At 41.4% G+C, this 288358-nt stretch overlaps 8 protein-coding genes and 1 long non-coding RNA gene across 28 annotated transcripts; 7 read left to right on the top strand and 2 right to left on the bottom strand.

The window, feature by feature from the left end:
* Positions 1–32276: 32276 nt before the first annotated feature.
* LOC111953190 (probable DNA double-strand break repair Rad50 ATPase) lies at positions 32277–63892 on the top strand. Of its 6 annotated transcripts, XM_023972291.2 has the most exons (17): positions 32278–33138; positions 33399–33488; positions 33663–33896; positions 34065–34214; positions 34492–34728; positions 34916–35020; positions 35260–35511; positions 35921–36016; positions 40870–41094; positions 44505–44616; positions 44854–44877; positions 47018–47067; positions 47211–47444; positions 48711–48836; positions 49096–49332; positions 49399–49503; positions 49691–51447. In XM_023972291.2, exons 1-17 carry the CDS (start codon positions 33103–33105, stop codon positions 49724–49726), a joined length of 2349 nt encoding a protein of 782 aa, XP_023828059.1. In that variant the 5' UTR covers positions 32278–33102; the 3' UTR covers positions 49727–51447. The 6 variants fall into 6 exon arrangements, with proteins under 6 accessions (XP_070291493.1, XP_023828059.1, XP_023828056.1 ...); XM_023972288.2 differs by having other exon boundaries at positions 33402–33488; positions 49096–49503; XM_023972290.2 differs by having other exon boundaries at positions 47214–47444; positions 49096–49503.
* Positions 62018–65963, top strand: LOC111953731 (E3 ubiquitin/ISG15 ligase TRIM25). 2 transcript variants are annotated; one of them, XM_023973190.2, is made up of 10 exons: positions 62018–62678; positions 62789–62884; positions 63326–63559; positions 63710–63869; positions 64138–64184; positions 64274–64513; positions 64640–64780; positions 65090–65347; positions 65504–65608; positions 65812–65963. In XM_023973190.2, the coding sequence occupies exons 1-10, from the start codon at positions 62091–62093 to the stop codon at positions 65821–65823; spliced, it is 1881 nt and encodes a 626-aa protein (XP_023828958.1). In that variant the 5' UTR covers positions 62018–62090; the 3' UTR covers positions 65824–65963. The 2 variants fall into 2 exon arrangements, with proteins under 2 accessions (XP_023828958.1, XP_023828959.1); XM_023973191.2 differs by having other exon boundaries at positions 62021–62678; positions 65117–65347.
* A 2587-nt stretch (positions 65964–68550) lies between these two features.
* Positions 68551–82224, top strand: LOC111953730 (ADP-ribosyl cyclase/cyclic ADP-ribose hydrolase 1). 2 transcript variants are annotated; one of them, XM_023973188.2, is made up of 10 exons: positions 68551–68573; positions 69685–69815; positions 69922–70045; positions 77241–77367; positions 77596–77734; positions 78235–78317; positions 78496–78569; positions 78661–78753; positions 79064–79150; positions 81968–82224. In XM_023973188.2, the coding sequence occupies exons 2-10, from the start codon at positions 69761–69763 to the stop codon at positions 82062–82064; spliced, it is 879 nt and encodes a 292-aa protein (XP_023828956.1). In that variant the 5' UTR covers positions 68551–68573; positions 69685–69760; the 3' UTR covers positions 82065–82224. The 2 variants fall into 2 exon arrangements, with proteins under 2 accessions (XP_023828956.1, XP_023828957.1); XM_023973189.2 differs by lacking the exon at positions 68551–68573 and having other exon boundaries at positions 69348–69815.
* A 10366-nt stretch (positions 82225–92590) lies between these two features.
* On the top strand, positions 92591–118902 carry LOC139023098 (ADP-ribosyl cyclase/cyclic ADP-ribose hydrolase 1-like). Of its 2 annotated transcripts, XM_070435391.1 has the most exons (9): positions 92674–93113; positions 93578–93707; positions 93840–93975; positions 99107–99189; positions 99826–99899; position 100130; positions 106877–106962; positions 107257–107340; positions 114527–118902. In XM_070435391.1, the coding sequence occupies exons 1-9, from the start codon at positions 92890–92892 to the stop codon at positions 114582–114584; spliced, it is 876 nt and encodes a 291-aa protein (XP_070291492.1). In that variant the 5' UTR covers positions 92674–92889; the 3' UTR covers positions 114585–118902. The 2 variants fall into 2 exon arrangements, with proteins under 2 accessions (XP_070291491.1, XP_070291492.1); XM_070435390.1 differs by lacking the exons at position 100130; positions 106877–106962; positions 107257–107340; positions 114527–118902 and adding an exon at positions 103689–103826 and having other exon boundaries at positions 92591–93113.
* Positions 118903–118977: 75 nt separating this feature from the next.
* LOC111953396 (F-box/LRR-repeat protein 7) lies at positions 118978–166233 on the bottom strand. Of its 2 annotated transcripts, XM_023972633.2 has the most exons (6): positions 165798–166233; positions 161644–161733; positions 132145–132753; positions 125297–128691; positions 124574–125109; positions 118978–119355 (listed from the first exon to the last, which is right to left on the bottom strand). In XM_023972633.2, exons 1-4 carry the CDS (start codon positions 165832–165834, stop codon positions 127955–127957), a joined length of 1473 nt encoding a protein of 490 aa, XP_023828401.1. In that variant the 5' UTR covers positions 165835–166233; the 3' UTR covers positions 118978–119355; positions 124574–125109; positions 125297–127954. The 2 variants fall into 2 exon arrangements, with proteins under 2 accessions (XP_023828401.1, XP_023828400.1); XM_023972632.2 differs by having other exon boundaries at positions 124574–128691.
* Positions 166234–171338: 5105 nt separating this feature from the next.
* On the bottom strand, positions 171339–183336 carry med1l (mediator complex subunit 1-like). Of its 4 annotated transcripts, none has more exons than XM_023973159.2 (19): positions 183249–183336; positions 182633–182719; positions 182445–182539; positions 181494–181585; positions 175220–175295; positions 174963–175017; positions 174559–174691; positions 174432–174460; positions 174227–174298; positions 174072–174146; positions 173842–173918; positions 173653–173718; positions 173459–173570; positions 173173–173297; positions 172865–172983; positions 172477–172675; positions 172179–172274; positions 171962–172064; positions 171339–171809 (listed from the first exon to the last, which is right to left on the bottom strand). In XM_023973159.2, exons 3-19 carry the CDS (start codon positions 182449–182451, stop codon positions 171428–171430), a joined length of 1818 nt encoding a protein of 605 aa, XP_023828927.1. In that variant the 5' UTR covers positions 182452–182539; positions 182633–182719; positions 183249–183336; the 3' UTR covers positions 171339–171427. The 4 variants fall into 4 exon arrangements, with proteins under 4 accessions (XP_023828927.1, XP_023828928.1, XP_023828925.1 ...); XM_023973160.2 differs by having other exon boundaries at positions 182445–182534; XM_023973157.1 differs by lacking the exons at positions 182445–182539; positions 183249–183336 and adding an exon at positions 183037–183230.
* Positions 183337–187153: 3817 nt separating this feature from the next.
* Positions 187154–203150, top strand: ralaa (v-ral simian leukemia viral oncogene homolog Aa (ras related)). Of its 7 annotated transcripts, none has more exons than XM_070435398.1 (7): positions 187154–187240; positions 188883–189141; positions 193983–194191; positions 194288–194462; positions 194617–194680; positions 194816–194890; positions 202759–203150. In XM_070435398.1, the coding sequence occupies exons 2-6, from the start codon at positions 189028–189030 to the stop codon at positions 194824–194826; spliced, it is 573 nt and encodes a 190-aa protein (XP_070291499.1). In that variant the 5' UTR covers positions 187154–187240; positions 188883–189027; the 3' UTR covers positions 194827–194890; positions 202759–203150. The 7 variants fall into 7 exon arrangements, with proteins under 7 accessions (XP_070291499.1, XP_070291500.1, XP_070291498.1 ...); XM_070435399.1 differs by having other exon boundaries at positions 197819–203150; XM_070435397.1 differs by lacking the exon at positions 194816–194890 and having other exon boundaries at positions 194617–194749.
* Positions 203151–205915: 2765 nt separating this feature from the next.
* On the top strand, positions 205916–215472 carry cdk13 (cyclin dependent kinase 13). Of its 2 annotated transcripts, none has more exons than XM_023973018.2 (14): positions 205916–207866; positions 208833–209375; positions 209498–209665; positions 209803–209942; positions 210129–210299; positions 211338–211527; positions 211739–211795; positions 211969–212070; positions 212201–212278; positions 212434–212550; positions 212666–212797; positions 212932–213131; positions 213310–213780; positions 214021–215472. In XM_023973018.2, the coding sequence occupies exons 1-14, from the start codon at positions 206728–206730 to the stop codon at positions 214698–214700; spliced, it is 4188 nt and encodes a 1395-aa protein (XP_023828786.1). In that variant the 5' UTR covers positions 205916–206727; the 3' UTR covers positions 214701–215472. The 2 variants fall into 2 exon arrangements, with proteins under 2 accessions (XP_023828786.1, XP_023828785.1); XM_023973017.2 differs by having other exon boundaries at positions 213307–213780.
* A 6259-nt stretch (positions 215473–221731) lies between these two features.
* On the top strand, positions 221732–225389 carry LOC111953196 (uncharacterized). The gene is made up of 3 exons (XR_002875835.3): positions 221732–222012; positions 222684–222810; positions 222933–225389. It is a non-coding gene; the product is annotated as an uncharacterized lncRNA (long non-coding RNA).
* Positions 225390–288358: the final 62969 nt, after the last annotated feature.

Genomic DNA, 288358 nt, shown 5'->3' with positions numbered 1-288358 from the left:
AGGTGTACCTGTGTAATGAGCATGCCGTTTAATCATCTTCTTGATATGCCATACCTGTCAGGTGGATGGATTATCTTGGCAAAGAAAAAAAAATCACTTACAGGGATGTAAAACAAATTTGTGCACACAATTTGAGAGAAATAAGCTTTTTGTATATGGAACATTTCTGGGATATTTTATTCAGCTCATGAAACATGGGACCAACACCTTACGTATTGCATTTATATTTTTGTTCAGTATAGTTTAATTTCATAAGAGCTTCCCTCCCCCTCTCTTTCTATCTCTCTCTCTTTGTCCTCTCAGTTTCATCCTCAGGGCAAAAAAACAGTCGACTCAGCAGCTTTGAAGAACTTCAGAAGATGCAATGTCATTTATACCTAATGATTATGACTGAAACTAATGATAACTCCACAAGGATAATTCATAATAATTTAATTATTCCTAAAAAAATACTGCAAGCTCAATTACTAATGTAACGTCAGCTTTTTGGTACCATTCAAAATGGCTGATATACTACTGTCCTCTAGTGGTTGGAAGCTCACTGTGCGAGTCAAATAAGCAGATATCTGAGACTTGAAAGACTAAAAATACTAATATTAGTGGCCAGGATGAGAGCACTGGCAAAAATAGCAGAGCTCCAACTGCAATGCTGACTTTAGATTTTCAAATGTTATCAATCTCAATTATCTCTCTGCAGACCAAATGCTCTCACGTATAGATGTTGTATTGAACATTTAGTACACTTTGTGAAAATAATTGCTTTCTTCTTGATGAAGGTACTTACATGGAACCCAAACCGGCTGCGCGCGTGCGCCATCGTGCGCTATCGTGCATACATTTATTTTGTCCCCCTACACCAAACGAGATCACGACACGCAGGTTAAAATATCAAAATAAACTCTGAACCAATTACATTAATTTGGGGACAGGTCGATAAGCATTAAACATGTATGGCAATTTAGCTAGTTAGCTTGCACTTGCTAGCTAATTTGTCCTATTTAGCTAGCTTGCTGTTGCTAGCGAATTTGTCCTGGGATATAAACATTGACTTGTTATTTTACCTGAAATGCACAAGGTCCTCTACTCCGACAATTAATTCACACATAAAACAGTCAACCAAATCGTTTTTAGTCATCTTTCCTCCTTCCAGGCTTTTTCATCTTTGAACTTATATGGTGATTGGCATCTACACATTCATAGTATTACCACGACAACCGGCAAAATAGTTAGTCTTACAATCACCCACGTGGGTATAACCAATGAGGAGTTGGCACGTGGGTACCTGCTTCTATAAACCAATGAGGAGATGGGAGGCAGGACTTGCAGCACGATCTGCGTCAGAAATAGGAATTACTTATATTTTAGCCCTTGGCAACGCAGATGCTCGTTGGCGCGAGTTAATGGGGAGATTGGACGAGAGAGCAGGGAGAGAGCTGCTGTGTTGGTGCATGAGGCACGACATCCGCCCGGCAGAGCGTGTCCGCGATTTGATGTCACCTGAGTCAGCTCTCCATACTTGTCCTGAGGTGCGTGCTAGCCGTCTGGTGAAGACTGTGCCAGTCCCACGCACCAGGCCTCCTGTGCGCCTCCCTAGCCCTGCACGTCCTGTGCCAGCTCGGCGCTACAGCTCTCCAATACGTGCTCTGAGCCCGGTGCGCTACATTCCAGCTCCCCGCATCTGCCGGGCTAGGGTGAGGATCCAGCCAGGATGGATGGTGCCAGCCCTGCTCTCCAGACCGCCAGTGCGTCTCCTCGGGCCAGGATATCCTGCGTCGGCTCTGCGCGCTGTGTCTCCCGTGTGTCTGCACAGCCCAGTGCGTCCTGTGCCTGCGCCCCGCATGTGCCGGGCTAAAATCACCATCCAGCCAGGACGGGTTGTGCAGGCCCTTAGTTCGAGACCTCCAGTGCGCCTCCACGGCCCGGTCTATCCTGTGCCTCCTCCAAGGACCAGGCTGTCTCTCCGTCTCCTCCCTCCAAGCGTTCTTCCTCCTGTCCGGAGCTGCCAGAGTCTCCCTCCTGCCGGAGCAGCCAGAGTCTCCCTCCAGTCCTGGGCCTCCCGGGTGGCGCAGTGGTCTAAGGCACTGCATCGCAGTGCTAGCTGCGCCACCAGAGTCTCTGGGTTCACGCCCAGGCTCTGTCGCAGCCGGCCGCAACCGGGAGGTCCGTGGCGCGACGCACAATTGCATAGCGTCGTCCTGGTTAGGGAGGGTTTGGCCGGTAGGGGATTTCCTTGTCTCAGTATGAAAAAAAAAAAAAATGTTATAAAATGTATGCACTCTACTGTAAGTCGCTCTGGATAAGAGCGTCTGCTAAATGACTAAAATGTAAAATGTAAAATGTCTGTCCGGAGCAGCCAGAGTCCCCTCCTGTCCGGAGCAGCCAGAGTCTCCCTCCTGTCCGGAGCAGCCAGGTCTCCCTCCTGTCCGGAGCAGCCAGAGTCTCCCTCCTGTCCGGAGCAGCCAGAGTCTCCCTCCTGTCCGGAGCAGCCAGAGTCACTCTCCTGTACGGAGAGGAAGGGTAGGGTCCCCGCTCCAGAGCGCCACCTAAGTGGGCCAAGACTAAGGAGGAGCGGGGTCCACGTCCCCCACCAGAGCCGCCACCACGGTGAAATGTCCACCCAGACCCTCCCCTATAGGCTCGTTTTGCGGCCGGAGTCCGCACCTTTGGGGGGGGGGGGGGGGGGTACTGTCACGCCCTGACCATAGAGATCCTTTTTATGTCTCTATTTTTGTTGGTCAGGGCGTGAGTTTGGGTGGGCATTCTATGTCAGGTGTTCTATGTCTGTCATGTTTGTATTTCTATGTGTTTGGCCTGGTATGGTTCCCAATCAGAGGCAGCTGTCTATCGTTGTCTCTGATTGAGAACCATACTCAGGTAGCCTGTTCCCACCTGTGTTTGTGTGGGTAGTTGTTTTCTGTTTTGTGTGTCTACACCAGATAGAACTGTTTCGTTTGTGCCGTTTTGATAATTTTTGTTCTAGTGTTTGGTGATAATAAAAATCATGGACACGTACCACGCTGCACCTTGGTCCTCACCTTCTTCCACCAACAGTCGTTACACAGTGTGGGTGCAATAATTGAATAACATAGATTCCTACATTTATTTTGCAAGGCGAGCGGTGTAGTCAGGGTATTACACTCATGAGGATTTCACTGACATCAGATGATAACATTTAAGTAAGATAGAAAACATTGAGCAAACAGATGCACTGTTTAAATGATAAATTACAGTAACTATTAAATGAGATTAAAAGATGTCCCTCTTGTTCAAAGTAGAAATACTTATCTTAACATGGCCTGGGATGGATGAAGGTCAGATGACTTGTTGATAGAAAAATGTCTACTTTCTCGTGAACATTGATGGTACTTATAGGTAAAAAATATAATTTCAACAATAACCCTGAGAAGTACTGTAGGTTACTGTTTATTTAATCTGCTTTTGGGGAGTCTTCAATAAATTCAGCCCCTATCTCAAAAGATTCCATCTAGGTTGTTATACTATATCTGTCTGCTGTTCCAAGAAATAATCAACCTCCTTGGCCAACAGCTTGAGCATTACACTAACTTTGTTCCAGTCATTTCCTGAGGATAGCAGCACTCATCAATATTTAACCGTGTATGACTGTCTCCAAAACACACCTGAGTCTATATCACTTTCTCAACTTTTAATGAAATACATTTCCCTGAACTTGGCCAATTTAACAATTGGAAAGATAAAGTAACAACCCAATTATAAACTTCTAGGTAGTTGATATAAATTGGTGGCGGATAAAGTGAGATACATTTGACAATTTAAATGATGATGAATAGGCCTTCCGCAAAGTTAAGTAAGTTATAATGTAATCTATTTTTTTTTATCTTGCGGGAAAAAAGGAACGGTGTTCCTATGGTCACTGATATGCTATCTTCATTCAGGTCTTTTTGTGAGAATTACCAGTAGGCCTACACATTAATACACATGGGAAAACCATGAACATTTAGTATGGAAACACATAATTCAAGTTTTGATATAATGCCCCTTGTGGAATGAAGACATGAGGCTGCATGGCATTGTAAACTCTGACATCAGCACAAGACTGTTGGTTCACAATGCGTATGAAGTAGCCTGAGTGCCAGTCTGTTTGTGCTGTCATGCCAACTCCTTGTCACATTGTCACACCAATGAGCAATGGGTTTGTCAAGAGCACAAACAGATCTGGGATCAGGATAGGTCTGAAGTGATACTGCCATTGGAATGTGGACATTTACCGGCATAAGCAAATATCTGAAAAATATCAAGATAAAACTGTAACAGCAGAAACATTGTGATTTCTTCTCCTTTGGAGCGTCATCCCTTTTTCGCTGGGAAGATGTCTATCTCCTTAATGATATGGTCGGCGATGGTTTGCGTTGGCTGAAAGCATTCTTCTAGATGTCAAGTCAAACGGACCTCCTGGATGGACAATACATATATAATACTAATGTAATACTAATAATACTAATAATAATAAGTAATACTACACAGAATTACAGGTTTTCTACTCAAAGACAGCAAATATATGGTAAACAATTCAAAGGGCATAAATACACTGTCGTTATTTTGTAAATGGAAAAAGATCGGCAAATGTTATCAACAAATGTAATCAACAATATTTTATTGGCAATTCCTCACACTCAGTAGTTATTACGGTTGATTGTCTCTATCACAGACAAAGAAAAGAGGAGGATTGGGTGTTAATTAAAGACCTTAATTACTAACATATTACAGACTATTCAGGTAGTCTAGCAGTTAAGAGCATTGGGCCAGTAACCGAAAGGTCGTTGGTTGGAATCCCTGCGCCGACTAGGTGAAAAATATGTCGATATTACCTTGAGCAAGGAATTTAACCCTAATTTCTCCTCCTGTAAGTCACTCTGGTTAACACCTTTCACTGCTACCAAACCCGGATCCGGGAGCACCGCCCACAGTAAAAAAGCTGACTAGCATAGCGTCACAAGTAAATACAAGCATCTAAATATCATTAAATCACAAGTCCAAGACACCAGATGAAAGATACAGATCTTGTGAATCCAGCCATCATTTCTGATTTTTTAAATGTTTTACAGGGAAGACACAATATGTAAATCTATTAGCTAACCACGTTAGCAAAAGACACCACTTTTTTTACTCCACCACTTTTTTACTCCATCAGTAGCTATCACTAATTCGACTAAATAAAGATATATATAGCCACTAACCAAGAAACAACTTCATAAGATGACAGTCTGATAACATATTTATGGTATAGCATATGTTTTTTTAGAAAAATGTGCATTTTTCAGGTATAAATCACAGTTTACCATTGCAGCCACAATCACAAAACTCACCCAAAGCGACTAGAATAACTACAGAGAGCAACGTGTATTACCTAATTACTCATCTTAAAACATTTCTGAAAAATACACAGCGTACAGCAAATGAAAGCCCAACATCTTGTGAATCCAGACAATATTTCAGATTTTCTAAGTGTTTTACAGCGAAAACACAATATATCGTTATATTAGCATACCACATGAGCTAACATCACCACAGCATTGATTCAAGGCAAAAAGCGCGATAACGTTATCACCACCAAAATATATAAATTTTTTCACTAACCTTCTCAGAATTCTTCAGATGACAGTCCTGTAACATCATATTACACAATGCATATAGAGTTTGTTCGAAAATGTGCATCTATGTAATCAGTCAAAACATGGCATGCATTCTGGCCGGCGCCATCTTGGAAGGGCACCTAAGTTTACGATTATTTATCGATTAGATTGACTAAAAAAATACAGGTTGGACAGCTAATGAAAGATGCATTGGTTATTAATGCAACCGCTGATTTAGATTTTTTAAATTAACGTTACTAGACATACAGTGTGCGTTACAGCCAGACTAGTGCCGCAATAATGGCCGAAAAATGCGTTTACATTTTTCCACATAAATACGGAATAAAATCATAAATAGCTCTTACTTTTGGACGAGCTTCCATCAGAATCTTGGGCAAGGTGTCCTTTTGTCCAAAATAATCGTTGCTTTGTTGTAAAACGTCCACTTCAACTTCGGAACTAGCAGCTAACATTAGCTACGTGGCACACACATGTCCAAATCCTCAAACGCAATACTACGAAAATTCCGAAAATAGCAATATACTCGCATAAACTGATATAAATCGGTTTCAAATAACTTCGTTATGATGTTTCTAACACCTATATCGAATTAAATTACAGACGGACATATCTAAGGCCGATAACTGAGCGTTTCAAAATGCTATCCTGAGGTCTTGCGTTGCGTAATGGCGGAAGTCGAAAAGAGAGCGCACCTCGTTCCTTGCCCTTTTATAAGCTCTGAGAAATACGTAGAAACACCATTCCACTTCTCATTGGTTACTGACATCCAGGGGAAGGCGGGTGCAGTTCATTTAGATCCATAGGGCACACAGAGCTTTAAACTGATCTGAGAACAGAGACTATTTTTCTGACCTTCGCATGTCCTGTCATGATTTTCGCTGTAGAAAGAGTTCTGGTTCACCCACAGACATAAWTCAAACGGTTTTAGAAACTAGAGATTGTTTTCTATCCAATAGTAYTAATAATATGCATATTGTACGAGCAAGAATTGAGTACGAGGCAGTTTAATTTGGAGACGCAAAATGTCGAAGTTGAAACAGCACCCCCTGTAGTGACAAGAATTAAGAACATCTGCAAACAATATTCACTTGTGGTGTACAAATCATGACTTTGAGATATACCTTTTTTAAATTTTGACCTCAACAAATACGTAGGAGAACAGTTCATGTATGTTTGGCCTCATGATAGGACGGCAGTGTAGGTTGGCAAGGTTAGGGAATCCAAAGGATGATGAGTGTAGAAGGAGACTGGTGCCTCAGCAGCACTCACCCATGCACAGGATCTTCTGCATAGTGGAGAAGATCTTGCTCACCGTCTCTGGCTGTCTGTTAGAACCCAGCTCACTGATGATCATCAATTTCTTTATCTCTGCAACGAAGAAATGAAACACACATTGTCTATGTTTGTATTAGCCTGTGCAATATTTGTTAGATGCTATAGAACATACCTAAGAATAATGATCAAATTATGTTCTGTTTTCGAATACTGCTGCACCGTCTGGGTATTACGCATACGGCGCCTGCCTAGGAACTTTCTCCTGGCCCAGCTGTAAGCACACTGGGAGCAGTGACATCCAAGTGATAAAACATCACAAAAGTGTGTGGTGATGCTCAACTCGCCGCAGAAAAAATATCTCCTATAGTCAACCTTTTAAACCAGGGTGTCACAAACTTGGTCCTGCGGCCCCCGCTGGGTGCACGTCTTGTTTTTTCCCTTAGTACTATACAGCTGATTCAAATAATCAAAGCCTGATGATGAGTTGGGTATTTGAATTAGCTGTGTAGTGGTAGTGATAGGGCAAAAAACAAAACTTGCACCCAGGGGGGGCCCCCGGGACCAAGTTTGGGAAACCTGCTTTAAACAACGCTCAAGACGCTGCCAGACCCTTGGTGGAGTGGGCACATACACCGCTAGGTAACCCTTGCCCCTTGCTGATATATGCCAGAGAGATAGCCTCCACTATCCAGTGGGAGAGACAATGCTTAAAGAGCACCCTGCCAGGAGCTGGATTAGCAAAACAGACAAAAAGATGGTCACATAACTGGATATCCCGAATCCGTTCAATGTACGTTATTAAATCTTGCACCAGACACAGGGCAAGTAACCTCTGTTGCTCTTCAGAAGCAAAAGGAGGAGGCGAAAAGATAAATACCCTAAAAGCAAAGGACCTGAAGGACATAGCCATGAAATTCAGGGTGAAAGACGAATATGGACACAACTTCACCTTAGTCACCAAGGGCGAACTGAGTACAGGAAGGGTGTACAGATAACGCGTGGAGGACCCAACACGTTTAGCCAAGGGCAAAGCTATGCGCAGGGAGGTTTAACAGGTAGGTTTAGTTGGAGAGGATCTTCAGATCTACCGACTCCACCTCCTCCAGAGGCTCAAAGTGGGCCTCCAAAACCAAATCTCTGACCGGCCTCGCTTGCTAAACCTGCGCAATGAGAGTTGCCACGGATTCCCGCCTAAAAGCCCTCCAGACGCTCCCTCTCCAACGTGAGCTAAATCAGAATCACTGGTGGAAACACATAAAGGAGGGTCTGAGGCCATTGGTTTCCCGCCAGAGCGGTGCACTCTGGTCCACCAGAGCGGGCACTCTGGTCCATCATCGAAAATTACATACGACACTGCAATTTTTCCTCGCTATGCAATAAAGATCTATGTTTGCCCCAATAAAAATGTCCCATACCTGGGTGTAGCCTCCACTCCTGAGAGAGAGGGTCCCACCTGGATTAAATATCTGCACCCGAGTTGAGTCAACTGGGGACATGCAGCAATAGGGAGCTAGCCAAGGTTAGGAGGGAGCAAGACAGCGGCGTATCCAAATACCAATACTACTCATGCAACAAAAAAAAGTTTTATAGTATGTGACATTTCGAAAATATAGTATACTTTAAATTGCATGACATCATACTAATTTCGGCTTTGACAACAGCGGATCAATTAGATATGGGGATGTGCTACCGAAATTAACCAATAACGCAATTGCTCATAACGCATTCTCAGTATGAAGAGATCGGACCAAGACGCAGCGTAGCTCGTGTTCAACATGACTTTACTAAACAAGACGAAACTCTGAACACTTACAACTAACAAAATAACAAACGTGGCAAACCGAAACAGCCCTATCTGGTGCAGCGAAAACACAGAGACAGGAAACAACCACCCACAAACCCCAACACAAAACAAGCCACCTATATATGATTCCCAATCAGAGACAACACAAAACATCTGCCTCTGATTGAGAACCATATTAGGCCAAACATAGAAACAGACAAACTAGACACACAACATAGAATGCCCACCCAGCTCACCAACACTAAAACAAGCAAAACACATAAGAACTATGGTCAGAACGTGACAGTTTCACTATATTTAATTTAATGTAAATCACTGAGGAGGATGGTCCTCCCCTTCCTCCTCTGAGGAGTCTCCACTGCCATAACCCCACCGCCACCATGGGGTACTCTGTTCACAACGTTGACATCAGCAAACCACTCACCCACATGACGCTCACCCACATGACGCCTGCTAGGTCTGCAGTTGTGAGACCAGTTGGATGTACTGCCAAATTCTGTAAAACAACGTTGGAGGCTGCTTATGGTGAAGAAATTAACATTAAATTCTCTGGCGATAGCTCTGTACATTCCTGCAGTCAGCATGCCAATTGCACGCTCCTTCAACTTGACACATCTTTGGCACTGTGTTGTGTTACAAAAATTCACATTTTAGACAACTAAGCTAGGCTACTTAATTGGGAAGATGCAGTGTTGTTCAAATGTAGGGTAAGTAGTTTTTGCCCTTGTCACGCCCTGACCTTAGTTCCTTTTTTATGTCTCTATTTTGGTTTGGTCAGGGCGTGAGTTGGGGTGGGCAATCTATGTTTTGTTCTATGTTGTCCTTTTCTATGTTTTTGGCCGGGTGTGGTTCTCAATCAGAGGCAACTGTCTATCGTTGTCTCTGATTGAGAACCATACTTAGGTAGCCTGTTCCCACCTGTGTTTGTGGGTAGTTGTTTTCTGTTTTGTGTGTATTCACCTAACAGAACTGTTTCGTTTTCGTTCCTTCTCGTTGTTATTTTGTTTAGTGTTCAGTTTTGAATTAAATTATAATATGAACACTTACCAGGCTGCGTTTTGGTCACCTTCTTCCCAGGACGAACGTTACAGCCCTCCTTAAAATGATCACAAGTATTGCATCACAGGCTACATGTTTTTTTTTTACCCAAAATGGATTACTGTTTTCTCATTGAAAAGTGTTTATTGTTTTCTTGGCCTTCGTCAGAGCTTTTAAACCATCTTTTGATTTCTGAATGTGTCGGTACCGGGGACTCGGGATGTGGCTATGTTATTGATGTCATGTTAATCAGGTCTTTTTATTTGAACATATGGATTGTTTTAGTTTTTTTTAGGCTAGAATACCTAGCTATTTAATTATTGAATGTATCGATCAAGCCTTAGCAGTACTTCTGATCTAATTCCCAATGTTCAGTGCTTTAGTTTATTATGTTGCTGTTATAACGACCGCCGAGCGCCGCCCTAACAGGAAGAGGAACCATCTTCGGCGGGATTCGTGACAATTATGTTGCTGTCAATTGTATAGAATTGTGTGATGTAACCCACTGTCCACGTTTTTCTGTGCAATATGCTTTTAACTTGAACATTTGAAAAGTTTTGGTCTGTGTACGAGGCTATTTGATTTATTTTATACTGTATATGTTACAGCACTTTGGTTTCACTAATAAATATGTTGAAATGGAAGTAAATGATCTGTTTCTGTTTCAGTTCTTTTTAAATAGGATAGATGGGCTAGATGGGCTAAGGCAGTTATTCTGAACTGTGGGGTCGCGACCCACATAGGTGTCGCGGGAGGATTTTAAGGGGTTGCGGGACTTGTGCATGAAAAATCAAATCAAATAAATATTATCTTGAAAGGTAACCGCCGCACCGAGACTTATATTTTGAAAGGATTTGAAAGGATACCGCGAGTAACCCTTATTGTTGTTGACTTTCCACGTGCAGTGCGTCGGCAGTTGTAAAATGTCTAGCTAAATTCGGACTCAGAGGGTTTTCGCGCTGCACTCGCTCATTGACCAATACAATAACGTTCTCGCCCCCCACACACACTGATCCAATGAAATTACAGATTTCTCGACACACACAACATTACACACACACACACACACACACACACACACACACAAAAGTGCAATAAAATGATTTAGTTTTAAATGTGACACGTCCAATCAGATAATACAGATCTTCTGACAGCTAGCTTGATTGACAGCTAACTATGTAGATTTGTTCTGCAGTTATTGCACATGTGGATAGTTAGCTGTCATTTAACTAATGTTGGCTAGCTGTCAGAGTAAAATCATGGACACGTTTTTAAAACGTGCAGCTCCCTCATCTACTGCTGCTTCCAATGTCAACAACAAGGCCTGTTGACATCCCTGTCAAGAAGAGAAAATACGACCCCGACTTCATCAAATATGGTTTTACGTAGGGTGCATTCGTAAATTCGCTATAACTGATGAATTTACGAACACACCCATATATAGAAGACAGACAGGGTGAGTAGACCGCACTACGGTCTACGGTTAGCTAATGAGGGCATGAAACCCTCCAAAATGAAACACCAGTGGGCACCAAGCATCCAAGCAACAAAGATAAAACAGCTGACTTTTTAAAAGGAAATGTCGATATCTGGAGGCCTCACAAGATCATTCAACAAAGTATGCATGGCACATGAAAAGGCATTTCGCGCATCTTACCTTGTGGCCCAGCGCAATGCTATGTGCAAAAAAGCCCACACCAGCGCCGAGAATCTCATACTCCCTGCTGCGAATGATATGTGCATTGACATCTTGGGAGAGACAGCCGCCAACAAACGTAAAACCACCCCCCTATCCATGACACCATGAGACACCATGAGGAGAATCCAGGACATGTCTGAGGACATAACGCGCCAGACATCAGAGAGCATTAGTGCAAATGGCCATTACGCTTGATGAATCCACGGATGTGGCTAACCATGCCATTCTGAAGGTCTATGTCAGACACCAACTTTGCAGAGCCTGTCTTTAACACACTGGATATGTACCTGGGCTCCGTGGGGCTGGCCTGGAAAGGGTGCGTCGGTGTGACCCCTGATGGGGCAGCTACCATGACGGGAAAGCACTCCGGTAGTAAAGCGGATCCTGGAGAGAGCACTGAGTGCAACGTGGAACCACTGCTTCCTACACAGGGATGCATTGACAGCGAATGACATGGTGCCAGAGCTCCACGCCACTCTCCGGGATGTGGTTAAGTGTGTCAACTACTGTATATCAAAAAGAGTTCCACGAAAAGCAGGTGTTTTCCAGGCCTTCTGTAGGGATATGGGGAGCGAGCACCAGAATGTGCTTTATCATGCAGAGGTCCGCTGGCTTTCCAGGGGTAAAGTGTTGGGTCACTTTTATGAGCTTCCAGCGGAGATTGCTGCGTTTCTTTCGGAAAACAAGTCCTCTCTGCCCGAACATTTCGATCGTGAGGAATGGTTCACGCAAATTGCCTACCTGGTGGATATTTTTGATAATCTGAATTATCTCAATGTGTCAATGCATGGGAGGTGGCACAATCGATTTGAACAGAGGGACAAAGTGGATGCCTTCAAGATGAAGCTTACCGTTTGGGCAAATCATGTTTCTAACGGGAGGATATGTTTCCCAATACTGATTTCGAGTTTCATAATCCGATCAACAATGCGCACAGCAACAAACTGAAGAAAAAAAACGTTAAACAGCATCTTGTCAAACTGCAGGGAAAGTTTTGCGACTACAAGAACAGGAGACAAGACGACTGTATACGGGACCCCTTTCAAGTGGAGATGGGAAGCGTCACGTTGCCAAGCAACGAAGAGGCTCTGCTGTTGGAGCTGTTGTTTGATCGCGGACTGAGCATGCGCTTCCCGGAAATGACACTGCCAAAGTTCTGGAGCAGCGTAATGGGAGAGTATCCTTCTCTCGTCTGTTATGCAATCAGAATCAAGCTACCATTCAGAACGACCTATCTGTGTGAAAGTGGCTTCTGTGCTATAACCGTGCTGAAAACTAAAAGCAGAAACAAACTGGACAGCCAGCATGACCTTCGAGGGTGCCCTGTCAACCAAACTTCAATAAACGTATCAAACTCAAGAAACACCCCCAGCTTTTCCCACTGATAGGACACACACACACACACACACACACACACACACACACACACACACACACACACACACACACACACACACAACACACACACACCACAACACACACACACACGTTAATGATTATTGTTCCTGTGTTAATTACATTATTTTTGTTAATTAATTCTGACATTCATATGACATTTTATTGAACTGGTTAAAAATGTACACCTTTAAAAACACTTTTTCAAGGTTGTGAAACTATTGACATGATAATTGATGATTAAGAATTCCTAAAGATTGTTGTTTTTTCAATTTTAAACAGGTGTGTGTTACTGTTATTAACATTGTTGGACTGGTATGTGTGACTGTTCATTAACATTATTGGACTGGTATGTGTTACTGTTCATTAACATTATTGGACTGGTATGTGTGACTGTTCATTAACATTATTGGACTGGTATGTGTTACTGTTCATTAACATTATTGGACTGGTATGTGTTACTGTTCATTAACATTATTGGACTGGTATGTGTTACTGTTCATTAACATTATTGGACTGGTCACTGTTCATTAACATTATTGGACTGGTATGTGTGACTGTTCATTAACATTATTGGACTGGTATGTGTTACTGTTCATTAACATTATTGGACTGGTATGTGTTACTGTTCATTAACATTATTGGACTGGTATGTGTTACTGTTCATTAACATTATTGGACTGGTATGTGTTACTGTTCATTAACATTATTGGACTGGTGTGTGTTACTGTTCATTAACATTATTGGACTGGTGTGTGTTACTGTTCATTAACATTATTGGACTGGTGTGTGTTACTGTTCATTAACATTATTGGACTGGTGTGTGTTACTGTTCATTAACATTATTGGACTGGTATGTGTTACTGTTCATTAACATTATTGGACTGGTATGTGTTACTGTTCATTTAACTTATTGGACTGTATGTGGTATGACGTTCATTACATTATTGGACTGGTATGTGTTACTGTTCATTAACATTATTGGACTGGTATGTGTTACTGTTCATTAACATTATTGGACTGGTGTGTGTTACTGTTCATTAACATTATTGGACTGGTGTGTGTTACTGTTCATTAACATTATTGGACTGGTATGTGTTACTGTTCATTAACATTGTTGGACTGGTATGTGTGACTGTTCATTAACATTGTTGGACTGGTATGTGTTACTGTTCATTAACATTATTGGACTGGTATGTGTTACTGTTCATTAACATTATTGGACTGGTTGTGTTACTGTTCATTAACATTGTTGGACTGGTATGTGTTACTGTTCATTAAATTATTGGACTGGTGTGTGTTACTGTTCATTAACATTATTGGACTGGTATGTGTTACTTTCATTAACATTATTGGACTGGTATGTGTTACTGTTCATTAACATTGTTGGACTGGTATGTGTGACTGTTCATTAACATTGTTGGACTGGTATGTGTGACTGTTCATTAACATTGTTGGACTGGTATGTGTGTGTTCATTAACATTATTGGACTGGTATGTGTTACTGTTCATTAACATTGTTGGACTGGTAGTGTTACTGTTCATTAACATTATTTGGACTGGTATGTGTTACTGTTCATTAACATTATTGGACTGGTATGTGTGACTGTTCATTAACATTGTTGGACTGGTATGTGTGACTGTTCATTAACATTGTTGGACTGGTATGTGTTACTGTTCATTAACATTATTGGACTGGTATGTGTGACTGTTCATTAACATTTTGGACTGGTATGTGTTACTGTTCATTAACATTATTGGACTGGTATGTGTTATGTCATTAACATTGTTGGACTGGTATGTGTGACTGTTCATTAACATTATTGGACTGGTATGTGTTACTGTTCATTAACATTATTGGACTGGTATGTGTTACTGTTCATTAACATTGTTGGACTGGTATGTGTGACTGTTCATTAACATTATTGGACTGGTATGTGTTACTGTTCATTAACATTGTTGGACTGGTATGTGTGACTGTTCATTAACATTATTGGACTGGTATGTGTTACTGTTCATTAACATTTATTGGACTGGTATGTGTTACTGTTCATTAACATTGTTGCGACTGGTATGTGTGACTGTTCATTAACATTATTGGACTGGTATGTGTTACTGTTCATTAACATTGTTGGACTGGTATGTGTCTGTTCATTAACATTATTGGACTGGTATGTGTGTACTGTTCATTAACATTATTGGACTGGTATGTGTTACTGTTCATTTAACATTATTGGACTGGTATGTGTTACTGTTCATTAACATTTTGGACTGGTATGTGTGACTGTTCATTAACATTGATTGGACTGGTATGTGTTACTGTTCATTAACATTATTGGACTGGTATGTGTTACTGTTCATTAACATTATTGGACTGGTTGATGTTTACTGTTCATTAACATTGTTGGACTGGTAGGTTATGTGCATTACATTATTGGACTGGTGTACTGTTCATTAACATATTGGACTGGTATGTGTTACTGTTCATTAACATTATGGACTGGTATGTTTACTGTTCATTAACATTGTTGGACTGGTATGTGTGACTGTTCATTACATTGTTGGACTGGTATGTGTGACTGTTCATAACATGTTGGACTGGTACTTGTGACTGTTCATTAACATTATTGGACTGTGTGTTTGTTCATTAACATTGTTGGACTGGTATGTGTTACTGTTCATTAACATTATTGGACTGGTATGTGTTACTGTTCATTAACATGTTGGACTGGTATGTGTGACTGTTCATTAACATTGTATGGACTGGTATGTGTGACTGTTCATTAACATTGTTGGACTGGTATGTGTTACTGTTCATTAACATTATTGGACGGGTATGTGTGACTGTTCATTAACATTATTGGACTGGTATGTGTTACTGTTCATTAACATTATTGGACTGGTATGTGTTACTGTTCATTAACATTGTTGGACTGGTATGTGTGACTGTTCATTAACATTATTGGACTGGTATGTGTTACTGTTCATTACATTATGGACTGGTATGTGTTACTGTTCATTAACATTGTTGGACTGGTATGTGTGACTGTTCATTAACATTATTGGACTGGTATGTGTTACTGTTCATTAACATTGTTGGACTGGTATGTGTGACTGTTCATTAACATTATTGGACTGGTATGTGTTACTGTTCATTAACATTATTGGACTGGTATGTGTTACTGTTCATTAACATTGTTGGATGGTATGTGTGACTGTTCATTAACATTATTGGACTGGTATGTGTTACTGTTCATTAACATTGTTGGACTGGTATGTGTGACTGTTCATTAACATTGTTGGACTGGTATGTGTGTTGTTCATTAACATTGTTGGACTGGTATGTGTTACTGTTCATTAACATTATGGACTGGTATGTGTTACTGTTCATTAACATTATTGGACTGTGTGTGTTACTGTTCATTAACATTGTTGGACTGGTATGTGTTACTGTTCATTAACATTATTGGACTGGTGTGTGTTACTGTTCATTAACATTATTGGACTGGTATGTGTTACTGTTCATTAACATTATTGGACTGGTATGTGTTACTGTTCATTAACATTGTTGGACTGGTATGTGTGACTGTTCATCAACATGTTGGACTGGTATGTGACTGTTCATTACATTTTGGACTGGTTGTGTGACTGTTCATTAACATTATTGGACTGGTAGTGTTACTGTTCATTAACATTGTTGGACTGGTATGTGTTACTGTTCATTAACATTATTGGACTGGTATGTGTTAGGTTCATTAACATTGATTGGACTGGTATGTGTGACTGTCATTACATTGTTGGACTGGTATGTTGAATGTTCATTAACATTTTGGACTGGTATGTGTTACTGTTCATTAACATTATTGGACTGGTATGTGTGACTGTTCATTACATTATGGACTGTATGTGTTATGTTCATTAACATTATTGGACTGGTATGTGTACTGTTCATTAACATTATTGGACTGGTATGTGTTACTGTTCATTAACATTATTGGACTGGTATGTGTTACTGTTCATTAACATTATTGGACTGGTGTGTGTTACTGTTCATTAACATTATTGGACTGGTGTGTGTTACTGTTCATTAACATTATTGGACTGGTGTGTGTTACTGTTCATTACATTATTGGACTGGTATGTGTTACTGTTCATTAACATTATTGGACTGGTATGTGTTACGGTTCATTAACATTATTGGACTGGTATGTGTTACTGTTCATTAACATTATTGGACTGGTATGTGTTACTGTTCATTAACATTATTGGACTGGTATGTGTGTCTGTTCATTAACATTATTGGACTGGGTGTGTGTCTTGTTCATTAACATTATTGGACTGGTATGTGTTTACTGTTCATTAAACATTATTGGACTGGTATGTGTTACTGTTCATTAACATTATTGGACTGTGTGTGTTTACTGTTCATTAACATTATTGGGACTGGTGTGTGTTACTGTTCATTAACATTATTGGACTGGTGTGTGTTACTGTTCATTAACATTATTGGACTGGTATGTGTTACTGTTCATAACATTATGGACTGGTATGTGTTACTGTTCATTAACATTATTGGACTGGTATGTGTTTACTGTTCATTAACATTGTTGGACTGGTATGTGTTACTGTTCATTACATTATTGGACTGGTATGTGTGCTGTTCATTAACATTATTGGACTGGTGTGTGTTACTGATTCATTATTGGACTGGTATGTGTTAGTTCATTAACATTATTGGACTGGTATGTGTGACTGTTCATTAACATTATTGGACTGGTATGTGTTACTGTTCATTAACATTATGGACTGGTGTGTGTTACTGTTCATTAACATTATTGGACTGGTATGTGTTACTGTTCATTAACTTATTGATGGTTGTGTTACTGTTATTAACATTGTTGGACTGGTATGTGTTACTGTTCATTAACATTATTGGACTGGTGTGTGTTGTTCATTAACATTATTGACTGGTATGTGTTACTGTTCATTAACATTATGGACTGGTATGTGTGACTGTTCATTAACATTGTGGACTGGTATGTTGTGACTGTTCATTAACATTGTTGGACTGGTATGTGTACTGTTCATTAACATTATTGGACTGGTATGTGTTACTGTTCATTAACATTTTGGACTGGTATGTGTTACTGTTCATTAACATTGTTGGACTGGTATGTGTTACTGTTCATTAACATTATTGGACTGGTATGTGTTCTATGTTCATTAAACATTGTTGACTGTATTGTGACTGTTCATTAACATTGTTGGACTGGTATGTGTGACTGTTCATTAACATTTTGGACTGGTATGTGTTACTGTTCATTAACATTATTGGACTGGTATGTGTGACTGTTCATTAACATTATTGGACTGGTATGTGTTACTGTTTCATTAACATTATTGGACTGGTATGTGTTACTGTTCATTAACATTGTTGGACTGGTATGTGTGCTGTTCATTAACATTATTGGACTGGTAGTGTTACTGTTCATTAACATTATTGGACTGGATTGTTTGTTCATTAACATTGTTGGCTGGTATGTGTGACTGTTCATTAACATTATTGGACTGGTATGTGTTACTGTTCATTAACATTGTTGGACTGGTATGTGTGTACTGTTCATTAACATTATTGGACTGGTATGTGTTATGTTCATTAACATTATTGGACTGGTATGTGTTACTGTTCATTAACATTGTTGACTGGTATGTGTACTGTTCATTAACATTATTGGACTGGTATGTGTTACTGTTCATTAACATTGTTGGACTGGTATGTGTGACTGTTCATTAACATTGTTGGACTGGTATGTGTGACTGTTCATTAACATTGTTGGACTGGTATGTGTTACTGTTCATTAACATTATTGGACTGGTATGTGTTACTGTTCATTAACATTATTGGACTGGTGTGTGTTACTGTTCATTAACATTGTTGGACTGGTATGTGTTACTGTCTCTTAATTATTGGACTGGTGTGTGTACTGTTCATTAACATTATTGGACTGGTATGTGTTACTGTTCATTAACATTATGGACTGGTATGTGTTACTGTTCATTAACATTGTTGGACTGGTAGTGTGTGACTGTTCATTAACATTGTTGGACTGGTATGTGTGACTGTTCATTAACATTGTTGGACTGGTATGTGTTGACTGTTCATTAACATTATTGGACTGGTATGTGTTACTGTTCATTAACATTGTTGGACTGGTATGTGTTACTGTTCATTAACATTATTGAGACTGGTATGTTGTTACTGTTCATTAACATTGTTGGACGTGGTATGTGTGACTGTTCATTAACATTGTTGGACTGGTATGTGTGACTGTTCATTAACATTAGTTGGACTGGTATGTGTTACTGTTCATTAACATTATTGGACTGGTATGTGTGACTGTTCATTAACATTATTGGACTGGTATGTGTTACTGTTCATTAACATTATTGGACTGGTATGTGTTCTGTTCATTACATTGTTGGACTGTATGTGTGACTGTTCATTAACATTATTGGACTGGTATGTGTACTGTTCATTAACATTATTGGACTGGTATGTGTTACTGTTCATTAACATTATTGGACTGGTATGTGTTACTGTTCATTAACATTATGGACTGGTATGTGTTACTGTTCATTAACATTAGTTGGACTGGTATGTGTTACTGTCATTAACATTATTGGACTGGTATGTGTACTGTTCATTAACATTATTGGACTGGTATGTGTTACTGTTCATTAACATTGTTGGACTGGTATGTGTGACTGTTCATTAACATTATTGGACTGGTATGTGTATACTGTTCATTAACATTTTGACTGGTATGTGTTGACTGTTCATTAATTATTCGGATATTATTGTGTGTTTTAAATTGGACTGGTGTGTGTACTGTTCATTAAACATTATTGGACTGGTATGTGTTACTGTTCATTAACATTATTGGACTGTATGTGTTACTGTTCATTAACATTATTGGACTGGTATGTGTGTACTGTTCATTAACATTTAGTTGGACTGGTAGTGTTACTGTTCATTAACATTATTGGACTGGTATGTGTTACTGTTCATTAACATTATTGGACTGGTGTGTGTTACTGTTCATTAACATTATTGGACTGGTGTGTGTTACTGTTCATTAACATTATTGGACTGGTGTGTGTTACTGTTCATTAACATTATTGGACTGGTATGTGTTACTGTTCATTAACATTATTGGACTGGTATGTGTTACTGTTCATTAACATTATTGGACTGGTTATGTGTACTGTTCATTAACATTGTTGGACTGGTATGTGTTACTGTTCATTAACATTATTGGACTGGTATGTGTGACTGTTCATTAACATTATTGGACTGGTAGTGTGTTACTGTTCATTAACATTATTGGACTGGTATGTGTTACTGTTCATTAACATTATTGGACTGGTATGTGTTACTGTTCATTAACATTATTGGACTGGTGTGTGTTACTGTTCATTAACATTAGTTGGACTGGTGTTGTTACTGTTCATTAACATTATTGAGACTGGTAGTGTTACTGTTCATTAACATATTGGACTGTATGTGTTATGTTCATTAACATTGCGAATTGGACCTGGTAGTGTTTACTTGTTGTTAACTTATTGGACTGGTATGTGTTACTGTTCATTAACATTATTGGACTGGTATGTGTTACTGTTCATTAACATTATTGGACTGTTTTTGATGTCATGTTCTGAGTCTGATCATTTATTACACCCCACTCCTGAACTGGTCACCTAATTAAATGACTTATTCTCTTGAATTGATAATAAATGTTTTCTAGGGAAAAAAAGTTAACCTTTATTTAACTAGGCAAGTCAGTTAAGAACTTTTTTTTCTTCAATGACGGCCTAGGAACAGTGAGTTAACTGCCTTGTTCAGGGGCAGAACAGCAGATTTTTACCTTGTCAGATCAGGGATTTGATCTTGCAACCATTCAGTTACTAGTCCAACGCTCTAACCACTAGGCTACCTGCCACCCCAGGTGACATGGCTGTGTAATGACTTTCATTAATACCATAATTGAGACAGTCTATTTTGCAAGTGAAACCTACCCAAGAAGGCAGCTGCAATACAACATTAAAAAATGTAATAAACCAGAGTCCATAATATTGGGTCGCGACTCAATTGTCATTGTCAAATTTGGGTCCCCGTGCAAAACCAGTTGAGAACCACTGGTCTACGGTATAGGGCCAATGTGATAGTATGCCTATAACCATCCTGAGTCAGCCTAAAACTCCCTTCCTATTCTATTTAGTGTTCAGAGAAATTAAACAAATTGGAAATGAGATACTATCAGTCTGGTTAGTATGATGCATGTCTGTTGAATTTGGAAAAATACACCCACACTCAGCCCGACACTCACCTACTCAGACAGTAAGGAGCCGGTCGTTGAAATTCAACACTAAGGACTCAAAGTCAAAGTAAACGAAGCAATCTTTATTTAACATGCAGAGAGGTTCACAAACTCAGTACAAGAATGATGAAAACTCGGAAAGGTGGCGTTCCCTATCAGTCCTTTTATACTGCTACACAAACAAGTTATAAGCATGAGTTACATTATTCATTATTAACGTTTGTTCCTGCATGTGACTGACTGATACCTCACAAGGCTTCTTCCCTCAAAGCTGAGACCTTGTATCACTTGTCTAGTCCCCAAACAATATTCTGGGCATAATGCCAAATTGCTTGGGACTGCTAGTGTGGTTTCCTCCTTTGTGCAATCAATCAGTCACTCACATGAACCCAACCAAGACAGGTTGTTACAAAAGCGTCTGTTGTGATACATCTCAACCCATGGGAGGCCCCTCACAATAGAAGAGGGTCCCATCGATGGGCCATGGCCCATAGGCCTGACAGGGACACACAAAGCAACCGGCTTAGGCTGCGAGATGAGTCCAGGTGAGTGGCTAGCCCTCAGCGCTGGAAGGGCTGCATCAACAATAGCACCAGGGAACGACTTCTATCACAGAAGCCATCACCCCCAGTAGGATTAAAATGCATTGTTGAAAACGCATTCTGTGACCAAGACGAAATTTGGCTAAGCAGAGCCGGTACCCGAACACTCTCCATATGGATAAAAAAGCTTGATAAGCGAGTGTCTAGCTCGAGACCCAGTGACGGAATGCGCTGAGTTGTAGCCTGTATCCCGAAGTCACTGTTCGCATAATCCAGGGCCACACTGCGCATGCGTGCCATTGGTCGGAGCAGAGCGTGAGCCTCCCGTGTAGTGCCATCTGAAGAGGCGGGACGCCACCTTGTGGACAGAGAGATTGGAAATGGAAAAATAACCACCATTCTTGACAACCGTGGAGAAGCGACACTTTTCATCTAACTCACATGCGGGAGACACAACAATTTTGACACCCGTGAACACTGTGGAACTTGGGGTTGAAAAAACTGTGTTTATGTGTCACCTGGGGGTACTGTTGTAACAACTAGCATGTTGTCACAATATTATCATGGAGGTTACCCTACTGACCAGTCATAGGCAGCCTACTGGCGACAAAGTGCCTTGTAACCTAGCTGGGAATGGGACAGACAGCTCTGAAAAATAGACCCCTTCTGATGTAACAGACAGGGGCAATTTGTAATCAACTCTAATTCCAAGGAATAAAAAGCACTGAGCTGGAGGAAGACAGCTCATTTCGGGGTTCATATGAACCACAGAGACTGTGTATGGGAAAACAACAGGGTCGTGTCCAACCCTGCTTGTTCCCTCGACTCTGCTACCAATCACAAATCACCTACAGGGTCCATAACCTGTATCACTAGACACCTACCTTATAGGGATTGGTGACCTACAGGCAGGAATCAGCAATTAATCCCAGTAATGCGCCACCTATGGGGAGGGTTTCCCCCTTGTGGACAGAGAGTGAATGGCCCAATGTAATACACATACCCTGGGGAGATTGACCCTGTGAACACCATGGAATGCGTCCAACGACCCAAACCATCTCCGCTATCCGCAACTCAGACTCAGCCGTGGTACGGGCATCCAGGAGAGATAGTCGGAATCGGAACCACCAAGCCCCCTAAAGAATGCCACACAATTGCCAACAGAACCTGTGCTGCGGATTGGTAGGGGAACAGTGCCAGCTGTCCGCTAGTCTCACAAAGTGAATCGACCAAGGGCACCGAGCCGAATATTTGCAAAAATGTTGAATTTCGATTTTACTACTATAGCCCAGAGAAACATATTGAATAACACATTCATAAATGGCACAAAAAGACAGTCAAAAAATTAATCATAAGGAACAAGGATTTGAAGTGTCTGTCCTATATCTAGAAGATATATAAAAAAAACTCAGGATATACAGTACCAGTAAAAGGTTTGCACACACCTACTCAATCAACGTTTTTTCTTTATTTTTTATATTTTCTACATTGTAGAATAATAGTGAAGACATGAAAAAGGGATAGGGATATCATAAAATAAAATGTTCATGAAATCACAAGTCCAAGACACCAAATGAAAGATACAGATCTTGTGATTCAAGCCATCATCTCTGATTTTTTAAATGTTTTACAGGGAAGACACAATATGTAAATCTATTAGCTAACCACGTTAGCAAAAGACACCACTTTTTTTACTCCACCATTTTTTTTACTGCATCAGTAGCTATCACAAATTCGACCAAATAAAGATATAAATAGCCACTAACCAAGAAACAATTCTCATCAGATTACAGTCTGATAACATATTTATTGTATAGCATAGGTTTTTTTAGAAAAATGTGCATATTTCAGGTATAAATCAGTTTACAATTGCAGCCCCCATTACAACTATCACTAAAATGACTAGAATAACTACAGAGACCATCGTGTATTAGCTAATTACTCATCATAAAACATTTCTTAAAAATACACAGCGTACAGCAGATGAAAGACACAGATCATGTGAATATAGCCAATATGTCAGATTTTCTAAGTGTTTTACAGCGAAAACACAATATAGCGTTATCTTAGCTTACTACAAGTCAGTCACACAGTAGCATTGATTCAAGCCAAAAATAGCAATAACGTTATAAACCACCAAACGCTATTAATTTTTTCACTAACCTTCTCAGAATTCTTCAGATGACAGTCCTGTAACATCATATTACACAATGCATATAGTTTGTTCGAAAATGTGCATATTTAGCCGCACAATTCGTGGTTACACAACGTGTTTAGTGGGCAAAAAATCAAGCAATCTGTCCGGCGCCATTTTGGAAAGGCACCTAATCTTATCGAAAACTATTCATAAACTTGACTAAAAAAATACAGGTTGGACAGCAATTGAAAGAGAAATTAGTTCTTAATGCAATCGCTGAATTACGTTTTTAAAATTAACCTTACTGCGCAATACTGGGTACAATACAGGGTGCGATAGCGCAACGCTACATGGAAAATAATGGCGTCTAATACATTTTTCTTTTTCAACAGAACAACGTTTTATCAGCATAAATAGTACCTACTATTAGCTGAACTCCCATCAGAATCTTGTGAAAGGTGTCCGTTGGCCAAAAGAATCGTTGCTGGGTTGGAGAATGTTTCCCTCGACGTTGCAATTAGCAGTACAGAATGGCATTCGAGAGAGAGACACCCACGTTTCTACAGCGCCATGGAAATAAATACCTGAAAATCGCAATATACTGACCTAAACTGGTATAATTCGGTTCAAAATAACAAGATTATGATGTCTTTAAAGCCTATAGCGAATAAAAACAGAGCCGGATACTTCTAGGAGCTAAAACCAGACGTTCTAAAAAGACATGCCAAGACCCTCTTTGCGTCAGCGCGAAGTCCCAAAAGGTCGGACACCTCGGTTCCAATCAATTTAAAAACTTTGGGAAATACGTAGAGACGTCATTTCAACTCTCCCTATTCGCTAACAGCCAGGGGAAGGCGTATGCAGTGCATCTCAACCAATAGAAGACAGGCAAAGTTAAAGACAGGTCTCAAAGCAGATGATAAAATTTCCCATTCTCACACAGACATATGAAAAGTGCTCTAAGTCGAGTTCTGTTTCACTTACAGACATAATTCCAACGGTTTTAGAAACTAGAGAGTGTTTTCTATCCAATAGTAAGAATAATATGCATATTGTACAAGCAAGAATTGAGTAGGAGACCGTTTACATTGGATACACATTTGTGCTATGTCGAAATAGCACCCCCCTAGTGCCAAGAATTAATTCCAGGTTGTAAGGCAACATAATAGGAAAAATGCCAAGGGGGTGAATACTTTCGCAAGCCACTGTAGGAGAGATATGCGCAAACATGACAGATATGGAAAGCCTGCAACTCCATATTTGGAAGCGCTTAGGTCACCTGACATTTGGCAGGGATTTGACAAGAAGAAAAAGTTCCCATGTGTAGAGTTTTTTTTCTCACACATAGAAAAAAAGTTATCACAGTAGAAAAAAAGTTATCATGCGTGAAAAAGATTTGTAGTCGTAGAAAAAATGTTCGGAACCATAGAAAGCGATTTCTGTAAATCACTGGCAGCCTCTCGTTCGGCCATGTTGATGCCTGCCTTTCAAGGCTGCAGAAATTATATTATGGTAACCATAATATGTTAACCATATGTGTAACCATGGTATGTCCAAAGTAAATAACCCTAGCCCTAGATTACTCTATAATTGCAACATTATTGCGGTGTACACCCGTTCATCAACCAAATAGTTGAATTAGCTGGCCAGTGTGATAGCACCACTAAATGTGAAGGATACTGTATGTCATACATTGTAAGTGATTATAATCCATCCTCTGTCTCATGTTGCACAGACGATGAGTATCAAGGAGACGTATTCCTGAGGCCTCTAACCATTTCCCCAGGAGAAGCATGCAAAAGGTAGGGTGGAGGTGTAGGATATGGGATCAGACTTTGTAACAGTATTGCTTCCGTCCCTCTCCTCACCCCAACTTGGGCTTGAATCAGGGACCCTCTGCACACATCAACAACAGTCACCCTCAAAGTACCGTTGCCCATCGCTCTGCAAAAGCCACAGCCCTTGCAGAGCAAGAGAAACAACTACTTTGAGGTCTCAGAGCGAGTGACGTCACCGATTGAAACGCTATTAGCGTGCACCGCTAACTAGCTAACCATTTCACACCGGTAACACTCACCCCTTTGACAACCTCCTTTTCCGCAGCAACCAGTGATCAGGGTCAACGGCATCAATGGGATCAACTTTTTTTACATGACTATAAATCGCTTTCTACGTGTGATAACTCTGTCTTTATGGCAGTCATTTTACTTAAGACCCTTGGAAATGACCTGCATATTTGCAATTAAAAAAAATTCTAATGCAATATATTGATTTAAAAATAAAAATAAAAAGGTGTTTGTTTGTGGATAGCGAATTGCATTTGTGGATTACGATTTACATTTGTGGAAAGTGTTTTACATTTGTGGATTGGTGATTTACATTTGTGAATACATTTGACATGCTATTGATCCTATACCTGTCTCTCACACACAATTCTTTCTGAAGAAACTAAACCAACAGCAGAGCCACAGAAGGAACAATGAGACAGATATTTCACAGAATATATAAATGTGAAGCTTCCGGTTGGCGTTTCCAATCACTACCAAATATGATGGTGAGAGGAAGCCCAGTGACCGGCAGTGGGAGAAGATGGAGCGAGAAATATTTTGGCCGAAATGTAAATTAGTTCATTTTCTTATTGATGAAACATTTGATCTCAATGCAGTTTTCTGTTTCCAAAACTCAAAAGGCACTCGCACATCTGAGCTATCTATTTTGCTGGTGCATGGTAACAGTTGAATAAAATGAGAAAAAAGAAGGAAACCGCACACTGCTCTTGATAGTATCACTGCTCTTTAATAAGCTTTACGTATCGGCGTCACGGCCTTCGTCAGAGCTTTTGTGAGTTTTTTAAATTAGCACCCTTATGTAGACCTAGCCCCACCCACATCCGTTCCACACATCGAATGGGGCTGGAGTCAAAGGAAAAAAAATAAGTGCACCAAATATAACAATATGCATTTCATAAATATTCTAATAAAGTGTGTACATAAAACATATTAAACATGCCAGTAAAACCACAATGAGGACATCGACCTACCAAGCAAGTTTTCATAAATCATTGGGGACAGCACAAGAAAAACATCAGAATAATCTGAAATAATATACATAGGCATTTCATTAAGACCTTTAGGAAATAATGTCTGGAGGGTGAAAATCCCAAAACATTCTCTTTTGCTCAGAGTATTATTTATATCACCTCCCCTGTCTGATATCTTAACTATCTCTATGCCACAAAATCTAAAGGTAGAAATGTAATGTTTTAGGACATTAATCCTCAGAAGGATTAACCCCTTTTTTATTTTTTTTGCCTAAAATGACATACCCAAATCTAACTGCCTGTAGCTCAGGCCCTGAAGCAAGGATATGCATATTCTTGGTACCATTTGAAAGGAAACACTTTGAAGTTTATGGAAATGTGAAAGGAATGTAGTAGACTATAACACAATAGATCTGGTAAAAGATAATACAAAGAAATAAACATACGTTCTTTCGATTTTTTTGTACCATTATCTTTGAAATGCAGAAGAAAGGCCATAATGTATTATTCCAGCCCAGAAGCAATTTAGATTTTGGCCACTAGATGGCATCAGTGTATGTACAACGTTTTAGATTGATCCAATGAACCATTGCATTTATGTTCAAACTTTTGTATCAAGACTGCCCAAATGGGCCTAATATGTTTATTAATAACTTTTCATGTTCAAAATTGTGCACTCTCCTCAAACAATAGCATGGTATTCTTTCACTATAATAGCTACTGTAAATTGGACAGTGCAGTTAGATTAACAAGAATTTAAGCTTTCTGCCAATATCAGATATGTCTATGTCCAGGGAAATTTTCTTGTTACTTACAACCTCATGCTAATCGCATTAGTCTATGTTAGCTCAACCGTCCCGTGGAAGGGACACCGATCCCGAAGAAGTTTTGAAATGTATTGCGACTGGATAATCCCACTCGTTTCTCCTAATTTAACTTTTATGTTCACTGATTCTCTGTTTGAGAGAACGGGAGGTTTTACCTACAGTTGAAGTTGGAAGTTTACATACACCTTAGCCAAATACATTTAAACTCAGTTTCACAATTCCTGACATTTAATCCTAGTAAAAATTCCCTGTCTTAGGTCAGTTAGGATCACCACTTTATTTTAAGAATGTGAAATGTCAGAATAATAGTAGAGAGAATGATTTATTTCAGCTTTTATTTCTTTCATCACATTCCCAGTGGGTCAGAAGTGTACATACACTCAATTAGAATTTGATAGCATTGCCTTTAAATTGTTTAACTTGGGTCAAACGTTTTGGGTAGCCTTCCACAAGCTTCCCACAATAAGTTGGGTGAATTTTGGCCCATTCCTCCTGAAAGAGCTGGAGTAACTGACTCAGGTTTGTAGGCCTCCTTGCTCGCACACGCTTTTCAGTTCTGCCCACAAATTTTCTATAGAATTGAGGTCAGGGCTTTGCGATGGCCACTCCAATTCCTTAACGTTGTTGTCCTTAAGCCATTTTGCCACAACTTTGGAAGTATGCTTGGGGTCATTGTTCATTTGGAAGACCCATTTGCGACCAAGCTTTAACTTCCTGACTGATGTCTTAAGATGTTGCTTCAATATATCCACGTAATTGTCCTGCCTCCTGATGCTATCTATTTTGTGAATTGCACCAGTCCCTCCTGCAGCAAAGCACCACCACAGCATGATGCTGCCATCCCCGTGCTTCACGGTTGGGATGGTGTTCTTCGGCTTGCAAGCCTCCCCCTTTTTCGTCCAAACATAACGATGGTCATTATGGCCAAACAGTTGTATTTTCATTTCATCACATTTCTTCACATTTCTCCAAAAAGTACAATCTTTGTCCCCATGTGCAGTTGCAAACCGTAGACTGGCTTTTTTATGGTCGTTTTGGAGCAGTGGCTTCTTCCTTGCTGAGCGGCCTTTCAGGTTATGTCGATATAGGACTCGTTTCACTGTGGATATATATACTTTTGTACCTGTTTCCTCCAGCATCTTCACAAGGTTCTTTAATTTGCACTTTTTGCACCTAAGTACATTTATCTCTAGGAGACAGAACGCGTCTCCTTCCTGAGCGGTGTGATGGCTGCGTGGTCCCATGGTGTTTATACTTGTGTACTATTGTTTGTACAGATGAACGTGGTACCTTCAGGCGTTTGGAAATTGCTCCCAAAGATGAATCAGACTTGTGGAGGTCTACCATTTTTTTTCGGAGGTCTTAGCTGATTTCTTTTGATTTTCCCATGATGTCAAGCAAAGAGGCACTGAGTTTGAAGGTAGGCCTTGAAATACATCCACAGGTACACCTCCAATTGACTCAAATGAGGTCAATTAGCCTGTCAGAAGCTTCTAAAGCCATGACATCATTTTCTGTAATTTTCCAAGCTGTTTAAAGGCACAGTCAACTTAGTGTATGTAAACTTCTGACCCACTGGAATTGTGATACAGTGAATTATAAGTGAAATAATCTGTTTGTAAACAATTGTTGGAATAATTACTTGTGTCATGTAGAAAGTCCTAATCGACTTGCCAAAACTATAGTTTGTAAACAAGAAATTTGTGGAGTGGTTGAAAAACGAGTTTTAATGACTCCAACCTAAGTGTATGTAAACCTCCGACTTCAACTGTACATAGCACAGCCCACATGGACATTTAATAATGTAGATAACATGGGTGGTGGAGCACGTAATAATGTAATTTATTTGGAAACGTTTTCCTGTATGTGGATGGCAGAAATATTCACACTTCATCATATTGTTGCACTGTGCGGAACCTCTGCATTTATAGCTACCATTCGGAAGAGGGCTTAAAAGAGCCTGGCTGATTTCTTTTGTGGCTGGCAGTTGGCATGGACCAATTTATTGCGTACATTGTGACCTCTCCTATATACAATAAGTGGTGGATTCTTAAATTCAGCCGTCAAAGCTGGGTCCGATGATAAAACATGCAACTGTTTCTTGACAGCATCTCCCACTTTTTGCGAGTTCAAAGTATATGTGGTTGTTAACATTACAGAGTGTTCTTTAGCTTTGTAGCAGTTCATCTCGTGTTTTCCCCAATGCCAAATTAAGAGCTTCATCCACACATTGTGGAGAATAGCCTCTTCTTAGAAACCTATTGCGCATCTCCGCTGCTTTTTCTAGATAGTCCTCTGTGGAGTGGCATATACGTATTGTGCAGTCTGAAAAACTGGCTTCTTGGAAGTCCTCTTTTTAATGTGTCTGTAACGGCAGATTTCCTCCTCTTCGTCTGAAGAGGAGGTGTAGCAGGGATCGGACCAAGACGCAGCGTGGTAAGTGTCCATGTTTTAATCGAATAAACTGCACATGACACAAAACAAAATAACAACGTGATATTAACCGAAACAGTCCCGTGTGGCACAAGCACTGACACAGGAAACAAACACCCACAAAACCCAACACAAAACAGGCTACCTAAATATGGTTCCCAATCAGAGACAATGACTAACACCTGCCTCTGATTGAGAACCATATCAGGCCAAACACAGAAATAGAAAAACATAGATAAACAAACATAGACTGCCCACCCCAACTCACGCCCTGACCATACAAAATAAAGACAAAACAAAGGAAAATAGAGGTCAGAACGTGACAGTGTCAGGGTGGAAGCTGTCCCCCTGTAATATAGTATTTCTGTCCGTTTCTTTTCTATACAGAGTTGTAAACAAGGTTCCAGTCGATTTCTCAGTCCACATATCAAGGTAATGAACACGTTTAGTGTCAAATTCAATAGTGAATTTGAGATTGGGGTCCATGTCATTGAGTAATGTCATTCGATGCGTGGAACGGATGTGGGTGGGGCTAGGTCTACATAAGGGTGCTAATTTAAAAAACTCACAAAAGGAGATAGTATTGAGTCGAGGGTCATGACGTGTCGAGAAAGAAGGAGAAAATGGAGTCCCTAGAGAAAGCAAGAACAAGATGGTTGTCAGGAATGGAGCAGCAGTATTATCATAAGAAGACGTGTACTTGGAAAACGGAGGAATGGAGGGAAAAAGAGAGGGAGAAGAGCCCTAAGAGAGAGAGGGAAGAAGAGGGTGAGCTTGAGTCGGATAAAAATTATGGGGGAAAAAGGAGATGGTTTGTCAAAGAAGAATGGTAGAAGGTGTAAGTAGAGGGAGCTGAAGACAGGAGAAAGGGAATAGGTGATAGGTGCGGTAAAGTTATCGGAGACCGAGGTATGCACTGAGGATCAGGGTGAAGAAGAGTCTGTGACAGTAGGAGTGAAGTTTATGGAAAAAGTGGACTCTTGCCTTTTGGCTGATCCATTTGTGGTTTCACAGTGGGTGAAAAAAGAGTTGGGTCATGTGGAATCGGTGAGGGTAACTAGAAGTGGTCTAGTGATAATTGTTTGTGTTTCTGTTAGCAGAGGAAGAATGCGCTTAAAGTAAAATGAATGGGGGTGAGAAAAGTGAATGGTTTTGTTCTCAAGAAAAGAGCACCAATGAAAGGAGTGTTAACTGGGGTGGCAGTAGATATAAAAGTTGCCTAGCTGAGGGAAAAGATCTCCGGTGTATGTGATGCTCGTCATTTGATGCCACGCGGACAGGGTGGCGAGAGCTGGGAAACAGAAGATTCATTGTCTGTTCTTTTGAGTTTTGAAGTTGAGTCTTTGCCTGACAAAGTGAAGTTAGGATATATAAGTTACAGCGTATGTGCCAAATACATTAAAATGTTACAGGTGTCAAGCTTATGGGCATGTGGCAGCAGTGTGTATAAAGGAGGGTCCAAGGTGTGAGAAATGTGCAGAAGGGCATGAGACAAGGGAATGTGTAGTATTGGGGAAAGTAGTGGAATGTGTTAATTGTAGGGGTGCCCATGGAGCTGGGGATCAGAAATGTCCGGTGCGAGAGAGGCAGGTTGAGGTTTCCAGGGTTACAGTAGTGCAGAAGTTGTCATATGCTGAGGCATTGAAGAAAGTAGAGGAAGATGGGTTAAGGGGGAAGAGTGGTGAGAGTAGTAGAGATATACCAGTACAGAGGGATAGGCCAAAAGGTGATATAAGTTTCAGTAAAATGGGATTTTTAGCATTTATAGCAATGGTTATTAATTGTACTGCAGGGATGGATCGGAAGTCTCAGAAAATTGAGGTTGTGGTGGCAGCTGCATAGAGGTATTTGGGTGTGCGAGACTTGACAGCAGAAGAGTTACAGGGTGTGTTAAGTGGTGATGTCCCATCCTTTCAGGATGATGGCATGAGGTAGGAATACATTAAATGTAATGGAGTTGTACTCCAGTCTAGTAGGTGGCGGTAATGCAACAAATTGGATGCCAACTACCGTTAAACCTCAATGAAGAAGAAGAAGAAGAAGAAGAAATGTTATTGGATGTTATTGCGAGTGTATTGCGAGTGTATAGCGAAATGCTTAATGATAGCAGTGATACTATCAAGAACAGTGTGCGGGTTCCTCCTTTTTTCCACTGTTTCCAAAACTAAAATATGTTACGAACAGAGTGAACAAAGTTTTTTTTAGACTTTACCCTTTGCCAACGTTTCTAAAATGTCGTTGTTTAGAAGGAGTGCTAGGGCGAATTGAGTTATTGTACACGGTCACTTCAGAGTCGTTTACTAACAGAAATACGCAAATATATGCTAGAACGCGCCAATAGGCTCTCGCTAGCTCGTGCTTGGCTCTGCCCCCCTGGTTGTTTGTTCTATCCACTAGGAGTCATTTGCTCACATTGGAAACTACAGGCGGTGGTCTATATTGTGCTACACTAGCAGTACAAGAAACAAAACCAACAACTGCGCTGTAGCAGTACAGTAACGCACCAGAAATATCGCACGTTAGTAACCTGCAGTGACTCAACTACTGTGGCTCAAACTATTGATATTTTGAATCAGAAAAAAACAAGTTGTCTAATCTGTGTGGGTTTACTGAATCCGGTGAGAATTCCCCGTGGACAGAGTTACTGCAAATTATGTATTGGTAACTGGGATCAGGATGACCAACGTAATCCTTATCACATATTCTACCAGTGCAGAGAGACCTACACCCCAAGACCTGTACTAGACACAAACACCAAGTTTGATGAAATTTAAAAAATAAAGAAGACTGGATTTCAAACTGATGACACTGGATCTGGAAACATAGTCATATACTCCAAGTCATATACTGAGGAAACATACTGAGGAAATAGCAAACATACTGAGGAAATACTCAGCAAACATGCTGAGAAATCAGCACCTGGTTAGCAAGAAAAAGGTATGGATAATAACGTTTTCATGTCTGCAAGTGACAAAATTACACGGAGTATCATTGAATGTGGCACAGTATGAAATTAGCCTACGTGTACATTGTACTTTGCATGTCATGTGAGTTCAGTGAATTACACAGGCCCCTCCCATCTACCAGAGAAGGCAAAGACACATTTCTATCTATCACAATATAACATTCAGGAAGAGTGTATAATGTTGTAATACCACGGTAGTATTGCCTCAATACCAGTGCATGTTTGTCCACAGAAGAAGATGAGTGGGACCAAGACATGCAAACAAGAAACCCAGTCACCAGCTCCCTCTTCTAGTGGACAGGCTGTGGAAAAACAGGACTTGGTAAGTGCAGAGTTTGTATGTACACAGTAGGTATATGTGTGTTCAGTGATACCCTCCTGATTAAATTGTTGGTGATATCATACTGCCCCCTAATTGTTTCTCTGACCTCCTTACCCTCTTTAACTTTGATGTCTATGTCACTGCCTCACCTGTCCCCCAATTTATAACTTGAAGAAGGAGTTTCAGGATCCAGAGCCAGAGAAGACACAGAAACTGTATGCTCAAATGAATTACATCCTGGATAGGGTAAATCAAAACAACTTCCAGCAATCGATGAAGGCAATTACTAAGTTCACCATTAACACAGAGGCCAGACTGAAGGGCATCATTCACCTCATATATGAGAGGGCCCTGGCACAACCTACCAGCTCTGCGACCTATGCCAACATCTGCCGCTGCCTCATGGGGGTAAGTCTGCATCTATACAATTCTCCCTCTGTGTTTATTTTGTCTGTCGCTGAGGTGATTGCTATTTTTGTCAAATGCCAGTGACCACACACCAAGAACAGCAGTAAATCATACATATTGTGCTTTTAACTTGAGTTTTTTCTCCCTTCTGCATATCCTCCTCCTCAGCTTAAAGTACCCACTGCTGCCAATCCAGGAGTGACAGTAAATTTCCGCAACCTGCTTCTGAACCGAGTCCAAAGAAACTTTGAGAACATGGCGAGAAGCAGTCGTGAAATCTTCTGGCAACAACAGGAGATGGTGGATGCCATCACCAAGGTAGCACATCCATCCCTTCAGACACACTGTCGACTAGATTATAGACCAACACTTTGAAACATCTTTTTGAGATATTCTATTCTAATCTGATCAAAATTATATTCATTCCTCTGTATGACTTTAATGCTTTGATGTGCGATTGATTATGTTGCCCTAACTGTGCATTGATAATATATTGTGGTGCTATTCCCTTCAATTGATAATTGGAACACGGTTTGTTATCTAACTAGTAACAATTTGTATAGTTTAACTTGTTAACTTTCCTGATTCCTTCCAGGAGGAGGAGCGCCAGCGAGTGAGGGAGGAGCTGGAGGAGGCCAAGACCGAGGAGCGGAGGCAGTCGCTAGGCAATATCAAGTTAATGTGTGAGTTGTTCAAGTTGAAGATGCTGACTGAGTGCATCGTGCACGACGTCATCGTAAAGCTGCTGAAGAACCGAGATGATAACTCTCTGGAGGGTCTCTGCACATTACTCTACACCATCGGAAAGAACTTGGACTTGAAGAAGGCCAGGGTACAGCATTTTGTCCGTCCATCCATCCGTCTGTCTGTTTTTGAACAAAATAAAAACATTTTATTTTTTATCCATGACAGCAAAATCAATGGCATTTTTATTCCACATTTTGGGATTGATCAATCCAATAGATTCAGATCTATAAATCAGTCAACTACATTCACCTGGCCTGTCTATACTTCCACAGCCCAGAATGGATCAGTACTACAACATGATTGTGAAGATTGTGAAGGATAGTACGACCTCCCCCAGAATCACAAGCATGCTACAGGATATACTGGACCGCCGAAAGGTATGACCATTTATTTGTCTACCTCTTTAAACACCCATATCTAACCTCTTAGTTGTTTCATTTTCTTGTTCTATGCTATTAAACCCATAGTATGTAGTTGATAAGCATCAATTGTAGGAATTACAGTTACAGTTACAGTTCTATCAATTCTATAATATTACAGATTATTGCATTGCCAAAATGTAATGTCTTAGATGATGGATGTAATGTTTCTGTTGTGTGTGTATTTTTCTCTCTAGAAAGAAACGGCCCAGCTTGGTGAGTTGGTGGAAAAGATGGAGGAGACCGGGCTGCAAGCTGACAATGATGCTGAGAAACACACGGGACCTGGAGACACAGAACCTGTTTTGCGTCCTCACTATAAGTCATTAGCCATGAAGAATCAGAAGCTGATCAGCACATCTATACCACTACAGGAGAACACATGTCCTCATCATGATGATAAGCTGAAAGCTGAAGACTCAGCTGCTGCTCGGGGGGCTACCAAAAAGGTATGGATGGGTATGCCATTATAGGCTTAGTATAAGAGGTACATGTATATGTGGCAGGCTGTTAATTGAAATGCATTCATGACTACCTCATGAAGCTGGTTGAGAGAATGCCAAAAGTGTGCAAAGCTGTCATCAAGGCAAAGGGTGGCTACTTTGAAGATTCTCAAATATAAAATCTAGTTTCATTAGTTTAACAATTTTCTGGTTACTACATGATTACATGCATGTTATTTCATAGTTTTGATGTCTTCACTATTATTCTACATTTTAGAAAATAGTAAAAATTAAGAAAAACACTGGATTGAGTAGGTGTGTCCAAACTTTTGACTGGTACTGTATCTATCAGAAAGGGATTTGTTTTGATCCATTGTGTGATGTCAATTACAACTGTCTGTATGTTTGTCCACAGAAAAATGTGAATGTGCAGTTGAAGACATGCCAGCAGATAATCCAGGAGAGAGAGGAGGAACTACAGAAACTGAGACAGGAAGTGGAGTCTCTAAAGGTGCGACATTAGCTGACTGATGGAGTCATGGGTAACTGCACACATGGAGTGTGTCTGAAAGTGGTCGTGTCAACAGAAGTGGTTGTATGGAAAGCGAATCATCTAATTGGGCAGATTTGTAGCTACTCAAGACCATTTTGCGTAGCTGATTGGGCTGCACGATGAGTCGATTGTTGACAACTGTAGCATTTTAGCTATGCCTAAACCTTTTCCTAACCTTAACCTCATTCTCCCAACCCGACACATTAATTCTCCTAATCTGCTACGTTGGTTCTCTTCACCTGCTATGTAAACATTAAGCTGGTTTAACCGATAGTGGAGCGCTAATGTTAGACCCATCGCTGTTGATCCACACACTTCTTTTGCAACGCCCACTTTCAGAAACACTCCCAAGTATGCAGTCACCCACACTCTGCGATGAGCTGTTTTAGGGCTCATCTATGGGCTCATCTCAATTGTGTTTGCTTTTTTTATTTGCATTTATTTGGGGTAACCAACATACAGTGCATTCGGGAAAAGTATTCAGACCTCTTGACATTTTCCACTTTTTGTTACGTTACAACCTTATTCTAAAATGAATTAGATAGTTTTCCCCCCTCATCAATCTACACACAATACCCAATAATGACAAAGCAACAAAAATGTCCAACAGGGTCGTTGTCCTGTTGGAAGGTGAACCTTCATCCTAGTCTGAGGTCCTGAGCGCTCTGGAGCAGGTTTTCATCAAGGATCTCTCTGTACTTTGCTCCATTCATCTTTCCCTCGATCCTGACTAGTCTCCCAGTCCCTGCCGCTGAAAAACATCCCCACAGCATGATGCTGCCACTCCCATGCTTCACCGTAGGGATGGTGCCTGGTTTCCTCCAGATGTGACGCTTGGCATTCAGGTCAAAGAGTTCAATATTGGTTTCATCAGACCAGAGAATCTTACTTCTCATGGTCTGAGAGTCCTTTAGGTGCCTTTTGGCAAACTCCAAGCGGGCTGTCATGTGCCTTTTACTGAGGAGTGGCTTCCATCTGGCCACTACCAGGCCTTATTGGTGGACTGCTGCAGAGATGATTCTCCTTCTGGAAGGTTCTCCCATCTCCACAGAGGAACTCTGGAGCTCTGTCAGTGACCATCACGTTCTTAGTCACCTCCCTGACCAAGGCCCTTCTCCCCCGATTGCTCAGTTTGGCCGGGCAGCCAGCTCTAGGAAGAGTGTTGGTGATTTCAAACCTATTCCGTTTAACAATGATGGAGGCCACTGTGTTCTTGGGAACTTTCAAGGCTTTAGAAATTATTTGGTACCCTTCCACAGATCTGTGCCTTGACACAATCCTGTCTCGGCACTCTACGGACAATTCTTTCGACCTCGTGGCCTGGTTGTTGCTCTGACATGCACTGTTAAATGTGGCATCATATATAGACAGGTCCCTTTCAAAATCATGTCCAATCAATTGAATTTACCACAGGTGGAATCCAATCAAGTTGTAGAAACATCTCAAGGATGATCAATGTAAACAGGATGCACCTGAGCTCAATTTCGAGTCTCATAGCAAAGGGTCTGAGTACTTATGTAAATAAGGTATTTTTGTTTTTAATACATTTGCAAACAATTCCAAACTTTTTTTTCGCTTTGTCATTATGGGGTATTGTGTGTAGATTGATGAGGAAAAAATATATTTAATTTATTTTAGAATAAGGCTTTAGCGTATCAATGTGGAAAAAGTCAAGGGGTCTGAATATTTTCTGAATGCACTGTATCCAACAAAATGTACAATGTGGACCCAGAGGGTATCACTTAAAAGTATTATGAAAAACGCTTGTTTCCAAAACTACAAACAACCATAAATACATTAATTTATATTGACAACCTAGAAAGTGGCACTATTTTCTGCACTTTTCCCTAACATTAAGAATCAACCATATTCATTTCACATGTCGGCCTTAAAAAACAATCAAATCAAACTTTATTTGTCACGTGCGCCGAATACATATGTAGACCTTACCATGAAATGCTTACTAACAAGCCCTTAACCAACAGTGCAGTTCAAGAAGAGTTAAGAATGTATTTACCAAATAAACTAAAGTAAAAAATAATAAAAAGTAACACAATAAAATAACAATAACGAGGCTATATACAGGGGGTACCGATACCGAGTCACTGTGCGGGGATACAATTTGTAATTTGTACATGTGGGTAGGGCTGAAGTGACTATGCATAGATAATAAACAGCGAGTAGCAGCAGTGTACAAAACAAATGCAGGGGAGTGTCAATGTAAATAGTCCAGTGGCCATTTGATTAATTGTTCAGAAATCTTATGACTTGGGGGTGGAAGCTGTTCATTCTATTCATTGCACATCATACCAATCATTCAAATAAATACATCTGACCAGTGGTAGGGAGCACAAGCAGCAGTGGAGTGGTTGGTCTTACTTAGACAACCTTGTCCAAAGGAAAACCTTTGCCTGCTTTTTAAAGCAATTTTCTACTTTTTCTTTGCTTGATCTTCAAGGGGAGGCTATTTCATAGACAAATGCCTGTGTAGATAAACGTTCTCCTTGCAGTACTATTTAATATTGGGATTTTACAAGACATAACACTAGCACTGGTATTGTAACTGCTGGTTATAGACCATATCAATGTGTTTTTTTTTTATATAAGCCCACCTCCTGTAACTCCTGTACCCCTATGTGGGTCCTAGCGTATACATTAAGCATATACCTGATAACATTATTTTGCATGACCTGCATTCCTTTTTTCAGCTTTTTTGATAGCCCACTATACCAAGAAGAGCAGGTATTATCAAAATGACACTGAATCAAGGTTGAGACAAGCGGTTTCTTAACTTTGATGTTAAAATATCTAGTGTTACGATATAAACATTTAGATTTTTTGAAAGAATTTTAGCAGAAATCAGGTCTCCAGAAAGGGATTGATTTAGGGACATACCAAGATAAGTTACACTTGTTTTAGATTCAATCTCCTTGCCTGCACAGTTTACCTTTATCTTGTCAGCCCAAAGCAATCTACGTTTTGTTCCACACAAAATCGATTCAGTTTTTCCCAAATGTAGCGACAATTTGTGGTCAGTCAACTAATCTCTAACAAATTGCAATTCCTTACTCAGGGTCTCCTCTATGTAAACTGTATCTTTCCCTGATACCAGTATGGCTGAGTCATCAGCGTAAAGCATGAGTTTGCACTTTACTGTATCTGACATATCATTGACGTACAGTACCAGTCAGAAGTTTAGACACACCTACTCATTCAAGGGTTTTTCTGTATTTTTACTATTTTCTATTTTGTAGAATAATAGTCAAGACATTAAAACTATGAAATAACACATATGTAATCATGTAGTAACCAAAAAGTGTTAAATATAAGAGGCAGCTCTAGCCTTTAGCTCAGTGAGGATGCTGCCTGTATTCTATGGCTTCTGGTTGGGATATGTGCGTACGGTCACTGTGGGGGGTGACGTCGTTGATGCATTTATTAATGAAGCTGGTGACCGATGTGGTAAACACCTCAATGTTATCAGATAAATCCCAAAACATATTCCAGTATGTGCTAGCAAAACAGTCCTGTAGCTTAGCATCCACTTCATCGGACCACTACCGTATTGAGCACGTCACTGGTACTTCCTTTTTGCGTTTTCGCTTGCAAGCAGGAATCAGGAGGATGCAGTTATGATCAGTTTTGCTACATGGAGGGTGGGGGAGAGCCTTGTATTTGTTTCTGTGCGTGGAGTAAAGGTGATCAAAGATGAGTTTTGTCACCTCTAGTTGCACAGATGAAATGCTGGTAAAAGTGAGCTGAAACGAATTTCAGTTTCCCTGCATTAAAATTGCCAGATGTACGGTGTTTCCTCCAACACATTGGTGCGGCTGGCTTCCGGGTTAAGCGAGCAGTGTGTCACGAAGCAGTGTGGCTTGGCGGGGTCGTATTTCGGAGGACGCATGGCTCTCGACCTTCGCCTATCCTGTACGTGTGTTGCAGCGATGACAAGAAGCGCTGCTTCTGGATGTGCATTTTCTTTGTTTGCTTATTGCTCTAAAAAGCTTGTAGAGTGCAGTCTTAGTGCCAGCATTGGTTTGTGGTGGTAAATAGACAGCTACGAGGTATACAACTTAGAGGAGCAAAAACTAGAGACTTGCTAAACAATAGAGATCACGCACCAGCTGCTGTTAACAAAGAGACACACCCCTACCCCCTACTCTTACCCGAGGCTGCCGTCCTGTCTAGATGATGCATGGAGAAACCCACGAGATATCTATTATCCATGTCCTTGTTCAGTCAAGACTCTGAGAAACATAGGATATTACAGTTCTTTAGGTCTCGTTGAAAGGATAGTCTCGAACGGAGTTCATCCAGTTTGTTCTCCAGTGACTGCACATTCGCCATCAGAACAGAGGGAAATGGCAGCCTATTTGTTCGCCGACGTAATCTCATTAGCATGCCGCCTCGCCTGTCTCTTTTTAGCCGCTGCTTCCTCTTTCAAGTCCCAGGGATTAGGGCCTGGTACAAAGTAAGAAGAACGTCTAGAGCTGCTGACTCGTTGAAGTAGAAATCTTCATCCAAATTGAGGTTAGTGATCAATGTTCTGATGTCCAGAAGCCGTTTTCGATCATAGGAAATTATGGCGGAGACATTATGTAACAAAAAGTTAAGATCAGCATTAAAAAACACAAATTAGCAGTATTTGTCAGGAGCCCGTAAAACGTCAGCTATCCACCGCAGCCCATCAATCATGACAGGGAGTATGCAAGTCAATACTTTGGGAGAAGTGCAGAGAACTCAGACAATGCTAACCAAAGTTTCTGAGCCAAATGTCTCAACAAGACGCCTCTTTCTCTATCTTTTGATAGTGCTTATCACAGGCTACAATGGAGGACAGTGAGAGGTTCTTCACCAAGCTGATTGAGACAAGGTGCTCAGAGGTGAGAGAGGTGATCCAAGCTAAAGAGAAGGAGATGGTGAGTGAGGCTGAGGGACTCCTACAAACACTGGAGCAGGAGCTTGATGAGCTGAAGAGGACCGAAACAGAGGGTAGACAGCTCCCACACATAGAGGTCTACCCCCATTTCCTACAGGTAAAATCAATAGCGCTCGAATAAAGTGCTACATATGTTTACAAGAACATTTGAAGAGTGTAAAGTTTGAACACTGACATTTAGAAGGGGAAATGTTTGGATCAGTTTTGAACAAAGGTATTTATTTTTTCTGTATTGGTCGGTCAATATCATTCAGAACTTATAATATAGACAACTTCAGCTGAGGATAAAGACCAATTTGGGAATAAAGGAATACTTAACCCTTTATCATCATTTACACTAGACCTCTTGTTTTGGATTGTAAAACACAACCTGGAAAAGGAAATCAGAATGTTGAAATGGTTTGCGTTTGATTCGAAATTTAAACCAGGTATCTTCGATAAAACATTTAAGGAATGTGCTGAGAGAGGCATGACAGCATTGTGTGCCATTGTAGAGGATGGAGAACTCTGTTTTCATTCCAAGGAGAAATATGGGATGGAAAACCAAGATTTCTTCAGATACTTACAGTTCATGGACTATTTTGAAAAAGAGAAAAAAAATGACAGAACCTTCTTTCATACCACATATGACTATCCATGTGATTCAAAATGCATATAAACAGGCAATGTCCGAGACAACCTCTTCACTGTGTCATGGCCTGATAAACTCAACCTGTTATGTTTAAGCAAAATGGGAAAAGGAACTGAATATAGACATCTCAGAGGAAGACTGGGACAATATATGTAGTACCCAACATACAGTGCATTCAGAAAGTATTCAGACTCCTTGACTTTCCACATTTTGTTACATTACAGCCTTATACTAAAATTGCTTACTGTTTTTTCCCTCATCAATCAATCTACACACAATACCCCATAATGACAAAGCAAAAACAGGTTTTTAGGCATTTTTGCAAATGTATTAAACATAAAAAACAGATCACATTTACATAACTATTCAGACCCTTTACTCAGTACTTTGTTGAAGCACCTGCAGCAGCGATTACAGCCTTGAGTCTTCTTGGGTATGACGCTACAAGCTTGGCACACCTGTATTTGGGGAGTTTCTCCCATTCTTCTCTAAAGATCCTCTCAAGCTCTATCAGGCTGGATGGGGAGCGTCACTTCACAGCTATTTTCAGGTCTCTCCTTTGATGTTAGTGTAACAGTTTAACTTTATGGCGTCCCCTCGCCCCGACCCGGGCGCGAACCAGGGACCCTCTGCACACATCAACAACAGTCACCCACGAAGCATCGTTACCCATCGCTCCACAAAAGCCYCGGCCCTTGCAGAGCAAGGGGAACCACTACTTCAAGGTCTCAAAGCGAGTGACGTAACCGATTTTAAACGCTATTAGCGCGCACCACCGCTAACTAGCTAGCCATTTCACATCCGTTACACTCACCCCCCTTTCAACCTCCTCCTTTTCCGCAGCAACCAGTGATCCGGGTCACGACACCAATGTAACAGTTTAACTTTATGGCGTCCCCTCGCCACGACCCGGGCGCGAAACAGTGACCTTCTGCACACATCAACAACAGTCACCCACGAAGCATCGTTACCCATCGCTCCACAAAAGCCTCGGCCCTTGCAGAGCAAGGGGAACCACTACTTCAAGGTCTCAAAGCGAGTGACGTAACCGATTTTAAACGCTATCAGTGCGCACCACCGCTAACTAGCTAGCCATTTCACATCCGTTACATTAGATCGGGTTCAAGTCCGGGCTATGGCTGGGCCACTCAAGGACATTCAGAGATGTGTCCCGAAGCCACTCATGCATTGTCTTGACAGTGTGCTTAGGGTTGTTGTCCTGTTGGAAGGTGAACCTTCACCCCAGTCTGAGGTCCTGAGTGCTCTGGAGCAGGTTTTCATCAAGGATCTCTGTACTTTGCTCTGTTAATCTTTCCCTCGGTTCTGACTAGTCTCCCAGTCCCTGCCTCTGAAAAACATCCCAACAGCATGATGCTGCCACCACCATGGTTCACCGTAGGGATGGTGCCAGGTTTCCTCCAGACGTGACGCTTGGCATTCAGGCCAAAGAGTTAAATCTTCGTTTCATCAGAACAGAGAATCTTGTTTCGCATGATCTGAGAGTCCTTTAGGTGCCTTTTGACAAACTCCAAGTGGGCTATCGTGCCTTTTACTGAGGAGTGGCTTCAGTCTGGCCACTCTGCCATAAAGGCCTGATTGGTGCAAAGATGGTTGTCCTTCTGGAATGCTCTCATCTCCACAGAGTAACTCTGGAGCTCTGTCAATGGCCATCGGGTTCTTGGTCACCTCCCTGACCAAGGCCCTTCTCTCTCGATTGGTCAGTTTGGCCAGGCGGCCAGCTCTAGGAAGAGTCTTGGTGGTTCCTAACTTCTTCCATTTAAGAATGATGAAGGCCACTGTGTTCTTGGGGACCTTCAATGCTGCAGACATTTTTTTGTATTCTTCCCCCGACACAATCCTGTCTCGGAGCTCTATGAATATTTCCTTCGACCTCATGGCTTGTTTTTTTTTCTTTGACATGCACTGTCAACTGTGGGACCTTATATAGACAGGTGTGTCCATTTCCAAATCATGTCCAATCAATTGATTTCACCAAAGGTGGACTCCAATCAAGTTGTACAAACATCTCAAGGTTGATCAATGGAAACAGGATGCACCTGAGCTCAATTTTGAGTCTCATAGCAAAGGGTCTGAATATTTGCTAAGAAAAATTTTAACCTGTTTTTGCCTTGTCATTATGGGGTATTGTGTGTAGATTGAAGATTTGTATTAATTTAATCAATTTTAGAATAAGGCTATAACATAACAAAATTTGGAAAAAGAAAGGGGTCTGAATACTTTCTGAATGCACTGTACTTCTTCAAACTCAAGAACATGGAGAGTTCTGTTGGAGAAACAAGTCGTTTTTTAATCACTCCTAGAATCAAAAGTCAACAGCTAACTATACAACAGCCATGCTGGCGGCTGTGTGGCTATGTAGATGCCAACCACACCCATTTTCTTTTGTCCCAGAGAATGTGATGGGCAGTCACAAATACTTGTTAAAGGCACCTTGCTGCAAGTAAAAAAGCCATTACCAGGAACTGGTATAAAGTAGAAGCCCCAACATGATAATCCAAGATATATTTAATATGGAAAGCTTGACATACATATATACCGTAAGACTCCAAAATCCTTTATTCGAAAGTAACTGGGAGAAATGGATATCATTCACAAACCAGGAAGACTTGATTAATTAATATCTTGTGAACCTTTAGTTCATTGTTTTGATCTGTTTTTGCTGAACTTTTTTGAAAAGGTATTATAAATATATATTTAAAAAATATAGTAAACTTCTATCTCTGCTCACTACATATAACTATTTATATGAACACCTTATTTGTTGACTTTTACCATGTTGCGGTGTATTAAGATGTTTTTCTGAAATGGATTTGTGGTATATCTGATGTCCTGCATGTTTCCTTGTCTGTTTGTAGAAATTACCCAGCATCACTGAGGCTTTTGAAGAAGTGAGGACATGTGCCTCTGAAATGCAACAGCAATTTGAAGATTCCTCCAAGTTGCAATTTGTGGAGTTTTCTAAATCAGGTGCTTATTTTAGGTCTGCAAAATTCCAGTGATTTTCCCAACATGCCCAGATTTTCCAGAAGTCCTGGTTAGAGGAATTTAGATTCCCTGCTTATTCCCTCCTTATACAGGAAATCTTCCAACCTGGGAATATTGGTTTAATTACTGGGATTTTTGCAACCCAAGGCCTACTATTTCTGTGCACAAGCCAAATTCCTTCATACATGAACACATTTTTTTCTCTATTTCTTTCAACAGTTGAAGAAAGTCTGGGACCATACAGTAAGTACCCAGCTAGCACAACGTTCTGAGAACCATATGTTTCTTAGAGCTTGGTGAGAGCATGGTTGTCCTATGATTATTTTGCATACAACCTTCCCACAACGTTCTGGGAATGGTGCAGATTACCCAACTAGCACATAATGTTCTGAAAACCATTTGTTTCTTTGGTGGGAGTTTCAGTACTTCATCTTAACATTTCATACAGGTTTCCTCATGGTTCTATTTCAAATAATGTTCTCAAATTGTTTAGAGAATGTTTTAAGAAACAACGTTTTTCTGTGGGAATTTCAGTACTTCATGATAACGTTTTCTACAGGTTTCTTCAATGTTCTATTTAAAGTCATGTTCTCAGAACATTAATCAAATCAAATTTCAAATCAAATTACATCAGCTGGTATCTCAAAGTGCTGTACAGAAACCCAGCCTAAAACCCCAAACAGCAAGCAATGCAGGTGTAGAAGCACAGTGGCTAGGAAAAACTCCCTAGAAAGGCCAAAACCTAGGAAGAAACCTAGAGAGGAACCAGGCTATGAGGGGTGGCCAGTCCTCTTCTGGCTGGTGCCGGGTGGAGATATAACAGAACATGGCCAAGATGTCAAATGTTCATAAATGACCAGCATGGTCAAATAATAATAATCACAGTAGTTGTCGAGGGTGCAGCAAGTCAGCACCTCAGGAGTAAATGTCAGTTGGCTTTTCATAGCCGATCATTAAGAGTACTCTACCGCTCCTGCTGTCTCTAGAGAGTTGAAAACAGCAGGTCTGGGACAGGTAGCACGTCCGGTGAACAGGTTAGGGTTCCATAGCCGCAGGCAGAACAGTTGAAACTGGAGCAGCAGCACGGCCAGGTGGACTGGGGACAGCAAGGATCATCAAGCCAGGTAGTCCTGAGAGCATGGTCCTAGGCTCAGGTCCTCCGAGAGAGAAAGAAAAGAGAATAGAGAGAGCATACTTAAATTCACACAGGACACCGGATAAGACAGGAGAAGTACTCCAGATATAACAAACTGCCCTAGCCCCCCGACACATAAACTACTGCAGCATAAATACTGGAGGCTGAGACACAGAAGGGTCAGGAGACACTGTGGCCCCATCCGATGATACCCCCGGACAGGGCCAAACAGGAAGGATATAACCCCACCCACTTTGGCAAAGCACAGCCCCCATGCCACTAGAGGGAAATCTTCAACCACCAACTTACCATCCTGAGACAAGGCCGAGTATAGCCCACAAAGATCTCCGCCACTGCACAACCCAAGGGGGGGCGACAACCCAGACAGGAAGATCACGTCAGTGACTCAACACACTCAAGTGACGCACCCCTCCTAGGGATGGCATGAAAACATTCTATAAAAAAACACAAGAAAACATTAGTAACATTTAAAAAAGGTTCTAAGAATTGTATTTAAAAACATATATATCATATCCTTTCTTGTTAAGTGTGTTCATGTGTGTTGGCCGCACCCACTAATTGGCCACACCTGATTTTAATGAGTGCTTGTTCCCTTTGAAATGTGGTCTGTTTAAATAGACTAAAATGAACAGTTTTGTGTGAGTAAAGTGGCACTGTGGACTAATTCAATGGTTTAGACAATAGAAGATCATAGGTTCAAGTCTCACTGACGGCATGCCACAATTAAAAATAAATGTGTTTGCATGATTAAAGCTGAAACAAAATAATGTCCATGTGTCCTATCTGTGCTTGGAATTAAAATCAGTTAAATTAAACTAGCAGTGTTGAAACATTCTCAGAACGTTATTTAATTACCTATCATTTTAGTTCTCAGAATGTAAATACCACCTCCCAGGGAAACATAGTAAAACGCTCTCAGAACCTCCCTGAAACATTCATGTACGTTCCCTGAACAGGCTACGTTTTCACTTCCATTCAATACTTTGACAGAAGTGTGGAGAATTTAAAAAACGTTCAGTTTTACCAGTCAGGAAACTTATGACTTCGTTTCCAGAACCAATGGGAAACCAAAAACGTACGTTCCCACAACTTCCAAGGAACCAAATATGCTAGTTGGGTAGTACCATCACAGCACAATTACTGGCATAAAGTGAAGGACCTAACATACAACCTCCTCTTCTTGTTTTCATTTCCTCTCTCTTTCTTTCTCTCTCTTCTCACTCTCAGCTATCAGTTCTCTTAGCACTAGCAGACAGGCAGTGGAAGAAAAGGACTTGGTAAGATCTGGTCAGATTAATATGTACATGTGTATACGCTCCTGGTTGAATATCGATGGAGATAATATCTGTTGGTGAATCTGCCCCTTTATTATTTAACTCTGCGTACTCCCTCTTCTGCCCCCTTAACGTATTACTTGAAGCAGGACTTTGTGGACCTAGAGACAGTGAAGACAGAGGAAATGTATGAACAAATGGATAACATCCTGACCAGCCTGACTCCCAAGAACTTCCATCAGTCAATGAAGGTAGTGAGTGCATTCACAATTGACACAGAGGACAAACTCAAGGGCATCGTTGACTCTATATATGAGAGGGCCATCTTAAACCCTACCAGCGCTGAGGTCTATGCAAAGGTGTGCCACCAACTCAAGTGGGTACGTATGCATCTGTACAAGTCTCCATGTGTGTATTTGTGTTTGCCTGTCACCAACAGCTGTTTATTGTTTTTAATACAATTTTACCAACTCTTAGGGCAACATACACTGAGTGTACAAAACATTAGGAACCCTTTTTCCATGACAGACTGACCTGGTGAAAGCTACAATCCGTTATTGATGTACTATTATTATTGATGAGGGAAGGATTTTTAAGCCTTGAGACAATTGAGATGTGGATTGTGAATGTGTGCCATTCAGAGGGTGAATGGGCAAGACAAAAAATGTAAATGCTTTTGAACGGGGTATGGTAGAAGGTGCCAGGCGCACCGGTTTGTATGTATCAAGAACTGCAACGCTGCTGGGTTTTTCCACGCTCAACTGTTTCCTGTGTGTATTGAGAATAGTCCACCACCCAATGGACATCCAGCCAACTTGACACAACTGTGGGAAGCATTGGAGTCAACATTTTCAAGTATTGTGGTGGCAACATGTTATGGGTATGCTTGTCACCGGCAGCGACTGGGGAGTTTGTCAAGATCAAAATGCATTTGAAAGGTTTAAGGAAAACCCACCATAGTCTTCTAAAAACTTCACCACGGGATAGAGTTCATTTTTAGCGGGACAGTTAAGCACATTTTAATGCAAAAAACATACCATAATGGCTTTCCAATAAGTATTGAGTGTTTCTGAGTGGTACAGTATCAACCCCCTGACTTAAATCTGCGTGAAAATCATAGACAAGGTTTGAAAATTGCTGTCCATCAATGATTCTCAACCAAATTTACTGAGCTTAAGCAATTTTGACTAAAAACTATGCCCTAAGAGTTATGCAATGTTGGTAGAATCTTATTCAAAATTATTCACAGCTGTAATGACTACAAAAGGTACTTCCACCAAGTATTAGGCTAACTCTGCGGTGTGAAGACATACGCAATCAATATTTCTTCACATTACAATTTTTATTAATTTGTCTTTCATTTTGAAAATGTCAAGTAGTTTGTGTAGATCTGTAGAAAGAAATCCAGATTTTAAACCCTTCTGTTATTTGAAGGCAGCAAAATGTGAAGACTGTGTGCAAGGGGTGTAGACCTTCACTAGTGACTGTATATATATCAAATGAGTATCCAAAACAGTAATGTAATAGTGGTCAACGTTCAGAATCTAATCCGAACTAATTCAAATCTAACTTTCTCTGGCTCTCTCGCTCCATAATCAGATAACCCGTCAATGAGTTTTTGTCTCCTACATATCCTGCCCTTTCAGCTCAAAATACCTGGAGTGACAGTAAATTTCCGCAAGCTGCTGCTGAACCAATGCCAGAAGGGCTTTGAGAAGGATAATAGTAAGATCTTAAAAGAAAAGCAGAGGGAACTCGACACCACCACTGAGGTAGTACCTCATACAGCAACATTTTATCTTTGAGATGTCAAAATCCACATTACATAAACTTCATTTCTCTTCATAATGCCTTATTCTTTATAAACAATTGTAATTGATTAAGTTTCGCTTAACTTTACATTGATATTACATTTAAAGTATTCCCTTCAACTGATCATTGTAACACTTGTAACAACTTGTACCTTGTTTAGTCCAATGCAATTTGTATTAGTACAAGGCAGGCTGAACAGACATCCCGGTTTCCTTCCAGGAGGAGGACCGTCAGCAACTGAGGGAGGAGCTGGAGGAGGCTAAGGCAGAGGGGCAGCGGGAGTTGCTAGGCAACATCACATTCATCTGCCAGTTGTTCAAGTTGAAGATGATGTCCGAGGGCCTCATAGACTACTGTATCGTAAAGCTAATAAAGGATGGAGATGATGATTCGCTAGAGGGTCTGTGCACAATACTCTTCACCATTGGCAAGGACTTGGACTCTGAGAAGAACCAGGTCTGTATAGATGTATTGATGTTTGTCAGTCAACAGCATTCACTTAGCCTGTCTATACTTCCACAGCCCAGAATGGATGAGCACTACACACAGATTAATCTGATAAAGGAGAGAAGGAGGACCTCCCCCAGAATCCGCTATATGCTTCAAGATGTGCTGGACCGCAGAACGGTATGACCAGCTATCCCACAACCTCCACTACCTGTTATGTTTGTTCTGTGTCTTTGGTTGTCTGTCTGTCTCTCTCTCTTTCTCCCCCTCCCTCTCTCACCTATTCTCTAATCTTAAAGCACTGATATTAGATTCTTGTTCAAGTCTGATGTAATGTTTCACTCACGATTCCACTTTCTCTCTCCAGCTCCATTTGTACAAGGGCCAAAAGGAAGACCATTGAAGACCAGGACCATGTGTTTTTACAATTCCTCTGTGTCTGTTTTCTTTTGCCCATCTTAATCTTTTTTATTTTTATTGGCCAGTCTGAGAAATGCCATTTTCTTTGCAACTCTGCCTAGAAGGCCAGCATCCCTGAGTTGCCTCTTCTCTGTTGATGTTGAGACTGGTGTTTTGCGGGTACTATTTATTGAATCTGCCAGTTGAGGACTTGTGAGGCGCATGTTTCTCAAACTAGACACGCTCATGTACTTGTCCTCTTGCTCCGTTGTGCACCGGGGCCTCCCACTCCTCTTTCTATTCTGGTTAGAGCCAGTTTGCGCTGTTCTGTGATGGCAGTAGTACACAGCGTTGTACAAGATCTTCAGTTTCTTAGCAATTTCTCGCATGGAATAGCCTTCATTTCTCAGAACAAGAATAGACTGACTAGTTTCAGAAGAAAGTTCTTTGTTTCTGGCCATTTTGAGCCTGTAATCGAAGCCAAAAATGCCGATGCTCCAAATACTCAACTAGTCTAAAGAAGGCCAGTTTTATTGCTTCTTTAATCAGTACCACAGTTTTCAGCTGTGCTAACGTAATTGCAAATGGGTTTTCTAATGATCAATTAGCCTTTTAAAATGATAAACTTGGATTAGCTAACACAACGTGCCAATGGAACACAGGACTGATGGTTGCTGATAATGGGCCTCTGTACGCCTATGAAGAAATTCCATTAAAAAACAGCCGTTTCCAGCTACAATAGTAATTTACAATATTAACAATGTCTACACTGTATTTCTGATCAACTTGATGGTATTTTAATGGACAAAAAATGTGCTTTTCTTTCAAAAACAAGGACATTTCTAAGTGACCCCAAACTTTTGAACGGTAGTGTATAGAGTCCAATCACAAGAACTGAACATAGCCTGTGGTACACTCCTACTCTGTTGGAAGGAGCGACTGGTATCTTTGTCCTTGCCGTTTTGCATTGAAATGCATGTTTCTTGTGGGTTACCAGGTTTCAATTCAACCTTTTTATGCAAGTAAAGTACAGATGTAACTCCCGAGGGTCGCAGCGGTCTAAGGCACTGCATCTCAGTGCTAAAGGAGTCACTACAGACCCTGGTTCGATTCTAGGCTGTATCACAACTGGCCGTGATGGGGAGTTCCATAGGGCAGGGCGCACAATTGGCCAAGCGTCGTCCGGGTTAGAGTTTGTCCGGGGTAGGCTGTTATTCTAAATAAACTGACTTGCCTAGTTAAATAAAGGTTAAATAAATAAAAATTAAAATGTAGGATCTTAATTTGAGGCAGTTTGTTACAGCAGGAAGATAATCCTGCAGCAACAGTACGTGTGGATTATAGTGGATGTTTTTTGTTGGGGTTGCTGCATTTTACGTTAGGGCAAATCAAGTCTGACATTTTAAAATGGAAATTACAAACTTTAGAAAGCTTTTTAAACCTTGAATACACTACAAGTTTGCATTTCCTGCTGTGCAAGAAGATTCTCATCAACAAGAGTGATCAAATTAAGATCCTACATCTGTACATGTCTCATAAAAAATGTCATGACAGGCCTGATGGAAACAGCTAATTTGTTTTGTAAACTTTCCAAAGTTTGACAAAACAAGGTGAGATTGTTTTTTGTCGGTAAAATTCATTATGTGAGAAATGGCAGTGGAAATGCATTAATGCTTAAATATTGATATAACAAGGCAATATTAAACATTTTGTCTCCCCCCTTGGCCCAATTGAGATCGTGTGTGACTAAATCGCGTGTGAGATCAATTGAGATCGCGTGTGAATTAAAATGTGCGGCTAGATTCTCTCTTTGTGCTTTGGCTCCAACAATAACTACCTCGGTCTTATCTTGATTTAGCTGGAGAAAGTTGTGAGCCATCCACGTATTTAAATCACTAATACAGTCTAATAATTAAGCCGTGGAGCTAAAATCCTCTGATGACACAAATGTAAAGTTGTGTATTGTCTGCATAGCAGTGAAAATCAATGCTGTGCTTTCTGATCACGCTGCCAAGGGGTAACATATATAAACTGAATAGTACCAGAACCAAAATTTAACCCTTGTGGAACGCAACATGTATGTATTTTCTCTGAGTTATGTTCACAAAGGGTGACAAAAAAAACTCTTGACCGGTTAAATAGAGCCTAAACCAATTTAGAACAGGACCGGAGAGGCCATCTCTCCAGTCTGTTCAGAGGGAAATCATGGTCAACAGTGTCGAATGCAGCACTTAAATATAAGAGTGCAAGCACAGAGGTGATTGGCATCTGTGTTGGCTCTAAGATAATTTACCACTTTAACTAAGGCTGTGTCTGCTGGGCACGAAAACCAGATTGGATTTTTTCAAAAATGAAAAAAAGTGATTAACAATAGATTGCACTTCTTTAGATATGCAATTAAAAAACTATTTTGAAGGTGGTGGGAATCGGATCGAGAAGGCAGATGTTGCCAGGCCAGCTCAAGGCTTAAGTTGTGATATCACTTTCCTGAGCATGTCTGTGTCAACCAGGGAAAATGAATCCATAGTGCCTTTGTGTGGTAGGTTAGGGCATATATCAAACTTCTCATCAGGTCTTGCTTGTGAAAGCTTGATTAACTGGCCCGGTGAGCTTGGCAGATGTTGCCGGGCCAGCAGGCAGCCCTGGATGTTGACTGCTGCAGTCTCTTTAGCTAATCCACTCCCTGTACTCTATGTCATGTGCCAAAGAAAAAACACCACCTGCTGGAGAAGACACATTTTGGGCCCAGTTATCCCTCTCACTTCACCTCTTCCTCATTTCAGTTAATTATTATAGCTTCCGCCTTGGGCCAATCAGTGTAATTTTGTAAATGCTGGATCTCTATCGCAGGACGCATCATTCACCCAAGTTTTGTCGAAATTGGGCCAGTGGTGTCTGAGATCGTGTGTGACTAATGTTCAGATGGAGACCGATCTAGTCCCCTTCTCGGTTTCATCATGGGGGACAATAAACATCATATCGAAGTAAACTTGGAGTCACAAAATGACATGCTGTCTGGTCCTCCCACTATGACTCGGGAAAGCATTGAAGTTTATTAAGCTACAGATTAAATAAATGATGGTGAACTACACAGGGAGGTGAAAGTGCGAGGTGATGAACTTGATGCTTCTTTCCAATCAACATCCAGGGTCTTATTCTGACATGATGATCGATGCTTGGCTGCTTTTTGACAAATAAAATACCTCTCTTTGGCAAATAATAATCTTATGTAGGCTATACCCCCACTGTATCTTCGAGCGGTTGGCTACAGTAGATACCAGAGTGGGCACATTCGCTCTATAACGCAACATATTTTGTGACAAAACCATCAGTAGAGTTGAAAATGCAATGTAAACCCATTTTACTGGGATTTTTCATTTGGTACATGCAGGAATTTAACCGCAAAAGTTGTATTGATGTGCATTATGTCATCACCCACAGCCTTTTATCAGCAACAAGTCAATTTGATGGAAACATCTCTGGTGGGAAAATGCAAATATTAGAATATTAAAATGCAAATATTAGAATATTTGCATGAAAATCTGTCGCTAATTGAGTGGAAACCTAGCTTGTGTTGTAATATGACTTATTGCTACTTTAATATGCTAACAAATAAAGTACCTGATGATATAAGCATAGTGGAAATTGTGACTAGTAATTTACAGGGGTAACATCAACGTTTATACAGATTAATTACAGGCATCAGTTCCAGAATTAACTTTCTAGTTCCATCCTTTAAAAATGACTTGCCAGGTAAGACCATCTGATAAAACAGTAGTATTTCCCTTTAAGCTATTTTGGCAACACCTCTACACAGTAGAATTGGATAGAGGGCAAACTTGCCCCAAAGTTTGTTTTAGCATGGACTAGTCAATTGGGTGGGGCTTCCTATGGTATTTTTTGTATTTTATTAGTATTCCCATTATCTGTTGTGAAAGCTGCAGCTACTCTTCCTGGGGTCCAGGGGCCGGATTAACAAAACTTTAAGAATATATTTCTTAACTGGCATTTTTTCCTTTATCTTCGGATTTAAGAATAAGCAAAGTTGCTATTCCTCAATAAAGTTGTTAGAAATGTTCTTAAAGTTTTACCTAAGTTTCTTCCTAAGAAAAAAGTTAAGAAATGGGATTCTTGAAAATAATGCTTTAGGATTCCTTCTTGGAAAGCTTTAGGACAGCTAAACCCTTGTCTTGAGACGAATGGGTAGTTTTGTAACCATTCATGTTTTCTTGCGCCACAGAAACAGTTGGCTTCAGGATATTTAAATACAGCAAGAATACAAATTAAACACGCATTATCTGGCTAGCTAGTAATTAACAATATAGTACAATATTCTAGAAGTGTTAAATAGCTGGCGCAATCTCGTCAATTTGCAAAGAAGAAGTTCGCTAACGACGTTAACGTTAGCTATGTTGGCTATAATGTCTTTACACGTTAGCTAGCTAACGTAGCTAACTAATTTAACCGTCGCGCAGTCCCTCTACCACCATCTCTATGATGGATGACACCTTCTCCTCCAGCTGGTCCACATGAATGATCTCTCAGCTCCCTTCTTCTTAGCAGCCGACTTGATGGCGGAACACTTTTTTTTTTACGGCGTCACTGTCCCTTGCCATTCCCCAGATGGCAGAGACAGACTCGGCCACTCTCGCCCATCCTCTCTTTTTGGTCTCTGCAGTGAACTTGCAGTTATCAAGTCTCCCCAACAGCAACCTTTTCCTGGCTGCTATTTCCTCCACCATCACTTCAAACTCTTGTTTACTGAAGTTTTTTATTGCGCTTTCCTTGGTTATCCATTTTTGGTTTTGATGTTGGTCCTTGCTGTCCCCAGTCCACCTGGCCTTGCTGCTATTCCAGTTTCAACTGTTCTGCCTGCGGTTATGGAACCCCTACCTGTCCCAGACCTGCTGTTTTCAACTCTTAATGATCGGCTATGAAAAGCCAACTGACATTTATTCCTGATTATTATTTGACCATGCTTGTCACTTATGAACATTTTGAACATCTTGGCCATGTTCTGTTATAATCTCCACCCGGCACAGCCAGAAGAGGACTGGCCACCCCTCATAGCCTGGTTCCTCTCTAGGTTTCTTCCTAGGTTTTGGCCTTTCTAGGGAGTTTTTCCTAGCCACCGTGCTTCTACACCTGCATTGCTTGCTGTTTGGGGTTTTAGGCTGGGTTTCTGTACAGCACTTCGAGATATTAGCTGATGTACGAAGGGCTATATAAAATAAACTTGATTTGATTTGATGTACAGTAGCTAACGTTAGTTTGATGGCTATAATGTGTGAAAAAAACATGTTTTGTTTGTGTGTAAAGGGTTCGCGAGCCAACTAAAACATTTTTATTCTTGAGACATAAAGCAAAAAAATACATTTAATAAAATTGAAATATCAACACTTTATTATAGTGGGCCAAATCCTATCATCCCTGTCACATAGGCTTATTTATTGGTTTCAAGCACGTCACTAATGTCAATGCCACATAAGAAGATATTTACGAAGTTCTTAAGAAATATATTTACGAAGTTCCTAAGAAAACTACACATTTCTAAGAACATTTTGAGGAATTACATTTACGAACTACAGTAGAAGTCAGAAGTTTGCTTACACTTAGGATGGAGAAATTAAAACTCGTTTTTCAACCACTCCACAAATTTCTTGTAAACAAACTAGTTTTGGCAAGTCAGTTAGGACATCTACTTTCTGCATGACACAATAAATTTTACCAACAATTGTTTACAGACAGTTTATTTCACTTATAATCACAATTTCAGTGGGAGAAGTTTACATACACTAAATAGACTGTGCCTTTAAACAGCTTGGAAAATTACAGAAAACGATGTCATGGCTTTAGAAGCTTCTGATAGGCTAATTGACATAATTTGAGTCAATTGGAGGTGTGGATGTATTTCAAGGCCTACCTTCAAACTCAGTGCCTCTTTGCTTGACATCATGGGAAAATCAAAAGAAATCAGCTAAGACCTCAGAAAAAAAGTTGTAGACCTCCATAAGTCTGGTTCATCCTTGGAAGATATTTCCAAACGCCTGAAGGTACCACATTCATCTGTACAAACAATAGTATGCAAGTATAAACACCATGGGACAACGCAGCCTCATACCGCTCAGGAAGGAGATGCGTTCTGTCTCCTAGAAATGAACATACTTTGGTGCGAAAAGTGCAAATCAATCCCAGAACAACAACATAGGACCTTGTGAAGATGCTGGAGGAAACAGGTACAAAAGTATATCAACAGTAAAACGAGTCCTATATTGACATAACCTGAAAGGCCGCTCAGCAAGGAAGAAGCCACTGCTCCAAAACCGCCATAAAAAAGCCAAACTACGGTTTGCAACTGCACATGGGGACAAAGATCGTACTTTTTGGAGAAATGTCCTCTGGTCTGATGAAATGAAAATACAACTGTTTGGCCATAATGACTTTTTGGAGGAAAAAGGGGGACGCTTGCAAGCTGAAGAACACCATCCCAACCGTGAAGCACGGGGGTGGCAGCATCATGTTGTGGGGGTGCACTTCACAAAATAGATGGCATCATGAGGCAGGAAAAGTATGTGGATATATTGAAGCAACATCTCAAGACATCAGCAAGGAAGTTAAAGCTTGGTCGCAAATGGGTCTTCCAAATGGACAATGACCCCAAACATACTTCCAAAGTTGTGGCAACATGGATTAAGGACAACAAAGTCAAGGTATTAGAGTGGCCATCACAAAGCCCTGACCTCAATCCTATAGAAAATGTGTGGTCAGAACTGAAAAAGCGTGTGCGAGCAAGGAGGTCTACAAATCTGACTCAGTTACACCAGCTCTGTCAGGAGGAATGGTCCAAAATTCACCCAACTTATTGTGGGAAGCTTGTGGAAGGCTACCCGAAACATTTGACCCAAGTTAAACAATTTAAAGGCAATGCTACCAAATACTAATTGAGTGTATGTAAACTTCTGACCCACTGGGAATGTGATGAAAAAAATTAAATCTGAAATAAATCATTCTCTCTACTATTATTCTAACATTTCACATTCTTAAAATAAAGTGGTGATCCTAACTGACCTAAGACAGGGGATTTTTACTTTGATTAAATGTCATGAATTGTGAAAAACTGAGTTTAAATGTATTTGGCTAAGCTGTATGTAAACTTCCGACTTCAACTGTATCTTATGAACTTCCTATTTTTTTTCTTAAGCAGCTTCTTAAGTTTTTTCGTCAGTAATGTTTCGCGAATCCGGCCCCAGGACATGAACAATTCAAGGACAGATCTACATACATTTAAAAATGGCACACACAACCTACATGTCAATACATACACACAAAATATCTAGATCGAATAGGTAGAGGTGTTGTGCCGTGAGGTGTTGCTTTATCTGTTTTTTGAAACCAGGTTTGCTGTTCATTTTAGCAAATGAGATGGAAAGGAGATCCATGCAATAATATCTCTATATAATAATACTGTACGCTTTCTTGAATTTGTTCTGGATTTGGGGACTATGAAAAGACCCCTGGTGGAAAGTCTGGTAGTGTAAGTGTGTCAGAGCTGTGCGTAAGTTGACTCTGGAAGCAATTTGTAATTTTCAACACAATTTTTCTTATAAAAAGAAGTGATGCAGTCAGTCTCTTCTCAACTCTTAGCCAAGAGGGACTGGCATGCATAGTATTTATATCAGCCCTCTGATTACAATTACGAGCAAGACGTGCCTCTCTGTTCTGGGCCAGCTGCAGCTTAACTACATGACCACATGATTGGACAATAATCAAGATTAAGACAAAACTAGAGCCTGCAGGACTTGCTTTGTGGAGTGTGGTGTCAAAAAAGCAGAGCATGTCTTTATTACAGACATACCTCTCCCCATCTTACAACCATTGAATCTATATGTTTTGACCATGACAGTTTACAATCTAAGGTAACACAAAGGAATTTAGTCTCCTCAACTTGTTCAACATCCAAACCATTCATTATGTCGTGACGTGACTATTCATTAATGTGAAGACTTATATCAAATCAATTCTCTTTGTAATTATTATTATTACGTGATTAAACTAATGTAACATGAATTAACTAAGAAGTCGGGGCACCACGGGAAAATGTTTAAAGAGTTACTATTTCCCGAATTTAACTCTCTTCAGATATTTTCATATCTTATCGATTACAGTCACTTATTAATGTATTATTACCTCATCAGTCATTCTGAACGTCGTCATTTCTTGTAGTATGCTTGAACCCAACTTTATTGATGAATCAGCGATACACCAGTTGGCTCAATTATTTATTTACTAACTAATTAAACAATTACAGAATACACAAATACACAATAACATTATACAGTAAATAGTACCAAGAAGTCTAACAAAGCAGGACAGTTTGGTTATAACACAGTGGCGAATTCAGAGAGGGGAGGAAGGGAGACAAAGGAGTTACTCTATCGGACATTGGGAAGCTACGCTCACGAAATACAAAATCTGAAACACTCTAATAACCGCTCATTTGGAAAAAGAGTATGCAATTTATGTATTTATGATTGAGCTGTCCTTGATCGTCCAAATCCTTTGGTCACGGAGATGTTGGGTGTACGACTCTGGTTCGGCCACCAGAGTTCACCATGTCCTTAGGTAGAGCTCCTGGTCATGGTGGTGTTAAGAATGGATACTTCGACTTACCCTGTACAGTAGTTCTCAGAGTTGATCTCATTAGAATGCTTCAGAGGTTGTCGGTGTTCTCGTCCTAGGCTACGTACGTTTCCAGCTGCAGACTGATAACGCGACGTCTAGGATTTGCTTCTTCTGTAGTGATCGATAGCTTCAGAGTTTAAAACCATTATGCAACATTCGGCTTACACCTCAGCCTGCTTGGTCTATAGAGTGGCAACCATTTCAACGTGGGGACCAGCGTCCTCATGTTCTCTGGTCTTGTAGTTTTAGTTTTTAGAATTGTAGTTCTAATCCATTTTGCAAAAACCGGCTCGCGCTTTAGTCTGCTTGGTCTATAGAGTGGTAGATTTCTCAACCATTTGTAACGTATTCAGCTGGCGCTGCACGTAACTGGTCTAATGTGTTAATTCTTCAGCGCGTCCTTTTAAACACTTGGGGAAAAGGGGCGTTCCATTAAATTTTGCATAATCTCTGTGCTCATGTGGGTGTGGTTACTGACTTGGTAAACTTGACATGAAAAAACATTTTCTCATTTAGAAGACTTAAATCACATTTCTATCTTTTAAAAAGTATGATACTTAGTCATTCATTTTAAACAACATTCAGATGCAAACCTCATAATTGAGAAGTGTAGACAGAGGTACAGTTATGTGGTTCTACCATCTGTCACAACATCAAAATTAATTCGATATGAGGTTTCTTCTAGTATCCACTGAACATTTCCACATTCTCAAAAATTGAAATATTGTTGCCTAGCCGGCACCCCCGATCTCCATCTCAGGACTGGAAAGTCATGACAATTATCAGATTCAGCTGAGGTCTCCCGAGTGGCGCAACGGTCTATGGCACTGCATCTCTGTGCTAGAGGCGTCACTACAGACACCCTGGTTCGAATCCAGGCTGTATCACAACCGTCTGTGATTGGGAGTCCCATAGGGTGGCGCACAATTGGCCAGCGTCGTCTGGATTTGACCATTGTAATTAAGAATTTGTTCCTAACTGACTTGCCTAGTTAAATAAATGTTAATTTAAAATAAAAATAGAGCTTAGGGAATGATGTGTACCAAATACAATTCTCTTAATTTTAGAGATGTGGCATGTCATTGGTAAATATATAAAAAAGTAGAGGGCCTAGAGAACTGCCCTGGGTACACCACATGTTTGACATTTAGAGAAGCTTCCATTAAAGAAAACCCTCTGAGTTCTATTAGATAAATAGCTCTGTCACATCATTTCTCAATTTACAATGTCAGCTAGTCAGATGTGCAGCCAGACTTATTAGCCACTCCTTTTGCCCCATCTCTTTCAACCATACCGTTTTTCAATTCCTCATCGATCCATGGAGCCTTACAGTATTTTAACAGGTGCATGTTTATCAATAATTGAAAGAAGCTATTTCATAAATGCATGAAATGCAGCGCCTGGATGCTCCTTATTAATCACATCAGATCAACAAATATGTTTTACATCATCTACATAAGGGTCACAGCAAAATATTTTGTATGATCTCTTGTACACTATTTTAGGCCCAGCTTTTGGAACCTTGATTCTCCTAGATATAGCCACTATATTGTGATTACTGCATCCAATGGGTATGGGTACAGCTTTAGAACAGAGTTATACAGTATTAGTAAAAATGTGACCTATACATGTGGATGATCTTGTTCATGTAGTGTTTGTAAACACCCTGGTAGGTTAATTAATAACCTGAACCAGATTACAGGCACTGGTTACAGTGAGAAGCTTCCTCTTAAGCGGACAGCTTGATGAAAACCATTCAATATTCAGGTCCAAAAGAAAGTAGACCTCTCTGTTTACATCACATACACCATCTAGCATTTCAGACACATTATTTAGATAATGACTTTTAGCACTTGGTGGCCAAACACTGTTAACACTTGACATGGGTTAAGGCAGGGTTATTTGAATCAGCTGTGTACTGCTAGGGCAAAACCAAAATGTGACCCAAGTGGGGCCCCAGGACCAAGTTTGGGAAACCCTAGGTTAAGGAAGGATCACACAGAAAATAACATCCAGATCAGCAGGAAGTATCAGCCTATGAATTATACTCCTGAGCAAACGTTCCAAAAATTAAGGTGGCAGTGAATCACCAACCTTGGCTTGATGCCTGTTCAAACAACACAATCCAGGTGGCAGTATGCACCCTTTCAGTTTGTTTAGCGAGTGTCAATCAACTAATAGAAATAGGAGATGAAGAAATGTACTACTTTCACATGGAGATAAGCCTCAATGGTGCTGCCCATGCTGTCACAGAAGCCATAATGGCAAAGGTGTACCCTCTATCCAACTATGTTCTACACTTGCAGGTAAAGGCCGACTCATTAAAAAACTTTCAGAAATGTGCCACCGTGGTTTTACTCAATACCACATGTTGATCTTAGCCTGATTGAAGAAAAGAAACAGTGGTGTGAAGAAGATAATGTAGGAACAGTAGTGGATCAATATATTAGTAATCAGTTGTATTATTATTGTCTTGCAGTGTGTACAGATGGTGCAAAGGATCCCACAGGAGCAGGTGTATTAATTCCTGACTTTAATATATGGAAGAGACTAACACATGATTTATCTGTATATGCAACAGAAATGGTTGTGATAATTGTTGGATTGCCATGGATAGAGGAGGTGCAACCAAGAAGAGTAGTAATATGTTGGGACTGCATCAATTTGATGTAGTTTAAGATCTGGAAAGTCAGAACATGAGAATTTAGGATTATAAATAATGCTGCTGTTGTTGGGGTTATTGGTATTGGTATTGAAATCCAGTTCTGTTGGATTACGGCTCTTACAGGAGTTTATGGAAATTATATAGTAGATATAATAGCAAAAACTAAATAATATTGTGGATATACAGGTGTAGTTGGGTAGAGGGGAAATTAAAACATTGATTCTGAAAAATGGGTTAGATTGCTGGCATAGACAATGGGATGAAAGTAGAATGGGCAAACATTTTTATAGTACAAGGAAATCTGTATGGGATATAGTGTCATATAATGGAGATGAAAGGGAGGAATTGATGTTGTGTAGGTGAGATTAGGGTTTACGGGATTAAATTTTTCTTTGAAATTGATGGAGTCATGGTACTTGAATTTGTAATGGCTGTATGGTAGAGGAAATGGTTGAATATTTAGAATTATTTTGTGAAATGTATGACGTAGAAAGGGAGATGTTGTTTGAAAGGGTCAGAGAGGTTAAATAAAAGTTAAATAAAAAATATATAAAAAGAGAGGTTGGTATTTTTTGTGGGGGTGATGGGAGTAATGAGGTTTGTTGGGAATTTTATTTTATTAGAAATGTAGGGTTAGTTAAGAGAATATAATGGTATAGTTACAAAGAGATCCCGAGTGGCGCAGCGGTCTAAGGCACTGCATCTCAATGCTAGAGGTGTCACTACAGACCCTGGTTTGATTCCAGGCTGTATCACAACTGGCCATGATTGGGCGGCGCACAATTGGCCAAGCATCGTCTGGGTTAGGGTTTCGCAGGGGAAGACCGTCATTGTAAATAAGAAACGGACTTGCCTAGTTAAATAAAGGTTATATAACTAAAAGATAGGTTGTGACCAAACTCACACTCCAGTACAGTAGGTGGCAGTGTATGCACCTGTCAGTTCGTTGCGAAGAGGAAGAACTGTTTCAGAGAAGTGAAACTGAATGTGACAATTCTCAGTGTTTTTAAGGACAGTGACCATGGCAGAGGCCTGTATTTCAGTGTCCCTGGAGGAGTTTAGTTGCTCAATCTGTCTGGATTTACTGAACGATCCGGTGACTATTCCATGTGGACACAGCTACTGTAAAGTTTGTATTAAGGGTCACTGGGATCAATATGATCAAAAGCTTATCTACAGCTGCCCTCAATGCAGACAGACCTTTACACCAAGGCCTGTCCTGAGCAGAAACAACATGCTAACTGAAGTAGTGGGGAAACTGAAGAAGACAGGACAAGAAGTTTCCCCTTCTCTGCCGTATGCTGGACCTGGAGATGTGCCATGTGACATCTGTACTGGTAAACAACACAGAGCAGTGAAGTGCTGTTTGGTGTGTCTGGCCTCATACTGCGAGACTCACATTCAGCTTCACTATGAGTCAACAGCTTTGAAGAAACATATTCTGTGTGAAGCCTCCACACAATTAAAGGAGAGGATCTGCCCTCACCATGGCAAACTGTTGGAGGTCTACTGCTGCACTGATCAACAATGCATTTGTTATCAGTGTGCTATAGATCAACACAGGGGTCATGAAACTGTTGTAGCTCCAGCTGAAAGGGCAAAGAAACAGGTATGCCCAACTGCCAGAAATCTTTTGTCTTTCAATGTAATCTTGTTGTTGTTGTTGTTGCCATCACAGCATTAATACTATCAAATAGGGTTTAATATGTATATTCACAGGAACAGGTGAGGAAGGTACAGAGGGAATGTCAGCAGAAAATCAAGAAGAGGGAAACTGTGATGCTGGACCTGCAAAACATGATGGGTTCTGTCAAGGTAAGTTTTGACCTGTAAAATATGGAAACATTAAAGGACAAAATTGCAAAGAGAAACGTCTAAAAGCAGAGGGTGGCTGCAGTGTGTCAGGATATCAACAGGAAATCATGTAATGAATTCTAATGTACTAGTCAAAGCTTTTAATTAACTGTTCGTCGGCACAGGCTGTTGTCGGTAAACATGTAAGGGGCATTTCTTGGCTCATTTCCGGGCGGCTCTCCTGTAGTTAGATTAGCAGAGAAATTAGTCACTCAACCTGTTCCTCTTCATGGAGCTCAAGTAGAGCCATATTTTCAATGCTAAAATAAAACCACAGAATGTTTTCAGGAATTATTCAAACTTACAACCAGGTAAGTTGTGAACCGCAACAATGTAGGTTGTAAACAAGTACATTACGATGGCGGCTTCAATTACATTTTTACTTTCCGAATTCCCTATCAGTGCTCTGCACAGGAAGCTGTGGTGGACAGCGAGAGGACGTTCACTGAGCTGATCCGCCTCATTGAGAGAAGAAGCTCTGAGGTGAGAGAGATGATCAAAGCTAAGGAGAGGGATATAGTGAGCGAGACTGAAGGACTTCTACATACACTGGAGAAGGACAATGTTGAACTGAGGAAGATTGATGCTAACATTATACTGCTGACACAGACCGAGGATCACATCCATTTCCTCCAGGTACTGCAGCATTAGTAACTCTCAGAACCATATTAGAAATATATGGTTCTGGTAACTATGCTCCTTTGTCATTTTCATTTACATAGAGAGAAAACAGAAATATTTCTATGTACCATCCTGCATCTCTCTTTTATTTCTGTTTGAATCTAGAGCTGCACGTCTCTACTTGCCCCCATTGGATTTGAAGACATACCTGGGATTCCTGTTGGTCATGAAGTATATTTTCAGAAGGTTAAGATGTCCACCTCTACACTGAAAGAAAAACTAGAGGATGTCTGCTCAGAGGAACTGGGGAAGGTCTCTAAAACAGGTACTTGTTAAATCTGACTCAATGTGTCTCTTAATGGATTGTTCTGTGTAGAAGATCATTCCATTCTCTTTTTCCTTATGTCTTCATCTAGACAGCTGAGGATGTGTACAGTATATCCTATAGGTAGCAAAGCTCAGACAGTGCAAATGTACATTGTCTACAGTCTCCACTAGGACACTACCAGCGGCTCAACATTGATGTATTTATTTTTCTGCTCTCTGTCTCTCTACTTATATCTCTCTCTCTCTAATCTTTGGATCTGGTCTAGATATAACTGGCAATCTTGTCAGTGAGGAGTCAGTAGAACAGAACCTGGTAAGTGCCTACTGTAGTTGTGTTGTAGTACCTTCTAAAATAAATATTGCCAGTGATATTTTGCCATGTCACCCATTTCTGTCCTAAAGGGCTTGAAGGAAACCATGCAAGCTGAGGATCCACAGATGCAGAAGCTGTTTGTCACTATGTGTCACATCCTGGACAGGCTGACTCCTAAGAACTTCAGGGAGTTGATGGTAGAAGTGACTGAGCTCACCACTGACACAGAAGACAAGCTGAAGGGCATCATTGACCTCATATATGAGAGGGCCATAGCACACCCTGCCAGGTCTGCGGTCTACGCCAACTTGTGCCGCTGCCTAATGAGGGTAAGTCTGCAACTGTGTTTGTGTCCGTCTCCCGTTGTCTTAGCTCTTGTTTGCCAAATGTGAGGACCACTTAAAACATTGATTCACAGGCATTTTGACTTTTGTAACATCCTTTTTACTCTTCAGCTCAACGTGCCAACGTCATGTAATCCAAGAGTGACTTTGAATTTCCGTAAATTACTGCTGAATCGATGCCAGTTTGAGTTTGAGAATAATAAATCTGAGCTCTTTGGAGGAAAGCAGAAGGAGCTGGACACCACCACCAAGGTACAATAACATATTTTAGGGACTAGCTTAAACTGACATCTTGTGACCTTGGAAAGAGATTTGGATCCCTTGGTTTAACAGCTAAGGGGTTGGATTGACAGTTGCTAGATCCCAGCCCTGGTTGTGATTACCCCCTGATGTGTGTCATTAAATCAAATGTTCCTTGGTTACTCAATAGACAGAACACACTGAACACATATTTGACATACAGTATATGACATCGGAACTTGCTCCTTACATTGCAGTGGAAATAAATTGTGTTATTCCCAATTAAATTCCCATTAAGTGCTTTAAAAAACTCTGATGCAGCTTGTGAAGCTTGTCCGAACCTTCCAGGGGGAGGTCAGCCAGCGACTGAAGGAGGAGCCGGAGGAGGTCAAGGCCATGTGGTGCAGACGGTCTCTAGGCAACATCAGATTCATTTGCGAGTTGTTCCAGTTGAAGATACTTACAGAAGCCATTATGCACAATTGCATCGTAAAGCTTGCTAAGGATGGCGACGATAACTCTCTGGAGTGTCTGTGCACAATGCTCTCCACCATCGGCAAAGGCTTAGAGAAGGCCAGGGTACAGCACTGTATTGATTTATTGATGTGATCTGTTACATTTATATGAGTACAGTACAGTGCATTTTAATCCCAAATGATTGGATAGATCAATCCAATAGATTCAGATCTATAAATCCGTCAACTACATTCACTTGGCCTGTCTATACTTCCACAGCCCAGCATGGATCAGTACTACAACATGATAGTGAAGATTGTGAAGAATAGGACAACCGCCCCCAGAATCCGCTATATGCTGCAGGATGTGCTGGACCTCCGAAAGGTATGACCAGTAATCCCTCAACCTTGTTTAACGTCTACATAAAAAATGTTGTTTGCTTGCCTATTAAATGTTGTTTGCAAGCCATAGTACAGTTTGTATGCATCAATTGTAGGAATTACAGTCCTTCAATACTGATTATTGTATTGCGTGATTACAAGAGTGATGTAATGTTTCTCTCTGTATGTATGTTTCCCGGTCTCTAGCTTCATCTGTAGTAGGGGAGAACATGTGCACAGGACAAGATGGAAGCACACACGCACACACACACACACACACACACATCAATATGTGATAAGAGTGAATACATGTATTGGATATAATTATTTGTGAAATTAAATATGATAATGTAAGACTATTTGCTGTTGCTATATACATTTAAACTGAACTGAAACATGTATTCCCTACAATATGTATATTACCCGAAAGTGTCTGTAGTTCTATATCAGAGTTTTGTGTAACCTGGTTTACCAAGATATCAGCAGAAATAAGGATTTGCATGAAACAGACATTAAAACGTATGTGTTCATTTGACCAGGTAAATTGGCTAAGAGAAACCACAGTCTATTTTACAGCAACAACACGGGGGAAGAGTTCTAGGGGAGAGGAGAGGGGTTATAATCTACAAATTATAATCATGCAATTTTTATTATACTGTATGTGATGGAAGGAACAACTTCCTGGTAATGTACAGGGGTGGCCAAAAGTTTTGAGAATGACGCAAATATTAATTTTCACAAAGTTTGCTGCGTCAGTGTCTTTAGATATTTTTGTCAGATGTTACTATGAAATACTGAAGTATAATTACAAGCATTTCATAAGTGTCAAAGGCTTTTATTGACAATTACATGAAGTTGATGCAAAGAGTCAATATTTGCAGTGTTGAACCTTCTTTTTCAAGACCTCTGCAATCCGCCCTGGCATGCTGTCAATTAACTTCTGGGTCACATCCTGACTGATAGCAGCCCATTCTTGCATAATCAATGCTTGGAGTTTGTCAGAATTTGTCGGTTTTTGTTTGTCCACCCGCCTCTTGAGGATTGTTCACAAGTTCTCAATGGGATTAAGGTCTGGGGAGTTTCCTGGCCATGGACCCAAAATATCGATGTTTTGCTCCCCGAGCCACTTAGTTATCACTTTTGCCTTATGGCAAGGTGCTCCATCATGCTGGAAAAGGCATTGTTCGTCACCAAACTGTTCCTGGATGGTTGGGAGAATTTGCTCTCGGAGGATGTGTTAGTACCATTCTTTATTCATGGCTGTGTTCTTAAGCAAAATTGTGAGTGAACCCACTCCCTTGGCTGAGAAGCAACCCCACACATGAATGGTCTCAGGATGCTTTACTGTTTGCATGACACAGGACTGATGGTGGCGCTCACCTTGTCTTCTCCGGACAAGCTTTTTTTCCGGATGCCCCAAACAATCGGAAAGGGGATTCATCAGAGAAAATGACTTTACCCTAGTCCTCAGCAGTCCAATCCCTGTACCTTTTGCAGAATATCAGTCTGTCCCTGATGTTTTTCCTGGAGAGAAGTGGCTTCTTTACTGCACTTCTTGACACCAGGCCATCCTCCAAAAGTCTCCGCATCACTGTGCGTGCAGATGCACTCACACCTGGCTGCTGCCATTCCTGAGCAAGCTCTGTACTGGTGGTGCCCCGATCCCGCAGCTGAATCAACCTTAGGAGACGGTCCTGGCACTTGCTGGACTTTCTTGGGCGCCCTGAAGCCTTCTTCACAACAATTGAACCGCTCTCCTTGAAGTTCTTGATGATCCGATAAATGGTTGATTTAGGTGCAATCTTACTGGCAGCAATATCCTTGCCTGTGAAGCCCTTTTTGTGCAAAGCAATGATGACGGCACGTGTTTCCTTGCAGGTAACCATGTTTGACAGAGGAAGAACAATGATTCCAAGCACCACCCTCCTTTTGAAGCTTCAAGTCTGTTATTCGAACTCAATCAGCATGACAGAGTTATCTCCAGCCTTGTCCTCGTCAACACTCACACATGTGTTAACGAGAGAATCACTGACATGATGTCAGCTGGTCCTTTTGTGGCAGGGCTCAAATGCAGTGGAAATGTTTTTGGGGGATTCAGTTCATTTGCATGGCAAAGAGGGATTTTGCAATTAATTGCAATTCATCTGATCACTCTTCATAACATTCTGGAGTGTATGCAAATTGCCATCATACAAACTGAGGCAGCAGACTTTGTGAAAATTAATATTTGTGTCATTCTCAAAACTTTTGGCCACGACTGTATGATTGAAACAGAGTGCAAGGCTGAGATGGGGCTTGAAACCATAACTCGCATACAAACAAGACAATTAACACCATCTACTGGCCACTAAGTGATACTGCACACACCGTATGTTGATTGGCAATCCACCCCTTTTCCAGCCTTAAAGTAAATATAAGTAAATTCAAAAGCTTTATCTTTATGTATTCATATGATATATGTGTGCTCGCCCCTGTCCCTGCATATGGTAAGTGTCCTTCCCCAGAGTCCTTTTCCTCCCCTCCGTGTGGAGACGGTTGTAATGAGAGTCATGCGGGCTGTCTGTCTGTGGCAGGAAAAGGCCTAATTTATTCCTTCAGTCCAGCTCTATGGGTTGGGAAAGGGCTGTGTCTGTCTTGGGAGCCCAGCCCCTCAGGTTTCTTAGTGGCCAAGGGAGGAGGGTAATGTCCACTGCACAACCCCAGGACACTGCTACTGTGCAGGGGGGGAAATGAACACCACTCCTATGGACATCCAGATGTTGTGGAGCTAACTGTCCATCAACTCATCGATGTTTGTGTCCCTTCTTATGCAGTGGTAAGCACTTCTTGGTCTTTGTCTGGTTTGTATGTATTCGTTTTTTGACTGAGTGTTTCTATTGAATATGTTTGACATGATTACTGATTTATTACCATCTTATTGTTTCCTGTTGATTTATTCTAATCGTAGGTAAGGTATTGGTGTTGAGTTGGTGAGTTTTAACTGTACTTTACTTCATGAGTGATAAGAAAATGGATGATTGGCTTTTAACAAAAAAATGTGTCATTCATCAGTAATGTCTGCCTTAATTTGAGTGTGTGTGCTTGATGGACTGTTGACCCTTACATCTACTGTAAACAGCTGAAAGATAACCACCTTTATGACAGGACACAAAGACAGTGGGAAGAGACAGCCACATTCCCTTAGCTGATTAGATTTAACAGGCAACAAACCCAGTGTGTGTTCTCTTGAGAGTAGTGAGAGACGCAAGGAGCTCTGCCAGCCACTGGTTACTCTACTAACCCAACTCATAAACCCTATCTCTAACTAAAGTCATACCCTCCGACTCACCAACTCCTCACTATTACACACACTGACCAGAATCTTACACTCCCTACCAAAAATGTTAACCTGACACTATGTATGGCCTGTTTGTATGTCTTTCTGCAAACTTCTAGTGGTTGACCTCTCCCCCATTGCACAAATGTGCCTCCTAGTAGTATAGCGTGAAATTATAATTGGAGTCACATTTGGGATAACACATGGGTCATCTCTTCTTTTACCTCACACTTGAGGTCACCAAGCATGCAAACACACACACACACACACACACACACACACACACACACACACACACACACACACACACACACACACACACACACACAGAGAGAGAGCATGAAATTATAATAAGAGTCTCCCCCCTCTTGTACACTGCTGCTATTCGCTGTTTGTTAGTTACCTATGCATAGTCACTTCGCCCCCACCTACATGTACAGATTACCTCAACTAGCCTGTACCCACGCACACTGACTCGGTACCGGTGCCCCCTGTATATAGCCTCGTTATTCTTATTGTGTTACGTTTTATTATTACTTTTTATTTTAGACTACTTGGCAAATATTTTCTTCTTCTTGAACTGCACTGTCTACACTTGTTGTATTCGGGGCATGTGTCAAATAAAGTTTGATTTGATTTGGTGATAACACTGAGTTGGTCTCTCCATTGAGTTCACACTCTTGATGTCAATTGATGTCACCAAGCACGTGCACACACATACACACACTTCGTTACTCACTCACTCTTTCTTTCTCTATTGACAGTGACAGGGCCTAACTCTGAAAGTAAGAGGGGTCTGGGGCGTACCTTGGAGAGCTCCATCCATGAGCTCTGAACACCATGACCTTTCAGAAGTCTTCGTCGACCTCTAGCATATTCCACATGCTCATATTATGTGAGTTATTTTCTATAGTCCCTCCATAACCTGAGTGAAAGAACACCTTTATAGACATTGATGAATACATTCAGAGGTATTGTACTTGTGTTATTTCTTTCATCAGGGTTTGTCATTGTCCTGTTCTGCACTGATGGTTTGAGAGCTGAGATGGGGACGACACCTAACCTGAAACACATTGTGATTGGTCGATGTTACAGCTACATAACACTAGTTTGCCCTAATTCCAGGTAAAGTGTGGCTAAGACATGAAAAAGTAGGCAGTTTGACCGACTTAGTGTCTTGACAAATCAAATGCATTTCTAACATAGAATCCCTTATGGAAAACCACATGATTTCACATGTGGAAAATAACATGATTTCACATGTGAAAAAGTGTTTGTGGAACATAGTAGCCACAAAATAGCCACCTTTTATAATAAAGTATTGCAGGCTAACAATAAAATACAATTGCTTACAGTTGCCAAAGAAAAATCTAATCAAATGTATTTTTATAGCCCTTCTTACATCAGCTGATATCTCAAAGTGCTGTACAGAAACCCAGCCTAAAACCCCAAACAGCAAGCAATGCAGGTGTAGAAGGCCACGGTGGCTAGGAAAAACTCCCAGAAAGGCCAAACCTAGGAAGAAACCTAGAGAGGAACCAGGCTATGAGGGGTGGCCAGTCCTCTTCTGGCTGTGCCGGGTAGAGATTATAACAGAACATGGCCAAGATGTTCAAATGTTCATAAATGACCAGCATGGTCAAATAATAATAATCACAGTAGTTGTCGAGGGGCAACAATTCATAATCTCAAGAGTAAATGTCAGTTGGCTTTTCATAGCCGATCATTAAGAGTATCTCTACCGCTCCTGTTTCTCTAGAGAGTTGAAAACAGCAGGTCTGGGACAGGTAGCACGTCCAGTGAACAGGTCAGGGTTCCATAGCCGCAGGCAGAACAGTTGAAACTGGAGCAGCAGCACGGCCAGGTGGACTGGGAAGAGCAAGGATTCATCATGCCAGGTAGTCCTGAGGCATGGTCCTAGGGCTCAGGTCCTCTGAGAGAGAGAGAGAGAAAAAAAGAAAGAGAGAAAACAATATGAAAGCACATTTACTTTACCGGTAGAAATACTGTTTTGTTGTTTTTGATATTTTCATCTTTATAAGTGAATTCATACATTCCCAGTCATTCATTCGTTTAGTTCGATATTTATGGACGCGACCCAACCATTCGTTTTTTATGTTCCATGGCAACGTTCTTATCCCTTGTTAGCCAGCTAGCTACGGCTAACACAGTCACAACCTTTGCAGGTAGAGTAACAGCAAAGTAGCTGTTTTCTGTTGACATTCATTTGGATACATCCATAACAATGAGCTGATAATGGCTGATTTTGCCTAGCATAGGTAGAAAAGTTTTCCTTCTCGTCAGGACACTCAACACTTCATAATGAGGAGATCGCATTGTATATCCAACACTAGGCTCGAAATTTTAACAATTGTTTGTTGCTAGCAAACCTGTCTATATGACAACCAAATTAAAAAATATCAGTTGCTGAAAACAGCTGGTCAAACTAGAAACATGGAAGTATTTGACAGCATAGCGCCACTTGTGTCATGACTGCAACAGTAGGGACCAGATACATTCTTGTTCATCACTCACCACGTTAAGTCGTCAGACGCTCCCCAAAAAATACGTCTCTGCAAAAACAAATCAATGAAAGTCTGCTAGCAAAGTTTGTTCCTCGTAGGACCTGCATTTACAATGTATCTAATTCCGTTTTGTGTGGTTGTTGGTTTAGCATTCTGTAACTTTGTAGCAAGTACGGTTTGCATATGTAGGCGCTTATTGCGTAATGATTGCAAGGTGTCCCGATATCTTTTCGAACTGTCCAGTTATCTGGTTTTAATGTCCATTCTAGAATGCCCTTTTAACCAATCAGAAGCGAGTATTCAATAATGCTGTGGTATGTTTAATTATAAACGGGGTGGTTCGAGCCCTGAATGCTGATTGGGTGACAGCCATGGCATATCAGACCGTATACCATGGGTATGACAAAACATTTATTTTTACTGCTCTATTTACATTGGTAAACATTTTATAATAGCAATATGGTACCTTTGGGGTTTGTGGTTATTGCCAATATACCATGGCTAAGGGCTGTATCCAGGCACTCCGCATTGCGTCGTGCATAAGAACAGCCCTTAGCCATGGTATATTGGCCATATACCACACCGCCTTGTGCCTAATGGCTTAATTATAAACTGGGGGTGTTCGAGCTCTGAATGTTGATTGTCTGACACCATAGTATATCAGACCGAATACCACTTGTATTAAAAACATGTATTTTTACTGCTCTAATTACGTGGTAACCAGTTTATAATAGCAATAAAGCACCTTGGGGTGTTGTGATATATGGCCAATATCCCACAGCTAAGGGCTGTGTCCAGGCACTTCCTCTGTGTGTGTGTGTGTGTGTGTGTGTGTGTGTGTGTGTGTGTGTGTGTGTGTGTGTGTGTGTGTGTGTGTGTGTGTGTGTGTGTTTGTTTGTTTGCCTGTGTCATGAACGCTGAGTGCAAACTGCTTCAGTGTGCTCACACTTGATTTATTCATTCAATTACCCTTCATCTTCATTGGAATGATCACAGCGGTGCAATGCAAGTGCTCATAAAACATAAAAGTTTCACTGTACCTCCATTACTGAATAAGAAATGGGGTTGACAGTCACAGTCACAGTCAATCAAATCAAATCAAATCAAGTTTATTTTATATAGCCCTTGGTACATCAGCTAATATCTCGAAGTGCTGTACAGAAACCCGGCCTAAAAGTCAATACATCCTTCGCGTGTGGGTTTTCGTCAACCTCTAGCAATGAGCCTTTAAAGTACTTCCTGTTTCGGTACGGAGTTATGGTGGTTAATTTTTACTCTTATGACTCTATCAAAGCAGGCAAAGTTCGAAGCAAGTCTGAAAACATGGTTACAGTAGCTAAAAAAATTGCGCAATACGTACAAATGTACAATGAATGACAATAACCTCGTGAAACCAGACGTCAATTTGTTAAAAGGACATGTCATCTCGCCACCTTCCACTTCAATGTAATTATACCGCAAATCAATCACATCAGTGGCCATGCAAAACAAACACAAAGCACCTACCATTTCACGAATGCATATATACAGTTGAAGTCGGAAGTTTACATACACCTTAGCCAAATGCATGTAAACTCAGGGTTTCACAATTCTTGACATTTAATCCGGGTAAAAATTCCCTGTCTTAGGTCAATTAGAATCATCACTTTTTATTTTAAGAATGTGAAATGTCAGAATAATAGCAGGGAGAAATATTTATTTAAGCTTTTATTTCTTTCATCACATTCCCAGTGGGTCAGAAGTTTACATACCCTCAATTAGTATTTGGTAGCATTGCCTTTAAATTGTTTAAATTCACGCAACAATAAGTTGGGTGAATTTTAGCCCATTCCTCCTAACAGAGCTGGTGTAACTGAGTCAGATTTGTAGGCCTTCTTGCTTGCACACGCTTTTTCAGTTCTGCCCACAAATCTTCTATGGGATTGAGGTCAGGGCTTTGTGATGGCCACTCCAATACCTTGACTTTGTTGTCCTTAAGCCATTTTGCCACAACTGTGGAAGTATGCTTGGGGTCATTGTCCATTTGGAAGACCCATTTGCGACCAAGCTTTAACTTCCTGACTGATGTCTTGAGATGTTGCTTCAATATATCCACATAATTATCCTGCCTCATGATGCCATCTATTTTGTGAAGTGCACCAGTCCCTCCTGCAGCAAAGCACCCCCACAACATGATGCTGACAACCCCGTGCTTCCCAGTTGGGATGGTGTTCTTCGGCTTGCAAGCCTCGCCCTTTTTCCTCCAAACATAACGATGGTCATTAGGGCCAAACAGTTATATTTTTGTTTCATCAGACCAGAGGACATTTCTTCAAAAAGTACCACCTTTGTCCCGATGTGCAGTTGCAAACCGTAGTTTGGCTTTTTATGGCGGTTTTAGAGAAGTGGCTTCTTCCTTGCTAAGTGGCCTTTCAGGTTATGTCAATATATGACTAGTTTTACTGTGGATATTGTCACGCCCTGACCTTAGAGAGCCTTTTTTATTCTCTATTTGGTTAGATCAGAGTGTGACTTGGGTGGGCAAATCTATGTTTCTATTTCTTTGTTGGCCTAGTATGGTTCCCAATCAGAGGCAGCTGTTTATCATTGTCTCTGATTGGGGATCATACTTAGGCAGCCCTTTTTCCCCCTTCAGTTGTGGGATCTTGATTTTGTTAGTTGCTGTATAGCCTGCAGAACTTTACGTTCGTTTTTGTATTTTGTTGTTTTTTTGGTGTTCATTTTAAATAAAAGTAAGATGTTCGCCTACCACGCTGCACCTTGGTCTCATTCCAACGACGAGCGTAACAGATATAGATACTTTTGTACCTGTTTCCTCCAGCATCCTCACAAGTTCCTTTGCTGTTGTTCTGGGATTGATTTGCACTTTTTGCACCAAAGTACGTTCATCTCTAGGAGACAGAACGTGTCTCCTTCCTGAGCGGTATGACAGCTGCGTGGTCCCATGGTGTTTATACTTGCGTACTTTTGTTTGTACAGATGAACGTGGTACCTTCAGGCGTTTGAAAGTTGCTCCCAAGGATGAACCAGACTTGTGGAGGTCTACAAAAAAAATTCTGATTTCTTTTGATTTCTTTTGATTTTCCCATGATGTCAAGCAAAGAGGCACTGAGTTTGAAGGTAGGCCTTGAAATACATCCAAAGGTACACCTCCAATTGACTCAAATGATGTCAATTAGCAAACACTGTCATGAAGTATTATGACCATCCTGTGTCGTTTTACTTGGACAAAAAAAATACACTTTTTGATTCTGTCAAGAAGAATTATGACCACCATAATCATATCAGCCAGATAGGCCTATCACGAGCATGGCCATATGTCAGTCATCACTCAAAAAGATAGTGTCTTGTCCTGCTCCTGAAATTTGCTCCTGCATTCATCCCAGTCATCAGCATCAGAGCATTGGGGTACAGTAGGTACATGTCTGACATCAATGTGTGCACAATTACAATAATTGAATATGGTACATATCAGAAAATGTTATATAACATACACATGAAGTTTTCAAGTAGGCTATGGTGTAATCTACAATGCTTCGCCTTGTGTGGTAGGTTTTGTGGGATTTGACACTCTTATGTAGGTGTCATAACCAGCCATAAAATAATGCAATATATGTCACAACAGTATTATGACAGGTTATGACAAGTTATGTCAGCTGTTAAGACATATTATGACATGGTTATGACCGTGTCATAATGTTTTATGATGCTTGCTGTTAAGAAAGTAGAAGTGGAAAACTATTGCGAGTACTGCTCCAGATCACTTGATATCTACCTCAAGGGGGAGAGAGTGAGGAGAGCGGAAAAGAAAAAAGGGGAGAGGGAGAGAGAGAGACCCAACTTAACCCAAACTAAACTCTATAAGGGGAAAGGGGGATACCTAGTCAGTTGTACAAATGAAATGTGTCTGAATCAGAGAGGTGTGGGGGGCTGCCCTATAGTACAGCAGAGCTCGTGTCCGACTACATGTTTTTTGCATCCGCATGTTGTCCATTTATTTCACATGAGATCATGTTGTCACATGTTATCACATTAACTTCACATAAAATCACATGAGATCACGTGATTACGTGAAATTCATGTGGTTTTTTCGTAAGGGATCTTATTTCATTATATGCAACATGTTCTCAACATGACATATTTTTTTTAATGTTATCTATGATTAGATATACATTACCAGTCAAAAATTTGGACACACCTACTCATTCAAGGATTTTCTTCATTTGTACTATTTTCTACATTGTAGAATAATATTTAAGACATCAAAACTATAAAATAACACATATGGAATCATGTAGTAACCAAAAAAGTGAAACAAATCAATTTTAGATTCTTCAAAGTAGCCACCCTTTGCCTTGATGACAGCTTTGCACACTCTTGGAATTATCTCAACCAGCTTCACCTGGAATGCTTTTCCAATAGTCTTGAAGGAGTTCCCACATATGCTGAGCACTTGTTAGCTGCTTTTCCTTCACTCTGCGGTCCAACTCATCCCAAACCTCAATTGGGTTGAGGTCAGGTGATTGTGGAGGCCAGGTCATCTTATGCAGCACTCCATCACTCTCCTTCTTGGTCAATTTGCCCTTACACAGCCTGGAGGTATGTTGGGTCATTGTCCTGTTGAAAAACAAATGATAGTCTCACTAAGCGCCAACCAGATTGGATGGAATATCACTGCAGAACGCTGCAGAATGCTGTAGCCATGCTGGTTAAGTGTGCTTGAATTCTAAATATATCACCGACAGTGTCACCAGCAAAGCACCCCCACACCATCACACTTCCTATACCATGCTTCACGGTGGCAACCTCACATGCAGAGATCATCCGTTCACCTACTCCGTGTCTCAGAAAGACAAAGCAGTTGGAACCAAAAATCTCAAATTTGTACTCATCAGACCAAAGGACAGATTTCCACTGGTCTAATGTCCATTGCTCGTGTTTCTTGGCCCAAGCAAGTCTCTTCTTATTATTGGTGTCCTTTAGCAGTGGTTTCTTTGCAGCAATTCGACCATGAGGGCCTGATTCATGCAGTCTCCTCTGAACAGTTGATGTTGAGAGGTGTCTGTTACTTGAACTCTGTGAAGCATTTATTTGGGCTGCAATCTAAGGTGCAGTTAACTCAAATGAACTTATCCTCTGCAGCAGAGGTAACTCTGGGTCTTCCTTTCTTGTGGCAGTCCTCATGCGAGTCAGTTTCATCATTGCACTTGATGTTTTTTGCGACTGCACTTGAAACTTTAAAGTTCCTGGAATTTTCTGGCTTGACTGACCTTCATGTCTTAAAGTAATGATTGGCTGTCATTTCTCATTGATTATTTGAGCTGTTCTTGCCATAATAGGAACTTGGTCTTTTACCAAATAGGGCTATATTCTGTATACCAACCCTACCATGTCACAACACAACTGATTGGCTCAAAAGCATTAAAAAGGAAATCAATTCCACAAATTAACTTTTAACAAGGCAGATCTGTTAATTGAAATGCATTCCAGGTGACTACCTCATGAAGCTGGTTGAGATAATTCCAAGAGTGTGCAAAGCTGTCATCAAGGCAAAGGGTGGCTACTTTGAAGAATCTAAAATTGATTTGTTTAACACTTTTTTGGTTACTACATGATTCCATATGTGTTATTTCATAGTACATGATTCCATATGTGTTATTTCATAGTTTTGATGTCTTCACTATTATTCTACAATGTAGAAAATAGTAAAAAATAAAGGAAAACCCTGGAATGAGTAGGTGTGTCCAAACTTTTGACTGGTACTGTAGGTAAAAGTGCTGTGTGTGTTACTGTAGCTATGACTGTGAGGAGATCTGGAGGGAGTTTGAGGAGGCTGTAATGAGGAAGTCTCGCTGTAATGTGAAGATTAAGGACTACAAAAGGATGTTCCATGCCACACCACAGACTCTGACATGTGGTAAGGTGAGTATCACCATGGCAGCGCTGGATTCTTATCCGAGACAGGTAGGACCTGATCCTAGATCAGCATTCCTACCCTGTGACACTTTATGAATACGGGCCCTGAATCCTCTGAGGATGTAACTGACTGTGTTGTGTTTTTGAGTATCTTTGATTTATTGAGTATCTACTGTATGATTCCTCTGATATCTAGTATCTGGTTTGTGCTTGTTGCCCTTGTGGTTTTTGTAGTTGCTGTTCTGGAGTAAGACCAGGGAGCTGATGCACAGCTATGCAGCTGTAACACGTCGTTTCTGGACCCTGGAGGACACGCTGGTGGGATACATGTTCAATGACCTCATCTGGTGCGGACAGGAAGAGAAAGACAGAGGTAGGATTCATCATGGTCTGAGAGAGAGAGAGAGAGAGTTATGATTCTTTTCTTCACATTGTTCCCAAAAGAACTGAAGGAACAGTTGTTCCAGTGGGTGCCAAGTCATCACTCCGAAGCCCCTGATGAGGAGAGAGGTCACAATATGACAGGCTGGGGCTCTGTGGTTGACCACAGATGTAATGTTTGGATCAGTGCTTACAGGAAGTTGAGACAGAATGGGGGATATCGCACACATGGGGTGTTGTGTAGTGCAGCTGTATCAGAACACCATGTGTTACACCCCCATCTCTGTGGTAAACTCTTCCAATTTTGCACCGGAGAGATCCCCCTCCTGCTCTGCACACGAATCAAACAAGGAGAATTACTTTCCTTTTCCTTAGAAGGATAACGTACTCTTCACAGCAGATATCATTGACTTTGTCTATGGGGTGGTTTTTCTATGTAAAAAATGGCTGTCTCTTTCTTATGAAGCTCCTTCATGTGTTTCTCTTTGTTAGGCTTTGATTTCAACTCTTGCCCAGACTGGTCAACGTGTGTAAACCATCCTGTCTATTCCTTGTGGAGACAAGCCTCACAAAACGTAAGCTCACTCACAAAATGGTAGCCTAAATTACATGAATGCCACTAATCTCATGGCAATATTTTTGTGGTAGGGATATGCCTTGTGATTTTGAGATACTGGGTGACGGCATGACATGTCTACTGTATATTGTGGACTATGTCTGGCTATGATTGCCTCATCTCTGTATGTTTGCCAGTTTGCTGCAGCGGCATGTGGCAACATCACAGTGCTGCTCAATGGATCCATAGAGAATGCTTTCAACAGGAAAAGGTAAGGCGAAGACGTGACAGCCACTGACAGTACATAGTGGTCTAACAGTGGTAGTGATTGTTTCACTCTGGTCCTTTTCATCTTGTTGTAGCATGTTTGGGGGTGTGGAGCTGGACAGCCTGAACCCCAGAATGGTGGATCATGTCAACATCAAGGTGGTGGCCAACCTGGAGGGACCCTTCATGTGAGAATGACTAGGAATGCGTCCCAAATGACACTCTATTCCCTACATAGAGCCCGTTGGGCCCTGGTCAAAAGTAATGCACCACATTGGGAATAGGGTGCCATTTGGAACGAACCCTAGATAAACACCCAAGTTACGAACTGGGCATATCTTTCAATATCAACACAAAATAAGTTTATCTATGCAAATGTCATGCAAATTATGTTATTGTCAAGTTGCATCGGATACAAATGGTTTGTCTACAATACAACAACCTTTAGAAATATTATATGTTATGTACTTTATGTATCCTCGTTCTCTCCTCCTTTAGAGAATCCTGCACTCAGGGTTCCATTGTGGATTTGATCAATGTCCTACAGACCAGAGGGTTCCGCTGGACCTGCACAGACAGTGACCTGTAAGTCACATCACCTTTTCATCACTTCCTACTTCACTAAAACACAATTTGTTTTGAACATTTCGGTAACTTTCTAGTTTTCCAGAAATCCTGAGTATTCCTGCTTATTAGGTATGCTTGCTGAAAGCAAAGCAAACTTTAGAAACTGTTCGTACTTATTATTATTATTTGCCATCTGCTGGAACCTCTAGCGCCAAAACCGTAAAAGCTACCAACACCAAAGCAATTTTAAAACGTTCAGACTACCACTGATTGTCATGTGTGCTCCCTGTCCGGCCTCTAGGTCACCAGGCTGCTCATTATGGCCACATCTGTCACCATCGTTACGCGCATCAGCACATAATGACACTCACCTGGACTCCGTCACCTCCTTGATTACCTGCCCTATATATGTCACTCCTTTTGGTTCCTTCCCCAGGTGTCATTGTTTCTGTTTCAGTTTCATGTCTGTGCGTTGTTCATGTTTCTTGTTTTGTATTATGTTATTCACTCCCTGAACTTGCTTTCCGACTCCCAGCGCACACGTTACAGAATGACGCCTCACCAAAGGGAAGCATCAGAGTTTTTTTGGTTTTTGTGTTGGAGGTGATGTCTGGTCCGGGAGTCAGAACCGGAGCTACCTGGGAGGCCTAAGCCGGTTTGTAGGATTCCCATACCTCGGCGGGTTCGACGGGTTCCCCTGCCTTTGCTGGCTCGAAGGGGTTTCCATACCTCGGCGGGTTCGACGGGTTCCCCTGCCTTTGCTGGCTCGACGGGTTTCCATACCTCGGCGGGTTCGACGGGTTCCCCTGCCTTTGCTGGCTCGACGGGTTTCCATACCTCGGCGGGTTCGACGGGTTCTCCTGCCTTTGATGGCTCGACGGGTTTCCATACCTCAGCGGGATAGACAGGCTGTGATGCGTCAGCGGGTTCGGATAGACTCCTATGCTTCAGCGTGCTCGATAGGCTCCCATGCCTCAGCTAGGTGAACAGGTTCCCGTGCCTCGACCAAGGCAACCAGGGAGGTCTCAGCCGGCTCATCAGGCTCTCACGCCTCAGCCGGATCGTCAGGTTTCTTGCACCTTAGCAGAGGTGAGCGGTCCGCTCCTGATCCCCGGGATCGTCATTTTGGTCGGTGTCCTGCGGCTGGAGCCACGTGTCGGGGAGGGGATACTGTCACGTGTGCTCCCTCTCTGTTTCAGTTTGATGTCTGTGCGTTGTTCGTGTTTCTTGTTTTGTATTATGTTTCGTTCATTTATGAAATTATTCACTCCCTGAACTTGCTTCCCGACTCCCAGCGCACACGTTACCATGAGACTTTTGCTTGAAAAAAAATTGGGGGATACTACTGATTATTTTTGACACTACAACCATATTTGCATAAATCTCAATGCATTTCAATTGGCATAGGTTAACATGGTAAAAGTTTGGACTGTAACTAGTCTTCAACCTTTAAAGCTAGAAACGCCATTTGGATGTTCCACTGTTCTTGAACTGTTAAAGCTACAAAGACCAAACCAACTTTGACATGTTACAGACTGACTCAACTTGTAAAATTAAATAAAATATCCCAGAAATGTTCCACACACACAAAAATCTGGTTTCTCAAAAGTGTTGTGCACAAATATGTTTACAACTCTGTGAGCATTTCTCCTATGCCAAGATAATCCATCCACCTGACAGGTGTGGCATATCAAGAAGCTGATTAAACAGCATGATCATTACACAGCTCCACCTTGTGCTGGGGACAATAAAAGACCACTCAAAAATGTATACTTTTGTCACACAATACAAGATGTCTCAAGTTTTGAGGGAGCCTGCAGGAATATCCACCACATCTGTTGCCAGATAATTCAATGTTAATTTCTCTACCATAAGACGCCTCCAACATAATTTTTGATAATTTAGCAGTACATCCAACCGGTTTCACAATCACAGACCACGTGTAACCACACCTGGCTCCTCAGTGGGTGGGCTCCCAAGTGGGTGGGCCTATGCCCAGTCATGTCAAATCCATAGATTAGGGCCTACCTAATGAATTTGTTTCAATTTACTTTCAACTGTAACTCAGTAAAAAAATAAAAATTGTTGGATGTTGCGTTTATCTTTTTGTTCATTGTAGATTGCGTGTCAAAAGATTGTTGATGCTATTTGTACTTTTTGGACTATAACCGTTTTAAATTAGGATAAAAGCTCCATAGACTTCAAAGGCAAAACAAATATTTGCCGCTGCCTTGATCCGTTCCAGCTACAAACACCGCCCCAATGTTGTGCAGACTGACTCAACTTAGATTGTCTCAACACCGCTTTTTGGAAGCCTTCATACTTCATAATCTATAAAGTTTGTTGTATCCCCATTCATTTCAATGGCGGTATGGAGGCTTCAACATTCCAAACTGAAGTCTCTGCCACAGAACTATCATAATGTTCAAACTAAAACATTTTGAGAGCTTAAAAAAACATGATATGGCTTAAGATGCTATAGTACTCCCGCTAGCCTACTATACTAACCCACTATAACCCACTTCAATAACTACACCTACAAACCACCCCAAAATAACTCACTTTAAGTAACCCATTGTTTATGACAACCCTATTACTACTATTACTACTACTACCATTACTGCAGTCACTGACACTACTATTTCACAAGCATGAACACTTTAAGATTAGCAAGCAGACACATTTTCCTTGGGAAATGTCTTTTTCTAGTTCAATCCTGATTCTGGGAAACATCCAACCAGGATTTCTGGAAAACTTGGGAATTTTGGGAAAGTGAACAGAACCCTGAACACGGTAGTGCACATTGTTATTTTGAATCTTCATGTCTCCTCGCAGAACTCTGATGATCCTCCAGTGCATCCAGAACCCTCAACAGTTCTCCTGCCTGCCCTGTGCTAACAGTCTACTGCACAGACAGAGGCTACATCTATAGATAGGTTACATCCACCCTAAAAATATTACCCCCATAGTAGGCTATGTGTCACTTTTCAATGCATTATACTCTATCCAAGTTGTCTTTAGATATACACACATTTTGCTGTTTGTTTACTATGTTTGTTGATTTTAACTGAAATAAAGACAGATTAATTATATTTATGTGATAATGACATCGTCAAAACTCTGCTCTCTGATTGGTCCATTCATAATGGGATGGTCATAACCCTGCTCTGTGATTGGTCCTTTCATAATGACATCATTATAACCCTGCTCTGATTGGTCCTTTCATAATGACATCATCATAACCCTGCTCTCTGATTGGTCCCTAATCTTGTTTATTTATCAAACCCAGTTATTAGTCTATTATGTACTTTGACAATCATGTTCTATTTTACCATGTATTCCAAAACCAGCACCACTTGTTCACCTGTAAAACGGTGTACACCCAGCTCAGAGCAGACTTGGGTTTTGTGCACACCAAACGATCACATTCACATTGATAAATACACATCTTTGCGTGAAAATGACCACAAGGCTATTTTACAGTCGGATTAGATTGTACGGTTGGTTGATAAACGAGGGACAGACAGAAAGATTTTCCGCCGAGTTGGGCCTCTCGCTTCCTCTTACTCTCTGGTTTAGGTCAACGCTGATTGGCTATTACACTTTTTTTTAATCAAGGAATGCCAAATGCTGCTGGCTTCCCTTGCATTCAATGATACAGGTGGCAACAATGTCATACTATTTTTGACAAGACAGCATCAGATAGATGGGCTACACATACAGAGAGGGGTGTTGTTTTTATGAAGCACAGAGACAAAAGATACATTTTATATAATTTATTTTTTAATTATTGAAACATTTTGGGGGGAAGCCTGGCTTCCCTTGGCATCCATGAATACACACCACTGGCTTAATATTAAAGATTCAGACTTTTCTCGTCAATACCTCTTCGAGGAACATGCCAGGATGATAGTAATATCATATTCTAAATCAGCTGACGATAGCGAACAAGTTACATCCCTTGTTTTTGCTGTTCAGTTTCGTAAAAAAATAAGGTCAGGGTACTTGGTGGAAGCCGGCTAGTGATGGCTATTTAACAGTGTGATGGCCTTGATATAGAAGCCAGCTTTGTTCTACCTGTACTGACCTCGCCTTCTGGATGATAACGGGGTGATCAGGCCATGGCTCGGGTGGTTGATGTCCTTGATGATCTTTTTGGCCTGAATAGTGCCAACTGTTATTGATTCAGGGGCCTCCTCTGTACAATCTACAGCAATTAGTTAGTATTTTATGATTTTGGTTATTTTCTATGAATGCAAATGGGCTTTAAATACAAAATACTTCCATAAAACTCCAATAGCTTCCACCCCATATTACTTTAGTAAATACAACCAACTATTGGTTCAGGGACCTCTTCCCTTACCAACAATGCAGAGAGAAAGAAAATAGAGAAATAATAGAAAAGTAATACATGTAAAAATAAAAGTTATAATAAATACACAATGAGTAACGATAACTTGGCTATATACAAGTGCTACCAGTACCGAGTCGATGTGGAGGGGTACGAGGTAATTCATTGGCGGCTCCAATTATGTTGTCCCGAGTTGTAGCTGGTGACCCTGTCAACGCGCACCTCATGCGGCATGCTGCTGCTCCTGCTTTCTTCCCTTCTTCTCCCCCATTAACATACCCTGAAACCTGTGAGCTAACTTTTAGGCTAAGTAATCGAACAGTGGAGTCAATCTGAAAAAGGCATATAGAAAAAATATGTTTTTAGTAATGGAAAAAGTTTCTAGTGCGAAGTGTGGAGATGCGCCTCTTGCATGAGTACTATTTCTAAAAACGTAATAGTTCTATTCCGCCCAAGTTTGTGATTGGAAAGACACATTTGGCTGTATTACATACTTTTAAATGTTTTTCTAGTATATGCTTGTCACGACTTCTGCCGAAGTCGATGCCTCTCCTTGTTCGGGCGGTGCTCGGCGGGCGACGTCACCGGTCTTCTAGCCATCATTGATCCATTTTTCATTTTCCATTGGTTTTGTTTTGTCTTGTCTCCCTACACACCTGGTTCCAATCCCATTCATTACCTGTTGTGTATTTAACCCTCTGTTTCCCCTCATGTCCTTGTCAGAGATTGTTTGTTTTGCATGCTCGTGAAGTTTGTATTGGTGCGCGACGGGTCCTCGTACCCACTTTGCTTTTATTATGTACGATGGTTTTGGAGTTGTGTTTTTTAAGCTATTAAACTACTCCATTCATACCAAGTTTGATTCTCCTGCGCCTGACTTCCCTGCCACCTATACACATGACGTGACAATGCTACAGAATTAGAGACACATCTTTGGCGATTTAAGTTCAAATTTGTTTCCGACAATCCGACAATTATTATGTCTATAGAAAACACATTTGAAGGCCAACATTGTGGAAAAAGACATTGTGGAAAAAATCATCAATCATGTATCCTATATTCAACCTAATAACCTTAGAATACTTCAAGAACCACAATTTTGCATTTCAATTTCAGAAAATCTGCAACAGAAATTAGGCCACCCTTGTTATGTTATCATTGATATGGATTTGATAATATTCATTATTATACAGTGCCTTCAGAAAGTATCCAGACCCCTTGACTTTTTCCACATTTTGTTATGTTACAGCCTTATTCTAAAAAAATAAATAATAATTATCCTCAGCAATCTACCCACAATACCCCATTATGACGAAGCGGGAACAGGTTTTTCGACATTTTTACAAATTAATACAATTAAAAACAGAAATACCTTATTTACATAAGTATTCAGACCCTTTGCTATGAGACTCGAAATTGAGATCAGGTGCATCCTGTTTCCATTGATCATCCTTGAGATGTTTCTACAACTTGATTGGAGTCCACCTGTGGTAAATAAAAATTATTGGACATTATTTGGAAGGCACACACTTGTCTATACAAGGTCCTACAGTTGACAGTGCATGTCAGAGGAAAAACAAGTCATGAGGTCGAAGGAATTATCCGTAGAGCTCCGTGACAGGATTGTGTCGAGGCACAGATCTGGGGAAGGGTACCAAAAAATTTCTGCCGCATTGAAGGTTGCCAAGAACACAGTGGCCTCCATCATTCTTAAATGGAAGAAGTTTGGAACCACAATGACTCTTCCTAAAGCTTGCCGCTCGGCCAAACTGAGCAATCGGGGGAGAAGGGCCTTGGTCAGGCAGGTGACCAAGAACCCAATTGTCATTCTGACAGAGCTCTAGAGTTCCTCTGTGGAGATGGGAGAACCTTCCAGAAGAACAACCATCTCTGCAGCACTCCACCAATCAGGCCTTTATGGTAGAGTGGCCAGATGGAAGCCACTCCTCAGTATAAGGCACATGAAAGCCCCCTTCGAGTTTGCCGAATAGCACCTAAAGACTCTCAGACCATGAAAAACAAGATTATCTGGTCTGATGAAACCAAGATTGAACTCTTTGTCCTGAATGCCAAGCATCATGTCTGGAGGAATCCTGGAACCATCCCTACGGTAAAGCATGGTGGTGGCAGAATCATGCTGTGGGGATGTTTTTCAGCGGCAGGGATTGTGTTATTGTGTGTAGATTGATGAGGGAAAAAATTATTTAATCAATTTTAGAATAAGGCTGTAACATAACAAAATGTGGAAAAAGTAAAGTGGTCTTAATACTATCCAAATGCACTGTAATTCTGTGGACCTAATTCAGATGATGCATGTCATAACAAAATGTCCAGTGCTTCAAGACTTCTCCTCAACCCTCTCTCGCTCTCTCCCCACCCGCAAAATTTCAGTTCTATCTGGCGCCATAGGCTACACTTGTCTGTCCAGTGTGCATGTGAACAAATATCTTGCCTACTCTATCTGCACTGATTGGTTAAGTAGCCTAATTTAATTAGCTAAAATGGAGAAAAAAAACTGTTGATTTGAAAGGTTAAAAAAGGAAAAGAAATGAACGATATAAGCCAGTACTTTGTTTTGTTTCGAACTGGTTCAGAACTGTATCTTGCTGGTTGGAACAGTGGCAATTGAACAAAAAAAAAAGTGCTTCTGTTCAGAACTAAAAGTTTGAAAACTAATTTTGGTTCCAACCCCTGCTTTTAGTAGTTGTTTAAATAAAATAAAAACAAATATAATGGTGAGCGGCGTTACCCCTTTCCTTTCAGTTATGGTAAAATGTTTTAGTTGCACCTTGACTCACATTGGTTGCGCGCCTTCCACTTCTTTCTACATTTGAATACTATCACTTCATAATTTAAGGTCACTTTATTACCACTCTGCAACATTCAATCCCTTCCCCCCAAATGGTGTCTTGCCTCTGCATGTAGTGAACTGGGTCTTGGAAGTGGTGTATGGCCCAATCCCAAATCGACCCTATGCAAAATTCGGGGTTCAACGAGGGTTCTTCTAAGATCCTCAAAGTTCTTTGAAGAACCTTAGGGTTCTTGGCTCTGAAATTAACCCCAAAAGGTTCTTCCAAGAACCTCATAGGAGGTGGAGTTCATCTAGGAACCTCCTTAGTTGGTGAGGTTTCTTGCAGGAGCCTACTGTACTTGCCCAACTGAAACATTTGGATTTGAATTTGAATGGACAGCAGGTGCAGGCAGTTAACTGATTTTTTTTATTTTTAAATCTCCTACATTTAAGGTAAGGTTAGTCCCTTGTTTGATCTTAATTTATATTATTTTATGATGATACCATCTACCTTTTCATATTTGTGAAAATTGACACAATTCAATGGTTATCAATCAACAAAGAGGTCAGGCTAGCTGTACTGGGTGCAGATGACTGAATTGCTCACTTTTGTGTCTGTGTCTGCAGGTATATAGATGAGGAGGCATACAAAGGTATGTGTCACGATCGTCTTGCGGTGAGAGAGAGGACCAGGGCGCAGCGTGTGAGAAATACATCTTCCTTTTATTTTGACGAAGACGTAACACGAAACTAAACACTCTTACAACAAAAACTAACAAAACAAACAAATGACCGTGAAGCTATAAACGAAAGTGCACACACAAGCTACTAACGTTCAACATAGACAATTACCCACAAAACCCAAATGCCTATGGCTGCCTTAAATATGGCTCTCAATCAGAGACAATAAACCACAGCTGCCTCTAATTGAGAACCAATCTAGGCAGCCATAGACATACAAACACCTAGACAAGACACTGACCCATTAAACGTACAAACCCCTAGACAAACCAAAACACATACATTCCCCATGTCACACCCTGACCTAACTAAAATAATAATGAAAACAAAGATAACTAAGGCCAGGGTGTGACAGTATGCCAATTGGTATTGGTATGTTATGCAGATCAAATGTACCATCCTCCTCCCCTACCTCTTCAATGAAAATCCCATGGGCCTCTACATTATGGACAAGGTACGTGTATGACAACCATTATCGAAACAGTTTTTTTCATTCACATTCACCACAAAAACCAAGGTATGAATACTGTTTTATTAAACATTGTATAATTGCTATTTTTTGGATTCACAGACTTCACCCTCCCTACACCTCTGATGAATATAACAGGAAACCTGTTCGATCACCATACACTGCAAAATCATTCTGGCTATGGATAAGGAGAACATCAACACATTAACATCAACATGACAGAGGATATACACATTGGACTTTGGGCTCTGCTGGGAGTTTACCTCATATTTAGATTTTTTTATTCTGCTTTGGCACTAAAATCATAAACACTGACAACTAAAATAGTGTGTTATTGTTGTTATTTATATGCGTATTATTATTATTAATAATAATTATAATAAAAGGGGTGGGGGGGTAGTTAAAAAATGTACCCCCAAAGGTTCTTCAAAAGGTTCTTTGAGGATCCATTAAGAGGGGTTCTTTGAAGAATAATTTTAAAGGGTTCTTCGAAGAACTTATATGGGTTCCCCCACAGTTTCAATTTGAAGAACCCCTAAAAGATACTCCAAGAACCTTTTATTTTTAGAGTGTGGAGATCTGAGTGGATTTGACAGGTGTAATCAATATGTCAATAGCTCCAACTTGCCCTCTGATAGGCTAGGTGGAAGTTTCACCGTACAATCAAATCCTTTCTGGTCTACACAAGTGCATAGGGAATAGGTTCTAGGGGTTGATTTGGTATTGGGCCTATGACATTGTCCTCTGGAGGATGCTGTCTTTCGGAAGGGGCTTTAAAACCTCTTAAGGATTGGACCCTTTTTTTCAATTTCCGCCTAAAATGACATACCCAAATCTAACTGATTGTAGCTCTGGACCTGAAGCAAGGAAATGCATATTCTTGATACCATTTGAAAGGAAACACATTGAAGTTTGTGGAAATTAGAAATTAATGTAGGAGAATATAACACATTAGATCTGGTAAAACATGTGTTTTCAAGGACAGCAGGGGTTCAAACTGTAGAACCCAGTTCCTACATTTGAATATAAAAATTGATTTTATCAAACAAAACTATGTTACATTTTATCTCTGGGACCCTCAGGATGACAAATCAGAGCAAGATTACTGAATGTAAGTACATGATTTACCTTCAGAGGTGAATGTATCAAACCAGTTGCAGTGATAAAAGTGCCCTCTCCTCAAACAATAGCAAGGTATTTTTTCAATGTAATAGCTACTGTAAATTGGACACTGCAGTTGGATTAACAAGAATGTAAGCTTTCTGCCCATATAAGACATGCCTATGTCCCGGAATGTTGACTGTTGTTTACAACGTCATTCTATTCACATTAGCGCACATTAGCAACAACCTTCCCGGTTTAGGAACGCCGATCCCGTAGAGGTTTTAATTAAATGGGTGTCTTGACTCTCTATTCATTGAAGATAGCTTAACATGATATGCCTACTTCTCGTAAGAGAAGAGGTGCTTATCCCATTGGCCTGGCTAAATTCCCAATTTAGACCCATTCCCAATTTGGACCCATAATGGGCTCCCGAAATGGCGCTGCGTTCTAAGGCACTGCATCTTAGTGCTAGAAGATTCACTACAGACCCTGGTTCAATTCCAGGGTGTATCACAACCGGCCATGATTGGGAGTCCCATAGGGTGGTGCACAATTGGCCCAGCGTCGTTAGGGTTTGGACGTAGTAGGCCGTCATTGTAAATAATATATTTTTCTTAACTGACTTGCTTAGTTAAATAAAGGTTAAATAAATAAAATACAAAATAAATGTAGTCATTCCCTTGATAAGTAATTAGCTCCTTATTCCACTCTATCTGCCCTTTGCAACTAAAACTTGTTTTGGCCACTAAAAATAGATTATTCTCAGTCATAGGCCTATAATATAATGTCAAAACCATATCAATGATGACATAACAAGGGTGGCCTAATTTCTGTTGAAATACATAATAAATGTGGTTTTTGAAGTATTCTAAGGATATTATGATTCTAAGGTTGAATATAGGCTACATGATTGGTGTTTTTTTCCACAATGTTCTTTCCACAATGTTGGCCTTCAAATGTGTTTTCTATAGACCTACACAATAAGGATAGGTTGCTGCTGTTGTCGTAAACAGAATTGAACTGATATCGCCAGAGATGTGTCTCTAATTCTGTAGCATATACTAGAATTAGATTTTAAAGTGTGTAATGCTGCCAAAGTTGTCTTTCAAATCACAAACTTAATCTGAATAGAACTGTCACGTTTTGAGAAATAGTACTCAAGCAAGAGGCGCATCGCCACACTTCGCACTAGAAACTTTCCATTACTGAAAAATATATTTTCTGTAAAATTGTTATTCGTGCTTAATTTATAAATATACATTTTTCAAATTGTCTCCATTGACTTCGATTACTTAGCCTACAACATAGCTCACAGGTTTCAAGGTATGCTAATTGAGAGAGAGGAAGGGAAGAGAGCAGGAAGATCACCTGCTGAGTGAGGTTCTCATCGATAGGGTCACCCAGGACAACATAATTGGAGCCACCAATTATGTTGTCGAGAGCAACAACTGGCGGCTCAAGCGATAAGATTTTTTTTTAAAGTACCAGCTTTAATTGTGATCAAGAATCAAGTTAATTTGCTATTGTAGGTGTTACAATCTGGTTCAGTTACCGCCCCCGTCCCCCTCGGGTTGCACCCCACAATTCGGTAAATTATGACTTAACAGATAATTAGACAATTCAAAGGTAGCCTATAGAGACATGGTTGTACAACCTGAGCATATGTTTATTAAACTTTAAATTGCACATTAAATATTTATATTGATGGGCGACAGCTGGAGGGGGGTGGAGACAATCACAAAGACCGGTGAAACAGATCAGGGTGTGACACAACTCTTGTGTTATAGTTATTCGTCATTGGGGCAAATACTTATTAACCCCTCCCCCTGAAGGATTGACTTGAACCCCCCCCAGAAATGTAATCATTGTATGTACATATTCATTGTAGCCCTATACTTGGTTTTGCACATTAGAAATATTGGAAGATAGAAGAATGCAAGAATGTTAATGATATATTAAAGTGTAAATAATTATTCAAATTCACTGTTTAAGATTTTTTTTTTTTATAGATTTGAAACTTCCTCACTGTGTAATTGAAAAATATTTTATGGGCATTATTTTATTTTCTAACTCTCAATAAACTTACCGTTTTTTGTTGACTGTTCCAAAAAGAGATAATAGAGGCATAATTGACGCATTTTTTTTTTTTATACAATTCTTTGTTCATTAGTCATAAAATAATTACTGTAGACACATTCAAACTAACGTTGTTTGTAAGTAATAATTATAATATTTTTATTAGTACAGTATTATTCAATTGCAGTCTGTGCAAGAAATAGTGAAAAAATTATCACTGTCACGTAAAACTGTGTTTCCAACCTATCATGAACGCACCATCAGTGACATTACCATATGTGGTTTTAGATATTCATGTAGAATCATTAAAATGAAAAATGGCAAATCTAATGGGTGTACTATGGAGAAGGGAGGTAAGTGACCTAAAATCAAGTGGTTTTAGATGTATATGTCAATTGGACTGGAAGCTTGATCTGTACGTGAATAAATAACCACAGCAGTAATAAGATAAATATTTGTAGAAAATCAAAGGGGAGGATTTAAAAAAAGTAAATAGCTTTGATAATAGAGGTCAGGAAACACACAGCACGTATCTGTAGATCTCTAGCACGTGTGGATCGGAAGCTATTAAAAATTGTGATTATGACGGAAATATTAATTTATGATCAGGGAACTTTAAAATGGGAATTCTAATGGGTGTATCATGAATTAGGGACATCAGTGACTTTACTACAAGTGATTTTAGCTCTCTAGCCCATGTAAGTAAGCTATTATAGATTGTGTAAGAAAGATGTGAGAAAGATCATTGCCTATTTATGTTTTTTGACCTGGTAGTTTTACATAAAACCATAAGAAATTAACAACATCACGTTTTAATGTAATTGTTGTGGGTAAAAAAACTAAATTGGTTGAAGATCTCTATATAATTTAAGTAGGACAAACACATTTTCTGTTAACACCGGGTTCTGCTGAATGCACTTTTAAGACAGTCCCTTAGCTTCAAGTGCACATTATTCCACAATTGAAACCAAGGTAAGGACACTTTTTGAAAACAAAACGAAACAAAGAAAACGAAGGCTATACCTCGCTCCATATTGTCATCTGATTCTAGATATATCACTCTAATCATGCTCGGACCTTCCTTCCATCGAATAAGTATTTACGAGCAAACACCGAATATCAAACCAATATCCAAACTGAAAACAAATGTATGGCAGGCACCGAATGGCAAAGCAAGGGTTGTAACTTGTTCGCCATCATCGGCTGATTCAGAATGTCATTTCTATCGTGCCCGTTCCGTTTAACAATGGTGGGAAAAAGTACTCAATTGTCAGACTCAAGTAAAAGTGAGTCACCCAGTACAATACTACTTGAGTAAAAGTCTTAAAGTATCTGGTTTAAATGTACAGTGGTGGAAAAAATACTGCATTGTAATACTTGAGTAAAATAAAAATGTACAATTAAATGCTATACATATAATTCCTTATATTAAGAAAACAAGATGCCACAATTGTATAGTTTTTTGTGTTTCATTTATGGACAGATGGGCACACTCTAACACTTGTTTAGTGTGTCCGCCAGATCAGAGGCAGTAGGGATGACAATGCGGCGCTTGAATTGGACCATATTGCTGTCCTGCCTGAGCATTCGAAATGTAACGAGTACTTTTGGGTGTCAGGAAAATGTATGGGAGTAAAAAGTACATATTTTCTTTAGTAATGTAGAGGAGTAAAAGTAAAAGTTGTAAATTACAGATACCCCCAAAAACGACCTAAGTGGTACTTCAAAGTATTTTTCTTAAGTAAACCACTGTAGTTTAAGAGGTACGAAAAAAGTATGAATCTTTAATATAAAGCTAACTATACCACAGTCAAATTGTAGGCTAGGCTATTTCACATTTTAATTTTATTTATTTAGCTAGGCAAGTCAGTTAAAGAACAAATTATTATTTACAATGACGGCCTACACCGGTCAAACCCGGACGACGCTGGGTCAATTATGCGCCGCCCTATGTAACTCCCAATCGCGGCCGGTTGTGATACAGCCTGGATTTGATCCAGGGCGTCTGTAGTGACGCCTTAATCACTGAGATGCAGTACCGTGCGTCGCAGTAGAGGTATTCGCGTGGTAACGTCGTAGCAAACTGTCCCTAAGGCCAACTCCGAAAATAGAACTCAGAGCACTGACGGTGTTGAAGGCAATAGGCTATCCCACTGGCACAACACAAACAAAAACAAAACCACCTTTGAGTGCCGATTTCACAGTTGACTTAACAAGGAGTAGCCATGGAGCATGAAGAATTGCACCGTTTTGCAAGGAAAAAGCGAAGGACTCGCCTCTGCCTAATCATGGGTCTCTGTGCAGTACTTTCACTTGTCGTTATCCTCGCTATTTCTCTGGGAGTAGTGAACAGTCACGTACTGTCTAGTTCTAGCCCATCGAGTGAAAGCCTAAAAAAAACGATTATTGACAAATGTGAAGCATTTATACAGAACAACAAATCTTCAAGGTGAGAAACTTTTATTAGATTTATTTTGCACATTTAATTGACATGTTTAGCTTATTGTTAAAAGTAACTCAAACTTCAGGTTAACTCATTTTGCAGCAGTTTATTCCATTGCCATAGTTGAATATAATTACATGTAGACCCAATTGTATTTAAGATGTAGCCTCCCTGTCTGTATGTGAACCTGCATTGCTTTATGGCACAGGTGGTTGTGGATTTGCCTTGTAACAACAGGGCGGCTAGCTTGTTCAAGCTCTGCTCTGATACTCTCTCACTGTTCCCCATCTTGCTATAATACAGTCAAGACAGCTTAACACAATGAGTGAACAGTTAAAACTGTTTAGTTTTCTCCTATTCAGTAACCATTTCTCAGGGAGCTATTCCTTCCTCAATCAATGATTGGCCATATTTGTATTTGTATGATAATGCAGTAATAGTATTCTTGATCATTCCTGTGATTGTTCCAGTGCAAACAACTGTCAAAAGATATGGAGTGCATTTCAGCAAGCATTCGTGGGGAGGGACCCATGTAATGTACCGATGGAGGCCTATGACCCCCTTATCCATACTGTGATCCAGGATCCTGTCTGTAACAGGGTGAGATACCCACACACGCTCGCTCACACACACACACCACTCAAATATATTCATACGTTTTGTTTTATTGACAGCTGCAAGTAAATATTTGTATTTTATTTTTTATTTTTTTACATTTCATTGCACCACCAGATGTTGTTCTGGAGCAAAACAAAGAAAATAGTGCATGACTTCACAGAGAAGCGAGATTGCTTCTTGACCCTCGAGGACACGCTACTCGGCTTCATCATGAATGGACTGACCTGGTGTGGCAAGGAGGAGAGCAATGGTAAGACTCAAATGGAGCTACACACCATCAGTCTGTACATTTTCATTCATTACATTTTTTATTGAACCTTTATTTAACTAGGCAAGTCAGTTAAGAACAAATTCTTATTTACAATAACGGCCTACCAAAAGGCAAAAGGCCTACGGGGACGGGGGCTGGGATAAAACTAATAAATAATAATAAATAGGACAAAACACACATACGACAAGAGAGAGAACACTACATAAAGATAGACCTAAGACAACCACAGCGCAAGGCTGCAACACATGACAACATAGCATGGTAGTAACACAACATGACAACAACATGGTAGCAACATGGCAGCACATGGTAGCAGCACAAAACATGGTACAAACATTATTGGGCACAGACAACAGCACAAACGGCAAGAAGGTAGAGACAACAGTACATCACGCAAAGCAGCAACAACTGTCAGTAAGAGTGTCCATGATTGAGTCTTTAGATGAAGAGATTGAGATGAAACTGTCCAGTTTGAGTGTTTGTTGCAGCTCGTTCCAGTCGCTAGCTGCAGTGAACTGAAAAGATGAGCGACCCAGGGATGTGTGTGCTTTGGGGACCTTTAACAGAATGTGACTGGCAGAATGAGTGTTGTATGCAGAGGATGAGGGCTGCAGTAGATATGTCGGATAGGGGGGAGTGAGGCTTGCGACGGGTATACAGAGATGACCAGTTTACAGAGGAGTATAGAGTGCAGTGATGTGTCCCATAAGGCACATCGGTGGCAAATCTCATGGCCGAATGGTAAAGAACATCTAGCTGCTCGAGAGCACCCTTACCTGTAAATCTATAAATTACGTCTCCGTAATCTAGTATGGGTAGGATGGTCATCTGAATCAGGGTTAGTTTGGCAGCTGTGGTGAAAGAGGAGTGATTACGATAGAGGAAACCAAGTCTAGATTTAACTTTAGCCTGCAGCTTTGATATGTGCTGAGAGAAGGACAGTGTACCGTCTAGCCATACTCCCAAGTACTTGTATGAGGTGACTACCTCAAACTCTAAACCCTCAGAGGTAGTAATCACACCTGTGGGGAGAGGGGCGTTCTTCTTACCAAACCTCATGACCTTTGTTTTGGAGGTGTTCAGAACAAGGTTAAGGGCAGAGAAAGCTTGTTGGACACTAAGAAAGCTTTGTTGTAAAGCGTTTAACACAAAATCTAGGGAGGGGCCAGCTGAGTATAAGACTGTATCATCTCCATATAAATGGATGAGAGAGCTTCCTACTGCCTGATCTATGTTGTTAAAGTAAATTGAGAAGAGAGTGGGGCCTAGGATTGAGCCTTGGGGTACTCCCTTGGTGACAGGCAGTGGCTGAGACAGCAGATGTTCTGACTTTATACACTGCACTCTTTGAGAGAGGTAGTTAGCAAACTAGGCTAAAGACCCCTCAGAGACACCAATACTCCTTAGCCAGGCCACAAGAATGAAATGATCTACTGTATCAAAAGCTTTGGCCAAATCAATAAAAATAGCAGCACAACATTGCTTAGAATCAAGGGCAATGGTGACATCATTGAGGACCTTTATAGGTTGTAGTGACACATCCATAACCTGAGCGGAAACCAGATTGCATACCCGAGAGAATACTATAGACACCAAGAAAGCCAGTTAGTTGATTTTTGACAAGTTTTTCCAACACTTTTAATAAACAGGGCAAAATAGAAATAGGCCTATAACAGTTAGGATCAGCTTGATCTCCCCCTTTAAATAAAGGACGAACCGTGGCTGCCTTCCAAGCAATGGGAACCTCCACAGAGAGGAGAGACAGGCTTGGCGATGATAGGGGTAGCAACTTTAATAAAGAAGAAAGGGTCTAAACCATCTGACCCAGATGTTTGTTTGTGGTCAAGTTTAAGGAGCTCCTTTAGTACCTCGGACTCAGTGACCACCTGCAGGGAGAAACTTTGTAGCGGGGCAGGCGAAAAAGAGGGAGGAGTGTCGGGGCTAGTCACATTAGAAGGGGTGAGCGATGAGAAAATGTTGTACGAGCAAGGAGGCATGGCTGAGTCAAATAGGAATCCTGACTTAATGAAGTGGTGATTAAAGAGCTCAGCCATGTGCTTCTTGTCAGTAACAACCACATCATCAACATTAAGGGACACGGGCAGCTGTGAGGAGGAGGGTTTCTTCTCCAGGTCTTTAACTGTTTTCCAGAACTTCTTGGGGTTAGACCCACAGAGAGAGAACTGCTCCTTAAAGTAATTAACTTTGGCTTTCCGGATAGCCTGAGTGCACTTATTTCTCATTTGCCTGAACGAGAGTCAGTCAGCCTGAGTATGCGTGTGCCGAGCCTTTCGCCAGCCAAATGCAATTCTTGAGGTGGTGGAGTAACTCTGCAAGATCATGGTCAAACCAGGGGCTGAACCTGTTTTTAATTCTAATCTTCTTTATGGGGCATGTTTGTTAACAATACCATTGAAAATATTAAAAAGAAGGTACAACCGTCTACGACAGAGGGGGATCAAGCTGATTCTATACCATTTTACAGAGGCCAGTTCATGAAGGAAGGCTTTCTCATGAAATTTATTTAGCAAGCGTCTACGACAAATCAGGACAGGTCGTTTCACTGAGCAGCCATTACGAACACAGGCTGTAAAACAGTGATCACTTAGGTCATTACAGAAACCATCAGTCTGATACCTATCAGGATTATTTGTGAGGATAACATCAAGGAGAATAGCCTTTTCTGGGTGTTTGGAGTCATACCTTGCGTGATTGGTAATAATCTGAGAAAGATTTAGGGAGTCCCATTGCTTTAGGATTTGGTCAGGTGGTTTAAGCATGTCCCAGTTTAGGTCACCTAGCAGTACAAATTCAGACTTAGTGTAAGGGGCCAGGCCGGTGCTGATGGAGGACGATATCACCCCGCAACAGTCAACAATGCTTAAAACCAGCTAATCAAATTGTTTGGGGACAGACTTGGTGGAGACAACCAAGCACTGAAGGTGATCCTTGGTAAAGATTGCCATTCACCCAACTTTAGAAGATCTGTCTTGCCGAAAAAAGTTATAACCAGAAAGGTTAACATCAGTATTCAAAACACTCTCAGTAATGACCAACACATCTGGATTGGAGTTGTGAACCCACACTTTCAATTGATCCATTTTAGGTAATAAGCTTCTAGTGTTAACTTGAAGAAAACCCAGGCTCTTACGAGAGCAGAAATCAGTGAAGCAGATATCAGAGCACAAGTCGGAATTGGGGCTAGCAACAGTAGATGGCCCAGGGTGTACATGCGCATTTCCAGATATAAACAGCAAGAATACAATCAAGGCACGGCAGAGGACAGGGAGATCTCTACAGTGTTGATTTATGACATTTGAATGTGAATTAGATGGCAACATGATCATATTGTACAGCAATTTCATCAGCTAACATGAATACAAAGCATGCGAGAGGTGGTTACAATAGGATGGGAGGCCAAAAGTCTGTGTAACCAATAGAGAGTCCGAGTCCCGTGTGTGGGAACAAACATAGTCTGTCCCAAGGTTGGGTAAACAAGAAAGTTCATAGTCAACAAAGCATGCAGGAGTCATGACGCAAAATATACAACGACTTGGGGCTAGCCATTGTAAGTTCAGAGTCACTCGCCCCAACAGTGCGTGTGTGCTGGAGGCGAGCGAAAGGGGGGGAGTGTGGTGGGGGTACCTGTACCAGACAGGGGGAGACAGGCCAGGGTAGATGGTGAACAAATCGCCAGGTGGAATCCATGCAGCAGTGCAGCAGGCAACTGGAGTAGGTGTCACACCCACATAACACAGTGATAGCCATAAACATGTCAAGTAAATTGTCAGATCTATGTCTAATCTAAAAAATGACAGCTAATAGACCATTCATGTACAGTATATACCACTAATGTACTGGTTGTTTTAGAATGCATCCCAAAAGGCAATCTCTTCCATATATAGTGCACAGCTCCACTCCCCTCTGTATGTATTTGGACAGTGAAGCAAAAGTTTTACATTTGGCTCTATACTACAGCTTTTAGAATTTGAGATCAAATGTTTCATATGATGCGAAAGTACAGAATGTTACCTTTTTTTTTAGGGTATTTTCATACATTTCTGTTTTACCTAGGCCCCTCATTTGAAGAAGTCATTAGTATTTGGGCAAATTTCCTTAGGATATTAAAGTAGTCAAAAGTTTCGTATTTGGTCCCATATATTCCTAGCACGCAATGACTACATCAAGCTTGTGACTCTACAAACTCGTTGAATTCATTTGCAGTTTGTTTTGGTTGTGTTTTGGGTTATGTTTTGCCCATTATGAACTGAGTGGGGGATGATAAATGGAGTAATTGTCCTTTTAAGTGTGTAGCTCAGATGTTTTTGACCACTTCTAAATGTTTCCTGATAATACCATGATTATGAATGAATCATGAATAATGATTATTGAGAAAGTTACAGAAGCTACAACAAAACATGCTAACCTCTCACCATTACCAATAACAGGGGAAGTTAGCATTTTTTGAGGGGTATGATCTTTGTTCATCTGTAACTTTCTCACTCATCGTTTATTCACATTTCATTCATGATTATCCATAATCATGGTAGCATCCACATTACCATGGAAGTGTTCAGAAACAAATTATATTCTTATTTACAATCAAATAAAATGTATGAAAATACCTTCAAATATTTGGTGACATTCTGTATTCTTGTCTCATATGAAACATTTGATCTGAATTCCAAAATGGTTCGGAATAGAGACAAAATGTTAGCTTCACTGTCCAAATACATGCGGAGGGGAGTGTTTATAGTGTACTACTCTTATGGTGCCATTTGGGACGGGCCCTTACTATACATTCGACCATGATAAAGTACAGTATAGCTCATGACATGTGGGTCAGAGCCAGAGGGCCTCAGCAGGTCCTCTGGCCAAAGGCTATTGTGATGGAACAGCCTAGGATGATCCAGTTTGCTTCCGTCACTACATTATGGAGAAACAAGCAAACAATTATGAAGTTTCTTGAAATTTGTGCTGTCAGAAAACATTTCCTTGTAATGCCTGCATCATTCCTTCCGTGTATGTGTGTGTGTGTGTGTGTGTGTGTGTGTGTGTGTGTGTGTGTGTGTGTGTGTGTGTGTGTGTGTGTGTCTGTCTGTTTCCTCAGAAACGTTCACCACAGGGTGCCCAGGCTGGACAGACTGTGTCAACAACACAGTTCGTTCATTCTGGAATCGGGCCTCAGCAGCAGTAAGTTCTTTTCAGACTGTTAGTGAGCCTGCTATGGCTAAGGTGCTTTGAAATCTTACACCTACCAGCCATGAATACAAAATGCATGGATCAAATATACTGATATGAATTAGATAGCCACAAACCAATCCAAATTCAGTCTGTGATTGTGATGGGGAGCAGAGGAAAGGGTTTCACTGTCTAACTGTTCATCAATTGGCCTTTGTGTCTGTTTCCATGGAAACACATTTCTTAGCTCTCTCCTGATTGGACAATGTCCGACATGGCGATGGGATATTGGCTACACACTTTCATGCAGTTACACTTTGGAATTCAGGACAGCACAACACATGTTTGTGTTGAATTTCCTATTCATAGACAGGGAAGTTCACAATATAATGTCTGAATAGATTAGTGTAGGTGTGGGGGAGAATTTGTTGTTTTTCTAAAACTGCGTTATGAGGGGTGCAGAATATGAGTCAGCAGTGGGAGTGAGTGACCTGTTAAAAATGAGTAGGATTCACTGGAATTTCGCTGTAAATTTACTGGAAATCTAAGCTTGTTGTTTCAAACTGATTTTGCAATTCAAGCGTTATTTTCCTTCACTGTGGGTGTTACTTCCCTTGTATGGAGATTGTATTAGTCTTTCCCTGTTAGTTTGCAGATGCCGCATGTGGTGATGTCACAGCCATGCTGAATGGATCTATTGCCACTCCTTTCAGCCCCACCAGGTAAGGTGCAATGACTGAGTCCTAAATGGCAACCTATTCTCTATAAAGTGAACAACTTTTGACCGAAGACCTACTGTATGGGCTCTGTTCAAAAGTAGTACACTATATAGGGAATAGGATGTCATTTGAGACACATTTATGTGTTTGGCCTGGCCCGCACCTCAGCACAACAATGTGATAGTCTTATCAAGTTTCACTGTGCAATGGAATGTGTTATTTCAACTGAATAGTGTAGTGATATTCTCTGCTCTGGAAAAATACAAATACTCACAGATAGGGCTGTGGCGGTCATGACATTTTGGCAGCCGGTGATTGTCAAGCAATTTACCTTTAATGAACATGAACACATTTAGCATCTCCCGGCTTCCATGCATAGCCTTCAAAGCCACTGATGGAGACCTTTGGAACATCTACATTTTAAAAAGTCTAATAAAAACCATCACAATGAATCCATTGTTTATTTTAGAAGAAGAAGAAATATAGTCTGTTTCAGAAGAACAGAATAACATACTCTGAGTTAGGCCCTGATCTGGCTATACCATATGGCTGTGCGCTACACTAGTTCATTTAGCAGGCAAGATTGGCTTAGAATTTCGTGGCATTTTATAGTATGAAGAATACAATTGAACAAAGCTGTATAAAATAGAAAGGATATTTTCTCCAAAGTATTTGAGGGAGTGCGCACATCCGGTTAAACACATCCGGTGTTTTGAGTGGTGTTTTGAGTGGTTAACAAAGAAACAGGTACTCATATATGCTTAATTTAGAGGTATTTATGTAACTTTAGCTGTGATACAAACTTTGGGCTATATGTTTAAATTTTTTATACATTCTAAGGCTGCATGATCAAATCAAATTGTATTTGTCACATGCGCCGAATACAACAGGTGTAGACCTTACAGTGAAATGCTTACTTACAAGCCCTTAACCAACAATGCAGTTAAGAAAAATACAAAAACATTTAAATAAATAAAAGTAACAAATAATTAAAGTGCAGCAGTAAAATAACAATATATACAAGGGGCTATATACAAGGGGTACCGGTACAGAGTCAATGTGCGGTGGCACCGGTTAGTCGAGGTAATTGAGGTAATATATACATGTGGATAGAGTTATTAAAGTGACTTATGCATTGATAATAACAGAGAGTAGCAGCAGCGTAAGAGGGGGGGGCAATGCAAATAGTCTGAATAGATGTTCAGTTGTCTAATGGCTTGGGGGTAGAAGCTGTTTAGAAGCCTCTTGGACCTAGACTTGGCGCTCTGGTACCGCTTGCCGTGCAGGTAGCAGAGAGAACAGTCTATGACTAGGGTGGCTGGAGTCTTTGACAATTTTTAGGGCCTTCCTCTGACACCGCCTGGTATAGAGTTCCTGGATGGCAGGAAGCTTGGCCCCAGTGACGTACTGGGCTGAACACACTACCCTCTATAGTGCCTTGCGGTCGGAGGCCGAGCAGTTGCCATACCAGGCAATGATGCAACCAGTCAGGATGCTCTCGATGGCGCAGCTGAAGAACCTTTTGAGGATCTGAGGACCCATGCCAAATCTTTTCAGTCTCCTGAGGGGGAATAGGTTTTGTCGTGCCCGCTTTATGACTGTCTTGGTGGGCTTGAACCATGTAAGTTTGTTGGCGATATGGACACCAAAAATCTTGAAGCTCTCAACCTGCTACACTACAGCCCCGTTGATGAGAATGGGGGCATGCTCGGTCCTCCTTTTTCTGTAGTCCACAATCATCTCCTTAGACTTGATCACGTTGAGGGAGAGGTTGTTGTCCTGGCACCACACTGCCAGGTCTCTGATCTCCTCCCTATATGCTGTCTCGTCGTTGTCGGTGTTCAGACCTACCACTGTGTGTCATCGGCAAACTTAATGATGGTGTTGTAGTCGTGCCTGGCCGTGCAGTCATGAGTGAACAGGGAGTACAGGAGGGGACTGAGCACAAGCGTGGCGGATGTGTTGTTACCTACCCTTACCACCTGAGGGCAGCCTGTAAGAAAGTCCAGGATCCAGTTGCAGAGGGAGGTGTTTAGTTCCTGGGTCCTTAGCTTAGTGATGAGCTCTGATGGCACTATGGTGTTGAACGCTGAGCTCTAGTCCATGAATAGCAATCTCACCTAGGTGTTCCTTTTGTCCAGGTTTGAAAGGGCAGTGTGGAGTGCAATAGAGATTGCATCATCTGTGAATCTGTTGGGGCAGTATGCAAATTGGAGTGGGTCTAGGGTTTCTGGGATAATGGTGTTGATGTGAGGCATGACCAGCCTTTCAAACCACTTCATGGTCGGTAGTCATTTAGGCAGTTTACCTTAGTGTTCTTGGGCATAGGGACTATGGTGGTCTGCTTGGAACATGCTGGTATTACAGACTCAGACAGGGAAAGGTTGAACATGTCAGTGAAGACACTTGCCAGTTGATCAGCGCGTGCTCGCAGTACACGTCCTGGTAATCCGTCTGGCCCTGCGACCTTGTGAATGTTGACCTACTCACATCGGCTGCGGAGAGCGTAATCACACAGTCATCCAGAACAGCTGATGCTCCCATGCATGCTTTAGTGTTACTTGCCTCGAAGCGAGCATAGAAGTAATTTAGCTCGTCTGATAGGCTTGTGTCACTGGGCAGCTCTCGGCTGTGCTTCCCTTTGTAGTCTGTAATAGTTTGCAAGCCCTGCCACATCCAACGAACGTCGGAGCCGGTGTAGTACGATTCGATCTTAGTCCTGTATTGATGCTTTGCCTGTTTGGTGGTTCGTCGGAGGGCATAGCGGGATTTCTTATCAGCTTCCGGGTTAGAGTCCCGCTCCTTGAAAGCGGCAGCTCTAGCCTTTAGCTCAGTGCGGATGTTGCCTGTAATCCATAGCTTCTGGTGAGGTATGTACGTACAGTCATTGTGGCGACGACATCATCAATGCACTTATTGTGTAGCCAGTGACTGATGTGGTGTACTCCTCAATGCATCAGAGGAATCCCGGAACATATTCCAGTCTGTGCTAGCAAGATAGTCCTGTAGCTTAGGATCTGCTTCTTCTGACTACTTCTTTATTGACTGAGTCACTGGTGCTTTCTGCTTTAATTTTGCTTGTAAGCAGGAATCAGGAGGGTAGAGTTTATGGTCAGATTTACCAAATGGAGGGCGAGGGAGAGCTTGTACGCATCTCTGTGTGTGAGTAAAGGTGGTCTAGAGTTTGCACATTTAACATGCTGGTAGAAATGAGGTAAAACGGATTTAAGTTTCCCTGCATTAAAGTCCCCGCCACTAGGAGCGCCGCCTCTGGATGCGCATTTTCCTGTTTGCTCATGGCGGTATAACAGCTCATTGAGTGCGATTTTAGTGCCAGCCTTGGTTGGTCTGTGGTGGTATGTAGACAGCTACTAAAAATACAGATGAAACCTCTCTAGGTAGATACTGTGGTCTACAGCTTATCATGAGATACTCTACCTCAGGCGAGCAAAACTCAAGACTTCCTTAGATATCGTGCACCAACTGTTTACAAATATACATAGGCCGCCACCCGTTGTCTTACCAGAGGCTGCTGTTCTATCCTGCCGATACAGTGTATAACCCGCCAGCTGTATGTATTCATGTCTTCGTTTAGCCACGACTCGGTGAAACATAAGATATTACAGTTTTTAATTGCCGTTGGTAGGATATACATGCTTTTAGTTTGTCCAATTTATTATCCAATGATTGTACGTTAGCCAATAGTACGGATGGCAAAGGCAGATCGTCTGCGGATCCTCACAAGCACCCGATCTCTTTCCGTGAATACCTCTTCGTCTTTTTCTCTGCGAGTGATGGGGATGAGGGCTGTTCGGGTGTCTGGAGTAAATCCCTCTCGTCCAACTCATTAAAGAGAAATTCTTCGTCCAGTTCAAGGTGAGTAATCGTTGTTCTAATTTCACAGAAGCCTTTTCGGTCATAAGAGACGGTAGCAGGATCATTATGTACAAAAATAAGTTACAAAAAATTGAAAAAACTAACAAAATAGCACGGTTGGTTAGGAGCCCATGAAACGGCAGGCAGCCATCCCTCTGGCGCCATCTACAAGAAACTACATCTACAGATGAGACTAATGATGATTTGAAAAAGGTTGCATGAATGGCATGAGCTTTGCTTAGTTTTAAAAAATCTCTCATTCACAATTGAAGCACTTGAATAATGTCTCAAATTTCCCTGCGGCATCCCCTTTGTCTGGCCGTAAAATCATGCCTTTTGCGGTCGTGGCCGTTGTGCCTTGAACTGAATATAATAATTATATAATTCCCTTCTCCCGGCTGGGCGCACCAAAGTATCTCACTCACATGGCTCTCAGTCACTTGATCAGGTCATTCTCACAGGCGACAAGTGAAGACAGACACATCGGGGACGCAATTGCGCGAGTCCTTATCCTATTCCGAGGCACGTATTGAAGAATATTGGAAGAAACTGTCCACATTTACTTTTTCATCAGCCAACAAGATGACTGGCCTAACGAACAGCAAAAGCACTAGCCTATGTCAGTCTACAGTCTACTATCCCCCATGTTACAAAAGTTAACCTATTCTATTCTGTGTGAAAAATAAATATTCCAAACATAGTCTGGGTGTAACGAACGTCGTCAGAAGACCAAGGTGCAGCGTGGTAAGTATTCATAATACATTTAAATAATAAATACGAATACTTGAACAAAAAAACACAACAAAAGACAAACGAACAGTTCTGGCAAGGTGCAATACACAAAACAGAAAACAACTACCCACAAACACAGGTGGAACAGGCTACCTAAATATGGTCTCAATCAAGAGACAACGATGACAGCTGCCTCTGATTGGGAACCAATTACCAGGCAAATACATATAAATACAACACACAGAACAAAACATAGAATCCCACCCCAACTCATGCCCTGACCAACCAAAATAGAGCATAAAAAGGATCTCTAAGGTCACCGGGCGTGACAAGTACCCCCCCCCCCCCCAAAGGTACGGACTCCGGCCGCAAAACCTGAACCTATAGGGGAGGGTCTGGGTGGGCATTTCACCGCGGTGGCGGCTCTGGTGCGGGACGTAGACCCTCGCCACCGACCCCGGACTGGGGACCCTAGCAGCGGGCCCCAGACTGGAGGGAGACTCTGGCGGCTCCGGACAGGAGGGAGACTCTGGCGGCTCCGGACAGGAGGGAGACTCTGGCGGCTCCGGACAGGAGGCACAGGACTCACCAGGCTGGGGAGACATGCAGGAGGGTTAGGACTTAGCACAGGTACAGAACTCACCAGGCTGGGGAGACATGCAGGAGGCCTTGTCCTTGGCCGAGGCACCGGATGCACTGAGCCGTGGAGGCGCACTGGAGGTCTCGAGCAATGAGCCTGCACAACCTGTCCTGGCTGGATACCCCCTGTAGCCCGGCAAGTGCGGAGAGTTGTAACAGGCCGCACTGGGCTGTGCTGGCGAACCGGGGACGCCGTGCGTAGGGCTGGTACCGTATAACCCGGGCCGAGGAGACGCACTGGAGACCAGATGCGCTGAGCCGGCATCATCCCTCCTGGCTCGATGCCCACTCTAACCCGGCCGATTCGAGGAGCTGCGATGTAGTGCACCGGGCTATGCGTGCGCACTGAGGACACTGTGCGCTTCACCGCATAACACGGTGCCTGCCCGATCACTCTCTCGCCACGGTAAGCACGGGGAGTTGGCTCAGGTCTCCTACCTGTCTTCGCCAATCTCCTCGTGTGCCCCCCCCTTCCCAAAAAACACTTCTGGGGCTGCCTCTCGTGCACGTTTCCTCAAGCCAAGTCCTCGTAGTGTCGCCGCTCCGCTCTAGCTGCCTCCAGCTCCTCTTTCGGACGGCGATACTCTCCCGGCTGTGCCCAGGGTCCCTTGCCGTCCAAAATTTCCTCCCATGTCCAGGAGTCCATTCCACCACGCTGCTTGGTCCTTTGGTGGTGGGTAGTTCTGTAACGAACGTCGTCGGGAGAAGGAGAAGACCAAGGTGCAGCGTGGTAAGTATTCATAATACTTTTAATAAATACGAATACTTGAACAAAAAACAACAAAACGACAAACGAACAGTTCTGCAAACACAAAACAGAAAACAACTACCCACAAACACAGGTGGGAACAGGCTACCTAAATATGGTTCTCAATCAGAGACAACGATTGACAGCTGCCCTGATTGGGAACCATACCAGGCCAAACACATATAAATACAACACACAGAACAAAACATAGAATGCCCACCCCAACTCAGCCCTGACCAACCAAAATAAAGACATAAAAAGGATCTCTAAGGTCAGGGCGTGACACTGAGACAGTTGTGGGATTCGATAGATCCCAAATTAATACACACTGGCATCAAAAAACATGTTTGAAGTAATGAGGCTGTCGCAACAGATCATAACGTTTAGCTAAAAATGTTGATAAACTATTAGGCTATTTATAGCACATTATAAGCACAGCAATGCACCACACGGCAGTAGGCTATAAGCGCTAATGTTCCATTAGCAGGAAAACACCATTCTCAAAAGTGACTGCAAATTATGCATGTAATGCTTTTAATATAAAGGTGCATTTTATGGCGAAAACGATCTTGCTACAATTTGAAACTCACGCTCTGCATATGTATGCCAGTTAAGCTGTAACCCGCTGTAAAGCAAGTTTGGTAGGCTACTAATGACCATCAGCAGCATCAGAGCTTGGAGAAGCTTAACTACCATGACAAAACGGTCACGTGGAATTTGACTGCATTCATGACTCGTGAACGCCGGTGTGGCAGTAATACGGTCACCCTAACAGCCGTACTCACAGACAACCAAGCCAAAACATAATTTTACCACAGCTGCCATTTCCACCAAAATGTAGAACCCCTCTATTGCCACAACACTACACATATTATTAGTAGACTGTTATGTTTTTGTTTGCTTAAGCAATAGTGCACCTACGTGTTGATTGATTTCATGTCAATTCTGATCTTTACGTATTTCTATGTTTGTCTTTTATGTGAAGTATTTTTCCACCATTGAGGTGAAAAGGTTCAAAGCTGCCAAAATTAAGAGCCTGAGTGTTGTCCTGGTGACCAAGGAGAATAAGGGTAAGCTTTTTGTCCAGACAAACTTGACGTGTGTGTGTGTGTGTGGTGTGTGTGTGTTTCTGTGTGTGTGTGTGTGTGTGTGTGTGTGTGTGTGTGTGTGTGTGTGTGTGTGCGCGTGTGTGTGTCATAGTTGATTTGTATGTCTTTCATAATCACTGCACCTGCATTGTGCCTAGTATGGGATTATGTAAAAAAGTAGAACAAATGTCTGTTTATAATTAGGATATATGTAGGCTTTATGTTTCATGGGATATTATGACATATTATAATTGTTTCATGTCTTTCTCTGCTAAAGGACAACCTGTGATGATCCCTCCTTACAGGACCTACAGAAAGAGATAGATCCAAAACTCAAGTATAATTGCAAGGCGGTTCCTGAGTAAGTGAGGTCACAATATAACTCTATTGATTACAGCAAATCCGTCTGATATTGTGTGCGTGTGTACACAGCAATTTCTCCAGTGTTAAAAAATGTGAAATGAACACTAACAGTGTTGTCTGTGGACCCCATATATACACTGTAACAGTGTTAAATGAACACACTTATTAGTGTAAAGCCTTATTCAGATATTTCAGAGTGCCTTTCGAATAAATTGTAGTTAACACCCATGACTGTATTTGTTAGTGACAGAGACATGGTTGTTGCGTTCATCCATTTTCGATCCTATGTACTTCACCAAATGAGATTCCAAACAAATATGTTATTGTCATTTTTTACATTTTATTTAACAAAATACCATACACTACCAGTCATAAGTTTTAGAACACCTACTCATTCAAGGGTTTTTCTTTATTTTTACTATTTTCTACATTATAGAATAATAGTAAAGACATCAAAACTATGAAATAACACATGGAATCATGTAGTATCCAAAAAAGTGTTAAACAAATAAAAATATATTTTAGATTCTTCAAATAGCCACCCTTTGGCTTGATGGCAGCTTTGAACACTCTTGACATTCTCTCAACCAGCTTCACCTGGAATGCTTTTCCAACAGTCTTGAATGAGTTCCCACATATGCTGAGCACTTGTTGGCTGCTTTTCCCTCACTCTGCGGTCCGACTCATCCCTAACATCTCAATTTGGTTGAGGTCGGGGGATTGTGGCCAGGTCATCTAATGCAGCACTCCATCCCTCTCCTTCTTGGTCAAATATCCCTTACAGAGCCTGGAGGTGTGTTGGGTCATTGCCCTGTTGAAAAACAAATGATAGTCACATTAAGCCCAAGCCAGATGGGATGGTGTATCACTGCAGATTACTGTGGTAGCCATGCTGGTTAAGTGTGCCTTGAATTCTAAATAAATCACTGACAGTGTCACCAGAAAAGCACCCCCACACCATAACACCTCCTCCTCCATGCTTTACGGTGGGACATACACACGCGGAGATCATCCGTTCACCCACACTGCATCTCACAAAGACACAGCGGTTGGAACCAAAAATCTCCCATTTGGACTCCAGACCAAAGGACAAATTTCCACCGGTCTAATGTCCATTGCTCATGTTTCTTGGCCCATGCAAGTATCTTATTATTATTGGTGTCCTTTAGTAGTGGTTTCTTTGCAGCAATTAGACCATGAAGGCCTGACTCACACAGTCTCCTCTGAACAGTTGATGTTGAGATGTGTCTGTTACTTTAACTCTGTGAAGCGTTTTGGGCTGCTTTTTCTGAGGCTGGTAACTCTAATGAACGTATCCTCTGCAGCAGAGGTAACTCTGGGTCTTCCATTCCTGTGACGGTCCTCATGAGAGCCAGTTCATCATAGCGCTTGATAGTTTTTGCGACTGCACTTGAAGAAACTTTCAAAGTTCTTTACATTTTCCATATTGACTGACCTTCATGTCTTAAAGTAAAGATGGACTGTCGTTTGCTTATTTGAGCTGTTCTTGCCATAATATGGACTTGGTCTTTTACCAAATAGGGCTATCTTGATGTTATTTTATGGTCAAACAATTTGCTTTGCTTTCAAAAACAAGGACATTTTTAAGTGACCCCAAACTTTTGAACAGTAATGTACAGTAGCTAGCTTGATAACTTGCTAGCTACAGGTAGCTGCCTACCGTGTACTCACTCGGCTCGGTCAGAGCAGTAATTATTAACATGAGATGATGAGCTACCACTACCAGCTATGGCTAGCTAATTAGCTATTATTATAGCTGTATTCCCCAATATTTGCGTGATATTTGTTAGCTAGCTAGACTAAAATGAAAACCTAACATGTAGCCTACCTAGCCATACGGTAGATGCTACTACTACTACCGCTGTAGACAAAGATCCCAACGTGTGTCTACTACATGAAGTTGAACAGCGGACCTTGGAGGTGAGGCAGTTCTGTAGCAGCAGCATAACTAGACCATTTTTAAATTGTAAAGTTAGGCACATGATGACTTAAATACGTATTCTATTTGATATGTATACTATTAAAATGTTTTTTCTTTCAGTAGTGGATTTTTAGTATGCTAACCTTTTGTAGGAGTGAACATTAAACCTAAAATTCCCTTTGTTTACTCACTTCCTAGTGCCTAGAGAACCCCAGGTAGACAGAATCTCAGCAGAAAGCTGTCAGACAGACTCTGATGCAGAGGAGAGCAGGGAGGAGGAAGAGGAGTTAAAGAGTAGCAGCAGTGCCAGTGAAGGAGTGACAGAAGAGATTGAACAAGCAAGTAATAAGAGAAATATATGTATGGACAGATTCAAAGTGAGGAAGAGGAGGTTTTAGATGATCCAGCACTGTGGCCAGATAAGGTACAATACCATGAAAGAGAAGCTATTGTTCGCTGACTAGCCAACAGGTGTGGTGAGGAGACAGAACTGTATAAAATCATGCCCCCATACTCAGAAGGCAAGCCATTCCCCAATTATTTACAGTATAGTAAGTCAGCAAACGGAAGAGAAAAGGTGCAGAGAGACTGGCTTATTTATAGTAAGAGTGTAAAGGCATATTGCATTCCATGTGTTCTTTTTTCTCATGAGCAGAGTAAACCATCAGCCAGTTCTCTGAATAGTAAGGATGGCTATAAGATATCGTCAGTGAAATGGTGGAGAATGTATGACAAACTACCAGAGCATGAGGATGGTGTGTCTCACAAGAACTGTTACTGGAAATGGAAAAATCTGCAGCATACCATTAAAACAGCTACATGCATAGACAGTCAGCTTCAAAAACAAATTCAGTCAGAAATGTATAAAAACAGAGCACTTCTAGAAAGGATTTTGGATGTGACATTGTACTTAGCATCTAGGAATCAGCCATTCCGGGGCTATTGTGACAGAAGAGATTGAACAAGCAATCTTGATGATGTGCATACTGGACATTACCTAGGCTTACTTGAACTGTTATCAAATTATGACACGCTATTACATGAGCACTTACAGAAAATCAGGGACAAAAAGAAAGGAGCACGACTGACTCTTTACCTCACACCCCTGAGAGACAAAACGAGTTCATAGAAATATGTGGTCAAAGGGTTTTGAAAACAATACTTTATGAAAGAGAAGATGTAATCTATTACTCGGTTATATGTGATGCAAATCCAGACATTTCCCATACTGAGTTAAATGTATTATTGGTGAGATATGTACACAAAGATGAAGTCTAGGGATCAGTTGAATGGGAAATAATTTAACATTTTATTGAATTTAAAGACTGCTAGAAAGACAGGCAGTGAAATTTCTGAAATGATTTTGAGTGCATTGGAAAGGCATGGTATTGACATCGCAGATTGCCATGGTCAAGGCTATGATAAAGGTGCAAATATGTCAGGGGGAGTGAAGGGAGTTCAAGCACACATACTGCAAAAGAATCCACTGGCCACATACTCACCTTGTGCCTCCCATACTCTTAATCTTGTGGGTGTACATTCAGCTCAGTTGTGCCCAGAAGTATCAACCTTTTTTGTGAATCGTCTTTACAATCTGTTTAGTGCCAGCCCAGAGCGATGGGCCATTCTCAAGGAAAAGACTGGCTGCTGTCTTAACCGCCTTTCAGACACACGATGGTGTGCGCATATTGCTGCGGTCCAACCAGTGGCAACTCATTTACCGCATATCATCAAGGCCCTAGACATGCTTCTTGCCAACTGCAGCCTGACAAACGAAGCCAAGTCTGTGGTCTGAAAAGCTACTTCATGTCTTTCAAGGCAATCTTCTTGCTCACTTTTTGGGAAAAAGTTTAGCAGTTTATTGAGAATAGAAGCCTAATTCTTCAGTCCGGAAATATTTCTCTGGACACTGAAGCAGCTCACATTAAGGCACTACAAGAAGGAAGAAATAAGGCTCTGCGTAATCAATGGGACACTCTTCTGGCAGAATCCTCCATGGTGGAAAATAAAATGGGTGTAACTACTCAGTTTCACAGTGAACAGAGGAGCCGCCAGAAAAAAAGAAAAAGTTTCCCTGATGAGACCAAAGATGACATAGCAAATGAAAAGAAGTCAGACACTGGATTTCGCAACACAGTGTTTGATGTGGCTCTGGATAGTATAATCAGTCATTTGGACATGCGGTTCCACACGATTGCAGCTATATGCGAGTAGTTTTCACCAATACTCACATTTAGGAAAATGACTGAAAACCAAATTTGTGTATCTTGCCACAAATTGAGAAACAAGTACTCCAAAGATCTCGGATGGATTTGAAAATGAAGTGCGACATCTAAAAGAGGATATGGTGCTACTTTTTCAGATAGTCTTTCTCCTCTAAAGCTCCTAAATGCCATCCACAAGATGCAGCTACAGAGCATTTTTGGAGACGTGTGCATTGCACTGTGAATCTTCTGTACAATGACCTGTAACAGTTGCTGGAGGTGAACGTGCCTTCAGGAAGCTGAAACTTATAAAGCTCTACAATGTGCCAAGACAGGTTGAACAGCCTTGCCATCCTTTCAATTGAAAACCAGTTAGCTAGAAAATGAAACTTTAAAGACATTATAAAGGAGTTTGCTCACAAGAAGGCTTGACGCTTGGTGCAGTGTAACCTCTTGAGTTTTGTTTACAGGGAACAAACACAAGGACAAATGCCTTAACCTGTTCTACCCAAGCCTGCCCGGGGATGGTCAAAATACTGTTTCAGAGTATTTTCTGCCATGGTTTATCTCCTGTTGAATTTACTCAGGAATACCCACATAATGTCTTGACACTACAGTTGTAGTTTCACAGATGCTTGTTCTCTGTAGGTACCACATTTATGCCTGCAGTCCACATAGTTCAGGATTTCTATTTTATTTGGGGGATGTTATTTAGGCATATATTTAGAAATGATGCATAGGGCAAAAGAGGGTTAGCCTTGTTTATAATAATTGGTAATAAATTATTTAATCTGAAACATGGATCATTGGTAATTTCTAAATTAAAACTGACTACAATACCATATATGAAAAGATAAGTCACCAAATGTGAATTATGTATAATAAAGCATAAAAAAATCCCATGACACAGACAGCTTTTGTTAACATTAGGAACCAAAATTGTTTGCAATAGTGTTAATATAGGCAAAGGATGAAGGTGGAAACTAGAATCTGCACAATTGTAGTACAGAGCAGCAGAAGCTTATAGTTAGTACATTTAATAACACATATTGTTCAGTATGTTATTTTAATCTGAAACATTCTGATTTCTATGTTAGGGGCCCGGTAGTTTATTTTTCATGGGTGTACGTACATGAGTGTACGTATTTCATAAGGCCTTATTTTGAAGTCCTAGTTTTACCCTAATTCAAGGGCCTGATACTCATACACATCACCTTGAACCAAATTACTAACATCTTCTAAACTAATCCAATATGTTTCTTGTATTTATTGCACCGGTTACTGAAATGGTCGTTCTATACTGAACAAAAATATAAATGCAACGTGCAACAATTTCCAAGATTTTATTGAGTTACAGTTCATATAAGAAAATCAGTCAATTGAAATACATTCTTTAGGCCCCAATCTATGGATTTCACATGACTGAGAATACAGATATGCACCTGTTGTTCACAGATACCTTAAAAACAAAGGTAGGGGCATGAATCAGAAAACCAGTCAGTATCTGATGTGACCACAATTTACTCCATGCAGCGCGACACATCTCCTTGTTGATCAGGCTGTTGATTGTGGCTTATTCCTCTTGAACGGCTGTGCGAATGGGTTACGTGTATGTTGAGTACGCAGGCCATTGAAGATCTGGGACATTTTCTGCTTCCAGGAATTGTGTACTGATCCTTGCGACATGGGGACGTGGATTATCATGCTGAAACATGAGGTGATGGCGGTGGAGACAATGGGCTTCAGGATCTCGTCACGGTATCTCTGTGCATTCAAATTGCCATCAATAAAATGCAATTGTGTTCATTGTCTGAAGCTTATGCCTGCCCATACCATAACCCCACAGCCACCATGGGACACTGTTCACAACATTGACATCAGCAAACTGCTCGCCCACACGAAGCCATACATGTGGTCTGTGGTTGTGAGGCTGGTTGGATGTACTGCCAAATTCTCTAAAATGACGTTGAAGGCGGCTTATGGTAGAGAAATTAACATTTATTTCTTTAGCAACAGCTCTGGTGGACATTCCTGCAGTCAGCATGCCAATTGCACGCTCCCTCAAAACTTCTGACATCTGTAGCCTTGTGTTGTGTGACAAAACTGCACATTTAGAGTGGCCTTTTATTGTCACCAGCAGAAGGTGCACCTGTGCAATATGCTGTTTGATCAGCTTCTTGATATGCCACACCTGTCAGGTCAATGGATTACCTTGGCAAAGGAGAAATACTCACTAACAGTGATGTAAACAAATTTGTGCAAAACAATTGAGAGAAATACGCTTTTTGTGCATCTGGAAAATGTGTTTTCAGCTCATGAAACATGGCACCAACACTTTACATGTTGCATTTATATTTTTGTTCTGTGTAGTTTAGGTGCTTTAGGTACTCATAGCTTAGTTTTCCCAATTCTGGCAATCATTTTGAATACAGGTTGCGGGTGATAAAATATTTCCAAAGTTGGATATCCAACAGGAGTTGGATTCCAACAGGAGTTACACATCACCTTGCAAGACAGTATAACAAAACTTCCATGCCAGAAAACCATTATATTACTCACGAAAAAAAGGTTTAGATTTGTTCCTAAAGGGGTACAAACACTTGTCACTGTAGTTGTACCCTTTAAGGTCATCCTTTGTACCACAAAGTGATGTGTATGAGTTTCAGGCCCCTGTTTTAGAGGAAAACTAGGCTCTCAAAATCAAGCCGTATGGTAGGTATTGTGATCATTTTATTTAAAAAAAGATGAAAACATGGTTCTTTAGGTCTCACTTGGACCGAAGATGGATGAATGAAGCAGCCATGGGTGGTAACTCTAAAATTTACTTGAAAATGCAAGGCACTCTTGGAATTATTTGAATAAGACATTACACTAAGCAGTGTGTTCATTTAACACTGTTCCGTTGTCTATATGGGTCCACAGACTCAGTGTTAATTTTGTTTTTGTTAACACTGGAGAATTGTCTGTGTGTGTGCATACGTGTGTGTTTATGTATGCTTATTTGAAACAACACTAAAGACACCTCTCGCTCTCCTCAGGTCTAAGATCCAGTACTGCATTTCCCACCCAGACACAGCTTGTGGCGCCTGCTGGTAATACTGTCCAATCAGCAGTGACCAAGGCGTGGTTGTCAAGAGTATAAATGGATATTATTCCATCATGGAACCATGAACTAATATTTGAAGTGCCATCAAGCAGCCCTAGGCATAGCTTCCATTCGGCATAGCTTCCATTCTTTACAGAAGTTCTTACAATTTAATCATTTCCATAGTATCTACTTTTATCTTCAATAACAATTGCACCCTTTAGCAACCTAATTTTCATTATCTCCAGCACAATAGAACAGCGATGCCATAGGGGAACCATTTTCATGGGATGGTTCTTTGAAGAACCATACAAAAATTCAAATCCAAAAATGTTTCGGCCCTCTAGGACCAGAATTTAAAAGCCCTGCTGTAGGTTTTTAAGCCTTATTTTTGCATTGTGCTGTTGGTGGTAGGTGCATTCGATTCAGCTGCCCTGTGTGCCGGGTATGTGGAGTGTTCCAATTTAGCACCATTTAATGTGTCCAAAGGTACAAATCCGACTTCCCGGCGGGCTCAGAGAGCAAATGAAGTGCACTATAAGCCTAACGCTGGCCAATTGGATTTCTCAGATTTGTCTGCAGCAACATAGCAGGTGTAAAAAAAAAAATGCTACAGCGAAGTTGATACTGTGAGATTTCAAAACTTTTAAAATCATGACTAGAGAGAGACTGTCATCGAATACAGCAAATACAGTTGAAGTCGGAAGTTTACATCCACTCAGGTTGGAGTCATTAAAATTCATTTTTCAACCACTCCACAAATTTCTTCTTAACAAACTATAGTTTTGGCAGTCGGTTAGGACATCTACTTTGTGCATGACACAAGTGATTTTTCCAACAATTGTTTCCAGACAGATTATTTCACTTATAATTCACTGTATCACAATTCCAGTGGGTCAGAAGTGTACATACACTAAGTTGACTGTGCCTTTAAACAGCTTGGAAAATTCCAGAAAATTATGTAATGGCTTTAGAAGCTTCTGATAGGCTAATTGACATAATTTGAGTCAATTGGAGGTTTACCTGTGGATGTATTTCAAGGCCTCCCTTCAAACTCAGTGCCTCTTTGCTTGACATCATGGGAACATCAAAAGAAATCAGCCAACCTACATTTTTTTATTGTAGACCTCCACAAGTCTGGTTCATCCTTGGGAGCAATTTCCAAATGCCTGAAGGTACTATGCTCATCTGTACAAACAATAGTACGCAAGTATTAACACCATGTGACCATGCAGCCGTCATACCGCTCAGGAAGGAGACGCGTTCTGTCTCCTAGAGATGAACGTAATTTGGTGCGAAAAGTGCAAATCAATCCCAGAACAACAGCAAAGGACCTTGTGAAGATGCTGGAGGAAACAGGTACAAAGTATCTATATCCACAGTAAAACAAGTCCTATATCGACACAACCTGAAAGGCCGCTCAGCAAGGAAGAAGCCACTGCTCCAAAACCGCCATAAAAAGCCAGACTACGGTTTGCAGCTGCACATGGAGACAAAGATCCTACTTTTTGAAGAAATGTTCTCTGGTCTGATGAACCAAAATTGAAATGTTGGCCATAATGACCATCGTTATGTTTGGAGGAGAAAGGGGGAAGCTTGCAAGCCGAAGAACACCATCCCAACCGGGTAGCACAGGGGTGGCAGCATCATGTTATGGGGGTGCTTTGCTGCAGGAGGGACTGGTGCACTTCACAAAATTGATGGCATCATGAGGAAAGAAAATTATGTGATATATTGAAGCAACATCTCAAGATCAGTCAGGAAGTTAATGCTTGGTCGCAAATGGGTCTTCCAAATGGATAATGACCCCAAGCATACTTCCAAAGTTGTGGCAAATGGCTTAAGGACAACAAAGTCAAGATATTGGAGTGGCTATCACAAAGCCCTGACCTCAATCCTATAGAAAATTTGTGGACAGAACAGAAAAAGTGTGTGCGAGCAAGGAGGCCTACAAACCTGACTCAGTTACTCCAGCTCTGTCAGGAGGAATGAGCCAAAATTCACCCAACTTATTGTGGGAAGTTTGTGGAAGGCTAACTGAAAAGTTTGACCCAAGTTAAACAATTTAAAGGCAATGCTACCAAATACTAATTGGGTGTATGTAAACTTCCCACTGGGAATGTGATGAAAGAAATAAAAGCTGAAATAAATCATTCTCTCTACTATTATTCTGACATTTCAGATTCTTAAAATAAAGTGGTGATCCTAACTGACCTAAGACAGGGAATTTTTTACTAGGATTAAATGTCAGGAATTGTGAAAAACTGAGTTTAACTGTATTTGGTGTATGTAAACTTCTGACTTCAACTGTAGTTCATGTTTAAGTTCTTACTCCGCACTGTCAACACTTTTTATTCAACACTTTGGCTATATAAGTTATAAAATGCTCGTTCTTCTTACTTCCACTCGTGCTACAACCAGCACTGCAGCTGTAATAAATGAGTAGGAAAGTGTATCGATAGGCCTGCGTCGTTATTATTAGCGGCTTGGGTCTTTTTTAATATTGAGGAATATTTTCACTTTCTCTGTTCATAGGAGTAACAGCATGAATTTGTGCATGAGGCTGAAATAATGCGGTCCAACTGGAGTTTCGCCATCAACTGGAAGACGTGCCCCTTTTTGATCAGTGTCAGTGGAGGAAAGGGTGTTAAGGAGCGCAGTTTGCGGGTCATGTTTTGGGGGACGCATGACTCGACCGTCGCCTGTCCCGAGCTGGAAGTTGCAGCTATGAGACAAGATCGTAATTGGATATGACGAAATTGGGGAGAAAAAGGGGGGAAAATACAAATTTAAAAAAATTACAACTGATCTATTACCAGTGTGATCATATATCCTACCTAAAATGTTGAAATTTAATTTAAAAAAAAAATGGTTTGAACAACAATGAATTGGCAGGGAATTTCAAGCAAAGCCAATATGCAGTGATAATGTATCTGGCCTTTAGATCATTGCACTAACCGCATTGCTCCAGTACTTTTTTTAATAGGTTAAGGAGCATAGGCTTCTGAGCAGTAGATCTCAGCTTGCATTTTGACTCAAAGTGACCTTGACGTAGACTCCTATATGTTAAATACATTTTTTATTCTTTAAGACAATACGTATTTCATAGTGCCTTCTTTTGAGAGCCTAGTTTTACCCTAATTCAGTGGCCTGAAACTCATAGTTTACAGGCCACATTAGGCCTGCAACTCACATTATGCTGGCTTACAAAGTGATATTTAATTCCTATTGGATTCCAGTGGGGATATCCAACCTTTTTTTTATCATTCACCTTCAACCTGCATTCAGATTGACTGCCAGGTTTGGAAAGACTAAGTTATGAGACTACCTTTTACATCTACTGTAAAGTGGAACAACCAAGTCCAAGTAACAGACTGGAATAGTTTAGAAAAAACGTATTAATTATTTTTGAGTAACAAAAGATTAATTCATCGATCAATGTAAATGAAAAAACATAGATGTTGTTACAAGAAAAGTAAAAAAATCTACCTGCAGTAGAGAATGCTGGGAAATGTGATAATGATGGGTGTGATTTTGGTTGAACTCTGGTTATTAACACCAACACTGGGGTTATTTTTTATGTTAATTTAACAATTTACAGGGTTAATTTAACTCTTGAATCAACACTAGAAATGTTACACTGAAAAATCAACACTAGTTAACACTGGTCAATTTTCACATATGTAGACTCTGGTGTGGTACTGGAGATATGGAAAATGAGGTTGAAAAGTTAACTAGGGTTTGTATTACCCTACAAATGGACAGCCTATTTAAATTACATAAACAATCTTGTGAATTAACTTTGTCAGTCATATCAAACTTTGTCAATGCCATACCTTTTGTAAATGGAATTGGGGGTTATATTTCACCATGTTATAGCTAATACAGCTAACATATACTAAAGTGGACCTGCAATGTTGATGATTTATTTCTATTGGGTTTTATTGGTTAGTTATGTAGCTGGCAATCCGAAATGTATTTCTCAACCCATAAGAAGTTATAATAATCTGAATTAACTTGATTTTGTACGACAGAAATTTGAACTATCAAAAGGTGCAAGGAGAAGCACTTTTGTTTTCATGAGATTTGTAGCCTACTGTTTGCTTTATTTATTCATCTGCTTTCCTAAAATGCACTAGACGTGGGTGTTTGGAAAGTCTTTCGCGCTTCGTGGTTTTAATAGTTAGTGATGCTTTCTGCCTGTGTGGAGTTATCCTGTCCTATGTAGGTATACATATGTGTGTGTTTGTAAATGAGCAAATGCTGGAGAAGACTTTTATTAAAGGAAGTTAACTCTTCAGTGTCCAAACCAGGGGGCCTTAAAATGCATTACTATATGAGTGTTGCAGTATCAATCATAACAACCGTCATAACACATTTATTCAACATAATTTACAAGGACTGTAATCTTTTACATCTTTATTCATCCATTGTACAAGGTACATGTGTGTTTTTACAGCCACAGTATTTAAAAAGCATGTTTATACAACATAAGGTATTCAATATTCCAATGGATTTCAGAATGTCCTGTAGCCAAAGTGTTACCAAATTAATTGTTGATCATGTGTTAATTGAAGGGTCCATATATGGTAAAGCCCAGAGATTTAGATCTCCTCATTGGCTGTCTGGTGGATTGAGAGTTTCTGGGGCAGGACTACATTCAGGAAGTGGGACCTGTTCTGGTTCAGTCCCAGGCCCACTGTCTGCTCCAAGCCCAGGTTCAGTTAACTCTCGGTGTGGTCAAAGGGAGTCCACTCCACCAACCCCAGCTCATTGGGAGACCTGAGAGAAAGAAACAACATTTAAGAAATATCTCATGATACTCTTAGGGAATGGACAAAAAAAACATGAAAGGAAATTAAAGATTACACCCAGTGCGTGCGAAGTTGGCCATGTATGCCATCGCTATCCTGCTTAACTCTTCGTCCTCTTCACTGATCGGTCCATCAGGAGACACACGCAGTATGTATATAATCTCTGGATGGAGAGTTAACACAGTGATGACACAGGGATGTTGTAAGTTACATGGTGAGACTGAGGCTGCACTGAATGTATCCCGTATGTCCTCTGGGTTTTTCGCATGCTGGAGGCATTCCTCTACAATAAGCCCATTCCGACCAGATGTCTTGATTTCAAACTGAGAAGATTGCATCCTTTAAAGCTATAATCCTTAATTCAAATAATAACAAAGTGTAACACCGCCTCTGTTTTGGTAAAAAGCTGAGGCATGGCCCTGGATATCGGTAACCACTCAAATTCATAGGCAGCTATGGATGCAAGGACTGACCCTCTATGATATAGAAATTATAGTTTTAACCATGTTTTGAGGCTATACATTTACATTGTTTACAAACATTGTAGTAAAACAAGCTTATATTTTGGGTTCTGATGGGGTGCAACCGTTAAACTAAACTCAATAGGAATTTATAAGCTACATTCTTCAAGAATCTATGGGTATGCAGTATATCATTCATTTATAATTCCAAAAATGTATGTAGCAATGAAGGATTCTAGCTATAAAATGTTGACTTTTTGTCCACCTATTGCAATCTAAACCAGTGGAATGAACTATTGGTGTATCCCTTTACACTTGTACCCGTATACGGGTTGAAAATGACATATTTGGGCACTGATAAGCACCTAAATTGGAACGCAGTGGCTGTATGGTAGCATGTTATAAACGACATCAGAGCTCAGGCTCTGCGCTTCACAGCACTGTATGGGTTTTGACTGACAGCTGTTCTGAACTTGAGCACTGTACGTGACAAGAAGTTGCCCCCGTCCCTCCCTCTAATTGGGGTACTTTTGCTATTTTTTTGTTGACTGAGTAAAGGAAACGAGGGAAATGCTGTAAATTAAGAGGACTCAATGTATTTTGAAAGATGCCGTTGAGGATTATAATAAATACCGCTTTGATGTCAAACAAGCAAACCAAACCCCACTTGAGTCTAAATGTGCACTTCCCATTTCCATATCATAAAACTCATGTCATATACGGTGTCAATGTTTATGATCACTATGTTTGATGTTCAGTTACAATATGACATGGCGTCATACCGTGGGTTGTTCTGAACAGAATGAGACGTTTGCCTGTTGTAACAAAATTTGCCGCGGAACCACTTTCTATGTGCACCAAAATTATGATCCGTTTCTCTGCATTGCCTTGTGAAAGCCTAACACTATAAGATCTTATTTTAAAACTTAGCTAGTCATGTCGGCAATAGAACAAGCTTTCAAATGATGCCCACCTGACCCAGGATGCGATTTATAATGGTCCGTTTTTGGATTGCGGAAACAACAATAATTGTGTGATTGCAGAGTTGTGTTCCAAACAAAACAACGTCAAGTGTGCTTGCTCTAGTTCCTCAACTGCACAGCTATGAAGGCTCAAAAAAGCACTTTATAGTTGAAAAGCCTTCTTTGAGTCATAAAAGTGCATTGAAATTACTTGTGGCCACTTGGAGACACCAGTTAGTCCTCTCACTCAAACCCTTGTCTTACGTTGCACCTACCCCACTTTTTGTCACGAGAATTTTTATCCCAATGGTTGAACTCAACTGTCACTCAAGCTTTGACCAATTCCCAGAGGTTGTAAGGCCCTGGTTAATGAAGAAATAGACAAAGTCCCAGTCTGCAATAGATTAATACTTTATTCAGAGAGCACTCTGACTTCAAAATGAGAACACAATCTTTTTATAGTACACACACACACACACACAAATGAACTCACATCAGTAGAAACTCCACCTCTCTTTAGTTGGGCTGTATTTTTCCACAATTCACATACATTGTTTATCACCCTTCTGCAACATGTTTCATCATCTTCTGCACGCCTAGCCATTTCTAACAGTTTTTCTCCTCCCGAGGGTGGGGAGGCCTCTTTCCAGTTATTAGTTTCAACGTTATCACAAGTCGACAGTTCAGTTGTCCTTGAATGTCTCAACTATACCCAGCTCATATTGTGAAATAGTATCACAGTGGCCTAGTAACACACATTATTGAATTATGACTCTTAACTTCACTAGGGTAGGGGGCAGCATTCGGAATTTTGGATGAAATGCATGCCCAATTTAAACTGCCTGCTTCTCGGGCCCAGAAGATATTATATGCATATAACTGGTAGATTTGGATAGAAAACACTCTAAAGTTTCCAAAACTGTTAAAATGGTGTCTGTGAGTATAACAGAACTGATTTGGCAGGCAAAAACCTGAGAAAAATCCATTCAGGAAGTAGTTTTGGTTTTGTAGTTTTCTATTCAATGCCATTACAGTATCCATTGACTTAGGACTCAAACTGCAGTTTCTATGCCTTCCACTAGATGTCAACAGTCTTTAGAAATAGTTTCAGGCTTGTATTCTGAAAAATTAGGGAATAAGAGCATTCGGAATGACTGGACGCTAAAGTGTCGCAGAGCTTTTTCATGCGCTCGACAGAGAGAGAGCAATTCTTGTTTACCTTTTAAATTGAGGACGTTATTGTCCAGTTGAAATATTATCGATTACTTAGGCTAAAAACAACCTGAGGATTGAATATAAACATCGTTTGACATGTTTTTATGAACTTTACGGATATAACTTTGATTTTTTTTGTCTTCCTGTTTTGACTGCGTTTGAGCCTGTGGATTACTGAAGAAAACGCGCGAACAAAACTGAGGTTTTTGAATATAAAGAGACTTTATTGAACAAAATAAACATTTATTGAGTAAATGAATGTCTACTGAGTGCAACCATATGAATATCATCAAAGGTAAGGGATTCATTTTATCTCTATTTCTGACACTGACTCTGTTCTACTTGGCTGGTTACTGTTTGTAATGAATTGTCTAGTGGGCTATGTTCTCAAATAATCGTAAGGTATGCTTTCGCCGTAAAGCATTTTTTAAATCTGACACCGTGGTTGGATTCACAAGACGTTCATATTTAAACCTATGTAAAATATGTTTTGTTTTCTGAATTTTTATAATGAGTATTTCTGTATTTGAATTTGGAGCACAGCAGTTTCACTGGCTGTTGAAGAGGTGGGACGCTAACGTCCCACATACCCAAGAGAGGTTAACACATTTCATACAATTATATGGTTTCAGGGTGGAATACTTTAGTCATTATCTTAAACATACAAATTATTCTATCACTTTCCCAGGAATATTCTTATCATGTTACTGAATTTATCCAGAGTATTTTCTGATTTCGTTATCAACAAATGCGTCGAAAAGTACAGTAAATGTAAAATGCACGTAAAATCAACAGTGTAATGTTTGGATTCAGTCTTGTGCCAGGTGAACTGTTGTATCCTCAACTTTTGTCTAATACTCCAAAATATTCCCTTTCAATTGCTACCATGCTTATGCATTTAATATTTATTCTGTAAGAAACATTTCAATTTAGTCCTATCAATATACAGTGCATTCGGAAAGTATTCAGACCCCTTGACCTTTTACACATTTTGTTATGTTACAGCCTTGTCTAAAATGGATTAAATTAAATGTTTTTCCTCATCAATCTACACACAGTACCCCATAATGACAAAGCGAAAACAGGTTTTTAAAATGTTTTGCAAATGTATAAAAAAACTAAAACAGAATACTTATTTACATAAGTATTCAGAACCTTTGCTATGATTCTCAACATTGAGCTCAGGTGCATCCTGTTTCCATTGATCATCCTCGAGATGTTTCTACAGCTTGATTAGAGTACACCTGTGGTAAATTAAATTGATTGGACATGATTTAGAAAGGCACACACCTGTCTATATAAGGTCCCACAGTTGACAGTGCATGTCAGAGCAAAAACCAAACCAGGAGGTCAAAGGAATTGTCAGTAGTGCGACGAGACAGGATTGTGTCAAGGCACAGATCTGGGGAAGGGTACGAAAACATTTCTGCAGCATTGAAGGTCCTCAAGACCACAGTAGCCTCCATCATTCTTAAATGGAAGAAGTTTGGAATCATCAAGACTCTGCCTAGTGCTGAACACCCAGCCAAACTTAGCAATCGGGAGAGAAGGGCCTTGGTCAGGGAGGTGACAAAGAAACCGATGGTCACTCTGTTAGAGCCCCAGAGTTCCTCTGTGGAGATGAGAGAAACTTCCAGGACAACCATCTCTGCAGCACTCCACCAATCAGGCCAGACGGAAGCCACTCCTCAGTAAAAGGCACATGACAGCCCGCTTGGAGTTTGCCAAAAGGCACCTAAAGACTCTCAGACCATGAGAAACAAGATTCTCTGGTCTGATGAAACCAAGATTGAACTCTTTGGCCTGAATGCCAAGCGTCACATCTGGAGGAAACCTGGCACCATCCCTACGGTGAAGCATGGTGGCAGCATCATGCTGTGGGGATTTTCTTTGAGCGGCAAGGACTGGGAGACTAATCAGGATTGAGGGAAAGATGAACGGAACAAAGTACAGAGAGATCCTTGATGAAAACCTGCGCCAGAGTGCTCAGGACCTCAGACTGGGGCGAAGGTTCACCTTCCAACAGGACAACCACCCTAAGCACACAGCCAAAACAACGCAGGAGTGGCTACAGGACAAGTCTCTGAATGTCCTTGAGTAGCCCAGCCAGAGCCCGGACTTAAACCTGATCAAACATCTCTGGAAAGACCTGAAAATAGCTGTACAGCGATGCTCCCCATCCAACCTGACAGAGCTTGAGAGGATCTTCAGTGAAGAATGGGAGAAACTGCCCATGTACAAGTGTGTCAAGCATGTAGCATCATACATAAGAAGACTCAAGGCTGTAATCGCTGCCAAACGTGCTTCAACAAAGTACAGTGTAAAGGGTCTGAATACTTATGTAAATATTATATTTTCGTATTTTTTTTATATAACTTTAGAAACATTTCTAAAAACCTGTTTTTATCGGGTATTGTGTGTGGATTGATGAGGGAAAAAACAATTAATTATTCAAGGAGTCTGAATAATTTCCAAATGCACTGTAGGCCAATTTTCGTGAGTTCAAAGGGTTAAGCAAGAGAAGTATATAAGTGGATGGAGAACTTACATAAACTGGGAAGAAAATATCCATCACGGATACCACAGACTGCTTCTCCATGCCATCAACCCAACCCAGAGGTGCAAAAAACTATGGCATCAGAAACAACAGTTAGACTGCAACAGAGGTGAAGATATCGGAAATGTGATACAGGTACAGTAATCTGATCTGATCTGATGACCACAAGAATGTTGTCTTAAAGAAAATCTCACAACAAGATATAAAAGCCAATGAGCTTGCCTGAGCCATAATCCATCCAAATTCATGGTTGACCACCCCTACAACCATAGGAACCTTCAGGAACTCCTTGTTCTTCAAAACCTCTTCAGGAGGCCCTTTCAGGAACACACCATCAATGGCAGGGCCCAAGAATGCCTGAACCTAAAATACAGATATTTTTGTTAGCTTCGGTGCATATGATAATAGACCAACATGCCAAACATAAGCCACATCAAACAGAACAGAATGACCTCATACTTCCCTCTGATGCACTGCACAATCTTCTCAGTAGTGCTGTCATCACACTCTGACAGATTGGCCATCATCTGGAATGGGAGAGGAATTCACCTGCCATGAACAAACCCTCTCAGAGAAGACTGGTTACTATTTTAGATCATAGTCAGGGCCATCATGTTATTCATATTGTAACCAATGGTTTGTTTTGTACCCGCATTAATGGGGGCAGGGTGGGTGTGGACCTGGATGCTGTGTTACATAGGTATTCATGAGTACCTTGGCGTTGGCCAGTGAGTTGTTGGTGTAATGGGCCTCCAGTGGTAACACTCCACTCATAGGGATGGCTCTGGGAAACAGGCCCTCAGCTAACAGACACAACACCTGTCAGGTGATAGACAGAGCCATTGGATCAAACAGTTCTACTCTCTTTGGTTTTGATGGTTTACACTGTGAGGTATAAATTCAACCACACCTCTTCTTCTGTACCTGACCATCTCACTGCTGTGTCACATTGTCTTTCTCATACCTACCAGCATGGAGGCACTAATGCCCCAGGTAGATTGTCCAAAGATGGTGACTGAGTCTGGGTCTCCCCCAAAATCCATTATATTATCACGAACCCACTGAAGGCTGGCAATCTGGTCCAAGAAGCCCCAGTTACCACCTGCATGTTTCTCTCCTGTACTTGAACCAAATAAACAATACATCTGGTGTTGTAATGTTGTTTTGGCACACCTGGCACATCAAATGAACATTCAAGGCACCATTGTAAAACATACTATAGTTCAGTTAGAGTTTAAGGCACTTAATGCGAATTGGAGTAAATGTAGAGTAACACTGGTGAAATGTTGTCAAGGTCATACCTGAAGAAACCCAGGATGCTAAGGCGATACTGAATGACAACCACAACCACATTCTGATAGGCCACCAGAGCCGATCCATCATATTGGAAGGTTCCACCCACAGCTAAGCTTCCCCATGGATCCAAACCATAACCTGAGTAAGGGGTAGTTTGGTGCCATCTCTCACTCCCTCCCAGGGCTCAGCAGGCAAAGGAGCAGTCAGACTCAGCGAGCCCAAGGCGGGGTTGCAAAGGGAATCCCCAGGTACTCCTCCACTACCTTTTCTGTGCCCTTCACTGTCCTGTACTGCTCACGAACACTACCACTCTTTAGGGTTACCAAAGGGCTAGAAGCCTCTAGAAGTACATACGTGTCTGTCAGTAAGACTTGAAGTCATTTGACCAATAGGTAAAAAGGAGGGGAGTAGGATCAGGTTGTAGGTTAAATAAGGCCAAAATCTGTAATGCAATATGTACCTGTTTGAGCTAACAAAGTGCTGAAAAGGCCTACGGCCAGGCAAAAAGTCAACAGGAGCTGTTTCATCATGGCTGTTACTTTCAGAGAGAAAGAGAAATTCAGACTGATGAAAACACATACATTACATAGGCATTCAAATTAATCATAAACACGCACACACTCACATACACACAAACCATTGACTATCAGTGTTAATTGTCATTGGGTGTCAGTCAGTGATTGAAATTCCAATTTCTACTTAAAGATAACAGAAGAACAGAGAAGAAGACATGTAGCTACAATACAAGACAGTGAAAATAACTATTGTTTAACACTCAGGTACTCAAATGTTATTCTACTCTTCTTTGTCAGTGTGTTATAACAGGAACACAACCCTAGAGGATGGTGGCCAAAGTTGCGGTGACACACAGTCCTTACCATATGAGGTAACATGGCACAGCAATGGAATGAATAAACAGGAAGCGTGCTGTGAAGTGCTGTGTCACACATGCGCAGACACACACAGAACAATGACCTTTGGTTTAACAACTCAACGGATTATCTCTCGCACTCTCTCTGCGGCTCCCTCTGTCAGCTAAGTTACTGTATATAGTGTATGATACAGTATATGGTAGCAAGCCACTTATGGTAGCACCGGTATTTGCTTTTTCAAGCACCTGAACGGCACTAAATAGCGAGTGCTACTACAGATGAACTTCCTGCATACTCATGTCCACATGGGCGTCACGTCTCGTGGCTATTTTCACTTCATTCTGTGTGAAAAATATGTCCTGATGGTTGAAGAATTGTTTATTACAAAGCTGTTTATTAGAATAATTGTAGCAGCAACATGTTCCTGGTCAAAAGAACACCAATCCTTTTGTTTTCTATTTGGTAGTAAAACGTAGTTGTACACTGAGTCGATACATTGAGTCTATACACTAATTCCATACACTGTACTTTGCAAGATAAAATAGTCAAGACGCATGACACCATTGAGCTCAATTGAAGTGATTGTCTATTAGATTTGATAAAGTACATATGCACACAAAATACAAAAAAAGAAACATTATAAGCACTTAAGACTGACAAAGATACACCTTTCTTTCGACTGGTTTTGAACACAGGGTTAAGAAGTCACCAGATATGCTGGTTATTGGGTTAGCTTACTAGTGATACATTCATAGTGGTTTGGTGTGGAATAACTTCCTGCGCAAAAAGGAATGTGTACAATGTAAAGGTGTATATCTGTCTCCTTAAAGTTGATGAAATGAAGCACAAAAGATGGACAAAGGTAAAGAGAAGGCATTCGAAATGAATTTGTACCCAGTGCTCAATGTTATTGCATAGCAAACGTTACATCCGAAATGTGACATGTGAGAGGAATACCAAACAATGTCTAATACATTGAAACATTTGCCTCCCTTTATACAGATAAATATGTTAAATACATTCCATGTGAGTGTACACAAAGAACAGCATTATTAACCATGCAAATTACCTTAAGAAAATACACAAGTGGATATTGCACACCATTTCCAACTAGTCCTGACAACTCAGCCCTCTTCTTGGTCAACCCCAGAGCAGGAATTTAAACATATCCATTTGTCAGAAGGTGAATCCAGTGATCCCTCTCTCAGAAGAACCCGGGGTTCGTGTGCTCTATGACGCAACGTCTGCAGTGGCGCCTAACGAATCGCAGTGCCTCCGGCGACACCTCGCAGTCCTGTACGTTGAGCAGCTGCAGGTCGCAGCAGTTCGCGGCTATGGCCCGTAGACCTCGACCCGTCACGCTCTCGCACGCCCTCAGGCTCAGCCTCCTCAGGCCCTGGCAATACAGTGCCAGCTGCTCCAGCCCGCTGTCTGACACCAACGGGCACTTGCCTACATCCAGGGACTTGAGTTTGGGGCAGCTCCTGGCCAAGTGTCCCAGGCCGTGGTCCGTGAGGCCCTCGCAGCCCCGCGCGTTCAGGTAGCGGAGCCGCGGGCAGTAGCGAGCCACGTAGCGCACCCCCACGTCTGTGATGCGGCCGCAGTGGGCCACACTCAGGTAGCGCAGGCAGCCCTCCAGGCGGGCCACCTCGCGCAGCCCGAAGTCCCCCACCAGGCGGCAGTCGCTGAGGCTGAGCTCCCTGACGGAGGGGCAGTGCAGAGCCAGGTGGCGCAGGGCTTCGTCAGTGAGACGCGTGCAGCGCCGCAGGTAGAGGTGTGTGAGGCGGGGGCAGTGGGAGGCAATGGTGCGGAGGCCCTGGTCCTCCAGGGAAAAACAGTCAGACATGTCCAGGTAGTGGATGGATATCTGCTGGCCATGCAGCGGAGAGAGCTGGACTGAAGCCTCCTGGGTGAGGCTGATGCAGGTCACCTTGGAACAGCCTGGAGGAACAGAAGGGGTATGGCTTATTACAAAGACAGCAATGATTACCTCATGAATGACTACAAAAACCATGTAATCGTAACTGGTCTTGGTCTATAACTTCAAGCAATTTACATATTTTGTTGTCTGACCATTCTCTCTTAGTATAGTATACGCAATTTCCTTATAATTTCTACTAATGTTGCAGCTATGTGAGAAAAGACCACTTGAGGGTGCCAAAGTAGAACCTGCTATATTGCCTAACCATACTTCTTGAAAGACATGGACCAAATTCAGAATACAAAATAACACGTCAGGGGACCAACATTTTCCAGCAAAATAAATACATCTTCATTTCATTATTCCTACAACCACGACCATTCAAGTCTATTTTTACAACAAAGGACTTTACTTCCTCATGGCACTGACTTTGCTTTGTCACCAAAGCCTTGTCAAATAAATGTTTTTTGTTGTCGTGCCACTTCCTTAATGAAAGCACCAGACTAGCCCTCTTACTCCTGTTAGGTAAATGAGTCCTGCTTTCAAAGCTAAGTAGGTCTTTCCTCTCCCACTAGGGACCCAATGGCTGGAAGAGCTTCCATGCTCCTTTAATGTTTTTCCCAGCTTCGGGAGAAAACCAGGACTGAAATGAATTTCTCTTTAAGGAAAGTTCACAGATGTGTGTGATGCAGGGCCGGCCCGCACATTAAGCAAGATTAGGCAGCCGCCTAGGGCTGCAGATTGACAATGGAGGCATTTCCCGAGCTAAACTGACCAACCTGCACCTCCAACAACACATAATACATCACATAATTCTGCTAAAAAACAGTGATAATTTATCTCACCCAGTGGCATATGGGCTATTTAGGTGAGCGCTGATGCCGCCCCATGATAAGCAGTGCCCACTTTGTAAAAATAAATAAAAAAGGTCTAACATAAAGCATGTAGCCTATAGCCTACGGTACAAAGAGTATGTGGCATTTTCTGTAGCCTACAGTCTGGAAATTACATTCATGAAAATCTCACGAGACAGACACTTTTTACATCATGCACATTTCTCAGATCAAATAGCCAAGTGGTCACCAACCTTTTCTGAGACAAGATCCCTTTCGCAGTCAAAAAGCAAGCCGAGATCTACCGCTTCATTAAAAAAAAAAACATGACTTAAAAAACGGAACATTAACCTAATAAAAACAGTTATGTAGGAATAAGGTTTGTGCATTAGGCCTAATACATTATCACAGCATATTTGCTATATGCCTGGCCTGCCAATATTGTTCTTCTCAGACCATATTATATTTCAAAACTCAAGCTTTGATAACAAACTAGATCAGTTGGTGTAGCACTTGCGAGGCACAGCTGAGCATTAATTGAAATTATTTTTTATTTTATTTTACTGGACTAATGCTACCTGCATCTGATGGTCATGGTGCTTTAAAGGCAACTGGAAACTCTGGGGGAAAAATCCGAGGTCAAATCATGACATGAGTGATCTTCAGGTCGGAAAGTTAGAGCTCTAGAAAGATGCCTGAGTTTCCAACTTGGAATTCTGAGTTGGATGACCGTTACATATATTTTTCAGAGTCAGATCTAGTTTTCTTCACAGTTCCCAGTTGTCTTGAATGCACTGAATTAGTCTCAGAGGAGGGAAGGAGAGAGCAGCAAAGGGTCCGACCTCTCATGGTCTCTGCTCTCCTTCCTTTCCTCTGGTAAGACTGACCAGAGAGACGGTACGCCGTCTTCCACCTGATGGCAAAACTTGAGTCTCGTGCAAAAATGAATGTTGTTCCTATGACCAGAGACAGTGAAATATTCCTCGATATTAAAATAGAAACAACGAAATGCTAATAATAATAAACACAGGGCTATCGATAGCTACTCATTCATTGCAGCTGCAGCGCAAGTGGAAGTTTGGAGAAGCGCGTTTTATGTTTTGTAATAGTGTTGAATTAAAAACAGTGTTGACACTGCTAAATAAAATGCATGAACTCACTCAATACAGCAGCTCTTTGCTGTATTCTTTGACAGTCTCTCTCTGGTCATTGTTTAAAAAGTTATTAAATCATACATAGGCTAGTATCAAAGTTTGCTGTGGCCGGGGTCATTGAAGCTCTAGGCACGGTGATGTGAGCGATTCGAATTGCCAGAGCAGTAAGCACATTCAATTCAACCACAGATCTCCTGGTCCATCCGGTAGGTGGAGTTTGTATTTTGCCTACACAGTGTGATCGCAATCGACCGGTTGGTGACCACTAAAACAGCTTAACCTGGTGCCCAATCAAATGAAAAATGTGCTTTGATTTTAATATTACATGTTAACAAACAATATATCCTAAAACAGGACAGGTCAAAGTAAAATGGACAATATGCAATGGAAAATCAAGATACTCAGACCTGCTGCCCGGGAGATTCACCCCGTGGGCTAAATTGTCATGATAATCAGTGATTTTTGTACATTTTTGATGAGCTGCGTCATAGCGAAAAACAAAATACTTTTGCATTTCTGCTGTGTAAACACATGGATTCTCATTGCAAATAGGCTTAGGATGACTCCTGATAAAGTGTGGTAGCTGATGTAGAGCTTAATTAGCCAAATTGAACAGTCACAGGAATCAGGACTGATAAAGCAAATGCAACTGCCTGTTTTATGGATGGGCATTCCTAAAATTCCATTGCGGGCCGACAATGACTCTACATTTTTAAGAATTGCATTATGATAACATTGTGACACCAGTAGGAGTAGTACATTTGGGGTAGCAGGTAGCCTAGTGGTCAGAGCGTTGGGCCAGTAACCTAAAGGTTGCTGGATCAATTCCCCGAGCTGACAAGGTAAAAATTTGTTGTTCTACCCCTGAACAAGGCAGAACAAGCCACTATTCCCCGATAGGTTGTCACTGTAAATAAGAATTTGTTCTTAACTGACTTGCCTAGTTAAATAAAGGTAAAATAAAAGAAGTAACACTAATGAGACATTTTAGATAAAATAGGATTTTCTGAAACGCAGAAAAAACTAGGGTCTTTCATTGAAAATGAATTACAAAAGTGATATGGTTAATAATTTAGCTCACAATGTTATTTCCCTTCATTTAAATTGAGTTACACCAAGTGACATTTTGGAGCAATTTGCTTACCCTTAGTACTTTAAACAATGCATAAACAAAGTTTTTCAGTATAAAGGACTTGCATTATGTTTTATCATTCATAAACAGTTCAATAAAACAAAAACATGTATGATGTGTAACTATTTGTCATGTTAAAGTGTTTTTCATGGTTGCAACGGCAAGGGACACAAATGCCAATGCAAATCAATAACGATCCCTATAATAACCGCAGGAAACTGGGCATTCCTCTGATATACGATGTGAAAAACAATAGGAACATGTGTGAAGCATTTGCATAAAAGCTGATTCTTCACTCATTCAGAGTCTCCAACCACTTCTGAACTGAACTGGTCCCCAACCTCCCATGGTTACCTGAGACATTGAGGTGCTCCAGGTTGGGGCAACAGGAAACCACCTCGAACACGGCCTCGTTGGAGATGTTGTAGCAGCCGGTCACCTCTAGGCGGCGCAGCTCCGGGCAACACTGAGCCACTGCATGCAGCCCCCGGTCAGTGAGCCTCCGGCAGCCGCTGGCCACTACAGTCTCCAGGGTCAGACACACGTTGGGGGTGTCCTGACACAGCCGGTGGGTCAGCACCCTCAGGGCACGGTCGGCATGGAGCAGCTCGCCTGTCAGACGAACGGTGCTCCACAGGCGCGGGTCCCACGCCAGGTTGTACCAGCGCCGGCACACCCGTGCACAGCAGCACAGCTGATTGGTGGGAAGGTGAGAGAAGATCTGCAGGAGGGCATGATCAGGGAGGAGGTCGATGGGGGCGTAGTGTTGACCTTTAGATTGGCGGGAGCGGGTCTGGGTGCCTGGCTGGGGGTGCACCATGGCGACGGTCTCTGCAGAGCCAGAGGGGGAGGTGGACTCATGGCCGTTGATGGATAGGGCTGGAGAGGAGAGGGAGGGGGACTTTGTGGGCAGGATGAGGACAGGGCTGGGGGTGCTCAATGTCCGTGTGCTGCGGTCTGAGTCTGAGAGAGAGAGAAAGAGAGATATAAATAGAGAGAAAACAATCAGAAGCATAGTTCATGCTACCATAGAGATATGTCACGTCAGAGACCTTTTGCAGCCTGAGAAATATAAAACAATTTGAAAAAAAATCCCACACGCAAGTCAATAGCCATTTTTCCTCTCTTCCCCATAATCTCATTGTCAAGAAACATATGTTCATTGTTGTAGAACACTTTGTATTACCATATTTACACTTTGAAAATGGTGCAGTCCATTTGATATTGTTCAAAGCTCCAGCCATGAGAGAAAGGCATCAAATGTGGTACCTATCAACTGGCTTTTATTAAAGCTTTCGGCACAGATGGTGCCATGCAGTCTTCTATCATCAATGACTAACTATAGGGTTACCATGGATCTCATTATCTTGTTTTGGGATGTTTGTGTGAAAATGAAGTGTCAAGTTTATCTTGCATGCACTTGTACAACGGCTTCATCAGATAAACTTGCTCTGTTCAAAGGCGGCGGTTAGGGAGTTTGGTGCTGTGGTCGGCGTTGTATGGTTGGCCATATGTAAACACTGAGGCCCCTCCAGACTGCAGATGTGCGCTGAGTGCCGCCGTGCCGAGGGAAGGAGGGAGTCGTGAGAAGCTACAAGCTGGATCCCATCACCGTGGCGTGAGAGAGGAGGATTCCCCCATCTCTTTTTTTGGTCCTGGAGCTGGATCTGATTCTTGAGAGCGACCCATCACACTGGGACACGGAGTGCTCTCCTCCGATGCTATCACCATCTCCTCATCACCCCTCAAAGCGGCCCGTCCCTTCTCAAAGGGTTTGTACAGAGTGATTGTAATCATTGAAAGAAGTCGCTAAGAATGATGTCACCTCGCCGTCCCGGTGTGGGAGAGTGGAATCATTATCAGCTAAAAACAGAAAGAATCTAAATTGCATACTTCTTGCATCCTCTCTCCTCACCTCCTTCTCAAAAATCCAATGGAGGAGAAGGTCAGACGGGAGGGACCTCTGGCTTTCTCATCCAGTGGGTTTTGACAGGGAGACAAGGAGAGAGGAAAGATGAAGCGAGGAGTATGCAATTGAGATATTCCCTTAATATGAATCCTCTGACTGGGACACAGACACAATTGCGTGATAAAAGTGAGGAGGGGGAAATATGGCAGTGTATAAATCTCATCTCCTACACAAACACAAAAACACTGGAGAGTGTGGGAAACGTTTTCACCATTTGATACCCCATGATTATAAATGGTTTCCCGAAAGTCCAACAAATGAAGAGTTTTGGATGATCCACCTATATGGGGCATATAGGGGTTATGGCTAGACTTTGGTTCTTTATGAGGGGGAACAACCCTGATAAAAAGCTGCAGCTCGTTACACGATGTAATGGGACGTCCAAAATCAAGCTTGCAGCCTACTGCATTCAAGAGAAGTCTCTACAGTGTAATATATCACGCAGGTATACAAATAGATTATAGCATTGGGTATTTCCAAATGTGGAGGGAATTTAGAGGGGAAATGGGAACAGACAGATAGCATAATGTCTGTCAGTTATGTAGATTTATTTATGTAGATTTATAGATTTTCAGAGACAAAGCACACTCTTTCTACAAAATGTATGTCTGTTGCTGCATGACAAACGAACATTGACCCCGCTAATGCCTGTTAGTTAGATTTGTGTGCGAGCAGAACACAGACAGGCGGACAGACAGACAGACAGCGACCCTCCTAAAGTTTGTCACGTAGATTTGTATTCCAGACCTGACCTGAGATCAGACTCCTCCTGACCAGGTTGTGATGACATAACCAGACTCAGGCCCTCTGGGGAACATGATACAAGACTACAACACAAAGTGAAAAAATATGTTGACTCAACACTCACAGAGGCTTCAGAAAACAACTAAAAAAATATCATCTCTGCCATATAGAATGGCTTAGAGAAAATGTAAAAATGTGTATAGAAAATAACACTGCTTGGAGGACTAGGGAGAACCCTAGTTGTGGAAATGCTTACGAAAATCCTTAGTCTTATTCCTTTATTTCTTTTAGATTAGTATGAACACAGCATGCATGCACATCATGCACATCAACACACATCACAGGTCACATTCAGTGTTGGAGCTTTCGGGTTGCGGGTTGGGGGTTCTCAAGAACTAGCGCTGGCCTTGGTCTGCATTTAAATGCTTTGCCCATTCTCATACTGGGTGGTCCATTCATAGTGGGTTCCACTTGATACACTACATGACCAAAAGTATGTGGGCATTAATATCATGGGCATTAATATGGAGTTGGTCGCCCATTTGCTGCTATAACAGCCTCCCCTCTTCTGGGAAGGCTTTCCACGAGATATTGTAACATTGCAGCAGGGACTTGCTTCCATTCAACAACAAGAACATTAGTGAGGTCGGGCAATGATGTTGGGCGATTAGGCCTGGCTCGCAGTCGGCATTCCAATTCATCCCAAAGGTGTTCAATGGGGTTGAGGCCAGGGCTCTGTGCAGGCCAGTCAAGTTATTCCACACCGATCTCGACAAACCATTTTTGTATAGACCTCGCTTTGTGCACAGGGGCATTGTCATGCTGAAACAGCAAACCAAATCAAATCAAACTTTATTGGTAATATACACATGGTTAGCAGATGTTAATGTGAGCGTAGCAAAATGCTTATGCTTCTAGTTCCAACAGTGCAGTAATATCTAACAAGTAATCTAACAATTCCCAAACAACTACTGAATACACACAAATCTAACAAGTAATCTAACAATTCCCCAACAACTACCTAATACACACAAATATAAAGGGGCGAATGAGAATATGTACATATAAGTAGAGTTGAAGCCGGAAGTTTATATACACCTTAGCCAAATACATTGAAACTCAGTTTCACAATTCCTGACATTTAATCCTAGTAACATTTCCCTGTCTTAGGTCAGTTAGGATCACCACTTTATTTTAAGAATCTGAAATGTTAGAATAATAATAGAGATAATTATTTCAGCTTTTATTTCTTTCATCACATTCCCAGTGTGTCAGAAGTTTACATACACTCAATTAGTACTTGGTAGCATTGCCTTTAAATTGTTTAACTTGAGTCAAACGTTTCGGGTAGCCTTCCACAAGCTTCCCACAATAAATTGGGTGAATTTTGGCCCATTCCTCCTGACAGGGCTGGAGTAACTGAGTCAGTTTGTAGGCCTCCTTGCTCACACACACTTTTTCAGATCTGCCCACAAATGTTCTATAGGATTGAGGTCAGGGCTTTGTGATGGCCACTCCAATACCTTGACATTGTTGTCCTCAAGCCATTTTGCCACAACTTTGAAAGTATGCTTGGGGTCTTTTTCCTCCAAACATAACGGTGGTCATTAGGGCCAAACAGTTCTATTTCTGTTTGCTTCGCTCCTCAGGTAGTATCACATTTTCACATTCTCATTTCATTTCATTACAGTACAACGGTTTGATTTGTTTAATCTTAGCTAGCTACTTAGCCGTCTTTGTATCAAGATAATTGCGTAGCTAGCCAGCTATTCTTCGTTCTTTTAACGTAACTTTTAACGTACGTAGTCAACACTGCTACCTAGCCAGCTAGCCACCGAACAGCAACACTGTAGTAACTATTACATTCAACGGAACGACTCGATTAGTGTAGTGTTAGCTAGCTACATAGTTGTCTTTGCTGTCTTTGTTTCTAAGATAACTGCGTAGTTTAGACTAATTCGGTTAGCTAGCCAGCTATTTTTCGTCCTTTTAACGTAACGTAACGTAGTCAACACTGCTCGCTAGCCAGCTAGCCACCGAATAGCAACACTGTAGAAACTATTACATTCAACGGATCAACGGAACGATTGATTAGTGTAGTGTTAGCTAGCTACATAGTTGTCTTTGCTGTCCTTGTATCTAAGACATTGTGTAGTTTATACTAATTAACGAGCCAGTTACCGAGGTTACATAGCTAGCTACCGAGGTTACCTAGCCAGCGACACTCTCAAACAAAGTCAACAACGCAGCCACTGCTAGCTAGCCCACTTCCGCAGTACTGTATCATTTTAATAATTTTGGTCAATAAGATTTCTGCAACGCAAGCTTAACTTTCTGAACATTCGAGACGTGTAGTTCACGTGTCATTCCAATCTCCTTTGCATTAGCGTAGCCTCTTCTGTAGCCTGTCAACTATGTGTCTGTCTATCCCTGTTCTCTCCTCTCTGCACAGACCATACAAACGCTTCACACCGCGTGGCCGCGGCACCCTAACCTGGTGGTCCCAGCGCGCACCACCCACGTGGGGTCCCAGGTCTCCGGCAGCCTCTGGAACTGCCGATCTGCGGCCAACAAGGCAGAGTCATCTCAGCCTATGCTTCCCTCCAGTCCCTCGACTTCTTGGCACTGACGGAAACATGGATCACCAACAGATAACACTGCTACTCTCACCTGCTCTCTCCTCGTCTGCCCACGTGTTCTCGCACACCCCGAGAGCTTCTGGTCAGCGGGGTGGCGGCACCGGATCTCTCCTCTCAAGTGGTCTTTCTCCCTTTCTCCCCTTACCCATCTGTCTATCGCCTCCTTTGAATTCCATGCTGTCACAGTTACCAGCCCTTTCAAGCTTAACATCCTTATCATTTATCGCCCTCCAGGTTCCCTTGGAGAGTTCATCAATGAGCTTGATGCCCTGATAAGCTCCTTTCCTGAGGACGGCTCACCTCTCACAGTTCTGGGTGACTTTAACCTCCCCACGTCTACCTTTGACTCATTCCTCTCGCCTCCTTCTTTCCACTCCTCTCCTCTTTTGACCTCACCCTCTCACCTTCCCCCCTACTCACAAGGCAGGCAATACGCTCGACCTCATCTTTACTAGATGCTGTTCTTCCACTAACCTCATTGCAACTCCCTCCAAGTCTCCGACCACTACCTTGTATCCTTTTCCTCTCGCTCTCATCCATCACTTCCCACACTGCCCTACTCGGATGGTATCGCGCCGTCCCACCTTCGCTCTCTCTCCCCCGCTACTCTCTCCTCTTCCATCCTATCATCTCTTCCCTCTGCTCAAACCTTCTCCAACCTATCTCCTGATTCTGCCTCCTCAACCCTCCTCTCCTCCCTTTCTGCATCCTTTGACTCTCTATGTCCCCTATCCTCCAGGCCGGCTCGGTCCTCCCTCTCCTGCTCCGTGGCTCGACGACTCATTGCGAGCTCACAGAACAGGGCTCCGCGGCAGCCGAGCGGAAATGGAGGAAAAACTCGCCTCCCTGCGGACCTGGCATCCTTTCACTCCCTCCTCTCTACATTCTCCTCTTCTGTCTCTGCTGCTAAAGCCACTTTCTACCACTCTAAATTCCAAGCATCTGCCTCTAACCCTAGGAAGCTCTTTGCCACCTTCTCCTCCCTCCTGAATCCTCCTCCTTCCTCCCCCTCCTCCCTCTCTGCAGATGACTTCGTCAACCATTTTGAAAAGAAGGTCGACGACATCCGATCCTCGTTTGCTAAGTCAAACGACACCGCTGGTTCTGCTCACACTACCCTACCTGTGCTCTGACCTCTTTCTCCCCTCTCTCTCCAGATGAAATCTCGCGTCTTGTGACGGCCGGCCGCCCAACAACCTGCCCGCTTGACCTATCCCCTCCTCTCTTCTCCAGACCATTTCCGGAGACCTTCTCCCTTACCTCACTCGCTCATCAACTCATCCTTGACCGCTGGCTACGTCCCTTCCGTCTTCAGAGAGCGAGAGTTGCACCCCTGCTGAAAAACCTACACTCGATCCCTCCGATGTCAACAACTACAGACCAGTATCCCTTCTTTCTTTTCTCTCAAAACTCTCGAACGTGCCGTCCTTGGCCAGCTCTCCGCTATCTCTCCTCAGAATGACCTTCTTGATCAAATCAGTCAGGTTTCAAGACTAGTCATTCAACTGAGACTGCTCTTCTCTGTATCACGGAGGCCGCCGCACTGCTAAAGCTAACTCTCTCTCCTCTGCTCTCATCCTCCTAGACCTATCGGCTGCCTTCGATACTGTGAACCATCAGATCCTCCTCTCCACCCTCTCCGAGTTGGGCATCTCCGGCGCGGCCCACGCTTGGATTGCGTCCTACCTGACAGGTCGCTCCTACCAGGTGGCGTGGCGAGAATCTGTCTCCTCACCACGTGCTCTCACCACTGGTGTCCCCAGGGCTCTGTTCTAGGCCCTCTCCTATTCTCGCTATACACCAAGTCACTTGGCTCTGTCATAACCTCACATGGTCTTCCTATCATTCGTATGCAGACACACACAATTAATCTTCTCCTTTCCCCCTTCTGTGACCAGGTGGCGAATCGCATCTCTGCATGTCTGGCAGACATATCATGGTGGATGACGGACCACCACCTCAAGCTGAACCTCGGCAAGACGGAGCTGCTCTTCCTCCCGGGGAAGGACTGCCCGTTCCATGATCTCGCCATCACGGTTGACAACTCCATTGTGTCCTCCTCCCAGAGCGCTAAGAACCTTGGCGTGATCCTGGACAACACCCTGTCGTTCTCAACTAACATCAAGGCGGTGGCCCGTTCCTGTAGGTTCATGCTCTAACAACATCCGCAGAGTACGACCCTGCCTCACACAGGAAGCGGCGCAGGTCCTAATCCAGGCATTGTCATCTCCCGTCTGGATTACTGCAACTCGCTGTTTGGCTGGGCTCTGCCCTGTGCCATTAAACCCCTACAACTCATCCAGAAGCCGCAGCCCGTCTGGTGTTCAACCTTCCCAAGTTCTCTCACGACCCCGCTCCTCCGCTCTCTCCACTGGCTTCCGTTGAAGCTCGCATCCGTACAAGACCATGGTGCTTGCCTACGGAGCTGTGAGGGGAACGGCACCTCAGTACTTCAGGCTCTGATCAGGCCTACACCCAAACAAGGGCACTGCGTTCATCCACCTCTGGCCTGCTCGCCCTCCTACCACTGAGGAAGTACAGTTCCCGCTCAGCCAGTCAAAACTGTTCGCTGCTCTGGCACCCAATGGTGGAACAAACTCCCTCACGACGCCAGGACAAGCGGAGTCAATCACCACCTTCCGGAGACACCTGAAACCCCACCTCTTCAAGGAATACCTAGGATAGGATAAAGTAATCCTTCTGACCCCCCCCCCTTAAAGATTTAGATGCACTATTGTAAAGTGGTTGTTCCACTGGATGTCATAAGGTGAATGCACCAATTTGTAAGTCGCTCTGGATAAGAGCGTCTGCTAAATGACTTAATGTAAATGTAATGTCATCCGACCAGAGGACATGTTCTTTCAGGAGAATAGTCAGATCTTTGGATCGCGCACTAGGGTCGAAGTTGCAAACCGTAGTCTGGCTTTTTATGGCGGTTTTGGAGCAGTGGCTTCTTCCTTGCTGAGCGGCCTTTCAGGTTATGTCGATATACGACTTGTTTTACTATGGATATAGACACTTTTGTACCTGTTTCCTCCAGCATCTTCACAAGGGCCTTTGCTGTTGTTCTGGGATTGATTTGCACTTTTCGCACCAAAGTACGTTCATCTCTAGGAGACAGAAGGCGTCTCCTTCCTGAGTGGTATGACGGCTGCGTGGTCCCATGGTGTTTATACTTGCGTACTATTGTTTGTACAGATGAATGTGGTATCTTCAGGCATTTGGAAATTGCTCCCAAGGATGAACCAGACTTGTGGAGGTCTACAATTTTTTTCCTGAGGTCTTGGCTGATTTCTTTTGATTTTCCCATGATGTCAAGCAAAGAGGCACTGAGTTTGAAGGTAGGCCTTGAAATACATCCACAGGTACACCTCCAATTGACTCAAATTATGTCAAATAGCCTATCAGAAGCTTCTAAAGCCATGACATATTTTCTGGAATTTTCCAAGCTGTTTAAAGGAAACAGTCAACTTAGTGTATGTAAACTTCTGACCAACTGGAATTGTGATACAGTGAATTATACGTGAAATAATCTGTCTGTAAACAATTGTTGGAAAAATTACTTGTGTCATGCACAAAGTAGATGTCCTAACCGACTTGCCAAAACTATAATTTGTGAACAAGAAATTTGTGGAGTGGTTGAAAAACGAGTTTTAATGACTCCAACCTAATTGTATGTAAACATTCGACTTCAACTGTACATATGCCATTCATTTTGATGGATGAACAAGCCTTAGTTTCATCATCCAAATCCTAACTGATACTATGGATTTTGCATGCAGGAGACATGGCCAGCTGCCACTGGACAAGAAGCAACATCCAAATTCCGTAATTACATGTCACTCACTGATCATAAGAGCATTCCAAACCCAGAGAATCACAGTGCTCCTAATTAGGCTACATTTCCCCCATAGCTCCTATCCACACTTTCACGCAGCTGGTGGGAAAAGTTAAACGAAGACAGCTTTTCTTTTCTTTTGATTCACTCTATTTTGAGTTTGAGCACCTGGGTTTCTTTTGGAGGATACACAGCTAAGTCTCTTTGCTCTCTGTAAGAGACAAAAGGTATCAACTAAGGCTCATATCAACTAGTTGATTGAGCCAACTGCAAGTGCAGTGGTAGTTCAAATCTTTGCTATCGGTTCTTTTCAAAAACCGAACGGTTTTGAAACCCTCTCTACTTTTACTGTTTGCTGAGGAAATAAAAACATCAGCCGTCTTGATCATTTTGTAACTTCGATTGAAAACAAGAGTTTTACGAGAAACTGTTGAGTCCAACCTCAGCATCAGTCAAGCCTCGGTAGCCAGAGCATGACTCATAAAAGTTGAACTTTCATCTGCGGTTCTATGCATCGGAAGGAATAGGTCCTGGAAGTGTCTTCAAAGCCCTTCACTTCCATCCCAATGGTGAGACAAACACGTACTGCCATTAAAAAACATGCAGACACTGCTTTTGCCAGTCCAAGTGCAGTATTATTCTAATGGAAACCAGCATGCTGGGCGAATAAAACAAGTTAGATTTTAGACATACACAAATATGCAGACAAACAACAGACAGACATAACACAAAGATCCAGCCAAAACAAATGACCTGAAATATAAAACACCCAAGTTCATCGGGTAATAAAAAAAAAAGAAGAAATAAACACAAACTGGAACAGTATTGATTACTCTTTTGTGTGATGTGTGTGAAGTGCTATTGGCTAAAGAACTATCCTTTGTCCCCTTTTCAATGAACTCCTTCCTACCATATGTTTTATCAATCCTGGTAGTTCAACACGACAGTGTAATCACATTTGATGTCTCTGTATTACTTGCAAACCTGTAATTAAAAGGACATATCTCACCCAGCTGATTACCCTAGACATGCATTTACAAGGGGTACCGATGGTGCAAGATTCCTTTAGTTTGAGACATCGGAGAGAAAGTAGTCAAACATCTGGTATTTAACATGCACAAACTATTTCAGACAAGGGGAAAAATTAAAGAGAAACTCATGTATTTTAAGTGTGCAACCACAGCAAGGCATTTTGGGCTAAAATAATTCCCCACTGATACCCAAACCAATGAGGATCCATATAAAATGATCCATATAGTCCTCAGCCATAATAATAAAGATGATCAGATAGTCGTTTTGTGCATCATAAACTCAAAAAAGGTTGAAAAAAGATAGAGTGAAGAATGAGAGGGAGAGGAGAGAATACAACTATGAGGACAACAACAAGGAGAAGCAGGTGGGCATTTATTGGGATGACTCATGTACTGGAGGCAGCTCTGTGGGGTAGTCACTAGCTGGGACAGCCACAAAGTAATACAATCTGATTTGAAACCTAACCCTAACCTTAACCCCACTGCTGTTCTTATGCCTAACCCTAATCTTAAATTAAGACCAAAAAGCACATTTTTGTTTTCTTGCATTCATATGATATATAGCCAATTTTGACTTTGCAGCTGGCCCATCTTGTGGAAATCCCTCAGCTCTGTCTCCAGGTCAAGATTCATCCTAATAAACATCAGAGCAGAGATACAGGAAGAAAAAAGAGAGAGGGGGAAAGATAAATTGGCAAAAGATGCCACAGACTTAACCGAAGCCTGAGAGAAGTGTTCAGGCTGGGTCAATCCAGACCTCAACACAGTCCAGTAGTACACCAAAGAGCTCTTTTCAAGAACACTGCAAAGGGCTTCCATGACTCTAGCGCTTGCCAGTGGGCTAATGCTACAGTGTCTGGCAAGACAGTCCAATTCATTACCTCAGTGCCATTACTCCTGTGACAAGTTCTTTCCCATCGGTCTTTTCCACTGTGGTTGTTTTGCCAAGAAAAGGGGGTGGGGTATTTGAGAAAGTCAGTGACACTCATTTCAAAATCCTAACTGACAGTGAATAGGACATCGTCAAGTCCCTTTTCCAAATCAACCTAGGAAAAACCGTATCACAAAGAAACCAGCACATACAGTGCCTTCAGAAAGTATTCAAACCCTTTGACCTTTTCCACATTTTGTTGTGTTACAGCCTGAATAAAAAATGTATTTAATTGAGATTTTGTGTCACTGGCCTACATACAATACACCATAATGACAAAGTGGAATTATGTTTTTAGACATTTTTATGAAAAATTGAAATGTCTTGAGCCAAAAAGTATTCAACCCTTTTGTTATGGCAAGCCTAACTAAGTTCAGAAGTAAAATTGTGCTTAACAAGTCACATAATAAGTTGCATGGACTCACTCTGTGTGCAATAATAGTGTTTAACATGATTTTTGAATGACTACCCCATCTCTGTACCCCACACATACAGCTGTGGGGTACAGTCCCTCGGTCTTGCAGTGAATTTCAAACACAGATTCAAACACAAAGACCAGGGAATTTCCCCCTATTGATACATGGGTAAAAACTGAAAAGCAGACATGGAATATCCCTTTCAGCATGGTAAGGTTATTAATTACACTTTGGATGGTGTATCAATACACCTACTGTAGTCACTACAAAGATACAGGTGTCCTTTCCAACTCAGTTGCCGGAGAGGAAGGAAACCGCTCAGAGATTTCACCATGAGGCCAATGGTGACTTTAAAACAGTTACAGAGTGTAATGGCTTTAATAAGCGAAAAATGAGGATGGATCAACAACATTGTATTGACTTCATAATACTAAATTACAGCGTGAAAAGAAGGAAACCTGTACAGAATAAAAAATATTACAAAACATGCATCCTGTTTGCAATTTGGCACTAAATTATAACTGCAAAAAAATGTGGCAAAGAAATGTACTTTATATCCTGAATATAATGTGTTATGTTTGGGGCAAATCCAACACAATACATCAACGAGTACCACCTTTCATATTTTCAAGCATGGCTGCATCATGTTATGGGTATGGTTGTCATTTGCAAGTACAAGGGAGTTTTTTTAGGATAAAAAGAAAAAGAATAGAGCTAAGCACAGGCAAAATCCTAAACCTGGTTGTCTGCTTTCCAACAGACACTGGAAGATAAATTCACCTTTCAGAAGGACAATAACCTAAAACACAAGGCCAAATATACACGGGAGTTGCTTAGCAAGTAATGCTGAGCAGTGGCATGTATCAATGGATGCCAAGGGAAGCAATAAAAAAATGAATGTATCTTTCATCTCTCTTTGTGTTTTCAATCAATTTGCAAGTGGCTGAATCTCACCAGAGAAATCATCAGAATGAGGGAAACAGTGTCCCCTCTGGCTCAGTATGTGTAGCCCATGTATCTGATGCTGTCTGGACAAAAAGAGAGTTTATTAGCCCATCCACCACTCCCCCCTCTTCCGAGGACACATATCTTTTTAGTTTTTTTTACAGTTTTTCTGCTACATATACTTTTTACACATACATTTTACATAAACATTTAGCATACACATTTTACATACATGGAACTTGAATATAAAGCAGTCACATAACAATAATACATTACCAAACATAAGCTCTCTATATTTTTCAATTGTGCTGTGATGTTTTACATACATTTTGAACCTTTCTAATCGTATAGTATCCACAGGTTGTGAGCTAAAGATGAAAACCTTTCCTACTAGTATTATTATATTTTTTATTGTATAACCTGTTGCCGCTGTAGCATTTGACTGATTGATGCCAGCAAGCATTTGGCCTCCCTTCATAAAACAATTGAAAAATCATTAGCCAATCAGTGTTGAGCTGAGCTCAACTGTGAGTTGTCCTGGTGCAGCAAAACAAACCCCTCAAGGGAGGCCAGTTTGGATTTGGCTTCAGACCAATCAAATCACTTCCTAAGCAAAATGTAACTTTCAGGAAAAACGTGTCTGTTTCTGGTCTGCTTGTGTTGATGTCCTTCAGTAGCTAGCTTGCTAAATCGGCCATTTCCAATGGATGGAGATGGGGATTTGGACTCTGTACAGGCCAATGATTATGGTCAAACCATAAATGAATATGTTGTGCCACTGGCCTGAGACCAATATGTAGCCTAGTAGGCTCACGTTAACTAGCTAGCTAACAGTTGGTTCTGTTGTTCATTGTTGCCCACGCGAGGAAGTTTGGCTAGCAAGCATTTTAACTAGGTAGCTTATGACAACAACTAAAAGTGTACTGTATGACAGAGCCATAGAACGTTTTGCCAACATGAAAGAGAGGAGGATGGCATTGGCATTCAACTAGTCTACAAGTAGGGTGAGTAAAAAAAAAAGTTTTCTTACACACACACAAACACACACACACACACACACACACACACACACACACACACACACACACACACACACACACACACACACACACACACACAGTTCTTGTACAGCTAACCTTTGTGGGACATACAATTCAGTCCCATTCAAAATCTATTTTTCCCTAACCCCTAACCCTAAACCTAACTCTAATCCTAACCCGTACTCTTACCCTAACCCTAACCTTAACCCTAACCCAAAAACCTAAACTTTATCCTAACCCTAAACCTAACCCTAGCTCCTAACCCTAACCCTACAACTAACCCTAGCACCTAACCTTAATATATTAACTTAATTCTAACGCTAACACTAATTCTAACCTTAACCCTAACCCTCTAGAAATAGCATTGACCTTGTGGGGACTAACAAAATGTCCCCAGCTGGTCAATTTTTTTACTTGTTTACTATTCTTGTAGGGACTTCTGGTCCCCACAAAATAGTTAAACATGTCCACACACACACACACACACACACACCACACACACACACACACACACCACACACACACACACACACACACACACACCACACACACACACACACACACACACACACACCACACACAACACACACACACACACACACACACACAGTCTTGTACAGCTAACCTTTGTGGGACATACAAATCAGTCCCATTCAAAATCCTATTTTTCCCTAACCCCTAACCCTAACCTAACTCTAATCCTAACCCGTACTCTTACCCTAACCCTAACCTTAACCCTAACCCAAAAAACCTAAACTTTATCCTAACCCTAAACCTAACCCTAGCTCCTAACCCTAACCCTACAACTAACCCTAGCACCTAACCTTAATATTTAACTTAATTCTAACGCTAACACTAATTCTAACCTTAACCCTAAACCCCTAGAAATAGCACATTTGACCTTGTGGGACTAACAAAATGTCCCCAGCTGGTCAATTTTACTTTGTTACTATTCTTGTAGGGACTTCTGGTCCCCACAAGAATAGTTAAACATGTCACACACACACACACACACACACACACACACACACACACACACACACACACACACACACACACACACACCACACACACACACACACACACACACACACACAACACACACACACACACAAATTAGTACCATGGTAAGCCACATGATATTTACAAACATTGATTTGGCTAAATTATTTTTTTGGAATCTTTAAGTTTGTTTCAGTGTGTTAAAATGCTGTCATTATTTTAGTAAGTTCTTCAAAGTAAATAAAAAGAAAATTTTATGATTGCTGAGTACCAACTATCAATCACTTAGATCATGTATTTTCAGGTTGTCACGTTCCTGACCTGTTTTCCTTTGTTTTGTATTTGTTTTTAGTTGTCAGGGCGTGAGTTGGGTGGGTTGGTCTAGGTTTGATTTTCTATGTTGGGATTTTGTGTTCGGCCTGGTATGATTCTCAATCAGAGACAGCTGTCAATCGTTGTCCCTGAATGAGAATCATACTTAGGCAGCTTGGGTTTCACCTGTGTTTTGTGGTGTTTTCCTTGTCAGCGTTTGGGCCACCACAGGACTGTTTCAGGTTAGTCACGTTTGTTGGTTTTGTATTTTGTAGTGTTTGTTGTTTTTCCATTAAATAATGAACTCGTACCAATCCGCATCTTGGTCTGATCCATGCTCCTCCTCGTCTGAGGAGGAGAACGACTACGACAGCCGTTACAGAAACACCCACCAAAACAGGACCAAGCAGAGTGGAGAAGGAAGGCAAGAAAACAACAGCAATGGGGAAAAGAGGAATGGACTTGGGAGGAAATCCTAGACGGTAAAGGACCCTGGGCAGAGCCAGTGAGTGTCGCCGCCCCAAAGCGGAGCTGGAGGCAGCGAAAGCGGAGAGGAGGTTTTATGAGGCGAAAGCAAGCAGAGCGGCTGGAAGCCCGAGAGGCTCACCCAAAAATTTCTTGGGGGGGGGCTAAAGGGGAGTGTGGCGAAGCCGGGTGTGATACCCCGAGCCAACTCCCCGCTTACCGTGGAGTGCGAGGGCGTCGTACTGGTCAGACACCGTGTTATGCGGTGGAGCGCACGGTGTCCCCAGTACGCGTGCTTAGCCCAGTGCGGGCTATTCCACCTTGCCCGCACTGGGAGGGCTAGGTGCATCGAGCCGGGTGCCAGTGAATGCCGGCCCCACATATCTGGCCTCAGTACGTCTTCGGCTCGCGGCGGCGTACATGGCACCAGCCTTACAGGTGGTGTCCCCGGTTCGCCTGCATAGCCCAGTGCGGGCTATTCCACCTCGCCGCACTGGCAAGGCTACGGGGACCATTCAACCTGGTTAAGGTTGGGAGGCTCGTGCCTCAAGAGCACGTGTCCTCCTTCACGGTCCGGTATATCCGGCGCACCTTCCCACCCCAGCCCAGTACCATCAGTGCCGACACCACGCACCAGGCTTCCAGTGCACTTCCAGAGCCCTGTTCCTCCTCCACGCACTCTCCCTGTGTGCGTGTCTCCAGCCCAGTGCCTCCAGTTCCGCACCACGCACCAGACCTACTGTGCGCTCAGCAGGTCAGAGTTGGCCGTCTGCTCAACGCCGCCTGCGCTGCTTGCCTGCTCAGCGCAGCTGTGTCTGAACTGCCTGCCTTCCCAGCGCTGTCTGAACTGCCTGCCTTCCCAGCGCTGTCTGAACTGCCTGCCTTCCCAAGCCTGCTGAACTGCCTGCCTGCCCAGCGCTGCCCGTCTGTCCCGAGCCTTCAGAGCCGTCCAGCCAGGGACCAGCCAGAGCCGTCCAGCCAGGACCAACCAGAGAGCCGTCCAGCCAAGACCAGCCAGAGCCGTCCAGCCAGGACCACCAGAGCCGTCCAGCCAGGACCAGCCAGAGCCGTCCAGCCAGGATCCAGCCAGAGCCGTCCAGCCAGGATCAGCCAGAGCCGTCCAGCCAGGATCAGCCAGAGCCAGTCCAGCCAGGAGCTGCCAGCCAGCCAGGATCCGCCGGAGCCAGCAGACAGATCCGCCGGCAGCCAAGGCCAGCCAGGATCCGCCGGAGCCTTCGCCAGCCAGGATCCGCCGAGCCTTCCGCCAGCCAGGATCCGCCGGAGCCTTCCAGCCAGGATCCGCCGAGACCTTCCGCCAGCCAGGATCCGCCGGAAGCCTTCCCGCCAGCCAGGATCCGCCCTCAGTCCGGTGCTGCCCCTCAGTCCGGTGCTGCCCCTCAGTCCGGTGCTGCCCCTCAGTCCGGTGCTGCCCCTCAGTCCAGTGCTACCCCTCAGTCTGTTACTGCTCTTTGGAATAGTGGGATTGACATGGAGGGTGGATATTGGGAGGAGGCACGGAAGCGGGGTTGACTATGGTGGGTGGGGACCACGACCAGTGCCAGAACCGCCACCGTGGACAGATGCCCACCCAGACCCTCCCCTAGACTTGTGCTGGTGCGCCCGGAGTTCGCACCTTAAGGGGGAGGGTTCTGTCACGTTTCCTGACCTGTTTTCCTTTGTTTGTATTTGTTTTAGTTGGTCAGGGCGTGAGTTGGGGGGGTGGTCTAGGTTTGATTTCTATGTTGGGATTTTGTGTTCGGCCTGGTATGATTCTCAATCAGAGACAGCTGTCAATCGTTGTCCCTGATTGAGAATCATACTTAGGCAGCCTGGGTTTCACCTGTGTTTTGTGTGGTGTTTGTTCTTGTTGTCAGGCGTTTGGCCACACATGACTGGTTTCAGGTTAGTCACGTTTGTTGGTTTTTGTATTTTGTAGTGTTTGTTGTTTTTCCATTAAATAATGAACTCGTACCAATCCGCATCTTGGTCCGATCCATGCTCCTCCTCGTCTGAGGAGGAGAACGACTACGACAGCCGTTACACAGGTAGAGATACCTCGCGAAGCAACTGCTTTCGATCCCTCTCGATCGCTCGTTCTCTCTTCTCTGTCTCCATTCCACACCATTCTTATTATAGCTCAGTGCTCCACACATACTGGACAAGCAGGTGGATTATGGGAATTAAAGTTAATTACTGTACTACGTTTTCTGTGCTAAACTATGTAGAATATTGGCCTGTTGGAAACTACAACTCCCTACTACATTGCACAGTTCAGGCTGGATCTGATTTACCTCTACAGAAACTGCGCATTGAGCTCACAGAAAATAAATGGAATAAAATGGAATTAAAATAATTGAACTGAGATCGGTCAATTAGTTGTTTAAAAAACAAAAAAATAACCAGAATTTCGCTTAACCGCTCAGCACTATTACCAAGACGACATCGAATGTTCCTGAGTGGACTAGTTGCAGTTTTGAATTAAATTGTCTTGAAAATCTACGGAATCAAGAACCAACTTGACAGAGCTTGAAGAATTCAAAAAATAATAAATGTGCAAATATTGTACAATCAAAGTGTGCAAAGTGCTTAGACTCACAGCTGTAATCTCTGTCAAAGGTGATTCTAACATGTATTGACTCAGGAGTGTGAATACTAACGTAAATTTGATATTTCTGCATTTCATTTTCAAAAAATCTGCAAACATTTCGAAAAAAACACGTTTTCACTTTGTCATTACTGGGTATTGCGTATAAATGGGTGAATTCATGCTGTAACGAAACAAAATGTGGAATAAGACAAGGGTATATGAATACTTTCTGAAGGCACTGTAGCAATTAGAAATGCTCTATGGTTTCAGATGTTGAAACCAGCGGCCAGGCTTTTGTGTACTGTCTTTAGGGGCTCTAACGTAATTGATAAGGACAGCAAAACGATCCAAAATAGAGAGACAGAACCTGCTGTCAGCATCTAGGCCAGTATTGGGTTACAATGGCTCTATAAAACCATATGGCCTTTATATCTCATTTTTGGAAGACTGAGTCCTAATAAGGGCAGAGAAAGTTTAATGGGATTTGCGGGAGAATACTAAGTCTCTCCCATCTTGAGTTGAATAAGTGGACGCTGAGATTGCAGTGCAGTGCAGCAGCTTGCCTGTCACCAAGGCCTTCACTACAGGAAGCAGCTACGTCACCAGACAAGCCCGAGTACAATGGAGCCTGGCGCTTCGCTTACAATGTGCATACTAGGGCAGGAAACTGTGGGAGTTTTAGAACGACCAGCATGACTTTTCTCTCCCAAACAGCCTGCTCCTCACTGAGCATGAGCAGCACCACGTGTCCTCTGGCCCCTCTGACACATACCCCCAAAACAACACTAATATCCTCAGGACCTCGAGAGAAAAAAAGGCCTCAGTGTCTGCTCCAAGGACACACAATCCCTCCCCCTCGCCTCTCCTCACTTCGTAAATCTTCGCTGAGGAGGACTGCAGACCCTCAGACATCCGACAGCCAAACCCAGGCCTGATCTGCTCCAACTCTCTCAGCTCAGAGAGAGGCCATTGTGTGTCTATGTATCACAGCACTAATTTCCCTGAACGGAGATGACATTCTGAGGCTCCAAAAGCAATTTGGCGTCAGGGCAGAACTGATCCAGCCTCTTGCAAAGCGCTGACTGTAGAAACATTAGAAGCTGATGCAACATTTACAGGTTGCTAAAGCAGGATATCAAGAGGGAAAAGCAGGAAGTGCTTAATGTCTTCTAACCAACTGCTGCTCCTGGACATAGAGCGTGCTTGAGGTAGTGTACTATACATGTAGATTTAGTAATGTTTAGTTTAGTGACCGTGTGGACAGCAGGTGTGGAATGATGGCCATGATACATAGCTAGAGAGGACACGTTAGGGACAGATCTACAAGTGCTGGGGGGGGGGGGGGGCTGGTCCAACTCAAAAAATGACAGCCCTCCCCAACGTCAAAAATATTTTCACATGACCCTTCCCTTGTACTGTAAAATAAACGGAACACCCTCCCCCCTCATAGAATTAACTCTAAATAATGTTAACGACCATGTGTTTATAAACGTGGAAATCGTCTTTGTCACTTCAGCATGCTTTTGTTGCACAGATGATGCCGCGCAGGGCTCCTGGCCAGATGATTGACAGTGCGCTGACCACTCTCCCTGCCTGTACATTGCAATCAAAGCCGGCTGCAGGCAATGATCAGCTAAGGAGAAATTAGATATTTATAATTATATAAAATATATGCAACGAATATGCACCACACAGCCAATAAACAAAGCATAACGATTTCAGGCACTTCAATATCATGGTTTGCGTTTTCAACACCAATAAATAGACTATGTCAATATCAACAAACATAAAATACATCTCTCCCTACCTTGTAGGCTTACCCAGTATCAAACGCGTGTCTTGACATTAAACGTTTTGGTGTATTGTAACAGATGTCTCTTTCCATTCACCAGTTTGGATTGATTGATTGATTTTATTTGTCAGTAAAAAAAAAACATATATACACAAAAAAAAATTTAAGTGACCGGGATTGCACAATAAACTTTTTCCATTGTGTTCCCAATATTTTATGTAAATACATATACAATTACATAGATAAAGACACATTACAGAGATAGAGAAGAAAAATTGCTCAACCTCCAGATGAGTATGAGGGGAGAGTTTAAGTACACTTCTTACAAGCTTGTTTTGCTGGTAGCATATTCTTTAGATGTTTGGGGCTGCTGGTGACCCATGATGTGCAGCATAATCAAAGTGACACTGGACTAGTGCACTTGCCAGAGTCTTTAGGGTGTCTATTGCTACGTTTCCACCCAATTGCTGACAGTATTTCATGTGGATATTCAAAATTCTTCATAAAAACAATATGCCATTTTAGTTTCCTTTACAAAATGTTTTGCGCCGGACAACATGACAGGAAAGATTTGAATTTAACAGATATAAAAAAAAAAAGAATACAGACACCCATATGCATTCAGATCCAACCTGTTGGCCAAATGAGCCACATTTACAGTTGAAGTCGGAAGTTTACATACACTTAGGTTGGAGTCATTAAAACTTGTTTTTCAACCACTCCACAAATTTCTTGTTCACAAACTATAGTTTTGGCAAGTCGGTTAGGACATCTACTTTGTGCAATTTTTCCAACAATTGTTCACAGACAGATTATTTCACTTATAATTCACTGTATCACAATTCCTGTAGGTCAGGAATTACATACACTAAGTTGACTGTGCCTTTAAACAATGTCATGGCTTTATAAGCTTCTGATAGGCTAATTGACAACATTTGAGTCAATTGGAGGTGTACCTGTGGATGTATTTCAAGGCCTACCTTCAAACGACGCAGTCGTCATACCACTCAGGAAGGAGACACCTTCTGTCTCCTAGAGATGAACGTACTTTGGTGCGAAAAGTGCAAATCAATCCCAGAACACAGCAAAGGACCTTGTGAAGATGCTAGAGGAAACAGGTACAGAAGTATCTATATCCACAGTAAAAAGAGTCCTATATCGACATAACCTGAAAGGCCGCTCAGCAAGGAAGAAGCCACTGCTCCAAAACCGTCATAAAAAGACAGACTACGGTTTGCAACCGCACATGGGGACAAAGATCATACTTTTTGAAGAAATGTCCTCTGGTCTGATGAAACAAAAATATAACTGTTTGGCCATAATGACCATCGTTATGTTTGGAGGAAAAAGGGGGATGCTTGTAAGCCGAAGAACACCATCCAAACCATGAAGCACAGGGGTGGCAGCATCATGTTGTTGGGTGCTTTGCAGCAGGAAGGACTGGTGTACTTCACAAAATTGATGGCATCATGAGGGAGAAAATTATGTGGAAATATTGAAGCAACATCTCAAGACATCAGTCAGGAAGTTAAAGCTTGGTCGCAAATGGGTCTTCCAAATGGTCAATGACCCCAAGCATACTTCCAAAGTTGTGGCAAAATGGCTTAAGGCCAACAAAGTCAAGGTATTGGAGTGGCCATCACAAAGCCCTGACCTCAATCCCATAGAAAATGTGTGGGCAGAACTGAAAAAGCGTGTGCGAGCAAGGAGGCCTACAAACCTGACTCAGTTACTCCAGCTCTGTCAGGAGGAATGGGCCAACCTTCACCCAATTTATTGTGGGAAGCTTGTGGAAGGCTTACCGAAACGTTTGGCCCAAGTTAAACCATTTAAAGGCAATGCTACCAAATACTAATTGAGTGTATGTAAACTTCTGACCCACTTAGAATGTGATGAAAGAAATAAAAGGTGAAATAAATCATTCTCTCTTCTATTATACTGACATTTCACATTCTTAAAATAAAGTGGTGATCCTAACTGACCTAAGACAGGGAATTATTACTCAGATTAAATGTCAGGAATTGTGAAAAACTGAGTTTAAATGTATTTGGCTAAGGTGTATGTAAACTTCCGACTTCAACTGTATATATTAGTCTGCATAATGGAAGAGAAGCTTAGGCCAAACCCCATAGATATATGCATTTCTTTGTGTCAGATGGCTACTGCGTCTGTTGTACAGATATAGACGTACAGGAGAAGGGTAATTAATACATTTTCATACAAATATACAAATCTTTTGTATAAAGATAAGCATGATATTGTTAGATTATAGGAGTAATTGAAACAGTCTTCCTCAACTCAAGTTAAACTGTCGGAGTAAGTTGGAGCGCCGGGGCACACTGCCTTCATATCATAGGCCTCCAGTAGCTAAAGCTTAATAATAGCCACACCAATCCTTCACAAACGTTTCTAAACTGTATTAAGGTAATATTAAAAGTAAGTCAAGCTATTGTTTATAGGGAAAATACTATTAGTATAGAGAATGTAAACCAGGGAAAAAACACACAACTTTCCCCTGTGCTGGATAAAAAAAACAGAAACCAAAACAAAAAATGTAAGTTTGACAACCCTCCCCTATTTTGGGCCATCCCTCCCCCCAGTAAATGTTGATCTGTTCCTTAGCCATTTGCAACAGATGCACAGTAGATCGCAACCAATGAGGAAAGAATTTTCATCCATATGGCATGGTTGCTTCCACCACAGCTGTCACTTTCTCTACAGAGCAGTGACACATCCCTCAGAGCGAAAGGAAGAGATAAACCAGAGCATGGTAAAGCTCTATATCCACATCTGATGTCATATTGGCACACAGACTCACACAGATCCAGGTGGTGTATAGCCAAAACCTGACTAGTGGGACCACATGGCGTCTTTCCCAACTCCTGTCGAACATGCTCCAGTTATAATACTGAAAAGTGGGATTCAGAGTGAAAGAAACCAACACTGCAACTGCATTCAAACAAGTGGGTCTATGCCCTGCCTTCCAGAGATAGATAATGAAAAGACTAAGCAGTAATCAGAGAAGAATTATAAGATGAAAGACTGAGGCAAACTGTGCTCCCTTCCCCTCCTCCTTGAGGAAATTACTTTTACTTGTTGTTTTTCTTTTTCTCTTGCAATCTCAACAGTCCTTTTCTGTGCCTTACGCTCACATTTCCTCACTCTGGAAGCGAGGGAGAGAATGGGGGAGGGGCTGAGATAGTAGACAGAAAGGAGGTGCAATTACAACAAATATATCTCAGACTCGCATACAAACCACCTCAAGACAACTATTTTTTTAACGTTTTTTTTGTGAAACATGAGCTTGATTTGCGGTAAATAGCATGTTGGAGGGAGTAAAGTATCTAAATCAAACTAAAATAGGGCAACTATAGTTTAATAATCCATCTACCCGACATATTACGATGATTTAACATTGGAACACTGTGTGGCCTACATTGACAGATCCTTGCTATTTCTTTACTGCAAGGTGGGGTATTATGTATATTATCCCTTGTAGAGGAGTTGTCATAACGTAGACCTACATGTAACTTCTTTCAAGCAGACCTCAAACACAGCTCTGCTTGGTCTGCCACTCGAAGTCAAACATGGGGTCAGGGTCAACAACGCTGGCAGTCTAGCACCTGCAAGACATTTCCATATAGAAACAGCTTCCTCGTCTAAACAAACCGCCATGCCTGTTTGAGCACCTTTCAACACAGCTGTCAGGCTGGAGGACAAATGATGGGTAGACCGCCTCTCTCGGTGTGGCAAAAACGTTCTGCTAATGCTCGGGGAACACAGCGCTGCCGCAAAAGTGTGACGTTTGTCAGGGGTCTGTGTTATTGTTTGGTTAGGGAACGACCCGCTCAATCACTAATAAATGAACTGTTATTTATGATCAGTGCACTGAAAACACAGGTTTTGATGATAGCTGTTTATAAAAATAAAAATACTGTCTTGAGGAATCTTACTAGTACCCACTGGTAAGGTTTGGTAGCTTATAGTAACACTATGGAATATCCTGTGTAGTGCTGCTCATCATAACAGACCAACATCTCCTCAGACCATTTCATATCTGACAATGAAAAATCTACATTAACATACGTCATATATACACTATACTGTATATACAAAAGTATGTGGGCACCCCTTCAAATTAGTGGATTCAGCTATTTTAGCCACACCCGTTGCTGACAGGTGTATAAAATCGAGCACACAGCCATGTAATCTCCATAGACAAACATTGGCAGTAGAACAGCCTTACTGAAGAGTTCAGGGACTTTCAACGTGGCACCGTTACAGGATGCCATCTTTCCAACAATTCAGTTCATCAAATGTCTGCCCCGCTAGAGCTGCCCCAGTCAACTGTAAGTGCTGTTATTGTGAAGTGGAAACATCTAGGAGCAACAACGGCTCAGCAGCGAAGTGGTAGGCCACACAAGCTCACAGAATGGGACCGCCGAGAATCAACATCGGCACAGTCCCGTTGTAGCTCAGTTGGTAGAGCATGGTGCTTGCAACGCCACCAGGGTTGTGGGTTTGAGTCCCATGGGGGACCAGTATGAAAAAAAAGTATGAAAATGTAAGCACTCACCACTGTAAGTCGCTCTGGATAAGAGTGTCTGCTAAATGACTAAAATGTAAATGTAGGCACCAGAACTGTTTGTCGAGGGCTTCATGAAATGGGTTTCCATGGCTGAGCGGCCGCATGATGCCAAGCTTTGGCTGGAGTGGTGTAAAGTTCCCTGCCATTGGACTCTGGGGCAGTGAAAACGTGTTCTCTGGAGTGATGCAACTGTGCACAAATTGAGGTCCATACAGAAATGGTTTGTCGAGATCGATGTGGAAGAACTTGACTGGCCTGCATAGAGCCATGACCTCAACCCCATCGAACACCTTTGGCATGAATTGGAACACCGACTGCAAGCCAGGCCTAATCGCCCGACCTCACTAATGCTCTTGTGGTTCAAGTCCCCGTAGCAATGTTCCAACAGCTAGTGGAAAGCCTTCCCAGAAGAGTGCAAACTCCATATTAATGCCCATGATTTTGGAATGAGATGTTCGATGAGCAGGTGTCCACATACTTTTGACCATGTAGTGTATTTACTTGAGCCTACAAAATAAATGGATCATGAGTCTATGGGGCGAGTAGTTTACAAACAGCTGGAATTCAAGGGATTTATCGTCCTTTGGAGGATCAAAATGTTAACATTTTGGAGACAGCAGAGTTTTCTACTTTGCACTGTTTAGACTGCACTGCTGACCCTCACTGACTTCAGAGTAGCCAAGTGGAAACACACGTCAGACTGGCCAGAGGCTGATTATTGTACGGAGGACAATAAATGTGGATTATTGGATTTGAATATATGGCTCCATATCCTGTGTGGGTTGTTGAATGACTATGCCATTGCTAATTGAGAGGCTACTATGGATCTTGCAATAATCCAATAAGAAATGTATTAGGCTGGGGAAATTGGATTTGATATTGGGTATGAAATGAACTGAAAGAATAATTAGTTTGATTCCAATGGCCAACAGAGCCTGATTCCTTGTCACACTTTTACATTAAAATGGCTCAATTCCACCTCATATTATTTTATCATGTTCACGAGTAGAAGAGTAATGGCTACTTTTCCCTACACACCGTTTCACTTTTCTTTTGTTCCTGGTCAGACAGGAAGGAAGCAGGCATGTGTATTTTTCCCACCATTCACTGTTTCTAAGTTGCCTTCCTGGTTCCTTCCAAATTGCTGGTAGGTTTGGGGGGATGACAACACAGAAGGTGCATGGCTTTGACATGGTCAACTTTCCAATGAATCACTCTCTTATCTGTGACTGAAGAAGCCTGACACTACTATACCAAGTGGGATTTTTCATATTATCATTTCTCACTCTCAACTACATATGCGGTATCTAAAACAGCCACGGTTGCTAAATACTATAGGTTCTGGGTGCTGAGATGACTAAATAATATAGGAGTTCTACACATCCTATTTCTATGGCTGAACCACATTCCACCCCAGAGTAGAGCCGTGCCAAAGAAAACGCTCCAGGCAGGCCCAGACTGCAGGGCCATGGTTTAACCCATGCTGGGAGTCTTCAGCCTCATCCATCCCAGGGGAGAAATGTACAGTCTGAAGCTAATAAGCAGGTCAGCTGTTTGAGCCCACAAGCTCTCCTAAATAGCCACAAAAAACACATATCACAGAATGATATTGGATGACTTCATCAAAAGGTATTTTCCACTTGCTTAGATCCGCTGTGATGGAGAAGAGGGGTATAACTCTTCATCTTCTTCATGTGGAAAAATTGCATGAAGAAGTATTGCTGAACCACAAGAAAGTTCTGGGAAAACACGAGGGAGCTAAATCCCAAAGAGTGACTTGATGCAGGTGCACGGCAAGCCAATGGAATGAACAAATTCCAAAACCCTCAAATAAGCTCTGCAACAGTCTACTGCATGTTGGCAATATATGTCCTACAATGAAGCAAAAACAAGGTCCTATCTTTAACTTCTGTGCCCCAATGTGGCCCAGTTGTATTGTGTAAAGTCTGGTTTCATCAAACACTTTAATCATGATTTCACATCCATATGTGCAGTGAGGGTTGACAACTTTCCAAGCCAAGACTGATGCAATATTATTGTTCTTCTTATGAAGGTACACAATTAAATGAGGCCACCCAGATGACTTCACATAATCCAAGTGATGCGTCATCATGAAATTAGCCGTGCTGCTACTGAATGCAAACCGTAGCTAGTTCCAATAGCCTAGAGAGAGGATCCTCTCCCAATCAGCAAGTTTGGCAAAGCCAGTTTGCTTTTGTGACTCCCAAGCTCCCAAGGCCAGGAAATGTGATGGACCATGCCTCCAGATCTGAGCGCTGAGCCAATGTGTGATTTTGTGCAGGAGCAGCCTGCATCCTGATTAGTTTAGAGGGCCGTGGGGCTGGGTGGAGTGTGTGTGGGGGGGGGCTTGGGAGTCACGAAAGCAAACTGGCTGTGGTTGTGGTGGTTCCAGACCATGTAATTACTCCCACTTAGCAGGAAGAAAAAAATAACAATTTCTGTCATAACACAGGAGCGGAATTATGGTTGGGCAGCCACCGACCACGGCCCACTCTCCCGTACAGGTTGTTCTCCTAGCTAGCAGACACACAAGGCACAATTAGTAATTTCCCATAATACCCCAGTGAAGGTTCCAGCAGCTCCTCGATGGAGAGATACTGGTGAGTCAACGTTTCCCTCTGAGCCTAATGTAGTCTGGAGAGGAACAATAGTCTGCCTTGTTTGAACCCAAGCTGAGAGAAGTAGACCAAACCTTCTGAATTGACTTGTTACAGTTCACAAATGGTTAATTGGATGATTCATTAACATTAATGAACATGAATGTTTATTAATGTTAATTACATTAGCCACTGAGTGGTCCATTACGGAACCAGTCATTGAAAGACCTTAAGACCAATACATATGCACTGGTGATGCGTGGGTTGACTCATAACCCACAGTCCCCGCGATTATATCCACGGGGTTGGCAGGTTTAGGGTCATGAAAAAAGAGAAAACGATCCATTAAAAGTCCATAAATGTATCATTTTTGTGCAATTCATTTCTATAGGCTACATTGAGGTTTTGCTTTCATTACTTGTATCTGGCGTTAGGCCCTAAAGCTTAGGCCTAGGCTACGCACTAACTGTAGTGCGCCAAATACACGCCAAATGCTTTTGGGAACTTGGGAAGAAAAAGTTAACGTCGATCCACTGAGGAAAAAAGAATAACTCAATAACAGAAAATCTGCGAAATGGAGAGTTGAAAATAAATAGAAGGGAGGGCCAGAACAGCAGTCTAATGTTTGGGAAAGATTTGGTGAAGTGTTAAAAGAGGATGATAGCAGTGACGGCTAAACGGCTATGTTATGTGTGATGATTGTGAGGCGGTATACAAATTCGACAACCACAAGATTGGGACTTCAAGGGAATTGTACTGTTCAGATGGGTTAAATGGAATAGTATCCTAAATGAAATCTGGACACTGACTGTAGGTCCATAACCTCTCACATAGCCTAATATAATATTTACTCCTGCAGAATTAAGCAGTTATTGCAGTAAAATGATACACCAAATGTACATTTTGACTCAGGAACAGAAATATTATTTATTTATTTTAGCATCTTGAGAGAATGAATGTGCAGTTAGGGAACGTCTGTAAAGGTGCTATCTTTATCACCATCATAAAAGCTGATAGTATTTCAACCACATAAAATATTAATTCAAGCTGTCTGAAATCTTATAAAAAAACCTGTTGGGTCATTTTAACAGCTTTTAATTTCATTAAAACCGGCCAAACTGATCTCATTTGGAAATTTTGCATGGAAAATCCTTCCTGTATTTTGGGAATTATTGTATTTTCTACCCGGGCCCTAAATGTCTTTGCTGCATGAGAGAAGTAGAGATGGAAGAGGAAAGCAAAAATAAAAATGTACCAATGTCAACTGCATTAAAGCATTCATTCTATCGATTTATGACATTATTCTGGTGAGCATGGGTTTATTTACTGCCATCTTCTAGGGCAACAAGTAATGACAGAAGGGAAGCTGAATGTATCTAATTATAGACAAGTTGACAAATAGCCTACCAAAATGTTGGAAATTATAAGCAGAAACATAAGCCTATCTAAAAAATGATTCCGCCGTCTCTGACTGTACAGCGCATTTTCTCTGTATTTGCGGTTAGTGTGGGCATCATATTTCCACTTTATCACATATAGTCAAGGAAATGGCGGATGTGTTATTAGCAATTGCAGGCGGGTGACAAACAGCTGATCCACGCATCACTAATATGCACATACATGCAAATTTTTGTATGAAACAAAAATTGCATCTGATATAACATGAAGTTTCACGGCAAAATAGTCTTATTTATATTCTCTTCTCTCAGCAACACCTTGAAATGTATGACTGAGTGACAGCCAGAAGTACTGGGTAGCCCGTGTGTTTGTTTTCTTGTGGGAAGCTCCACAAGAATACATCATTCCTCTCTTTCAAAGCAAATATAAAAAGATTGGTGTCCATACAATGGAGTGTGTGTGTGTGTGTGTTTGTCTAAAGATGGTTAAGAAGCCTATGCCATTTTTTCTCTTAAAAGGAAAACTGCCTGACCTTTGTCTATGATGGGTTTGAGGAGATTGACGCTCAGCAGACGCTAAGTAGAGTTATATGAAACACATTCTAAACTGCTGATAGAAAAGGAGACATTTAGGGTTTCATTCCATAAATGCAAGCAGTCAGTCAGCTCCTTTGATTGACGAACTGTCAAACAGATTGACATACCCTCAAGAAAGACATATGTTACACATATTGGAGAGTATTTTTCTACCACTGCCAGAGCATTGCTTGGATATATGCAACTGTCTTAATATCCTGGAGATTTTATTTGATGTTTGATAACCACAAAATCGACAGGAGTTACAAACACACTAGCACAATGAAGAGCAGGCCCCTGATGTAGCCAGGTTGGCACAATGCCTGGGAATACTCACTGGGAACTGGGGTTGGAGGAAGGAGAAGGAGAGCCACCATGGAACAATGTCTGCTTGGAAGGAGATTGTCTATTTGTGAGAGGCACAGAGCTAACCACTACACCGATGATACAACCTAATGGATCAGCTAAATGGCCATGCATTCCAGACCAAACAAATTGCAGAAAACGGGCATCTTTTAGCTATTCCTGCTATTGCTAGACAATGCAATACATCACAGTACTACTATATGTTTTCTTCAGCATTTCCCATTGGTCTTCTTTCTCTCTCCTTTTCTCTCTCTTTCTCGCACCGGCAGACACACACACACACACACACACACACACACACACACACACACACACACACACACACACACACACACACACACAGATAACGAGCATGCTCACTGACAACACTCAACCCTGATATTACCAGTTTGGACAAGCATTCTTCCTCTTCGAGGGGGCAGGAGTTTTGAAACAAAGAATAAGAAAAGCCTTCGGCTCCTTAGCTCTGATGAGAGCCGTGAGTTTGTTTTCAATTTAGGGTTATCCCAGGAACACACAAGTTTCTCCAAAAATAGGCAGTATTACAGAAAGGGGATGGGGGAGGGGGGGTTGAATAATGAGCACCAGATGCCTTACCTTCGGTGGTAGCCACATTCTTTGGAGCTTTGGTCGGTGTGTGATCTGTACTCGAACTAATGTCAGAGGAGATGCTGGAGCTACCTTTACCTGTGGACAAAGAAAACATACATAGATGTTACACTCATGAAAGATTGTCAATTGATATTGATAGGGCGAGATATCTGAAAGGGTTTAACCAACAAAAGAATAGCATACTATGGAAACATGGAGAGCCATCTCTGCTGTCCTTTAAGACTTCTGCCTCCCTCAGTTTCAGTTGGACATTTCACCTTGGCATGTGTTCAACATTTTTGATGGTTGCTTCCTATGATAGTGTGTCCCCTCTTCCATTTGGAATAGGAATCACGTTTCTCCTTTAACCCCTGCTTCCAAGAAAACGGAAAAGACAGAAGGGAAAGGCTGTCCTGTCAGAGAGGGAAATGAGTAATCACATACGATCCGCGATTGCAGTTTCATGGGTCCTCTTGGGCCATGCAGTGTAGTGGTCCCAGCTGTAAGCAATATTCTGTATGTAGAATAACTAGATGTATGGTCCGTACTCAGTAGTACACAGCTTAACTATATACTGTGAGTTCAGTCTAGATGGTTGGTTTCTAGCTGTTTTCTTCTCCATGAAAAGCTGCTGATGACATGCTCTCCTCTCACTCCTCTCCGAGGGCCAAGAGGCTGTTAGTGGACATTTTTTTTTTTACTGCACCTCATTCCTCCGTCAGATCATAAATGCAGCCTTGTGGCTTCGCTGAGCTGAAGCGAGGTCAGTGCCTTCACCCAGCGTGAGAGCCTCCTAGGTCTTCCCAAACAGTTACACCCACACAACACACGCCTATGTACACATACTTATACGCACATCAAGGCCACTCATGGACATGGACTAGACAACGCCAGAGAAATGTGGTTAACATGCATGAACGCTGTGAGAGGAAAGTAAGAGCGCTGGAAGATGGCAAGTGCAAAAAAAGGCTGCCCCCAGGATACAGTTCAGCTTAGCCGTTGAAAAAGGCAAAGACGTCTTAACACCTTATTTGTAATGACTGTACTAAAACCTACCTCACCAGACTAGTAATTTTCAAGTGCAACTTCCCCCTCCCACATAAAGTCTACACACACACACACACACACACACACACAGCACACACACACACACACACACACACAACACACACACACACACACACACACTCTTTTAGAGGAAATATAATGCAACTAATATGTCTTTCATGTTCAAACTGCTGTATGATATCGGCAACATATTGTGGTGACATCATAGAGACAGCACATCTGCTATGGTTTCCACCAAATTGAGTCACATCATCATGATAGAGAACCATATAGATGTTAAAGTAACTCTCCAGTGTTTCCAGATTTCTATGAAATATGACCTATAATTAATTACAATACGAGTGAAATTGCTTTCCTTACAATTTTTTTTTTAATAAAGTATGTTAAAAGTCATATTTTCTGTGTTGGAATGGTGTGGGCGTACCCAACAACAGAATGGTGAGGGCGTACACCAATCGTAAAAAAATATTAATTTAAGTAGACAGTTGATTGGTCAGCTCAACCAATGAGCCAACATAACATCATGTTCTGTGATGTAGCAACCATGTTTGAGCAACCATGTTTGAGATACAAGTTTGAGGTGTTTTTTTTTATCCTAACGCTTAAGAGTTTTGAAATCTGCCACACCCCCTTTGAATCAGCTTTTGTTTTGTCAAAGGAGAAAAACATGCAGATGTTAAAAAAAACATATTCTATGGATTGTTTTATCTATAAAACTAACTTAATTAGTTTAGAGCACTTTACACATTTGTTTTGGGATCCACCCCTGTAAACCTTATTTGCCTAATGACGCGCGAGTGGAGAAGGAACATCTCATTTCAAGCAAGCGCATTTCCATCCATGTTCACTCTCCTCGTCGACTCTCCTCGATTAACTTTGACCTTTTTCAAAAGGAGGCAAGAGAGGATGGAGGAGAGAGGACGCAGAAGGTGAGCAAATCTAATTGATAAAAGGCCCCCGTCTTTGCTGAGATATTACTGGAGAGAACATTAATTTAACAGGACGAGAAGCAGGAAAGAGTTTTACAAATTGTGCCGACCTCATGATTCCTGTCCTTGAAGGGAAATATCAGTACGTAGTTGACACATTCGGAGCAAGTGAACCTGTGAAAGGCACCTGAGAAATGCTTGTTGACATTTCTGGAAAAAAACGTCCTTTCCTGTCTTGTGCTTATATAATGTGTTGGGAGAGCATTGCTCAGTTTTAGTTACTGAAGTGTGATTTATTGTGGGGGACACTTGGAAACAGATGTGTAAATGGACCGAAATACACTCTATAAAACACATTAATACAATTCTGTTTGACAACCTTAATATTAATATTAATGTTAATATTAATACTTTACTGCATAACTTGTTTGCAGGTTTCCATTGGAGCTGCATGCAACTTATTGTGCTACAGGCGACATCCCTTGGGTAAACATAGACTAGTTCAGAGTCATCTCCTGTGGAGCAAAATTAACAGCTATGAATCCTAAGCCACCCAAGTAGTGTTTAAGCTGATTCTCTCTCCCAAATGATTTCTGTTGTAACACAATAATATGCATTTACATAAGGAGTGAACCACAAATGGTCTAATAAACTGGTCTGTTAAAATCTGAGGGAGAAGCCTTGAGGTCTGAGGTGCTGAACTCGGCAAGAGTTGATGAGGTATGCCAATCTAGAACACAGTAACAATTGAACACGTAATTAAGTACTGTAAATTAATATCCCAAATAGTCCTACTTTGTAGATTTCTATATTTTGACCTTGGTAGAGGAATTATGGTATATGTATGGTCAGTGATGGAAAAAGTACCCAATTGTCATACTTGAGTGAAAGTAATGATACCTTAATACAAAATGAGGTCACCCAGTAAAATACTACTTGAGTAAAAGTCTAAACTATTGGGTTTTAAATATACTTATGTATCAAAAGTAAAAGTATAAATCATTTCAAATTCCTTATTTTAAGCAAACCAGTTGGTACAATGTTCTTGTATTTTTTCAAATTTACGGATAGCCAGGGGTACACTCCAACACTCAGACATCATTTACAAACAAAGCATTTGTTTAGTGAGTCCGCCAGATCAGAGGCAGTATGAATGATGTTCTCTTGATGACTGCGTGAATTGGACCATTTTCCTTGTTCTACTAAACATTCAAAATGTAATGAGTACTTTTGGGTATTAGGGAAAATGTATGGAGTAAAAAGTACATTATTTTCTCTAGGAATGTAGTGAAGAAAAAGTTGTCAGAAATATAAATAGTGAATACAGATACCCCAAAAACAACTACTTTAAAGTATTTTTACTTAAGTACTTTAAACCACTGTGAATGGTATGTGTCTCAGTCAGAAATTAGGCTATTTGGATGTAAGTGTCATCTTTTATTTTACTAGGCAAGTCAGTTAAGAACAAATTCTTATTTACAATGGCGGCCTTCATTGGCCAAACCCAGACGATGCTCGGCCAATTGTGCGCCGTCCTATGGGACTCCCAATCACAGCCAGCTGTGATACAGCCTGGTTTTGAACCAGGATGACGCCTCTAGCACTGAGATACAGTGCCTTAAACCACTGTGCCACTCAGGAGCCCATAGGTCCTTCCATGAAATGTGTATCTTGTAATTTTGACAACATAGGCTATTATCACAATTAACAATCCTTCTATCGCATCTTTTTTATGTCCCGATATAGGTTGTCACTATTATGCAATGAGGTCTGATGTTTACTTCCCATACAGTAAAGTCCCCTCACCTGGTACAGAAGGCCTATTGGGCTATAGGCTAGATGGAATGATCATGTGCATAAAATAATGTCTGCCATATAACTGGTTATAGCCTACTTCACTTTAAGAGTAAACAAGGCATGCCTTTTTGGTACAGGAAAGCTCTATTTTTGTATGCAACAAAATATTTGCTATTAAATGAGCAAGGATGGATAAAGGCCTTCTGAAATTATACTAATTAATTCAGTTGTGGAACAGCACAGAAGATTCCATTATATTCTAATACAAAACCATCAAGGTTGAATTCATAAAATATAAGTTCGTTCTCAGTAGTTGGTTGCCCTGGCGAATGTTTCCTTCAAAGTTTGGGCATTCCAAATACTCACCCTCACTTCCATACTGTTTCCCATTGTTCGCACCCATCCTAAAGAATGCATAATCTACATGCAGAACTCATTGGTATCCAAAAACGCAAACATCCAGGATAAGCGTCCACACACTATCATATATGAAAAAGGAAATGATCACATAGAATTAAGGTAATTCAAAAATAATCTTTGTCATCGAATGGTTAATCCAGATGTTGACAGAATAACAGGGAAAGAAGACGTTTCGGTTTTTACGCAAACCAATCCAGACTAGTTTCCAAGACCGTACGGGAAGCGTAACTTCTCTATCCAAATAGTTTGTTTAACTCCATAACTTTGGGGCTGCATTGTTCGAATAAATCCAGCATCAGAATAATATCAAATATACGTTTTAAATTAAACCCCCTAAATGCAAGCAGCTGTTGCGGGTTGCGTGCAGTCATGGAGGCGTCCAGAACCATACCCAATAACTTTTGGCAATGAAGGGAAAACGCACTCCGCTAGTCTAGATTTAAAGAGACAGTGCACCTTATTTAAAGGGAGATGATGAAATAAATCAGAGGGAACCACTTCAGTATACAATAACCTAGGCAAAATTGTACATGAAGCAAATGATACAACATTGGCATTGCACAGCATGATAGGCTATGATGAGCACATATTAGCTTTTGAACATACAGTATGTGATTTGAAGGATGTGCTATATATGTACATATCTATAACTGGTTGTGTCTGAATACCCATACTAGCTTCTAAATAGTTTGCAAAAAATAAACGTTTATAGTATGTGACATTTCGAAAATAGTACTCTGAATGCGTTATCTAAATGGGCAATTGCGTTGATTCCCGCCATTCGTTCATTTTTGTACAGCCTGTCAATTTATCTTATTATCAGCTGTTGTCAAACACGTGAGTCGGAAAAGATTAGTGTGAATTTTAGTAGATTAAACCTTGAAATGAGTATGCAGTTTAAGTATGTAGTATGCTAGTATGGCTATTCAGACACGACCTCTGTCTACGTTTGTGACAATTTACTACTCTAGTAGTACTACCACCAATTTCCCACATGAAACTCCCATGACCAGGCTCTTTAACTATAAGTGGACATGGACACTATTCAAGTGTCAGTATTTGGCCCTACTCTTTAAATGGGAATGACTTTCCTGAGCATATAATAAGTGATAAAACTCTATTATTGGAAACTTTCCATTGTTAATACGTTTAAACAGGAATAGGAAATATCAAATTATGATATTTCTATCATCCAAAACATTCATTGAACTTCCTTTAGGTATCAAACCCTGTGGCCTTTGTGTTGTACTGACCATGGGAAAAAGTTAAATTCTTGTTTTGCTAAATTGCACAATCCATGTTTATACACTTATCATGGAAATACTGAAGTGTGTGTCTGTTCTATTGTTCCCAAGACATCATTTAACAGAAATAAGGAAAATAATTGGTAACACTTTACTTGATACCCAGCGTCATTACACGTTATGACACGGTCATAACCATGCCATAATATGTCTTAACAGCTGACATAACCTGTTATAATATGGTCATAACACTGTCATGACCCACATTTTTACAGCTGTTGTGACATATTGCGTAATTTTATGGTTGGTTATGACGCCTGCATAAGAATAAAACCTGAACATGGTTTCAGCCTAGCTCAGTGCTTGCTGTGGTGGTGAGGCAGCAAGCGGGAAAATACGGAGCGTAAGGGTTGGTAAAGTTCTCTAGTTGCGCAGTGATTGGCTCAGTGTTCTGTCACTCATGGGGACTCTACAGGTAGAGTTTGAAAATTCAAGCCCCTTGGGTGCTGCAATAGTTACATTAGAAGTTCCCATCCAAGAAGGCTCAAGGTCATCACCTTAGCTTTGATTGGACTGATCATGTCAACATCATACTTTCAAAATCTTAGCTAGCAAGCTAGTAGTCATCATCATGAATCAAGTCGACAATCTAATGGCAAATCCTTTTCACTCCTTGCTATATGAAGAGAAATAATAGATAAAACGCATCGGTGCTCATGGGCCATAAATATATTTTTTACCTTTATTTAACTAGGCAAGTCAGTTAAGAACAAATTCTTATTTTCAATGACAGCCTAGGAACAGTGGAGTAATTGCCTTGCTCAGGTGCAGAACGACAGCTTTTTACCTTCTCAGCTCGGGGATTCGATCTTGCAACCTTTCAGTTACAAGTCCAAAGCTCTAACCACTAGGCTACCTGCCGCCATTACACAACAAACATTACACAACAATTTGGAAATCGCAAATTCATCAATGAGTGGTTTGGAAGGAATCAGTGGCTAACTGCAAGCATTGCAATCCCTAGCCTGCTATTCAGTGGAGTGGGTGTGTTGTCCAAGTCTAGGTCTAAGGGTCTCTTTTCCAAGCTTAAAAGGATAAACATTCAAAGTGGGCCATGCTGTCAATCCAGCATGACTTCTGCCGCGCTCAAAACAACTGGAAACTCGGACCTGGGAAATCTCAGACTTCAGTGAATTCAAGACAACTGGGGACTCAAAAAAAAAGAAAAAAAGAGCTCCGACTGGGAAAAAATGTTTTGAACGGTCATCCAACTCAGAATTGGAAGTCAGGAACTCGGGCCTCTTTCTAGAGCTCCGATCTGAAGATCCCTGACGTCATCATGATTCAACCTTGTTATTTCCTAGTTGTCTTGAAAGCACCATACATCCAGAGAATGCGAAACTTTGACGACAAAGTTCGATGACAAAACTTTGCTCACGAAAGGACCGCCGCGCCACCTTCCTGTTAAAGTGAGCACAGCACAACAAGGTGAGTTCAAAAATGTCTTGTATGCTGCTTCATAAATGATTTAATATGCAAGGGAGATATGTATACTGTAGCTAATACTAACTGTATGTTGTGTAGTAAGCTGTTAGTAGCCCATGTGCCTTTCCCCTTATAACTTAGCCTACTGTTCTGACTTGGTGGTGCACCTGTAGCATATAGCCTGTTTTAGAGAAATGTCATCATCAAATATTGTAAGAGCTTTAATTGTCTGCTTATATGCCCCCTTTATTTTCCTACGATTCTGACTTGGTGTACAGGTAGAATACTGTAAGAACGGCCCATGTTCTGAATTCTATCGCTGTACATTTCAAAAGTGCTAAACAAATAGTTATATTGACTACGTCCGTCCTAGCTCGCTCATTGTCTTAATCAAAATTACGGATTGCCTCAACCGCTCGTCGTCCCATTATGCCATAGTTTGTACATTTCAATCGTCAGTAGAAACCAAATTTGATTAAGCAAGTCAGCCATATCAGCAGTTTTTTTTTTATTCAGTAAACTGTTTCGCTGCCAGACAAGGCTCCGCTGATAGCCAGGTGTAGCAGTGGTAAGGTGTTGGGACAGCTTTATGTAGTCCCTAACAGTTTGTGGTCAGCATTTGTCACCATTACATGCTGACCAGACTGGACACGTCGCAAAATAAATTTAGAAATCCATGTTATTCAATTATTGCACCCACACTGCTCGCGTGCGCCAATGAGCGTCTGCATTGCCAAAGGCTAAAATAGAACTCCTTTCTATTTCTGATGCAGATCGCACTGAAAGTCTCTCGCATCTCCTCATTGGTTATACCCACGTGGGTGATTGAAAGATGAATTGTTGCCGGTCGTCGTGGTAATACTATGAAATTTTAGATGGACCCTCATATAAGTTCAAAGATGAAAAAGCCTGGAAGGAGGAGAGATGACTAGAAGCGATTCGGTTGGCTGTTTTATGTGTGGATTAATTGTCGGGGTAGAGGACCTTGTGCATTTCAGGTAAAATAACAACTCAATGTTTATTATCCCAGGACAAATTAGCTAGCAACAGCAAGCTAGCTAAATAGGACAAATTAGCTAGCAAGAGCAAGCTAATTAGCCATACGTGTTTAATGCTTTTCGACCTGTCCCCAAATTAATGTCATTGGTTCTGAGTTTGTTTTGATATTTTAACCTGCGTGTCATGATCGCGTCTGGTGTAGGTGTACAAAATACATTTATGCACGTTTGCGCACGCACGCAGCCGGTTTCGGTTCCGTGTTATAGTGCAAGTAATGTATTATTTAGTGTTGTGGCTTTGCTGGTATGCATTATAAATCTCACCCCACCAAGACTTACATGCTAAAATCACCACTGGGTTATGGTATGGGCAGGCATAAACTAGAGACAACACCATTGCATTTTATTGATGGCAATTTGAATGCACAGAAATACCATGACGAGATCCTGAGGCCCGTTGTCAGGCTGCCAGAAATGTTCAATTGGTATCAAGAGACCTAACGTGCGCCAGGAAAACAATCCCCACACCAGTACACCACCGCCGTGTTGGTGATTGCATGCCCACTGGAGCTGCTTCTTGTTTTTACCTGATAGGAGTGGAACCCGGTGTGCTCATCTGTTGCAATAGCCCATCCAGTTGTAGGTTCCAAGATGCCGTTCTGCACACTAGTGTTGTACTGCGCCGTTATTTTTCTGTTTGTGGCCCGCCTGTTAGCTTTCACGATTCTTGCTCTTTTCCTCCGATCTCTTTTCACCCACAGGACTGGATGTTTTTTTATTTGTCGCACCATTCTCGGTAAACCCTAGACACTATTGTGCATGAAAAGCCCAGGATGGCGGCCGTTTGAGGTACTAGACCCGGCACGCCTGGCAACAACGAATATACCAAGCTCAAAGTCGCTTAGGTCACAAATTTTTGCCCATTATTACATACAATCGACCAGTAACTGAATGCCTCGATGCCTATTTTATATAGCATGCCACCGCCACGTGACTCACGTCTGTCTGTAGGAGCGATCTATTTTCATGAACGGGGTGGTGTACCTAATAAACTGTCTAGTAAGTTTGTGTGTATAGTAATGTATGCATTCAAGTCTGTCTATGTTACTAAATTAAGTATTTGTCTAATGTATTTTGGGTGTCGGACCACAGGAAGATTAGCTGTCGCCATTGCTAATGGGGATTTCTTTTTTATTCTACTTGATTTTTGTCTGTCTATGAAGGGGTCAAATGCCAAGCCCCCATACCTTTTACAGCCAACCATTGCTGCCGCACTGGAATGTGCACCAAGAATGTGTTCTACATCCTTCATTTAAGAGTTTTACTGACACATTTATATGCGAGCGTGCGAGGTAAATAAACAAATAAAAGGAAACTGCAGCCAATACCATAAAAACAGTTGTAACTAACAGGTCCTCTGGTCTGAGAATTGATACCTCCGCACACAATGATTGGTAGAGAGAGGAGTTATTAGAAATACACACTATATTCATATTGTGGTTTAAAGCAATTACAAATACATGCACAGTGCATGCTACGGTCTAAGATTGACATGTCATAAATTAGAGTAATATGTGAAGTTTAACACGCTGACGTCTGAAGCCCCCTAACAAAGTAAAACAGTGCTAAGGGCTTGCTTATTTGCTAAAATATGTTTTGGCAGGGACAGTTATAAGCAGTACAATTACTTTATATTAAAGTAATTATAGTTTAAAAGCCTATTATGCTGATGTGACGGCTACCTCAAAACTACTAATAGGTCAAAAGACTCAGCTTTATTTTTTAGAACCATCCAATAAAAATATCACTTAAACATTTTAACCCCTTTGTGGGTCACGCATTAAACTGACTAGATAAGTTCTGGGAGATGGTTGTTGTGCATCCAATGTGAATACACACACCCCGAGGCACAGGGGTAAGGGTTGGCAATAGGGTTTGTATTGACTTCAGCAACAGACAGACAGAAGGCAGACTCTGCCTCCATTGGGGTGGTATCCGGCCCCATTGCATCCTGGGAGAACACGGCAGCGGGGGTAGTAGGGATGCCAATGGACTCCAGGCCAGAGCCAGAAGAGAGACTGCAGTCAGCCTCACAGGATATGGGGAGCGGAGAAGCAGGGCTGACATCTGCAGTGGATATGGTAGAGGAGCATGCAGGTAGAGGTTCTCCACAGGTCCTCTTGGACAGCCTCCGATTCAAGGCACGCATGGTCACAGGAATAGACATACATCTGAATCAGAAGAGCAAGACGATGAATATCAAAGTCATGTAACCAACAACTCATTAAGTAAATACTTAGTGTAAGAATGTGGTCTCTGCCTAGAGACAAAATTAAGCAGTATGACTGAGAAATGGACCTAGTGGGAGAATACAAAATCAAACCTCTTTAGGACTCTGGAGACGTATTCATCCATGGATTCTGACTCTGACCCCACTGCAAACAGACTGCAGGTGAGCTTCCGGGAGTCTGCCACATTCACCAGCACTGCAAGACAACAATACACCACACTAAACCCTGAGTAGAGAGCATGGAGTGTAACATATTGCATTGTGATTCCACTAAACCGACCCCTGCAGAGTAGAGATAACAAATACTCACAAACAGATAGAGAGTCACTGTCAGATAGGTGAAAGGTCACAGTAAGGCTGGAACCTGACTCAGGGAAGACCTCGCAGTATAGGTCACACACTGGACCTAGAAAAAGGGGTTTGGTTATAGCCAGGTCAACAATGTTCTCTCATATGAACAGTTTGACATCCTTTTGAGATAAGGATGCAACCACCATCAGATTACTTAAGACACATTAGATACCAAACATGTAATAATTAAATAGTATTCTGTGACATTTGGGGATTGTAGGATTAGAACCCTGATGTATGCTCAGTTGCTTACTTACCTGGGCCGGGCCTGTGAGAGGTAATGCAGCTGGCCAGTAGAGTGTTAATTGCACACTGGTGGCGGAGCAGCTCCAGTAGGGCAGGGACATGGGCGGGGTGGGCAAAGGGTATTGTACTCATCAGCGCCCCCCTCAGAGCAGCTTCTTCCCATGCCGCCCCCGGCAGCACATAGCTGTGTATCTCTTTACCTGGGAGGGGCTGGATGGAGAAGACAGGTGTGTCAAAATGAATACCTTTGATGGAATGCTGAGTAGAAGAAAGTGGTGTAGGTCTTACTGTGCACAGCTGTCAATGATATAGTGCCAGTATGATATACATTGTAGAGCAAAATGATAAGTCCATAAGCATTCAAATCCTGTTTTGGTTTAAGCATATATACACACAAACCACTAGAAAGTGGGCATCTTGGCCATCCCATGTTTTGTCGCCACCATTTTCCCCTAATAAGGTCATCATTAACTGGGGAAAAGGTGCCCACTGCAGGTCAGCATCAGCTATGGCAACATCTAGGAAACAGTAGCAGTTTGATCACAAGAAAGAAAGGGAGATACCTAGTCAGTTGTACAACAATGCGTTCAATTGAAATGTGTCTGGTATCATCCCAATGTGAATTACAGTGCAGGACGACCCATTTATTCACAGAAGACTATAAGCACAATTGAATCTTGCTAAAAGGATTATCAAAGCATACAAACCTGTAATTTGGCTGAGCTTCTCAACAAAGGAAGAGAGCATTGGTAGGGGTGGCTGCAGTTTGAGCTGGAAGCAGGCTGGCATCATTTCAGAGAGCACCTCACAGAGAGGACTGAACAATGGTAGACTGCAACAACAAAAAGCACAAACTCAAGCTCATTATTAACATAGCCGTCTTAAATTTGGGATTTCATCCTAATATGGGGAATTCCATGTTTTGCATTTAGAAAACCTCAGATATCAATGCATCATTTGAAAATAGTAATATAATGACATTGAGATAGTTACCCCTGGGCGTCAAGCTGAGGTGGCTGTGGGATGACAGATGCCATCTGGAGCTTGTGTGTAGAGTCAGTTGGCCCCACTGTCACCAAGGCCAACTGGCCAACACTGCCTCTCTCTGCAATCCCATAGCAGAATAAAACAGTACTTTTTTTTAAGAAGTAACATTCAAATGCAGTTGCGAATGTTCCAAAACATACCTGAATCAGACATCTCCAACAGAATGTCAGAAGGGCTGATGTAGTATTGGATAGTCATTGGGATACCTGAATAGGACAGACAAAAAAAAAGAAGCATATTTCTGTTAGTCATTGAGGGTGATCGAGCAGCTAAAGAAACAACTAGGGGCTTTCTGGCTAATGGTCTTGCTCCCTTTAGTAGTAACCTACCTTCGCTCCCTGCCGTAAGATAGCCAATCCTGCCATTGAGAATCATGTCCACTTGAAGATTGCACTCCCTTAGTGCTCTGAAAGGAGAAAAACATTTGTGGATATTTCAACACAATGACATAGGATTTCTTTCAAGACAACCTCTAGCTTCTTTAATTCTCACAGCAAAATGCAGGAGTCACAATTCCTTCTCTATTCAACTTCGGCCATTCTAATTATATTTCACTAACCTTGGCAAATGGGATATCTTCTGTAGATCTTTCCCCAAGAACTGAAGGGCTGTGTAGACCTTAATCTTGGTTTCACTAAAAAATATTAGACTGGTTAAGCGGCATGATAACAGGCCAATGACATTGAATATCAACTAGTGGTAAAAAGGCAGTACTTGTCTCCAGGGATGTTGTACAGGGAGGAAAGGCCTTTCAGTTTCACTGAGAATTCTTCAAACTTCTTTGACCTGTGCAGTAATAAACAGATGGGGGTAATCTGAAGTGCCAACAATGTATACTTTGTTAGAACTTGGTAAAATAAATGTCAGGTGACCTCAGTTGACAAATTGTATTAGTCAGACCGTATGTATTACATCTTACTTTAGCAGTTGAAGAAGTGACTCGCTTGACTGTAACACACCAAAAAAAAATTGGCTTGAGTGACATGAGTAATTTCAAACATTACAAAATGTTTTCCTATATAGGAATGAAACAATCAGTCTAATACCAGAGGGGCTTCTCCGTGTTGGGCCAACTTGACGTCCTCCACCTCTCCCCCAGGCAGCAGCAGGACCTCTAGGTAGAACATGTCGGCTGTGAGGTAACAGGTTGTCTCAGTGGGGCTCAGGTGGGACCCCATCCTGTACAAGACAGAGGTCAAGGCTCAATAATGAGAAATGCCATTGCAAACACCAAGAGCGCGATGGAGGTTATTTAGTGTATAGCATCAAATGAATTCCACACTGTACAGGCCTAAGAATCTTTCGATCCAAAAATCAGGAAACTCAAAAGATGCTGCACTGATTTGGAGCATTCAACATGGGTAGAGGTCCCTGGATTATCCAGTAGAGGGACCCAAAGTCTAGGCATTATATTACCGAATGAAAACAGATGACAAAATCATCATATTACCCTCTCTGTTTGGCTATTATCTCCAACCGTGATACCATGGCGCTCAAAGACGACACTGGAACAGAAAACAGTTTGGGAAATGTTTCATAAAAAGTTATAATTTGAGTGAAGTGACCATACAACAAATGGCAGACAACAATCATAACTCTGCACGATGACCTTCAACTGGAATGGAGTGCATTGCAACGGATACTAGTCTATGCAGAAGATTGAATTTAGCTGATGTTGTGAATACAAATAGCTCATGTTTTGTTTACCAGTCAGTGCTTCATGGAGTATTTTCAGACACCTAATCAGTGGTTCACAGGGTTTGGTGTCACCTCTCGATTTGTCCTATAAAAATACAGATGAAGACATTTTGGAGCAGCTCAAGTATCCTGAGAGAAAGCACTTACTACATACTATGACAGAGTTTGAGAAAGCGCATCTCTTGAGAGTCTTTAGGAACTGAATGAACTTAGGGCTTAAGACTGAGCAGCATTGTTGAGGGCAGACATCTAGATGGCCCAGGCCCTACTCCAGCTGCCTTATCCCCTTGGACCGCACATCCCTGTCCGCCCAACAACCACTCTCAACCCCACCCCCAACAGGCCCTGGAGACTGACTGCTGCCAAGCTGAACTTCTTTCCGAGGCCACACAACACAATCATCCCCAGTCGTGGAGTGCAACTGGACAATGGCCATGGATGGATCAGGATAGATTCGTCACATCCGAGTCCAGAAAGCAGTGTCCAACTGACACAATTCCAAAAACCTTTCAGCCCATTCTAAAACGACAAACAAGAGCTTTTCAATTGTACCCCCACTGACGTTGAATCTAAACAATGATAGCTCTGGGTAATGTGTTGGGAAGGGGGTGGCACTTAATACTGGAAATGATTGCTGTTGGTGACAGATCATACCAGTTACTCAGTCAAATAAGGGACCAGTTGTTTATGTAGAGTTATACTAATCTGGCTAAAATCATCTTGGAATGCCAACATCTGGAAGGCATTTCAAGTCTTGTGGCTGAACGGTCACGGATGTTTCTCCTCAAAACAAGTTTGGTGAAACATTAGCCCAAGATGTACTGTTAAGGAGTGAAGGCTAGCCTACTCCATTAACATCCAAGACCCTTCCTTATATGTAATGGTCAGAGGTAAACTGGCTCTGGCAGCCAACTACGCCATCTAAACGTGAATCGATTCTTAATCGCGATATGGTTCTGGAAACATAAGGCCCTCTACTTTCAAATTGAAAAGCAGATCGTTTTAACCCCCGCAGCACAATGTGTCCGGGGGAATGCCCCCCAGGATATTGTTTTGGTAGAATGACTGAGGTCACAGACATTCTACTCCAAAATGTATGAAAATGTAATTATGTTGACAATATCAAAAGATAGAACTGATGAGAGCCACTGCACTGTAGGGAGATGAGGAGCAAGTGGTGTCTGTGTGATCGTGGCTCTCATTCGCACCACTGCTCATTCTGTTTGCTACAAATAGCCTATACATTGTAACTTGTCATTGATCTTAAAATGGATAGTATGTGTTTTTTTGGCAATTAAGCCCTTTTAATCTGACTCGGTAAGTAAAAACTCACGGATACCATTTGTCTATGTGTGCAGTTGAAGGTAGTTTTGCGAGCCATTGCTAACAAGCATTTCTACAGGAAGAGCTAGCATGCTAGCTGTTCCCATAGACTTCCAGTCATTGCGCCAACGCTAGGTAGTAACTTCCTTCAAACTGTGCGCAGAGACAATTATGGTATCCATGAGATCATCTGACTCAGGGTAAGTAGAAAAAGGCATAATTGCTGAAGTCTCGCACTATCCTTTTATAAGTGCCTCTGCAGAGAGATATACAAAACTCAGCAAAAATAAATAAACGTCCCTTTTTCAGGACCCTGTCTTACAAAGATCATTCGTTAAAAATCCTTCTACTGACTCTGGAAAAACACCAAAAGAAAGATGCCCAGGGTCCCTGCGCGAACGTGCCTTAGGCATGCTGCAAGGAGGCATGAGGATTGCAGATGTGGCCATGACAAAAAATTGCAATGTCTGTACTGTGAGACGCCTAAGACAGCGCTACAGGGAGAAAGGATCGTCCTCGCATTGGCAGACCACGTGTAACACCAGCACAGGATCGGTACATCCGAACGTCACACCTGCAGGACAGGTACAGAAAGGCAACAGCAACTTCCCAAGTTACACCAGGAACACACAATCCTGCCATCAGTGCTCAGACTGTCCGCAATAAGCTGGACTGAGGGCTTGTAGGCCTGTTGTAAGGCAGGTCCTCAACAGACACCACCGGCAACAACGTCACCTATGGGCACAAACCCACAGTCGCTAGACCATACAGGACTGGCAATAAGTGCTCTTCTCTGACGAGTTGCGGTTTTGTCTCACCAAGGGTAATGGTCGGATTCGCGTTTATTGTTGAAGTAATGAGCGTTACACCGAGGTCTGTACTCTGGAGGGGGATCGATTTGGAGGTGCAGGGTCCGTAATGGTCTGGGGCGGTGTGTCACAGCATCATCGGACTGAGCTTGTTGTCATTGCAGGCAATCTCAACGCTGTGCGTTACAGGGAAGACATCCTCCCTCATGTGGTACCCTTCCTGCAGGCTCATCCTGACATGACCCACCAGCCATACTGCTCGTGACTTCCTGCAAGACAGGAATGTCAGTGTTCTGCCATGGCCAGCGAAGAGCCTGGATATCAATCCCATTTAGCACATCTGGGACCTGTTGGATCAGAGGGTGCGGGCTAGGGCCCTTCCCCCCAGAAATGTCCAGGAACTTGCAGGTGCCTTGGTGGAAGCGTGGGGTAACATCTCACAGCAAGAACTGGCAAAGCTGGTGCAGTCCATGAGGAGATGCACAGCAGTACTTCATGCAGCTGGTGGCTACACCAGATACTGACTGTTACTTTTGACCCCAACTTTGTTCAGGGACACATTATTCAATTTCTGTTAGTCACATGTCTGTGGAACTTGTTCAGTTTGTGTTTCAGTTGTTGAATCTTGTTATATACATACAAATATATACACATGATAAGTTTGCTGAAAATAATCAGTTGACAGTGAGAGGACATTTCTCTTTTTGCTGAGTTTATATAACGTTCAAAAGTTTGGGGTCACTAACAAATGTACTTGTTTTTGAAAGAAAAATCACATTTTTTGTCCATTAAAATAACAATTGACCAGACATACAGTGTAGACATTGTTAATGTTGTAAATGACTATTGTAGCTCGAAATGGCTGATTTTTAATGGAATATCTACATAGGCCCATTAACATCAACCATCACTCCTGTGTTCCAAAGGCACGTTGTGTTAGCTAATCCAAGTTTATTATTTTAAAAGGCTAATTGATCATTAGAAACCCTTTTGCAATTATGTTAGCACAGACAAAAACTGTTCTGATTAAAGAAGCAATAAAACTGGCCTTTAGACTAGTTGAGTACCTGGAGGAAGTCTTCAACTAGCAGCTTCATTAAATAGTACCCGCAAAACACTAGTCTCAACGTCAACAATGAAGAGACTACTCTGGGATGTTGGCCTTCTAGGCAGTTGCAAAGAAAAAGCCATATCTCAAACTGGCCAATAAAAAGAAAAGATTAAGATGGCCAAAAGAACACAGAGGAACGCCTCCAAGAAGGCCAGCGTCCTTCTTCACTGTTAACGTTGAGACTGGTGTTTTGCAGGTACTATTTAATGAAGCTGCCAGTTGAGAACTTGTGAGGCGTCTGTCTCAAACTAGACACTAATGTACTTGTCCTCTTGCTCAGTTGTGCACTGGGGCCTCCCACTCTTTCTATTCTGGTTAGAGCCAGTTTGCGCTGTTCTGTGAAGGGAGTAGTACACAGCGTTGTACGAGATATTCAGTTTCTTGGCAATTTCTCGCATAGAATAGCCTTCATTTATCAGAACAAGAATAGACTGACGAGTTTCAGAAGAAGGTTCCTTGTTTCTGGCCATTTTCAGTCTGTAATCAAACGCACAAATGTTGATGCTCCAAATACTGAACTAGTCTAAAGGCCAGTTTTATTGCTTCTTTAAATCAGTACAACAGTTTTTAGCTGTGCTAACATAATTGCAAAAGGGTTTTATAATGATAAATTAGCCTTTTAAAATGATAAAACTTGGATTAGCCAACACAACGTGCCATTGGTACACATGAGTGATGGTTGCTGATAACGGGCCTCTGTACACCTATGTAGATATTCCATTAAAAAAAAAAAAAAAAAATTATCCAGCTACAATAGTCATTTACAACGTCTACACTGTATTTCTGATCAATTTTATGTTATTTTAAATGGACAAAAATAGCCTTTCAAAAACAAGGACATTTCTAAGTGACCCCAAACTTTTGAACGGTAGTGTATATCGATTTATTTACCATACTTTTGGGAGTGGTGTAAATTTAAATGACTATAGGGTAAACAATCACATTTATTTATAAAGACCTTTTTACATCAGCCGATGTCACAAAGTGGTATACAGAAACGCAGCCTAAAACCCCAAACAGCAAGCAATGCTGAAGCTTCTGTTCACACTGATTAACGTGTAGACAGAGCGTGAGGACTGTTACACACATTGGCAGCGCCGTTATAAAAGCTTCAACTGAGAACCAAGAGCTAGGTGAAGTATTAGTCCATGTTCTGGATCGAGTTTGTATCTTGATCTAGCAGCAAAACACTAAACCAATGTTTAACTTACCTACCTGCGTCTGCCTGTTTGGCGACGCTTTTCCCATGTGGGAGGGTATATCCGTGGTCAGTGGACGGTAGGGAATGCGTCGACGAGCTGTGCCCAGGAAATAATTAAATCCAATTGTTAGATGCTAACACCCCATCTCCATATCAAAATCAAAACATGGATTCCATGTTGTATAGCATGCTGACCAGACACGTCGCGTGCGCGAGCATCGCAAAATACATTTAGAAATCCATGTTATTCAATTATTGCGGCAACGAGCGTCTGCGTTGCCAATGGCTAAAATAGAACTCCTTTCTATTTCTGACGCAGATCGCGCTGAAAGTCCTGCCTCTCCCATCTCCTCATTGGTTTATAGAAGCAGGTACCCACGTGCCATCTCCTCATTGGTTGTACCCACGTGGGTGATTGAAAGACGAAATGTTTTGCCGGTTGTCGTGGTAAAAGTGTAGATGCCAATCACCATATAATTTCAAAGATGAAAAAGCCTGGAAGGAGGAGAGATGACTAGAAACGATTCGGTTGGCCGTTTTATGTGTGGATTAATTGTCGGAGTAGAAGACCTTGTGCATTTCAGGTAAAATAACCAGGTAAAATAATAAAAAAAATTGCTAGCAACAGCAAGCTAGCTAAATAGGACAAATTAGCTAGCAAGTGCATGCTAACTAGCTAAATCCCAAATTAATGTAATTGGTTCAGAGTTTGTTTTGATATTTTAACCTGCGTGTCGTGATCGCATTTGGTGTATGGGGACAAAATAAATTTATGCACGATGGCGCACACGCGCAGCCGGTTTGGGTTCCGTGTTATTGCCTTGGGAGCACACCTTCAGGATTGGGTTGGTGGCTCGCATCCAACTTTTAGGTGCATACACCGCCACCTACTGTACTGGAGTGTGAGGTCAGTCATGGCCTACCTACATTCAATTCCGGTAATACAAAATTGGGAAAAAGGATAATTTCCCTGCCAACTATTAGCCCTCACTAAAAAATTAAAACCCCCACCCCATTCCACTATTTAATCCTACTCCAGGCCAATGGTCTGGGAGGACAGAACACTACCACTCAACCCCCCCTTGCAACTCTTTTGCAGTAAAACCTCACAACAACAAGTACTTCTTTGCAGCTGCCACCACAACCTCTATTTTCTGTGACTTACGTTCCATTTCTGCAGTACAGTTGACAACAACGGCAATGAATGCTAAGAAACCCACATTATTCCCATTCCTCTCTGCGTACTCAGAGGAATCCTCTCAGGATCCCTCACTCTGTACCCATCTTCCTCTAACACGCTCTACACTGCTTCAGCATACATGCATACATACATACATACTACTCTGATCCTGTAAACCTCAACCTGCCTTTCTCTCACCGGAAACCTCCGATCTCCAGCCCCATGGGCACCCCCACAACTTCCTCCACCGATACTACGCATCTTTTTGTCTCATGCCCTCCTGCACACATCTAGGAATCTCCCTCCTACACAATGCTGCAACAACTTAAGCTTGGCACCTAAAACACTAATATTTTCAGAACAAAAGCGCTAACAGGATAACTGACACATCCTAACTTGACCTTGTCAGGCAGACGTCTAACAATTGGATTCAATGATTTTCTACACGGGCACTGCTCAGCAAATGATGCATTACCAATTCACTGACATACCCTCTGACGTGGGAAAAGTGTTGTCAAACAGGCACAGAAACAGATTGGTAAATAAATTGCATGGTGGGTTAGTGTCATATTGCTAGACTGAGAAACTCGGTCTAGAACCTGGGCTAGGTGAAACATGACATTGGAGGAACATTTCAGAAATATTTCACTAATACTTACCATACACCTGCGAACCAGTTTAAAGGTCTCATTCCATGTCTTTTCTGCATATTTTGAGTGCAGGTCCGAAATTAAGGACTTACGCCCAACCACTGATGGGCAGAAAATTAAGTGCTTAAGATACAAATACATTGGATGGCGACATCAAACAGAAGACAGCAGACTGGAAATAACAATTGCCATTGTGTGAATGGGGTCAAAAACCAGGCTGAGCCTCTATTGGCTATATATCTGTGTTCAATTGCCCCCCCCCCAATTACAACATTTTGAATATTTACCTCGGTATTGCCCTCTCTGAATTACATTAGTTCGCTAAGCACTACTCTGACTAAATCAGGTTGTAATGTTCAATTAGTTGGTATACACCCAAAACTAATGACTGCAAAACTGTGAAATTGTTCTTTAAAAGCCAGAATGTTGAATAAAATTATATTTGCGCTTATTCTAGCAGTTGACTGTGCAGTTTGTCATTCAGCCGCTCCCAATTTGAGACATATCCGCAGGAAAGTATGGATTACAATGTATCTTTGGTGCACAGTGCTGAAGTTGACATTTCTATCACTTGGCACATGCGTTAAACCATGTAAATAACTAATGATTTCAGTTAGTATGCATGCAACACGTACACACGTGTTTGTTCATGACCAAAGGCAGGTGTAAAAGATAGAAGTAGCCTACATGCACGCAATGCATGCATACTAACTGAAGTCTGCAGGTGTTTACATGGTTTTACGCATGTGCCAGATGATAGTAGACATTTCTACTTCAGTACCAGCGCTCTAAAAATATTTCGATCATCTGAAGGTCCAACACCACGGACAACCAGTAGACAAAGTTCAAATGTAATTCTATTAAACACTGTGGCTTGTGAGGAACGTTCACACGATGTTGCAGTCATTAGTTTCAGTCTGTATCAATTAATTTATCAGAATAGCCAAGCACATCTCTCACCTGCCATCTTCAATTATATCTTGAACCAGAAGTTGGTGCCCATGCGGTTTCAGAAAGAAAAAAAACTGTCGCGTTTCCTCTAAAATAGGCCTACTCTGAAACAGGGCCAAAAAAAAAAGTGTATGTGATGATACGCACAGGGAGAGCTCCATCAAGTGGGACATGACACTAATGATTTAAATACCCACAGCAGGTGACGATCAGGGGGAGCTGTTTTGAAGCCACTGATCCTCCATCTTGGTACACCCCCACCGATGTGAAATATATTTTGGAAACTATAGAAATGCATTAAGGCAAAAAAATAATAAATAATCACTAATTATTTTAGACACCTTAATGTTTCAATTATATTTAATTTGAGCTTAACCAAAATGAAAAAAATATATAAAACATGTAAGTACAATTTTTACAAATATTTTATGTTACTGTCCTCAGTAAAACAAAAAAAATAACTTAAATACCCGGTATATGTAATTTTGTCCTTGAAACATTGAAATAATTCATTCAAACCTATGGAGGACTTCCTCATCTGGGGTGCCAATATGGCCTACCAGTTGCTTCAGACTCTCATTGGCCAATACATATTACTCACATCCAGGGTTTATATACATTATTGCATCAAGTTATTCCTTCTTTTAGCGCCAAACACAGACTGTTTGTTCATTTGTCTAACGATTTCAAGCGCATTCCAATTGTAACACTATTTAGGCTATTTAGAGACTATAAATTAAATTATTAGTCATTATTAATTTATACTCTAAATTAGAGTATAAATTGCATATCGCCAAACTGTCGCTTACTCACTGTGGATTGTTTGTAGACTGGAATGATTTACTGCAGATTGCTCACATACTGGTCACACCCACATAGTTATCCAGCAGGTGCAGGCACTTAATAATGTTCTATGTTTTTCTTTTTCTTTGGAATTTAATTGGCGGATTGCATCCAACTTTTAGGTAAGGTCAGTCACGGCCTTTCCACATTAAGTTATCTTCATTAGGCCTGTTCTATATTGAGCGGTGTGTTTCCTAATATCTATATCCCGTAAAGATGCCCTAGGTAGAAATCGCTACGCCTTTTCCTGGTTGCTAAAATTGTAATAGTTTCCCTAATTTCAATTTATGTGACAAAACAAGCAAGTATAGTTTAGAAAATCATTGTACCATCTAAACCGCTGTGAAATATATTTTCCATAACCAAAAATATTGTATTTTCAGCTGTTTGAAGCTGTTGTACAAAATGGAAAGTAAAACATGCAAATGAAATTTAAGAACAGGAAGCATAGAAATAATGCACATAGAACAGTTCTACTGCTTCTTAAACTTGCTTTCAATGAGAATGACAGAACTATATGCTTTCAATGAGAATGACAGATCTACAACACAGATTTCTATGTGAATTTAGTGGGTTGCCCAAAAAGTTACATATTGCAGCATTAAATGTTTATGTGATATTATGTCCTGATATTGTGAAATGTAATAGCCTTTGCATTGACGATTGATACAATAACTATTGAGAAGTATTGATTATTTTGTGAAATATTAATGTTAAACGATGAAATTACAGTTTATGTGCATTTTGCATTATCATTATCATATTATCATTATTTTAAATCTAATTTCCTGCAATTCTACACATTTTGCCAGGATTTCTGCCATGTTAAAGATTTATGAGTGAGCATGACCTATATGAGTGGGCTTGACCTCCATGCCCGGTCAGTACCGCTAGACTAATTTACCAATCTAAAAATTGTTTACTGACATGGCTAATTGAGTGACTGTCAGTGACCGACATAACAATATAAAAATTGCTGATGCACAACCAAATGTCGAACATGCACCTTGTGTATTCTAATACTCTAACTCTCTAATACTCTAAGTTGGGACCCGGAATGAGTTCCTAGCGGCCTGGGGACCTAAGTAACCGCTTTGTCACTTATTCCTAGAGCCGACCCTAATGTTGGCTCTATTCATGTCATTTCTATCTGTAACGTTCGACAACGTTTGGCTACTCAACGTGGCCCTGGTTGCTCATTTTCAGGAGAGATTATGCTGGAGTGACATGTTGTGCCAAGGCTCTCTAAACTCAGTTGTGTTAGGAATTATTGACACTGTCCTTATAGGCGTGTAGTGAATTGTCTATTTAGATAATATATGTGTTATTTTGACAGTGTTCGTCATCAACGTTCAAATACACCCACGCGTCTAAAATTAGTCTGATAAATCGTTGCATGTTGGAGTATGTATTTTGGATAAGGCTGTTCATTTGGGAAACCCTTTTGAAGTCACAAGGATGGTGAAGAAGGCGTTGGGAAAAGTGGATGCAGTCAAAGTAACCAGGAGTGGTATGGTGTTGATATTGTGTGTATCTAAAGAGCAAAAGGAACGTGTAGTGTGGCTCGCAAAGTTATCGGTGCATGAAGTGGACAGCTTTGATTCCCGGAGCAGGGCACAGGTAAAAGGTGTTATCTCTGGCGTCCCGTTGGATATTGATAATCAATATCTTAGGCAAAGAATTACAGGAGTAGTTAATGCACGTTGATTGAGCCGTATGGATAATACTAAAAAGGAGCAAAGTGTATCTCTATTATTGATGTTTGATGAAGAGTATCTACCATCCTATGTAAATCTGGGCTATATAAGAGCGTTTGTGCAATACAAGAAATGTACAAAGTTTGGCCACGTGTCAAATGTTTGCAGGCGGAAGGAATACGTTATTGAACGGTCTGTGAATGTAAAATGTTGCAACTGTGGTGGGGATCATATTCCCGAATTCCCTGAGTGCCGTGAAAGACGTCGATGTGTCAAGGATCATGGCTGTAAAGCACATCTCCTATGTGGAGGCGGTGAAGAGAGTTGAAGGGGCAAGAGGCCACAGTTCTGAAGAAGATATGGCGGTGGATGCACCGCAACCAGTTGCAAATGGTATACCTCAGTCAAGTTATCTGGATACATTTAGTGTGAAGAAGGTGGATTTTGTAGCATTTATAGCCTCAGTTATTAATTGTACTGCACAAATGTCCAAGAAGCCCAAGCAGCTGAACATCATTATAGCTGCAGCTGAGAAGTTTTTGGCCTCCAAGACTTCCCGGCAGAAGCACTGCAAGGACTACTGTCGCCAGAAAATGTCCCGCCCTCACAGGATCCTTCTGAGCCTGTGTATGGACTTGATTATAACAGAAAAGCAAGCAGATTCATATTGTATGGAATTGTTATATCTTTATTTGATCTTTACCCTGCATTATTTCCTTTTTGGGATCTTTATTATCCACCTGTACAATAGGTGGCGGAATGCACATATAATTGTGGCGTACGCCATTATACCAAAGAAGAGGTGGTCGGATTGGTGAAGTGTGTAGAGTTGAACCATAGTTCGGGGAATGGGAAATGGTGGCGAGTAGTGCGGACGGAATGGAGAAAAAATTGGTGAAGCAACAGCTGTGCTGGAATGCGAACAATATGGGTGTCAGTACGGATGGTATGGAGCTGGAGGATGAGGGTCAAGGACCGGAATGGTCGATAGTGGAAAGCCAGGAAGAAGAGAGATCAAGATCAGGAAAGCAGTTGAGTGTCTAGTTTAAAAAGCATAAAGAGGGCCAAGTTAGGAAGCAAGATTAGTGATGTGTCGGAGTGGAAGGTTGTCATGGTGTTTGATGAGACCACAGGGCCTCACACTCTGTCCATCTAACTAATGCCGTAGAGAAAGGTAGGTGAAGTGAAATTAGCTTGGTTCATTGGTAGCCAAGCTCAGCAAGAGAAGATTTTGGAAATGGAAACGTTTAAAAGCCATGTCCCTCGTGCTTATGCTAGATTGAGGGGAGTCATCACTGTGGCAGAGTGATTGAGGCCAAAATGTTGATCAGTAGGAAAGAGGGTCAAAGATGTGAAAGCTTATCAGTGATGCTGAGTTTTGAGAAAGTCTTGCTGAGAAAAATACAGATAGGACTCCTTAGTTTCAATGTTAGAGAATTTGTCCCAAATGCACTGCAGTGTTTTAAATGCCAACGAATGGGACATGTAGCTGCTCAATGTAAAGGAAAGAAAAGATGTGCCCAGTGTGGAGGGGAACATGATTACGGTGACTGTGGAAGCAATGTGAAGGTTAAGTGCTGTAATTGTGGGGGAGAACACAGTGCAGCATTTGGTGGATGCCAGGTATAGAGAGAGGCTCAGAGATATAAGATCAGTCATGATGTATCGTATGCAGAGGCCGTAAAACAGATTGGTAGAACTACAGTGCGGATTTATGGAGTTCACATGGATGTACCTGTAGTATATGTATTGACTGTCGGGGCTGGTGCTTCTGATGGTCCTGGCATGGTTTCGAGGCTTGTTCAGAAATCTTGTGCTCATGAATGTGCAGTGTCAAAGGACACTTTGATAATGAATAAAGTTGAGGTCATAGCTTTTATTGTTAAGGTTATCAATACGATTTGGGTTGTGGAAAGCAGAAATTCCAGGTTGAAGGTTATTGCAGACACAGCAAAATAGATATTGGGGGTAACAGATGTTGCTGTTGAAATGGTTGTTGACATGCTGAACAATCCTAAGGGTGGAGTGTTTAATGGGAGGGGGGAGGGTGTGGTAGAAGTTAAGGATTTATTTGTTTTTTTCTTTTCTTTTCATGATAATACAGAATTGGGCAGCTCATGGTTAATCGTACATTCCAGCACAGTAGGTGGCGGCATGACTTAAACGATTTCTTGCGGCCCGCCATGATACCATAGAAGAAGAAGTAGATAACAAAGAAGAAGACTTGACTAGCTCTTGTCTTGTTGCCAGGATCGCGAGAAGAGGGTAAGTTAACGATTTCTTCAAACCAGCTTGCAGCTGTCATTTTTGTAGCCTGTATCGCTCATAGTGTTCCAAGGTAAGGTTATTTCCAATGCATGCTAGCTAGCCCAACCTTCTACCGCACTTTGAAGAACAAGTTAGCTGACGTTAGTCACCTGGCTTAAGTAGCTAGCCAGCTAGCTTTAGTTTGTCGTTTTGCACATAACGTTAGCCAGTGAGCTGCAGTACACCTTGTTGTTTTAGTATGTGAAACTAGCTAGTTTTATGTAGCTAACTACAGTAACTATCTTAGCTACGTAACGCTAGCTTGCTTAGCGTCAGCAAAACTAGCTAACGTGAACTGGCTAGTTACGATGGCTTCCTAGTCAAAAACACCATACAGCACTTGACATTTCGCTTACAATTCCACTGTAGCATAGCTAATACCTTTTATTTCCCTGACACATTGCCTCTCCCTCGCTTCCCTTACAGCGTCCTATTTCTTGTTTTTAATGGACTGAATACTAACCAATCCTTGTTTGGAATTAGGACATGCAGTGAATTCGGGAAGTATTCAGACCTCTTGACTTACCACATTTTGTTACGTTACAGCCTTATTCTAAAATTGATTAAATACCCCCCCCCCCCCCCTCTACACACAATACCCCATAATGACAAAGCAAAAACAGGTTTTTAGATAATTTAATACATTTGCACCAAAAATGTACAAAGTAGGACATTTACATAAATATTCAGAACCTGTACTCAGACACTCTACCATAAAGGCTTGATTGGTGCAGAGATGGCTGTCCTTCTGGAATGCTCTCATCTCCACAGAGGAACTCATGAGGTCTGTCAGTGACCATCGGGTTCTTGGTCACCTCCCTGACCAAGGCCCTTCTCCCTCAATTGCTCAGTTTGGCCGGGCAGCCAGCTCTAGGAAGAGTCTTGGTGGTTCCAAACTTCCATTTAAGAATGATGGAGGCCACTGTCTTTGGGACCTTCAATGCTGTAGAAATGTTTTGGTACACTTCCACAGATCTGTGCCTCGACACAATCCTGTCTCGGAGCTCTACGCACAATTCATTCGAACCCCATGGCTTGGTTTTTGCTCTGACATGCACTGTCAACTGTGGGACATTTTTATATAGACAGGTGTGTGCCTTTCCAAATCATGTCCAATCAATTGAATTTACCACAGGTGGACTCCAATGAAGTTGTAGAAACATCTCAAGGATGATCAATGGAAACATTATGCACCGTTGCTCAATTTCGAGTCTCATAGCAACGAGTCTGAATACTAATGTAAATAAGGTATTTCTGTTTCATTTTTAATAAATGAGAAAATAATAAAAAACAGTTTTTGCTTTGTTATTATGGGCTATTGTGTGTAGATTGAAGGACAAAAATATTTAATCCATTTTAGAAAGGCTTTAACGTAAAAAAAAAATGTGGAAAAAGTCAAGGGGTCTGAATACTTATCGAATGCACTGTATTTCTCTTAAGACATTTCTCAATTCTCAGTTTCACTGATCCAGCCAAGTTGTCTTAACTGCTGTGAGAGTGGTCCCTTGTGGCGGTAGTATACAATGCAGCAGTGTGAATTATGTATTTGATGTACTGCAAATCATGTTATGTCTTGTTTTTATTTATTTTTTCATTTTAGGGGACAAGCTCACTCTGCATCACGTTGCAGTTGGAGTCTGCTGTCCAATCTATCTGGCTTACCCTCAGATCCTCCCTCTTCCCCTCCTGGTTCCTTCCCGAACCTCTTGCTCTCCTTAAACCCTCTTTACTTGGAGTGAACCACCATGGCAGCAGCAAAGCCCAAAGGGCAGAACTCTCTGGCCCTCCACAAAGTGATCATGGTGGGCAGTGGTGGAGTGGGGAAGTCAGCCCTCACTCTGCAGTTCATGTATGACGAGGTAAGAAATAATATTTGTCAGAAGAGCATATTTTGTTGGCTGTTTTAGAAGGCCTACTTTTCTTCTGGATAACAGATGTTTATGGCCTACATCCAACTTTCGAGGCCAGAGGTGGCTAAACGTTTTGGCTCGAGGGACAGGAAAAAAAATATATATATACACACACACACACACACACACACACAACCAGTCAAAAGTTTGGACACACCTTCTCATTCAAGGGATTTTTATTTTTGCTATTTTCAACATTGTAGAATACTAGTGAAGACGTCAAATCTATGAAATAACACGTATGGATTCATGTAGTAACCAAAAACGTGTTAAACAAATGAAAATATATTTTTCTTCAAAGTAGCCAGCCTTTGCATTGATGACATCTTTGCACACACTTGGCATTCTCTCAACCAGCTTCATGAGTTATTCACCTGGAATGCATTTCAATTAACAGGTGTGCCTAGTTAATTTGTGGATTTTCTTTCCTTAATGCGTTTGAGCCAATCAGTTGTTGTGACAAGATAAGGGGGTGTATACAGAAGATAGCCCTATTTGGTAAAAGACCAATATGGCAAGAACGACTCAAATAAGCAAAGAGAAATGACAGTCCAAGACGTGAAGGTCAGTCAATCTGGTAAATTTCAATCACTTTTAAAGTTTCTTCAAGTGTAGTTGCAAAAACCATCAAGCTCTATGATGAAACTGGCTCTCATGAGGACTGCCACAGGAAAGGAAGACCCAGAGTTACCTCTGCTGCAGAGGATAAGTTAATTTTATTAACTGCACCTCAGATTGCAGCCCAAATAAATGCTTCACAGAGTTCAAGTAACAGTCATATCTCAGTCTCAGAGGAGACTGTGAATCAGGCCTTTATGGTTGGATTTCTGCAAAGAAACCACTACTAAAGGACACCAATAAGAAGACTTGCTTGGGCCAAGAAACACGAGCAATGGACATTTAGACCATTGGAAATCTGTCCTTTTGGTCTGATGAGTACAAATTTGAGATTTTTGGTTCCAACCGCCGTGTCTTTGTGAGATGCAGAGTAGGTGAACGGATTATCTCGGCATGCGCGTTTCCCTCCGTGAAACATGGAGCTGTGATGGTGTAGGGGTGCTTTTCTGGTGACACACTGATTTTATTTAGAATTCAAGGTAGACTTAACCAGCATGGCTACAACAGCATTCCACGAAGGCCTGATTCATGCAGTCTCCTCTGAATAGTTGATGTGTTTGTTACTTCAAATTTTATTGGTCACATACACATGGTTAGCAGATGTTATTGCGAGTGTAGTGAAATGCTTGTGCTTCTATTTCTCGATAGTACAGTAATATCTAACAATTCCACAACTACCTAATACACACATCTAAGTAAAGGGATTGAATAAGTATATATATATGGATGCATGATGACCGAGCGGTATAGGCAAGATGGTATAAAATACAGTATATACACTACTGTTCAAAAGTTTGGGGTCACTTAGGAATGTCCTTGTTTTCCATGAAAACATAGATGAAATGAGTTGCAAAATGAATAGGAAATATAGTCAAGATGTTGACAAGGTTATAAATAATGATTTTTAATTGAAATAATTGTGTCCTTTAAACTTTGCTTTCGTCAAAGAATCTTCCATTTGCAGCAATTACAGCCTTGCAGACCTTTGGCATTCTAGTTGTCAATTTGTTGAGGCAATCTGAAGAGATTTCACCCCATGCTTCCTGAATCACGTCCCACAAGTTGGATTGGCTTGATGGGCACTTCGTCCATACCATACGGTCAAGCTGCTCCCACAACAGCTCAGTAGGTTTGAGATCAGGTGACTGCTGGCCTTTCCATTATAGACAGAATACCAGTTGACTGCTTCTTCCCTAAATAGTTATTGCATAGTTTGGAGCTGTGCTTTGGGTCATTGTCCTGTTGTAGCAGGAAATTGGCTCCAATTATGTGCCGTCCACGGTGTATGGCATTGCAAAATGGAGTGATAGCCTTCCTCCTTCAAGATCCCTTTTACCCTGTACAAATCTCCCACTTTACCACCACCAAAGCACACCCAGACCATCACATTGCCTCCACCATGCTTGACAGATGGCGTCAAGCACTTCAGCATCTTTATTTATTTTTTATTTTCTCACAAATGTTCTTTGATCTGAACATCTCAAACTTAGATTAGTCTGTCCATAACACTTTTTTCCAATCATCCTCTGTCCAGTGTCTTCTTTTGCCCATCTTAGTCTTTTCTTTTTATTGGCCAGTCTGATATATGGCTTTTTCTTTGCAACTCTGCCTAGAAGGCCAGCATCCCAGAGTAGTCTCTTCACTGTTGACCTTGAGACTGGGGTTTTGCTGGAACTATTTAATAAAGCTGTCAGTTGATTACTTGTGAGGTGTTTGTTTCTCAAACTAGACACGCTCATCTACTTGTCCTCTTGCTCAGTTGTGCACCGGGGCCTCCTACTCTTTCTATTCTGGTTATAACCAGTTTGCGCTGTGCTGTGAAGGGAGTAGTACACAGCGTTGTATGAGATCTTCAGTTTCTTGGCAATTTCTTGCATGGAATAGCCTTCATTTATCAGAACAAGAATAGACTGACGCGTTTCAGAAGAAAGTTCCTTGTTTCTGGACATTTTCAGCCTGTAATCGAACGCACAAATGTTGATGCTCCAAATACTGAACTAGTCTAAAGGCCCGTTTTATTGCTTCTTTAAATCAGCACAACAGTTTTCAGCTGTGATAACATAATTGCAAAAGGGTTTTATAATGATAAATTAGCCTTTTAAAATTTGGATTAGCCAACACAACGTGCCATTGGAACACAGGAGTGATGGTTGCTGATAATGGGACTCTGTATGCCTATGTAGATATTCCATAACAAATCTGCCATTTCCAGCTACTATAGTCATTTAAACCTTAGCAATGTCTACACTGTATTTCTGATCAATTTGGTGTTATTTTAATGGACGAAAGTTTGGGGTCACTTAAATGTCCTTGTTTTTTAAAGAAAATCATATATTTTTAACAGTAGTTTACATATGATATGAGTAATGCAAGATATGTAAATATTTTTAAAGTGGCATTATTAAAGTCGCTAGAAATCCATTTAGTAAAGTGGTGATGATTTCAAGTTTGTATGTAGGCAGCAACCTCTCGCTGTTAGTCTCTCGGCCCCAGTTTTGATGCACCTGTACTGACCTCGCCTTCTGGATGGTAGCGGGGTGAACAGGCAGTGGCTTGGGTGGTTGCTTTCCTTGATCTTTCTGGCCTTCCTTGTAATTGGGTGCTGTAGGTGTCATGGTGGGCAGGTAGTTTGCCCCCGGTGATGCGTTATGCAGACCGCACCACCCTCTGGAGAGCCTGGCGGTTGTGGGCGGTGCAGTTGCCGTGCCAGGCGGTGATACAGCCCGATAGTATGCTCTCAGTTGTTCATCTGTAAAAGTTTGTGGGTTTTAGATGGCAAGCCAAAATTCTTCAGCCCCCGGAGGTTGAAGAGGCGCCGTTGCGCCTTCACCACACTGTAGGGATGAAATGGCTACCGGTTTAAAATGGCATCATGTCCATGGCAATGTAATATGAAAGACCTCATTGCAGCACTTTCACATTACATTGCGAAGGACATGATGCCATTTCAAATTGTTGAGAGGCCTGGCTTTCTGAGGCTGTTGAAGGTTGCCGTGCCTCACTTCAAAGCGAGTGCTGCTAATTTTATTTGTTTATTTGATATCTTAAGGTTGTGTTCATTTAAACCTGCACTAGGGAAGCTTTTACCTCATGGCCACATGGTGTCATCTTTAATGTTATTATCTTACTGTTTATGTACACAAAAAGTGCATAGTGCTGCTAATTTTATTTGTTGGTTTTCAATATTAAACTTGGTGAAATGATTTCAGTGTGTATCAGTACTTTTTGAACATTTCCAGCACATTTGAACAATACCGCGATAAAACTTCCTGTGGCGGACTGCACAAGCATTGAATAGTCCCCGCGATATGCAAAGGTTTCAGCTGCAGCTAAATAATCGCTGCAGCTGTATACAGCCCATCTGTAAAAAGCCCATCCAATCTACCTACCTCATCACAATTTTGATGTCGTCACTATTATTCTGAAGGAAATAGGAAACCGCACACTGCTCTTGATAGTATCACTGATCTTTTAATAAGTTTACGTATCGGCTTCACGGCCTTCATCAGAGCTTTATTCTACAATGTAGAAAATAGTCAAAATAAATAAAAAAAACTGAAAAGAGTTGTCAACTTTTGACTTATATTGGTCCATTATCATTTCTACATACTCTCAATTTAGATGTTTGCATTAGGGATGCACCGATGTGGATGTTCTAGGCTGATGTATACACACAATTACATTTTTCTTTTTATTGCCTTATTAACTATTGTAGCACAAACTGCAGCCATATTCCTATGTTCTTAAGGCTAATTAGAAAATGGCAAATGACTTGAATATGGTAATGCTGTAACTATTTGCAACGGTAAGTGAAATGTTTTCAGAATTGTTTTGGGATGTTCAGGATAACGTCAGGGAAGCTCATCAGGCAATTACTGTTTGTGTAGGAAAGGAGATCTGCAAGCCAAATTTGTATGAAGAGAACAGAAACCGCTCTTTGTACGAACCGCTTTGGTGGATATCAGAACCAGTTACATGAGTAACCTCCATGAACTAAGCGGCACATTCGGTTGATAAGAAAAGATATACATTCCTGGAACCTTCTGGTGGTCTAAACCAAACGTCAGTTTGGCTGGCCTTGATTCTAGGCTGATCTCATTTCCCCAATTTTGCAGTTGTGTGCATGAACTCACTTGGTAGTAATTTATTGTCTGTTGATGCTACCCCCTTAGTTTGTTGAGGACTATGAACCAACCAAAGCGGACAGCTATAGGAAAAAGGTAGTTCTGGATGGGGAGGAGGTCCAGATAGACATCCTGGACACTGCGGGACAAGAGGACTATGCTGCCATCCGGGACAACTACTTCCGCAGTGGGGAGGGCTTCCTCTGTGTCTTCTCCATCACTGAGGCAGAGTCGTTTGCAGCTACAGCAGACTTCAGGTTGAGCAGCATAACAACTCCATGTAGTTACATATCATAGTCCCATAGTTGTTACATGTCATAGCTCCGCTGTCATCTAATGACTCTGCTCTGCAGGGAGCAGATCTTGCGGGTGAAGGAGGATGAGAGTGCGCCCTTCCTCCTGGTGGGGAACAAGTCTGACTTGGAGGACCGGCGGCAGGTCAGCGCGGAAGAGGCCAAGGCGCGTGCTGAACAGTGGGGCGTGTGCTACGTGGAGACCTCTGCCAAAACCCGTGCCAATGTCGACAAGGTGAGCCAGATGGGGTTGCATCTACCATCCAGGGCTCAGCATTCTGCTCCCAGCTCCTCTGCATTCACAAACTGCAGAGTAGGTTGTCTTGGATGTTACATAGTAACATGGTGCCATATCTGTAGACGGACTGTGTTTATACTCATCTTTGCAGGTTTTCTTTGACCTGATGAGAGAGATCCGAGCGAGAAAGATGGAGGACAGTAAAGAGAAAAACGGCAAGAAGAAAAGGAAAAGTTTGGCCAAGAGGATTAGAGAGAGATGCTGCATTTTATAGTGACAAGGGGGTCAGTGATGACTGCTTTGTGTATATAAATATTTCACCTATTTTTGCATTTTATTTGTGCCCATAGAAGCCCCTTAATCCTGGTTCTGGTACCCAGGGATTCTAGTCTTGGATCAGAAGTAACTGGTTGGTTGAACAAAAGGTGAGTGGCACTGACTGTGGCAAGTGGTTCATGGACAGACTTGGCAGTCCCATAATCCTTGTTGCTCATTCGATCCTCTATGCTCTGACACTCCTCAAACCTGCAGCCTCTTTAGTTCTTCTGGACCACATGTTAGAGATGGCACAGAGTTAATGTGGTAAAAACATTGGGCTTGGCTCTTTGTAGGCTGATTTAAATATGACTTTAAAAAAAAAACGTGAATATAACAAATTCTTATGGCTGCAATCCCGGTAACGGGATGATACGACAACAGCCAGTGAAAGTGCAGGGCGCCAAATTCAAAACAACAGAAATCTCATAATTAAACTTCCTCAGACATACATGTGTTTTATACCATTTTAAAGGTAATTTTGTTGTTAATCCCACCAAGTGTCCGATTTCAAATATGCTTTTCAGCGAAGCACCACAAACGATTATGTTAGGTCACCACCAAGCCACAGAATAAGCACAGCCATTTTTCGAGCCAAAGATAGCAGTCACAAAAAGCAGAAATAGAGAAAATTAATCACTAACCTTTGATCTTCATCAGATGACACTCATAGGACTTCATGTTACACAATACATGTATGTTTTGTTTGATAAAGTTCATATTTATATAAAAAAAAACCATTGAGTTTACATTGGTGTGTTACGTTCACTAATTCCAAAAACATCCAGTGATAGTGCATAGCCACATCTATTCAACAGAAATACTCATCATAAATGTAGATGATAATACAAGTTATACACATGGAATTATAGATATACCTCTCCTTAATGCAACCGCTGTGTCAGATTTCAAAAAAACTTTACGGAAAAAGCAAACCAAACCAATCTGAGACGGCGCTCAGAACTATAGTCAAATTAGCCGCCATGTTGGAGTCAACAGAAACCAGAAATTACATGATAAATATTCCCTTACCTTCATCCGAATGCACTCCCAGGAATCCCAGGTCCACAATAAATGCTTGATTTGTTCGATAATGTCCGTTATTTATGTCCAATTAGCTACTTTGGTTAGCGTGTTTGGTAAACAATTACAAAGTCACAAAGCGTGCTCACTAAAACGTGACAATGTCCAAAAGTTCCTTAACAGTCAGTAGAAACATGTCAAACGATGTATTGAATCAATCTTTAGAATGTTGTTAACATACATCTTGAATAACGTTCCAACCGGAGAATTAGATTGACTTCAGATGAGCGGTGTAACGGAGGTCCTCATGTGAAAGCGCATGGTCACCTCATGGCAGTGGTGACTAATTCTCCTCTCATCCGGCCCCCCTTCACAGTAGAGTCATCAGACAAAGTTCTACAGACTGTTGACATCTAGTGGAAGCCGTAGGAAGTGAAAACTCATCCATATCTCGCTGGGATTTCAATGGGAGCTTGGTTGAAAATCCACCAGCCTCAGAATTTCCACTTCCTGTTTGGATTTTCTCAGGTTTTTGCCTGCCATATGAGTTCTGTTATACTCAGACATAATTCAAACAGTTTTAAAAACTTCAGAGTGTTTTCTATCCAATACTAATAATACTATGCATATATTAGCAACTATGACTGAGGAGCAAGCTGTTTACTCTGGGCACCTCTGTGCACCTTTCATCCAAGCTACTCAATACTGCCCCTGCAGCCATAAGAAGTTAAATGTAAGCATACCCAACAAGACCATGGTCATGTTATGACTGAGATCTTGAACAGCCCCAAACCCAGAACATTTTCCTATTTCTGAGGGACCATTTCCAACTGAAATTATTTGACACCAATTAACCTGATTTGAATGAGAGGAAAAAAGCCTGCATGCCTCCAGGGTTGGGTTTCCCAAAAGCATCTTAAGGCTAAGTTCGTTAGAAATTTCGTAGGAGCATCGTTAAATCTCAGCGCTTTTTCACAAAACCATCATTACTAACTTTCCATTTGAAAACACTTGTATCTAACAACTGCTTCAGACCACTTGTAGAACAGCTAAAGTGTCAGAATATCTTTTTCCCTCCCGCATAACTTTACACACCATCTCAGAAACACAATCAAAGTGTTTGTCTCTGACTGCCGTTAACTTCATAGTTGAATACAAATAGTCCACAAAGTTTGCAATGCTACAAACAAGCGAAGCAATGACAAAACGGGTTTCAAATGAAAACCGAGATGACTATATTGTAAGATGGATATTAGACCACATATTTCAGTCATATTGAAATTACTTTGTTTTAATCAATTGAGTTATATTTTTCTAATTGTGCCAAATCTGGTTTAGTCTATTATTATAGGCTAAGCTGATCATACTTTCTGTAGGAGCATGTCCTTCTTTCTAGGCCCAGGACTAGTTAGGCACTGAATTATTTAAAAAAGAAACCAAAAATCTAGATGTACTATTGATGCATACACTCTTAAGTTTTCAAAACTTCAAAATCGTATACATAAGCACACTAACAAGCTTTGTTCTCCTCTGTTGTGAGGGGAATCACAGTTTCATTATTTACACTCCCTTTCATTCATTCTTGGAGAGAAGACCAATTCTTTGGGTTCTCGTTCATTATGGTAGAAGGGTGTGAAACTTGACAGTTTTTACCTGAACTTGTTTGGTAATTTACCTGTCCTTTACTTAATTTACTTTTTCCATTGGAAAAGTTAGGTCCTGTAATTAAGGAGCATTACCAGAAATCACCATATTCTCTGTCACGTTTTCTCTTGGTTTCTATATCACCAAGTCCTTTCCATTACTGCTGCCTCAGACCCACTTGTTACAGGCTGGGTCAACTGGATTATATCTAAACATGTCATAGATCTTTGGTCTTAAAGGGCTACTGCACTTCCTAATTTTGCCTTGTTTTAGACTTGGTTCATTAAGAAATGCTAGTTTCCATGACTGAATTCAAATGGGAGTTGGTTTCGTGGTATGGTTTGATGTAGGTGTCTCTTGTGTGTTCGCAGATGGGAAGAGTTAGCCAATTAGCTTCAGCCGGCTGGTGTGCTACCTTGGCAAAGTTGGTTTGACTTTGGATAGCCTATCTCTGGGAATAGTAGGGACCGTCTATAAGTTACACAATGTACATCATTTTAGTTGTCTCATTAAATGCTTTCAATATTTGTATATGAATTTCTACAATTTATAGTTGGGTTGAAGTTTTTAAATCATTGAAATTTAGAGATATTGTCCCATGTACACATCCTGTATCGCATACGGCTATGATTGGGAGTCCCATAGGGCGGCGCACAATTGGCCCAGCGTCGTCCGGGGTAGGCCGTCATTGTAAATAAGAATTTGTTCTTAACTGACTTGCCTAGTTAAATAAATGAAATGTCCTTGACTAGCCCCATAGGCATTATGATCAGGTAGTGTGGAGCTGTGCTCCGAATTGATGATTACTTGGGTGCTGGCTTGTGGGCAGTATTAAAACTTATGTTAATCTTCATTCCGTGACATATAATTTATTTTTTATCGTCTCGCAAATATCAGTTTTGGACAAATACACTTAGTAGTACATTTTGACACTAAATGTTTGACTCGATGCTACTTAGGCCATATTTTTTCACCCCCCTTTTTCTCCCCAATTCAGTCATATTCAATTGCGATCTTGTCTCATCGCTGCAACAGGCTCGGGGAAAGGCGAAGGTCGAGTCATGCGTCCTCCAAAACATGGCACGCCAAACCGCGCTCCTTAATTAACACCCGCCCACTTAACAAGGAAGCCAGCCGCACCAATGTGTCGGAGGAAACACTGTTCAACTGATGACCGAAGTCAGCCTGCAGGCGCCTGGTCTGCCACAAGAAGTTGCTAGAACGCGATGAGCCAAGTAAAGCCTCCCCTAACCCAGACAACGCTGGGCCAATTGTGCGCAGCCATATGGGTCTCCACGAAGTTGCTTTTTAGGGTCAGTCGCTCTTTAAGGTCCTCCGTGAACTTTTTTCTTAAATACTGCACGTTTTTTGGCAAAGTAGTTGTGTTCAATAGGCAGGGAAACAAAACATTTTGAAACCTGAATATTTAGTTTGTGTAGTACCGCCAAAGGTTTTCTCTGAACATTACCCTGATTCATGTCACAACAGGCTGGTGACTTGTGGCTATGCACCAAAGATGACCATCTCTGCCACCATAGTTAGAGCACACCGTCTGCAACTACATTTCCCATAAAGACCGTTTACTCTGCAAGGCTTATCATGCAACTATTGAGTGACTTTAATGCAACCTAGGGGTTTTTATTTTATTTTTATTTCACCTTTATTTAACCAGGTAGGCTAGTTGAGAACAAGTTCTCATTTACAACTGCGACCTGGCCAAGATAAAGCAAAGTAGTGCGACAGAGTTACACATGGAATAACTAACACAATAGAGGGAAAAAAAGTATATATACAGTGTGTGCAAATGAGTTAAGATAAGGGAGGTAAGGCAATAAATAGGCCATAGTGGTGAAATAATTACAATTTAGCAATTAAACACTGGAGTGATAGATGTGCAGAAGATGAATGTGCAAGTAGAGATACTGGGGTGCAAAGGAGCAAAATAAATAAATAACAGTATGGGGATGAGGTAGTTGGATGGGCTATGTACAGGTGCAGTGATCTGTGAGCTGCTCTGACAGCTGGTGCTTAAAGTTAGTGAGGGAGATATGGATCTCCAGCTTCAGTAATTTTTGCAATTCGTTCCAGTCATTGGCAGCAGAGAACTGTAAGGAAATGCGGCCAAAGGCAGTGTTGGCTTTGGGGGTGACCAGTGAAATATACCTGCTGGAGCGCGTGCTGCTATTGTGACCAGTGATGGCGGGGGCTTTACCTAGCAAAGACTTATAGATGACCTGGAGCCAGTGGGTTTGGCGACGAGTTTGAAGCGAGGGTCAGCCAACGAGAGCGTACAGGCCGCAGTGATGGGTGGTATATGGGGCTTTGGTGACAAAACGGATGGCACTGTGATAGACTGCATCCAATTTGCTGAGTAGAGTGTTGGAGGCTATTTTGTAAATGACATCACCGAAGTCAAGGATCGGTATGTTTGGCAGCTTGAGTGAAGGATGCTTTGTTGCTTTGCTGCGAAATAGGAAGCCAATTTTATTTTGGATTGGAGATGCTTAATGTGAGTCTGGAAGGAGAGCTTACAGTCTAACCAGACACCTAGGTATTTGTAGTTGTCCACATATTCTAAGTCAGAACGGGCAGGTGCGGCCAGCGATCGGTTGAGGAGCATGCATTTAATTTGACCTGCATTTAAGAGCAGTAGGAGGCCATGGAAGGAGAGTTGTATGGCATTGGAGGTTAATTAAGTGTCCAAAGAAGGGCCAGATGTATACAGGATGGTGTCGTCTGCGTTCAGAGCGCCACCAGCAGCAAGAGCGACATCATTGATATATACAGAGAAAAGAGTCGGCCCGAGAATTGAACCTTGTGGCAGCCCCATAGACTGCCTGAGGTCCGGACAACAGGCCCTCTGATTTGACACACTGAACTCTATCTGAGAAGTAGTTAGTGAACCAGGCGAGGCAGTCATTTGAGAAACAAAGGCTGTTGAGTCTGCCGATAGGAATGTGGTGATTGACAGTCGAAAGCCTTGGCCAGGTCGATGAATACAGCTGCACAGTATTGTCTCTTATCGATGGCGGTTATGATATCATTTAGGACCTTGAGCGTGGCTGAGGTGCACCCATGGCCAGCTCGGAAACCAGATTGCATAGCGAAGAAGGTACGGTGGGATTCGAAATGGTCGGTGATCTGTTTTATTAACTTGGCTATCCAAGACCTTAGAAAGGCAGGGTAGGATATATATAGGTCTGTAGCAGTTTGTGTCTAGAGTGTCTCCCCCTTTGAAGAGGGGGATGACCGCGGCAGCTTTCCAATCTTTGGGGGTCTCTAATTTGTAGGGGTCCAAATTTTGCAGCTCTCTCAGAACATAAGCTTTCTGGATTTGGGTAAAGGAGAAATGGGGGAGGCTTGGGCAAGTTTACCGTGGGGGGTGCAGGGCTATTGACCAGAGTAGGGGTGGCCAGGTGGAAAGCATGGGCTTTCTGTTCCCCTCTGATGCTCACACGCCACGTTAGAAAGGAAGGTCACAAAAAAACATTATTTTGCCCCCTTAGGAATATAGTTCAATAACCCTGTCGAGCCTTTCCACTCCCTATTTAATCTTGCTCTTGTGACTGACTGGGTTCGAACCAGGTCTCCTGCATGTCAGAAGACTGTTAGCCCACTTAGCTAAAGCCCATTGGGATGAATTCAGGAAGCTAACACAAGTCTTCAAGTCTCCAAGTCTCCAGCAAGGTTACTCATCAAAAGAGTATGGTTCATCAAACCACCTCGGTTGCATTTTATCCCCTTTAGACCTCGTACTCGGAGATTATGGCACCAATATAACTGTCTGGGTTTTAATTCAGGCGTACTGCACGACACTCTGTGGCAAACCGAAGCAGAACGATCTGGCCTATCAGAGCCCTTCTAAGGATAGCCTTTCCACTCCATAGCCCTAAGGACAGCCTTTCCAATCCTATGACATTGCTATTAAATTATATTCTTATGGTGGCCAAATTGTGGTTTTTGTGACATTCCCTTCTAACGTGCCTTGTGATCATCATAGAGGGGAGTAATAATAGCTTATAGCCAAAGCGGTTCAAATGTTAGAGCCAAACTCGTGCGAAGAAAATGTATTCAACATGCCACATTGGCTTCAGTAACCGCCAGAAGTTACTGTTTACCACAGCGAGCATTTGATTCGATCTCTTCTCTACCTTCCCAGGTTGGCAAGGTGATGTTGTGAGGTACTGTACATAATATATAATGAGGTACTGTACATAATGACGAGATGGTCTTGTCTGCGCCGTTAACAATGGTAGCTGTTGTTCCAAAAGCGGGAAGGCAGGCAGACTGCTTATCACTGTATTGTTATTGACGAGAAATTCACACTGTCATTAACATTGATGCCTTGATGTCCATTGTGATTGTGAACAAGTAGACCAGAGTTTCCAAAACTCGTTCTGCGGTACCCCAAGGGGTGCACGTTTTGGTTTTTGCACTAACACTACATTGTAGAATAATAGTGAAAATATCAAAACTATAAAATACCACATAGGAATCATGTACTAACCAAAAAAGTGTTAAACAAATCAAAATATATTTGAGATTCCTCAAAGTAGCCACCCTTTGCATTGCTGACAGCTTTGCACACTCTTGGCATTCTCTCAACCACCTTAATGAGAGTCACCTGGAATGCATTTCAATTAACAGGTGTGCCTTGTTAAAAGTTCATTTGTGGAATTTCATTGCTTAAAGTGTTAGAGGCAATCAGTTGTGTTGTGACATGGTAGGAGTGGTATACAGAAGTCCATATTATGGCAAAAACAGCTCAAATAAGCAAAGGGAAACAACGGTCTATCATTACTTTAAGACATGAAGGTCAGTCAATCTGGTAAATTTCAAGAACTTTGAAAGTTTCTTCAAGTGCAGTTGCAAAAACCATCACGCGCTATGAAGAAACATCAACTGTTCAGAGAAGACTGTATGAATCAGGCCTTCATGGTCGAATTGCTGCAAAGAAACCACTACTTAAGGACACCAATAAGAAGAGACTTGCTTGGGCCAAGAAACACGAGCAATGAACATTAGACAGGTAGAAATCTTTCCTTTGGTCTGATGAGCCCAAATTTGTGGTTTTTGGTTCCAACTGCCATGTCTTTGTGACGCAGAGTAGGTGAGCGGATGATCTCTGCATGTGTAGTTCCCACCGTGAAGCATGGAGGAGGCGATGTGGGGGTGCTTTGCTGGTGACACTGTCAGTGATTTATTTAGAATTAAAGGTACACTTAACCAGCATAGCTACCACAGTATTCTGCAGAGATACGCCATCCCATCTGTTTTGCACTTAGTCCCACTGTCATTTGTTTTTCAACAGGACACTGACCCAACACACCTCCAGGCTGGAGAGTGATGGAGTGCTGACCTGGCCTCCATAATCACCCGACCTCAACCCAATTGAGATGGTTTGGGATGGGTTGGACCACAGAGTGAAGGAAAAGCAGCCAATAAGTGCTCCGCATATGTGGGAACTCCTTCAAGACTGTTGAAAAAGCATTCCAGGTGAAGCTGGTTGAGAGAATGCCAAGTGTGCAAAGCTGTCAAGGCAAAGAGTGGCTACTTTTGAAGAATCTCAAATATAAAATACATTTTGATTTAGCACTTTTTTGTATACTACATGATTCCACATGTTATTTCATAGTTTTGATGTCTTCACTATTATTATACAATGTAGAAAATAGTAAAAATAAAGAAAAACCATTGAATGAGTAGGTGTGTCCAAACGTTTGACTGGTACTGTAGTTAGCAACGCTAAAGGGATTTCTTACAGATTAGCTTAACTAGCCAAACAACCTTGTTTTTCTAATAAATGCTAGCCAACTAGCTAATTGAAGCCAGCAAACATCTTTCTTACACGCTAGGAACGTATTTCCTTCAACATTTAATGAAAAAAAAGGTGCTTCTCTCTCCCAAAACACAAGTTTTCTGGAAACTTGTGGGCGGAGTGCTGATGTGGCCCACTGCATGCACCTTCGGTAGCCTGATTGGGTCCAGAATGAGAAGAAATCCACACATGCGTCTCTGACCACCTCTTGAAGTGGTCAGACAGATCCGACCACAATGCGACTTTTGCATCTATACCGGTCTTTTTCAATGTGATGTTCATATTCTGATAGGCGAAGTCGCATGTAAGTGTCAAGTGTAGACAGCCTTAGACAGCCAGTCCAGTTCTGATTTGGCAAAAGAGCTTATTCTGATTGGTAAAATTAAGCCTTAAAGTAATTGTCCGGTGGATCTATTTTAAAAGTTTAAAATTCTGATAACTCATACCCGTATAATGTCGTGACTCATTCTATACTCTATACTTTTTGGCCAAAGCATGAATTGGAGAAAAAACACTTCAAAACCACCACAAATGTGTTTCTGACAGTTAAAAAAAAAAAAAAAGCTTTTTATTTCCGCATAAAGGATGAGGAGCTGGCCAATCAGCTGTCTACTCTCATCAATATTTTTTGTTGGTATGCACCCACACCATTCCAACTCAAAGCTGTTTAACATATATTTTTTAATTTAAAAAATATGTTTTTGGGGAAACTCACCCCATGATAGTTTGACCTTTTCAGTCTTACAACTTGATGTTAAAACCCCCTAGAGTCTATTGATGCACCGGTGTGTTATCTAAATAACATAATTTTAAAAAATCCCATCAAAATCTGTCAGTTTGAGCTAGAGAGATCTAGCATGGGCTACGTCTCAATCCACTTCATCCGCCTATGTCGCCCTTCCGCATCTGCAGTGGAAAGTGGCGGAGCTACAGAGCTGTTTGTCAAACCAGGAGACATCCAGAAAATCGTAGACTCACTAACACAACGGGGTTCTCCGTGTTTTGCTTTGACGTCCACAAGTGTCGCTGGACCAGTCCTAAAGGTAACCCATACAAATGAATGGAGGTAGTTTTGTGCCAACAAAAATAAGGGGTTAAATGTGTTTGTTTAAAAATATATATATATATTCCTGAGCTTTCTTATCTCCTTGATATAGGACAGACACTTCAAAACCTTATTCCTTATGATTTATTTTTGTGCTGTCTTGCTGTTTATGAATGTGTAATTCATTGCGTTTATATGGGCTATAGTAGTAAAGGCCAAGTAATATTTTGTCATGCTTTATTTATTATTTGGGGATACCTAAAAGGCTCCTAAAATTCCAAATCAAATAGCTAAATGATCCATGGTATGACCTTAAAACAAATCCATGTCATCTTAGAACCCCCCCCCCCTCCCCCCTTTGCTCTTGTAGCATTCTGTAGCATACCATTATCTACTTCCATGGTGCTACCTTGCTTTTTGACTGACCTATATCAAGTTCGGTGTGTGTGTACGCACGTGCGTGGGTCCAAGCCCCTACTTGGCAACTCTGTTGTCTCAAATGACAAATGTTTTTATTAAGTTATTTTCCTATTGCTCGGCTTAATCACAATGGACTGGGCCAGGTCTTATTGAGCAAGGCCAGGTCTGGTTCGTGAGACTATGTAGGACTTTGTATTACATTTTGTTGCAGTAATGTGAATGCAGGTGTATTTTCTCCACAGGAAACTGTTTCTTTTAATGTGAGTATTATTATTATTTTTACTGTACACATGTATTGCCATGTTTTAATATCCTTTTACTTTCAATTTGTAATATTTATCTTTGATTTGCTTTATCAAACTGAAGATCAATTTCAATATGGATGTTGGTTATACCTGTATTGTGTAGTTATGTTGACTGTTTATTCACATCCTTAACAAAAACACTAATGTATCCTACTGTTACTGGGTACAATAATTGAAATGCTGTGTACCTTTCAGTTCTTGTTTTGTGAGCTATTGGATAGACAAATAAAGTGATTATAATTTTTTACAAACAAATCCTTTTTATTCTGAGACTTACATTGCAATAACGGAACAATCAGTGCAACACAGCTGTAAATTGACTATTTTAATATTTTGTATGTAATATTCACAGTAGACATTGCAAACTAAAATGACCCATGTTCTCTTTCCAACATTAATTTTGGCTGAATGAAATTGTATTAGGCACATGCGCCGAATACAACAGGTGTAGACCTTCTAGTGAAATGCTTACTTACATAATCTTGACCAGTGAGGAATAATAATTGTAGCGCCTGACTCTCAAATGGTGACGCGGGGCGAAAATCTGAGTTATTAATATACCTATACTGATCAAAAATATAAACGCAACATGTAATGTGCTGGTTTCATGAGCTGAAATAAAATGTTCCAAACTCATTCTGATTGGCTGGGCCTGGCTGCCAGTCATGTGAAATCCATAGATCTGGGCCTAATTATTTCATTTCAATTGACTGATTTCATTACGAACTGTAACTCAGCAAAATCTTTAATTGTTGCATTTTGCGTTTATATTTTTGTTCAGTATAGTTTGATATGATGCTGTTTGTCCCATATGACATGTAGGCTATACCCCCCCCCCCCCCCCAACCAAAATCACACATTCAGTGTTATTGGCTCTCGCCCCGTAACCACTTCTTGGCGCATCCCAGGGGTTGTATATTTTGGCCTGGCTATAGGTAATACAAAGTAACGCAGTATGATATTTGGAATGAAAAATTACTTAAATATGTTAGATTGACTATTTTCATTCCCAATGTGGAGGAACTTAAATGTGTCAGGAGTTTTCCTTTGGTAGTGACGTAAACACTGATCTGCACATCATTGGACGTAACAGCGGAATAGTAGGCCTTCAGTTTGAAAGCTACGGTTTGCGTGCTAGTTAGCTACCTACTTCCTTGTTAGTCCAAACTGGAGTGTGATGGCAAGCGTAAAGAAGTTTGTCCTAAAAAGTGAATGTTTTTTCCTTATTTTCAGCACTTTGGGAATATATTTTTAAAGCCGATCTGAGCTGCGATATTCCTCAAGAAACATTTCCTTTCGAGCAGGAGACATTGGGCCTGCTACACTAAGCATGGAATGGAATGCAATTACGAGACACTGCTTAGCTAGCTACAGTTGCTAGCTAGTTAGCTACAGTTGCTAGCTAGTTAGCTCTGGCTAGCCAGCTAGCAAATCTTTGGAATTGCAGACCAGGATTCTAATGATTTGATTTATTTTTCTCGTATTATCAGAATTTAATCTCGAGGTAAACATTGGATGGACTTGTTTGATGAATCCGATGGATTGTCGCTTGGAATAGCTCACTACCAGTTAGTGACTAGCTAGTTAGCTTTAGCTTGCTAGCTAATTTGTAGCAAATGTTTTGTGTGGCAAGGAACATAACACTAAAGACAACTAATATTACCAAAAGTATATATCACATCTTTTTGAAAAATGCCTAACTCTGAGGTGTTTCGCGAGGGTCGGGGAAGAAGCCCGTCGGCACAGAGAAGTGCCAGACAGGAGCGGCGCAGTAACGTTAAACCTGGAAGCGGTGCTACTCCGCACCGAGAGAAACACCGGGAGAAGAGGCGGTCGTCATCTATCCGAAAGAAACACAGTCACGCTAGGGAGAAAGCACAATGGCATACGCCAGATGAACCAGACAGTGAACGGAGAGGCACTCTTTCAAGAGGTGAACTTCGGACTTTAGTGGAATATGACGATGTGAGTTCCCAATCAGAACGCTTTTCTGGGAGCCCTTCGCCGAAACCAGAACCGCATGCTACTATTTTGGTCGACCGACTTAGCGAAGTTGAGTTCACAGGCATGAACGGACCGACATCCCAAGAGAGAAGGTCTCGAAGAGACAGGGCTGTATTGCATCTCAGGAAGGGTGAACAAATCAGTGGTTCATCCGAGAGGAATAGACAAGAGAAGGAACCGAAAAGAAAGGAACGCCAGAGCCGTGAGAGGGACACTTCGAAATCTCGTGGTAGTAGCCTGAGCGCCACCAAAAACAACCGAGACGGTGCGAGAAACATTGACAGTAACGGCAAGAAGACGTCTACAACCTTGGCCCCCATGTCTTTGGACAAAAAGGAGTCTAAACGGCACAAAAGTAAGACGCGTTCTGAAAAGGAGCCCCCGTCTGCGTACAGGGATGCACCACAATCATACCGAGATGACCGTGAAGAACTCGGGGCCTACAGAAGAAGTCCTGGTTTCAAGGCAGATAGCCCACATGGGAAATCGTATTCCTATGGATACCAGTCTCCCAGTGGTAGTTATAATAACCAGTTTATATCTAGAAGAAGCCCCAGTTATGGGAACAAAAGGCTGTCCCCTACTTCAACATACTACAGCCGAGATTCTGAGGTCTATGGTGCCTACAACATTTCAAAGTCGCCCAGTTCATACTCAAGCAACAAAAGAAAGCGGTCTCCAACGAGCCCATTCAACTGGCGCAGGTCTCCAAGTTATGGCCGACATAGTCCATTCGAACAGGGAGAACTTGCTTCAAGTCCCTACGGTACCCGTCGGCGATCACGAAGTCCATACCGAAAGTCACTGAGCCCAAGTCCAGACGTAAGGTAAGCAATTGATCAGAGGTTACTGTACTGGCTGAAAGCGAATTATTAATAGGTGTTACCCTCCTGAATGTATTATATATATATATTTTTTTGAATTTAGTAGTACTGAGAGAGAGATATGTAAATTTGAGGGCAGAATCTGGATCACCCAAGAGAGCAAAGCTTTGTGAAACTCATTTAGTACAACTGTTTTACTAGATTGTGATTCAGATTGTAATGATGCCTTCAATGCCACTGAAAGTGTTTATTTGCCATTCCAGTAGTCTGCTAAAATAGCACTTATTAGACAATAAGAACATTTTAAAGAGACACAGCATACCAATTGGCACATGTTTTTCTGTTTGCTTATTAGAAACATTTGATTTAATTCTTGGTGTGTTTCCTGACCGACTCTGCATTTGGTTAATGATATGTCACCCATGAGACACTAGACGCGGAAGCCTATTTTACTTCCTCAAAATAACCATAATGAATCTAAGAACTCAAGAAATCTGTAATTTTGTTGTTTTTGCCGAGGGTGTTTGTTGTGCAATTTTACATGTAAGGTGTTTGCAGTATTTCTCAAGTAAAGAAAATGTGTGACGTTATCTTATGTAAACAGAAGTCGGAGCTGCTGGGCAGGTCTGTCTCACTGTCTATGCTATTGGATAGAAAGCAATCACAGCTGCTATTCACCCCATGTTGGAGGAGAAATGGACATTGTTCAATCTAAATCCAGCCTTCATTTACCTGTTATGATGCATGGATATTCCAAACTCTTTTATTTTTGTTGTTGAGGATACTGACTTTATGACCAAAATTATCCTACTTACACTTTGTAGGCAATTCTGACACTAGAGTAACTGTTTCTGGCTAATCGACGCCACACAGACCATTTTCAAAGGGATTTGTTCCTTTTTAAAGGCAGTCGCTCTTTAAAGGGAACTTTTCTCCTATGAGAAATTCATGTGTCTCTCCTTTCTCCAGGCGATCTGGCAAGTCTCGAAGCAGGAGTCCGTATTCCCCCTCGAGGCACTCCCGCTCACGCAGCCGCCACCGACACTCTCGCTCCCGCAGCCGGCCCTCCAGCCTCTCCCCCAGCACACTGACCTTCAAGAGCAGCCTGGCGGCCGAGCTCAGCAAGCAGAAGAAGGCCAAAGCTGCCGAGGCAGCTGCCCGGGCCAAGAGCTCCAGTAACACCTCAACTCCCACCAAGGTTCCCTCTGCAGGCTCCCACCAACCCAGCCCCAAGACCAACCACGCCACTAAGAAGGGCCCCAGGACCCCTGTGTCGAGCCAGCCCCAGTCCCCCGCAGACAGGACTTTCAAGAGGAGCACAGAGCCCCCCAAGCCCAGCAGAGATAGAGATGTGAAGGGAAAGGATGTCCCCTCGGTGCAACGAGACAAGAGGAAAGTACCAGCATCTGGACAGGGCAAAGAGAAGGAGCGAGTCACTGCCCCAACTGCCTCTACACTGACAGCTCTACACCTGCCCCTGAACATCCTCGAGCACTTAGCTGGAGCAGACAGGTAATCGGAACATAATAAAGAGTTTTTATGATTAAGAGAACTCATACATTTTTTCACTCTCATACATGCCTTCCCCTCTTTCCATAGCCTAACTTCTCATCTTATCTTCCTCCCCTGTGCAGCTTGAAGGACGTCTTACCATCGCTATCAGGGAAGAATCCAGCAGAGCGTCAGAAGGCACGCCACCTCCTGAGCGACCTGCCACTTCCTCCCGAGCTACCCACAGGCGCCTCCTCCCCTCACAGCCCATATGACGAGAAGAAGACCACCACGCTTCGCCGCAGGCCCAAGTATGTCTGGGCCCCTTGACTTTCCATGTCTCACCCTACCACGGCAATGGCCTATGCTCCTCAATAAGCTCTACTGCCTGGGGTTGAGAACCACCGCTTGACCTAATCTCTTGTTGTTGTTTTTTTTTTTTTTTCAGGATCTGCGGCCCACGCTTTGGGGAGATCAAAGAGACTGAGATCGATTGGGGTAAACGGTGTGTGGACAAGTTTGAGATCATCGGCATCACAGGAGAAGGCACCTACGGCCAGGTGTACAAGGCAAAAGACAAAGATACAGGTGATGACTACTAAATGCTTACGATGTATTATTTTACCATCAACATTTTAACCAAACAGAATAATCTGTTTGCAAACTCAGACTCTTGAATCAAAATGTTAGTCTTTCTATGCCCAGGGTAACTATTATGTATGAAAAGGTATCTTCTAATATCCTCTGCCCTTTATCTCTATCCCTGTGGTGTAGCTGAGATGGTGGCCTTGAAGAAGGTGCGCCTGGACAACGAGAAGGAGGGCTTCCCTATCACCGCCATCAGGGAGATCAAGATCCTCCGCCAACTCAACCACAAGAGCATCATCAACATGAAGGAGATAGTCACTGACAAGGAGGACGCCCTGGACTTCAAGAACGACAAAGGTCCGTATGGCAAACCCACTGAATTATCATTTTGCATCCTAAATGGCACTCCATTCCCTACATAGTGCACTACTTTTGACCAGGGCCCTATGGCAGAGGTTCTATAACTTTAGGGCCGGGGACCCCTTTTGTGATAGCAATCAGATGAATCAGCTGTTTAACCTTTATTTAACTAGGCAAGTCAGTTAAGAACAAATTCTTATTTACAATGACGGCCTACTAAAAGGCAAAAGGCCTCCTGTGGGGACAGGGGTTGGGATTAAAAATATAATAATATAGGACAAAACACACATCACGACAAGAGAGACGACACGACACAACACTACACAACAACAGCATGGCAGCAACGCATGACAACACAGCATGACAGCAACATGGCAGCAGCACAAAACATGGTACAAACATTATTGGGCACAGACAACGGCACAAAGGGCAAGAAGGTAGTGAGATAAAAATAGCATACAAGGAGTTTTATGTCTTTGGCAGTGCAATGGGAAATGAACCAAGTCTCGGGCCCTAGGAAGGAATATTTTAAAGGCCCGCCTCTTGGCATTGGGAGAGAATTTTGCAGTTGTTCAAGCTAATATCCTCCAATTCTACACATTTTGCATTGAGGCAGAGGGAACATTTAATAGTTTTAAAGCTTAAATTGCAATGCGTTCTATGTTTTAAAAAACATTTTTGGGGGGGGGGTAGAAGATTGCCGATTTGAGTTGAACATTTTATAATTGGTCGACAAAAATTGAAAATATCCCTGTGAGCCTCTAGGCCCATGTTGCCCAGGGTTAAGAACACATTGTAGATTAATAATATTACATTGTATTACACCCCCTAAACTTATCCCATGGATCTCTTGGCCAAAATGTACAAAAATATATATTGATATATAATTTTTAATTGTTTTAATATTTTTAGATGCGGTACCCCACTTTGAGAACCCCTGGTCAAAAGTAGTGCCCTATATAGGGAATAGGGTGCAATTTGGGATACAGACCCATGTCTACATTGTTTCTCTATGCATTTGTTCTCCTTTTACAGGTGCGTTCTACCTGGTGTTTGAATACATGGACCACGACCTGATGGGGCTGCTGGAGTCTGGCCTGGTCCACTTCAACGAGAGCCACATCAAGTCCTTCATGAGGCAGCTGCTGGAGGGCCTCGACTACTGCCACAAGAAGAATTTCCTGCACAGGGACATCAAGTGCTCCAACATCTTGCTTAACAACAAGTGAGTGCTCCTCAGGATAGCTAGCCTGCTGGTCCCAGATTTGTCGGTGCTGTCTTGTCAACTCCTATGGTCATTATCACACCAAAGCAGATCTGGGACCAGGATAGTCAAAGAATGAAAAACAATTTATATCCGCTGCGGAATCAGTAGAATTGTTTGACAGAAAGGAGTCGGAAGTCACGTTAATGCTGTGTTCTGTTCTCTACGCCAGGGGTCAAATAAAGCTGGCAGATTTTGGACTGGCTCGACTTTATAACTCTGAGGAGAGGTAAGTGTCCCGATATGGCTTAGAGTTGATTGCTGCCAATAGTTGTTCGCTTTTCAGAAGTATTACTTTATCTATGACTGTTTTACTTCATCAAGCATATTGGTCTCAACTGTGTTTTGTTGTGGATGATGATATTATTGATACTTATGCATTTTTCTGTCCCTGTCTTGTAGCCGACCGTACACCAACAAGGTGATCACCCTGTGGTACAGACCCCCAGAGCTTTTACTGGGGGAGGAGAGGTACACACCTGCCATTGATGTGTGGAGCTGCGGGTAAGAGACACACCTACGTTTAGTTGATTAGGTGTGGTGTTTCACTGGCTGATATTCATGATTCTTAAACCGAGGACAGATGGTTCTATAAAGAGAATCATGCATTCGCCCTGTTTTTGTCTTAAATCAGGTGCATTCTGGGGGAGCTTTTCACAAAGAAGCCTATTTTCCAAGCCAATCAGGAGCTTGCCCAGTTAGAGCTGATCAGGTACGTTGTGGTCCGAGAAGGGTACTATAAATCCCTACATTTCTTATCCTCGGTATCCCTTTTAACGGTCTGAAAGACCTTCAGCTATCTCGTTGGACAGTCTTCTTGTTAGGGCGTGATATTTTACTCTGGCCTTTGGCTTTTCTCCCTTCCAGTCGTATCTGTGGCAGCCCCTGCCCCGCTGTGTGGCCAGATGTCATCAAGCTGCCCTACTTCAACACCATGAAACCAAAGAAACAGTACCGGCGGAGGTTGCGAGAAGAGTTTGCTTTGTGAGTTGATCTGCTTGTTTGAATTCAGTAATTGGGCTCATCATTGGTGTATGAAAATAATGTTATTATCCTTTGGCTGTGTTTGACTAACCACTTCATCTTTCTCTTTGGTCAGTATACCACCCTCTGCCCTGGACCTGTTTGACCACATGCTGGCGCTGGACCCCAGTAAGCGCTGTGCTGCCGAGGCGGCGCTAAGCAGTGAGTTCCTCAAAGATGTGGACCCAACCAAGATGCCCCCACCAGAGTATGTTTGGCCAAAGGCGTTTTACTTCGTAGTCTGTGATTCATTACTGTAGAATATCATTTTTGTGATGACCCACCCTTTGATATCCTTATTTCCATTTTGTCTCCTGTCCTCTTCCCATCTCTCTCCTCCAGTCTACCCCTGTGGCAGGACTGCCACGAGTTGTGGAGTAAGAAGCGGCGGAGGCAGAAGCAGATGCCAGAGGAGCTGTCAGCCTCCAAGGCTCCCCGTAAGGAGCTGGGGCTGGGAGACGACAGTCGTAGCAACACCCCCCAGGGCTTCCCTCCGCCTGGGGGGCTCAAAGGCCAACCTGTGGCTGCCTCAGCCCTACTGGGTGAGTGAATGAGCCTTTAGTCTAGTACCGCAAAGCCACCCCTCCATACTGGCCTCACACCTTATCAGTTACACACTCACTTTAATGGCTTATATTGCAACGACTAATAACAACTTGGTGTGAATTAAGAGGTACTTTTTAGTAAATTGCTAAAATATATTTTCTTTGTCTCCAGTAGACTCAAAAGCTCCCAACTCCCAACTGACCCAGGAACAGCTGGCGGTCCTCCTCAATCTGCTCGGCCAGTCCAAGAGCGCTGTCAACCCGGCCCAGATTGCCAAGGTCAACCCCGAGACTCTACAGCAGCTCTCCAAGGTCCTGCCGCCAGAACACTCCGACTCCGACCGGCCTCCAGAGCCACACCCTCCACTCAAGCCCCACAAGCTCCCTCAGTCAGGTGGAGCACCCCGCACGCCCCCCATGCCCAAGCCCCCATCGCCGCATCCCTCGTCGGCATCGCAGGGTAAGCCTGATGGGGAGGCGTCGGCAGCCACCCAGACGGCAGTCACCATGCTGCTGGCCCAGCTCCTCCAGGCCCAGCAGAGGCAGGAAACTGGCGATGCAGACGGCACAAACGCACCAGCAGGAGGACCCCCTCCGCCACCCTCTGAGCTCAAGCAGCCCCCAGAGCCTATCCCTGTCTCGCCAGGTATCTACTCATATAGAGAATATTGTGACGTATTTATAACCTCATTTTTTGCAAGCAGAAATTATGTGTATAGACTTGTATTCCACTGCTGTGACTATCCAGTAGGATTATCTGTCTCAAATTCTGTAAACAATGGTTTTAATTTTGGATATCCCTATGGTAGAATACGAACTTGCAAAGTAGGACGAGAACTATCCCTTTGCTTTGAACTAACATCATGTCTTGTGTTTTCCCCCTTAGTGTCCGAGGGGAGCGGAGTTTCCTCCAGACCCATCCTCCCCCCCGACCAGAGACCCCCTGAACCACCCGAGCCCCCTCCCCGCTGCGAGGACTTGGACTACCGGCAGAAGATGGCGCATAAGATGGGCCACCTGCCGCCTATGCCAACCTCAGGTGGAGCTGGTGAGGGAGGAAGGCTCCCGGAGCCAGACTACCCACCCCACCCCGGCACAGAAGGACCCAGCTATGGCGGTGACTACAGCCGCCCACCCCCTCCACCCTTCCCTCCTGCAGGTTTTGGCGACTGCTACATGGGCCACATGTTGGGGGGTGGCCTGCCCCCCCACAACCTGAGGGAAGTGTTCAGCAGCAGCACTCAGCAGTCCTCGGCTACCGGGTCCCTGGCCACCTCACTCCAAGAGCCCTTCCCTTCAGGCAGAGGTGGAGGTGTTAGCAGCATGGTGTTCAGCGGTGACAAAGACCATCGCTTTGAGTACAATCACAGCCCCTCCTTGCCTGTGGAAGGGAAGCCCAACCCCACCAGCATCCACCTCTATAACCATGCTACCCCTCCCCCGCCCATCCCTCCTCCGGGCCAGTCCTGGAGCTCCCCTTCCCAGGCTGTGGCCCCACCTATGCCCCTTGGCTTCAACCCACATGTGAACTCAGCAGCCATGCGAGGACGACACCTCCCCTTCTGATTGGCTGTGGCATAGTGAATGGGCGGGGGTATGATGGACACCTCAGACTTGTGGACTCAAAAGAAACTGAGCCCAAACCCTCTCAGGCTAGACCAGAGGGATCTGGAAATGCACACTTGATTTGTAATAATAAATACAAAAATCTGTGTAAAGCATTGTATTCCTCCTGTATCTGGAATGTGGGGTATGTTGCAGAAGGGGGGTTGTATAGAGGGGGCTTTTTTTGCTCATACTGTTTCATATTGTTTTTTTTGTTTGTATTCTACTACTCTCTTTTAAATTAAGCTTTTACCTTTTTTGAGTGTACATTTACCAGGCTAGGTATTGCTTTTAAATATGTACCCAAGCCTTTCTTTTAATTGCTTCCGAGCAGACTGTTTTGCACTACTGACTAAAGTAGGCGAGAACGATTTAGGTATGAAATGAGTTTTTAGAAAATTACCAATGTTTTTTTATTTTGGGCCAAGCATATGTTGAAACCAGGAGGGCTCAGTTGATTGGGCTCCTGACTTGAAGGTGGAGTTTGTTTTTTGAAGAGGATTGGCTCCTGAAAGACTGGCGGCACATGGGTGACTGCAGTAAAACTGATAGCTACTGATTGACTTGATGGAGGAAGGCCATGTTCACTTTAATTTTCACAAGCCCTCTGCCAATAGCCATTGTAAAACAAAAGGAGACATGTAACCCAACTTCAAAAAAATACTTTTTGTACTAAAATGTTTTTTTGGCGGGGGGGGGGTCATATGTTTATTAAAGAAATGCCAACAATGTTTTTTTTTGTGTCTTACTTTGACTGTCGATCATCAAAGAATCATACCTGAACATGTAGAACAGACTAACCACTGGAGGACTGTGCACGTCAACCAACTACTGAACTGATATTTAGCTATTTTCTGATGTAAAACATTTGTAAATTGATAGCATACTAGAGAAGATCAACTAATGAAGGACATAGATGTTTTTTGTTTTTTTTTCAACACAATACTATTTTTGGTTGGAAGGTTGGCTGCCAAAAGAAGACATGGATGACGAAGGCAGGAACCACCTGAAAGGAAGTCATGAAAACCACCCAGAATAAGAGTTTGCTGGAGATGCACCGTTAAGGCCCTTTGCTCCTCTAAGAGCTGAAAGGTATAAGTCATTACTCTGTTAGAAATGTCTACAAATCCCAGGCCTGTGAGGGAGAAATAGGCATTAACCACAACTGACTTCAGCCATACTCCATTGTAAAGTAATCTACAACTACACATTTCAAGCTGAATAAATGAATACGATGAAATCTATTTCTTCAGATGCTGTTGATATTGCTACATCTATTTCTGGGTAGTTACTATAGCATAAGGGTAGATTATATTGATGTTGCTGCCTACACCCAAGAGTAATACTTGGTTGCACAGGCTTTGGCCAAGATATCTTCTGACAAATGCTTCTTGTAGCTGTCAATGAGCTTGCTGCACCTTTCTACTGGAAGTTTTGCCCGCTGTTTTCAGATCTCGGCATAGGTTTTCAATGGGATTCATATATGGACTCGACACTGGCCACTCCAGAACAGTCCAGCGTTTCTTGAAAGTACTTTTTGATATGTGTTTGGGGTCGTTTTTCTGCTGTAAGAACCACAACCTTCAACAGAGACCCACCCATTAGGGCATGTGTGAATGTTCTGGGGGCCTAACCTACCCCAAAAGTTTGAATACAATGGGAAACCTGTAGGCTGTGAGGTAGTTTTGTGCCTGCAGGAACATTCATGTATGCTCTTTTACCCGATATCATGATAAGCTTTGGTCATATCGATATTGGTACCCACCACTAGTGAACATTGTTTTATGTGTCTCATTCCAAAACAACTTAGACATTTTTACTTCAGATGCATGGGCTACTTCCATTTTCTCGTTGCCTTTGTTGACAGAATAATGTTCTACTTTTGAGATCAAGAAGGACGCAATAGAGCCTAGTCTATTTTGTGATAATATAGAACATTTTAGTTAACACCATTTAGTGGTGAAATGTGTGTTTTACATGCTGCTTTGTTTGAGCATTAGTCTAAGAGCTTATTTCAATTGAAAAGAGTCGAAGTAGACCTGTCTGGACTAAATTTAATTTGAAATAATATCTATGTAAAAACGGCCAGCTTCAGTCAGCTAGGTTGAGCTTCTTGTTTGGCAGCTCAGCATCCTATTCGAGAAATGGCTAACCGCATACGTGGTGTGTCTGAAAGTGGGCGTTGCGAAATAAGTGGGAGGATCCACATAAGTGGGTTATGGAAACCTAACAGCTAATTGGGCAGATTGGTTGACAATCAAGACCGTTTTACGCGGCAGCTTGCTGTTTCTAGTATTATTTTTAGCTAAGCCTAACCCTTTCCTTAACCTCATTCGCCTAACATTCTAGGTTAGTTATCCTAACCGGCTACGTTAATTCTCCCAACCGGCTTAGCTAAAATGCTACAAGGAAGCAATAAGCAGTCATGCAAAATTGTCTTGAGTGGCATCTAATCTGCCCAATTAGCTGGTATGTTCCATACACCCACTTATGTTGATCTTTGAACTTATTTCGCAAAATCAACATTCAGACACACCACGTACGCAGTTACGGATTGCTATGCGCGATTCTTGGGAAGTCCTTAGCCTTGCCCATAACTCTTACCTTAACCATTTTAAATGTCAACTTCAATAGCGAATAGTAAGGACCATGCAGTTACTCATACTTGTCCTTGTCCTGTACTTGTTCATGTGCTAGTCAGAACTAGGAACCTCAGAGTTAAAATTAACGCAAGTTATTTGCGTAGAGCTTCCTATTGGCTGATTCTGATACTTCCCAAGTGGGAAACTCTGGATCATCTTTCTACAACGATTTAGCAGTCGGACATTTCAGAGATTCCTAGTTGCAACTAGCACATGAACGCGGCTCTATTTACAAGACCCGAACTTTCCTTTAGTTCTTATTGGTCAAGGTCACGCCAGTCAGTATTATGTCAGCACTCAATATTCCCGGGACGTCAGTGATTGTAGGACTCCAGCACGAGCAGGGCAGATGTCAGAAACGTGGTGATGGACATTCAGGGTCTTTTCGCTGAGCCGCATCATTTGTCTCTTTCACGTAAAAGAGTAGCATAATTTTGTTCCCAAACGGCTCTTCATTCAAAAACCTGAATATCGACCTAGAACCATACATTTGTTTTGCTAATCTCTAATGTAAAGCCCAAAAGGTAGGCAACCATTATGTCAGATCGTGATATGCACGTTCAAATACACAGTTATTAGATCGCCTGCAATTTATATTTTTTATTCACTACTTAAAAATGAGCATGGACCAGAGTGATGTGCTCTCCCCACTATTTATGGTATCTGCAGTGAGGATTTACCATCTTCAGAGAATGATTTTGTAACTTATTTGCAGATAATGGTTGTTTGAAGCTCAAACGGCAGTAGGCCTACTAGGCTAGCAGTGTGTAAATCAGCGAGTCAAACGAACGAACGTCTCTCACCGATATGATTCGGTTCCCAACGTTCTCCAAAAGGAGCCGTTCAAAAAGACCAGTTGGTTCGCGGACGACCCTCATTAGCTTTCAGCAGAGAGGTCCTACAAAATCTTTACATGAAAATAAGACCATGAAGTGAGGAGTTTTTAGATGGAGGTCAATGAGAGTGTCGAATTTGGTCAACAAAAAATGTAATTGCTCATTTGCTATGTGAGGCTTATTTGATCAAATAGACGTTTCGTAATGGTTGGGTTGTTACGAATGCACTAGTAAACACAAAAAAAATATATAAACGCAACATGTAAAGTGTTGGTTTCTTGAGCTGAAATAAAATAAACAAAAGATCCTAGAAATGTTCCATACGCACAAAAAGCTTATCAAATTTTGTGCACAAATTTGTTTACATCCTTGTTAGTAAGCACTTCTCCTTTGCCAAGATAATCCATCCACCTGACTTGTGTGGCATATCACAAAGCTGATTAAACAGCATGATCATTGGCATTTCGGTAACTTAAAAAAAAATAACGTTATATATCGGTGTTGTGCCTGTTGTTTTCACGCGTATCTGCCCTCTCATTGGCTAGAATGGCCCCCCTGTCTCGCCTCCTCTCGCTTGCTTTCCATCTTTGAGGACATTTATTTCCGTTGTTAGAGCTGTCACTCGGCATTCTCGTTAATATAATAGATAGTCTTTGCTTTCAGTCAGAAACCTGCTTTCACCACCCTGACCAATGACTGTATATGAATGGACAAAACCATCGATCACGTGACACCATTCATTCCTACGTGAAGAGCATTGAAGCCAAATTAAGTCGGTTAAGATGGCATCTCATGGAGACATAACATGCGCAGTTTGAGCTACTCCAGGAAGTGAAGTTGCAGGCTAGCTCAATGCTTCCCCCTCTCATTGACAACGTGTACATGCACACTAATATCCGTTATTATTCGGGATTTTTTTTTTTTATATATATATTTTTTATTAACAACAAATCAATACAGAAACTACATAAGGCAACACAAGTATATATAGATTATATATAATTTTGTTAGTAAATTTACATTGGTGTATATGAAATTTGGCCAAAAGAATAATGAAATTAATTACATAAAAATGTTTCAGCTTATTTTTATCGTATGTAAAGAATTCAAGCAGTACATCTCTCCACAATAGTGTAAAATCTTCATAAATGTGTTCAATTATAAGTCTACTGATGTCTTGCAACAGTTTTCTGCCCAAAAAGATGTAACATTGTTTCTGGGTGGTCATTACAAAAGGAGCAATTTGAGTTTATGTTTTCCTTAAACTTCTTCATATAGTGGTTGGCAGGATAATATTTATGAATAATTTTAAAGGAAACTTCCTTAATTTTGTTATTAACAAGTAGGTATGTGTGTGGCAACGTCCAAACTTTTTTCCAACAGATATTATCAATAAATCCATTCCAATAAGGCATGACATAAGGTATACAACATCCTGCTGAAACAAGGTTCGTATCACTCTGTTGTTGAATGGGCCAAAAGAGAAACAAATCTTTCCTACTGATGAGTCAACAGTGTCAATAGAAGGTAGGCTCTGAGGGTCAGGTCTTGACACGTTCCTGAATAACAGCAACACCTGAGGGAATGGCGTCTAAAACAATTGCAAAATCTTTAGGTGTTACAGGGACCTTGTAAAGTGATAAGAATTCCTTATAACTGAGTAAAAAGACCCTCTGTATTTACCAGTTGGCTCACCAATAGGATATTATTTCAGAACCAATATTCTAAAAACAAAGTATTTTTATACAATATATCCCAATTATTCCATATATAATATCTGTGTGGAGAAAAATTGTGTTTATAAATTAAGGACCATGACAAGAAAACCTGCCAATGAAAAGCTGAAAGTTTCACTGGAATTTTGTCAATATTATAATTGCACAATAACATGAAGTTAAGGCCACCAAAAGTAGAGAAGACATGATGAGGAATAAAATTCCAGATAGAAGTGGGTCTTCTTAGGAATTGTTTTATCTAAAGTAGTAAAGTCCAGAAAATTCAGTCCACCATTCTCATAAGTGTTCATTACAACAGTTTTCCTAATGTAATGGGTACGGTTTCTCCAAAGAAAGTTGAAAAGCATCTGGTCTATCTCCTTGCTTATTTTACTGTCAAGATATAAAGATAGAGCGCCATATGTTAGTCTAGAGATACCTTCAGCCTTGGTTATTAGGACTCTACCTTTTAAAGATAAGTCCCTCTGTAGCCATTGATTTAGCTTCTTCTGGATTTTTTTAATAAGAGTGTTAAAATTTAGTAAGCCTCTAGACTTCTGATCCTTTGTAATGGTTATGCCTAAATATGTAAGTTCTTCTTTTACTGGAATACCATAATATGAAGGTGTCACACAATCTTTGACAGCTATAAGTTCATATTTATTAATGTTAAGGTATAGACCAGACGCTTTGGAAAAGGATTGTATCACATTGATCGATATGGGAATTTGGTTAGCGTATTATTCGGGATACTCAAGTATTCTGTTTTTGAGTTGACACATATAAACATCATATCCCGTTTACAATAACATGATTAAGCTTGTATCCTGCGTATGTGAAACCAGGATAAGATGCCTGGGATATGCATATCTTAGATGGGATACTGTGGCATGTAAACATCTTATCTTGCTTACTGTTGTTTTGTTGCGGCCTGCGCAGGCTCAGTTGCACATATCATATGTGTTGTGCAGTGTGTGGTGTTTTGTAATTATGTTTTCATCTGATTGTCAAACAAACCACTTCAAAAAGTAGGCTACTTGCGCAGTTCGATCCACCATAAGAATTCAATAACAATTTATTTTGCTGATACTCCGTACTGAACCACATAACATAGTGGGTACTTTCACTCCTAATTTAGACAAGTTTCTCCTTATAATTTCCAACATTTGGTAGGCCATATTATAATTTTGGACATTTGGTAGGCCATTTGTCAACTATAGCTAGATACATGCAACTACTCTTTTGTCATAAATCGTTGACCTAGAAGACTAAATAAAGTAGTGCTCACCAGAATAATGTCTTACATCGATAGTTAACACTGGTAATAACACTGGTAAAGTTGTCTGTTTCGTTTAGAGACCAGGATAAAATGCAATAGCTCCAAAAGTGGAAAGATTGGTCATGTGTAAAATGTCCAATGTCATCAGTTTGACCAGTGTTAAGGAAATTAAAAGCTGAGAAAACGATTAAACACGTTTATAAGACTTCAGTTCATCTTGGGCGCATATTTTAAGACCTTAAGTGGGATACAGCTGCCAACTCTCACGCATTGACCGTGAGACACACGCATCCAGTTCTCACGCTCACACACCACACCTCTTATATCTCACGCATCTAAAAGCACTGGTTTTATTTTACTGATTAATCCAGTGTATATTCAGTGCATTAACTTTTCATATGTTCTCCAAATCGTTTTGAAATCGGAGCATCTGCACCTAGGGGCGGAGCCAGAGGGGTGTCCGGGGTGGCACTGGACACCCCTGACATCTGATTGGCCACCCCAACATTTTATTCGCTACTGACAGTTTGATGCTGATTGCCATCTCATTTCACCTCTTGTTGAAAGAAGCATTTATTTTGACGTTCGGCGGCGCATATTTCAAATCGAACAAGAGAGAATATTGGTTGGTTGCGAGATACAGAAGAATAAGAAGAACATACAGAAGAAGAAGAGAGAATATTTCCACAGCTCCATGAGCTCTTTTCACGGTTGGCGAAAGCATGATATTTGAAGTAAATTTTAAGGTTTAGCATCGGGTTTAGGTTTCCTGAACAACTTTTCCGAAAGTTGAGTTGCTGTGTAAGTTAACGTAAGACCTTTGGTTCCATTAAAAGACTGTTAATCAGATAAGAGAGATCGGTTCCCAATTTAGCCTAACATTATGTTTACATCTGTGCTAGTAAGACATGCAAATACAGTGCAGTGTCGTAAGTTACAGTATACGAATGTTTAGCTAATGTGGGGTAAGTAGTAGGCTACAGCTGTCAGTGTTCAGCAATTGGAAATCCATTAACTCAGTTAGATTTTCGTACTTGAACTGAATACAAACAATTGTTATTATCAATCTGTTAACGTTACTCAAAAGATTACCACAATTAAACATGAAAAGAAAGGGAGAGATAGACTTATTTTTAAAGAAGCACAAACAGGCAGATCAGGTGCAAACAGACCCCAGCCCCATCACCACCGGACCCCAGAGCAGCTCCTTACATGAGGCTAGTCCGAGTCAGTGTGGTCAGACTTCACAAGGACCCAGTCTACCACCACCAGGTCAGAGCATCTACCAGGCGGTCAGTCACATGCCCAGTTCAGAATTAAAGTTTAGCTTCAGCTTGTAATGGATGATTTTGTTAGATTAAGCCTCACTTTAAAATGTTGGTTGTTGATTCATTCGTGTTCTTGTTTTGATGGCTGTAGCATTTTTATTGTGATTATACACTAATGGTTCTTGTGTTATTTTAATGTAATAGACGTATCAAAGGATGACACAGAGACCTCTGGCTCTGAGCAAGACAGTGAGCCAGAGCTGCCAGGAGATGTCATCGAGCCCCTCCCAACTGCATCAAGCACCAGATGCTGTTCCAAAAGGACCCAATGGTAGGCCAGGCCTATACTTTAAACTACACATTTTAGTTAGCAGCTGTTGGTATCTAATCTTGTGGATCCCTTAATTATACATTTCCATAGAGAGATGACACATTATTTAACGTGTATTTCAGACATTTCAAGATCCAGAGAAGAAGGTCCTGTACAGCTGTGTTTGAAATCATTTCCCAGTACTCAGCTTGGTACTAGGAACAGGGCTTTCAACAGCTCCTGGTATAAGGACAATTCATGGCTTGAATATTCTGTAAATCAAGATTTGACTTATTGTTTCGCCTGTAGGCATTTTTCTCTGCTCAATACACCCGAATCTGCCTTCACATCACAGTCAGGTATTTGTAACTGGAAAAAAGGCGCTGTTTAAAGATTCTGGGTTTAGGCTCCATTCGAAGGCAGAGCATCATATAAATGCTATGTATGCTTGGAATCAGCATAAAAGGGCTATTGACAGCAACTCATCAATGTTAGATGTCATAAATGAGGACCAGAAAAGAAAGTGGAGGAAAACTGTACTTACATTAAAACTATTGCAGATGTGCTCCTATTAACTACCACTCAAAATATAGCACAGAGTTCATCGAGAGTCTGATCACTCTCACAACAAGGGTCATTTTTTGACAATCTTAGAAGAAATAGCAAAGCATGACACTCAGAGAAAAGGATGAATGCATGTGGCAATGCTTAGTACACAAGCCACGAAATCCAGAACAAAGTGATTGAGGGCTTAGCTGAGATGGTACAAAGTGAAATAATAAGAGTAGTAAAAGAAAGTGAAGTTTTTAGTGTAATTGCAGATGAAACCAGAGATTTAAAGAAAAAATAACAAATGTCTTTAGTTGTGATGTACTATTACAATGAGGCCATCCACATAAGCTTGTTACACTTTCAGTCAGCTGAAAGCTTAGATGCAGCAGGTCTCGCAAAAATGATAATTGATTGGCTTGAAAAACATGTTCTGGACTACAGAAATAATCTTGTGGGGCAAGGATTTGACGGTGCATCCGTCATGAGCGGAAAGCATTCTGGTGTGTCTGCATGGATTAAAAACAGTGCGTGATTTGCATTTTATGTGCACTATAATGCACATTGTTTGAATTTGGCATTTGTCGATGCTGTAAAATCAGTGCCTGAGGCAGTTAAAGCTTCTGCAGGAGAGCAAAAAAGTTATAACTTTGTATCTGGCTTCTACATTCATCTCAAGTGGCTTGCAGTTCAGAAAGAGCTGTATCCACAGCAGCAGTCCAAGGAACTACAGAGACATACGGATGTAAGGTGGGCATGCAGATACATGGTATGCTGTAATCTGAGGGACAGGCTTCCAGCAGTTCTGAGAGTGCTACAGGATTTCACACTTGAAAATAGTGGTGATAGATCAGTGGAGGCGGGGGGCCTTATTTCTCAGATAGATTTACATTTCATAGGGCTTTTGGTTACCTTTTGTAAAGTGCTTGGTGATGCCAAATGTCTTTCTGACATGCTCCAATCAAGCTCTCTTGACCTAGCAAGAGCTGTGGATCTAGTAGGTGCCCTTACAGACACATTACAGGACTACAGAAGTGAGGGTTACTTTGGAGAACTATGGAAAGAGGTTGAAGAGATTTCAGAGCACTGCACAATAAGTGTACAAACAGTGTGTAAAAGACAGCCTAAAACAAGCTTAAGATTTCACTACTCATTGACGATGAGCACTGTAGGACAGAAAATGAGTGATCAAAGTGATGGTGAGAGCTTCCAAAGAGCTGTCTTTTATCAGGTGCTTGACAGTCTCACAGCTGAGCTGCAGAGGCGCTTTTCAAAGAAGAATTGTGAGATAATGCAAGGGGTCCAGTCTCTCAACCCAAAGAGTACAACATTCTTGAATGAGGAGCCTCTGTTTGCCTTTGCTCAGACCTTTGAGTCAGATTTAGAGGACCTCAAACATGAGGTTCACCAAACCAAGTGGCTTCTTGATAGGCTTTTTGATAGGAGAGAGAAAAGTAGAAGGGACAGACCGTCTACTCTCCTTGAAAGAGGTCTTCCATGAGCTATTTCGACTTCGTAAGATTTCTGCTGTTACACCAGTCAGCAGTGCTTCTTACGAGAGAAGCTTCTCAGCTTTAAAACTGATTAAAACCCACCTCAAGACAACAATGGTTGATGACCACCCTAAATCACCTCGGAATTCTCAGTGTTGAGTCAAGGAGGGCACGCCCCCTCAACATGGATGAGGTTGTGAAACATTGCCAGTTCTCAACAGAACCACAGAATTATGCTGTTTTAAATCTACCTAGGATAATTTGGCACTTAGGCAGTTCTTCTGGTCAGGATTTATACCTGCACTGTGTACTAGCTAGTATACTGACATTCTAAAATGATAAATCCAAGGGGTATCATGTCACACAGATTTAATTTGGTCTTGATTAGGCCAATTCCAAAATGTTTCTTTGCTATTAGTTAACATAATATATTTGAGCATAAATATGATACTGTAAGTTTGTAATATTGATGGGCAAGTCCATTTCTTGATACCTGGTATGTCAAATTGCAGTGTGTTTTTTTGTAAATAAACTATGCAATTTATGTAACACACAAATACTATCTCCTTGGTGCTTGAGCTTTATTTTCTGAAAATATTTTGGATGTTCAACACTTATAGACCCAGATTATATATTCATGAAAACAGAGTGACACAAGTCTCTCCAGTGTGAGGACAGTACAGTATGTGTGTGTGTGTGTGTGTGTGTGAGAAAGAAATGTAGCTGCAGTTCCGAGGTAGAGACATTGAGTATTCACAGTATGTTAAAGAATTCTAGTGAAGTAACCCTTTTGGACCACACTATCTGCCACATTGAAGAACTAATCAGAAATCATAGGATTCATTCATGCTCCTTAGATGCAAGGTTAGGGTTCCACACACATTTTCTGTCATGGTCTATGGACCCTCTGAAGTAGCCTTGGCCACCCCATGTATAAAACTTTATTTCCACCACTGTCTGCACCTGCAATTTAATAACCTTACGAGCGGAACCTCTAGCATTATTGTCCTGTATTGTCACAGCACTGTGAACCGCAATGCATTGAAGCATATCATTTGGTCCAGTTATGTAAGGGATCAAGGTGATTGGATGGGCATTTTAAAGAAAAGCCCCTCAAGATTAGAGTGGAGCTGAATGGAGAGAGAACGTTCGCCGCTAAGTTTGTAAAAAGAGCAGCACGGTTGCGCTGTTTTATGTACAATGTTGTCAACACAATTATGTAGCTGTTACTCCCGTCCCTTTTGACAGCTTGTACTAAAGTTGATTTAATCCACACTTGCATTAGTCCCCTCGTTTGGTGATTGTCATTTAGGCTGTGACAAGGAGAAGGCAGCAGACAGACCTAAACTATGTTTCAGCAGGGAAGGTAGGTTGACCTGATTCTAGAGGGGAAATAAGTAGAAAATAATTTGGTTAGGGTGTAGGGTCGTCTTGTCTTCACAACATTTTATTATCTATCTATTACCTGATCATTGGAACAATTCTCATTCTTAACAATGGGATAAAATCATATCAAATGTTATTGGTCACATACAGTACACATGGTTAGCAGATGTTATTGCGAGTGTAGCGAAATGCTTGTGCTTCTAGTTCCGACAGTGCAGCAATATCTAACATGTAATCTAACAATTATAGGGTAATTAATGTACTCCAGAGCCCTGTTCCTCCTCCACGCACTCTCCCTGTGGTGCGTGTCTCCTGTCCTGAGCTACCTCTCTGTCCTGAGCTACCTCTCTGTCCTGAGCTACCTCTCTGTCCTGAGCTAGCTCTCTGTCCTGAGCTACCTCCTCTATATAGGGGGGACCTTTGTGAAGGTTCCTAGACCAGGGTCGGGTGTTCACGACTGTGTGTTCACATGTATATTCTGTATTATGTATGTGTTTCTTAGTACTGCCTTAGCGGATCTTACCGTCACAGTCCAGTAGTTGTGTTCATTGTATTTGTACATTATTGGATCAATCTGAAATTTTAAAAGAGCAAGGATACATTTGCTTGAGTTCAACATCTGTCAAATATAACATATAATATATGATATTATGAGAATAATCCAACCAACCTTAAGTTTTGATTTCTTGCTCCTCCAAATGCTAGTCATTTCAAAGGTGTTAATGTAGAAAGCTTGCTCGGTTGACTGCCTATAAAGATTCCGCACCAGATGGAACATGGCCTGCCAGAAAAAAAGAATGACAATGAAGGTAAATCTGTTACTTGGAAAAACAACAATTTAAGTTTTACTTATAAATACGCAGATTAATCACACACATACAGTGTTTACATATACTGTATGTGCAACACAAGTCTTACCACACTTTCCAGCTCCATATTTGGACCAGTTCTGTGGAGATCCTGATAAAAGATTTTATATGAGCCGATTTTAGACAACAGCACATATACATCTTTTCCTCCCCAAGCCTCTGCAACACCTGGAAAAATGTACCTACAAGTGTACTGAGATATATAAATGGATCAACCTGACAAGATTACATACATACATACATTTGTTTATATCAGTAGCAGCTGCAGCTGCTGGTGTGGTGGCTGTGGAGGCTGCACCTGCTGGTGTGGTGGTTCTGGAGGCTGCTGAATTTATTTTATGAGGGATCCGACCAGTCTCCTTTATATGAGGCCTCAGGTGATCCACGCTTATTTTAGGGAAGATAACACCCTTGTCATCTTCCAAGTCCGCACTTTTCCCTTCGAGACCTCGAATCATATATGGGCCTAGATAGATCCCAACTATCTACCTTTCCTCTGCACTCATGTTAAACATATATATATATTTTTTCCCGCCCAGAGTACAATTTATTTTATTTTATTATTGTTATCATCATTTTATTATTACTACTGTACCTACATTCTTAAAAACTAAGGAAAAGCCCTAAGAGGGAAAAGCATGATGGGATGGGGGATTGAGGGATGGGTAGAGAGAACAGTACAGGGCTCTGAAAACTATTATTGCTGAAATAACCACTTCCTTTTGTGACTAGAGTCTAATACTTCCTGTGGCACACATCAGAGGGCATGATAGGTCACCAAAAATGATTGATTCAGAAGTGTGCCAGGCCTTGCAGTTCCAAGAAAGAATAGGGGGGAGAATTTCGGCAGGCAAAAAAATAGCCTTGCCTAACCCCCCCCCCCCCCTTCTAATTTCCTTAATTTTGTGGCTAGAGTCAAATACTTTCTATAGAACAAACTTCACATCAGGATAGGCAACCAAAATTTATTTTTAATAGACTAATACTCTTGAAACAAGTAGCGAAACTGAAAACTGCAGACATTACTAGTGCCTAACCCTAACCCCGCGATCAATTGTGGCAGGGGGGAGCTTTTCGGCACAACACCGGTTTGGAATAGTATACAGCTGTACCAAAGGCAATCAGTGTTTTTCCAATTCATAAATTAACTAAGCTTCTTTTCATTTAAAAAAGTTTCAATTCTCTAGTTAGAAAATTCTTTAAAGCTTTCTCCCGCTAGAACGAATGATATGCATCTTCTTTCTAGTGATCTATAGATAGGACAGGTGCCTAGAGTATCAATCACAAAGCAAGCAATGACAGGGAAACTGCTGTTTTGTCAGTCTGATGTCTGTCCCGCCTCTCCGTAGTGTTATTTTTGTGCGCTGTGGTTGGCTGCAGTCAAATTTATTTTCACGGAGGGAGAGCATGACGCTTCTTCTTCATTGTCTCTTGTGTGTGAATTTACATGTATATCTTGGGCTAGTTTGTGTTCAGAGATCTAACAATGTACAACATACTTGTGTATTCATTTGTATTTATGTATTCATATGCCAAATAAAGACAGGGCCTCAACTTATGCATGTATCATCACTGTCATTTCTCAAACTGGGGTTTAAAATACTTATGGGCAGTATTACTTGTGTATCAGTAGCTCGTGTGCACTTTTGTAGTTATTTTTGTAATGATATGGACAACATGAACATGCTGTTACACGTTATCTCCATAGGTGTCAGCATTAGGTTTAGTTTACTACAAGTCATGTAAACATCCACTTTATTCCTGTAACTCTGGGAGGTATTCACTAGAAACAAACAGCAGAAAACAGGCTGAAACTGGGAGGGGATTTGTTGAACTTTTCTTATTTAACTTGTCCAACAAGAAACATTGGTTTTTGTTACAAAACATATTCCGGTTGGAAAACAATTTGCTACTTGTCACGTTGTATAAACGATTGGACACAGGAGCAGGAATATGTAATAGGGGGTTTTAATACTACACCCCAAATTACAATATGCCATGCAGGCACGGGGACAAAGCTCAAAACAAACACGTATACAAAAACACAAGGATGTAACCCAAACAAAAGAGCGAGGTTAAACCTCTAATAAATACATGGAACAAAACCCATAATAACAATACACGGGACGAGATCCGTAGTGACAAGTACGCAATACACGCAGCATGAAAGCCGACACAACAAAGCACAGGCACTCACAAGACCAACGAACATGGGAACAATAACAAGACAATGGTGAACAGAGGGCACATATATGCAATTACTAGTCAGGGGAATTGGAATCAGGTGTGCGTAATGAGACAGTTCAGTGAAGCCTAGAGGGCTCTGGAACTGGTGGAATGAGCAGCAGTACCAGGGAATCCGTGACACTACTGTTTGCATTAATGATATCCCTGGCATCATAACATGAAGCTGATAGCAATAGCTCCCATGCTTAAGTTGAGTTTTTCCGTCTTTTACTTTCAGTTTTGTACACCAGCTTCAAACATCTGAAAATACAATATTTTTGGTTATGGAAAATATATTTCACAGCGGTTTAGATGGTACAATGATTCACTACACTAGTTGCTTGTTTTGTCACATAAACTGAAATTAGGTGAACAATTAGAATTTTAACAACCAGGAAATGGTGGAGCAATTTCTCCATAGTGCATCTTTAAAGCTGCAACATGTACTGTAACGTTTTGGGCGACCCGACCAAATTCACATAGAAATGTGTTTATAGATCTGTCATTCTCATTGAAAGCAAGTCTAAGAAGTGGTACAGTAGATCTGTTCTATGTGTGCTTTTCTATGCTTCCCGTTCAAAAGTTTAGTTTTTGCACCATTTACCTTCGGTTTTGTACACCAGCTACAAACAGCTGAAAATACAATATTTTGATTATGGAAAATATATTTCACAGCAGTTTAGATAGTACAATGCGTCTCTACACTATATTTGCTTGTTTTGTCACAAAAACAGAAATTAGGCGAACTATTAGAATTTTAGCAACCAGGAAATGACAGCGATTTCTGCATAGTGCATCTTTAACATAGTAAACGTAAATCTGTAACACTCAAATTAATGTCATATGTTACGTTTGATATGGTTGCATAAGACAGAAGGGTACTTAAGGCAAAAAAATGAAAGTAGGGTGGTTGGTCAGGCTGGATGGGTAGGTGTATAACGTGAATATCTAGCTACCCAAAGTGTTTGACTCTCATCACGGACAACTTTAGCTAATTAGTAACTTCGCAACTATTTACTACGTTTTAGCTACTTTGCAACTACTTAGCATGTTAGCTAACCCTTCCCCTCGCCCTAACCTTACTTTTACCTTAACCATAACTTAACCCCTAGGATAGCTAACATTTGCCAACTAGTGTTAGCCACCTAGCTACCATTAGCCACAACAAGTTAGAATTCGTAATACAGTATATCATATACAGTACCATTCAAAAGTTTGGACACACCTACTCCATCAAAAGGATTCTCTTTATTTTTTACATTGTAGCATAATTGTGAAGACATCAAAACTATGAAATAATTCATGTGGAATCATTAAGTAACCAAAAAAGTGTTAAACAAATCAAAATAGATTTTAGATTCTTCAAAGTAGCCACCCTTTGCCTTGACAGCTTTGCACACTCTTGGCATTCCCTCAACCAGCATCACCTGGAATGCTTTTCCAACTGTCTTGAAGGAGTTCCCACATATGCTGAGCACTTGTTGGCTGCTTTTCCTTCACTCTGCGGTCCAACTTATCCCAAACCAATTCAATTGGGTTGAGGTCAGGTGATTGTGGAGGCCAGGTCATCTGAAATAGGACTTTATCAATCTCCTTCTTGGTGTGTTGGGTCATTGTCCTGTTGAAAAACAAATGATAGTCCCACTAAGCGTAAACCAGATGGGATGGCGTATCGCTGCAGAATGCTGTGGTAGTCTTGCTAGTTAATTGTGCCTTGAATTCTAAATCAATCACCGACAGCATCAACAGCAAAGTGCCCCCACACTATCACACCTCCTCCTCCATGTTTTATGTTGGGAACCACACATGTGGAGATCATCCGTTCACCTACTCTGCGTCTCACAAAGACACAGCGGTTAGAACCAAAAATCTAAAATTTGGGCTCATCAGACCAAAGGACATATTTCCACCGGTCTAATGTCCATTGCTCGTGTTTCTTGACCAAAGCAAGTCTCTTCTTCTTATTGGTGTCCTTTAGTAGTGGTTTCTTTGCAGCAATTCGACCATGAAGGCCTGATTCACGCAGTCTCCTCTGAACAGTTGATGTTGAGATGTGTCTGTTACTTGAACTCTGAAGCATTTATTTGGGCTGCAATTTCTGAGGCTGGTAACTCTAGTGAACTTGTCTTCTGCAGCAGAGGTGGCTCTGGGTCTTCCTTTCCTGTGGCGGTCCTCATGAGAGCCAGTGTCATCATAGTGCTGTATGGTTTTTGCGACTGCACGTGAAGAAACTTTCAAAGATCTTGAAATGTTCCATGTTGACTGACCTTCATGTCTTAAAGTAATGATGGACTGTCGTTTCTCTTTGCTTATTTGAGCTGTTCTTGCCATAATATGGACTTGGTCTTTTACCAAATAGGGCTATCTTCTGCATACCACCCCTACCTTGTCACAACACAACTGATTGGCTCAAACACATTAAGAACAAATACATTTTTAACAAGGCACACCTGTTAATTGAAATGCTTTACAGTTGACTACCTCATGAAGCTGGTTGAGAGAATGCCAAGTGTGCAAAGCTGTCATCAAGGCAACGGGTGGCTACTTTGAAGAACCTCAAGTATAAAATATATTTTGATTTGTTCAACACTTTTGGTTACTACATGATTCTTTGTGTTATTTCATAGTTTTGTTGTCTTCACTAGTATTTTACAATGTAGAATATTGCAAAAAATATAGTAAAACCCTTGAATGAGTAGGTGTATCCTAACTGTTGACTGGTACTGTTAAATAAATACAGTATGTCAGAATTCGTAACATCATACGAATTGTAGTTCGTAATATCATATAAAATTGATGATGGACATCCACAAATTAATACATACCATATGAAACGTAAAATATACTAATTTGAGTGTCTGCGTTACATCTACCCCTGAGTCCAGGTTGCATAGCTACATAACTTCAGAAAAATTATTTGTAGGCCTGTTTCTGTTTCAATGGACTACATGATGTACAGATTCATCAATTTGAAAAATGCTAATTACACCACAATAAAACCGTTGTAGATACATTTAGCAGACACTCTTATCCGGAGCAACTAGGGTTAAGTGCCTTGCTCAAGGGCATTTCGACAGATTTGTTTTATGTAGTCGGCTCAGGGATTCAAACCAGCAACTTTTCAGTTAGTAGCCCAACGCTCTTAACCACTAGGCTACCTGCCACTCGCCTCTGGGTAAATTCACGGATTGCAGTAACAAAACATGCAGGGATGATGTGCAGTACACATAGACTAAGGGCTCTATTCAATCAGATCCGCTTTAACCTACATCCACATAGCAGTTGTTTTTTAGTGGTGTCGGAGGTGGAACTGTGTTAGAGCTGTCAAATCCACAAGCGACTCCTGGCATTATACCGAAAGCGGATATTTCCATTGGCTGCATGGTGTCTCATTAAGAGAAATCCCATGCAGCCGTTTTTACAAGTTCGAACACGAATGTAATCTACACTACGATTAAGCTGATAGAAATCCTCATTATTTATTTGAATGATTTACATATGAGCCTAATTATTTCTATATAGCCTACGCGTTCTCATTCTGAACTTCTCATGGGTGTGAGATAGGTGTGGCTTCATGACAATTATCAAGCTCATCTTCTACCCGATTTGACAGATCCAATGCATTTACGACACTGCCAAAACATCAGCAATGCGAGTGTCGGCGATCGTTGTTTAATGCTTGATCTGATTGAATCTAGGCCTTAGATAGACATGCGTATTAATACACCCTTGAACATGTGTGAATTTGGAAAAATAGAAGCACCCACCAAATTATTATTCCTATTCAAAATATTGGGTACAGAAATGTACCATTCTAGATTATCTGCATGAACAGTACCATGTTTGTATCCCAGGGAACAATACTGTACCCTAACCGTACCCTTTTCTCTGAGAGTGTAAGGGTAGATTCTATTGTAGTTGCTGCCCTTGGGGCAGTGACCTGACCATAGTATAAGGATATAAGGGCAAATAATATTTATGTTGCTGACCTTGGGGCAGGTAATATATCATAAGGGCAGATTCCATCGACGTTGCTGCCCCGGGGGAAATGCTTTTGATGGTGCTGAATCTGGGGTGGTTACTAAAGTAGAAGGGCGGATTCTATTGATGTTGTTACCCCTGGGGCAGTTACTATATCATAAAAACAGATTCTAATGATGGTCTTTCCTTGGGACTGGTTCTACTGATGAACTCAAAAACTGTCTTATAATTGTTTGACCTTGTTACTGTGACTGATTTGTACGTACTATTAATTTTTCTGCCATTTATGCAGTTATTGCCATTGCCAACAATCACCTTGAGAGTTATGTATGTACGGTATCTACAAACATAACAATTATCGAAACCATGTCCAAATTATTGAGACCGATAGGGTCACTTTCTCAATTGAACCCCTATTCACATACTAGGGAACTGTCTAAACAAACAGTCCTCCTTGTATTTCTTCCTTCTTCTCTTCTCTCTCTTCCTTCCTCTGGTTCCTGTCATGGGCGTCAGAGTGCAAAGCATCACATTAAGAAATATTCAAATGTTGTCGATTGCTATTCAGACAGGCATTAGAAGCTGACTAATCTAATATGCCTCAGACGCTATCACTCTCACAGTCACTCATCCAGCCAGCAGAGATAATTCAAACCACACAGGCCAGCGGGGTTAGAGAAACCTGCCCCACGCAACATAATGTCTCCTCAAAATAATGGAGCTTCAAATGGCAGACGCAGCACCCGTGGAATTATATTTAGACTGAGAGAGAGATAAAAAAAAGCATACATTTCAGGCTTATTTCACACTGTATTGCAGAAATAAATCGTCTTCACGCACCCTCTCGTATTTTATCCATCCCACTAGAATATGCATTTATCACCCAATATGGGCTAGTAATGAACATGATATTATCTCCTATTGGTCAGAGCTGCTGCTCAACGTAATGGCAGACAGTCTCAAATTAATACAGCATGGATGATGGATGGGGGTGGCTAGAGCTTCACTTGGATTGGCAGCTTCATATTTCTCAATAAAGGAGTTTGGATGGGATTCAAACTGAGTACATAATAGTGTGTGGAGGAGAATGGGAAATGGTACTAAAGTAAGATGCCTTGAATTAGGATGTTCAAGACAGAAAGGAATAGAGTGATAAAGAGGAATCTTTCATCACACTTTACCTTGGGGATCAGTAAGTTGTTGAATTATCTCTCTCTCTCTCTCATATATGAGTGATATTATATGAGTTCAGTTCAAAATGTGAAGCTGTGGGTAATCAGAAGTTGAAGAATAGGATTATCAGAAAGAGGGTGATAAACATGCTAAAGGTAAAAGCAACGCTGTGATTGATGTAGTAGAATTATCAGCCACAGTGTGGCGCCCAAAGACCAGCAAGGCAGGGGAATAGACAATCCCTTTGCCACCAAACTCAAAGGCATGCCTATCAATCTGGCTAGACTACATGCCTTGAATTTGTTCTGCTTTCTCAGTACAGCAACTCAGCCATGTTCATGCATTAAAAAGTAAATTCATGTTCTGAAAGTTCCACTCATCTTCTACCAGGAATATGAGGTACATAAAAACAGGTAGGGAAGAGTGGGGTAAGTTAAGCAATTTTCTTTTTTTACATTCACATCACTCTGTCAAGGGAAATATAGAATTCTTTCTAACAAAGATATCTACATACATTTCAGGATGTTGTGTATCCCTCAAAATAATCTGAATTAATTTAAACATTACAGTATGGAAAACATAACTCTTAGCACAACTTACCCTGGGTATGAGGTACAGTGCCTTGCAAAAGTATTCCTTGGCGTTTTTCCTATTTTGTTGCATTACAACCTGTAATTTAAATTGATTTTTATTTCATGTAATGGACATACACAAAATAGTCAAAATTGGTGAAGTAAAATAAAATAAAATACTGAAAAGTGGTGCATACATATGTATTCACCCCCTTTGCTATGAAGCCCCTAAAAAAGATCTGGTGCAACCAATTACCTTCAGAAGTAACATAATTAGTTCAATAAAGTCCACCTGTGTGCAATCTAAGTGTCACATGATCTGTCACATGATCTCAGTGTATATATACACCCGTTCTGAAAGGTCCCAGAGTCTGCAACACCATTAAGCAAGGGGCACCATGAAGACCAAGGAGCTCTCCAAACAGGTCAGGGACAAAGTTGTGGAGAAGTACAGATCAGGGTTGGGTTATAAAAAATATCTGAAACTTTGAACATCCCACGGAGCACCATTACATCCATTATTAAAAAATGGAAAGTATATGGTACCACAACAAACCTGCCAAGAGAGGGGCGCCCACCAAAACTCACGGACCAGGCAAGGAGGGCATTAATCAGAGAGGCAACAAAAGATAACCCTGAAGGAGCTGCAAAGCTCCACAGCAGAGATTGGAGTATCTGTCCTTAGGACTACTTTAAGCCGTACACTCCACAGAGCTGGGCTTTACGGAAGAGTGGCCAGAAAAAAGCCATTGCTTAAAGAAAGAAATAAGCAAACACGTTTGGTGTTTGCCAAAAGGCATGTGGGAGACTCCCCAAACATATGGAAGAAGGTACTCTGGTCAGATGAGACTAAAATGTAGTTTTTTTGGCCATCAAGGAAAACGCTATGTCTGGCACAAACCCAACACCGCTCATCACCCCGAGAACACCACCCCCACAGGTGGTGAAACATGGTGGTGGCAGCATCATGCTGTGGGGATGTTTTTCATTGGCAGGGACTGGGAAACTGGTCAGAATGATGGATGGCGCTAAATACAGGGAAATTCTTGAGGGAAACCGGTTTGTCTTCCTGAGATTTGAGACTGGGACGGAGGTTCACCTTCCAGCAGGACAATGACCCTAAGCATACTGCTAAAGCAACACTCGAGTTGTTTAAGGGGAAACATTTAAATATCTTGGAACGGCCTAATCAAAGCCCAGACCTCAATCCAATTGAGAATCTGTGGGCTGACTTAAAGATTGCTGTACACCAGCGGAACCCATCCAACTTGGAGCTGGATCAGTTTTTCCTTGAAGAATGGGCAAAAATCTCAGTGGCTAGATGTGCCAAGCTTATAGACACATACCCCAAAAGATGTGCAGCTGTAATTGCTGCAAAAGGTGGCTCTACAAAGTATTGACTTTGGGGGAGGGGATAGTTATGCTCGCTCAAGTTTTGTTTTTTGTGTTATTTCTTGTTTGTTTCACAATAAAATATATTTGGTGGTAGGCATATTGTGTACATCAAATGATACAAACCTCCCAAAAATAAATGTAAATTCCAGGTTGTAGGGCAACGTAATAGGAAAAATGCCAATGGGGGTGAATACTTTCGCAAGCCACTGTATGTTGAGCCGCCTACACATTTCTGTTCTGAATTAAATATTACCACTACCTTTTTAAAACCATGTCTATCTTGATTTCACACTCACAATTCAACACATTCACAATCACTTTTTTGTCTTTTAATAATTTTAAGCATCTTTTAACACAGGCTTAACACCTAACAAACGCTTTGTACTTAAAAAAAAAACTTTAACATAGGCCAGGCCCTGTTGTTACCTCATATCCCAGCGATAATGCCTTGCATTACATCTGGAAAGAACACTTTCAGTTTACTCAACTTGCCATTGGCTCAACCATTGGCTCATCTTAGCCCAAGGCAAACATTTTGATTATATTAGCCCACACAGCTACAAGTATACACTTTCATGCTATGTTTAGGACCTCATATTGAAGGTTATAGAGACCTCAACTGATGCATAGAACAATCTTTAGATCATCTACTTTGGTTTAGATACAAGCATCATCAAACCTCTAACTCAATTCATTTGACTTGGTGAAAATCTGTTTTGGGACATAAATTGCTTACCACTTTTTCCATGTGGTTTCTTCCTTCACAGACTCCATGAAATGATGGCCTCTTTCTAAATATTTTGTGAAATTATTAATTTTGTGTATGGTTTCCTAGAAACAAGAGTGGCTCAATTTATCCCACTCTCCCTTACAGGCCATGAATAATGCTGTCACACAGGTAGGCCCAGGAGAGATGACACACTTAAGAGGACTTTAGAGGACTCACATGCAGTACACTCAGCGGGCTCACGGGACTGTGTCTGTTCTAGGTGTGTGCTCTCTCTTTAAAGCCACACTATAAGATGTGAATACCATCAAAGTTACAGACATAAACAAGAATATCCCATGACATTATCACATGCAAAAAAATCGCTTGTAGTGCTCAAGGAATGACATTCAAGGACAGCTTTATCAGTGGACACCAAAATAATGTGTCCACTGATAAACTTTAAGGTAAAAATGAAACATGCGAGTGGTGATATTAAGTGTTTGAGATGGAGTGTTAAGTGAAGTATGCTTGATGTGACCTTTTGTGGATCTGCGGTGTTACTTCAATATGTGAGTCAGCATTCAAGGCCAGTGACTCAGCAACAACTAATGGCTTAGCCACAAATTGTTTGGTTGTGTGCTCATGCTCACCTACGTGTGCTTCGAGGGGTGCTTTAGGTGACATTTTTTGGAGAATATTTTTTTCTTTCAGAGCACTTTTTCATGAGCTTCTGTTAAAATAGGTAATGTACAGCAATTCCACAGTATATAAGCAGAAATAATACCTACATGGGTTGATTGACTATTTGATAATTAAACACAAAGCCCCACGTCAATACACCACATATGTAAATGACATCAGGCTGTTTGCTTAGCAAGTACAGCTTTCCCATGATCCAGCTCCTTCCAAGGCTCAAACTCAGGACCTCTGCCTATCAAACACATTTTGATCACCCTCCTGAAGCATTTCAACCCATTGCACTACCATTCTTTAATGGTGCAAGGGGCGACACTTCAGGCTGAAGAGAGAGTTTCACAGATCGCCATCTACTACACATAGTCATGGTAATAGTAGAAATCATGAGTCATTAGCTTTGTAACCCAAACGTTTCCATGGTTCTTTGAGATGTGTATAGGCTGTGGGCTCTACCCCGGTCACTCCCTAGCTCATGGCTCTCCAACTCTGTTCCTGGAGAGCTACCGTCCTGTAGGTAATTAGCTGGTGGATAACCTGAATCAGATTAGTTACAACGGGTTGGATTGAAAACCTATAAGAGGGTAGCTGTCCAGGAACAGGGTTGGAGAGCCCTGCACTAGCCACACTCGGGGTACAGTGCATTCGGAAAGTATTCAGACCCCTTGACTTTTTCAAGGGGTCAAAAAAAATGTAATGTGTCACATGCGCCGAATACAACAAGTGTAGACTTTACCGTGAAATGCTTACTTACAAGCCATTAACCAACAGTGCAGTTCAAGAAGAAGAAAATAATTACCAAGTAGACTAAAAATGAAAAGTAAGAATAAAATTAACACAATAACAATAACAATAAGGAGGCTATATACAGGGTGCACCGGTACCGAGTCAGTGTGCGGGGGTACAGGCTAAAAATCTAATTTAATCAATTTTAGAAAAAGGCTGAAACGTAATAAAATGTGGAAAAAGTCAAGGGGTCTGAATACTTTCCCGAATGCACTGTATGTCCCAATTTATTTTCCTTTCTCCCTAAGTGTGCACTTGTTCACTTCCCTTTATGGATTTGAAAGGAAATTACTCATATATGGAAACTCCCTCTAGCCCATGCCAACACCAATCCAATGCTTTTAACGAGATTGAACAGGATCTTAGGCACTTACAAATTGGGAACATCGTGTACAATTTTGAATTGCAGGACGTAACATCATACGAAAGGGAGGACGATTCCTTCTAACAACCTAAGGCCTACTTATATATTTGGGGGTTTTCTTCTGTGGACTACTTTCCTTTGGATTATTACACAGACTAACAACTGAACTGGTCAGAATCTCAGTTTAATGAGCTCTCAGGTACAACCAGTCAATGATTATGGCATGAATAAGGAGCCAGGCATGGCATACCTAGCAATCCTGATGGGGCAACTTTTTCATTCCAGGTGTCCATGTCAGGACCTTAAAGGTCTGTTTGTTCTGCTATAAAGGGCCACTCTGTTTAAAGATCATGCAGCGCTGGTGTCTGCTTCCCAGTTGTAATACATACACACACACACACATCTCTATTAGCCTTAACCATGAAGACAGACCATGGTCATCCAATCCATTACATTACATAATGTACTCTTAGAAGTCTTGATCAAATGCAGTGTCCAGGGACCTGTTCCAGCCTGTTCCAAGAGTCTCTAGTATGTTCTCAAACAACTTTGTGAAAACACACATCTTGATCTAGAGCCTCTGTGACCGTCAACCCTGTCTTCAGCCTTGTACTGTAGATGTGGTAAACTACGGTTGTAAAATTCTGGTAACTTTCCTAAAATTCCCAGATTCTCTAGGAATCCAGGTTGGAAGATTTCTGGAATCAGGATCGAATAAACAAGACATCCAGAATATTCCAACCAGTATTTCTGCAAAACCTGTGAATTTTGGGAAAGCTACTGGAATTCAACCATTTTTTAAACTCCTGGCCTTTTGAACTAGGGCACATTTGATCAAACTTACACAGCCCCAAACACTACACTGCTGACCTTATTTGAACTGATAAAACTCCAACTCAGCATGTCTGCAGTCTTCACACAGCACCCACTCCATTGTGCCAATGTTGGCATTGGAGAGCAGAGCTGTTTGTGTTCTACAATGCAGCCCGGGGAGAATTGTAATGAGTGTCCCTGGAAGAGAGCTTTGCTTGTTGGGCTATCAGCTGATCCTTCGTGTCACACTCTCCCAGTCAGTTTTAGAATGGACAGATATTCTGTGTGCTGTTTATTGCATAATGTAACGCTAAGGGCTCTATTCTCGGCTGGCGCTAAGGCGGTCGGAAGTGTCAAACACACGTTAGTCGGCATGTAAAAACTGGTGCTCTGGCATTTTCCACCCTATAAATATATGGTTTGGCTTGTGAGACCGCTTTGAAATAAATCTTAGTCACCAAAGCTTTATTAAAAGATCAAGTTTGGGAGCAGCAAAACAGTGAGCGGACATCCCCTTTTTATGTATGTATTGTAGGCTACATTATTTTATCCGGCTCCCGTTATTATTTTGGATGTGCGCAAAATGCCCTCCATGTACATGTGTCCATATGCCCATCATTAAGTTATTTTTCTGTAACAATTGCTTGTTTTCCATTTCAATCTATTAAAAACCAAGCCCCCAATAGGCTACCCTTACCCTTGCCCTTATCATGACTTTGCCGTCATGCTTTTTCATGATTCACAATTCACATAGGCCTTCCTGCATATGAATTTCGCTTGTATGCATTCCCATTTCCAAAGAGTGTCTCTCACCCGGTTACCAAAGAGAAGCTCCTCCAAACTTATTTAAAGTTCCAATACCGTCATTTTTTATCTCAATATCAAATCATTTCTGGGTTGTAATTAAGTACTTTGTTGTGATTGTTTTCAATTAAAATGGTCAAAAATAAACAAAAATAGCTTCTTAGCAAAAAGCTATTTCTCAAGAAATAATTTTTCTAGGACTGTATGGGAGTGGTCTGAGTGGGGAGGGGAAAACTGAAAACTAGCTGTTATTGGGCCTTTAAATTATTCAGTCCTATAATGCAATATCAACAGTGGATAGACCTATATCTTGCTCATTGAGAAGTGACTCAGACATACAATACATTTTACTCGAGCCTAGTATTTTTTATTTCAGTGGGAAGTGGGATGCGTTAAAGGCCCAGTGCAGTCAAAAACGTGATTTCCTGTATTTTATATATACTTCCACACTATGAGGTTGGAATAATACTGTGCAATTGTGAAAATTATGATTAGGCCCTTATAGTGTAAGAGCTGTTTGAAAAGACTGCCTGAAATTTCAGCCTGTTGTGATGGGATGGAGTTTTGGCCTGCCTGCTGACATCACCAGGCGGTAAATTAGTTAATAGCCCATAACAGCTAGTTTTCCCCTCGCCACTCAGACCACTCCCAAACAGTCCTAGCAACATTCTTGCTTGAGAAATTGCTCTTTGCTAAGAAGCTATTTTTGTTTCTTTTTTAATATTTGAATTAAACTATCACTGTAAGATACTAAATTGTTACCCAGAAATGATCTGATATTGAGATAAAAATGGCTGCATTGGACCTTTAAGACATACATATGCCTATATTCGTTGAAGACAATTAAAACAATGTTGACTGCCAACGCTCCAAAGGTTGATTGGCCAGTAAGTGGACAAGCCCTCGTCACACCTACAACTTAGTTATTCATAAAAACCCAGCCCTTTCAAGCCACCGATAGCTTTTGCGCCCATAATTCTTGCTGTGAAAATTGCAGAAATATTTCTGACACATCCTGGAATTATAGCACTACCACCAGCGCTAAGATTTACTATTGCGTTAGGTTTGTTAAAATAGAGCCTAAAGGGAATAACTTTAACCTCAGCCGTCCTGGGTGGCTTGTAAAGACCACTCAGTTGAAAGTTACACCACAAGAGAACATGTTGAGAACATGTTGTGAAATGTAGATAATGTAAAAAATACTGTAAAAACAAAAAGCTGAATAAAATGAGGAAATAAGCTTGAAGGGTTTTGCAAAACAAGAGCAGCTATCGGAGTATGATTATGTTGTGATATGGATACTGTTGACAGCTTTAGTGTGATTGTAACGATTGTCGTCGGGGGAAGGAGAGGAGGACCAAAGTGCAGCGTGGTACGTATCAATAATACTTTTAATAAAGATGAACACGCGAACAAAACAACAAAAACGACCAACGAACAGTTCTGAAAGTTGCAACAAACACTAAACAGAAAATAACCACCCACAAACACAGGTGGGAACAGGCTACCTAAGTATGGTTCTCAATCAGAGACAACGATAGACAGCTGCCTCTGATTGGGAACCATACCAGGCCAAACACATAGAAATACAAAACAAGGACAACATAGAACACCAGACATAGAATGCCCACCCAAACTCACGCCCTGACCAACCAAAATAGAGACATAAAAAGGATCTCTACGGTCAGGGCGTGACAGCGATCTTAGTTACTAATTGCAATTAATATGTCAAATTGAGTATATGGTGTGGGTTGTAGCCTCTGTTTTATTAGACAATGCATGAAAATTACACTCAAGTTGAAAGATTAGTTGGATGTGCCACAAGACCAATAACAACTTGCACAATGGTGTTTTAATATAAATATATTGTGTCTAACCACACATTGTAACTGTTTTTAGCCATAACAAAACAATCTTCAGGGCCATTAAAGTTGATTGCGGAAAAAAACAACAGCAAAAAAACAAAAGCGTATCTATAAATGTAGATAGGAATATGAAATCAACCGTGAAATGTACGAATTGCATTCAAGAGACTCACTGCGAAATACTGTATAATGATATGGGGGAAAAGGAAGCAGATTGCTGTGTAGATCTACATTGTGTGTGTGTGTGTGTGTTATTGTATCTATATTTACTGAGAATCCCCACACAATTGTGTGTTCATTTCTTAACAAATTATTAATTGAATTTCCTTAAAAGGCAACACCTGTTGTTGACAGATAACCAGACCTTTTGTGTCTGTTCAAAATAATTTTCATTTAAATTAAATGAAAGCTCTGAATGCTGGTGAAATTTAAACTCTCACATTCCACTTGTGCTCTTTATTCTATATTACACTTTGTGTATTATATTTACAGTAATGGTACACAACCCTTATGGAAAACCCACATGATTTCATGTAACATTTCCACATGTTTTGCACCATGTGTTTTTGGAACACTTTAAATGTGATGATGTGAATTTTCACATGTGAAATCATGTGTTTTTCGAACACTTCACGTCGACCGTATAACCTCCCAAGAGAATTCTCTTCGGTATAGTCACAGCCGTGTATATTCCCCCTCAAGTCGATACCATGACGGCCCTCAAAGAACTTCACTGGACTTTATGCAAACTGGAAACCACATATCCTGAGGCTGCATTTATTGTAGCTGGGGATTTTAACAAAGCAAATTTGAGGAAAACGCTACCGAAGTTCTATCAACACATTGAATGTAGGGAGCAACAAGATGGAGTCATGGTCAGATTTGCCACAAGGAGGGTGGGGGAGGGCCTTGTATGCATTGCGGAAGTTAGAGTAGCAGTGGTTGTGTACTGTTTGTGTACTGCAATCGATATGCTGGTAAAATTTTGGTAGCCTTTTTCTCAGATTGGCTTTATTAAAATCCCCAGCTACAATAAATGCAGCATCAGGATATATGGTTTCCAGTTTGCTTAAATTCCAGTGAAGTTCCTTGATGGCCGTCTTGGTATCCGCTTGCGGGGGGATATACGTGGCTGTGACGATAACCGAGGAGCGTTCTCTTGGGTGATAATACGGTCGGTATTTGATTGTGAGGAAATCTAGGTCAGGTGAACAAAAGGACTTGAGTTCTTGTATGTTGTTACAATTACACCATGAGTCTTTAATCATGAAACATACACCCCCGCCCTTCTTTTTACCTGAGAGATGTTTCTTCCTGTCGGCGCGAAGCACTGAAAATCTCATTGGCTGCATGGACTCCAACAGCATGTCCCCAGCTAGCCATGTCTCTGTGAAACAAAGTATGTTACAATCCCAGATATCTCTTTTGGAAAGCAACTCTTGCCCTAAGTTCATCGACTTTGTTAATTAGGGACTGGACATTAGCGAGTAATATACTCGGATGCGGTGGGTGGTGTGAGCGCATCCGAATCCTCACTAGAAGACCGCTCCGGCACCCTCTCCTCAGACGGCGTTGTTTTGGGTCGGCCTCTGGAATCAGATCAAATGCCCTGGGAGGTGCAGACAAAGGATCCGCTTTGGAAAAGTTGTCTTCCTGGTCGCAGTGCTGGTTGTGCTGGTAAGTTGACATCTCTCTGATATCCAATAGTTCGTCCCGGCTGTATGTAATAACACTTAAGGTTTTCTGGGCTAACAATGTATGAAATAATACATACAAAAACAAAAAACTGGACAGCTTCCTAAGGACTTGAAGAGAAGCTGCCATCTCTATTGCCGCTATCTTGCTAGACGCGCTCTTAGTTGCGCTCTTAGATGACCGCAACCTGAATTTCCTGCTTTGTCACCATGTCTGTGGCCATGACAGAATCTAGCCCTAAGTGTGCCTAAATTATCTTGGGATTTCTACTTTCAACCATTTGGTCTGGCGTGCATTAATGTCTCTGCAGTGCCACCAGATGGTTGTTTGTTACCAAGAACATATAGCCACACACTCTGTTACAGTATTATTCCCTGGTGTACAAAAAGGTCAACTGTCATGTGTCCATGTGCAGCGGTTAGGACGGAGTCAGGCGCAGGACACAGAACTGAGTAAAAGACGCACTTTACTCGAAAAGAAACAACAACATTTCCACGCAGGGAAAACACACCAGAGCACATAAGTCTTGAATACTAAACAAAGAACAAACACGCACAAAACCATGTGGGAACTAGGGGGTTAAATAGGGAATAAATTATAACGTAATGGGAACCAGGTGTGTACAATCAAGACAAAACAAATGAAAATAGAAACGTAGATCGGTGGCAGCTAGAAAGCCGGTGACGACGACCGCCGAACGCCGCCCGAACAAGGAGAGGCACCAACTTCGGCGGAAGTCGTGACATCAACATAAGGTACCTTCAAAGATACACATACTGTAGGTTCTCACATGGTACTGGTCGGTACCTGTTAGGATACATGTGCAGATAATCTAGTATAATGGTACAATTTCCTACCCAATATATTAAATATAAAGCTACATTCATAACCATGTAGGAGGTGGGAATTTACCAGTTGTGAATTCGTAAATACCAGTTGGATGTATTCACGTGGTTTGAAATCATTGGAAAATGCCAAATGACTAATGGCCAACAAGCTGCTTCAACCATAAACTAAACATACAGCTATCATGCTTGTAAACTAATTATAGAGTTACAAAAACATATTAATAGGTTGGTTTTTATGAATAGATGTTTTGTTGTTACATTTACCTATCGAAAATGCTGTTAGGGAGGTAATTTCCTTAGTAGGTGATGTCAGAGGTCAGCATGTGCGAGAAGTCAGAGCTCAGGGATGACGGAAACGTTTCCAACTGGTAATTTTTGGAAAGTATATATGGAGACAGTTTAGTGCCAAAAATAAGGGGTTAAATACATGTAAAAAATATATATATTTCTTATATCTCTCAGATATAGAACAGACACTTCAGATTTTGGGGGGGACTACAGTGGGGCAAAAAAGTATTTAGTCAGTCACCAATTGTGCAAGTTCTCCCACTTAAAAAGATGAGAGAGGCCTGTAATTTTCATCATAGGTACACTTCAACTATGACAGACAAAATGAGAAAAAAAAATCCAGAAAATCACATTGTAGGATTTCTTATGAATTTATTAGCAAATTATGGTGGAAAATAAGTATTTGGTCAATAACAAAAGTTTATCTCAATACTTTGTTATATACCCTTTGTTGGCAATGACAGAGGTCAAACGTTTTCTGTAAGTCTTCACAAGGTTTTCACACACTGTTGCTGGTATTTTGGCCCATTCCTCCATGCAGATCTCCTCTAGAGCAGTGATGTTTTGGGGCTGTTGCTGGGCAACACGGACTTTCAATTCCCTCCAAAGATTTTCTATGGGGTTGAGATCTGGAGACTGGCTAGGCCACTCCAGGACCTTGAAATGCTTCTTACGAAGCCACTCCTTCGTTGCCCGGGCGGTGTGTTTGGGATCATTGTCATGCTGAAAGACCCAGCCACGTTTCATCTTCAATGCCCTTGCTGATGGTAGGCTTTGTTACTTTGGTCCCAGCTCTCTGCAGGTCATTCACTAGGTCCCCCCGTGTGGTTCTGGGATGTTTGCTCACCGTTCTTGTGATCATTTTGACCCCACGGGGTGAGATCTTGCGTGGAGCCCCAGATCGAGGGAGATTATCAGTGTTCTTGTATGTCTTCCATTTCCTAATAATTGCTCCCACAGTTGATTTCTTCAAACCAAGCTGCTTACCTATTGCAGATTCAGTCTTCCCAGCCTGGTGCAGGTCTACAATTTTGTTTCTGGTGTCCTTTGACAGCTCTTTGGTCTTGGCCATAGTGGAGTTTGGAGTGTGACTGTTTGAGGTTGTGGACAGGTGTCTTTTATACTGATAACAAGTTCAAACAGGTGCCATTAATACAGGTAACGAGTGGAGGACAGAGGAGCCTCTTAAAGAAGAAGTTACAGGTCTGTGAGAGCCAGAAATCTTGCTTGTTTGTAGGTGACCAAATACTTATTTTCCACCATAATTTGCAAATAAATTCATTAAAAATCCTACAATGTGTTTTTACCTATGATGAAAATTACAGGCCTCTCTCATCTTTTTAAGTGGGAGAACTTGCACAATTGGTGGTTGACTAAATACTTTTTTGCCCCACTGTATCTGTTCCATGTAGTGTGAATCTGTTATTTAATGCCTTTGTTTGGGCTAATAGCGTCACGCCAAAACATTTTTTTCATCAAATAATTTGTTTATGCATTTGTTTTATATACTTCAAGGGGTCAAAATTCAAAATCAAATAACAAGATTATCCTTAGTATGACCTTCTTAAAACCATTCCATGTAGCTTATTATAGTTTACTGATAATCCGTTTCCAGTTAAGAAATAACAAATTCACAGCAACAACTTGCCATTAAGTTACAGGAAAATGAACAATAATCTCTTCACAGTGAACCCATTACTGACACATTCTCATACAATTTCTCTACAAAATAAACCATGTCAAAGGAGGTGCTCTACCTATGCATGCATAACCATCAAACACTTAAACTGCTACAACACTTCCACTGACGGTTGGCACAAATACACATATATTTGAACACGCCCCCATATATGCTAATGAGCCACAAAGCAGTCATGATCGTACTTTATATTCCAAATATTGGGTAGAAAAATGTCCCATTGTACCATGTGAGTTCATATGTATACCTGTGAATTGTACCTTTGACCTTGTTGTTGTACCCCAGATAAAAACACTGTAGTTTACCCTAACCATACCCTTGTTTTTTGAGAGTGTGTTAATATGTGTTCCAAGCAATTAGTATGAATCTGGTGGCACTTCAGAAACATCAACTAAACAGTTGCATGTTCAAATCCACAAAGAATTCATGAATACTCTACGTTAGGGCTTTTCAACCCAGTTCCTGCGGAGCTACCCTCCTGTAGGTTTGCACTCCAACCCCAGTTATAACTAGTGATGGGGAAACAAAGCTTTGTGAAGCACAATTGTGTTGACAATAGGTTAATTACTCGAGGCTTTGATCAACACAATGTACACTAGTGGAACCTGCTGGTCAACAGAATTTAGAGCCTAGAAGAATAATGTCCCACATGCTGTAGCGCATGCACAGAGTAGCCTTTTTGTCTTTTACTGAAACCAATAGCAAACTAGTCAGGTGGTTGTTCGATGAAACTAAGCTTTGGAAGTCGGTGATCATGTGCTTCTGATAAAGTGATACAGGCATCGGCACACTGCTTCAAAGTCAACTGATTAGCGATTTCGACGCATGCCTCAGAGCTCCGGTATCAACCTTAACATCACTAGTTATAACTAACCTGATTCAGTTCATCAACCAGCTATTTATTAGAATGCGCTAGATTAGGGTTGAACTGAAAACCTAAAGGACGGTAGCTCTCAAGGAACAGTGTTGGAGAGCCCTACTCTACGTCAAGCGCCCTTGAGCACTTCTAGTTTTACGTTGATGTTACCTTGGTGGTGATAATTGGACAATGATGTACTTTGATTCTGGGCAGCTTTTAGCAAAGTACAGAAATGCATTCTTGCCAATAGGATTGTGGCCATATCTCTTTCACACTTGCCGATCTGGTGGTGTAGCTGCACTGTAGCAGGACATTTCAGGTTGCTAGCTATAAAGAGGTTATGAGTTCAAATCCTTTTTCAGGCTAAGTCACAATTGTGGCCACAGTACAAGATTATACAGGAATTAAAATCAGAATACCGCAGCATACTGTCATTTTATAGAAATAACACCTTTAAGTTGATGTATACAGTTGAAGTCGGAATTTACATACACCTTAGCCAAATACATTCAAACTCAGTTTTTCACAATTCCTGACATTTAATCCTAGTAAAAACTCCGTGGTGTAACTGAGTTAGGTTTGTAGGCCTCCTTGCTCGCACACGCTTTTTCAGTTCTGCCCACAAATGTTCTATGGGTTTGAGGTCAGGGCTTTGTGATGGCCACTCCAATACCTTGACTCTGTTGTCCTTAAGCCATTTTGCCACAACTTTGGAAGTATGCTTGGGGTCATTGTCCATTTGGAAGACCCATTTGCGGCCAAGCTTTAACTTCCTGACTGATGTCTTGAGATATTGCTTCAATATATCCACATAATTTTCCTCCCTTATGATGCCATCAATTTTGTGAATGCACCAGTCCCTCCTGCAGTAAAGCGCTGCCACCCCCGTGCTTCACGGTTGGGATGGTGTTCTTCGGCTTGCAAGCTTCCCCCTTTTTCCTCCAAACATAACGATGGTCATTCTGGCCAAACATTTCTATTTTTGTTTCATCAGACCAGAGGACATTTCTCAAAAAAATACGATCTTTGTCCTCATGTGCAGTTGCAAACCGTAGTCTGGCTTTTTTATGGTGGTTTTGGAGTAGTGGCTTCATCCTTGCTGAGCAGCCTTTCATGTTATGTTGATATAGGACTCGTTTTACTGTGGATATAGATACTTTTGTACCTGTTTCCTCCAGCATCTTCACAAGGTCCTTTGCTGTTGTTCTGGGATTGATTTGCACTTTTCGCACCAAAGTACATTCATCCCTAGGAGACAGAACGCGTCATGGTGTTTATACTTGCGTACTATTGTTTGTACAGATGAACGTGGTACCTTCAGGTGTTTGGAAATTGCTCCCAAGGATGAACCAGACTTGTGGAGATATCCAAGTTTTTGTCTGAGGTCTTGGCTGATTTCTTTGGATTTTTTTATAATGTCAAGCAAAAGGAACTGAGTTTGAAGGTAGGCCTTGAAATACATCCACAGGTACACCTCCAATTGACTCAAATTATGTCAATTTGCCTATCAGAAGCTTCTAAAGCCATGACATATTTTCTGGAATTTTCCAAGTTGCTTGAAGACACAGTCAACTTAGTGTATGTAAACTTCTGACACACTGGAATTGTGATACAGTGAATTGTGAGTGAAATAATCTGTCTGTAAACAATTGTTGGAAAAATTACTTGTGTCATGCACAAAGTAGATGTCCTAACCAACTTGCCAAAACTATAGTTTGTGAACAAGAAATTTGTGGAGTGGTTGAAAAACAAGTTTTAATGACTTTATGTAAACTTCTGACTTCAACTGTATATTTACTTTATTATTACTGCAACTTTAGGCTAAGTGCATGAATGTATTCTTGCGAATATCCATTAGGCTATGTCCACAGACCTAGTGGCGCAGCAGGAACTTCAGGTAGCTAGCAACTTTGAGGTAGTGAGGTTGAGTCCCAAATAATCAGCATACTGTCCTTTAACGCTAACACCTGCATGTAGCTGTAAAAATATAGTAACTAGTTGTTGATTTATCGTATTCTCACTGCAACTAGACAAAAACCTCCAGGGGGACCATGAAACAGAATGTCGGAAAAACATCCTTGGGGATGTCCCTGGAACAAACCGGGAACTAGAAAAAACCTGCAGTGGACCATTACTGTTATAATTGAATTAATGCCAATTATGCCTTTCAAAGTAAAATATTCTAAATGACATTTGACACCTGTGTTTTCACATATGCTCAAATGTTGCCACATGTGTAGTGTCATGGTATCTCATGTTGAAATTTTGAATACCTATGTTGTCACATTTATTTCACATTAATTGAACATGAGATCATGTTCTCACATTTTCTCACATGTAGTTTTATATTATCACATGTTGCTTCACATGTTTTCACATCATCACATTAACTTAACATTAAATCACATATTCACGTGAAATTCATGTGGTTTTTCCTTAAGGGAATACTTAGATTTCTGAGAAATTGTGTTATCACACCCAAACATACTATGCACCAATGTTATGTTCATTTGTGTTGGGTGTCAGGTCATCGCATCATCCAGATAAAGGTACTGCTTTCTAGATATACTAATTGTCCTCTGATCTAAAAAGGGCTTCCCTATACAAATTCACTTCAGGTCAATGATCAACATTTATCTGAGGTCCAGGGACAAAATAACTCGAAGGTGTCAGAAGGTCAATAAGTCAATAAGACACCTTGTTTATGATCCATACCTTGTGCTCTAGCTTTATCACCCCCTTCAGAGTCTGTGGTCAGCACTTCTGCCTGTCATAAATCACCAAAGTTATGCCACACTAATGCTGTGCTCTTCTAGTCAGCAAGGTGTTGTGTTGTCTCTCTGTGCTCTTTCCAAACAACATCTGCTGGGCACAAATATGTCTTGTCTGAGGTATTGCCTTGATTCAAATTGGTCAACAAAGTAAATCCTGCAATGAAATATCCGTGTGCGTGTGTTTGTTTTGAGGTGTTTGTGTGTGACTATGTATTTACTACTGATCAAAGTAAAGCTTGCACACATTGCCTGGAGAGACATATTTTATTAATGAGCCTGCAATGGAGCAAGAAAACATCTGAAAAGATATTGTTCTGCATTTCAAATTATTACCAACTTTATAAATAGGTAGTCTTCTGATGAGGACATATTCAGGCTACAGCCTACTTATTTGCTGGTGTTTTGTGTGCGTGTGCGCGAGTCCTGATTAATATCAAATCATTCAAAAGCCTCATGTTAGCTTAAGTTTTTTTCTTCTTCAACAGAATAGTTGTCATGTTTAGAACATGTGAGACTTTCCCAAAGTTGTAATAGTGAAATTTAGGGCTGTGACGATGCCATAATCACAATATATAAATGAAAACACAAAGCAGAACAAACTCTTTGGTCCTTTATAAACCTGCTGTATGTAAAATGTTGTCCTATAGCTTGGAAAATAAAGACATGTGACAGGATGACAACATAATGATGTTTGTTTCCAACATTACAGCTGTTTTCCTAAAGAAGTTAAATCCGCTTCATGTTTTATTTCCTTGCTACGATACTAACGAGTATCGTCATACCAGTACTGTCCTGGCCCTAGTGAAATTGAGGATATGGATTCCCTACCTTTTTGTGCATTAATGCTGTGACCTTTCCTTTGTGCTCTAAAGTAATAATGTTGCACAGGCTGGTGGGAGAGCGGGATGGAGAGCATAAGGGAGGGATTGTCAGTAAGAAAAATAAATGGGAGGGAGAGATATGAGAAAGAAAAGAAGGAAAGACAGAGAGAGAAGAAGAGAGCTGTAGAGTAAATTTTTTCTTGCTTCCTCCCTCCCTCCCTCTATTCTCATTGGTTATTTTCTGTTTGTACTTTCTATGCCATATGTTGTCCCAAAATTACGATTAATTGCACAGTCGCTGCCACTGTAATCCGCTTAGGATCATCTAAATTACTTTGTTATTCCCCCGACTGCCATTATGAGACACAGTGATAAGTGATCCATCTCTCATCCTTCACATTGGTCATTAATATATGTAATGTTTTGGAAGTACTTTCTATTACAGAGTCCAGGTGGAATGACTACAAGGTTCCTGTGTGTTCTCTTTGACTTTGAGTTATACAATCTTAGGCATTTTTTGCTATCTAGAACCTAAAGGGTTCCCATTGAAGAAAGAGAGAACCCATTGAAGAATGCTTTTTGGTTCCAGGTAGAACCCTTTTTTTAGAACCCTTTTGGGAACCGAAAAAGGTTCTATCTAGAACCTAAAAGGGTTATCCAATGCGGAAAGCTGAAGAATCGTTTTTTAACCATATTTTCTAAGAGTGTATGTAAGAAATGTGACTTCCTGTTGCTTTGTATGGCAAGATGTATAACAGGAGATGCAGGATGTCACTATTTGAGTAGGGGAAAATAGGGGGAGAGCAGGGGACAGAGAGGGAGATACACTATATATACAAAAGTATGTGAATGTGACAGGTTAAAGGAAATACTAATAGCCTGTTATGCATTAAAAAGTATTAGTAAGTTCATAGTATGTGAGGATCTTAAAACATCTAAGGTTAAGAAGATCGTGCATTCAGTATTAGTTGATAGAGATTGATAACATTTATATAATTGTGTTAAAATCCGTCAAGCGTACAAAGGGTACGAATTGTGAGAGGAATGTGTAAACGTTATGTTGATTACTTTATTTTGTCGTGTGTAAAAGTGTTAATCTGATCTACTAAATGCTCTTAATCTATGAGCCTGAGATCGATTGCTCTGGTCTCCACTCAAGGTCCCGGAGAAATCGCGGTCTTTTCTCATTGCACTAAAAGTTTCAATGAGTAAACAATACTGTACCACTCTCGTGATCATTTTTCCCCTTTTTCAGGTACGTTATTGATGATAAAAAAGAGTAATTTAAATGTAATAACTCGCTAACATGTCAAGAGTGTTTAAGGTGTGTCTTAGAAACATCTTGAGGAAGTTAGTTAAGTTTGCAGAGAGTAATATGAGCCCTGCTCGGTTGCAGTGAAGAATAGCTTCGTACTGAGAGTAGCTGCCATTTTATAATCGACATGTGCGTTGTTAATAAGATATTTTGCGGTGTTATTTGTATAATGGTTTTTCAAACACTTTATTGCCTGTTGATAAATTGAGTTATGGTTTACTGAGTTAAAGCTTTGTGCTTGACAGTTATATTGAAATTAATATCTGTTTCAGTGAATTACAGTGTATACTGTTGTGACTTGAATAAGCCTTGTACCCTACAAACCTATCTTTCCTGTAGATCTGTTGTTCTGTAATGTGTTACTTTTGTAAAATGATTGCACTAAAAGTTTCAATGAGTAAACAATACCGTACKACTCTCGTGATCATTTCTCCCCTTTTTCAGGGGCGTAACATGAAAACCAATTCAAATTAGTGGATTTGGTTATATCAGCTACCCCCGTTGCTGACAGGTGTATAAAATCGAGCACACAGCCATGCAATCTCCATAGACAAACATTGGCAGTAGAATGGCCTTACTGAAGAGCTCAGGGACTTTCAACGTGGCACCGTCATAGGATGCCACCTTTCCAACAAATCAGTTACAGGGAACCCAAACCAGCTGTGCGCGTGCTCCACCGTGCATCAATGTATTTAGTCCCCCCACACTAAACGCGATCACGACACGCAGGTTAAAATATCAAAACAAACTCTGAACCAATTATATTAATTTTGAAAAGCATTAAACATTTATGGCAATTTAGCTAGCTATCTTGCACTTGCTAGCTAATTTGTCCTATTTAGCTAGCTTGCTGTTGCTAGCTAATTTGTCCTGGGATATAAACATTGAGTTGTTATTTTACCTGAAATGCACAAGGTCCTCTACTCAACCAATTCATCCACACATAAAACGGTCAACCGAATCGTTTCTAGTCATCTCTCATCCTTCCAGGCTTTTTCTTCTCTTGACTTTATATTGCGATTGGCAACTTTCATAAATTAGGTGCATTACCGCCACTGACCTCGTTCGTCTTCAGTCACCCACGTGGGTATAACCAATGAGGAGATGGCACGTGAGTACCTGCTTCTATAAACCAATGAGGAGATGGGAGAGGCAGGACTTACAGCGCGATCTGCGTCAGAAATAGAACTGACTTCTATTTTAGCCCTTGAAAACGCAGACGCTTGTTGATGCGCGCGAGCAGTGTGAGTGCAATAATTGAATAATATAGATTTCTAAATGTATTTTGCAATGCTCGCGCATGCGACGCGAGTGGTATAGCCAGCCTGTTATTGTGAAGTGGAAACGTCTAGGATCAACATGGGCTCAGCCGCGAAGTGGTAGGCCACACAAGCTCACAGAACAGGACCGCCGAGTGCTGCAGCGCATAAAAGTCGTCTGTCCTTGGTTGCAAAACTCACTACAGAGTTCGAAACTGCCTCTGTAAGCAACGTCAGCACAATAACTGTTCGTCTGGAGTTTCATGAAATTGATTTCCATGACCGAGCAGCCGGACACAAGCCTTTCATCACCATACGCAATGCCAAGTCTTGGCTGGAGTTGTGTAAAGCTCGCCACCATTGTACTCTGGAGCAGTGGAAACGCATTCTCTCGAGCAATGAATAATACTTCACCATCTGGCAGTCCGACGGACAAATCTGGGTTAGGCGGAAGCCAGGGTAACTCTACCTGCCACAATGCATAGTGTCAACTGTAAAGTTTGGTGGAGGAGGGAAAAAGGTCTGGAGCTGTTTTTCATGGTTTGGGCTAGGCCCCTTAGTTCTAGTGAAGGGAAATCTTAACGCTACAGCATACAATTACATTTTAAATTATTCTGTGCTTCCAACTTTGTGGCAAAAGTTTGGGGAAGGCCCTTTCCTGATTCAGCATGACAATTACCCCATGCACAAAGCGAGGTCCGTACAGAAATGGTTTGCTGAGATCGGTGTGGAATAACTTGACTGGCCTGCACATAGCCCTGACCTCAACCCCATCAAACACCTTTGGGATGAATTGGAACGCCGACTGCGAGCCAGGCCTAATCATCCAACATCAGCGCCCGACCTCACTAATGTTCTTGTGGCTGAATGGAAGCAAGTCCCGGCAGAAATGTTCGAACATCTAGTGGAAAGCCTTCCAAGAAGAGTGGAGGCTGATATAGCAGCAAAGGGGGGACCAACTCCATATTAATGCCCATGATTTTGGAATGAGATTTCCGATGAGCAGGTGTCTACATACTTTTGGTTATGCAGTGTGTGTTTTAGTCCAGCGGGAAACACCAGCCAAATTCACCTAGTCAGCAACCGGAGCAATATCATGCAAAATTAAACAGACTCACACAGTTCTCATTTCACGTTTGCCTGACAATGTGTTTATTACGATGCATTTTGCATTGGACCAGCATAGGGAATACAGTACACACACCCAGTTGGAGGTCTGAGCTAATCCAACAGTGTAGTATGGCTGTGGCTCAGAAAACAACACTAGGTAAACAAACCCAGATAATAAGCTGAGAATCCTACTGGTCGATTCATGGATGTATTTGTGAGAAGAAAAAAAAACACAAGACCAAAAATACTCATATATTGCAACAACTTGCAAATTATGCAAACTCCATAGATATACAAAATGAGGGCTTTGATCAAGGTTTGATGAATAATACATGTGTATGCTTCCTCAATTTTTTTTTGTTCTGTCGGTAGAATGAGTCCTTAGTATGTCAATGCATTAGAATTTCTAGATTGGGGTTGGATGACTTGGATAGGTGAAACATAGTGTGCCGTGCTCCTCCCCAGGAGACTCCTGGAGTTCCTCTCGTTGTGCATTGGACACTGCGCTGGGTCAACAGACGAAGATGTGCAGTGTATGCTGGGACAACTCAGGGATGAGAGTCTGGGTGAGCTCGAGCAGTAAGCCTAACGAAGCCGATTGTAAACCAAAGTCGGCGTGTGAAGTCGGGGAGGTGCATCTGCAACAGCCGAGGGTCAAACACAGTAGCAAGGCTCAGATCAACATGGCAGTGTCAACATATCTTCTATTGTTTATAAAAGTTTTTCAATATAAATGTTGAAATAAACTTTTCTATACCCCCATGTCACACACTCACAAACTGAAAATGGAATGTGTGCAATAATTGATTAGAGAGAGGTCTCAAATATAATTTTCATTTGTATCCTCTGTAGCTTTAGAATTGCAGCAACGTTGTTTCCTGTTTCAGTCATGTCTTTGGCCACATTCACGTTGGTAAAAAAAAAACACCCTAATGAATGGTTGTCACGCCCTGACCTTAGAGATCCTTTTTATGTCTCTATTTTGGTTTGGTCAGGGCGTGAGTTGGGGTGGGAATTCTAGGTTTTGTGTTCTAGGTTTCTATTTCTGTGTGTTTGGCCGTTTGTGGTTCTCAATCAGAGGCAGCTGTCTATCGTTGTCTCTGATTGAGAACCATACTTAGGTAGCCTTTTCCCACCTGTGTTTTGTGGGTAGTTGTTTTTCTGTTTTGTGTTGCTGCACATGACAGGACTGTTTCGTTCATTCTCTTTGTTATTTTGTTTAGTGTTCTGTTTTAATAAATGAACATGATCACTTACCACGCTGCGCTTTGGTCCGATGATTCCTCATCTTCAGACGACGAACGTTACATTGGTTGACAAATTGTGCCTCCCACGATGCAGGTGATGCCAGCATGGTGCAGTTGGTAAGACGCTACTGCAATTCATTGAAGGCGACTTCATCAAAAACTGCATGACCTTTGATCACGTGATTTGTGTAAAGTTCATGCAGTTGACATGTAGTCGCAAGTGGGACAATAACCCTAATGAAACACACTTTGAAAAGCTGACAAAAGTGATCTGCTCAAACACATTCTCTGCCGCCGTCCTTACGTAACCATGGCAGCCCAATGAAGTGTGAGGTAAGGGAACTGTCTGCTCAGATGACCTCCGTTGCTGTGGCAGAGTGCACGGGTGCCAGCTGTCGTTATGGCACCAGCAGGGAAGCTTCCACAGTCATTTGTGAGCCTGAGGGAAGGAATCATTCAACAGCATAGCATAAGGGGGAGGGGGATTAAGCTCTGGAACTATGTGTCAAACAGTCTACATAATGCTGCTTGAACAAGACATGACATGTCTTAACCTCTTATGGCAGTCTATGACAGTTGAGAGATCAGATTTGGGTTAGAGTTCGCGCAAGAGAGACAGTTGATATATGTTGTTTTTCTGACTTTGTCATACACACGTATTTGTGTGAGAGATGGTTATGACTAAATCGTCAACTTACTCTAAAAAAACTTTATCACAAAACGGTATCAGCCTGGACTTATGACAGACAAAGGGTATTCTCAATTGTATTCTTGCAGCTTTGATGAAATTGTAACCCATGGTTACAAACAATTGCTCTAACCCTTCAGATTGTGTTTTGTATGTCTGTTTATCAGGAATAGTCAATGTGACAGCCAATGTAATATTGCCCACTGAGCAAGATTGCAAACACGATATATTTTCTGTGAAACTAGCTAGTGCACCATGACAACCCAGTGTGAGATATAATACCAGACAGTATTGAGCCATGAAAGCTCTTTAAAACACAAAACACATAGCGACAGTCATTTGAAAGCTGAATTGAACAAACTTGACCTTTTTATATAATAATTTATTTGTTCAACACTAGCCCTGTCAATCAAGACAAGTTCTATATCCTTATTATTTTCACTCAGACATAGAGGTCAACGTTAAGTCTATTTCTCCAACCCTGCTCCCTCTGTCAAATGCATTCTCTTGGAATGATTGAAATTGGTGATGACAGACACTCCTTGCTCAAAAGGACAAATACGAATTTCACCAGGCGAGATGCCCATTCCAAATCAAAAGATTGCAATATACTTTTTCAATGACACGGCAACCCTTGTTAAATATTTTTGTGAAAAATGACACATTTTTAGGTTTAGCTGTCTAGTGCCTTGTGATGCAATATAATATGATGTGCATGACATGTTGCTTCAGAAAATGGTGTGCCACACACCTGGTGATGGTGGCAGGGGGGTACCACTGCTCCCTAACAGACTGACACAATGTGCCCAGAGTATACTGTGTGCTGGAACCAGGAATTCATGCCAGCCAGCTCATCTTCTCATTTGATTCTGTGCAGCATCTTCTCTATATACTGAAAAATATGAAGGTTCTAAATGGTTATTCCACAGCTCTTAAGCTTCCTTAGAGAATTCTTGCCCGATAAAGGACCTTTGAGTTAAGTGTGGGGTTCTTGACGTGGCATCTACGGTTCTTCAGAATTCTTAAAGGTTCTTGAAAAGGTTCAGAAAGGAAGCCTGCAGATGTGTCCCTTTCATAGGATTTTATTTGGATCCCCATTAACTGTTGCAAAAGGAGAAGTTACTCTTGCTGGGGTCCAAACAAAACATAAAATAATACAGAACAATAATAGACAAGAACAACTCAAGGACAGCTACATACATTTAAAATACATATTGAAGTACAAAAGTTCCTGTGCTGACAAAACACTTAGGAAAAACATATTACTTTACATAGACATATACAGTTATTTAGGTCAGCTATGGGAGAGGCGATGTGCTGTGAAGGAGTGTTTTATTTGTTTTTTTAAAAGCTGGTTTTACTGTTTGCTTGGGTAATTTGAGATGGAAGAGCGTTCAATGTGACTATGTCCCTATACAATACAGTGTGTTGCCTTAAATTTGTTTTGGACTTGGGGACTGTGAAGTGTTCCCTGGTGGCAAGTCTGGTGGGGTATCTACAGTGCATTCGGAAAGTGTTCAGACCCCTTGACTTTTTTCAAATTTTGTTACGTTACAGCCTTATTCTAAAATGTATTATATTGCTTTTTTCCCTCAAAAAATCTAGACACAATAACCCATAATGACAAAGCAAAAACATGTTTTTAGATATTTTTGCTAATTTATTAAATATAAAAAACTGAAATATCACATTTACATAAATATTCATACCCTTTACTCAGTACTTTGTTGAAGCACCTTTGGCATCGATTACAGCCTCGAGTCTTCTTGGGTGTGACGCTACAAGCTTGACACACCTGTATTTGGGGAGTTTCTCACATTCTTCTCTGCAGATCCCCTCAAGCTCTTTCAGGTTGGATGGGAAACGTTGCTGCACAGCTATTTTCAGGTCTCTACAAAGATGTCAGATCGGGTTGAAGTACGGGCTCTGTCTGGGCCACTCAAGGACATTCAGAGACTTGTTCCAAAGCCACTCCTGCATTGTCTTGGCTGTGTGCTTAGGGTCGATGTCCTGTTGGGAGGTGAACCTTCACCCCAGTCTGAGGTCCGGAGCGCTCTGTACCAGGTTTTCATCAAGGACCACTCTGTACTTTGCTCCGTTCATATTTCTCTCAATCATCATTCCCACAGCATGATGCTGCCACCACCATACTTCACTGTAGGGATGGTGCCAGGTTTCTTCCAGACGTGACACTTGTCATTTAGACCAGAGAATCTTGTTTCTCATTGTCAGAGAGTCCTTTAGGTGCCTTTTGGCCATCTCCAAGCGGGTTGTCATGTGCCTTTTACTGACGATTGACTTCCGTCTGGCCACTCTACCATAAAAGCCTGATTGGTGGAGTGCTGCAGAGATGGTTTTCCTTCTGGAAGGTTCTCCCATCTCCACAGAGGAACTCTGGAGCTCTGTCAGAGTGACCATCTGGGTCTTGGTCACCTCTCCGACCAATGCCCTTCTCCCCAATTGCTCAGTTTGGCCGGGTGGCTGTTTATTGGTACCCTTCCCCAGATCTGTGCCTCGACACAATCCTGTCTCGAAGCTCTACGGACAATTCCTTCGTCATCATGGCTTGTTTCTTTCTCTGGCATGTACTGTCAACTGTTGGACCTTATAGAGACAGGTGTGTGCCTTTCCAAATAATGTCCAATCAATTGAATTTACCACAGGTGGACTCTAATCACGCTGTAGAAACATCTCAATGATGATCAATGGAAAAAGGATGCACCTAGGCTAAATTTGAAGTCTCATAGCAAGTCTTACGTTTTTGTACATTTGCAAAAAGAATATATATATTTTTTTCCATTTGTCATTATGGGGTATTATGTGTAGATTGGGAATTTGTATTTATTTATTCAATTTTAGAATAAGGCTGTAACGTAACAAAATGTTGAAAAGTGAAGGGGTCTGAATACTTTCCAAATGCACTGTGTACTAAATAATATATGTGTGAAATTAGTTTTGATTTAGAATTGACTATTATCATGCAACTGTCTTGGAACAGGGACATGTGGAGTTTTTATGTAATCTATGCACTTAAATAGTGAATGCAGGACACTTCCCGTGTGTTCATTTTCATGCAAGCCAGATAGGCTATACTCCTGTTGTAAAGCAAAGCAATGTGCTTATTAGGAAAGTTGATAAATAAATATACTAGGCCTAGCCTATAGAAAGCTGGTGGGATCCTCCTATTTTTAATAGAGGCCATCAAAACTCTGTTTTCTCACGCAATTGCATAGCCTATAAAAATGTTGCACAACATGAGCTCATGGGCTCTCATGAAGTGTTTGATTATATTTTTTAAAACAGATCATCAAGGATAACAACCACCCGAGCCACTGCCTGTTCACCCCGCTATCATCCAGAAGGCGAGGTCAGTACAGGTGCATCAAAGCAGGGACCGAGAGACTGAAAAACAGCTTCTATCTCAAGGCCATCAGACTGTTAAACAGCCACCACTAACATCGAGTGGCTGCTGCCAACATACTGACTCAACTCCAGCTCACTTTCATATTGGAAATTGATGGAAATTGATCAAAAATGTATCACTAGCCACTTTAAACAATGCCACTTAATATAATGTATATGTATATACTGTACTCTATATCATCTACTGCATCTTGCCATCTTTATGTAATACAGGTATCACTAGCCACTTTAAACTATGCACTTTTATGTTTACATACCCTACATTACTCATCTCATATGTATATACTGTACTCGATACCATCTACTGCATCTTGCCTATGCCGTTCTGTACCATCACTCATTCATATATCTTTATGTACATATTCTTATCCCTTTACACTTGTGTGTATAAGGTAGTAGTTGTGGAATTGTTAGGTTAGATTACTCATTGGTTATTACTGCATTGTCGGAACTAGAAGCACAAGCATTTCGCTACACTCGCATTAACATCTGCTAACCATGTGTATGTGACAAATAAAATTTGATTTGAGTAGCCTTTTTTTTTAATTTTTTTTTTACTCATTGTAATCAGAATACAGCAGCATACTGTCCTTTTATAGAACTAAGACCTTCTATGTGTTGTTTATACACTCCTAAAAATAAAGCTGCAAGTTGGAACCAAATAAGGTTCTTGAGACTGATGCCATAGCGGAACCATTTTAGCATCTCTCAAGAACCATAAATGGGATGGTTCTTTGAAGAACCATACAAAAACCCGAAACCAGACATGTTTTGGCCCTCCAGGATGGGATTTGAATAGCCCTGCTGTGGGTTTTTTAGCCTTATTTGCATATTTCTCATGGTGCCTTAGCGAGTGAATTTTAGAGTTACCAATTCCACAAATCACTGTTTGCAAGTGACATAGAAATGGTTGTTACACTCATTCATTTTCTTCATCAAGTGAGCTCCTAAGTGAATATGTTGCCATACATTTTTTATTTTGCAAGACAATATAATACATATTTCATAAAGCCTTCTATTGAGGGCCTAGTTTTACCTGAATACCGTGGCCTGAAATTTATAATCTACAGGCCACATCAGGCCTTTAAATCACATTATGCTGGTTTGCAAAGTGATGCGTAATCCCTGTTGGAGTGTGAATATGCAACAAATGGAATGTTTATACATCCACAACCTGCATTGAAAAGGACACCAGGGTTAGGCATACAAAAGACATGAGACTACCTTAAACATCTAAACTGGAACAACCATTTCAGTAATGGGTGAAATAAATCCAAGTAACAGATTGGAATAGTTTAGAAAAATATATTTTATTTATATTTGAGTAGCATAAGATTAATGAATCAATCAATGCACATGCAAAAACATTGATATTGAAACAAACAATTTAAAAAATCTACCTGCTGAAGAGCATGCTGGTAAATATGATAATGATGTGTGTAATTTTGGTTCAACTCTGGTGTTGATCAACACTGTGGTTCTTTTACACCAGAGTGTTAATTTAACTCTTTACAGTGCTAATTTAACTATTGAATCAACACTAGAAATGTTATACTGAAAGATCTATACTAGGTAAAACTGTCCAATTTGCTGTGTGCTATGAAAGGGACACATCTGCAGGCTTCCATACATTTCAAGAACCTTTTAGAATTCTGTAGAACCGTAGATGCCATGTCAAGAACACCACACTTAACTAAAATATTCTTTATTGGGCAAGGGTTATCCAAGGAACCTTAAGAGTTGAGGTATAACCATTTGAGAACCTTTATTTTGTTGGTGTACTTTAGGCAAAGTGCAATAATGTATTCTTGGTATTATATGTACAGCCTATCTCTTATGTCCACAGACCTGGTGGTGTAGCAGTCAATTCAGATACCTAGCAACCAAGAGGTTGTGAGTTCAATTCACAAGTGAGGTTGAGTTTTAAGTAATCCAGGGGACCATGACACAATGTTCGAAATTTTATGTTGGGGACGTCCCTGAAATTAACTTGGAACTAGACAATACCTGCAGGGGCCATGACTCTTTAAATTTGCAACATATTTTTATGTGAATATTCTAAGATCTGCATAAAACAATATGCACATTTTCCCACTAGCAATGTTTTATCAAACTAACTTTTTGCGCATAAAAGGCTGTGCATGATGACGTAGTGCACATAACACTTACTTTTACCGTTTAATTCCCATGTACCGAGTTAAATGGGCTTCCATTGCATTTTCATTAGCACATTTGGGGGCATGGTCTAAAATATGTTGCATTTGTGCCAACTGGCAGTCGAAATGTTGTAGCAGTTTAAGTGGTTTATCGTTATATTGATGAAGGTCTAAGGAACTTTTGCCAAGAGTATTATCAGATGGTAAGATGGTGGACAGGACAGGACGAAAGTGGAAGATATTATGTGAAAATATGGAGTGGGGGATTGCACAAGCCTTCTGGAATATCTGATGGCGGACAACAAAAAAAAGGTGGAATATATTTTGAGTGAATATGGAATGAAGGACAACATAGCACTTTTGAGGGCCTCCCGGGTGGCGCAGTGGTCTAGGGCACTGCATCGCAGCGCTAGCTGCGCCACCAGAGCCTCTGGGTTCGCGCCCAGGCTCTGTCGCAGCCGGCCGTGACCGGGAGGTCCGTGGGGCGACGCACAATTGGCCTAGCGTCCGGGTTTGGCCGGTAGGGATATCCTTGTCTCATCGCGCTCCAGCGACTCCTGTGGCGGGCCGGGCGCAGTGTGCGCTAACCAAGGGGGCCAGGTACACAGTGTTTCCTCCGACACATTGGTGCGGCTGGCTTCTGGGTTGGAGGCGCGCTGTGTTAAGAAGCAGTGAGTGTAGGGGGAAGTGGTATGGTATGGTAGGGAAGGTTGGTGTCAAGTGCAAAAAGAGGGATACATGCTCCAGTTGCTCAGAGATGGAACCTGACAAGAGTGAGGGTGAGGATGAAGTATGTGCGATGAGGCCCGCCAAGTTTGGACATGATAAAGAAGAATCTGGTTCAGTAGGAGAGACATTTTTGGAGAAAGTAGACCCTTGCTTTTTGGTGGATCCATTTGTAGTTTCAGGGTAGGTGAGAAAGGAAGGAGTTTGGTGCAGTTGAATCAGTGAAGGTAACCTGTAGTGGACTTGTGATATTTGCTTTTTGTCTCTTCTGATCAAAGGGGGCAGGTGCTCCATGTCACCCAATTTGGGTCAAGATCTGTTTCTTGCTTTGCTCTTAGGAACAGGGAACCATTGAAAGAAGTGATTTCTGGGGTAGCGATAAGTGTGGAGATGGAGAAATTGAAGTGGAAGATTCCTGGTATTTGTGACCCCGTCATTTGGTGCATCGCAGACCCGCTGGGGAGCGTGGTGAAACAGAGGAATCACTGTCAGTGTCACGATCGTCTACAGGAGAGAGAGATGACCAAGGCGCAGCGTGTGCAAAATACATCTTTATTATAAGAAGGAAAACAAAACAACAAACAGACGAACGTGAAGCTAATAACGAACTAGTGCACACATGCAACATAGAACATAGACAATTACCCACAAATACATGATGCCTATGGCCACCTTAAATATGGCTCCCAATCAGAGACAAATGAAAAAAACATCTGTTCTGATTGAGAACCACTCAGGCAACCATAGACATAGCTAGACACATTCACTCAACCATAGACTCTCCCTAGAAACATTCACTCAACACAAACCCATACACCTAACAAAATCCCCCTAGACACTACACACTACAACCACCCAAGACAAGACAAAAAACACAAACATACCCCATGTCACACCCTGACCTAACTAAAATAATAAAGAAAACAAAGAATACTAAGGCCAGGGTGTGACAGTACCCCCCCCCAAAGGTGCGGACTCCGACCGCACAAACTGACATAGAAAGGGGAGGTCCGGGGTGGGCCCCATCATGGCGGCGGCTCGCGGTGCGGGACGTGGCCCCCACTCCAACATTGTCAATACCCGCTTTGGTAGCCTCCTCCAAAAAGGCCACCCTCCAAATACCCCCACCTAAAATAATAGGCCTCAGCAGGACAAGGGGCAGCACCGGGAAAGGGCAGCACCGCCGGACAAGGGGCAGCACCGGGACAAGGGGCAGCTCCGGACTGAGGACGGCAGCTCCGGACTGGAGGGGCGGATCCTGGCTGGCTGGCGGCTCTGGCTGGTCATGGCTGGCTGGCGGCTCTGGCTGGTCATGGCTGGCTGACGGCTCTGGGCTGTCATGGCTGGCTGAGGCTCTGGCTGGTCATGGCTGGCTGACGGCTCTGGCTGTCATGGCTGGCTGACGGCTCTGGCTGGTCATGGCTGGCTGACGCTCGGCTGGTCATGGCTGGCTGACGCTCTGGCTGGTCATGGCTGGCTGACGGCTCTGGCAGTCCGTCTGGTGCGGCTCTGGCGATCCTGGCTATGGCGGCTCTGGCAGATCCTGTCTGCGTTGGCGGCTCTGGCAGATCCTGGTCTGGTTGGCGGCTCTGGCAGATCCTGTCTGGTTGGCGGCTCTGGCAAATCCTGTTGGGTTGCGCGGCTCTGGCAGATCCTGACTGACGAATGGCTCTAGCGGCTCTGACTGACTAACGGCTCTGACGGCTCGGGACAGACGGGCGGCTCTAATGGCTCTGTGCAGACGGATGGCTCAGATGGCGCTGGGTAGACGGATGGCTCAGATGGCGCTGGGTGAACGGATGGCTCAGATGGCGCTGGGTAGACGGATGGCTTAGATGGCGCTGGGTAGACGGATGGCTCAGATGGCGCTGGGTAGACGGATGGCTCTGGCTGATCCTGTCGGGCGAAGGCTCTGGCTGATCCTGTCTGGCGGAAGGCTCTAGGCGCTCCTGTCTGGCGGATGCTCTAAAGGCTCATGGCAGACGGGCGGCTTTGAAGGCTCAGTCCAGACGGGCAGTTCATGCGGCGCTTGGCAGACGGACAGTTCAGACGCCCTGGCAGACAGCAGACTCTGGCCGGCTGAAACGCACTATAGGCCTGGTGCGTGGCGCCGGAACTGGAGGTACCGGGCTAAGGACACGCACCTTTAGGCTAGTGCGGGGAGCAGCAACAGGACGCACAGGACTCTGGGGACACACAGGAGGCCTTGGTGCGTGGTGTAGGCACTGGTGGTAATGCGCTGGAGAACACGTACACCACAGGGAGAGTGCGTGGACGAGGAACAGGGCTCTGAAGACGCACTGGAAGCCTGGTGCGTGTGTAGGCACTGGGGTACTGCGGCTGGGGCGGGGAGGTGGCGCCGAAATACCGGACTGTGCAGCGTACTGGTCCCTTGAGCACTGAGCCTGCCCATCCTTACCTGGTTGTATGCTCCCGTCGCCCGACCAGTGCGGGTAGTGGAATAACCCGCACCGGCCTATGTAGGCGAACCGGGGACACCATACGTAAGGCTGGTGCCATGTAAGCCGCCGAGGAGACGCACTGGTGACCAGACGCGTTTGAGCCGGCTTCATGGCACCTGGCTCAATGCCCAATCAGCCCTACCAGTGCGGGGGAGGTGGAATAACCCGCACCGGGCTATTGAACACGTACAGGAGACACCGTGCGCTCTACTGCGTAACGGTGTCCGCCCGTACTCCCGCTCTCCACGGTAGCCTGGAAGGTGGAGCAGGTCTCCTACCTGCCCTCGGCCCACTACCTCTTAACCCCCAAGAAATTTTTGGTAGTACTCACGGGCTTCCAGCCTTGCCTCCGTGCTGCCTCCTCATATCGCCGCTCTCTCTGATTTCGCTGCCTCCAGCTCAGCTTTGGGGCGGCTATATTCTCCTGGTTGAGCCCAAGGTCCCTTACCATTCCAATTCGTCCTCCCATGTCCAGAAATCCTGTGTAGGTGGGTCCTGTTGCCGTTTCACACGCTGCTTGTCTCTTTGGTGGGTAATTCTGTCACGATCGTCTCAGGAGAGAGAGATGGACCAAGGCGCAGCGTGTGGCAAAATACATCTTCTTTATTATAAGAAGGAAACAAAACAACAACAGACGAACGTAAGCTAATAACGAACTAGTGCACACATGCAACATAGAACATAGACAATTACCCACAAATACATGATGCCTATGGCCACCTTAAATATGGCTCCCAATCAGAGACAAATGAAAAACATCTGTTTCTGATTGAGAACCACTCAGGCAACCATAGACATAGCTAGACACATTCACTCAACCATAGACTTCCCTAGAAACATTCACTCAACACAAACCCATACACTCTAACAAAATCCCCCTAGACACTACACACTACAACCACCCAAGACAAGACAAAAACACAAACATACCCCATGTCACACCCTGACCTAACTAAAATAATAAAGAAAACAAAGAATACTAAGGCCAGGGTGTGACAGTCAGTCCTTTTGAGTCTCTACCCAACAAAGTCATGTTATGATATATCAGATAGAGCTTTCGTGCTGAATCCACTGCGTTGTTTCAGGTGCAACGTTTATGCTAATGTCACAGGAGTGTGTAGGAAGGAGATTCCAAGATGTGGACAGTGTGCAGGAGGGCATGGGACAGATGATTGTGTAGTTTTGGTGGATAAAGTTGTGTGTGTTAATTGTAGGGGTGCCCATGTTGCTGGTGAGCGGAAGTATCCAGTGTGAGATAGGCAGGTTGAAGTGGCCAGAGTCAGAGTAGTGCAGAAGGTGTCATCCTGAGACAGTAAAGAAGGTAGAGGAGGATGGGTCAAGGTTGAGGGATCCTGAGAGGATTCCAGTGAGGGGTAGGTTGGTGCCAACACAGAGGGATAGGTCAACAAATTATTTATGTTTCGGTAACGTTGGCTTCTTAACGTTTATAGCAATGGTTATCAACTGTACCGCCGAAATGGAACGCAAATCACAGAAAATAGACGTAGTGGTGGCAGCTGCAGAGATGTGTTTGGGTTTATGAGATTTGACTTCAGAAGAGTTACAGGGTGTGTTGAGGGGTGGTGTATTGTCCTCCCAGGCTGTTGGCAGGGTGTAGGAGCAGATGGGGTCAAAGTAGTGGAATGGGGTAGTGGGTTTTTAATGAGTGTAGGTGGTGATGTCTAGGGCTATATTTCACTTGTTTAGAGGAATAGGACTAATTAAGATAATTTAATGTAGGTAGGCTGTGACTGGCTTCACATTCCAGTAAAGTAGGTGGCGGTGTGTGCACCTAAAAGTTGGATGCGATCCACCAACCAAATCCCAAAGAAGAAGAAGATTGTCAGTTCTGCAATCTTTGTAAGAACTTGTGACAATCAAGAGCTGCACTGTTAAAAGGTTACTGTGTTTCTTCCAAAAGCTTAATGTCAGCTGGTTCAAAGGAAGTTAATGTTACATTTTCAATAACTTGCTATCAACTAGTTGCAAGTGGGTTTTTGTAAAATTTCACAGTAACTTACTGCAGCTAGTGATGTTACGTTTGATACTGGAGCTCTGAGGCATAAATTGAAATCGCGGAACAGCTAACTTCGAAGCAGTGTGCCGATGCGTCTATCACTTTATAAGAACAACAACTTATCAGTTTAAACATTTAATGGTAATGCCTTAACAAATGGAGCAACTCCCTTGACATTGTTCTGCAACTTTTGCAATAGAATGTGTTAGTAATGAGTTACACTTTAAGGAGGTTATTGTTCGTTTTCCAGAAACTTAATTACAACTTGTTGCCAGAAGTTGCTGTGAATTTGTCATTTCTTACTAGAAGAACAATGTCAAGGGAGTTGCTCCATTTGCATAGGCATTACCATTAAATGTTTAAACTGCTCCAACACTTCCACTGACGGTTGGCACAAATACACATATTTTTTACCTCACACCCAAATATGCTAATGAGCTTCAACCACTACATTGCCCACCTATATAAAAAAATAAAAAAATAAAAAATAAATAAATAAATAAATAAAAGAATAACAACTGCCAAGTACTTTCTAGTAAGAAATGACAAATTCACAGCAACTTCTGGCAACAAGTTGTAATTAAGTTTCTGGAAAACGAACAATAACCTCCTTAAACTCATTACTAACACATTCTATTGCAAAAGTTGCAGAACAATGTCAAGGGAGTTGCTCCATTTGCATAGGCATTACCATTAAATGTTTAAACTGCTCCAACACTTCCACTGACGGTTGGCACAAATACACATATTTTTTACCTCACACCCAAATATGCTAATGAGCTTCAACCACTACATTGCCCACCTATATTTTAAAGCGCAGTGATGATCATACCTTATTTTCAAAATACTGGGTAGAAAAATCTCCCATACCTACAAGGTACCGAGGTGTACCATGTGAGTTTATATGTGTAGCTGTGAAGTGTACATTTGATCTTATTGTACCCCAGGGAACAACACTGTACCCTAACCATACCCTTGTGTTAATATATCCTCCAAGTTGTAAGTATGAACCTGGTGGCACTGCAGAACCATTAATGCACTCCCAACAAGTAGGTTGCAAGTTCAAATCCCCACAGAATTGTGGTATATGCTATGTCAATTGTCCTTGAATATTGCTAGTTTTACGTTGGTGGACATAATTGTACAATTATTTACTTGATTCTGGGCTGCTTTTAGCAAAGTGCAAAAATGCATTATTATCTATTTTATGTCACAGATCTGGTGGTGTAGCTACACTGTAGCAGGACATTACAAGTTGGTAGTCCCAATTTTGTTCACAGTACAAAATTATACAAGATTTTACAGTAATTAAAACCAGAATACAGCAGCATATTGTCATTTTATAGAATTAACACCTTCAAGTTGTTTTATATATTTACTTTATTTTTACTGCAAATGTAGGCAAAGTGCAGAAATGTATTCTTTGTAATAAATATACAGCCATTCTCCATTTGTCCATAGACTTGGTGGCTCAGCAGGAACTTCAGGTAGCTAACAACCACGAGGCTGTGAGTTTAAATCCCATGTGAGGTTGAGTCACAAGTAATCAGCATACAGCAGCATACTGTCCTTTATCATTCATAGCTTAGTTTAGCTGTAAAAATACAGTAGCTAGTTGTAGATTTACTGTATTTTCACAGCAACTAGACAAAAACCACCAGGGGACCATGACACAGCGTTCTGAGAAAGTCCCTGGAACAAACCGGGAACTAGAAAAAACCTGCAGGGGACGATGACTGTTTAAATTGAATTAATGTAAATTATGCCTTTTAAAGTAAAGTATTCTAAATTACATTTTAACATCTCGTCTTTTACATGTTGTCATGTGTAGTTTCATGTTCTCACATGTTGACATTTTGCATCCCCATGTTGTCACATTTATTTCACATGAATTCACATGAGCACATGTTGCCACATGTTGCTTCACATGTTATCACATTAACTTCACATGAAATCACATGAGATCACACAAGGTCACATGTAATCACATGAAATGTATATGTTTTTTCCATAACGATAGTAGACTATGACAGAACAGGAGCATGCATATAACAGTGTTGTATAAATCTTTTCGGTTATGTCTATTTTGTAAGGCTTTTATGTATATTTTTCTTTTCCAAGATGCCCTTGGGCAGAACACACTGTTCCTTAAAATGAAAATATTTTTCTTAGTACAATAGGTTATTTTTCATTTCATAAAACATCCATCTTGGCCTTGTAAAACAACAACAGCACCCCTTCTCTGACTCTTTCTTACATAGGTCCTATTGCCATTAAAATTACATCTCACCAAATTCATCAGCTGGTTTTAATGGTGGTATCTTGGCTATACTCTGCATTATGTATAGAGAGCCATTGTTTTGTGCCACAGATTTGCATTGCAAAAACAAAATAACTTGGTAGCACTTTAGAATAACACCTGGTAATAAAGAATTTATAATGGATTAGTAAATTCCTAATTCATAATCATTACTCCCACATTTGTAAATGTTAGTAAACTAGTTATTCACAAGTTTATGAAATGTAATGTAATGTAATTCTGAGTCATAAAATCATTCATACGTTTATATACATGTCCTTATAAGCCATTTGCTAATCACTATTAAAGTATTTTTGCCTGTATTAATACTTCATAAATACTTAATACATGTTTTGAGTGACCAGTGTAATTTCTTACAAAAAGATGGACATGCCATTGGTAGACATTCCAGCAGTACCTGGTGCTCCTGAAGGTCTCAAAATAGCTTAGAACATATAAATGGTAAAAGAATAAGCACAGAAAACAGTACGTTTAAATAAATATATCGGAACATTTTATTTGAAAGAAACGTTGTAAAACAATTGTTGCAGGACATGAGGAAGAGTGGTACTACAAATGTTTTGCTAATGTTGTCAACCCCGCGAACGCCAACTAATCATAAAACAGGGAGATGTAGCCTACACACAAAAGCTGGTCGGACCCAACAGCTGTTCTCTTGTGGATTTGTATTCCTTCATTAGTACTGATATGTTTTTTACTTTTAAAACTGGAATCAATACTTGGTGAAACTGCCACATTCTTTTGGGATATTTCAACAAAGAAGTTACTTCAAACAACAAACCCTGTTTTTCTACCTCAGACATGCGCGATAGAACACCAGAATATGTACTGCGATTATTATTTTTTTTTTACCACGCAGACGGACACTTCTCTCCTCCATTTCATCAACAAAACAAAAACAATCACAAAGGCACTGGGACGAACAGATGTTCTGTTTCACTTTATGCGGATTCCAGCTTTAAATGCTTCCAGTGCCTCAGTCTTTTAACCGCAGAGTACTTTCACACTGCTTTGCTTGGGGAGACTTTTACTGGGCGTTTAAAGGGGAAATCTGCAGTTGCGACATCCATTTTTGGAATTTGAAATGAATGATATGATCCTATTAATTCTTGAAGAATATAATTTATAAATGCTTCACAGGTTTAAATCAACTGTCGTACCGATCAGAACACAAAATATAACCTTGTTTTTCTCCAATGTCTGTAAACAAAGAAAATGTAAACAAACAATGTTTAACCTCAAAACATGGTTAAACTATAATTTTGATGTCATGGATGGTCAGCCCTTGCATCCATAGCTCTGTAAATGCATTTTGGAGTGGTTACATTTCTCCAGCCCAATCGCTCAGCTTTTTACCTAAACAGTGGCGGGGAGTACACTTTGTTATTGTTTCAACTGCGGATTGCCACTTTTAAGGTAGTAACTCTTTAAACGTAATGGGATAGTTCAGCCAAATTATGTGTTCAGAATGTGTTGCCTCACTCTAAGGAGTGACTGCAATCCACACTTTGGCTTTGGTAGAAAAGTCACTGATAGCATTTTCAGATGAAAAACATGACTTTACTCAGCATAGAGCAGGGGGGGTATCCAACCTTTTCTAGCATGAGAGCTACTTAAAACATTTTTTTCGAGCTTTCAAATAGGTACATTCTTCTCTTCTCCTCTCCCCTGCAACTCTTCCCCGGGTCCTTAGTGTACAACAGAAAGTAGTGGACTATGTGTTTTGTCTATATAACTGGTAAAATAATGGTTCATAAAATAAACTATAAGGGGTGCCCTATAAAATCGGATATTTTTTAACATCAATTATGTTTTATATTTTCCCAAATTATGTTTTCTCAGTTTTATATGTCACTCTCAAAATGTCAATTGTTCATAGAGAAACAATGAAATTAGATGTTCTGGACCAATGTAAATGCTTAAATCACTGGAAGGTCTGGAAGAAAAATAACACATTAGATTTTTTGGTATAATTTTTTTTGTTTAATTGCGCAACTAGCCCTTTAATTGTGCATCTTGTGTGCCATCTAATGTGCCGGTCTAGCGATGGTTCTGTACTGCTGCTGCTATTTTCCTGGAAAAGTTAGCAAATAACAAATAATCAATAGAAATTATGTACTTACTCATAATATACTTCTGCCAGGTAAGCCTACTTTGCAGTTATCATTTAATTGAGGTTTCGGGGAAACTATTTCTGTCAACCCACAAGATGGTTATCACATCAACTGGCAACTAGTGATGGGCATTCCAAGTCTTTTCTGTTAGCCGGATTATTTGGCTCTGTTCACCAAAAATAGCCGTTCTTTGGCTCCCAAACGCCTCTTAGCTCAGTAATGCTTGGAAATTGATCTCCAATTTCCAATCCAAGCCTAAAATGTTGTCAGATCGTGAAACATTATGTCAGATCGTGAAATGTGAGTTCAAATGTATTTTTACCTGACCAAATTATTAGATGGCCTGCAAAATAAAATGAAGACTGAATCTCTCCTCAGTATATTGTTCCTGTACTGAGGAATTACCATCTTCAGAGAATATGTTTGAAATTTATCTGCTGATAATCGATGTCTGGGGCTCAAAAAACAATAGTAAACGTATGCAAATCAGGGAGCCAAATGAACCGTTCAAAAAGAGCCGTTCGTTCGCGAACGACCCATCACTACTACCCATGCACACGGAGTAATAGACAAACGCTCGCACCACACAGACAGAAAGGGGCAATATTGCTGGAATTTAGTTGGCAGATATTATGTTTTTAAGCCAATTGTGGCTAACCAGGGGTGGGATAATGTCAATATTGCATTGGTTAGATAGTAGCTGGGAGCTTGCAGTGTCTGATACTTGTGAGATTTTTTAATGACAGTTTGCGGTGGAACACGTGAAAATTGCATGTAATTTCAGAATTGTTTGGAGAGATACTCATAGGTGGTCTGTGAGCTACTGGTAGCTTGCAATCGACCTGTTGGGGACCCCCTGGCATAGAGTGTGTCGGAAGTTACACATCACACTGTTGCAACAGTGTGACTGTTTATTATATATTTAATATATTTTCTTAAACATACTCTGTATTGTGTGTTCATTGTTTAACCATCGATCTGTTCTAGGGGACATTTGTAAACCTTAAGGAGCATCCGGTACTGCTGTAATGTCTACCAATGGCATGTCCATTTTTTTATGTGAAATATTACACTGGTCACTCAACACATTTATGAAGTATTTATAAAGTACAAACAACCCTCACGTTATATAAGGCCACGCAAAAATATTTCTCTAATGATTAGTAAATGGTTTATAAGGACCTATATTTAACCTCTTATAAATCATTTATCAATCCTTATTATATACTTTAAAAGTTGTTTTTGAATGTGTGAATAACTGTTCAATAAATGTTCAAATGTGGGAGTAATGATTAATGATATACTAATTAATAGATGTGAATGCACAACCCTGATGTTGTCAGCGCCATGCTCAACCAACTGAGCCACATGGGACCATTCAACTCTTAGAAAAAGGGTTCCAAAAGTGTTCTTTGCAGAGGGATAGGGTTCTACCAAGAACTGTTAAGATCAGAAGAACCCTTTTTGGAAGACAAGGGTTCTTTGTAAAGCAGAGGGTTCTACCTAGAACCTTTAACACCATAAGAACTGTTTTTGGAAGAAAGGGTTCTTTGATGATTCTTTGGAAGGCAAGAAGGGTTCTACATAAAACCATTTATAATATTTCCCAGCATGCCCTATTGCAGGGAGCTTTTCATAATTGTTTGTTTTACTGTTATATCTGTGTTTTTGCATGTACACTGCTTGGTTGATACATTTTATGCTACATTAAAAAAATATATATACAGCTTTCTAAACTAATCCAATTTGTTAGTAATTGGATTTATTGCACCCATTACTGAGATGGTTGTTCCAGTCTAGATGGTTGAGATTGAATAGAGAGTCTATCTTCCATATCTTGGAAGTCATTCTGAATGCAGGTTATAGGTAATTAACAATTCCACTTGTTGGCTATTCTAACTCCGGTTTGATTCCAATAGGCATTACCAATTACTTTGCCAGCCAGCATAATGTGATTTGCAGGCCTGATGTGGCCTGTAAACCAGGAGATTCCTAACATCACAAGCCTTCTGAAATATGTAATGTATTGTCATAAATGATTACATTTTAAAGGTTAATAAAGCTGGTGGAACTGTTCATAGAGGGCTCTAGTAAGAACCCTCCAAAGATAAAAGGGTTTGTGGTGGAATTATTGTAATCAAAAGGAGAGACTTTTACATTTCTTCAAAACATTCAAACTTTTGTTATTTAATTACTGCAGTGATGGAGCTGGTCGGTAATCACCCCTGGAGGTGATCACTGAGAACTCAACGAGCTGGTTTGAGCCACAGCATTTTATAGCAAAGTCCATCCTCCTTCAGTCTACATGACACACAACAGATGTATGGAACGGGTCACAAAGTTAAGATTTGTATGATACTTATAATTCACAGCAGACAGTATCTGCTGTAAAAACTGTCCTCATTGTGTAGAGACCAGGGTCTGGTTCCCCAAACCCATACTGGAACCATCTTCTCCTGGTACCCCAGTAGAGAAACACTAGCTCATGCTCTTGAATGCGGTAGCACCCAAAGACATCATACATTTCCTGTCAGTGTTAAATCTCTCAGAGGCCCACTTTCAGTTCACACAGATACAATAGAGTTATAAGAACCATCTATTCTGTTGCATAAAACAACCATTTGAATCAATAAAACTATTATAACATAATCTTGCAATTTTGCTCTCACAGGTTCTCGGTAGAACCCTTCACAGACGGTTCTAGGAAGAATCTTTAGATGATTAAAATGGTTATTTTGTAGAACCCTTCATAGAGGGTTCTACCCAGCACCAAAAAGGGTTCCCCTATGGGGACAAACCGAAGAACCTTGTACGGTTCTATTTAGCACCTTTTTTAAATAGTGTAGGTGTCTTGAGGGAACACATAGACGACATTTCTAAAAGTTAGAACCCAAATATATTGCCGTTTAGAGCCTCAACTACTCAGAATCCATAGTTCAAGAGTCACAGAAAGGTCAAATTATTATTTGTATGACTTGCTCTGTGGAGGGAATGAGGAGACTTTTAGAAGAAAATCTTCCTGCCCTGAAAAACAACCAATCAGAGCATCTATTCAAAAGTCCCCTTGAGGGTCAGTGCTTCACTCTGAAAGAGCACAGGCTAAAATAAAACAAGTACAGTCACAGTTCTAAAAACAACACAACTAAGCTAGCTATCTTACCTGGAGGCTAACATTGCAAAACACTTCAGACTTTGAAATGGTTCTTCATGAAATCTTTCTAACGCTAACACTGAAGGAAATCTTCACATTACTTGATGTGCAATGTGTAATTGAAAATGTTTTGGTTTAGACAGTGGACTTAATACATCCACCACTTTGAATAATGTAATATGTTCTCCATTACGGAAAAACGACATAATTTCACATGTGAAATCATGTGAAACCATATGGTTTTGGATCACTTCACATGTGATAATGTTTCACATGTGGATTTTCATGTGATCACATAACCTTTCACATGTGGATTCAAAATGTCTCATGAGATTTCACAGGTGATGCCCTGCAAACAAAAATGTGTCATTATGATACACACAGCACGTCTAATATGCAGTGTTCTCAACTTACATATTTAACCCACTATGACATATATGACTACATTGTGTATGTTTATTTATACAGTAATTATTATTCAACTTGTCCTTATCTGGGATTTTAACTCACAACCTCACTGTTCACAGCATTCCGATATTCCTGTTACACCACCATGTCTGTTTCAGTACGGGAGTGAACGTTATTTATAATAAGGGTTACGTTGAGGAAATCGGACTTCTCTGAAATGAAAATGAATGGCCTTCCCTTCTGCAAAATGTAGTGGATAGCAGAGAACATGTCTCCGTTTACCCTCACTTGGACAGACCAGAGCCTCAGATATGCAGTTTTAGAAACTGTTCTTTTGTCTTGTAGGCATTATATGGCAATGCAAGAAATTTGATAGTATACAGGGCTGTGGGCCAGAATATTGTGGGTTCGCAGACTACCGTGGACAAGAGTAGGGGTTGAAAGATGTCTTTTATAGTAAAAGCATTGCATGAATCTATCATAGTATTTGCAGGTCTGAGAAAAAAAATACTTTTAATTTTTTAATACCACACAAATGACCAAAATTACAGGCTAAGAATGGACAGAGAGATAGGCCCATGTGTTCATCTTATCATATTTCTTCAATGCCAAATCAGTGTGTCTTGTTTGTAACGAAACTGCCCCTGTTTGCAATAATTAAATCTGAGAGGTTATCAGGAATCTGAGCATGTTACTTTCAAAAGTTAAGCCTACCCACCCCAACAGAGTAGACCTACCGACGCAGAAAAATGTAAGCTTTAACTGGTGGCTTTTATATAATCATATCTGTTTTTTAGCTATTTTCTTTATCTTTTAGCTATTTTCTTTAATAAAAGGTAAGGCCTATGGCATACCATCATATACCCCCTCAGTTCGAGTCTTGGTTTTAATTTAACAGCCTGTCACACCCTGATCTGTTTCACCTGTCTTTGTGACTGTCTAAACCCCCCTCCTGGTCTCACCCGTCTTCCACATTATTCCCAGTGTATTTATTCCTGTGTTCTCTGTTTGTCTGTTGCCAGTTCGTTTTGTCTTGTTAAGCTTACCAGCGTGTTTTTCCGGGCTACTGTTCTTTCCTAGTATCTGTTTTTCTAGTCCTCCCGGTTCTGACCTCTTGCCTGCCCTGACACTAAGCCCGCCTGCCTGACCATTGAGCCTGCCCTGACCTCAAGCCCACCTGCCGCCGTGTACCGTTTAGAACTCTGACCTGGTTTATTAACTTTTGCCTGTCCTCGACATCCCTCTTGCCTGCCCCTTGTTGTTCAATTAATATCAGAGACTTGAACCATCTGCCTCCTGTATCTGCATCTGCGTCTCGCCCTGTGTCATTATACAGCCCTTCACTGACACGAGGGTAGGCTATTGAAAGAGTGCATGGTGGGTGGAGGAAATGACCGACACATCCATGGCTATAACAGCCGATAGCCTAATTTTGTCTGTCAAACAGGTAGGCCTACCTCTTATTTCTTAAATAGGAAGATATAGGCTCCAACACAAAGCCATCTTGTTCTTATTAAAGTCCAATTAAAATGAAGACGATTGAAATGAATTATGCCTACTCAAATTTGCCTATTTTCAGCACCATGAGCTGTCCATTTTGAATTGATTTTTCCACGGCTGCTGCTTCAAGTTTCAGCACCACAATCCACGTTTCTCAATGGCTCATTGTGAGGTCAATAACTCTAATAAAGACAGCAGCTATCTTAGAAATATAACTTTGCTCCGTGCTTCTCCGAATCAATATGGATCATATTGGTTGGGATTTTACAATGCCATCACCAGAGACACGCCCCTCAATATGAATGTGTTGTTTACGAAACGTGTTTTACTAGCCTGAGTTACAATACAATTGCGTGTTTGGTAAAGGCTTACCATGGCCTGACATTTTTGATACCTGTGTATCAAAGTCCCTGTCAAGAAGAGAGACATAGAAGCCCAGCTAGCTTAGCTAGCCTAGCTAGCTTATAGCCTCAAATGGAGGATGCTAACAAACATTTTCAACGCTGAAGGAGCTGTGTTTATTTTGTTTTATTATGGGAAAATGTGGACCACCCGGACTTTCAACATAGCAACTATTTGCTTGCAGAGGACTACAGGGGCGAAGTGGCGAACTTACACAAGCTACTGTGGAATCCACGCCCGCCTACTTTTTCTTTCTCTTCCACCCTAGTAGCCGGACATCGCTCTTGCGACGTGTTGGCTCTCCACAGCCGACTGGCCGGTACACTGCAGGGATCTCTCTCCGAAGTGGTAAACCCCTTCCCTAGTAGAATGGAGCTAATAGGATGCCCCTGTTTGACTTGTGGGATGTTCCTGTCCTCGATCCTACCAACCAGTCTTCGAGATATGTCACTCACCGTGGAAATCGAAAACTGCAAACTCTGCCCGGACCAGACACAGACTAAAAACAGCTTTGCCGCCCTTGATCCAGAGGTTCCGGTGCCTTCTTCCTCAGATCTCCCCCTGCTTCCAACCATTCTACAACAGCTGCTGGGAGCTGACGGGATATTACAAGGCTGCTTCCGACCGTTCTACGATAGCTTCCGGGAGCTGACGCTGTTGTAGTCCATGTGGGGTCGAACAACATTAGGAGGGATAGCTCAGAAGTGCTAAAAATGTATTTTAAAGAACTGATTCTAGCTCTGAAAGATTCCAAAAAGTGGCCAATTACTTCAGGTCCAGTACTGTCATTAGGACGCGGACTAAAATATAACTTTTATAGATAACTATGACATCTTCTGGAAACAGGAGATGTTCTAGAGGAATCATCTTGGATCCTGGACTCCCGAATGCTGCTTTGAGACAATGACTTATCAATGGCCCAAGCCCAGATCAGATAATCCTTACCATTGTGTCAGTGAGTTATCGTAGATCTGCAGCAAATGTACATTATCCCAGGGGTGTTGGCAGTCACAACGTAAGTAACCTAATTTATGTCCCTCTAACTCCCCTGAATGCCTCTGTCAATCCTACAGCTATTATATACAGTAATTATGTTTCTCTGAACCAACGTTAGACTGATAGCACTGAGGCACAGTGCCCTAGTAGGAAGTCCACTGTGTGCAGCTCACCCTGCACTATATTCTGATTAGCTTCCCAGTAAAGCAATAAAAACAATCAAGCATCCCAGAAAAGTGCTAAAAATAGCCCACATTAAGATATGTAGCCTAAGAAACAAGGTTCGTAATGTCAATAGTAACAGATGACATTTCTATTCTGGAATGAACTATGAAACTCACTTATATAATACCTTTTATGATACAGTGGTAGCAATACACAGTTTTAACATCTACAGAAAAGACAGAAATGCCAATGGGGGCGGTGTTGCGGTCTTTATTCAAAGCCACATTCCTGTAAAGCTAAGAGAGGATCTCATGTTAAATAATGTTGAAGTAATATGGCTACAGGTTCATCTTCCTCACCTAAAGCCCATTCTTGTGCGAAGCTGCTATAGACCACCAAATGCCAACAGACAGTATCTGGATAATATGTGTGAATTGCTTGATAATGTATGTGATATCAACAGAGAGGTATATTTTCTGGGTGACCTTAATATTGTAATGACCAGACTAGATCATAAAGGAACAATTGTCCAGACAGAGGATTGAGTTAACGAATTGACGGTTTATTAACCCAACTTTACACAGGCTACTGTTTGGCCGTAGCCCACGCCAAATAAATGAAAGATACCCTACAAACCAACCGTGACCTTCTCTTGTGAAGCCCAGACGTAAAAGGAAGAACAATGGCTAAACCTGGTCTTAACTTCCAATGCTCCATCCCCCTGCCCAACCCCCCTCCACTCCACTCCGACAACCACCAGGATGCCCGGCATCAGAACATTCCAGGCATTCCCATGATGAGCAGATAGCAAGTTGATTGGCATGTCGGACCCCGCGAACACTGGGTACTGGTAAGTACAACACGACCAACTAATAGCCTAACACATAACACACAGCTGTCTGTGTGGGTCGCTACAATATTGACTAAGATTCAAACTGTAACCAGAGCCTGCAACCTGGTTCAGGTTATCAGTCAATCTACCAGGGTATTTACAAACAGCACAGGAATTAAATCATCAACATATATTAATCACATCTTTATTAATGCTGCAGAAATGTGCTTTAAAGCAGTATCCAAATCAATTGGATGTAGTGATCAAAATATGGTAGCCTTATCTAGGAAAACCAAAGTTCCAAAGGCTGAGCCTAATATAGTGTATACAATAAGTTTTGTAGTGATTCCTATGTTGATGATGTAAAGAATATTTGCTGGTCTGTGGTGTTTAATGAAGAGCAACCAGATGCTGCACTTGACACATTTATGAAATGACTTATTCCAATATCTAATAAGCATGCACCCATTAAGAAAATGACTGTTAAAAACTGTTAAATCACCGTGGAATGATGAGGAATTGAAAAATTGTAGGGTTGAAAGGAATGGCAAATAAGACTGGCTGCACAACCGATTGGCAAACGTACTGCAAATCATGTGACTAAACTGAATAAAAAGAAAAAGAAGCTATACTATGAAACAAAGATAAATTATGTAAAGAATGATAGCAAAAAGCTTTGGAGCACCTTAACTGACATTATGGGAGCACCTTAACTGACATTATGGGCAAAATAGCAAACTCAGCTCCATCATTCATTCAATCAGATGGCTCATTCATCACAAAACCCACTGATATTGCCTGCTGTAATGATTTTTTCATCAGCAAGATTAACAAATTTAGGCATGACCTGCCAGCAACAAACGCCAACACTACACATCCAAGTATAACTGACCAAATTATGAAAGACACGCGTTGTAGTTTTTAATTCCGAAAAGTGAGTGTGGAATAGGTGAAAAAATGATTGTTGTCTATCAACAATGACATGCCACCTGGGTCTGACAACTTGGATGGAAAATTACTGAGGATAATAGAGGACAATATTGCCACTCCTATTTGCCACATCTTCAATTTAAGCCTACAAGAAAGTGTGTGCCCTCATGCCTGGAGGGAAGCAAAAGTCATTCTGCTACACAAGAATAGTAAACCCCTTTTTACTGGCTCAAATAGCTGACCAATCAGACTGTTACCAACCGTAAGTAAACTTTTGGAACAAAATTGTGTTTGACCAGATACAATGCTATATTACAGTAAACAAACTGACAACAAGACTTTAAGCACGCTTATAGGGAAGGACATTCAACATACACAGCGCTTACAGAAATGACTGATGATTGGCTGAGAGAAATTGGTGATTAAAAGATTGTGGGAGCTGTTTTGTAAGACTTCAGTGCGGCTTTTGACATTATCGATCATAGTCTGCTACTGGAAAAAGTATGTGTTATGGCTTTACACCCCCTGCTATATTGTGGATAAAGTTACCTGTCTAACAGAACACATAGGGTGTTCTTTAATGGAAGCCTCTCCAACATAATCCAGGTAGAATCAGGAATTCCCCAAGGCAGCGGTCTATAGGCCCCTTACATTTTTCAATCTTTACTAATGACATGCCACTGGCTTTGAGTAAAGCCTGTGTGTCTATGTATGTGGATGACTCAACACTTTACACATCAGATACGACACCGAGTGAAATTACTGCAACACTTAAAAAGGAACTGCAGTCAGTTTCAGAATGGGTGGCAAGAAATAAGTTAGTCCTAAATATTTCAAAAACTAAAACCATTGTATTTGAGACAACTCATTCACTAAACCTCAACTAAATCTTGTAATGAATAAGGTGGAAATTGAGCAAGTTGACGTGACTAAACTGCTTGGAGTAACCCTGGATTGTAAAACTGTCATGGTCACAACATGTTAATGCAACAGTAGCTAAGATGGGGAGAAGTCTGTCCATAATAAAGCGCTGCTCTGCCTTAACAACACTATCAACAAGGCAGGGCCTACAGGCCCTAGTTTTGCTGCACCTGAACTACTGTCCAATCGTGTGGCCAGGTGCCACAAAGAGGGGCAGGAAAATTACAATTGGCTCAGAACAGGGCAGCACGGCTGGCCCTTAAATGTACACAGAGAGCTAACATTAATAATATGGATGTCAATCTCTCATAGCTCAAAGTAGAGGAGCGATTGACTTCTTCACTACTTGTTTTTGTAAGAAGAATTGACATGCTGAATGCACCGAGCTGTCTGTTTAAACTACTAGCACACAGCTCAGACACAGATGCATACCCCACAAGACATGCCATCCGAGGTCTCTTCACAATCGGAAAGTCCAGAGCAGACTATGGGAGGCGCATAGTGATACATAGAGCCATGGCTACATGGAACTCTATTCCACATCAGGTAACTGATGCAAGCAGTAGAATCAGATTTTTTTTTAAAGAAAACACCCCACTGCGAAGAGACACACACACAGGCACAGACACACGCATACACATGACAACAAACACAATCTACACATACATACACATTGATTTTGTATTTTTCGATATGTGGTAGTAAAGTAGTGGCCTGAGGGCACACACTTAATGTGTTGCGAAAAGTGTTATGTATTGTAATGTAATATTTTTCATTGTATATTACTGGCTTAATGTTGCTGGACCCCAGGAAGAGTAGCAGCTGCCTTGGCAGCAACTAATGGGGATCCTTAATAAATATTTGATTGAGACCACACTAAATAGCCTACAAGCACACTTGATATTGCGCGAGAATCATAGATGAGGGGTGGCATCGTGCCTAATAGCCTAATAAACAAATATTTCTAAAAGACAGACTTTTTTTAATTTCATCAATTACAAATTAGGGATGGATCGAAATGTACAAAATGGGTACCTGGAGGAAAATGAGGGAGGGTTATATTTTTCAATTTCAGTCAAGGGGAAGGTAGTGTAATCTATAATTGATGAAAATTCAATATTTCTCAGTGTTTGAGAATTAGTTGCTTACATGGCTATATATCGCTGTGTGACGATGCCACCCCTCAAATCTGATTATCTTCTGGGTGTGCAATATCAAGTGCTCCTAAAGGATATTTAGTGTGGTCTCAAACAAATTATCCATAGCCTATAGGTAGCACAGAGCAAAGTTATATTTCTAAGATAGCTGCTGGGATGGTGTAAATAAAACTGGGCTGCATTACACACTACAATGGATATTTCAATCTTGAGCCCCAGCCGGCTCTGCTGTTGATGATCAAAAATGTTTTTGTGTGCCACCTAACCAATCGCTGTGCTGTTTAGGACTACGGCGGTAGTTCAGAAGGAGAGTCAAAGGCTTCTTCTTAAAATCATTTTTGATTAGACCTAGTCCAAAAAATACATTATCTTGCATGCGGACTAGACTATAGTCTATGTTCAGTTCAGTTTGAGATGGAGAGCATGAACATGAGAAGGAAGACCCGAGGTCAACGTTGATAGCTTGCTACTACTATAATTGATTTTTATTAAAAACAACATGTTTCTTGCCCTTGATGTATTTATCAGAGTTAATTATCTCACAATAAGCTACACTATATTCAAGTAACTTACATTGTGGTGCTGAAATCTGGTGCAGCAGCCGCGGCACAATCAATTGGAAATGGACAGCTCATAGTTCTGAAAGTAGGCAAATTCAAGGAGGCATAATTCATTTAAACTGTCTTCAAAATACAGTACAAGTAAAACATTTGGACACACCTACTGATTCAAGGGTTTTTCTTTATTTTGACTATTTTCAACATTGTAAAATAATAGTGAAGACATCAAAACTAAGAAATAATAATAATAATAACACATGTAGTAACCAAAAAAGTGTTAAACAAATCAAAACATATTTTATATTTGAGATTCTTCAAAGTAGCCACCCTTTGCCTTGATGACAGCTTTGCACACTCTTGGCATTCTCTCAACCAGCTTCATGAGGTAGTCACCTGGAATGCATTTCAATTAACCTTGCCTTGTTAAAAGTTAATTTGTGGAATTTCTTTCCTTCTTAATGTGTTTGAGCCAATCAGTTGTGTTTTGACAAGGTAGGGGTGGTATGCAGAACATAGCTCTATTTGGTAAAAGACCAAGTCCATATTATGGCAAGAACAGCTCAAATAAGCAAAAAGAAATGACAGTCCATCATTACTTTAAGACATGAAGGTCAGTCAACCTGGAAAATTTCAAGAACTTTTAAAGTTTCTTCAAGTGCAGTCGCAAAAACCATCATGCGCTATGATGAAACTGGCTCTCATTGGGACCGCCATAGGAATAGAAGACCCAGAGTTACCTCTGCAACAGAGTATAAGTTCATTCGAGTTAACTGCACCTCAGATTGCAGCCCAAATAAATGCTTCACAGAGTTCAAGTAACAGACACATCTCAACATCAACTGTTCAGAGGAGACTGCATGAATCAGTCCTTCATGGTTGAATTGCTGCAAAGAAATCACTACTAAAGGACAACAATAATAAGAAGAGACTTGCTTTGGCCAAGAAACACGAGCAATGGACATTAGACTGTTGGCAATCTGTCCTTTGGTCTGATGAATCCAAATTTTAGATTTTGGGTTCTAACAGCCGTGTCTTTGTGAGATGCAGAGTAGGCGAACGGATGATCTCCGCATGTGTGGTTCCCACCGTGAAGCATGGAGGAGGAGGTGTGATGGTGTGGGGGTGCTTTGCTGGTGACATTGTCAGTGATTTATTTCGAATAAAGGCACACTTAACCACCATGGCTACGACAGCATTCTGCAGCGATACACCATCCCATCTGGTTTACGCTTAGTAGGACAATGACCCCAAAATGACCGAAAACACACCTCCGGGCTGTGTAAGGGCTATTTGACTAAGGAGAGTAATGGAGTGCTGCATCAGATGACCTGGCCTCCTGCACCACCTGACCTCAACCCAATTGAGATGGTTTGGGATGAGTTGGACCGCAGAGTGAAGGAAAAGCAGCCAACAAGTTCTCAGCATATGTGGGAACTCCTTCAAGACTGTTGGAAAAGCATTCCCCATGAAAGTGGTGGAGAGAATGCCAAGAGTGTGCAAAGCTGTCATCAAGGCAAAGGGTGGCAACTTTGAAGAATCTCAAATATAAAATATATTTTGATTTGTTTTACACTTTTTTGCTTACTACATTATTCCATATGTGTTATTTCATAGTTTTGATGTCTTCACTATTATTCTACAATGTAGAAAATAGTAATAATACAGAAAAGCCCTTGAATGAGTAGGTGTGTCCAAATTTTTTACTTTAGTACTGTACAACATTGAACTGTATTCAGGACGTACACATAAATTCCAATTCTATGTAAGTTATTTTCAATAAAGTTTACTTTCTCAATTGGCTGGAACTTAAACAGAATTAACCTCAACATTGGTTAGCATACCTGGGACACAACCACCTCTGGGATTTGAACTCACAACCTTTGAGGTGACAGCAACCTGAATTTCCTGCTTCGGGAAATAACAGTTATTAGCCACAGATTTATTGGCAAGAATATATTTGCTAAAAGTTGCCTGAAATGAAGTCAATCCTTGTGCGATTATCTGACAACACCAACTAAAAAGTAGCAGTGCTCAGGGACACTTGACATTAAGGTCTAGATTCAATCAGTTCAAGCACAGACACGTGATAGCAGACACCCGCATTGCTAGTGTTTTGGCAGTGTCTGAGGTGTAACTGTTTTAGACCTGTCAAATTGGTGAGAGGCTGCTTGTGGGTGGGTGTACCTAATGGGTGCTAGATGGGTGTACCTAATAAACTGTAGACTGAGTGTACTGTATATCCACACACTCTTAACAATAAGACTCCGGTTATGGTACATTGCTGTTCCCTTGTGTAAAAAAAGGTCAAAGGTACACATAAGGAGGGCCTCCCGAGTGGCGCAATGGTCTAAGGCACTGCATCGCAGTGCTAGCTGTGCCACTAGAGATTCTGGGTTTGAGTCCTGGCTCTGTCGCAGCCGACTGCGACCAGAAGACCCATGGGGCGGTGCACAATTGGTCCAGTGTCATCTGGGTTAGGGGAGGATTTGGCTGTCAGGGATGTCCTTGTCCCATCGCGCACTAGCAACTCCTGTGGCAGGCTGGGCGCAGTGCACGCTGACACAATGTTTTGGAGGACGCACAACTCTCGACCTTCTCCTCTCCCACGTCTGTACGGGAGTTGCAGCGATTAAACTACCAGTTGGGGAGAAAAAGGGGGAAAAGTAAAAGGTACACATGGTACTGGTTGGTACATGTGTGAATTATCTAGTATAATTATACATTTTTCTATCCAATATAGAAAGTATAAAGCTGTGTAACTATGTGGGAGTTGGGAATTTACCAGTTATTAAGTCCTAAATACCAGTTGGATGCGTTCACGTGCTTTGAAATCATTGAGAAATTCCAAATGCCTAACGGCCAACAAGCTGCGTCAAACATAAAATAAAAGTACAGATATCATGCTTTTAAACAAATGATAGATTTCAAAAACCATATTCATAGATTGCTTTTTATAAATAATGTTCATTTAACTGCCGAAAATGTTGTCATTTCCATAATAGGTGATGTCAGAGGTCAGCATGTGGGAGATGTCGGAGCTCAGAAATGATAGATGGGTTTATTATTACCACACTTTGAAATGTAGGCAGGGGCAATGTGCTTGCGGGGGAGCATTATCTTTTTGGGGGGCATGGTCTAAAATATGTTGTCCAGAAAAACCCATATTTCCAGAATGTTTCCCATTCGAAAAAATACATAGACGACATCCTACTGGTATGGAACGGTATTGACGCTCTCCTCTCAGAGTTCATTTCTTATATTCATTTATCTGACCCCAATCTCAAATTCACAGAAGAGAGAAGTCGGGAGAAAATAGACTTCTTGGATCTTACAAACCACAAAAATTAAGAGTCTACTATCTTCCGCAAGTGCAGAGTAGGAATACATTTTTACGCGCAGACAGTAATCACCCGGTACACCTTAAGCAGAACGTAGGCCTAACAATGGTTCAATTCTTAAGACTGATGTAACTATAGAACAGGCATAGATTTAGAGCGCAAAGCTAATGATATGCGCACCAGGTTCCTGCAATGCGGTATGATAAGGGTGTCATTGAACAGACCTATACCCATGCTAGAGAGACTAAACGTCAAAGCCTACTCACTGGCACTTATAGAAACCAGGACAAAATGCCCCCTCATTTGTGTTTTTCCACAGAGTATACAGCCCATGTGTCGGTCATGTCAAAGCTATTGTATTGAAGCCCTGTTTCACCGGATTCACAGACACCCAAATATCACCTATGTATATTTTTATATGGCCTATTGATTAACAAGACACACTATTTCTCTTTTTATTTTGTGCTATACTTTTCCATTTATCTTGAAACATATTATCTTATAATTTGTTTATATTGTTGTGTCTCAATGAGCCTCTAGGCTATAAATAGGAGCTAAGTGCAATGGTCAGGTAACTCTGAGGAAAATTTCAGCTTGACATGTCCGCATCCTGTACAATGGATTAAAGTGAGCAATTAGAAATAAATCTCTTCCTGTTAAGTGCTCCTTTTTACCTCAAATGTGTCCCTTTGGAGGTTTTTCTTGGGAAGCCATTCTCATGCTGTATTTGTGCCAACCGTCAGTAGAAATGTTCTATCAGTTTCAGTGGTTTTATCGTTACGTTGATGAAGCTTAAGCATCTCTTTTGACATTATCACTGATGCAATCTTTGTAAGAATTTGTGACAATCAAGCACTGCACTGTTACAAGCTTACTTTTCCAGTAGCTTTTTAACAGCTGGTTCACAGGAAGTTAAAAGTCCTGAACAGTCATTCTGAAAAGTACGTTCTCTCATGGCTAACTAACATACGTTTGAAAATACAGGCTGATGGGGCGGGGAGATTATATTCATGACCTAGCCTTGACCGGCAGCTTTTTGAAACACCTGTGTCAAGCAACCTGAATGCAGAGGGGCAGTAAAATCATCTTAAACAAATTTGGTGATACACAAAGCAACTCAAACACTAAAATTGCATCAGTGATATGCATTTCTATTTTTTGTTATACATCACCCGTTTGGCATGTCTCTTTTGATGCAGTGCACAGCAGCAGTGACAGATGTGTTGATTTAACAACTGTGTCTGAATTTTAAACAACCCTCCCCCTTTTGTTCCATGCTGGCTGAAGACCTAGCATGCCAGTAACCAGACACAGATGAAATGGGAAACATACTGGTATAATAATCTTTGACATATATGCATTGGCTTAACTTTTTATTATATTTGCTGACACCCTACAGTCCAATTTTGGCATCAGTAGAGTAGCTAAATAAACCACACCCCTCTTTAAACACGCCTTCTTGGATGTTGGTTACAGGGCAATACTTATTTAAATTAGGTAAGAGAATATCATGTTACCATTGGTGTATTAAAATGAGAGTTGTCACATTGTCCCCTTAATAATGAATCCAAGTGTTTGACATGGAGGAAGGGACCAGTAACTTTATGATCAAACTTTATCAATGTAGAAGCAACTGTCATTTTTCATACTTTGGTCATCATACTTTGATCTGGTTTCATACAAATATCATCCAATTTCATGAAAAACCTG

Source organism: Salvelinus sp. IW2-2015, linkage group LG27 (genome assembly GCF_002910315.2).
Source record: "Salvelinus sp. IW2-2015 linkage group LG27, ASM291031v2, whole genome shotgun sequence".
NCBI lineage: Eukaryota > Metazoa > Chordata > Actinopteri > Salmoniformes > Salmonidae > Salvelinus > Salvelinus sp. IW2-2015.
Note: the sequence above shows the minus strand (reverse complement) of the source record. Positions and strands in the feature narration are given on the sequence as shown.

Coding starts and splice junctions, on each gene's coding strand:
- LOC111953190 (XM_023972287.2), top strand. CDS start 33,103: ATGCTGAGAAATCAGCACCTGGTTAGCAAGAAAAAG. Junction 41,095..44,504: donor TCTACCCCCATTTCCTACAG/GTAAAATCAATA, acceptor GTCTGTTTGTAG/AAATTACCCAGCATCACTGA. Junction 44,617..44,853: donor TGTGGAGTTTTCTAAATCAG/GTGCTTATTTTA, acceptor TTCTTTCAACAG/TTGAAGAAAGTCTGGGACCA.
- LOC111953731 (XM_023973190.2), top strand. CDS start 62,091: ATGGCAGAGGCCTGTATTTCAGTGTCCCTGGAGGAGTTTAGTTGCTCA. Junction 63,560..63,709: donor ATCACATCCATTTCCTCCAG/GTACTGCAGCAT, acceptor GTTTGAATCTAG/AGCTGCACGTCTCTACTTGC. Junction 64,185..64,273: donor AGTCAGTAGAACAGAACCTG/GTAAGTGCCTAC, acceptor TCTGTCCTAAAG/GGCTTGAAGGAAACCATGCA.
- LOC111953730 (XM_023973188.2), top strand. CDS start 69,761: ATGACCTTTCAGAAGTCTTCGTCGACCTCTAGCATATTCCACATGCTC. Junction 78,754..79,063: donor AACCTGGAGGGACCCTTCAT/GTGAGAATGACT, acceptor CTCCTCCTTTAG/AGAATCCTGCACTCAGGGTT. Junction 79,151..81,967: donor ACCTGCACAGACAGTGACCT/GTAAGTCACATC, acceptor GTCTCCTCGCAG/AACTCTGATGATCCTCCAGT.
- LOC139023098 (XM_070435391.1), top strand. CDS start 92,890: ATGGAGCATGAAGAATTGCACCGTTTTGCAAGGAAAAAGCGAAGGACT. Junction 93,976..99,106: donor TGGCAAGGAGGAGAGCAATG/GTAAGACTCAAA, acceptor CTGTTTCCTCAG/AAACGTTCACCACAGGGTGC. Junction 99,190..99,825: donor GGAATCGGGCCTCAGCAGCA/GTAAGTTCTTTT, acceptor TTTCCCTGTTAG/TTTGCAGATGCCGCATGTGG.
- LOC111953396 (XM_023972632.2), bottom strand. CDS start 165,834: ATGGGTGCGAACAATGGGAAACAGTATGGAAGTGAGG. Junction 161,734..165,797: donor GAAACAGTATGGAAGTGAGG/GTGAGTATTTGG, acceptor CTTTGTCCACAG/GTAAAGGTAGCTCCAGCATC. Junction 128,692..132,144: donor GGAGCACCTCAATGTCTCAG/GTAACCATGGGA, acceptor CTGTTCCTCCAG/GCTGTTCCAAGGTGACCTGC.
- med1l (XM_023973157.1), bottom strand. Junction 181,586..182,632: donor CCCCCTGATCGTCACCTGCT/GTGGGTATTTAA, acceptor TCTGCCCATCAG/TGGTTGGGCGTAAGTCCTTA. Junction 174,147..174,226: donor TACAACATCCCTGGAGACAA/GTACTGCCTTTT, acceptor AATATTTTTTAG/TGAAACCAAGATTAAGGTCT.
- ralaa (XM_070435397.1), top strand. CDS start 189,028: ATGGCAGCAGCAAAGCCCAAAGGGCAGAACTCTCTGGCCCTCCACAAA. Junction 189,142..193,982: donor TGCAGTTCATGTATGACGAG/GTAAGAAATAAT, acceptor CTACCCCCTTAG/TTTGTTGAGGACTATGAACC. Junction 194,192..194,287: donor GCAGCTACAGCAGACTTCAG/GTTGAGCAGCAT, acceptor TCTGCTCTGCAG/GGAGCAGATCTTGCGGGTGA.
- cdk13 (XM_023973017.2), top strand. CDS start 206,728: ATGCCTAACTCTGAGGTGTTTCGCGAGGGTCGGGGAAGAAGCCCGTCG. Junction 213,132..213,306: donor GGCTGCCTCAGCCCTACTGG/GTGAGTGAATGA, acceptor CTTTGTCTCCAG/TAGACTCAAAAGCTCCCAAC. Junction 213,781..214,020: donor GCCTATCCCTGTCTCGCCAG/GTATCTACTCAT, acceptor TTTCCCCCTTAG/TGTCCGAGGGGAGCGGAGTT.